Source organism: Thermobia domestica, chromosome 4 (genome assembly GCF_964235325.1).
Source record: "Thermobia domestica chromosome 4, izTheDome1.hap1.1, whole genome shotgun sequence".
Classification (NCBI taxonomy): Eukaryota; Metazoa; Arthropoda; class Insecta; order Zygentoma; family Lepismatidae; genus Thermobia; species Thermobia domestica.
The window spans coordinates 225,109,466-225,397,823 of NC_137457.1; the positions used below are offsets into that span (position 1 = coordinate 225,109,466).

Genomic DNA, 288,358 nt, shown 5'->3' on the forward strand with positions numbered 1-288,358 from the left:
TTATTTTGACCTGCAGAATAGTGCTCTGTGGTCCGTGGGCGCCATTTTTAGAACACCCGATATATGTATTTTAAAAAAGTGCTATCACATCGTAGTTTGCTACACAAGATGACAGAATTGCAATGCAAACGAAAAGTGGCATCGCAAAATGCAATGCATCTTTGGCTATCATTTACTAGGGTCTACTGAAATGAGGTACGAGCGCCTGAATGGTCTTCCGAGATGAAAGACGTCAGCTTACTTCTTGGAAATTAAAGTAACTAGCGAAAACAGGTAACTATAGCACATCCTCGTTTTCTGTTCACTGTTGTTTGAAGCTGTGGTAAATGTTTTATATATGACACATCTATAATCATAAATATTTGATAACGTTGATCCAGAAATATTATTTTACTATACTTCGTCTTCTCGATTTACAACTTTTAAAAAAAATGGAAGAATAAATTTGATCCGGGTAGCGTATTTGGCTACAATATAAGTTAGAAAATTAGTACTTGGACGGTTATATATATATATATATATTTTTTTTCAAGTTTACATTGTGTTATGGTCTACAATTTTTGAGATGGCTGGTGCGGAATAAGACCCCCGATTTAGAATGAAGGCTCATTAAAATTTAGATAAAAACATTGAAATAAAGGCATGCATATATTATGCTTTTTTTAAAATTTTGTATTATATTAAAATGTTGTACAGTACGTCGGGGTGAAAGCACTTTTGGCCAGGGGAGTCCTGCAATAATAATAATCCGGCTCTCCTATAGACCTTTTTCCGGAACGATTTGCGTCAACAAACGCAAAATCTGCTTTTCAATTTGTGATTATAGGCATAGCTAATACTATTTATTTTACTTGGTTTGCGTTGCGTCACGCCCTGATATTTTTTCCACAGGCAAGTACGCAATAAATAATTAAGATATTAGAAACAACTACTTGATGAAAAATGGGGTCGAGGGAAATCCATTACATATTATGGTCTACTTTCGGGTGCAGAGCCATCTATCCAAAAGAATCAACAACAGTTGTTTCTGACAAGAATAAACTGAGAAAGGATGGCGGAAGTTTTAAAAAGGTAAGTGAAGGTAACAGTATATTTAGTTGAGCAGCATCAAATATTTACTTTCTATAATAAAAACAAATTGGAAGTGAGTGTACTGAAAATAACACAACTTTGTTTCTTGTAAAATGCCTGTTAGAAGGATTATGAAATTTGAAAATGAAACTGGCGTTTGCTTTGAGCGCTCTTTGCCATTCGTAGTTAAAGTATTGATTGGGCATCCTGGTAGTTGTTCTCAGTGAAAGATGAGGTATGATACGAAAGTGCAGAAGTGTAAATTCTTCTAATCCCTGCATTTTTTGATATTTATCACAGTTGACTTCAATTATTGTGCGTCGTTTGTATATACTAATGAGTTTACTTTGTGCTCTGTGTTGCTACATCGAAGATATGTGTACGATGACAGGCAAATACGATATGCAGGGCCAGAATTGTTACACTTCAACTGACACTCGGAAGACAATGGCACACAATACATTTTTTGACCAATTATCCTTGTTATTGGAGGTAATATCTGTGAAATATGAAATTAGGTACTTTTTAAAAATAAGTATGGAAAGCAGAATTTAATTGTTGGGGCATTTGGAAGCGAAATTTGCAGCTAATTTCGAGATAATTTTGATGGACATCGTGCGTAAAAATTGATATAATTTAATATGTGCCTTTTTAGACATAGATTTATCCTACATAGACTTACACCTTAAATAAGTTGTGACCGTCGTGAAAGACAAATAATTATCGTATTTATTATTTTGTTTAAGGCGTTTACGACAGGTATTGAAATGAAACATTTTATGCTTTGCGTTGTGTATATTTTAATAAATAATGTGATTATTGCACGGTTGGCTTATATGTCAGCTTCCTCAGAAGTAAAATGTATTTAACTGGCTATACTTTATAATGTGACTATTTGTTAAACATGTGTCACTATTTAACAAAATCTTACATGGTATCTTTGTTCTTACAATAGTTTTAAGCACTAGGAATTAATTTGTGCAAAAGGCAGTGCACTTATAGGGGTTATGTGGTAACTCACTCCCTATCCTTCATTTGATACACTCTGCCGTGGTATCGTACCTTATATATATGCTCTTGTGTAATAATATCTCAAAAATTCAATGTCATTAATAAAATACACCTTAATGCATTAAAAAAATTGAAATGAAATCTCCCATGGTAATGCCGGTTAGACTAAGAGAGACGGCAATGATGAGAGATGAGTGAATTTGTGGAATGAAGAAAGTGGGAGCAAACGGAAGAACCCCGAGAAAACCCACGAACACGGTGTTTGTCCACTACAAAGTCCACACAGCGCGAGCTGGGATCGAACCAGGGACCCCAAGCACCGGAGGTGAACGCTCTACCACTGAGCCACCGCGCCCCCTTAATGCATTAAAATACTATTAAAGGCTTAATACATCAGAACTTTCATGCTATTACCATGCAGTTCCAAGTCAACTATCCCTATTTGGAAAATAAAAAATGTGCGTTATGTTTAGCAGAAGGGGTCCAGAAGCACGTAAAAAGCACAAAATTTACAGGAGAAATGGATGATGCAAGTAGTTACACGTAACCAAAACTAACCTAATCTAATCTGAGCTAACATAATATAAGAAGAAATAAGCGAAATTTTATCATTTTTTTTTTTTTTTTGGAAAGTTATGCTGGACCCCTACACTAACATAAACTAACCTAACCTGAATTATACTAATCCAAAGTCACCTAAACTAACCTAATGTGAACAAAAATTACCGAAATTGTATTTTTTTTTTTTTTGTTTTTTTTGTTAAAGAAACAATTGCTGGGCACCTTCTGCTAAACGTTAGCCAAAATTGTAATTGGTTATAGTCAAAAAGTTAGTAATAACGATAAGAGTATGAAATTATGCACGCAAAGATAATCATGGCGTTAACTTAATAAATGTAAAAGTTACATCAATCAGAATATCGCAGAACTACGCTATACTCTATGTGTAGAAAGTGTGCCTTACATCATTGGCTAGGGCTGTTTGCGATTGCTGTGGAGACATTCCATGGGTCGTTTTTTGAAGTACCTATATGTCTCTCGGCAAGGTACCCCGTGGGTCTCTTGAAAACTCTTTGAGTTCCCCTGTGAATAAGCAGTGAGCATACGCGCCTTTGGCGTGGGAAATCTGGGTTCGATTCCCGTCGGGAGCTCATGTGGTTCGGATCTTACGTTGAGCTGTATTTCCACGTGTCGTATAGCCTCGTTGCTGTAAGATGCGCTAAAACTTCAAATATATTGAAAACTTGGGAAAATGCTTCGTTTTCCCTGCCTTCCTGTGCTCAAGCTGGTTTTAGCCAGCTGTTTTCTTCATGTGTGTGAGAGAAATGTGTGATAGACCGTCAGACGACGGCAATCTGGTACGGTATGGCGAACCCAAGGGCACAACCATAGCACAGCATGGCCATGACCCATATGATCAAGTTCAGCCCTATTTCTATCATATTTATAGTCTTTATATACCGCACGTCTCTGTTAGTGGATAAACTTTTACAATCTGTCTTAGTGGGCTTCTTGTCCCGCAATTCCCTATGATTTGTGCGTGCCTCTAATCTTCATGGACTACAGCTAGAGCTTGTCCATGTTTTAGGTCTTTTAATACTGTGAGTAAGAGTGCGCTTTGTGCAGAACATTCATAGGAACCGATTCCTCGAAGCAGTTAAAAGATCAATTCCCAAAAAACGATTCTATCAATCAGAGCAATCGAAAAATAATTCTGGGCAAGTTTTGAAAACTAACTAATGAGCAATCGTAATCCAAATTCGCACCAGTAATGCACCGTATAATGTAAAATTAATACCCTGAGGTACATCACAACAGCGACAACTAGTTCGCTATTGCTTACCATATGATCTAACACTCACCAAGAATTTACTCTTCAATTGCTACGAATAATTGAAATATCCTTGGGAACTGATACGTAACTAGGGTCTATTCCGAGAAATCAATTCAGGTGAAACGGTGAATTATCAATTTTGGGATCTAAATGTGTTGGCTACCCCCCCCCCCCCTAAAAAAAATTCCACGCTCAAAAACCAGTAAAGAAAACATCCAAACGAACAGTAAATAATAAAACCACTACTGTAAATCTAACGTAAGCAAAAAAATAACTGCAAAATAATAATAATAATAAAGTAACACTCACCACTAATTATAAATCAATGGAGCACGAGAAGAAACATGAAATACATCTCGCCAATAGAAAAAGCATCAAACCTTTCCATAAATAAGAGAAATGACTTCGGCGTATTCGACCAACCGTCTGCCGAACAAACTCTCGTCCATCTCAACTGTTAGTCCTGGATCTCCGATAAAGTCACTAGAATTTTAACGATTGTTTCAAGACACACACCTGTGCATAAACAAAACCAATCCGAAACAGTGTGCCTACTGAGTTTCGAAGAAATTCCAGAACACTCGTTAATAATGAAATTAATTAGTAACAAAAAAAGAAAAAAAAACTGCGATAAAGATAAATTCACATTATCAAAGAAGCTTTTTGTTCTCATAGAAACATACTAATCGTCCACTATTAACAAATTTCGCAAACACGTTCAACACTTGACCACATTCAGTACAATTCAACTTATAACTAGGGATGTACCGATATATCGGTATCGGTGATATCGGACACTTTTGGGAGTATTGGTGTCAGCAAATGGATACCGATATTTACCGATACATTTCCGAATATGTTTAATTTGTTTAATATTAACAGTGATACTTATATTTCATCGGTTTCTTTTAGACTTAAAAGTTGATTTAAATTGTTATCAATTGTACAATCGATTTCTTTATGCATGTGTACGCCTTAGATTTGCATTACTTGTACTCAACTGATGATTTTAGTCCCTCGATGCCAAAATCAGGGTTGGACCCACTTTAAAACTCACCTGGGTTTTTGACCTATTTGTTAGTATATTATTGGTACAACTAAGGTGATCACATTGTAAGTGATTTTATCAGATTTTAGACTTTCCTTGGGCGAATTAGAGGCCTTCACGTTAAGGTAGACTACATCATTCAACATACGACCTTTATAAAGTTCTGAATGCACTGAATGAATTTAAAAAAAAAAAAAAAAAAAAAAAAAAACTTAGCTTGAGATAGTTATAGAACAAATTAATGTATGGATTATGCTGATAGCTATTTGAAGTAAAATAAGCAATTTTGTACTTTAGAAAATATTTTTCGTGAATAGTGTACTCGGCGACACCGAAGGACGTTATCGCTCATAAGTTTGATGGGTTTAAGGTCATAGGTGCTGGTACTAATAGTACCTAAATACATTAGTAAAACTATTAGTATTATTTCTTACTTTTGTTGTAAAACACAAGTTTCTTCAACTAAAATTTGGTTCTCCAACAATAACAGTTTAGTTCTGTCATTTGTTGCTACTCTTCAAATAATTATTCTGTAAAATCAACACCAGCAATAGCGTAAAAATTCTTGTCAGATTTAAGAAGCTTAATGCTCGGGGTTCCGAAGACTATGTACCGCTTACTATTTCAAGTGCTGAGCTCAAATTTCCGTACTAGTGGAAGTTTTGATACACATGCCATGAAAGAAGTGCTCGGGAAATTAAACGCAGAAGGATCAGAAATGAATACTTCAACAATAAAACTATTTATTTTAAGCTTAAGTCTGCCATACGTCCCATAAAAAACGGAACAGTCCAGTTTTTGGGCTCGAGTGTCCCGCGTCCCCGTAAATTTAGTCGTGACAGGGAAATGTCCCGTATTTTAACTCCGTTCCATTTCTGCTATCAATATCAGCTTATTCGAAAAGTGAAAAAAAAAAAAAAAAAAAAAAACCTGACATTGGCTGGAAATCCTGTAATTAGTGAATGAACATACGCTGTTGCAGGTAACAGTTTCGAGGAAGTTATTACAACCACCCTGTTCGACTTGATGGCAAGCGAAATCTGCAATGCTACTTTTTCCATTGCACTTTATGGAAACTCGGATACTTTCCGGAACATTAAAAAGAAAAAGAAAATGATGGCTTTGAGTGTTTCTACATTCTCCAGCAACACATTAGATTTAAGTTAACAAGAATTATAATCTTTTTCAGAGGCTAGGTCACAGAATTGTGCTTTGGTCCAGGTCTTAGAAAAATGTAAATCTGGTCCTGGCAATTACACATGACACAAGGAGAAAAATCAGATTAAACTGACGGACGTAATTTTGGCAAATACAACCATGTAAATAAATATTGCTAAACGCGCGAAGAATATTGAAGGTAGATTGTACCACTGGTTCAAATAATTTGCATATTGTTTTCCTTTAAAGCAGTTTTATAGCACATCTTAAGTTTTTAGGCATCTTCAGTCCATACAATTAATTGCAGGGTACGAAGAGAGAAAAGTAGCTGGTGCTTAGTGAACTTTCGCCTATTATATTCTTGAAAAAAAAAAAAAAAATTAAATAAAATGAAATCTTTTAGTCTCACGGTTATGCCTGCTATGCTCAAGGTGACGGTGATGATGAGAAATGAATGAAATGACGGAATGAAGAAAGTTGGAGGAAACCTAAGAATCCCGAGAAAACCCACGCACAAGGTGTTTGTCCACCACAAAGCTCACTTGGCGGGAGCTGAGATCGAACTAGGGACCCCATGCACCAGAGGTGAACGCTCTACCACTGAGCCACCGCGGCCTATTATACTTTTGTTCATAACCAGACTACAGTTCATTGCATTGTGTTGGAAAATTGAGGGGGAATCTGAGGTGTCCCCCTCATGGAGAAAATATGGGAGGTTTATTTACGCTGGAAGATGTTAATTTCATATAAGGCATTTTGAAACATTTATTTATTTCATATAACATGAATTGTATCTTGGTTCTAAATTAATAGACCCCTCTTGGTATTCATATTTGGCGAACGTCAGTCAGGCTTCTGGATGACTTGATCTAAATTTGTTCTTTGTCTGCCGAGCTCGTTCATGGCTAAGCCTGTAGTGTACGCGTCTTCGGCGTGGGAGACCCAGGTTTGCTTCCCGGAGGGAGCTCATGTGGTTCGGATTCCATGTTAATCAGTAGGTCCCGTCTCATATAGCCTCGCTGCTGAAAGGGACGTTAAACACAAAATCAACTCAACTCGTTTGTCTGCCTCTACCACACACATTACAGGGTACAACTTCGGGCGTTTAAGTTAAAATTTTCAGAGTACAAGCACGAGATACTCTAAATTTCCTGTATAGATTTTGGCGGCATACCAACGTAAAATATCAAAATGGCGGCCATTTTTTCAAAACAGCGAGTATCCACCCTACGAGGCTCAATTTTCAGTCTTTTAAGTTGAAATTTCGACGGTGGAAGCACGAGTTACGCTAAATTTGCTGTATAGATTTTCTCGGCAATCGAATGTAAAATTTCAAAATGGCGGCATTTTTTTCAAAACAGCAGTGAGTAGAAAATTGTTGGAAGGTGACAATGATAATCTTGAAATATAAATCACATTTTAACACTTTTAGCCCAAAGACATTGAAATATTTCGAAAAAACTCAACCCGAAAATATCCGAAGAAACGCATATGGGCCCAGGTGGGTGGGGCTTTTTCAAATCCTGGCCAAAATAGTGGTGAAGAAAAGCCAAAGGTCCTCATTCAAGGATAATGGGCGCGCGAAGATGATTTTCTAGGGAAGGGGGCATCCATGGTCTGGCATTTAATATACGTGGTTTGCTATATTATACATTTTCGTGAGCCAGGGTTGTCCCACACTGTCCTCCCCCTTCGCGCTCCCTTGGTCAGGATAGCAGACCCGTAGCTTGAATCCCAAACAATACAGAGGTTTCAATTCGGAAGAAAATGCTATGGAAGGAACCTAAAAGATGCTCACTTTTTCATTATTTTCTCTTACTTACTGGTTAAAAACAATTAGTTCTAAAGTTAAATAGTTTTATCGTTTTCGACTTCGTTCAACTAACCCCGTTTTTTAATGGTGTACACAGCAACACCTGATTCAGTATTTTGTAAATTTTGTAAATAATAAATATTTGTAATGGTAGTATTCGTTTGCATTATATGTGTGTAATTGAGACTAGTAAATACAAAGTAACTATCAAAGTACATTATCACTAAATATCAATCACTGACTCTTAGAATTAAGTTTACCGACAAACTGTAAGAGTGATTCGTCACATTAAAGTAAGTCAGAAAGTTCCTATGGACCTGTGGGGAAAAGTCCATCGTTTCAAAGTTAGGCTTTCCAAAATCGCGAAAAAGCCAAATTTCAAGAGGCCTTATTTTGAAATCGAGAAATCGTGGAGTGGTCGTTCTTATCAGCATAAAGGAAGTCACCCATACATAATCCAAAAATGTATATTTTATTAATGTTCAATGGGAGTGCAGAGTATTCTCTGCAGGGTAAAATTTCCCGACATGCCGTCAACCGAATTTTGAGGTATGCTCTGACTTTATGATTGGTCCAAAGCCTTGAAAGCAGTGATCACGGAATACTTTGGCACGATGCCGGAAGTGTCGAGGATCGTCAACAGCACGGTGTCTCGTACTCGGAAGAAAGCTTGCTACAATGTTTTCTTTCACGCTTATAAGTGAACAAAACGTGAAATATACCGTGACGAAATACATCGCATCACACATTATTCCGAACAAATGAACAAAACAAAACAAAAAAAAAACTGCCGGTTCCTAACATTCCCGACTTCACTCCGAAACACTGGATGTCGATTGTTGTCATGGCTTATCTCCTGCCTACTTTGGACCCTCCGTAAAATCAGGCCATATCTGAAAACTATTGAGAGCATATTTGAGAATTATACCCTGCACATCCATCGAAAATTGATGTAATATGCATTTTTGGATTGCGTATGTGACTTCCTTTACGCTGATAATGACCATCCACAGTTTCTGGAATTCGAAATAGGGCCTGTTGAAATTTAGCTTTTTCGCGATTTTGGACAGCCTTGGTTTTGAAATTATGCACTTTTCGTAATAGGTCCATATGAACTTTTCCTCTTATTCTGATGTGAGGAATCACCTCTTATAGTTTGTCGGTATAGTTCATTAACACCCTGTATAAGTATTTGCTGCTTTTTAATTCATTTTATGTGAGCTGGATTAAATTTAGAGGAAATATATTTTTTGTGTGGAACCTAACATGAAATTCTGCTTCTTGTCTTTGTATGTCAAATTTTGGTCTTATATCTAATATCTCTGTCACAAAGTTGATCATTTCATTATTCTGAAAAATCCTGTTAATATATAAGAAATGTGTCCAAAAGCATTAGTATCGGTATCGGGTACCGGTGAAAAAGTGGTATCGGTACATCCCTACTTACAACATTCAAACATAGAGCATGATCAGTCAAGAATACAGAACACCCAATCAGCGACATCAACACAACCAACCACAGCACAGGACACAGTATCAGTGCCACCAACCGCTAAAACTCAAAACAATATTATCTACAGGAGGAGCAATAACACCGATTCCGTACCTGTTACAAACAACAATGATTCTATTCTTCCGATGCCACATCCAGTGACAAAATCACTTTTTTTTGCATAAAGTGCACTGATCTGAGAATGAAGTCTCCTCTTGGCTCTTCTGCTTCCCTGTGTGTTCCAGTTCTTCTGATTCCTTGTCGTTTCCCTAAGGGCTCTTTTAAATATTCCTTCTGGCATAATCTATATCAATTCAGTCAGGGAGGTTACCTTGATGGTCTTAGATGTTACTGAATTTAACAGATGTTTAAATTCAGGACAAAGTAAGAAACTTCTTTGTCCCAAAACCCTGGTCGGAGATAGAAGCCGCTGAAGATGGCGCCTTTTCTTACGTGCGAATTTCGGCAAAATATTAAAATCCTCAGTCTCTGGAACGATTCAAGATATTTTGTTGCTTTTTTGTTTTATTCGACAGATAATAATATACAGATTAGAATTATACAGGGTTTGTATGATAAGTAATGAGACCAGGTCTGGAAACATTGTTTTATTGATCTGATCTGTACAGGGACTTAAAAGCTTTCGAAGTACTCTCCTCTTGCGTCGATGCACTTCTGCAATCGATGTTTCCACGCTGCAAACGCCCCCTGGAAGTCAGCAGCCGGCATGTCCTTTAGAAATGTGGTCACGGCTGCTTGGATGGCTGTGACGTCTGCAAAACGGGTTCCTTTCAAGCGTGGCTTCAGCTTCGGGAAGAGGAAGAAGTCGGCCGGGCTCACATCTGGGCTGTAGGGTGGTTGTGGAAGGACTTCCACCCCAATCCGGGTCAAAAAGGAGGTCACTAAGAAGGCGGTGTGGGCAGGGGCATTGTCGTGATGCAACTTCCACCGGCTAGCGATCGCCGGTCTTTTCCGCTTGACGCTCCTGTGCAGTCTCTCAAGGACTTGTTTGTAGAAGGCGGCGTTGACGGCTTGTCCTTGGGGTACAAACTCCTTGTGGACCACCCCCACATTGTCAAAAAAAACAATCAACATTGTTTTCACCTTTGACTTCGACATTCTGGCCTTCTTGGGGCGCGGGGACGCAGGAGTGTGCCACTCCGCGCTTTGACGTTTCGTTTCAGGGTCGTACTGGAACACCCACGACTCGTCACCTGTTATGACGTCATCTTCAAAGTTAGGGTCACTGTTCATGAGGTTCAACAGTTCCTGACAACAATCAACACGTCGTTGCTTTTGTTCGTCAGTCAACACTCGCGGCACCAGTTTCGCACAGATTTTTCTCATTCCCAATTGTTCCGTCACAATCTTGTGCACTGTTGTGTGGTTCATATCGAGTTCATCAGCAATCAATCTCAACGATAATCGACGGTCTGAGTTCAGGAGATCCCTCACTTTTGCCACAGTTTCGTCCGTAGTCACTGTTGTCGGGCGTCCAGCCCTCTCCAGATCCTCAACGCTTTCCCGGCCGTTCCGGAACGCACTGTGCCAACGAAACACCTGGGCTTTGGATAGGGCTTCCTCTTTGTAGGCCTCCGTGATGAGAGAAAGCGTCTGAGTAGCCGTTTTCCCCAGGCGAACGCAAAATTTGATCGCATAACGCTGTTCGATGGAACCCTCCATGTTTGTTGATTTTCCGCCGTGACAAGAATGTTCACAAGGGCTTTGTCCAAGGCTTGTCCGCGCTCCACTAAGGCTCGGAGCCAACTGACGCGCGGTGCGTTGCTTTGCTCGGACCCCCCCCTACATCCTCCATCACCGACAAACCCGCTCCAGCGACACGCGCGCCGCGGCGCGGCGAGTCTCATTACTTATCATACAGACCTTGTATCTTCTGATGGAAAATATGTGACCAAGTTTCTTTCGGATTTCTTTTTTAATATTTTTCTTTAAATGTCAATCCCAAAAAAGTTGATTTTGTAATTATTGATAAGTATCATACAGTACTGCACGCTCTCAAATGGAGAACTCAATTGAACAGGATTTATAAACAATTGAAAATTTTGTTATACTTGAAACCAGTTGACATTACCACATTCTCATATATTGTTTTCATGAAATCAAAATGTAGTTTTATTTGATATGGCATCCGTATTCTGCATAAAGATAAGTAACAGACAGAGCTTTCAAACATATTAAAGGTTCCAAAATATGAGTGCAAGTTCCAATATTACAGGTTCCAAAGCATACTACTTATGTACACTCTGCTTAGAACGGATTAGCAATTCAATGAACTAAAAATGTGTTCAGCTACATCGATATCTTCTTTTGATATTGAGTGACCCAATAGGATTTGGGAAACCCACAAACTTTAAAACATCTCGAATTGAAAAGAATTCCGGTGCCTTCCTTTTCCGTATCTGAGTTAATACGAGGGGCTACTGAGAAGTTCATAGCCCAACCCAGGAGTACACGTGGAATAATGAAATTCTGTATACTCCGCCTGAAGTTCTGAAGTTCAGTACACTTTCTTGCACGGTGCTCCAGTTTTTACCAAAAAAAAAAATTCTTCCTCGCACCACTGTTCTGTAGGGGACACGGCACTAGTCCTAAATGGCACTGGACCTAAAAATCTCTTGTGGCTCTACCATCGCGTCCGTGCCAAGAATACTGTCAATCTGTTAGATATACTGTTTCATATTACAGAACCAGATTCTAGCTTAGTTCTTACAAGTAATTCGTATAAATACATATTCAATTGTTCTGAAATAAAAATAAATAAGTAAATAAAGCCTATTGGTCTTTCTTGCTGATTACATGATAGCATTTGTGTGGTGACAAAATATTAACTACCTACCGTATCAAATATGATTCCCACATCTTTCATAATGTTCTTTTTTTTTTCTATTTCCACACCATTGACCTAGTATTAGTAACATAATGTTATGTTTTACTTGTATACTTCAAAAATTTTGCTTTCTTTGTGTTGATTTGAAGTAATTTTTATACATATAGGGGAGGCCGGGGTAATAAGAGACAAAAAAAATCTAGCACTATATTGATTTCTTGAGGAACTAGAAAAAAATGTATGTGATTGTACTAAAAAACAAGAAACCTGCTGATGGATTAAAACATTTTTCCAGTTGCTTTTTCATGAAAAAAAAAAAAAACGAAAAATTTTGTTAGTTAGTGTGTCTTATTACCCCTAAGGGGTAATAAGAGACAAGGCTCTCACTGCTCATGCAAATAGAATAGGAAATAAGTAAGAGTTTTAAGAAACATCTTCAGAGAATTCTGAACAATTCATTTTTTTTTTTTTCAGATCTGAAATATGTACGTAACGTATGTTCCGGAAATATCAAGATTTAAAAAAAAAAAAAAATGAAATTCAGTAGTTCGTTCGGAAAATTTAGTTACCTGAGTATTAAATACCAAAAACCATTAAAACAAAGTATAGTTGAGTTTTACGTAATCTAGATAAATCATAAACAAAAATCACACTACCAAATAAAAAAGAATGCTGACAAGATATTTTCTGGAGAATGTAGAAAATGAACTTAAAAAGTGCCAAAATTCTCAATGAAGAAAAATCACCGCATTTGAAAAATAGTTTTAGCTAACTTAAATGGATTGAAAAAGCTATTAAATTGTAATCATACACGAAGAGAACATTGAAAAATGTTGTAAACCTATTGTTGATCAAATTTTGTGTAAAATGTAGCCTATGTAGAAAACTACATTTTCGAAAAATATGTAAGATGAATATTAAGCCTTTTACGATGTACAGTCGAACGAACATATGAAAAATGTGCAAGAGAGTTTGGGAATGTTATGCTAGCCTATGTAAACTCCAAGCTAACATTTTAAAAACCTCATAAATTTAATTTAAACTTAAGTGTAACATAGTTATAGCAGGTAGGCCTTATTAATTATCTTAGGCTGGACCACGTAAATAAACATACGAAAAATGTATAGACCAAAAAGGAACTGTTGGCATATAGGCATGAGTTTTACTAGTGTTAAGAATAGTCCTACAAACACCTAGGGCTACCAAAAGAATAGTTATATTTAAGCTTTCTGTTTTGGTTTCAAAAGTTCTTTTTCACTTTGCTATAAACACAACGAATTTTTTGAAGTTATCCTCTGAAAATCTGGAATGGCCCATTTCCATTTCCATACAGTTTGATAGGTCCATAAAACACAAATTTGGATGTCACTGTTTGAATGTCATCATAGGCAGGCCAATTGAAACCGCTTAGTCTTTTTTCAAAAATTTAACCTTGCACGGTCCTTCATCTGGGAAAGCAATAACCCTCCCAATATACCAGTCAAGATTGTAGTACACGGCGTAATACATTTCTAAGCAAGATTCTGCTCTGATTGGATCAATTTCTCCTCGCAAACTTTCACCAGTTGGTGATGAAATTAGTTAATCCAAAGCATATTCTCCAATGCCACTATCTATGCACAGACTTCTGACTGGATTGCCAGAGTAGGAATTTTCCTATTTACTTTCTATATACAAAAAATTAGCAGGTTATACTCGTCACATGCGCTAAATAAACATAAAGTTGAACTGAGGTAATAAGAGACAGCTGTTTCTTATTACCTCTTCTATATTTTTAAAAGGGGTAATGAGAGACATGCGCTCAATTGACCTGAAATGCAATGTTTCAGCATTTTTCAAAACTTCACATCAATCTTCATAATCTTAGTCACAGATACATAGCAGCCATTTCCACATATGTAACTAACTTTTCACAATAAAAAATTATTTTAAAACAGTCACGAACTTTCGTGGTAAGTTCAAAGTGAAGGTATTTTTGCATCGTGTGATAACAATATAAAACCTCATGTTCATAAGTAGTGATAACAATATAAAACCTCATGTTCATAAGTACAAGTGGGGTACGAAAGTAAAGGTATTGATGGTTTCATTACTTATTTTTTTATAATTTCGATTTCATATTTAGGGTATTTTTCGGCCGTGTCTCTTATAACCCCTGTCTTTTACCCCGGTCTCCCCTATTTATCATATTCTACTCATTCCGTAGCAAATAGTTGTCATACTCGTAATTAACTACTATTTAGTCGTTACCATTATTAACAATGGTTTTAATATAATTAACATAGCTGTTATCTTTGTAATTAACTATTATTAGTAGTAGTAATAATAATAACTCTCTATGGCCTATGGAACCCGGAGGTTCAATGCCAGTTCTCCACTGACTTCTATCTTTAGCCAATTGGATCCAGTTTCTACTTTGTATTCCCATTTCTGCGAGATCCATCTTAATATTGTCCTCCCATCTGCGCCTAGGTCTTCCTAATGGTCGTTTTCCGATTGATCTTCCAGTCAAGATTTTGAAAGCATTTCTACTTTCTTCCATTCTAGCTACATGACCTGCCCACCTAAGCCTCCTAGACTTGACGACCCTAACAATGTTGGGTAAGCCAAGGATGTTATAAAATAGAGGATTTGCCTATAGGTATCTTCAACATATGAACTCAATGAAGCCAAAAGCAACCGAGCATCGTCTGAGCCGGCACGTCTGATTGGCTACTCTCGTTTCCGCCATGATTGTTGGCTCGGAACATTGCGATCTTAGTGGCTCGGAGTGGGCAGAGTAGGTGTGGCGAAGCTGTGACACGTGGCTTCACGATTTTGTTGTATAGAAAAATCCTGTATTTTATAACATACTTGTGGTAAGCCGTATAAACTATATAGTTCCTCGTTATGAAGTTTCCGCCATTCCCCATTCCCGTTCCTCTTGAGTCCAAATATTCGTCTCAGGATCTTGTTCTCACTTTTCCTGACTATGTTCTTCCCTCAGAGTAAGCGACCACGTTTCGCTACCATATAGAACAGGCATGATTATCGTTTTATATATTTCAAGCTTCAAATTCCTCGACAGAATTCGCGACGACAAGAAATTTTGAACCGAATAGTAACACGAATTCCCTGCTTTTAGTCGGCATTTAATTTCTTCGTGAATATATGATTTTCGTCTGTTAATATTGATCCTAAATATTTGAAAGAATCCACTTTATCAAAAGTATTATTTAATATTTTAACGCATCCATAATTTGCCGTATTACGGTCCCGATGCACTTCCATGTATTCAGTTTTCTCTGCATTTACTTCTAAACCCATGTCCATGCAAGCGTTTAATAAGATCTGTGCACTTCTTTCTATTGTTTTTCTATCATCCCCTATTAAATTTACATCATCAGCATATGCCATAACCTGGTCAATACCGTTCAACTCTAGGCCCTGGTTGCTATCTTTGATTTTCCTTATAGCGTATTCCAGCAGACAGTTAAATAATAATAGCGAAAACGCATCTCCTTGTTTCAGGCCATTTTCGACGTGAAAGCTCGTGGACAGAAATTTTCCTGTCCGGACTTTACTTTGGGTTTCATTTAAACATATCTTAATTAATCTAATTAGCTTTCTCGATATTCCAAGTTCCGTAAGAACGTTGTATAATGTTTCTCTCCTAACCGAGTCGTACGCCTTTCTAAAATCAATAAATAGTTGATGTACCGGAGTATTGTATTCCCACTTTTTTTCGAGTATTTGGCGAATGGTATGTATTTGGTCGATAGTTGATCGATTTCGTCTAAATCCGCGCTGATAATCTCCAATAATTTCATCTGCGTATGGGGTCAATCTTGCTAATAGAATATTTGAAAGGATTTTATAGGATGTTGACAAAACAGAAATGCCTCGATAATTATTAGTTACTTTTGTCGCCTTTCTTGTGAATTGAAACAATGATTTATTCTTTCCACTCTTGTAGCAATTCTTCCTTTTTCCAGATAAGGAGAATGAGTTTGTGTATTTTGTTCCACAATTTTTCGCCTCCAGCTAAAATTAACTCAGCCGTAATTTCATCTACACCCAGAGATTTGTGTTTCTTTAATTTCTTTATAGCGGTTTCTACTTTTATTCGGTTGGGTTCTGGAATATACGGTTCTGCGATGTGTATCTCCTTTTCTCCACGCACTAGTTTTTGGCTGCGTGTTCAGCAAATCGTCAAAGAAATCTTTCCATCTATTTAAGTTGCTAGTCGTATTAGTGAGAACTGTTCCGTCAGCTTTTTTTAATATATAAGCACGAGGTTGATAGCCTTTCTTAAATTCGCTGATCCCCTTATACATGCCCCGAATATTTTGTTTTTACTATCATCTTCAAGTTTCTTAATTTTAGCTTTCAAAAAATCGCGTTTCTTTGTTCTGAAAGTTTTGGAAGTTTTCCGCCTGATATCTGCGAAATTTTGTGTAGTTATTTCATTTGGATTTTGTAGCCAGCGTAATTTTGCCTGTTTTCTGTGCTAGTTTAATGCATTCCTGATCGAACCATGGTTTGTTCCTACGTATTTCCGCATGTCCCAATTTTTCTTTTGCTGAACTTTTAATACTATATCTAATTTCAATCCAAGTATCCTCAATACTAGTGCACTCCGAATCTTCTAAAACCGAGAATCTATTCGAAACTTCATTCTGGTATTCCTCTCTTACCTGGCTCTCTTTTAATTTCTTTAAATTAAATCTCTCCGTTTTCGGACATTGAATATTACCTTTATTCAACGGTAAGTGTCACAATCAGCCCCTCTAAAGACCGGACATCAATTATTCTAGATTGCCTTATTCTATCTACTAAAACGTGATCAATTTGATTATGTGTTTTTCCGTCTGGTGATGTCCAAGTGTATTTATGAACGTCGCGATGTGGGAATTTTGTACTCTTCGCGATTAGGTTTTTGGATGTTGCAAAGTTCACGAGTCTAACACCGATGTCATTACTTTCCTTATGCAGACTTTCGTTCCTTATAATCGGTTTGAAAATATCCTCTCGTCCTACCTTCGCATTGAAATCCCCTAATAGAATTTTCATATGGTATCGCGGGAGTTGGTCAAATATCCGTTCCACTTCGTAAAAACTGTCTTTTATATCGTCATCCTTATTTTCAGTTGGGGCATTACATTTAAAACAATAATATCATACCACCGTCCCTTAAGAATAGTAAAAGAAAATCTGTCAGTGACAAATTCAACCCGTTTAATTGCTGGTAATATTAGTTTGTGAACGAAAAACCCTGTTCCTAGCTGGTAATTTTTATTTCCTTCCCACCTAACTTCCTGAACTCTTATTAGGTCCATCCTGTATTTCTTTCACTCACTCGTTACGGATTTTAACGCGCCTGCCCTATAAAGACTTCTAATATTCCATGTTCCAAATCACATGTCCATTTTCTTTTGCTGAGGTAGTGCCAAGTTATCAGTCCTTGTCCGAGGCTTTTGTGAATGTTTCTGAACAAGTGCCTTTTTTTACAGAATGAGATGATTAACCTTACCCAAACCCCCAAGCCGGAGGACCACTCCTAGTCGTCTGTCCGCGACTGCTTATTCAGTATATTCGCAGCTAATCTCTATATCTAGAGGCCGTCTCGATCCGCAACCTGAGGAAGCGACATAATAATAATATATTTCAAATATGCTACATTTTTTAGACCTGAGCCTTTATTTAACGTGAAGTTAAAATCAAAGGTTATGTCACGGACGGCAAATGATGGCTTAACATTTAAAACAAACTCTAGGCCCCCCAAGTGAGGTTATTCTGTGTTTAATAATTACAGCAAATTAATAATCTTTATAATAGAATGTGAAAGAAACACTTTTTAAAAAAATAAACTACGTCAGCATGTTAAAATAATTAAAAGAACGTAATTAATCATCCACTTTGTACTCTCATTTGTTTAACTGGACGAACCCAGACATACAGGAAAAGTTTTCTGCCCAAATCTCATAAGCAGTGGGAAATTTTAATATTATAGAAATTAACCCTCCTTCTTTCTTAGAAATGTAATTTTCAAGACGCTAAAACATATATTTTATTACTTTTAGTTGAAATACCGAGTTTTACGCATCCAGCTTAAGCAAATCGTTCGTTATTTTATAAATATTTTCTGAATAAGTAATGGGGAATTCGAACATTAAAGAAAGTGTACCCTTTGTTCTTTCTCTTTTATGTGTTGAATTTCCATTTTTTGTTTGTTTGTTTGTTTAATGAATGTAACCCTTCTGTAGCTCTAATCACCTCCTTGTCAGATCTAAAATGGCGTCCTTTCACGTGTTATTTGACTAGGGAATAAGTAATGGTTTGATAGAGCTAGATTTGGGAAATAAGGAGGATGTAGACATTGAAACCTTAGATCATGCAGTGTTAGTTGTATTTACAGTGCTCGATGGATTGCGGCATACTCCTAAAAGAACGGGGACACGGCACTAGTTCTAAACGGCATAAGACCTAAAAATCATTTCGCGGCACAAGACCTAAACGGCACTGGACCTAAAAAGCTCTTGTGGCGCTACTATTGCATCCGTGCCAAGAATACTGTCAATATGTTAGTCAAACTTTTAGATATACTATTTCATATTACAGAACCAGATTCTAGTTTACAGTAATTTGTATAAATACATATTCTATCGTTCTGAAATAAATAAATAAATAAATAAATAAAGGCTATTGTTCTTTCTTGCTGATTGCATGATACCATTTGTATGGTGACAAAATCTTTACCTATCAAATGTGATTCCCCGATCTTTCATAATGTCTGTTCTTTTTTTTTTTTTTTTTTTCTATTTCCACATCATTGACCTCGTATTAGTAACATAACTCTAGTATATAACTAAACAACAACCTCGTTGTTGTTTATTTGTGGTGGACAAACACCGTGCTCGTGGGTTTTCTCGGGTTCTCCCGTTTCCTTCCACTTTCTTCATTCCACCATTTCATTCATCTCTTATCATCACCGTCTCCTTTAGCCTAACCGGCATAACCGTGGGACGTAAAACTTAAGATTTCATTTCATTTTTATTTTCGTTGTTGTTTAGTTCGTCATAAATTTTGCTTTCTTGTGTTGATTTGAAGTAAATTATTTTTACGCATGTATTTATCATATTCAACTCTTTCTGTAGCAAATAGTTGTCATACTCGTAATTAACTGCTCTTTACTCGTTACCATTATTAACAATAGTTTTAATATAACTAACATAGCTGTTACTGTTGGAATTAACTATTATTATTAGTAGTAGTAATAATAATAATATATTTCAAATATGCTACATTTTTAGATGTGAGCCTTGATTGTACGTGAAGTTAAAATCAAAGGTTATATCACGGATGGCAAATGATGGCTTAACACCGAAAACAAACTCTACCCCCCCCCCCCAAGTGAGGGTTATTCTGTGTTTAATAATTACAGCAAATTAGTACTATTTATAATAGAATATGAAAGAAACCCTTTTTAAAAAACAAACTACGTCAACATGTTAAAATAATTAAAAGAACGTAATTAATCATCCACTTTGTACTCTCATTTGTTTAACTGGACGAACCCAGACATAAAGGAAATGAGTTTTCTGCCCAAATCTTTTAAGCAGTGGAAAATTTTAATATTATAGAAATTAACCCTCCTTCTCTCTTAGAAATGTAATTTTCAAGACGCTAAAACATATATTTTATTACTTTTAGTTGAAATACCGAGTTTCACGAATCCAGCTTAAGCAAACCATTCTTTACATTATGAATATTTTCTGAATAAGTAATGGAAAATTCGAACATTAAAGAAAGTGTACTCTGTTCTTTCCCTTTTATGTGTTGAATTTTCAGTTTTTTGTTTGTTTGTTTTATAGTGGAAAGTTTATAAATACGTCAAGTTTCATTTTACTAGCTTCAGAGATTTGTGAGATACGCTTTAAAAAAAAAAAAAAAAAATCTTACCCCACCCTTTTTACAATACGTATTTCCCCAAAATTCTTTCTTATATTCTGCTTGCGTAAGAATTTTTTTTTTTTAATCAAAATTTAACGACTTTATTTGTAATAGTATGCCCAGAAAGTCTCTTATCTTAACTCTTTTATATAAGAGTACAGATGATGACAGTCAAACAAATGGACGTTCATGAGCAGTTTCCTATTTCATATTCATACCTTTCCCACAAGCTGTAGTTTTAAATTCACTCTCTGTCAAGACCCAGGTTTCAGAAAGGTAACAAACTGAAAATATAATAATAATAATGATAATGATATATATATATATATATATATATATAGTCTTATTGAACCTTTCGTAATTTAAAAATATACTCCCCTGGAAAAGTTTGCAGGCTACATCCCTAAATGATTATGTATTGGTTTCTTCAAACGCATTGTGTTGCGTACTACATTAGTAATTCAGCGTTATTTGTTGATTTTTTTTTTTTGCTTATACATATCAACTCTCTAAAAAACACACTGTGAACTATAGTAACTGTCTGCATTCTTAATGTATATGGTCGGTATTTAATGTTCACTTGTGAAATATCTAGTAGACTTTTGCCATAATTAAGCAAACTTTGGTGGACTTTTGTCCTACCTTTGGAAAGTTGTGCTTTTGTCCTACTCTTAATAAAATACACTCCGCAGAGTATGTATATTGTCCTTCTAAATGCTTGCTTGATTTCAGAAAAGTCTGGTAAAATATGCTGTTTAAATATTTTTATTAAATTCTTTTTTAGAAATTTGTTATGGGATTCTCGTATCTCCATTTGAAAAAACGAATTTCTTAACTAATTAGAAATATATAATTAATCCTTAGAATGAAGTAGGTTATATAATGTAATTCATGTATACTTCTGAACAGATAATAATTTTAGTAGTACAAATATAGCTGTTACCATTGGAATTTGCTACGTTCGTAGCATTGCCAACTAGTTACCGCGTCGTCGCAATTTCGTGTGGTGGTGGCGAATTTCAGAACTAAAGCAGGTGAATGAAAAAGGCACAAGACCTAAAAATCATTTCGCGGCACTAGTCCTAAACGGCATAAATCCTAAATTGCATAAGACCTAAATGACACAAGACCTAAAATTTAGGACTTACGAATCTTACCCTTTCTTCAATTTTCCGTGGCGTTGCGCTTTCAATTTGTCTTCTAGTTTTGTCAGTAATACAGAGTAATACTTTGCATTAAATATATGACTCAGAAGTACAACTCCATCCTCATCCTAGAATAATGTTTCAAACACTTTATTAGGCCACTTCTGTGTCTTGAACTTCTTGGGGCGACGGAAACCTGAGTGCCGACATTCCATTGACTGTTTTGTTTTAAGCTCATAATTGTACAACCATGTTTCGCCCATGGTTACTATTCGTGACAGAAATTGGTCGAAATTGCGTTCAAAATGGGTTCCTCGTTCACTCTTGACCTACTGGCGTGACAGGTTTTGTTAACCCATTTTACCGAAGTTTGCTCATACCCAAGTCATTATGAATTATGGTACCGAGGCGTTCCCGAGGAATGCGCACACTCTACCACCCGTTTGGCTGAGAGTTTGAGATTTTCAAGAATAACGTCATGAATTTCATCCACGATTTCGGGGACAGTCAATGTTTTTGGTCTTCCTGCACATGGAACATCATCTGCAGAAAACGCCACGCTTAAACTATGCTACCTACTTCTTCACCACTGTATACGACGGAAGAAAATCACGTAGTGTTTCAGTGATTTCATCATGATTTTGCTTCGGTGAATTTCCTTGATGGAACAGAAATTTGATGACAGATCTGATCTGGATTTTCGTGAAATTCACTGGTTTTCACACATGATCACTTCAGAGACCTGAAAAACACAATAAGAATTTATTAATATAAAAATTTGTATTTGTACATATAGAGGTATGTTCTTAAAAATTGCAATTTTATCATTGTAGACCCTCCTGTACTCTTTCTGGTTGGGCTACAAATTTTTCAGCAGCTCCTCGTAACTCTTGAGCAGAAATATTCTTGTTCCCACCATTTTACTTCTATGATCTCATTATATCCACTTCCAGTCGTTCTGTCCCACCCTTCAGATTTTCTAATGTACCCACTATGTGTCGATCCTGACGTTCCATTCTCCAATTTGTATTGTCTATCCATAACTAAGCGAGTTCTTGCTCCGCCCAAAATCCGTGGAGGTGACTGCTTTTTACAGTATGAGGTTCTGAGTTTATTGCATTATCCATTTAGGGTAATTCAGTTTTAAGAATCGCCATACGGAGGGTTTTATGGTTTTCCGTTGCCTATCACTAGTTAGGGATACACTTTTTTTTCCTGATACTCCACTGATACTCTCCGTTACCCACTGCAATCGCAGACACACCTAGAGCTTTCCCGTAAACCAGGATCCTCACTGTAAGGACTGGACTACAGATTAGACATGCTTGCCAGCGACCTGGAAAATCTGAAAAACTTGGAAATAATTGGGAATTTGATTTGTCAGGGAAAACCTGGCAATGTCAGGGAATTTTGTGTGCTGGTGGTGTTAATTTTTTAAGAGGTCTAATTACCTCTTTTTGAGTGAATGTGAAAGCAGTTATTGAAAAATGCCCATTGAAATACAAAATAGTACGAAATCTGTCATGTCGTATTCCAAAGAAAATTTGTACTAACCAAAGTGTATGCGAAGGGAAGATGTATAATGTTCTTGAGGAACTTCATAACAAGAATAGTTGTAGCTGCCAAAGCTGGAGAAGTAAAACATCAATTTTCCAAACCGTGTGTTTCAGAAAAAAAAAAAAAAAAAAAAAAATGGAAGAAGGTATTCGAATCATTTAATGTATACACAAGTAGGTTAGATGTCTTTTATTGCAATCTACTTGATAATAGTGAATTCGTTAATTTGTGGGACATAATTTTAAAACTTTAATTGTTCTTTCCCATGGAAATACTTCTGTTGAGAAGGGTTTTTAAGTTAACGAAGACGCTGGTGGAAAATACTTAGGTATGCATGGAGAACCTTTGGTGAGTTGACGAGTTGTTCATGATACTATACAATGTGCTGGAGGACCTCTTGGTATTGATGTAGACTCAGAAGTGCTTCAGTACGTACGTGGATCATATGCATGTTATGAAGAAGACATGCAAAATAAAAGGACGGAAACCACTGCAAACGAATTAAAGAAAAAGGAAAATAAGCGCGTAGCTGATTAGATTACAATTTTAGGTATTAATAAAAAATAAAAAAAAAATGCAAAACTTTCATTAGTGACTTCCATTGAATGCAAAAATTTGGAACATGAAATTGAGACCTTGAAAGCATCCCTAAGGTAGAGAACTGTGGAAACTAAGGAAACATGCAGTAGTAATTTGTTTAGTGTGAAGTTCCATAACAGAAATTATTTATATAGACTGCAATCCTAAGTACGGTAGTGTAATTTATTATAGTGAAAGAAAAAAAAAGGCAAGAAGTAGGTGGATGTTGTGAAGGGCTTTCCATTCATTCTTTTTTGGAGGAAGGAATTATGCCTGGATAGGTGTTGCCTGGAAAACCTGGAATTGTCAGGGAAAATAGATTTGAAAAACTCCTGGCAACCCTGTTAGAACATCGTTACCCAGGAATCACCTCTAGAAGATGTATGTGCGGTGTCGTAACACACTTGAGCTCCATACGTCACTAATCATAATAAATTAAGAATGAGATACGTTTGTAACAGTTCCGTAGCAAAGATACACCGACTATTAAATCATGATTTGGTAACCTTTCATCATCTGGCTTGTTTTACCTTCATGGAGCTCTTTATGCCGTAGCGAAAGTACTAAGCTCATGGTTGATAAGAGCACTACTACTCATTTTGTAACAATTTATACACACATGTGCCTTAACTTTTTTAAAAGAATAAATATCTTACAGATATAGAGATTTCGCGGACACCCTGTACATTTGTGTTGTCCAACTAGCCTACCTTGAAACTACTCGCAGCATGCCCTCTAGACACATACATTGTGGTGCGAATTACGTTCAAAATGTATGTATGAAATGTTCTCGAGTGCATTTCCATCAGTGTGTAAGGCAGAATAAACTAATATGAATCTTCTGTCGGTGATTGAAATAACTTATTTCAAGTCAAAACACTGAATTAATCTACTTATATATAATTTTGAGAATATGTACTTTTAAACAGTTTTTTTTTTTTTTTTTTTCTTTCTTGTTTCTTCAAGGCTTTACATTTAAGAATAAATATTAGGCATTGTGAATTACATTTATATTTTCTGGTATAATTCATTCATTTTTTCTTGAATATGTCATACAAATTAAATTTGTGGTGGGGAAATTTAATTTCAAGAAACCGTTTCTTAAAAACTAATTTTATTTTGTCTATGTTCAAATTAGTTATTTTTTGTTATTTTACGAAGCTTAACACTAAAATACTTTTTCTTCTAGTTCCAGAATCCCACCGCTCGATGTTAATGTTACTCCTAAAAGAAAATTAGTGAATAAAAATGTTAATTTGGTAAGTAGTTAATAATTCAGAATATTTCTCGCTAGTTATTTCATATACATTTAGTACCAGATTATACTGGGCTCGGGACACTACTAGTTGGGCGGTCCAAGTTTATTTAATACTACCGTAACGAAGTATTGAAGTATTTGTGTTGGAAATTGCGGAGAATATTAGACATTTTGTGTATACTTCTCCAAATCTTAATTCTTCCCTTAGAAACTGTACTTTGGCAACACCAGATTGAGCAGGGAACCTAACGAAACCACAGAGTATTATTTTATGACTCTATGACAGAACTTTTCTATGAGAACTCGCAGTTTGCTGTTTGAAATATTCAGTTCTTATTTTATCACTTAACGTAACAGTACTTTAAGAACAAAATAGTACTTTGGCAAAGGCAGGAAACAATTGCTCTTCTACCGTAAAAAGAAATACAGTGTAGGCTGCAGGAAAATTCATTCTCTTTAGACATAACTCATGGGTAGTTTTATAGTTGTCTGCATAGCTATACGCGTTAAGTTGCTCGTTTTTGTTGGGTTGAACTTGGTTCGAATGCCACTGAGTGACTTTTTTTTCTGATTTCTGCACTATTCTTTCCTCACATTTTCTGCTTTATTTTTTCTCACTGGAAGAATAAGATGAAATAAATGTAACATCGGAAATGTGAATATTAAAAAAATTGTCCACTTTCTTTCCTCCTTGAAAATCGAAATTTTCGAAACTACTGAAACATGTATTCAATTGTGGTTTGTATTCCACATGAAGCTTAGGGTAGACAGTTTTTTCAGAGAGAAAAAAGGAAAAATCTTACAGTTTTTAGATATGCGATACTGAAAATTTACATGTAACAGACATACATGGTTTCACATCACACACAATAATTTTCACTGGAAACTGGGGCAGTTTCATTAAATAATAATAATATTATAATAATAATAATAATAATTGCAACACATAAAACACACACACCAAAAAAAATATATATATATATATATATATATATATATATATATATTAGTTCCCAGTGAAAAATCATGTGGCTTGCATTCCACGTCAAGCAACACGTCCTTGTCTCATATAACTTTGGTGCTGAAAGAGACTACACTCAAATCCAGCCAACCAAGTATATTACACAAATCTTTGTTGCCTTTCAAATACATGTTAATGAAGATTGCATCTCGTAACAGTTCCATATCCTTTCTCATACGTTCTAAAGGATTTGCAGAAGCACTTGAAGTTCTGATTTTATTAACAGTGGGTTGTTCCTCACATCAGTATATCACGATTAATCAAAACTGCGACATGATCGAAACGATGTTGACAAATACTAAAAACCAAATTATTCTTAATCATAAGGGTGGGGTTCAGGCTAGATAAGAGATAAAAATGCAACCTATCGTATTTTCTCTCTGAATACTAAGTTATATCACTATCTTGCGTTGTTAAGAGTGCGTGAGAAATCAGTTTCTCTAATTTTAAAAAAATCGTATAAGAACATTTTTAAAATATCCAAGACTGATTTCTTACATTTATTAAACAAAACTGAAGAAATCGTTTTTTAGGAAAAATGAAAAACAGAAAACTTACGGGAAATAACATGACATCTGGCAGTCTATTTAAGCTATAGGTCCCATTCTTCATAAATCCGTTGTCTCATGAGGACGTTAATACCAAACAAGCTTTTAGTATCCATATGCAATATTAAGTAAATAAAGCAGATCTATTTAAACAAACATAAAAAAAAAAAAAAAAAAAAAAAAAAACTAGGTTTTTGCCAATCTTTGTTCTGATACATGAATGGTGTTTCCCGCTGAAATGTGTACGTTCGGATATGCTATTTTGATGCTTAGGAGAATACTCAGTTTCTGTTATAATTGTAGAGTTACCACTTAAGCAGTATTCATAAAATGAGAGGAATGTTTTAATACGTAATATTAAATTAAGGGAAGGAAACGTACAAATTTAAGTATCAGATAGTAATATTATCAGGAAACAAATTCACAAAGAAATAGTGACGGGGAATGTTCTGTTGTTCCATAGAAAATCTTTGTCGTCCCGATTATTTCTAAGAATTTAATATATATATATAATTAAGAAAGCATAAATGTGTGTGGGTGCGAAGATTGAATACATGTTCCTTTGATTAATACAGATTGAGGATGGATGACATTCAAAAAGTGAAAACGAGCGATTGAATCGGAAATTGAAACCTGGCTGGCTTACCATGTTGGTGCACTAATTACTACTCTACCCAGCCAAATATTTCCTGGAGGTTTGCGTAGTTGTTCAGATCACATGAACTGTGCCACAATTCCAATCGTGCTTGAATAATTCATTACCTATTGATTAAACACCTATGATATCTACGGTTCTAATTCAACCATTGTAGGTGATAATGTAATCACTGGATTGTTTCAACAAAACAGGAATTTTGATACAGTTGATGTGGTCAGGATGGTTAACTTTAAAAATGTATCTGGTCAAGGACGGATGGGTAACGTAGTGGTAAGCAGAAGAGCCTGGTTTGATTCTCGATTCAGTTACCACGCTTCTTTCTCAACTTTTGAAATTCATTAAGTATACGTATAAAGGATTATTTAAGGAAGAGAAACAGTTGTTTCCTTCATTTTTCATACAACAAAACACAGGATGTTCGAAAACAGTCTTAAGCAAAATATTCAGCTACAAACCTGAATATTCCCTGCAGGGTGAAATTCCTAGACATGCCATCAACCGAATTTTGAGATATACTCTGACTTTATGATTGGTCCAAAATAGGCAAACGATAACCCTTGATACCAGTGAGCACGGAATCCTTTGACGCGGTGTCGGAAGTTTTAAGGATCGTCAACAGCACGGTCTCTCGTACTCGGGAAAACGCATGGTGCGATGTCTTCTTTTACGCTTATAAGTAAAAAAACGTGAAATACACGGTGTATACCATGACGAAATACATATCACACGTTATTCCGAACACAAAGAAACATGGAGCTGCCGGTTTCTAACACTTCCTTCCGCCTTTCCTCCGAAGCATTGGATGTCCATTGTTGTCAAGGTTTACTTCCTGCCTACTCTGGACTCTTCTTGAAATCAGGGTATATCTGAAAACTCTATTGAAAACATATCCAAGAATTACACCCTGTAGGGAATACCGTTTACACCTATTGACAATTGATGAAATATGCACTTTTGGATTGTGTATGCGTGGTTTCCTACGCTGATAAGAACCACCATCCACAGTTTCTGGAATTCGAAATAGGGTCTATTGAAATTTTGCTTTTTCGCTATTTTGGACAGCCCTAGCTCTGAAACTGCACTTTTCGCCATAGGTCCATATGAACATTTTCTCTTATTTTGATGTGAGGAATCACCTCTTACAGTTTGTCGGTATAATTCATTAAACCCTGTATATACAGTATATATTTACATGAATAGTAGATGAGGAATCTCTGGTTGGTGGAAAATATATTGCTTTTTTACATTATATATAGAGTTGAATATTCGTAAATCGTGACCTGGAGAACCTGGAAAAGTCAGGGAATTCATGTATGCCAAATAAATGGTAATCTCGAGTAGCACACGAGAAGAAAGAAAAAATAGGTAAGTTCAACTATTAAATCTTATGAGTTTTATATTTCGTAAAAATAATTATTTTTTTTTTTTTTTACAAATGCGATTGATTGTATTTGTTTTATTTTATTAATTTAACGTTTTGCTTGTCTTATTTTATTAATTTTATACGTTACTTATTCTCTGCAGTGGAAAGATAATAGGAGTCCAAAGAAGTTTGGTACACCATGCTTTCCTTCACCACTAGATCGAATCCGGTAAGTAATTCACGAGAACTATTGCTAAATATTAGAGAATGACAAAGGGCTTTTATCAAGTATACTTTTAAAAATTGTTTAAATTTATTACCGTATCTCGTGCAGATTAAATAATGGACACGGAACCACTCACTTTCTTACTAACAATAGCCTGTAAAACGTATTAGGTGATACATTACTACTTAAAATCGTGGGAAAGTGTTCTACACATACAGAGAAAAGGAGTGCAATGCACGCATTTTTCAAGAGTTAGATTCTTCTTTGGATAATACAAGATAACTATTCGACTGAAGAACCTTTACTGCTGAATTCAATCAATCAATTGATTTAGCCCATTAGAGAGTTCAGTAATTGATGTGTTGTTTTCTTGCAGTCTATTTAATTTTGTGTATTCTAAAAATACCACTATTTTAAACCATAAAGATAAAAAAACAAATGATGAGTTTTTAAGTCGGGCTGTAATGTTATTTGTAATTGTACTGGATAAACTTTATTACAGTTATTCATCACAAGTCTAGAGAAGCAATATGTAAAAATCTGTTAATCTTTAGTAAGAAGATTTGTAAATAATATACAAGGTGTTCCGGAAATAAATCAACGAACATCGCATACGTGTTCAAGATTACAGTGTAAGATAAAAGTTCTTGTGCAACTTTGCTCAGAAAGAATTACGAGATCTCCTTCGTAGCTAAGGGGTTAGCCTACGCGCCTTTGGCGTAGGAGACACGGGTTCGGATTCCACGTTAATCAGTAGATCCTGTGTCATATAGCCTCGCTGCTGAAAAGGACGTTAAACTCAAAATCAACCAAACACTTAATTACGAAGATAAAGCCAATTAAAAGTAATTACTAGTATCGATCGGAAAGTGGCTACACTGAATAAAACAACTAATAAACTTTGCGTACGTGTTCAGGACCTTAATACAAGATAAAAGTGTTTCCCGTAATTCCCCTCTCTGTAATTAGGCCTTTCAGACTAAGTCATAGATACATATATATATATATGTATATAATATATTTTCTTTCTTCTATTGAGGTCCTGATTACGTATATGAAATTTGTAAGTTTATTCCCGTAACACCTTGTATGTGTGTATATATAAATTAAATTTTGCTATTTTATTAGTCAAGAAGCGTTGAAGTAAAAATCGAACTTATTTATTAAAACATATGGGTAATTTAAATAAGTCGGTATGCAACTGTAATTTTATTTGGCATTAAGAGAGTGTACAGCATCTGGCATCCCTTCTCATATTCACTTCTCTTCGATAAAAAATAATTGTGGCTGCTAATAGTTATTTAAAAAGCACAAACAAATACAACTATCTATACATTAAATTACTTTCTTTCTTTTTCTTTTTTTAACTTCGATTCAAATTTTTACCTTTTCTTCTACCTAGGTACTGATAAAAACTTGCAGAGAAGTTACTCGCAATTTCTTGAGATGGTTGGATATTGTAATAAGTTTACATCATCCAGAGTTCAGTATTGTATGAGATGTCCGTATTAATAATTAATAAGGCGAAATTAAAATAATAATTTTTTTATCAAACTGAGTAGTAAAATGTCATAAATAATGAAAGAAAGATAAAAAAGTTTCTGAAATTAGAACGTTAAAATTCTTATTAATTACAAGAATGAATTATTACTCTGTATAAATCATTGTAATAGAACTTTCAAATGAAATCATTAGTTTCAGTCTTAAAACATCATCATCTTTATCACTAATTCTGTTCTTCTATTTCACTTGCGATCAAGGTGCAGAATGGCTATAAATATATAAAAGGTAAGTAACTTGAATAATAACACTGAAGCAAGTTTCAAGTCGCATATGCATAACAAAGTAACTCCATAATGTTCTGTGATCAGTGTGATTAAGTATTACGTCTTGGTTTGTATCAAGAACACTCGGAATTCCAATTTCAGTCCCGAGTATGTCAACCTGAAATTCTAGAAGAAAGGTTGAATTCGTGGGTAGTACGGAATTAAAATCTATCAATAGGGATTCTCATCTCATCGGTATTTATTTTTGCCTTTTCTAAAATTCCGAAAATATAAAACCCGGATATTTCGAATTATCTGAAATTGAGTTTATTCCGTTACTTGGATTTCAAGTTCAACTGTGTATTTATATTAATTTACAGTTTAGATTGTTTCTGTCCTGCAATGGTTTAAACGTGACTAATAAAATCATATTAACTTGTGTGTATTGGTTTGTTAATATTTCTGCTGCTTCCATTGTTTAACAGTGCTGTTTACTTTTAAGTTCAAAATTACCTCTATGTATCTGAAACACATAAACTAGATAAAAAGTAGTGGTAATATTGCAGAAAGGTGTGCGTCAGGTAACTACAGCTATTTGGTAGGTGATAACCGAAGTTTACATTAGCAAATATGATCTGTGATAGCGATTTTCTAGTATTCAATCAAATATTGTAGTGTGTAGTGTAGAAAAAGGGAAGATTTCAAGCTTCCTAATAAGAGTTGAAAGCTCTAATGAAAGGTTTACGAAAATGAAACAACGTAGTTGGACCAGAATTGCAGTGATAGTGTAGTCCGAGTGCATATGTTTGTTTTCAGGAGCTACGTGAAGCATATGTTAACGAAACGTTCCCACGTCGAGCAATAGCACTGCGAGTGAAAGTGTTTCGGAAAGTCAAAGATGATATCCAAGACTACTTCATACTGACAACCGGACAATTCGGTTTCCTTTCTTCTCTGCTGGAGGTGGATGTCCAAAGTAGACGTATGCCACACACCCATGTCACGAGCTCCCTTGTGGCTATAGCGTATGCCCATGGGAGATCCGGATTCGATGACGGCAGACGACTAGAGAAAAGAAGTTACAACTTCTTGTTACTATGGATAAAACCTCGGCTCGCTTGTATGGACCTCGCTTGAAGTAGTAGTTTAATGAATGAAAACATTCTGTGTCTCCTCGTCCACAGACATTGCATTCCGTGCAAGATGTTTCTGAAACTGATACTCCTTGTGACATACAAAATCCATGGAGTAATCCTGCACCATACTGGACGTCATGGGAAGACAGACAATGTACCCTACAGAGGTTGATTTATTATATTCCGTCGAATTTGAATGTTGCATTTATCTAGAAAATGTCGTGTTTCCACCACCGGTTGTGTTCGATCTGCAGGCCACTTCTACTGACAATTGCCGGCATCGGAGATTCCATCGCAGGAAACTGCGTTGCAGCTGTATCATGGGTATTGCTTCCCGCTTCACTTTACGGGCTTTCCACAGGTTGACGAAATTCCAGAGAAGGGAATTGCCGAAATTCCAGTTTCCTGATCCATACAGCGATAGAGATCCAGCGTTTTTTCGTCGTATGGCTGGATGCCTTATTTTCGTGCAGTTCAACCTGGTTCATGTCTTGCCTGTACAATACTGGTACGTTGTTCATGCTGGATCATTTCAATCAGGACATAAGTCTGGTAGTATGCAGCATTGATTTTGATGTTTCGCTCCACTTTCGGAGACTCAGTTTGCCCCTGTACGAGAAACTGGTCTCAACCATTAACCCTTTTGGAAACTCTGCACATTGGCAGAAGAACGTGCTTCGGCACTTGGCGTCAACAGGTCTCTGTAATGGCACGAATGTTATCACAATCTGAGAGATAAATCCATGCCTCATCAAGGGTAACAATAAACTTCCATCTATCACCCGCAATAATGTTCATACAGCCTCCTGCAGTTCCTTTTTCTCTCAGCCATATGACACAATTTCAAGGTATGCACATTGCTCTTGCCAACGACCGTAAGGCATAACGAAAACTATGCACATTACACATTTCTACGATGCACGACGACGCCTTGAACTTAGCTTCGGGAAGTGCCACGGCATCAGACTGCGCTCGACCACATTGCTGTACTGCGTGACTAACGAGATACTGTAGCTCGCCTCGTTCCAATCTCACGGCGATGCGTTGCCCATGCACGGTACAGTTGCACATTGAATTCTGCTCAATGTAACTGAATTACCTTCTGTACAATTGCAGTTTCGTGCAACATCACTTTTGTCCCACACTCGAGTAAAGTTGCGGTACTTCCTGGGAGCGAGTTCATGATTATGTTGTGCAGTGTCGCAGTTAATGTTGTGCAAGATTTGTGTAGTTAGCGATGTATTTTTTTCGTACATGCACTGTATTTCCTGTATATATGTCTTCGCCAAGATGAAAGAACCAGTTAGCTGGAAGCATTACAACACGAGAGATACCATCATTGGTGCCGTAGAGTGGTCCCTGTGAAACATCGACAAAGATGCACGTGCTGTCCATGTGCCTTCTGCCACAGGTGTAGCCGAAGGTTGTAGATATGGCGAATAATTACATTTGATGCACTAGTATATATTCGAAGAGAGCCAAGTATGAGTTATTGCATTGTTGTAACTTTTTATGTGACTCTTACAATAATAATAAAACAGCTACATCTTGTAAAAGAGGTTTGACAGTCATATTGCATACGTTAAACTGATTGGCATATGATCAGAGCATTGACTGTCAGTGCTATAATTTTTTTAACAATATAGACCTCAAAAATGCTACGTCTTTATTCAAGTATTAGTAATTTTAAATTGGCAAATTGCCTGCACAGATTAACACCTGATTAGCATATACACCAATGGGCTCGAGTTCAGTGAAAATTTATTATAAACATTATACGAGGTGCGGCAATTAAATAATGAGGCTGGTGTTATAAATGTGATGTGTTGCAAAGAAAGTTACAATTGACTGTTATCCCCTTCAATATACTCTCCTCCTCTATCTATATACCGCTGCATACGCGCCTTCCATTGTTCAAAGCAATGCTGTAGGTCATCAGATGCCACCCTGTTCAACAGCTCTGCCGGTTTTCGTTTGACCTCTTCCATAGACTGAAAATGTGTTCCTTTCAATGCACTTTTCACTTTTGGGAATAGATAAGTTTCACAGGGAGCCAGGTCTGGGGAATACGGAGGATGGTCGAGCACGAATGCGCTTGGCTGCTAAAAACTGCTTCACAGAAAGGGCATTATGGGCAGGCGGATTTTCTGGGTGGAGGATCGATGCATTGTTCTTTCACAAATCCGGTCTCTTCTTCCTTATTCTTTCCGTCAGCTTGATTCGGACTTCTTTGCAGTAGGTCTGATTCCCGTTTGACCCTGAGGCACCCATTCAGTCATAATGGACTTTTGTTATCGAAAAAAAACAATGAGCATTACCTTCACTTTCGACTTGCTTATTCGTGCTTTTTTCATTATTGGTGATGTGGGAGTCTTCCAGTGCATGGATTGACGATTAGTCTCGGGGTCATACTGGAAAATCCATGTTTCTTCACATGTGATGACACGTGTTAGCAAGTCTGGTTCTGCTTTGAGTCGTTCTATGACGTCGCAGCAAATGGTCTTTCGAATGCCTTTTTGTTCCTGAGAGGTTTTTCGGGACAATTTTAGCACAAACGTTTGTCACATTTAAATTGTCATGCAAAATTTGTCTTACTGTCTCTTTGTTAATGTTCGTCATCCGAATGCTCAGACGTCTGTCTTTCCGCACAAGTTCATTCATTTTTTGAACATTTTCATCCGTTCTTGAACTCAAAGGGCGGCTAAGTCGTTCATCTTCTTCAACCTCCTCCCTACCTTCTGAAAATCGTTTGTGCCTTTCAAAAACTCGCGCACGTGACATAGCATTATTACCATACATCTCTTTTAACATTGCACTACATTCCGTCGGTGTTTTGTTTAATTTCACCAGAAATTTGATGTTAATGCGCTGCTCAACTTTACTGTTCACCATGATTCTGGCACTACTACAAAATACTGTCCTCTTCATGCAAGCCTGCAAGAGAAAGAAAAGCTTTCAGAATTATGAAACAAACAGTGGCTGTTCATGAAGGTTCAAGATCAACAACACATCATTAGCTACTTCCCCCCCACGATCTGAGCGACAGGAGGTGGGCAGTCTCGTTATGTAATTGCCACAGCTCGTATATAAAATAGTGAATTTTTATTTCAAGTGGTTGATTCACTTGTTGTTGTTTTGCCTATAAAATTGTTATATAGCATTTAAATTGATAAGTATTACAAACTTCTTAAAAGTTCTTCTCAACTAAACCCTTTTTCTTTCTTCCGCCATATTGGAGATGAATTATTATAAGTTATTAGTATTTCAAAAAGTATTTTCCATGTTAAATTTCTGCTTTGGAATTACTACATCATTTGCATCCTAAATGTGTTTATTCATTCCACTGTAGGTCTGGAAGGAACAAACGCGGGGAAGCACTAGGCTTACGAAATGAGAAGAGATCGTCCTTTGAGCATAATCAAAGTTTTCCACGTGTGAACTCTTCACGTTTACGACGAGGAGAAATTGATCCAGATACACCACCTCTCCCTCGATTGCCATTGAAAATGGACCGTATTCGAGGTATCTAACACTCAACTGCTTCTGTACTTGTAGCTAAATTTAGTAATTGCACAGGAAAATCTGAAAGTAAAACTAGAGGAGACCACAACCTCATTTTTGTTGCTATTATGAACTTCGTGTTGTATTTTCAAGTACTTTTATTTTCAAAGAAGCTTTAGAAAATATAATCATTTATGTTATGTACAGTATCGAAATGTGATTATTACATTATACAGGCAAATTTGTATATGACTCTAATATTTCAAAATTAATGTTTACGATAATATAGTCCGTGACTTGGAATGTTGAATTACTCCAAAGGAAGGGAAGATAAATTGAAAATAAATAAAACAGAATAAGACTTCCTGCATTCTTAACGCCAGCTAGTTGTGTGAAGTAAAGAATTACATTGTATCAAATAATTACTTACTGTGACATTGTATAAAGCATAGGGTTTCTAAATTGTTTCCTAAACTATTTATCAAGTATGAAAAAATACATAAATTCCCACATAATACTACATAAATTACCGTTTTTGAAACATTTTATTAATGTTGTAACATAATTAAGTGTACATTTGCTATTTGCTACATTAATGCTGCTTAAATATTCACTTTCTGACATGGTTCTGATTTAACATGAATATCCTTTTTTTTTTTTTTTTTTTTTTTTTTTTTTTTTTTTTTTTTTTTTTTTTTAAGTCTATACACTAACATGAGCTTTATCTGATGCATAGTTCATATACAAAGAATCCAACCACGTACTATAGAACCTTTCCTTCTTATCGAAGAAATTGTGGTATATTCAATTTTGCAGAAGTTCTTGTCGAATAATGAAGTACAATAATATTTCAGTGTACAATTATCTCTTCTTAAAATTGTGAGAATGAACTAATTCTGGTACAGTTAAATTATTTTAAGTTAATTAAACTTACTTTTATTTTGTAGTGAGCTGACACGCCAAGAAATGAATCAAAAGCACGTTCCGAGTTAACCTGGAAGGTTTTCGCTAATCAGTAAATGTCACATAAAAATGTTTTTCACACTTTATTTACTTGCATATTATTTTACACAGTATATTTTTTTTCTATGAAACTAACATGTTCAGTATACTTGTGGTTGTATCTCTGTCTTGCGTTGGTGCACTGCGTAGAAACAAGTGTTTCCGTTGCCATTTTTATAAACTTTTAACAATGAAAACTCTCATTTTTAAAAAATATTTTACAATGTTTTCTAATCAATATAAATATGATGTTCGCGTAAATATTTTCTCAGTTGAATACAGTACGAAAAATTTGAGAAAGCAGTATAGTTACATGATTAATATATTTAAAAACTACTGTAAATACCCTCAGATTGTCCAGACTTGAATTATTCTTTCTTCTTCCTATACCGCTTCCTCTTAAAAATAATAAACATTGGAAGTCGTAGTTCTCAGTCAAAGCGCAGGTGGTTTTTATCCCAGTTAAGTTATATGTCCACGTCTTACATGGCCGCGGTGATGAACACTAACTCCAAATCAATTAACCAACTAACCTATGTCATAGCCAAACTGTATATATAATACTTTCGTCGAGTAAAATATATCTAAATGAATCGTTGTTGTTAAACATTAATCTTGATAACATATGCACTTTTGTATAAGGAACTATGTTGAATAATATTACTTCTTGCACAAAATCAAAACCACTACGAAATTCAGTATGATGTATACGTATACCTTAGTCAGTCAGGAGTAAAGGTAACATGGAAATATAATGGTAATAAGTAGTGTTGTAAATAGAAAAAAAACCGTTCGTATTTTTTCAGAAATGTACGTTTTTTTTAGAAAAAAAAAACATTGCCTCTCGTTTTTTTTTTCTAAATTTCGTTTTTTTTCAAATAGTCATTTGTAATGCATCTTACGTCTATTTAAGTATGAAATATTTTTATGTAGGTGTAATCACCGTAAAATGCGACATAAATTAAACGCTAGATACTAATACGCTACAAATATTTTACAATTTACATGAATACCATACCTATTAACAATTCGGGTTTCAGCAGTTTTCATCAATATCAACTAAGAAATAAAAGTAGAAATGAAATTTTGTTTTTTCGTGAAAGCAGGCCTTTAATATGTACGAAAATAATGTCATAAACAGTATAAAATTCAAATAACTTGTGTAAAGGTAAAAACTAATACTAATTTGCCTAATAGTATTTTTCTAAATATCATATATAAATAATTTCTCGACTAGATATATATGATATGCAGAGCCGGCTCTACCATACCTGTAACACGTGCATTTGCATGGAGCGGCAAGTTTGGAGGGTCCGGCAAAATCTGTTATAAGTAGAGACCGGATGTTTAGGCATTAAAAACTTGAAAAATAGGCAGGCAAATAGGCACTTAAAATTTAAAAAAAAATAAGCAGTGAAATAGGCACTAAAATGTAACTCGAAATAATGAAGATAAGTACTCAATACAATTTAAAAAATAGATGAGTCATAGATAGTGTTCAAAGAATATAGCAACATATCTGTTTGTTAATGTCTTCTTTCATTCTATATGTAAAGAACGAAGCTTGATATGTATTTCATATTATATATATATATATACATATATATATATATATATATATATATATATATATATATAGATAGATAGATAGATAGATATATATGGAGAGAGAGAGAGAGAGAGAGAGAGAGAGAGAGATTGTAATGTACCATGTGCTTGTGTTATTTACAGTATATAAATTATATATATATATTTCCCAATTAAATCTTATTTCAAAGAAAATGCATAGAATACGCAACATTAGGCACTAAAGCAATTATTTAGGCACTGAGGGGCGAAATAGGCAAAATAAAGTTGGCTTAAATCAAAACTATAATCCCCGATATAAACTTTAAAACGTTATTTTTGATCATATCTTTAACATTAAAGAATAGGCTTTTTGCCTAACATCCGGTCTCTAGTTATAAGTATAACATTTAAATTAAATATTTCTTGTTGGAAACAGACTTCATGATGATGGTAGTTACATTTACTAAGCTAACCTATTTGAATACTACATTCATAAATTATGTTTAGGTTGCATTAGTTTAAGGTTACATGGACAATGCTAAAGCAAATGGTCGAATCAATCCGGGCACAAATTGCTTGATTGTTTTCAAATGCAAGAATTCAATTCTCGAATAGTAGCGAATATCTGTTCCATTTAGTAAGTTATCACAGTTTTGATATGACAACTAGTCTTGTTTTTGTCAGAAACAAGTTCCTTATCATTGAAAATAGAAACAACTTTTTTAAATAATATTAACAGATGTAGAAGAAAAATCAAGAAATAAAGATAAAAGAACTAGTTGCATTGGAGTTGCAAACCGATACATTGAGATTAAAGCTCGATATTGAATTCTATGAAAGGTATTACCATCTTTCTTCTGCAGGTGTGTTTGCTTTATCTTTCACTAACATAATAGATTAATATTTAAAGAAAAAAAACAGACACAACGGGATTGCATTTTTGTATTTAAGCCTTTCTGAGTGCAACTACACTTACCCTCCCCTTCGTTGTTCATGACTTAAAAATCATGACTTTTAAAATTTGTTCTTTCTGGAGAAAGGGGGAGGCGGCAAATTATGTCATTGCACGGGGCGACAAATTGCCTAGGGCCCGCCGTGTGTATGATGATGAAAGTTAGTAGTTGATAATAATGGCACTTCTTGTATATGTATATACAAGACATGAATATAGGATGACTGAATTTGAAGTAATGCAGGGTGTTTCAAAATTAATATTAGGGTTTTGAAACTTTGTAGTATCTATTATAATTAACTTACAATTATAAATATTATATCAAATGAAAGAGCAACTCAAACAGTTTTGTACGCATGCATGTACATGCATTGTTTCTTCTGTCTGCCGTTAGAAAGAGCAAGTAGCAAAGATGGAGAATAGAGAGCAGAAAGCTTTTTGTGTTTTAATAAAGACTGAATCTGTACAGTGCAACCGTCTGTGTGAAGAATATTAAGGAGACGCTTGCAACTACATCCTTATCGTTTGCAGTTGCTACAGGTCTAAAGCCTACAGACTACGGTTTACGTGCCAATTTCGCAAGTGAAATATTGCTGCATAACAATGAAGATCTTCTGGATCGTGTCGTCTCCAGTGATAAATCGACATTTCACCTAAGATCTAATGTGAACACTCATAATGTTTGCATCTGGCCGTCAGCAAATCCTCAGGAGATGGTACACTTGAAACGAGACTCCCCTAAATTGAATGTGTTTTGTGAAATATGACGGAAGGTTTATGGGCCTTTCTCGTCTATCGACTAGATGTGTACCATGTGACGAATGAATCTCACATCGGACACTTGTAGCAAAGACTGTCTGGGGTGCTCTTTTACTTGATGCATTGCTTATAATTGTACGTAAAATGTAATAAGTACTACGAAGACTTAAAACCCCGATATTCATTTTGAAACACCCTGCATTTCTCACCAACAGTGTTGGAACTAAGATGTAAAAAGGAGAGAAAATTTTCCTTATAAAGTTATTGTTTACAACAACGATATTACTATTAGTCGAGACTTTAACTACAACAACAACACGGGTTAGTAGTCAAAAAAAATGTAATCAAATGTACACTAGGCCTAGGTGGCCAAAGTGGCACACACGGGTGTGTCACTTTTTTAATCCGCTCCTATGTGGACACTAATTAAGATATCGGGATATTATTCTTGCCAAATATGGTTGGACAATAGTTTATCATATTAATTTCTTTTTCTTCTGGTGTCGAATTTTCTTCTCAAATTTCACCTGTCAAAAATTCGAGAATTTTCTAATTTCGAATTTCCTTTACTCCTTTTTTCCCGGTAGCTTCCTTCGTTGTAGAAACCTCCTTAAGACTTACCAGATAGATACCTCGGATGGATACCTAACTGTTGACATCAATTGGACGGGCCTGCGCGTAGTGTTGCCAACTAAGGAAATTAAAACTTCACCTAAATTTGGGCAAAAAATTCGAGATTTTTGTTTATAAATCCGTACCTATACGTCCGAGCACAAGTCAACTTACGCCAATCGAACATTTGTCCTTACTTAACAAACTCAAGTACAGATCGTTACAATGGGGTAATTAAGGAGCGCACGAAAAATTCGTATTTAGGTTCTAAACCTTGATTTTTCTAGTTTTTCTTTAGCTTTCTGTTTACCGTAATATATTTTTGGTAATTAGAAGCTTTGTTCCTTAAATATCGCCATAATACTTGTAGGATATATTAGTGGTGTACTAATGTTTAATTTAAGATAGTTTGTGTTTGTCTGGTAGTAGTGTTGCCAGCTACAGAAAATTTTTAATTCCAGATTTTAGGGGGAAATTTTGGGAAAATTATCTGTTTTGTCTCTATTATTTCCCTCTTGTTGGCTACATCGGAACAAACGTATCTGGAATTCTCGTCTTTTCCCTACACAACGCACTATAGAAAGTTTCAGTAGGATAATTAGGGGAAGTACAGTTGAGGTTTACAGTAGACCTTGTTCTCTAATTAGAAAAATAACTGTGATTTTTTTAAGGTAGAATGAGATATTTTTTATTGACATGCTTACTTTATTATATATCGTCACAATACTTGTAGGATATATCAGGGGGATACCAAAGCTTATTTTAAGATAGTTTACGTGTGTCTGATAGCAGTGTTGCAAGCTACAGAAAATTTTAATTTCAGATTTTAGGGGCAAATTTTGGAAAAAATTCCCTTTTTGTTTCTATTATTTCCCTCTTGTTAGCTACACTCGAACAAACATACCAGTGTCTAAAACCTTTGTCCTTAGCCTACACAGCTCACCATAAAAAGTTTCACTAGAATAATTAGGAGAAGTACAGTTGAGGTTTAATAAACCATGTTCTGGAAATGGTAAGAAAATGGTGAATTTCTGGGTTAGAATAAGGTATTTTTTTAAATTTCGTGCTTACTTTGTTAGATATCGTCATGATACTTGTAGAATATATTCTTGAAGTAGTATGGTTTATTTTCAGATAATTTTTGTCTGTCTGATGGCAGTGTTTCTAGCCAAAACAATTAATTTCCGATTTTAGGTGTGAAATTCGAAAAATTTTCCTTTTCCCCTCTATTATTACCCTCTTGCTGGCTACATTGAAACAAACGTACCACTACCTGAAAGCTTCCTCTTTGCCCTACAGAACGCACCAAAAAAAGTTTCAATAGGATAATTAGAGAAACTGTAGCCCCGGCATATTTGTTGATTTTTGCTTCTGAGGCGTAAAAAGTGTCAAAATTTCATGTGTATAATGACAGAGAACTTTTTCTTTCCCTCTTTGAATGGAAGCCAGCGACTTCAGGATTTCACTGTACCTTGTCAACACACCAAAGAATTTGTTTAGGTGACTTGAACTCATATAACAGCAGTGGTGCTAGATAAAAAAAAAAAAAATGAATTTCGGTTAGGGAATTTTTTGTAAATTTTCACCCCTACATTTACCTCAATAATTTCCCACCCGTTGGGAACACTGCAATGCAACTTACACCAAAACATAGCCATATCCATTTTCTAAAAAACAATTCCTTAACCGTGTCAATCGAATGAATGGTTTTTGAGCAATAAATCACTAACTGAAAATGTAGGAAAACGCCAAAAATGACCTGGGTCCGAAAGAAATAATCACACAATTTTGCTCGTATAGGTACAAAGAAACAAACGATTTGTAAGTTACGAGGGCTTCGACTCAAGTTCTGTTGATTATTTCAATAATCTGCAACATAAATCAATAAATAATAGTTGCCAGAAAAAAAACAGACATTTGAAAAAAAACATGAAAAAGAACAATGTTTTTTATTGAAAAAAAACTTCACAGAAAAAAAACCGTTTTTTTACAACACTAGTAATAAGAAAAAATAATGTTCCTACACGTGCTTTGATTGATAAAGGGTTACATTTACACCCAAAATAGAAATACATGGCACATGTTAGAAAGGACTGATAATTCTGGAGCTGGCAACACTGAAGAAGTTGCACAGGAGCATTCCCTAGTATTCTATGATTGCAATAGAGATAGAATCGTCTGAGTGGAGTTGCGTAAGTGCGAGTAGCAGGAAGGTGAAATAGCTGCTATAGAATCGTCTGAGTGGAGTTGCGTAAGTGCGAGTAGCAGGAAGGTGAAATAACTGCTGTAATAAAACTCTCGCTAAATGTGAAATCTGGCGTCATTTCTGAACGCCAAGTGACAGAATGCGCTTACAGTCATCGAGAATTGTGTCATTTGCGGACCGATAGTAATGAGTGAAGGGAAGGTCAGGTAGTGGTGCAGAAAGTTCGGAAAGGGCGTTCAAATGTTCAGGACGATGAGCGTAGCAAGGGCCTAGTGTTTAGACGGACGATCTGGTGGTACACGTTAACAAGAAAGTGCGATTCAGTCTCTGGTTCACGATAAGTGAACTCACCAAAGAATTTCTAGAAGTGTCTGTGAAAATAGTTTATCGAATTGTGACTGACAAGCTGGGTTATCACAAATGATGTGCGAGGTGGGTGCCAAAAATACTGACAGACGCCCACGAAGAGCAAAGAATGACAGCTGTGTGTGATTTTTGGCTCGATGAGGGGAGGATGATCTTAACATAACCTCTTTTGTGACATAGTGACGGAGGATGAAGTTTGAAGTCTGGATTTCGTACGCCGTTGGGGGAGTCGAAGCAACAGTCTGCAGTGGCGGCATTCTTGCTCTCCTAAAGCGAAGAAATTCAAACTTAATCAGTTCACAAAATCATGACTGAAAAAAAAAAAAAAAGTGATTCTTGTCTACCAAAAATGTGTATTGCCAAACACTGAATAATCTGCGACGTGCCATCCAAAATCGGCTTAGAGGAATACTACGCTCTAGAATCTTCTGATCTATGACAACATCCACCTATACATAACTGCACGTACTGTTGAGGCAATGAAAAGATTTCGATGGAAACTATTCAGTCATCTCCCTTACAGCCCCGACCTTGCCCCAAGCTATTTCTTTTTCTTCGCCTGAAAAAGTGGCTTGCATCGAAGCGCTTCAACTGAAAGTGAAATACTCAAGACATCAGTTCTGGACTGGCTGCACTCTCAGGCGGCAGATTTTTACAGATTTTTACAGTGGGCATGGGAAGCTTGTGGCACGCTACCAGAAATGTCTGGTAGTTCATGGTGGCTACGTCGAAAAATAGCCAAAGTATGTACTTGTATTTTAATCGCACTAATTTTTGACATGCGCCTTATAATACAAAACCTGTGAGCAAAGCACAGTGTTTTTATTAAAATATTTAAAACATCGTGATTTACCCAAGAGGCTTTGGGTTATTTCTATTTTGAATTACTAAAGCGAAGTTAACATGAACTGGATATGCACACCCAATACATTCACATTTTGAGTTCATTTACACATAATTCGTGAGAATATATTCACATTGATTTTGTATGTTCTTTGAGGATCAAGGCCATATACCATTTATACATTTAATCTGTACGTATATATAAATATCTCCAATTAAGAATTTTGAGTAGAAGGTAGCAAAAGGAAAACAGAAATCAACTAGAGGTTTGAATATCTGTATAATACAAGGATTGAATAAGTAAAAGGAAGTGTAGATAAAAATAGGAGTAGTATTTAGGCTATTTCACTTCAAACATTAGGTTTGGTCTTTTGTAGTCTTAGTACTGAAAAGGGACATATATTCCAGTCAGTCAGTGAAAATGTTAGAAAAAATTACCATCTTTACTTACAGAAAGTCCTGGACTAAAGCGTTGATAAGAGTTAAGCTTTGAGATGACTAAGGTTTAGAGAAGTCCGTAAAGCAAAATGTACGCAGCGGACTTTGAATATTCATTTTAGGTTCTTTCTCAGTCGTATTTCTTTTAATTTAGGAAATGGTTTGCATAGCTACAGTTTTGCACCAGGCCATACTCGAGGCTCTTTCAATTGCACACCTGAACCTGGACACAAACCAATTAGTTTCAGTGATTCTTGGTCGTTCGTGAATTCCTGTGGTGGAGCTGCAGCTAACAATTGTTTTCCAAATGCGGTACTCAATCCTAATAAAGCTGTACTCACGATTGATATAAAAACTTCTCAGGTATGATTTTCACAAGTTTCGTATGTTTAAAAGACACCTTTGATTGATTTACCTCTAATTTTAATTTCGACTATTCGTGAATTGTAGAGCAATGTTGAAATATCTATTTAAATAAATATGTGTTAAATAAAATGTTCCCTTGAAACTATTAGAAAGTAAGCATACTGTATTAACAGACATTCTCGAAAGTTTGTTTTTATTTATTTATTCCCCAACCCATCTGTTATTTCATGAAAACAAATAATAATATTAATTTATGCTTATTTTGAATTCGAAGTAAAAGTCGATATCAGAATTTCTTAAAATTAATTGTCGCATTATTCTACTATATGAATTAATGTATTTGTCGCCTACCTTGTTTTCGCTTATATCCTATGTTGAATTGTGTCGAGAATTTGCTTGTTTTATCAGCATTTTCAAATCATAAATATAAGAATGAAATTGAATAGAAGTTACATGAACTATAAGGATACATCACATTTCTTAAAACCATTCTCCGATACTACACTATGTACAATTATGAGTAAGATGGAATATATACTCTACATGTTCTTTTGTCAATAATTTCAGAACGAGACTGCCATTTTAATTCCAGTTTCTTTGATGTATAGACAATTTAATTTTCTATACTACTGAAAAATTACAACCCAATTCATCAATTTGTTTGGAAGTTACAGATAAAACATGTAAAATGTGTATACCTACTTTTTCTAATGACAGTACTAATAAATTTAGTTCGATCCTGACCTTCATTAATGCGAAGAAATGAGAAATTATAGAAATCCGTCTGGCAAGAATCAGGGTTCCCACATTCTGGTAAATCAGGGAATGTCAGGGAAATGAAAACATGTCAGGGAAATCATGCATTTTGCGTAAAATTTCATGGAAACTCAGGGAACGTAAATGTACAAGACAATTCGTGAAGTGTAAATTATGTTTCTTCAAAACTGTCGCAGCACAGTGTGAACCATATTAAAGGAAATTCCAGAGTCTTGAGCCATTTATTTGTTTCCTTTACTCAGAACTTCTATCTCTCTCAAGGAATCTAATGAGTCGTTGTAGTGAAGCTTCTTGCTTTGAATTTGCAAATGAAAATTTACTAGAAATAAGAAAGGTGAACATTGGTTTGAAGACAGAAAAACTACTGAAGGAACTGAAAGCATCAGATAAAGATAAACTAGCTTTCAGGCTTGACTGTCGGAACTTTGCTAGGCATAATTAAGAAGATCTATCTGAAGTACAAACTAGTACCTGCTCTGTCAGCTTTGGACCCCAGGCTACAAAAGAACAATATAGAACTTCCTCAAACTAGGATGAAACGCATCCTGCATACTGCATGAGGATAAGAGAATATCCAATTCTGTACCTGAAAAAAGCAGTGTAAATTTATGTCTTTCTGGACTGAAATCCAGGGGTCTCTTAGAGTTGACTTCAGAATGCGAAGAGAAAATGGACAGCATCAGGTTAGATGACTTCTTTGCAAAGGCAAACTCAAAGAAACAAGAATATTTTGATTTGTGGCATGTTGTGAAAATATGTTTAATTTTAAACATATGGCCCACGGCAATGTTTCAGTGAAGGGTGGGTTCTCACTCAATAAGATACTTATTGTAGAAAACCAAATCGAAGATTCTCTGGTACCACAGAGGCGGGTGCATGATGCAATTATGTACTATGGAGGAGTGTAATCTGTTTATATTGATCGAAGAATGCTTCTCTCAGTTCGTTCAGCTCGGAGATGATATGATGAATACTTTAAACAGAAACGAATGCAGAGGAAAGTAAAATCAAAGGTGAAAGTAGAAAACTAAGTGCTGAAGTTAAGAAATGGAAGAAGGAAGAAACAAATGGAATTACGTTACAAACAAGAACAAGAACAAATTCAAGAACTGAAAGCAAAACAAAACTCCGTTTAAAATTGTAAATTCGAGGGTTAACATGTCGCAGAGTTGGTAGTACTAGGACTGATAGCATTAGGCTCAGAGAGAGTTGGCAATATATTCTTGACAGCTTTTTATTGTTTTTCAAGTAAAGAAAAAAAAAAGTAATTTGCAATGTCAAGGTATGTGTTACTGTATGTTAAATTTTGTGTAAATAACAATTACTTACATTGAACATAACAGTATTGAAATATGTGAATGGTAATTAAAGGTGTGTGTTGGATGGCTATGGGGATGGAGAAGGCCGTTAAAAAAGTGTATGATAGAACTTACCCCATTCTTCCAATTTATATTCAAGAATTTGTGTCAAGGAAAACAAGAATTCGTGTCAGGGAAATCGATCTTCACTTTTTTGTGGGAACCCTGAAAAAGCACTGGTAATATCACCCGATGCATGGTGAGCAGTATTTTTGTTATAATGAAGTTTCAAATTCTTATTGACAGTTATAATAGTGACGAGCACTTCGAACTTTCCAAGACATAACAGTAGCCAAAGATGGTACTAAACATCTGATGGGACCAGAGGAAGGAGGACGCAGTGATAGTGTTATAACAAAACTTCCTTCCGAAGGGGAGGACATTAATGGAAATGAGAAATATAATTGAAATTAGTTTGATAAGTGCTACAAATAGTGCACATGCTAGATAATAGAAGAAAGCTATTGGAGTGGAGATAACAATGACTGTAAATATGTTTTGGAATATCTGAATCCTTTTGAAATATTCAGTGGCATCAGATATGAATCATCTGCATTATGTCAGTTATCAATGATTGAATAAAGGTATTAATACGCGACAGTCTGTTGTCGGCACAGAAAATATTCCATATAACGATGATGATGAACGCTGATTATAGTTCATTATGTATAGTGTGCAATATATAATGGAAGCTGTACTAAATAAATATCGCATTTAGAGCTCGAATAAATTTGAACATGGTAAATTTGGATTAGAATTATTTTCGTTGACTTCAGAGTGGACATTGGATTACAATTCCAGGCCCCACTCTTCGAATGAAAGCTATGAAGGTATAAATTGGAACCAATAAACATTATGGAGCCTCGCTGTTTATTGGTTCAATAAACATGATGGAGATAGGCTGATGGTGTTGATGAAAATAGCAATACAGGGTTCACACTGGCCTAGAAAGTCAGGGGAAGTAAAATGAGTAAGGAAAATATTCTGTAGTTCACAGAAGACTTTTTACACTTACTTTGTTTCTGCAACAATCAGTTTTTTTAATTTTTATTTTATTATTATTATTATTATTATTACTTAATGTAGTAAAGAAAACTGAAATTCAGCGGTAAGTTGCTTTGTAACGAACCACTTTCCATCTTAGAATTGGACTTCGAAACATTTTTAGAAAATACGTGTCACATTGAGTTGCTGCTAAAAAATAAAAAAATAATAATAAAAAATAAAAACTCTATGCAAACAAGAAACAACTGTAAAGTATACACACCAAGAAACTTACCGTAGTTTGCTTTGAAAAGAGTTTATTTGGATAATTTGTGCATATTTAAAAAGGTATATCTTTGTGGTTTGAGTAAGAAGAAACAGACTTTAGGAAATATAAAACTAAATCAGTCGCGTGTAAGAAATATAAGAGAAAGTCCTACTTCTAAGTAAAGAAATACCAATTATCAATAAATGGTAACGCATTTCCTCTATCTTTCCAGTGTATTTTGGTACAGAGGGACAATATTCGCAACAAGACAGTCAAAATCAAGAGAGGCATTTTTGCTCCGAAACAAATTAAATCATTAATCAGAGAATAATTTGTGCAATTTGTTGTCTTGTTTCTTTCATTGTTGAAAAGGTTTCATTATTGGAATCTTGTTTCTGAAAAGTACAATTAAATGCTCTCTATAATGAAAAGAATAATTAAAAATTGCTGTAATTATTCGAATATATGTTCACTTTGTCTTCAGACGAAGTTTGAATATTTATCTCGTTAATTGAATTATTGTGATTTTTTGTCGCTTCTTACAAAATATATTGAAAAGGTAAGGGAAGCGTGTTGCCACCTCTTGGCAATATTCAAGCCTTTACATTCATCTTAGTTAAAATATCCAAATAAGAAGGTAGAAAACTGTTTCAGCTATCCATTAACTACTAAGTAGAATTTAAAATTCATAAATTTACGACGAAATTTCGTCATAATGCACAGCTTGTAGAACATTATTTGTGGATTAATTTCGTAGTTTATCAAATCAAAGTGTGTATTATTTAATATATGACTTTTAATACCTTATTATTATTGTCTTTTAGATCTTGGTTGTAAATGACATGGCATGTAAGCTCCTAGGCTACTCTGCAGAAGAGCTATGCCAATTGAAGTTGAAAGATTTATTTGATCCTCAAAGAACACAGATAGAATTTTCGGAAGAATATTTGGACGCGTCTGGTGAAATGATTGTCTTCAGTGGAAAAGTGGTAAATCCCCTATACATATATGATTTTTTTTCGTAATCGTTAATCGTAGTGTTATGTTTGGAATTTAGTGAATATTTTGGCTTGTAATTTGTGAGGTCCAGGGTTCGAATCCGGTGACCAGTCATCCTAACTAAAGCTCTTGGCTTTTCTTAATTCCACCAGGTGATAGATGGGTGATACCTTCAAATTTAGGGCTCTGGCCAATTTCCGTCCTTCTCTTTGTTTATTTTAATGATTTCAGAATATTGCCATTTTTAAACCTTTTACTGTTCAATAAAATAAGTTAATCTAAATTGACTGAATAAATCATTTTGTGCAAGTTTGAACTTTCCTTACGAGAGTGACAATATACTGTGTCGTAAATGGTTATTATTAAGTATTCTACCTCTTGGAGGTCCTGGGACTAACGAATGGTTACCGAAATGTATATCCTTATAATGTAGTTTTCGAAATGCTTTTTTCATACTTCATTACACTATAGTTTTCTAACCCTGCACATCTAACACAACTTAATTTCATTCTTCAACCATGACTGAGCAAAATAATGTCCATAATCGTTTTTATTTCTTAATATAAAAAAGTTTTTATTTGTTAATATAAAAATAAAAGTGATTGTGACTTAATAACTCTTGAACCACCCGACCGATTTTGATCAAAGTTTCATCATAGATGAGGTTCGGGCATGGGATGGTTTTTATCATTTCACTTTGACGGTGTAACTTATGGAAGAACGAGAGATTTAAAAATGATCGAAAATGACCGATGTTACTGTCGAATCCATAGTTTTCGGGGTCGCTGAGACGAACAGTGACACTTCTAGTGCTGTTTAAATCCAAATTCATCCCTTTACGTCCAAAATGAAATGTATTCTCCCCGTACGAAGAACGGATATTCTGCTAGATTCTTACTAAACTTTTCACGAATTAACCTAAGGCAGTAGACTGTAGTCCATGAATATGCGCTTACGGTTCTCTTAGATCCAAATCAAGGTAGATAAAAGATAATAATTCAAGTGAGTTGTAGGTGTCTATCGCACATTATAGTTGACCATCTCAAACAAGTTGAGATTATATAAGCAATAGATCATACAATTTAATCAAGTAAAGATATACAAATTCTATTGTGCTGCAAAAATGTCTTGATCCATGGCAAAAATGCGAACTAAAGCTCACACACTTACGTGTTGAGCCAACAAGGGTTGAGCTGTTGCTAAGCGAGAGAAAGGAAGTGGAATTCCTTCAACCTATTCCAGGAGAGTGGAATAGTAGCGCTTGGAGCTGAAGACTAGGTGTCAAGTCAATGTGGTATATCTATAATAGCTTAGATGTATAACTACAAAAATATTCTTGATGACCTTCAATTATTTAAAGTAAAACTAATATGTATTTTCTTCCGTTAACACCAATATAAAATTTAAGAGAATTTTAATTAATACAATTATGAAAATATAAATGCTAGTATATACCGTAAATAGGCGCGTAATTTTCGCCCTCGCATAATTTACGCATCCCAGTTTTGAAGGGCATTTTCTGTATATTTTATTTTCCTCGCTTAATTTGCGCACGCGGAAACTTTTTGTGAAACAACATTTTTCCTGGAGTCAATTACGGTAGCTAATGAACAATTGGCAACGCAGCAAAGCCATTGTTGTAAAGTAAGAAACCACACGACTTCTTAATCAATTTTTTATTTTTTTTCTACAAATTTAGAATCAGTAGTTTTTTCTCAATTCTTGCTACAAAGAAAATGTGTACCGGTATTTTCATGTTATTTTGACTGGGGAAAAAATTATATGATGTTCACTGATGCGGCTAATTTTTTCCCCGCATAATTTACGCACCCTTGTTTCAAAACAACTTTTTTCGTCTAAAAAAAGTGCGAAAATTACGCGAGTAAATACGGTAATTTGTAAACGTACTCTTGTAAACGTACTGGATACTGCTTACAACTTAGTTTGGTGATCTTGAAAGGCTTTTTCGGTTAACTATTACATCCTTGTTATACGAGGTGTGTAGTCGATGTGTTGGGGTCACAGGATCCACCTTGCATAGTAAAGCCACTGCGTGAAGCCAAAGAGCATCTGGCTTCCCTGGATATGCCAAAGTTAGAGATAGAGAGACGTCACTTTCACTTTTTTCCCTAAAACATACGCCAGCCTCCACCTGTTATGGATTCTAGTTATGTATACACGTATGTCGGGCACTGTCAGCTGAGAGTCTGTTGCAATGAACTCACAGGCAATACGAAAATACCTTCACAAAAAGTTTGGAAATGTCTGAACCTGCAAGAATGAACGCGTGAAATTTTTGTCCCGGAAATTGTTAGTACTTTATTGAAGAGATCTTGTAGGAGTGTTGCTATCTCGGTGAACTCTCCTTGACCGACAGATGTAAAATGCAGTCCAGTAAAATTTGCCTCTGGATTGCCGTTGTATTATTATAATATAAATACTGTAGACTTGCTCTGGCTACCAACCTCTTGACTGCGCCATCAACCCGATCATAAAGCCCCTTTCCACGAGCTATTGCAACAAAATACCATTCAGCCCCTATGCCAGGATCAGCTTTATATAAACTCAAGTATGTTAGTGTCAAAATCTAGATATGTTCGAATATGTCTGAAGAATATGTCTGGCAAGGTGTGTTCGCTCTCACATAGAAAACATATGTAATGCCTTATAGTGTGGTAATCCGCCATGTTCGTTAAACATTTGCATACTTGTTGCAATTTTTGGAAGAGCAGAAAAAATATTACTTACATCAATTTTATAACAAGAATCTAACAAATGATACCATGCTGATCCCAAAATAAAACTGGGGAGTATATTCATAACAGCCCGAATATCTATCTATTAAAATACTACAATAGCAATTAAAAGCGCCTGAGCTCCAACCTGTAACTTGAGCTTTCAAATCTTTCATTTACGGTTATGTGTGATTTCACGTTTAACAGAGACAAAACCTTTTAAGTATTTGTACTTTAAAAAGTCTAAATTAGTTAACTATATCTTTTTCATAAAGTTAATGATATAAAATTACTGTTCAAAGCCTTTGTATTTTAAGAAGCCTTCTCTAAAATCAGTGCATGTGAATTGTGCTTCCATCTTCCGAGTTCTTTTAAACTTCGAAAATATGTTGAGGACGTTTATATGTTTGTGGTCAATCCTTTCGACAATGAGATCTCGGAAACTACAGGCTCTAGAAAGATGACATTTTCACTGATCGATTGGAAATTTTGCGTAGATTGTCCAGTTCTAATTGAATATATTTTTTTAAAAAAAAACATGACCATTATTTCTTTATTACATTTTTTAGGGTACACTCGAAGCGTTGAAATTAAAAAAAAAAAACTAAAGCATCATATCCTATGCGTTATACATTTCAACACCACGGTGTTGTATATTGGGGTTGTATATGTCTCAGGCGTTCGTTTCATGGCCAAATAATAATGAAAAAGGAAGGATAACAATTTCTCGAGTCTAAGATAAATCTTTATTTTTTGAATGTTTTGCCCAATGAACACCATATATAACTGACATTATAATTAGTTGTATATGTAATGTATTTGCTTATTACATACTGCATGCAGGAAGAAAGAAAACATTGGTCATACATGAATTAGAAACTCCAACCGGAAGTAGGCTCAAATCTTGCAAACGGTGCGAGATATTGAGAAAAAATAATCGAAAAAATCTCCCCTTTATGATACCCCTTGCCGATTTTTTTTATCAAGACGTCTTTCACTTGTGTCTGTAAAGGGACATGTACATATGTTGTGAGGAATGAGGAGATTTATGCTCATATGCGAATGATGCGCTGTGTAGAGAGCGCAAGTTCAGCCAGTATATATATATATTAAAGCTTTAAAATGATACCTTAACCGAAGTCCTAGGTCTTTTAGATCAGCCACAAATGTCACTCATACAATTTTTGTTAAATTTTGGGAACTTTGAGGCGTAATTTTGTAAACAATTTACGTATCAACCTGAAATACCAGCGTTTGTCATTTTTCAGTGGTACCGAGAAGTGTACAAAGTTTCATCAATATCTATCAAAGAAAAGTAAAGTTTGTTTGAGAATTGTTGATTTGACTCATTTACTTTCTTTTCCAATACAATCTCACAATTGTAAAATATTATTTGAACATTTTCTCGTTCGATATGTTTTTTGTGGTGTATATATTTGATATATCTATCTTGTATACCTGCCCCCAACCCCCCCATACACACACACACACACACAGAGAGAGAGAGAGAGAGAGAGACAAAAAGAAGAGAATCGTTCTGCACTTTCAAGCATGTGGGGGAGGGGGGAGAGATTAGATATTGGGGCGTAAAAGACACTTAAAGAGAGAGAAGATATATCCTAGTTGTCGATTCTCCTCACATTTTAGAGCTCCCTCATGGCTAAGTGGTTAGCGTACGCACCTTTTGCGTGGGAGACCGGGGTTCGTTTTCCGGTGGGAAGTCATGTGGTTCAAATCAGAGGTTAAGCTATATGTCCAGGTCTCATACAGCCTTGCTGCTGAAAGGGCCGCTAAACTCGAAAAATCAAATCAAATCTTCACACCGTAGGTATTCACTTGTGCAAAAATATTTCACGTACTCATTCTATTATTGCTGAGCAACAATTTGAACTTTTGTTTTCTCAGTATTCTTGAGTAGTGTGTTTGTGTGCTGTATTCGCAGCCAAACTACTATTTCAGGTAGAAATTGTTACGGAGAATGAAATGGTGATACCTATTTCACAGTATAGTGTTATCTGTGTTCATAGCCAAATTATTATTTTAGGTAGAAATTGTTACAAAGGATGAAGTGGTGATACCTGTTTCTCTGTGGATGAAGAAACTGGAAAGGGAACAAGAAAGTCAACGTTGTCTTGCAGTTATGGAGCCAGTGCAGAGAAGAGTGTCTCAGGTAAGTAGTTTTGTTTTGGATATTAACAATAAACTTAGTCTCTGGAATGAGATTTTTATGAAACATATATATAATATACGTTAATTTAAAGCTAAATATTTGCAGCTTCTTACTGTATAAATGAAACTAATAAATAATCTGTTAATGATATAATCCATACATAATATTTTACATAAACATTTTATAACCTTGGACTATTTTAACGAGCTTTCTTTTTGGATTTTCTATTAGTCACGTCAAATAAATGTCAGGATATCTTTCACTCCACTCTACTACCTGAAGTCCACAGGTACTTCATACTCCTGTCCTTGGTTTTATATATATATAATAAAAATTAAAGTGAAGGATGTTCACGAGGGAAATTCAGTGCAAACTTAAAAGTGCGGTAAAACTCCAAAAATTAGTTGAATTCATTACAAGTTGACAGAAGTTACCGTTGTTGTTGGAAGAATGATCAACAGATGGTAGCATCGTCAGGAACACTAAACAAAGAAGAGCAAAGATGGACGCCTATTGGCTACATCCACCGCATTAAAATAAAGTAATTTTGGAACATTACGTGGAAAAGAGAGTAATAGTCACGAGTGGGCCATTCCATGTGAAATCAACCAAGCCCAAAAGTTCATGGTATCAGATTTTGATGGGACTTGGTGTACATGTAGATGATCATGCACCAAATTGTAGCATATATTGTACCCCCTGTAGCTTCAGAGTACAGGTAGTGAAAAAGGGACAAATTTGATGTGTTTTGTAGAATTTTGTTAGCTTTAATTGGTCATATCTCCCGTAAATATCGAGCTAGAGAGAAAAATAATATATTATTTTGAAGAGGAAAAAATAGGGTACAATATATGTCAGAAACGTTTATTTGAAAATCAAATATTTTCTGGGAAATCCCATTAAAAGTTCGGATCAGTGATATCTCAGAAAGTGCCCATTTGATTTCCTTGAAATTGGGTACCAAGGTAGCCCCATATGTTCGGCATAAGTGTGCCAAATGTCAACTTGGGTCAAGAATGGACCTGGAGTCCACAATGATTTTCGTGTGACCGTGTCGGGAGAGACATCTGGGATGTCAATGTGACACTTGCCAATTTGTCAATACTGGTGAAGTAAGGAGTAAGAAATATTTCGCTATTACTGACCTACTGGAAGTGATCAATTGTCAGTGTTGCTTGTTTTAAAACAGTCGACTGGCTTCTTCCATCTCTTTGTTGCTGACCGTGTATGTATGGCCAGTTGCAGTTACGGGATCAACAAGAGGTGATATCACAAGCAGGCAGGCAGTGAGAGCACATCTGGTATATCTGGATATACGAAGGAAGGTGCTAGTCCATGATGTCTCAGAAGACACAACTTTGCTGTTTCATGTGTCTCACTGCAGAACACAAGCAAGCCACCAGAGGCCACCATAGGTACCGGTAACAAAGCCCATGATTTTATCAATGATAGTGTCAACTTGTGAGTCATCTACTGCAATTACTAACTCTTCCGTAAAGTCTGGTTTAAAAGAATATTGCCTCATTGCGACCTTTCTTTGAGACACAGGAACCACAGGGTGAAATTTACGGGTTCTAGAAATCTGTCGAGCTGCATCAAATGCCCTTGCTCAGACACTGAGCTTTGAGTTGTTGAGCCAGTTCTGCCAGCCTCCGGGCGAAGTCTAACCCTCACGTTACTGCTATGACTGCCAGCTGGATTGGCACAGTAGAAATGTGGCAATGCTGACATAGTGGAATCACCTAAGCAGCAATGCTGCTTTTGAATGCACATAGTTATAGGTAATGCTGCACCTGGGTCACGGGACTATCCTCTACTGACATACGGAAATCTGCTGTATAGTCACTTTGATCTCACTAGCTATGTTTGAACTCTATAAAGACACTTCAGCGAGATTAGTTGTCCACTCAAGAGCTAAGAGCTTACTGGCATGCAGTGTCAATGTCCTCTACTTCCAGAAGGTTCTAGAACTTTTTAGTGTGTTCCTGACGATTCGGGAATTTTTCAGAATGTTCCAGATGATTCAAGAACCTTCCAGACTGTTCACATATTTAGGTCAATGCAATGTGCTACGATTGACAATGGAATGTTCCAGAAATCCCCACAGGACTACTGAATTACAGATTGCACCAGTAAAACATTACTTCTAGGTCAGTTACACCTTGGCACGCCACGCCAATACTGACAAATTGGCAGATTACCACATTGACACCCCAGATGTCTCTCCCGACATGGTCACACGAAAATCATTGTAAACTCCAAGCCCATTCTTGGCCCAAGTTGACATTTGGCACACTCATGCTGTACATATGAGGCTACCTTGGTACCCAATTTCAAGGATATCAAGTGGGTACTTTCTGAGATATCACTGATCCAAAATTTTAATGGGATTTCCTAGAAAATATTTGATTTTTAGATAAGTATTCCTGACATATCTAGTAGCTTATTCTTTCCTCTTCAAAATGATATATTATTTTTCTATCAAGCTCCATATTTACGGGAGATATGACCAGGGCTCATAGCGAGTCACTTTATATATATATATATATAACTAAAAGTTACTTTTTTTCAAGTTGGTCACTAGAGGTTACTTTTTTTCAAATTTGGCACTAAAAGTTACTTTTTTGGGAGGTAAAGTGACTTTTTCGTGCGATATATGTTTTGCATTGGCAGTTTTCTAAGAAAAAGATAAAAATAAATGGAAAAAGGCAAAAACTTGTTACTCATTACTCTTCTTAAAGCTTCAATACTTGCTGCCACATGTGAAACAGTCAGCTTTATTCTGACTTCAGCTTTTTATTCTTTCTCAAGCACAGTGGCTGGTTGGTGGATGCTTAAGCCTTCAAGGTGGGGTTGAGAACCCTTCTGTGTCTGTTCTTCTATCATAATAGTGTTTTAGTTTTCTCTCGTAATAGTTAACGCTCCGCTGAACGTTGTGTGTTTGTGTGGTTTATCATGTTCGTCTTCTGTTATGCTTGTATAATATGTTCTTCTTAAGAGTAGGTGATGAATTTGAATATTTCATGGCTTTCAGAACTCTCAGTGCCAGGGTTGGCTGGTTTAAACCAAGGTGGTTTAAACCATGGTTTAAACCAAGGTTTAAACCAGCTGGTTTTTTCAAAAAAACCATCTGGTTTAAACCAAAAAACAAAAAAAATTCGTAAAAGTGTAAGTGTTTGTAAAATCTTGATGAACACACATTTGTGGGTTATCACATTTCACTCCCGTATATTATTTGTATTATATTCAGACCTAAATTCGCCATTCATTACTCAAAAAGATTATACTACAAAAGCAACTTTTTTTTACGTTTATAAATGTTTATTTTGAGATTTTTTGTAGTTGTTATTATTGTTATGTAATTGCAATCGAAGAAAACTTTAAATATTGTTTCGTTTCAATGTTTACTATTGATAAAATACATCGAAAAAACCGTACTTTTTGTGTGTGTGGGGGGGGTCATACAGACCCCACAAGAGGCATTTAGTGAAATAAGTATCTTTGGTATCTATCTATGTATAAATGAGTTTGAGCCAAAGTGGACTCAAATAATTCGTATCTTTATTCACTTTTCTTATTGATATGCAGATTAAGTCGGTGTATTTCTTTAATTTGGACCAATAAAAGTCGTTGTTAACTAACTTGAACTAAATTAGTTCTTCTGTACTCCGTAATACTTTGAAATTGTTCATATGAAATTCTGTGTAATGATTTCACTTATGCAACTGTTTATCTTTTTGTCCTTCTGAAATGACTCTTGACAGTTATATTAAGAAGCATGTAAAGATCAGTACAACGTTTGTTTGTTTGTTTGTTTTTAAATCAGGATTCCTTCGTGAGTGAATCGGCAGACGTATCGCATTTGTGGCCAATTAGTCCTGGTTCTGAGTTCAAATGGAGGACAATTTCTCTCGGATGTAACTCGAGAAGCGGTTTATATTCCGCTTTAAGCTTATGTGACCCCTTCCAGCATAACCCGGTTGTCGCATAATAACATCAAGGCGAAACAAACTTATTTCTGTACATATATGATACGAATATATAGAGCAAATCATTTAAACCATAAAAACCTGGTTTAAACCAAAAAAACCTGGTTTAAACCAAAAAACGGTTTTTTTTTGGTTTTTTTAATAAAAAACATGGTTTTTGCCAACCCTGCTCAGTGCTAAGTTAAATATAATGTCTGGGATGAAGAAATTCGGAAATAGGCCAGAACTGGTTCCACTTACTCAGAAGCTTCTTACATCTGCTAAGTCTGCGTACCGTAACTACAAAGCATACTTAGAAAACCTAAGAAAGAAGGAAGCAAAGAAGAAGTAAAGAAGAAAAGATTAAACAAAACAACAAACAGAGAGAGAGGTGATGGAGAAATTGACAAAGGAAAAAAAGGGGACATGATGAGATTTTGGTCTCTTTCGTGTGCTGTTGTCACTTTTCAATTATTTACAAGAAACCAGACCATTATGAGCCCTGTATGGCCAATTAAAGCTAACGAGGTTCTACAAAAAGCATCAAATTAGTCCATTTTTTACCACCCTGTATTCTGGAACTACAAGGAGTATATGGCTAAAATTTGGTGTATGATTATCTCTCATAAGGGCCTGCACATACACCAAGTTTCATCAAATTCTGAGACGACGAGTTTTTATTTATTTATTTATTTATTTTAATTTGGTTGATTTCACATGGAATGGCTCCAGTACTGTTTTTTTTTTATCATTCCACAATCCTGTTCCGAGGCTCAGAGAGACGATGATGATGATGATCGAACCATTGAAATGAAGAAAGTGGGAGAACCCCATGAAAACCCACACACACATTTGTCCGTCACAAAGCGCACTTGTCAGGAGCGGGGATCGAACCAGGGAATCCGCGGCTATGGAATGAGTGCTTTACCAATGAGCTACTACATGCCACCAGTGCTTCTTAGGCAAATCTGCTCCAGAATCACATTCACTGCGCTCAAAAGTAAATGACGAGGACGAGGTGTTAAAGATTTTGTTGGTTCATGACAACGCCCGACATATTTCTTTTTTAACGATGCCCACAATCCAGGATATCAAATTTGTGTCCCACACACTTGCTTTATTCTCCAGATGTCGACCTCCAATGACTCTCGGATCGCTCAAAGAGGTTATGAAATGCAAGAGTTTCCGTTGTGATAAAATGATAAAAACCACAGTGCACTAGTGCTTAGTCACAACCAAACACTTTTCTCTGACGATGTGTCCATGCACTTCCAAAGTGCTGGAATACATACATTGCATACCACAGGAACTAGATCGAAAGCAAAGGTATGTTTAATTTGCTGTTTCTCTTAATTTGCCATATATATATATATGACCAATTTGATATCCTGGCTGTTTTATATATATAGATATAATATACACTCTTTCATGATTAGTGATGGACAGAAACATTCTTAAGAAAATCAATAAAGCACTTAGGTCTCAGGACTGCTGAACTCATCATCAGAGTGAAGAAAAGAAAAATAATCCTGGACATAGAAATGCGATTGTGTGTCAGTGTATATTGAATGTGGTGCTAAAATGTTACAACGGAAGATGCTACTTGATCAAAGGCAGCACAAATATCTTAGATGGGGGAACAGGTTCCACAGGAAATCACTGTAGAGGAACATGTAGCTATAACAGCTATAATATGAAAGGATGAAGAACGTGGAAATAGGAAGATGCAAAGAAAACCGAGGTTGAGGTAGTTGTGAAGAAAATATGGAAAGTAAAGGTGAAAGGACTCGCGAAAAGGCTTTTTTGCTTTCTTTTAAAGTTTTTCTCCACGTCTTTTTTTTTCTGGAAAATTTGATTTTTTGTTTGTTTGTTTTCAGTACGTTCAGCTGCAAATATAGCTCCAATAATCTACCGTTGTAATGTCCATTGACTTTCAGAAAAATTTGTGTACCCATATATGATGGTAGACCCCTAAAAAATACATTAATTAAAAAATACGTTCAGGATTGGCTGATAACTCGTCTTTCCGAAGTTATTGTATAAATTGACAAATTAAGATCATATTTACCAAACAGAACAACTCTGAAAAATAAATTAATTACGAATTAATGAAGGGGCTGGACATCCTTAATTAGTTCGTTCTAGTGTGTACACATTTTTTTATCTGATTAAGTTTCACCAGCGCTGTTCTTTGTTCTTGTTCATGAACTAAAACGCATTTTCGTGTCATTTGTGAGACCCCAAGTACTCTTGCCACTACTTTAGCTTCCAATATCGTTCTGTTTCAAAACCAGTCTTTTAACACTTAACATTTATATGCATGTTTGTGTGGCAAAATATTGCATTTTCGTTCTGAATTTAAGACATTAGTTTTCTCTCTCTCTCTCTCTCTCTCTATCTATCTATCTATCTATATATCTATCTTTTCTGAATGCAACTCGTTTCATATAGTGTGTCCTTTGTTTCATCGTGTGCCATGTGTAGTATTATTTTGCAAGAAAGTATATAAGACTGTGAGGATATACTCTTTAATTATATATTTTTTCTTTATTTTAAAATTTCATAGACATTCGGAGGCTTAAGTATGAATGAAATTATATATTTGGTAATGGAATTGAATATTTTACAAGATGCTAGGAAGAGTAATATGGGTAAATATGTATTTAGTGGTGATTCTTTGTAATTTTTTCCGTTAATAGATTCCTAAAGTATTAAAAGCTATGTTTATTTTACAGATATTAATTGATAAAGATGGCATTATAATATCAGCTGATCACAGTGCATCTGTGACATTCCAGTATGAACCTGAAGAACTAACTGGAGCTAGCATTTTTAATCTTATTCCCGCCATTATTGTTCCTGAAGAAGGAGAAATTATAGAAAAGGTACGTCAACGGGAGTTATTCTTATCCTGTCTTGAGTGTGTTCTAATTCTTAGGTGTAAAATTTGTGGCAATGTATTAGAATTTCTTGGTTTGAAACTGAAAGATGCCTATCATTTGTCTCCCTGACTCACAGAAATCAAAAGAATACAGTGATATTGCGTACATTGAAATTTAAAGACGAAATACTTACATTTGTAATTTACCAACAACTTTGCAAAAGTTGGTTTCAGATTTTCATAGTTGGTCCAAACATAACCGCCGGGCACGACTAATGTTCACGGCCATAATTTTATACCGATGGATAGGTGCGACGTAATGAGTCATTTTAGCGGCACATGCTATTGAATGAAGTCGATTTGTGCCCGAGAGAATTTTTTCAGAATGTAGAACGAAAATTTATGTTTGTGCTATGTTGTAAGAGTTTCGGAAAGGAGTGAATGTTGAAACCGTAATGAAATAAAACATTCAGGACATACGTTGAACCGTGGTCCAGCTCTCAATATAGCGCAGAAATGATTTGGCAGATTTCGAAATGGTAACTTCTTGGGCGATAAACCCCCCACTGGATAGCTTTCTGGCATTGACTCTGCACATGTCTTTGTTCAAGAATGCACAAATCATTTGTATTTCGCCATTAAAGTAAAACCTGGATTTATTTATATGCTCGATACTTAAGTGTCGTATTATTCGATGGAAAATAAGTTTGACCAAATCTTCGTGTTTTTTCTCTTTTTTCTTTCTTTCTTTCTTTCTTTCTTTCTTGTACGCCACAAAAGTCAGAAATAATGAAACATATTTACTATAGGGCTGTCTCTTTGGTGGGATTTCAGGGAATAATTTCCTTTGGGCTTTCTCTACCTATCGAAGCACTACGATAAGCAAGTACTGTGAGCAGTATGTGAAACTAGTGGAAATTCACGAAAAACACCCGGCTTCGAAAAAGCGTTAACTATTGTAACTCTGGAACGCATGTTGCACAAGCGACGATTCAAGCTTTGAAGTTAAAATGAGCAATTTTTCCACACCCACGATATTCTTCATATCTTCATATTTTCATCTGTTCTAGTACGAAGAAAGTTAAAGAGTTGCAAAAAGTTTTGTTCTTCGAAAGCTGTCGAAAAATATCTCACTATCTTCGTAGAGAGAAAACACTATTGAAGAAATTCGCAAGCTAACAAAATATTTGGAAGCAATTGTGGAATATGTTAGTAAGAGTATCATAAATAGATATTTCCTTTGAAATTTTACTTCTTGTTCTTCATTTTCAAATCGAACACGGATTTTCTCAAACATTCGGTATTGGAGGGAGTGATCTGCATTCTGCTGAAGAAAGATTATCATCTTCTTCATCTCTCTAATTGCTCTTTTTTTTAAAGTCTAAATTGTTTGTTTCACTAAAAATTATATATGGAAAGCGTGAGCAAACCTACAAATCACTATGCAGCTCGATATTAATCGGGAACAAGTATTAGCCTCGCTCATCAATTTTGCACAGATTGTTTTCTTTATGTCCTATAGTATTTTCGTATGAGTGATATATTCATGTGCTCAAACCTGCAGTAAGTATATATAATCCATAAGGCAGTTCTATAATTAATAATTTGTTATAGCTGAGTTTGATTTCTACTCATGATTTTCCCCGTGATAACTATATATATATATATATATATATATATATAGGGTGTTCAAAAGCATCACCGACAGCGTTTGGAAAGTGATTCCTGACACCAAAATAAAACCAAAAGTATAGATCATCCTGGGGGCACAAATGTTTCCTTTCGAAGTTATAGGTTAGCGAAAACACGAAAAAATAAACTTTAAAGGTACATAGCTCCAAAATTATGGAGCCTACCGTAGTCAGGTAAAGACTTCACTTAGGAACAAGTATGTACCGTATCCAAATATCCATGTTTCAGAATCCCGTAGTACTTTCGCAACAATTTTTATAGAGAGAGTTTGGCTACGGGCATGTAATTTGACGTACTTACCAACTACCTCTATAAAAATTGTTACGGAAGTACCACAGGATTCTGAAACTTGGATATTTGGATACGGTACATACTTGTTCCTAAGTAAAGTCTTTACTAGACTACGGTAGGTCCCATAGTTTTGGAGCTATGTACCTTTAAAGTTTATTTTTTCATATTTTCGGCAGCCTATAACTTCGAAAGGAAACATTTGTGTACCCAGGATGGTGTATACTTTCTGTATTATACTTTGGTGTCTGGAATCACCTCCTAAACGAGAACATACAATATGCCTTCACTTCTATAAGTGGTACAGTTTTACTGTCAAATTCTCTTATATTCTTCAAACCCACATTTTTTATTGACGTACGAACATGAGAAGAACTTTGTCATCTGTCTAATCGCTATAAATGCTGTGGCATATGCACTTTTGTTGTGAATAAGGAGTTTATATACTAAGTTTCGTACCCCTAATATGTTTTTAATCTCAAGAAAATTCGAGATATGGTCATCTTGTTATAACAGTTACTCCTACATTCATCCCGCCTTTGTCTTTCCTAAGGGAACATTTAAAAAGAAAAAAAAAACAAAAAAAAAACGCTGAAACACGTCTTCAATTTATTTAAATTAAAAGACTAAATAATAAAGCTTCATGTCTGATCTTTACACATTTCGAGATACGTGCCATCTTAATATAACAATTGTAACTCCTACCCTTTTTATCCCTTCTAAAAGATATATATATATATATATATATATATATATATATAAATATATATATGTGTGTGTGTGTGTGTGTGTGTGTGTGTGTGTGTGTGTGTGTGTGTGTGTGTGTGTGTGTGTGTGTGTGTGTGTGTGTGTGTGTGTGTGTGTGTGTGTGTGTGTGTGTGTGTGTGTGTGTGTGTGTGTGTGTGTGTGTGTAACCGTCTAGAGTATCGGGTCACTGTTCGGGTACCAATTATTTGTAATCGTCTGATCGTAGTCTGTCCTCCAGTGTCCTCCGTGGTCCTGCCAATAAGTATTCTGAGACCTGGACTTACCTGGGTAGGACGTTGAAGGACCTCTCCAAGAGGGGATTACAAAATTGTTTCCAAATTGCTTGTCGGTCTCAATGATGAGATGAGCATTAGGCACCGAGAGGTTCGGATGTCTCGTCTCGAAAACCTCACGGACGATCCAGACCATAACGCACACCAACATCACTCACACGCACAACGAAACCACTCTGGGTTAAATGACACTATACTTATTTATTAGAATACTATTAAAAAGAAAAATAACGAAGAGAAACGATCACAACTCTTAACACCGAATATATATAATTATTTCAATTATCAAAATCGCACTTTACTTTTCACTATACGGTAGCCCTTTATCACTTTGATTTATATATAGAAGGTTATAATTGAGATTTCATTATAAATGCTTTTCTCACACCATTGACGCACTTGGGGGATTAGCACTTGGGGAAGTGTTGCCAGGATAATCCCTCGTAGTAATCTAGTTGCTAGTCCAAATAGTCCTGAAGAGTCGACACAAGTCTTCAGCTAAATTACGCAGTCTCCAAAGTGGAATGCTAATGTTGGAGGGCGCGTTTATAATTTTATCGCACTAGGTCTATGAATCTGGGACTTATTGATTGGGGCTAGTCGTAAGAAAACGTCCTTCACCGGCTAATAGCTTATGTCCCTTAGCACAATATTATACTTGATGCTTAACGCGACGTGCGTGGTTACTGCCTCGAAACTTAGAGTCACACTCCCCGAACCAAAAGGTTCGAGATACGAACTGCGTTGGTGCATTCGTCAATGTTGGAAGTTCATTCTCAAAAACACTCAGGTTAAATCACCTGTAGATACATGCAAACAGAATATGGAAAAGAATTTATGTTAATTTTAGTCCACTGGCCACGACGCACGAGACATTGCGATAACTCGGGCGTGTGAAAGTACAGATAACTAACTGGAAAAGCGATGTGGCTGGTGCCATTCAGTCGCTTCTGCACCTGATGTGCCCCAAATCGCAGTATTTCCATAAACGATTAAAGAAAGCACTTAATTCAGTTCCAAATAACTGTAGAATACTGTTCATATTAATAAGTCAGGGAGAAACACTGAATAGTTTCGTCGCTCACTGAGTTCTCACCACAAAGCAATTTTAAATATATATATGAAAAAACAATGAAATACTTCTTTGTCCAGTTGCGTGGGGAAAAAAGCAATTCCCATCGAAGAAAGAACTTATTTGCGTCGCAAAATAAAGTATAAATCGAAAAAATAATCACTGTCTTTACGACATATACAGAGCGTCCACAAAAAATACTTCTATAACATGGTGGCGGTTATAGATTGGCGTCTGGCGTCTGGCGTGCGGAACGACCTGTCAAGTGTCTGCGTAGACAGGTTGAGATCTCCTGGCCGTTTAATGAGATTTGAATAAAATCAGTTTTTTCACCAAAATTTTAAAATCAGTTAGTTGGCAACACTGTGATATAGTGTGGGATTAGCGTGCATAAGCGTTCAATGGGTTTTTCACCTGTAAAAGGGCTATTTAAAAGAGTAAGATGACCTGTTCACTCACTACAACATGATGAGGTTCCTGCATGAGTAGTGTCCAGTCCAAATGTTCCATGAAGAAATAAAATTCTTTTAAATGTCTTCTCTAGTTGAATTTTCTTATCTCTTGTCTCTTCGTAAATAGAAGTACATTCTATCATTCTGTGGAGAACGTCCCATGTGGCTTTCCAACGTTGAGTTGCTAAGGAGATGAAGGAAGATTTTTTTAATACACTGGTGGGAGAAACGAGGTATGGGTTAAACACCTGTATAATATTTTTCTTTTCACTGAAAGTTCGCAGAAAGCGTTTATAGGGTTATTTAAATTGTTGTTTCCCTTTTTTTCCTTTTTTAAATACTTTTCGTAAATACGTTCCGTTTCGATCACTTTGTTTGGTATAATATACACACTCAATAACTATTCATGAAAATATCGTCTTAAAAAATTATCAAACATTGCAATAAAAGTTAGTAAATTTCTCCTTTAGAATATATTTATATCTGTACTTAAAACATTAAAATGTGAATAAATATACAAATAGCAAACATGTTAATCGTATTAAAATATTAAAATTATTGTCAACGTTTCAATATTACTGTAATATGTTTGAAAAATATGAAAATCATTAAAAAAGTAAAATGAATAAAAATGTAAACACATTATAGACTGACAATATTCAAACAAAATAAGGTTTTCACCTGTATGTCCTTTTTTTTAATAGTGCCTTGTTTTGTTTAGCGAAAAAGAACGAAAAATCGTTTTTCCGATAATCAAAAAAATAAACTTAAGTGTCAAAACTGACGTTCATAATAATTCCAACAAACAAGCATGATTCTGTACATCAAGAAAAGAAGATTGTGATTTCGTTGACATGTATGAAGAAAATTCGGTACGCCATAAGATCAATGTGACATCTGCTCGCCATGTGAAAATCGAGACTTTAATTCAATAATGCTCAATACAACAAATGATTCATTCTGAAACAAAGTTATTATTAGCTTAGGCCTAGAATAATAATTGTTAATCACTTCCAAAAAACGTAAAGATGTAGGGTTACCAGAACATGTGGGCATTGTCTGCAAAATAAATTATTAATAAAGCGTTGAAAACTATATAGTGTTGATCCAAGTTTTTCGAAGGTCTGAATCAAGGAAGTTGACTCACTAGTTCAAACATTCCTGAAAATAAACGGTCATTACGCCATGAATTGACCAAAACCATAGATGAGAAAAATATGTAATACTACGCGTACTTACGTACAAAATATGCTATCGACACCTGCGATGCAAAGCTAGAAACGGGAAAAGGCCTGCAACGATAGGCACTTAGAAAAATGTTTCTATACATAACTGAAATATAAACCCTTTAATACTCAGTAAAATACACAAATGTTCCCTGGAACATAACATACGTCTTCCACCTAGAAAAAGATGTGTAAACACAAAAAAATGCTCTCGTAGCATCGTAAAATTATGTCTCTGCAAGACAAAATACATGAGACCTATTAAAAGAGAAACATAGGATGCAAATGCGATAATATAGTCAACGACATTACAACTTTCTGGTCGGCCTGAAACATCAAAATTAAATTCCCTACTAAACAGTTTTGTCATACCACGACAGTTAAACTTTCTTAGGCATCTTCGCTACAAAATATTGAAAACGGTTTTATTAAATAATTTAAAGAAAGTAATTTTCATAAATCGTTCTGGCTTCATGCTGTTGGAAAGAAAGAAAATAAGGCTATTTTTCGGGATCTATATCGATATTTCTAAGACGGCTGAAACCTCATAAATAATTAATGATCCATGTCGACTTTTGAAAAAAGTCATCCATCACTGGTGGTATGGCTGAAACCTAGAGTTATATTCCAAATCTTTGGCCATGTTGATTTCTAAAAATCCTCCATAGTGTTAGCAATTTTGCTAATAAATTCCAAATAGTTTTGGGACATACTGTGACTATAACTTGCTCAAAATTGGTTTAAAAAAACATTACGACATATTATCATATAAGTACACATGATATAATTACGATTCATAAACACTAAAATATACACTGGAATATTACTAGAAGATAAAATATACTGAAAAAATTTAACCTAAGAATACACATGCTTAGTTACGGGTTACTATAAAGAAAACGATATTGAAGTTTCATATTCTACGCTTGAGATTACATACTAGGTTTCAATTACAAATATACAATGTATATATAATTAACAACTAAAAATTTTCTCATCCTGGGCATCTCGATACATTTTTTTTTAATTCTAAAAAGAAAAACATTAATTGTGAACCATATGTAATAACATATTTAAGAATTTGGAAAGTGGGAAGGGATTCTAAAAGGAATTTTAAAATTTAAAACACTTAATGAAATATATTAAGGCCAAAATATCTTCCCACTAGCTAGAGATACGGAGCTGCGCTACTAGCTCAAATTGCTTTTCGATAAATGCAACTTCCCTACGTATGTAGAATACGTTGATATTTACTAAAAATCCTAAATTAAAACATCTGAAAAAAATGACATTAAACTAAAAGTAAATTATTAATAAGGTTTGCGATACTAATATTTAACCGTGTGAGGTACGACACTGAATAAAGCAAATGGAAGAGGATCGATCAGCTGTACTGTTTGCTTAGGTATAGACACAGATGGTTCTGAAGTCTGGCGAGTACCTTATAAAAAAAAAATTAAAAAATAAAAGTAATACCTGCTCCTTGCTGAACAGTTACAAGCTAAAAGCAAGAAGAAAGAAAAATGAATACATGTGTATCACCTGACCGTTAAAAGAAATATTAAAAGGAATGCGTAGTTCTTTCCCTTTTTTTCTAAAATAAAGTGAACCTCACTTAACATCTGTTTTAATTTCTTCTCTCTTCATAACTTCTTCGCAGTTGTAGTCCACCGGTAAGGTTGGGTGCGATCTATGGAACACATGTAGGCTCCCAATATGGTGAATTGAAGTAATAATGTAACCAAGGATCTCCTAAATAAAGAGATAACAAACGGGTGGTTGACAAATTGTTGACCAGTAAAAGATTTGAATTATTCTCGTCACACGTGTTGTTTTCGGGTTTAGACAAGTTGATTTCTCCACTAGGGGAAAAAAGACTGATTCTTGAGTTTCATTAACGGGTGACAAATTAAGGTCATGCAAAAGATCTTCTGGTAATTGGCGATATGCCAAGGCCATCCAAATTTCACGGGTTTCAGGGGTAGGTTCCCATAGTTTCGTCCTATCTATGGAATTAAGTCCTAAATATTCACCTGTTGAGGGGTCAACAAATTCAACAACACGGTCATTGATAACTTTAACACATAAAAGGGGTCCTCGGTACAAATAAAAAACTTTGAGATTTCACCTTTTAATAGACTACTAATGTTGCGCTGTTTTAGAAAAATTAAACTTCCTTGTCTTATACGTCGTCGTTGTTGCTGGCTGTCGTTCCATCGTGCGTTCCTTTTTTCAATGATGGCTTTTCGTCGGTGATCCGCCATTAGTAGTTTATTCGAGCAAATAATCCCATCTTCCTTATCAAAATCTTCGGATACCTGTTAACCAAAATGCTTAAAAATGGGACGAGAAAAATGAATGTTGAGATAAAAACTTGCTGGTGAAACACCAAGACTTTCAACGATGGAATAGTTATCTAATAGAACTGCTTGCGTCAGGTTTTCGGTCCATTTATTATGTGACTGGCGACATAATAACCTAAGGGTAGATAAAAGAATTTTATTAGAGTGTTCTGTGATGTTACTCATGGGATGGTAAGGTGTTGTATGATGAACTTTAATATTGTACTCCTGCATTTTAGATAAAAACTTTTTGCTATGAAACACTGCAGCGTTGTCAGTAAGCACTGCTTCCATGATACTTAAATGTAGCATGTATACCGTATTTGCCGGCGTATAAGACGCACTTTTTCCCCCTGGAAATTGTCGGTAAAATTTGGGGTGCGTCCTATACGCCGTGCGCTCGCCTATCACACTCGCCCTGGAGACATTTGTCGAGAAGGAGCAAATAACACCTGTAAATGCTGATATAGTGAATTTGGAATATTTAAAATTTTGTTCAGACCAAGACACAGTACGAAAACTGTCAAATTTCAGTTACAAAAGTGACAGATTAGAAGTTTTTCTCCATGATCTGTTAAGTAAAGAAGGTGTCTCCAATGCGTTTGAAACATTCATGCATAATATATGTGTACTTTTCCATATCAACGCAGCAGTGGAAAGGAGTTTCCCCATTAACAAAGAGTGCATTGTTGAAAATCTCCAAGAGGAGTGCTTGATTGCCCAGAGAAGTGTGTTGGATGCTGTGCGTGTTGCTTTGACATACGTAATATGAATATCACAAAGAGTATGATCCAGTATGTGAGGAATGCATCAAGCAGAAGAAATTAATATCTGAAAGACCGTGGTGAAAAAGAAGACAGAGCAGCAAGAGAAAAGAATGATATTAAGAAGAAAATAAAAGAGTTGGAACTAAAGAAGAAAAGAATACTAACTGACGCCGAAGCAGAAGTAGATGCGTTGGAAGAACAGGCGAAAAAGTTAAAAGGGATGTTGAACTAGAGATGTGGGTCGGGTAAATACCCAGTGGGTAGGTAAATAAAAAATGGGTATTTACCCGGGTATTTACCCCTTTTGTATTTACCTACCCAAAAAATGGGTATTTTCCAGAAATTCAGTTATTTTAAAATTTAAGGATTGTTAACCATACCGGTGACCTTTTCCAATATTTTGGGGTCTGTCGAGCGTGTTTTCTCATTCATTCACTATATGCAAAATAATAACCAATTGGCCCCGTTCATGTGCGGTGCGGGTTTGCAGACAATTTTGACCATGGCCCACCCGCGATACAATTTTGGATATTATATGTTATTCTAGGTTACAACGACATCTAAAATCTATTTTTATATATTTTTCTCGAAGAACTTTATAGGTAAAGAAATCAAAATATTGAATCGAGTGTTTTGAAAAGGGGAAATATTGGGGATGAGCTGTTACAATTTTCAGACGAAGCCCTCGTGTACACCTAGACATGCATCTAAGTTTGAGCAACATCGATCAAGCCAATCTTGAGAAATAATTAAGTTTTTTTCGACTTTACGTCATTGCTCATGAACAAATCAGAGTCAGAGTTGAAACGTGAGAAATTAATGTCTCCTGGGGTACCTATATTACCACCCTCTTGTCCTCTGAAGATTGTTCTTGGGCTATTTTAATATACTTATCCACCTATGGCCTTTCTTCACCGAGGTGTGAGCGACTTTCAAACTTGGATTAGTTTCGCCAAGACTTAAACAATTAAGAAATCGTAGTATGACTTCAAGCCTTAGGTTGTTCAAACATAGAAACGTATATAAACCCTCTTTGGTAAATCCTTGGGAAACAGCCCCAGTTTTAAATCTAAAGTCTGCTATACGCCGCCGATTCTCAAGAACTTTATCAAGTTATTGTGTATTTTCACATGTTTTGAGACTCCTTCAATCCAACAGTTTTTCCCGACATGTACAATTTTGAAATTTAAAATTCTCATAAATATTTCACAGACAAAACCGTCATTCAAATAAAAGATAAACGAAAGCTGGATCATGTATCTAAAGCATCACATATCAGAGGCTACAACTAATTGAATAAAGATGACCAAAATTATCAAAATCTTTCCGAGTCGAACATTATAGAGGTTCAAGTTAATCATGAAAAGATGGTATCTCATGTCTACTAGTTTCAAACTTAAAAGAACATTTTGGAGTAATTTTAATGAAAGGAGAAAGTGAGTTTGATATAGTAAGTATAGTCGCATTTATTATACGAAAAAAAAATACATCAATTTCCATCAAATATACAGGCTTTTCTTGACTTTTTATGGCTTCTTAGGTTCAACGTTACTATTTCGGATTTTTGATAGAATCTTCATATTGATGTTTCTTAAAACAAATGCCGTCGTATGGAACCTTAATGAAGTCTTATAGGAAGCGTTGAAAGAAAGCATTGCCAAAGTGATCTTCGTTAGTGGGTGTCCCCTGTCACTTGTTGATCACCCTTTGTGGATTAAATTTTTTAAAAAGGAAATTCGTCCTTCGTATTCTCTGCCATCAAGGTATCGCCTGGCTACGAGTTACTGGGACGCTCAACATAGTCAAATGCAAGAGGAAGTTAAAATGAAGTTAGAGGAATCAAGAAACCTATATTTACAGTGTGACGGTTGGAGTAACTTCAGAAATTAATCTATCAGTTATTTCGTCATTTTAAAACCTGAACCTGATTTTGTTGATTTCGCGTTGTCGAAAGAAAATAAACATGATGCACATTACTTGTCTGAAGAAATTATGAATGTTCTGTTAAAACATAGCCTTGAAAAATTTTTAATAATCATAGAAGACAACTCGTCCAACATGAGAGCAGCTTTTAAATTAGTAAAACAGAAGTATCCTAGTATAGTATCTTTGGGTTGTCTTGTTCATCTTCTCCATTTGCTTTGTTCTGATATCATCGGATTTCCATCGGTAAAGACATTACTGGGAAGTGTAATTGATGTTGTTAAAACAATCAAACATAGCCATCACCTGCAAGCACTATTTACACAAAATTCAAGGGAGAAAAGTGTTATAATTTTTTTAAAGCTGCCTGAAAAAACAAGATGAGGAAATAATTTACAATGCCTCCAAACTGTGCTTGTCAATAAAACCGGGCTTCAGACGCTCGCGTGAGTGAAGAATCGTTATTACCTTCAGAACTCAAGAAAATACTTCTTGATGATGTATTCTGGATTTGTATTGAAAACCTTGTAGCCATTTTGAAACCTATGTGAATTTGATTAATTGCTTCGAATAAAATAAGTATCAGATATACACTTTGACCTCAAAATTCCAGTCTTCATCCAACTCTGACAGAACAGTTACCACCATCAATCCTTTCGAAAACAGAAGAGCAATCAGTGATGGAAAAATTTAAACAAAGAAGTGAACCCGGCTTGGATCCAATTCATCTGGCTGCAGATCTCCTCAATCCCACTTTCCACGGCTGCAAATTGACCGCTGAAGAATTGCTGGATGGAGTAAACTTCGTTTGTGAAGTTGGAAAACAAATGGGATTGAATTATGTTTTACTGAGATCACATTTGACTGACTATAGGGGCAGGGAAGGAAATTGGGCAAGAATGTTTTTGTGGGATGGAGTGGAACAAATGAGCTCACTACTTTGGTGGAGAGGGTTTCGAGACATCACTGAATTAGCTGATGTTGGCATTCGAATCATTTGTGCTCCGATTACATCTGCTGGCACAGAAAAAACTCTCTCTACATTTAGTAAAACAATAAATCGTTTATCATTGGAAAGGACAGGAAAACTAACATATCCATCTTATAACTGGAAGCTTTTAAATAAGAGATTGCCTGAAGTTTTACGGATGCAACACTCAGGACCAGGATCATCAAAGAACAAGTCACCACCGGTTGCCATGGAACACAACCAAACACCAGAGACATTGGAAGAGAATACAGAGAAATGGGTGACAGAAGGAAATGAAGAAGCGAGTAATAGTGATGTTGATATTGAAGAATTATGTGATGATTCCGACCCTGATCTTACGGTTGATTATGAGTAGGACGGTAAAATTTGTGGTCGTTTTATAGTACTCCAAAAGTATAAATATTACTGAGTTACTATACAGCTTAATGTTGTTTATCACATTAATATTTTAAACATGCTATTCAAACAAATTCTTTCACAAACCATCATTCGTAGTGTTAAACTCCATTTAGTGAACACTTCTAAAAATCAGGAATTAGTGACCTAAGTGTTCTACGAGATGTTATTCCGTATTTTATGGATAATTTTCTTTCAACAACTTCGCATATTTAGTAAATAATTTAATCGACCAATTTATTAAATTTAATTACCTTGATTATTCTGCAACTTTCGTAATCGATAAATGTGTATTTTTTTTAAAGTTTCTAAGTATTTTCAAGGTTATTAGTTACTAAAGTCGAGTTTTTTTACTATGGTATAACTATATCGACAACTTCGTTGTTACAGTGTAGTTTCTTAAACAGATTAATTTATTAATTCCGTAAACCAGGTATAAAACTTAAACTTATTGGTCCAATTTTTGCATACTCTACTATCCAGTATATCTCATTGTCTATAGATAAAATACCAAAAATAACATAATTTTGCGTGAAGAAAGTAACCAGCCGTATCTGTAATATTAATTCAGTTTTTTTTAATTATTAAAAAGGTTCTTTTCATCATTACTATTCAAAAAAATTAATGTTAACAATATATAAGTATAATAAAATTGTTGTAAACTTTAGATCTTTAAAATAGGAAAGCAATTATTAATAATTCATTTTTCGCCATTAATAAATTTGGTAAACCAAAAGAAAACTTATTTATTTAGTAATAGAGATCCTGCTGTTACTTAAATGCTTTAGTTAGTGTGTTCATCGGTGATTTGAAAAACTGGAGAATGTATTGTAAGATAAAAGAAGATGAGCCAGATTGAGAAAAATGGAGATAGTTTCATGAGAAGCAAACCTAAGGAAGAACTTAACTTCCATGTTATTAATATCAGGAGCTGCTGGCAGGCAGAATACTTAATAATAGTGTATGACTGGTTTAGTGACAACTGGCTTCACTTTCTTTAGTCATCGTTACGTTCTGTCATAAATTTTAAATTTTCGTGTTGGTTTGATCCACTACCAAATTCTACCGCGTAGTTGATTGGACCCCTCAGGGGCACACCAAGGTAAAAAATTCACAGGGTAGAATGGATAATTATTTTCCGCCAAGGGTAATAGAAGGAAATTTAGTGTAAGTAGAAAAAAAATATGGTGAGTAGGTAGGAAATCCGACTGTATTACTTAATAAATATCAAATTCAATCTTTAATTACTAGAAAAAATGATTAATTAGATGGTTATTTAGTGCTCCTGTTGCAGGTGATACAAATGACCATTATATTTTTCATTGACAACGATAAAATCCATTTATTGCTAATTGAAACATAAAATACCCACTAAAATACCCATTTTGGGTAAATACCCGGGTATTTACCCAGGGTATTTACCCGCTGAAATAAATACCCAGGTATTTTACATCCCTATGTTGAACTCTAGAAGTTAAATGTCAAAAACTGTTCACTGTGAAAGTTATTTTCTACTAGCAGCGTTCACCCCGCTTCGCTGCGGTCACCCCGGAACGCAATAAACTTTGTTACTTAGATAATTTTTACTTTTTCGCTTTCAAGTGATATGATAAAAACCATAGAAGATTGCACTAATGTTAACATTATATCGCCTGTCATTTATGTTAACCCGCCCCGCTTCGCTGCGGTCACCCCAACCCGCCCCGCTTCGCTGCGGTCATCCCGGAACGCAATAAACTTTGTTACTTAGATAATTTTTACTTTTTCGCTTTCAAGTGATTTATAGCGCCTGTCAGTTATGTTAACCCGCCGAGTCACAGGGTCATGCGGGTTGCATATAAATACGTTTATTTTTATACCTATGATGAACTAATAACAAAGGATTTGTACGTATGGACACCTGAATGGTCAATTATCTCAAGACACTGGTAATTGAAAATTAAAGTGATATGATAAAAAACATCTAGGGTCCACATCCTAACAACCCCCCAAAAATGAAAGAAATCGGTTCAGCCGTATTAGCGTGATGAGCGGACAAAGGATTTTTTGTACGTATTGACACCTGATTGGTCAATTATCTCAAGACACTGGTAATTGAAAATTAAAGTGATATGATAAAAACCATCTAGGGTCCAAATCCTAACAACCCCCCAAAAATGAAAGAAATCGGTTCAGCCGTATTAGCGTGATGAGCGGACAAAGGATTTTGTGCGTTCTCTTTTATATATATAGAAGATATTTGTTCATATAATGTGCGTGGTTCCATAACATTTTCAGTTTTTTAAACTTCCATGTTACAATACATTTTTAAATAAAATATAATTGATGGCCAGTCCCCATCCAAGAAGAATGTTCAGTAACGTTTAACAATATGGGCTACTTTGCGTTAAGAATTTGTATTATATATGATCTTTTTTTTTTCTTTTACTTCTAAACTAATACTAGTTTGACAAAAATGGCGGGAAAATAGCTTACTCACCGCTAAGTCCTACCAGTACTTAGCATAAAATACCACAAGAGTACTTTAAAGGAGAGTGCTTGTAGTAAAATACTCTTGTGATATTTTATCCTATAACTTAGCGGTGAGTAAGCTATTTTCCCGCCATTTTTGTCATTGTTCATCAACACTCACGTGCTACTACTATAATATTAGTTTATTTGAAGTAATGTTTTTGACGGAAATTTACTATTGTACAGGGTGAACCTTACTTAAACCGATAAACTTCGGGAGGCGATTCCCGAGCCCGAAACAAGAAAAAAATCCTCTAACTTTTCTCCACGGTACATAGTTTTGGAGCTACAAGGTGCCGAAAGTGTGGAAAAATGAACTTCCGAGGCCTATATTTCCAAACCTATCCAACATAGAGAGTGCAGCTTAATATCTTTTTAAGGAAGTCTTATTCGGCACCTTTTAGCTCGGAAACTATGCACCCTGGAGAAGAGTTAAAGAGGATTTTTTCTTGTTTGGGTGCCGAGAATCATTTCCCGAAGTTTGTCTGTTTAATTAAGGTTCACCCCTGTATAGTATTCCTACATTAGAATATTTAAAGCTACTGTACATTCTTCTAAACCGGCCTTCTGGTAGGGGATATTTTAATTAAACATTTTCTTTTGTAAAATGTTTTGAGAACCTACATTTCACTCAGCTTTTTCTTTTGATCTTGTCACTTAAAGAAACTATCACTTGCCATATGCATTCTCTAATTATAACAAGTTTTTGTTAAGAACTATATAAAATTGCATTAACTTATACGTGTTACAATAAATGTCACTTTACTGGATAAACCTGGAAAAAAAGGAAAAATAAACCTTGAAAACTTTGGTAAAACCTGGAATTTGAAAATTAACATTTAGTAGACACCCTGAAAATGAAAAGCTAGCACTGAAAATGTAACACTTTCCGAAACTTTCCGAAACATCATGCTTCTGTTTAGGGCTTAAAAGAAAGAGGAGTATTGCAAAAGCAATATAACATTTATCAAGTAGGGAAGAAAGGAGAAGCCATGAGGAGAGAACGTTTTTTCCTGCATAGCACATACAACCCTCTTTAAAATACTCCATCTCTCGTTTTATGCATCAGCGTTGTAGGGGTAAAGAATATTGTCACATGTCACTTTGAAGAGTTTCAATGAGACTGATTATTTTGGTACTTATGGTGCACTACCTCTCAGAAAATCCTGGATCCGACCCTGTCTACATCAATTATCTATGTCTGATTGCCTTCCAGTGGTAGTTATTTTTATATTATATTTCGAACTATCAGTTGTATGTTACATAATCTTATATCAATTCCTTTCTTTCTTAAATAGAATGTTTACAAGCAGAAAGCGACCGGTAGAACTAAAGATGGTACTTCATTTCCTCTTTCTTTAAAGTTAAAAGAGAAGTTGGATGACAATGAAGTAGAAAATGCAAATGGAAATATTTTATTTAGTGTTACTATTTGGGTAAGTATGTTTATTCTTTCCTCTCAAAGAACAAATTGCACAAAGTATATATTTATAGATAAATTCTCTCTCTCTCTCTCTCTCTGTGTGTTTCTCTCTCTCTCTCTCTCTCTTACTTACATCCGACTTAGGTTACAACTGCCCAGTCGTAATTCAATTTGTTTCTAAATTGGCCAGGTGGTTGCCTACTATACTGTATAAAATACCAATTCGATCAATGGTCGGCCGATGATTTAGGCTGTGGTTGTATTCGATTAAAATTCATACAAAATTTGGTCTATGAACTCACGTAATTAATTGAAAATGAAATGAAATCTTTGAGTTTTACGTCCCACGGTTATGCCGGTTAGGCTAAAGGAGACGGTGATTATGAGAAATGAATGAAATGGTGGAATGAAGAAAGTGGAAAGAAACGGGAGAACCCCGAGAAAACCCACAATTAATTGATGTTAATAGATGCGTTTACATTACTTTCGTCTTATTCATTTGAATACGCATCTATAAACATAATCATCTTTGAAAAGTCGTAGATCGTTATTTGTAATAGCCATCTAATCTAACGTCTAGAACCGGTCACAAATGCAGATGATAGTAAGTTAATAACTAACAGTATTCTCTAATTATCAGTTTTATATTTAAGAAAGTAAATAATTATAATAATTAGGTTATTGCATTGTTTATGCGACACTTCTTTGCGAGAAAAAATATATTAAGCCTTTTCATTTACAGGTCTCAAAATGGCATGATAATACACCAAGCCATTACCGAAATACAATCAGCTTTTATTAACACTAAATTTCCGTGTTGTGTCTTTTTGTTTTATTTTCATGATGTAGTTTAACTTCCATTCTGTATCTTTTAAATAAAACCTTCATATATGTATGTTAATTTAATGGAAATATCTGAAAATGAAAATTATCATATTATTATGAATTTGGATCCCCTTTCTCCGTCGGTACAGCTCTGATACCACGTGGGATGAAGTATAGAGGACGTGAATGGTGGCAAGTGGAATATTAGAATATTACATCATTCTTAATGCAGCGCATCATTCATTTACTTGAGAGAGAATGGAGGCAGATATGTGCATCGGATTCGTTCTCCAAAACGAACAAGAGGTGTTCAATTTTGTTCATGTCCGGGTATTAGGTGGACAAGAGGAAGTATTCATCCTAACGTTCCTCAAACTACGCCTTAAGTCCAGCTTTATGACAATGAGTTTATTCTCATCCTGGAATGCGGAGTGATTGCTGGGAAACAATATCTGGACCATAGGATAGGTCTAAAATGACGCATAATTACCGGCAGTGACAACCAGTAAGCGTCAGCAAAGGACCCATTGAAAACCAGAATATTGCGGCCATCATCATCACAGAGCAGGCACCATGTTTCACGTTTGAGCGGAAACACTGCGGATCATACGTTTCTCTGGGCGTTTGCCGCACATTCTCATGGTCGTTAGTTTGAAATAAAGTGAACGATGACTCATTCGATCATATCACACGCCTCCAGTCATTAGTAGTCCATGTTACATGCCCGATCGCAGAACTTTCTTTGTCTTCCTGTGATGAGCTTTAGTAAAGTTTTTTTTTCTTTTTTTTTTTCAGAAGAAACACTTGTGATTGTTAAAAATACGCTTTACGCGACGTAAAAAACAGTTCAAACTATATTTATGCGAGTCGTCCGTGCATTTAAGATATCTACACATAGCAGTCAAGTTTTACACTTTTCTATTGGCTATATTTTCTTTCATCTGGCAATTTTTCTGTACAGGCGCGGCAAATTTTCTGCGATCACATCGCAGATCGCGGCATGTTCTGCTATGGGGGTTACAATGTTAGCGGCACTATTGGCGTCGTGCTCAAGCGTTATTGGTACCCGGTAAACGGTTTAGCCCGTGCAATCTGACTTCGTATGTCATGTAACTCAGCGGACTTGGATTATCGATACAGTCTGTGAGAAGTGTTGTTTAAGCTCTTTCACCACTTGTATCACAGTCGCACGATGATTGAGTGACTATCTGCTTTAATGTTCGGCGGGACCTGTCAGTGAGAGTTTTCTTCCGATCACTGTTACTCTTCGCTGATTACTGAGAGTTTTGTAGCGGTCATCATTTTCGACACTGCATCTCATGATTTACTCAACACATATGCCACTTTCTTCACGCTCGTACTACATAACCAAACAATTTACCCTGTTAAGAAATCAAAAAGATTGCTCGTTTTACACTATTACCGTTGGCTCAGTTCACTACATACTGCCATTCTACTTCTTGTTACATAGTACGGAGTTTGCCCGGATACATCACCACCACTAGCAGCATAGTGCTGCTGTCACCACCTAACCATTGCCAGTTTAGACATCTGACATGTTTCCAATTCCAAGGGTTCGAATAAATTAGTAAGTACCGAGCTACAGAGGATTGTGCGGTTTTTTTCTTTCTTTTTTGACCAGCCTTCGTATATAAGGTGGACCATTTATCGTAACAACCCTTGTAAGTTTTAAACTAATAGACAAATAACGCTAAAATGTTGTACCATGCAAATATCGACAGGGAAATGTTTGACATTTTGTAATACTACAAGGGTAATAGTGTTGCCAGTCCAACATAAAATTGTATTGATTAAAATGGCACTACGCCAGGTTATAACTTATTTCCTGAGGCAATGTACATCTAAAGTATTTTAGTGTCTGATATTATGATCATAATATGACGGATTTCGAATAAATACGAACAAAATACAAAAGATTGAAAGTTTGACTTTTTAAAAGATCTTTTTTGGAAAAACTGCTTAGATAAGTACCTCATCCAGTTACATAAATAGTTTTCAATAGATGTGGAAATCACAATGCCGTTTACAGCAACTTAATTTCCCAAACCGTTCTGAAGATATGGTAAATACTGGTTAAGTTTGCAACACTACTTAAAATTATTTAATTCCTAGAACTTATTGTGATTGCATCTAACAAAAATTATTGTTTTAAAGTTTGGAAGCCAAGTAGATCAAAAATTCTTTTACATGGTTTTCACAAATACACCATTTTAAGGAATATATCAAATTTTACCATATTTTCCATATCTCAGGAGTGAAACCAGTAAAATAATATCTTGTGTATCCAGTCCGACGAACTGTTAATTACGTAATTAGGAACAAGTATTACTGAAGAAAACATCAACGCACGTAGAAATTGTAGAATGTTTGATTAACAAGATACACAAATTAAGAATAGTATATTAATTATATTCAGCATCCTACAATGTTCATAAGCAAATACTTAATGTAATATTGTTTACTTTCATTAATATTAAAGGATGAGATACCATATAACTAGTGTTGTAAATAGAAAAAAAACGGTTCGTATTTTTTCAGAAATGTACGTTTTTTTTAGAAAAAAAAACATTGCCTCTCGTTTTTTTTCTAAATTTCGTTTTTTTTCAAATAGTCATTTGTAATGCATCTTACGTCTATTTAAGTATTAAATATTTTTATGTTGGTGTAATCACCGTAAAATGCAACATAAATTAAACGCTAGATACTGATACGCTACAAATATTTTACAATTTACGTGAATACCATACCTATTAACAATTCGGGTTTCAGCAGTTTTCATCAATATCAACTAAGAAATAAAAGTAGAAATGAAATTTTGTTTTTTTGTGAAAGCAGGCCTTTAATAAGTACGAAAATAATGTCACAAACAGTATAAAATTCCAATAACTTGTCTAAAGGTAAAAACTAATACTAATTTGCCTAATAGTATATTTCTAAATGTCATATATAAATAATTTGTCGACTAGATATATATGATATGCAGAGCCGGCTCTACCATATATGCAGTGGCGCATTTACGATTTTGTTTCGGGAGGGGCTTTGCTAACTTTCGGGGGGAGGCTTTGATTAAAATGTGAAAATTCTGCAAGATATTTCATATACTTTACTACAGTACGTAAGATTTCGGGGTGGGCTTAAGCCCGGAAGCCCCCCCTCCTAAATACGCCACTGCATATATGCAACACGTGCATTTGCATGGAACGGCAAGCTTGGATGGTCCGGCAAAATCTGTCACAAGTATATTATTTAAATTAAATATTTCTTGTTGGAAACAGACTTCATGATGATGGTAGTTACATTTATTAAGCTGACCTTCTATTTGAATACTACATTCATAAATTATGTTTAGATTGCATTAGTTTAAGGCCACATGGACAATGCTAAAGCAAATGGTCGAATAAATCCGAGCACAGATTGCTTGATTGTTGTCAAATGCAATAATTCAATTCTCGAATAGTAATAAATATCTGTTCCATTTAGTAAGTTATCACAGTTTTGATATGAAAGTAGTCTTGTTTTTGTCAAAAACGAGTTCCTTATCATTGAAGATAGAAACAAGTTTTTAAAAAAAAAATTTTTGAAGATGTAGAAGAAAAATCCAGAAATAAAGATAAGAGAGCTAGTTGCACTGGAATTGCAAACTGATACATTGAGATTGAAGCTCGATAGTGAATTCTATAAAAAGGATTACCATCTTTCCTCTGCAGGTGTGTTTGCTTTATCTTTCACTAACATAATAGATTAATATTTAAAGAAAAAAACAGACACAACGGAATTGCATTTTTAGTAAGTAATTAAGCCTTTCTCAGTGCGACTGCACTTACCTTCGCCTTTGTTGTTCATGCTGGAGTAATATACTGGAGAAAGGGGGAGGCGGCAAATTATGCCATTGCACGAGGCGACAAATTGACTAGGGCCGGCCCTGATGATATGTATATACAAGACATGAATATAGGATGACTCAATTTGAAGTAATGCAGGGTGTTTCAAAATTAATATTAGGGTTTTGAAACTTTGTAGTATCTATTACAATTAACTTACAATTATAAATATTATATCAAATGAAAGAGCAACTCAAACAGTTTTGTACGCACGCATGTACATGCATTGTTTCTTCTGTCTGCCGTTAGAAAGAGCAAGTAGCAAAAAATGTAGACTAGAGAGCAGAAAGCTTTTTGTGTTTTAATAAAGACTGAATCTGTACAGTGCAACCGTCTGTGTAAAGAATATTAAGGAGACGCTTTCAACTACGTCTTTATCGTTTGCAGTTGCTACAGGTCTAAAGCCTACAGACTACGGTTTACGTGCCAATTTCGCAAGTGAAATATTCCTGCATAACAATGAAGATATTCTGGATCGTGTCGTCTTCAGTGATAAATCGACATTTCACCTAAGAGCTAATGTGAACACTCATAATGTTTGCATCTGGCCGTCAGCAAATCCTCAGGAGATGGTACACTTGAAGCGAAACTCCCCTAAATTGAATGTGTTTTGTGCCATATGGCGGAAAGTTTATGGGCCTTTCTCGCCTATCGACTGGATGTGTGCCGTGCGACGAATGAATCTCACATTGAACACTTGTAGCAAAGACTGTTTGAGGTGCTCTTTTACTTGATGCATTGCTTACAATTGTACGTAAAATGTAATAAGTACTACGAAGAGTTAAAACCCCGATATTCATTTTGAAACACCCTGCATTTCTCACCAACAGTGTTGGAACTAAGATGTAAAAAGGAGAGAAAATTTTCCTTATAAAGTTATTGTTTACAACAACGATATTACTATTAGTCGAGACTTTAACTACAACAACAACACGGGTTAGTAGTCAAAAAAAATGTAATCAAATGTACACTAGGCCTAGGTGGCCAAAGTGGCACACACGGGTGTGTCACTTGTTTAATCCGCTCCTGTGTGGACACTAATTAAGATATCGGGATATTATTCTTGCAAAACATGGTTGGACTATAGTTTATCATATTAATTTCTTTTTCTTCTGGTGTCGAATTTCCTTCTCAAATTTCACCCCAGTAAAAAATTCGAGAATTTTCTAATTTCGAATTCCCTTTACTCTTTTTCCCTGTAGCTTCCTTCGTTGTAGAAAGACATCCTTAAGACTTGCCAGGTAGATACCTCAGATGGATACCTAACTCTTGACATCAATTGGACGGGCCTGCGCGCAGTGTTGTCAATTAGGGAAATTAAAATTCTCCTATATTTGGGCAAAAAATTAGAAATTTTTGTTTATAAATCCGCACCTATATGTCCGAGTGCAAGTCAATTTACGCCAATCGAACATTTGTCCTTACTTAACAAACGAAAGTACACATCGTTACAATGGGGTAATTAGGGAGCGCACGTAAAATTCGTATTTAGGTTCTAACCCTTGATTTTTCTAGTTTTTCCTTACTTTTCTGTTTACCGTAATATATTTTCGGCAATTAGAAGCTTTGTTCCTTAAATATCGCCATAATACTTGTAGGATATATTAGTGGTGTACCAAAGTTTAATTTAAGATAGTTTGCGTCTGTCTGGTAGCAGTATTACAAGCTACAGAAAATTTTAATTCCAGATTTTAGGGGGAAATTTTGGAAAAATTATATGTTTTGTCTATATTATTTCCCACTTGTTGGCCATATCGGAACAAACGTACCCGTATCTGGAAGTCTCGTCTTTGCTCTACACAACGCACTATAGAAAGTTTCAATAGGATAATTAGGGGAAGTACAGTTGAGGTTTACAGTGGACCTTGTTCTCTAATTGGAAAGATAACTGTGATTTTTTTAAAGGTAGAATGAGATATTTTTTACTGACATGCTTACTTTATTAGATATCGTCACAATACTTGTAGGATATATTAGATGGATAGCAAAGCTTATTTTAAGATAGTTTGTGTGTGTCTGATAGTAGTGTTGCCAGCTACAGAAAATTTTAATTCCAGATTTTAGGGGCAAATTTGGGGAAAAAATTCCCTTTTTTACGTCTATTATTTCCTTCTTGTTGGCTACATTCGAACAAATGTACAGTGTCTAACAGCCTCATCCTTAGTCTACACAGCTCACCATAAAAAGTTTCACTAGAATAATTAGGGGAAGTACAGTTGAGGTTTATAATAAACCATGTTCTGGAAATGGTAAGAAAATGGTGAATTTCTGGATAGAATGAGATTTTTTTTAAAATTTCATGCTTACTTTGTTATATATCGCCATGATACTTGTAGGATATATTCTTGGAGTACTACGGTTTATTTTCAGGTAGTTTCGTCTGTCTGATGGCAGCGTTTCCAGCCAAAACAATTAATTCCCGCTATTAGGTGAAAAATTCGGAAAATTTCCCTTTTCCCCTCTATTATTACCCTCTTACTGACTACATTGAAACAAACGTACCACTACCTGAAAGCTTCCTCTTTGCCCTACAGAACGCACCATAAAAAGTTTCAATAGGATAATGAGAGAAGCTGTATTCCGGCATATTTGATTTTTGCTTCTGAGGCGTAAAAAGTGTCAAAATTTCATGTGTATGACAGAATTTTTTCTTTCCCTCTTTGAATGGAAGCCAGCGACTTCAGGATTTCACTGTACCTTGTCAACACACCAAAGATTTGTTTGAGTGACTTGAACCCATATAGCAGCAGTGGTGCTAGATACAAAAAATTTTGAATTTCGGTTAGGGAATTTTTTGTAAATTTTCATTCCTACATTTCCCTCAATAATTTCCCACCTGTTTTCAACACTGCAATGCAACGTACACCAAAAAATAGCCACATCTATTTTCTAAACAAACAAGGCCTTAACCATATCAATCAAATGAATAGTTTTTGAGCAATAAGTCACTAACTGGAAATGTAGGAAAACGCCAAAAATGACCTGGGACCGAAAGGAATAATCTCACAATTTTGCTCGTATAGGTACAAAGAAACAAACGATTTGTAAATTACGAGGGCTTCGACTCAAGTTCTGTTGATTATTTCAATAATCTGCAACATAAATCAATAAATAATAGTTGCCAGAAAAAAAACAGACATTTGAAAAAAAACATGAAAAAGAACGATGTTTTTTATTGAAAAAAAACTTCACAGAAAAAAAACGTTTTTTTACAACACTACATATAACAAATGAAGGATGAGATACCATATAACTTTCAGAAGTTTTATCTGAGAGTTCTGAAGTAAAAGAAGCTCACGAGTTGCATAATTTTAGTATGCAGTCACTATCGTAACATATTTTGATTATAAATTGTATAATATAATTTACCATTAATTTTAATAATTTTACCAGTAATTTTAATAACTTACCATTATAGGTGTTCGCTAACATCAGTGGATTGTTAGTATTGAATGAGGCTGGAGTAATTGAAGCTTGTAATCATCATTTCACGCATATGATGTTCGGATATCCTCAGAATGAATTGGTTGGTGAGGTATGTATAGAGGAGTAAACTTAAGGTAACAATGTAAACTATTTTGCCGCAAGTACTGTATTTACAGGTGGTAGGCACATTATTATTAGACTCGGAGCGAATTTCTTGAATCAGTGCAAGCAATTTTTCACAAAGCAGTAATTCAGCGATCTAAGTTTGAGAAGCATTCTCTTCAGAGTTTGAAACAAACAATTAAAATAATTGAAAAAAAAAGCACACCTGGTCCCATGTGGGTGTTTTCATTTTTATTATTATTATTATTATTATTATTATTATTATTATTATTATTATTATCTAATCTTTTTTTTTGGGGGGGGTGTTGAAATGTGATCTACAAAGGAGTATCGAAAAATCAAGGTGAATTTTTCTCTTAAACTGTGAGGTTCTTTTGTATGTTGCATATACCAAAGTGAGATAAGTCTGACTGCAATTACAACCTTTTACGTAAACCCCTCTGGTATTTACAGCAATTTAAAGGTAGCACATCGGCTGAACATTACTCCAAACAGGAGATGCTTATGTTATTCGTTTTATGTGGATCAAAGGTCAGGAACCTTCTAACATTCATTGAGAATTGGTGGTAGTCTATGATTAGAGTATTACGTCACAGAAATAAGTGTGTATGTGGTTCAACGCATTCGCAGGTGGCAGAAGGACAAAGGTAATAATAGAAGTACAAAACAAGTAACGTTCATCACCGACAGAAGTGTGTGACTTTGATGCGATGATTCGTGAAGACAAAAGGGTAAGGTTGCATGACATTGCAGATGCGTTGCAAATCTCGTATGGTTCAGTGAGTAGTATCGTTCATGACCATCCTGGCTTCACGAAAGTGTGTGCGACTGGTGCCAAAAACATCTTTAAATGGACATTTCCCTGACCCATTTTACACGATATGACCATGAAGGAAATTAATTCCTTCTGGCATTAAACGACCGATGGACCCCATACCCCTATTACACCTGAATCAAAACGTCAGAGTATGACATGGAAACATCCGTCATTACCGGGGGCCAAGAAATTCAAGATGTCTACTAAGAAAACAACGTCTACTTTGTTTTGGAACCATCAGGATGTTATTCATGTTGTATTTCTGGAAAGGATACAAGCATTCCTGTGGACACATACTGCCAAACTATGGACAGGCTGAAAGTAGTTATACTACAGAAACGAAATGGGGCACTAAGAGAGGGGATGTTACTGCACGATAATCCGTGACCAAATGCAGTCCAGTGGACCCGTTCACACATGACTTTCAGTTGGGAAATTCTTTACCATCCTCTGTATAGCCCTGATTTAGCCCCTTCCGACTACCATTTGTTTGAACTCCTAAAGAAACACCTCCGTGGGTGGCGTTTCGATACACTGGAATAGGCACAACAGGCTACGGTACTTTGTTAGGGAATTTGGAGTAATCTTTCTTTGTAAAGGGCATGGATAGTTCGTTCTTTATTATTACAACCTTTTCCTTTAAAAAAAAAAAAAAAAAGTCCAGTGGACGTTTGTCGATTTCTTCCTTCGATACTTGTAGTAAAGCATAATTATTTTGCCATGGTACAATTCCAGCGTTGTTGAAATAGTTCATAAATGCTTCTCTCGTAGTTTCCGCGGTTCAAGAAAGTCTGTTATTATCGCACTTATAAGTTTACTGTGATTTGTGGGAGAGGAGGGAGACTCATATGTTTAGGATCCATGCTTTCAAAACTTAAAACAAAATGAAATACCCTTTCTTTGCGCGGAGATATAAGTATGGAAAATATTTTGAAGCTCCTCTCCTTTAAGATCTGCATTTCATTGAAAGTGTGATTATAAAAACCCTATGAAACACTTTAATTTTGGCGTTAAATTTGAACCCCCTTAGGATACATTCTTTAATCACAGTGGCATGATAAAAATCTTGCTTGGGCTAGGTACTATGTTCTAACATTCATTCTAACAAGGGACTATTCCGATTTTGTGAATTCAATTTCTGAGAATGATTGCTAGCACTGGATTCATCATCGAAAGGAACAGTGAAATAGAGGGTGTTTAGTGGCAAACTATATACAGGATGGGAGATAAATGAGGGCAAAGTGCGAAGATAGAACGTAGAAAAGTCAGAATTGTCATGTTAATTTTAAAACGAGTAGAGGGATTGAGGTCAAATGTTGGATATGAGAAATGCATGTAGAACCCCACTGAATAGGCGTAATGTGAATCATGGGGGACATTGAAAAGCGTAAGAAGAATATATGGGAAAGGGGTCATGTGACATGGCTCTTGACGTACACCGTCTATTGACATCAATAGTGGCCAATACAGTTCGAGACGTCTGTTTAATTGCAATTGTTATAGACCTTAAGAATGATTGTGTGGTTGAGACAAAAATGGAGACAACAGTGGGCACATTTGGAAAACGATAAAAATGGACAATCGGACTCGTCATAGCTGTCGCTGGTATTGAAATTGAAGCAGTAGTCGACAGGTGTCATGAATGCGCATCCATTCACCCAGTGGAACCACTCATTCCGTTACATGTTGCAAATATTCTTGATATTCCAAGATTCGGTTCTATCTCTTTATACTCCTAGTGCATACAACGTGCTCATGAAACTCACTACAGGGTCTCTAGTTCCTCATTCACGTCACCTTCACGACAGTATTGATACATTACGATAGCGTGGAACACCTCCTGTTACAGAGATCTCAAACTTTATTGGCCACTATTGATTTCAAGAGCCATATGCCACATGACTCCTTTCCCGTATATTCTTCTTGCGCTAATTCCAACATGATGGCTTTTCGGATGTCCCCCATGATTCGCATTATGCCTATTCAGTGGAGCCCTACACATATTCCTCATGTCCAACATTCGACTTCAATCTCTCTACTTGTTTCGAAATTAACGTGGCTTTTCCAGACATTTTCTATGTTCTATTTTCGCAATTTGTCCTCATTTATCTCCTACCCTGTATATGGTCTGCCGCTAAATACTCTTTTTCTCTGTTTGTTTTGTTGATGAAGTCAGATGGGAGGACCCTCGCACCATCTGACTTTCACCTAGTAATGCGACCGTGATGCTGCCAACGAGGAAGAAATATGCCAAGGTGTTTCCTCTCGACGTTTCTCCCATTGTGCGCTTGTTTCAATGGAGGCACAACCAACCCCTGTTTCCATGTCAAATTTTGCAGATAACCCTCGTTGGAAATATTCACGATACGCCACTGGTGTCGCGACTATCTTTTATTGCATTCTACCATAGCTATCTCTAGGAAGGCCCCGCCATAGAAACTTGGCAACGCAGCGCGAACGTCCTATCGGCTGGAAAATTTACCTTTCGGTAAATGGTGACAATCGCACACTGTCAGTAAAGGGCGTTGGTATTTAGATGCTGTAAAGTGTCACATTTATGGGAATTAGAGGACAGAATGCCAGATAAATGTATTATGCCTGGGTATCAACGTAATTACACTAAAACAATTAAGGAGGAAGAATATGTAAAGAGTTTCCGATTTCCAAAGCGTTCCATTCTCAAGCGAAATATTGGATGATCATTACGAATTTGTAAACAGTAAAGATTATATTAATAGTTTTTCTTGAGATTCTAAACAAAGACTATTTGAACAGTGTTACATTAGATGATTCTGCATTTCTGTACGTATGTGGCTGTACATATGTGTTTCAAGACAGCACACAAACTTAACTGTGATACGTGTAATGATATTTTGATGCATAAAGAGGAATGTTCCACTAAGGTAAATCGAAGCAAATTGTCGGTACCGTCAGATTTTATTATAAGAGTATGCAAACATCTATTTGCAATTATGCAGGTGTCAATATCTAAAGAATATGAAAACAAGTTAGTTTCAAATAATAATCAGAAATTAGTCTTGCATCGCTTAAGTGTATTAGAGATAAGCAGAGACAATAACATACTTGATTGTATAATATTATTGTAAATCCATGCCACCAGGACAGTTAAAAATTGGTAGGAAATATTGTTTGTGTAATATTTTTTTAAATAACTATTCAAAATTAATGAAGCAAGCTGTTGTAAAAGAAAGAAATAGAAGGAAGTTAGACATCTTTTCAGCATGAGTACGGCCTCCAATAGACCTAAAATTTTGGCAATTCTACCAAATTTGTAAATGCACTGTGTACTTAAGAACATCGGCGCCCGAAGAAAATTTTCTAGAGGACATCTTCCTGGTTGCTATATTACGTTTGGTATTTTTTTTTTTTTTTTTTTTTTAGAAAACCTTAAGAAATTTAAAATGAAATCTTTGAGTTTTACGTCCCACGATAATGCTGGTTAGGCTAAAGGAAACGGTGATGATTTGAAATGAGTGAAATGGTGGAATGAAGAAAATAGGAGGAAACGGGAGAACCCCGAGGAAACCCACGCACACGGTGTTTGTCCATCACAAAGTTCACTTGGTGCGAGCTGAGATCGAACCTGGAACCCCAAACAACAGAGATGAACGCTCAACCACTGAGCCATCGCGGCCCTTTAAGAAGTTTAAGTTGTTATAATACAAATTTTCGTGAACCAGGGGGCACTGGGCCCCCTGCCCCTACCTTCGTGCGCGTATCTTTTATGAATACTTATGTAAACGTATATAATACTAGAATAGGAATTTATGCATATATCATCGTTACTCATACAGATAGCCTCAGTGCTGGAAAGGACGCTAAACTTCAATTTAATTTGTCAATTTAGTTATATAAGCCTATCCTATTGTTCATTTACCCTTTCTTGCTTTGACTTACATCTTTTAATATATTTTGTAATCTTATTTTATGAATGGATTTTATATTATTTTAGTCATTTGTTGTCATGATCCTTGTACTTATCTTACTAATGTAAACGTATCTTACTAATTACGTATATTGTATTAGTCAATCACTCTTTGATTACTTATTACTAACTTAGGTAGCCTTCGCTATATTAGTATCTTGCTTATTACATTCAACAAGAATATTCCATTTGTTTATTGGACAAAACTATCACAAAAAGTTGACAAAAGGCAGTGAAAAAAAAACAAGCTGCAGAAAAAGATTTGTCCTGGTATTGCTCGCGATGGACGTCGAGTGGTGTGGGGAACAGCGTTGCCACACCGAAGGCCGGGGCCTTCCTAAAGACGGCTATGATTCTACACAATAGGATTTGGTAGTTCAATTGTTAGTTTGACGGCTGTTTGTGCATTATTAGCTGAGATAAAGGTCTGCTACGGGTAGTCAAATACAAATCTGCAACAACGCCTCTAGCGGCTAAATGGGAAAAGATATGACAAAGTTTGTTCTCTAAAAGTTGCATGACATTTAATGTCCTTTCAAACGATTCCGACAGTTATACCACTTTCCATTTCAAATTTTGAAGTTGCCCCCCGTTGGAAGTATTCACGAGACGCCACTGGTCTCGCTACTATATTTATTGCATTCTGCACATACGATTTGGTAATTCAATGTTTTGTTCGAAAGCTCTACGTGCAGTATTAGCTGCGATATAGGCCTCGTACGTCCTTATTGAATCACTAAAAAAGTAAATGAAATTTTAGTTTTACGTCTGACATGCGCTAACGGAAACTGCGACGATGAGAATGAATAAAATGGTGAAATAAAGAAGGGGAGAGAAAACGGGAGAACTTCACAAAAACCCACGCATACAATGGTTGTCTACCACAAAGCCTACTTGACTTGACACAATCTGGAATCAAGTTAGGGACCTCATGCACCAGAGGTGAACACTATCATTGAACCACCATGGCCCTATGTCCACTTATTCGTAATGAGGAGTTCTATACCGAGTTTCATCTTCCTAGCTTGAGGAACTCACAGAATATTCCATTTTTGGCGTACATTTGAGCCATTTATCCCTGTAGGATACTGCCCTTTAATCAAACTTACATGGCATAAACCTAGCTCATGCTAAGTACTAACTAGGCGTTTTTGCATTGAGTGGTACGGTTGCAGTTGGTCGCATTGGGCCAGTACGACTCAGCATAAATATATATATATATTAAGAAAAGTACCTTTTGCACTTGCTTTTCAGCTTCCAGATAATTCCACCAAGAAGCAGAAAAACTTCCCCAAAATGCAATCCATCTCTATATTGCCACAACGAAATAGATAAATGTTACTTTCTAATTCAGATCAAATTACGTAATGGTAAAACGTATGTTGTTAATTGTTCCTTCTTAATTTTAAGCAATTTACAGATAAATGAAGTCAATAGACTTTCTAAAGTTGATTTAATGATTTGACCACTGTCTTTGTATTCTATATACTACATTGAGGAACGAGTAGATTCAGCCATTCAACAAACATGAAAAGCCATTAATTTGCACTTTATATTGCAGCGATTGTCACTCTAGCCGAATTCGTGTTTAACGAAATCAGGAAGTACAAATGCAAATTTATGAATAAAAACAAATTTAGATATAGATAATACAGAAAATGTAGAACCGTAGTATTAAAGTTGTGTATTATATATATTAAAATCCTAACTGTTCGTACTTGTTATTCTCAGATTTTCGGTAACTGTTTGTTTCGAGGCACCTGTAGAGATTTTAAAACTTGATAAACAGAGCCGAGGGAAGTTTGGATCTTACTTTGTAGAATGTTCCTTTCTTTATCTGTGTTACAAGTACATAAAAGGGCATACTCAGTTCAGTAATTTTGAACGAATTACAGTTAATTAATAAAATTGTTATTTAGTTTATGTAATCTAGTAGATTAATACTTTTGTTTGATTTCTTTAATGACAGATAATAACCAAGATTATTCCAGATATTTTAGAGGACGTTCCTGCAGGTACTGAAGAAGTACCAGCTCCAGTATTTGGGGAAAATGATCCTGAATTTCCTGCGGTGCAGGCAATGGAAGATATGTGCCATAGACTGAATGCTGAAAATATTTCCGATTTCCCGTTGAAACCTCTCCAGGAAGACTTGGCAAACAGTAACTCCTCGTCTGTAATAGAAATTACAGATTCCTTGAATCATTTAAATTTGGCTTTTTGTGATAGTTCAAAACATTCTGATTCTTCTATTCCAAATACAGTGAAATCGTTGCAGAAAACAGGCAATAAACAAAGTGAAACTGATTCTAGCATTCCTAACAAAGAAAATATTAATCCTGCATTGAGTAAATATAATGAAAGCTTAACTCAACTAAATGTGCAAATACAGGAAGATTTTCGGAAAGCAGACTGCGCTTTATATAGTGTTTCTGAAGTTGACGAAAAGACAGATGTTGATTCAAGTGCTCTTAAAAGTGATGTGATTACATCAACACCTCTTTCGCGAGATGTTAAAGGACGAAAAGAAAGGATGTGTGAAGGCAGTTTTGCTGGTTTAGGGAAACACAAGGATGGTGCAAGCCTTGGTAAGTAAATTTATTTCTTCCTTGTATGCATTCCTTTCTTCTTACGAGTTGCCTGAATTGTTTAGGACATATGTGATAGACCCTTAGTTATATAGTACTGACACTTTGTACATGTTTTTCTTTAACACAATGTCCTTAAATCTTGCAACCTTAATTTAACTCATTTCGTACGTTTCAATAATCAATTTTTTTATCATTAACTAAGTCAGGTGATAGTAGAGTATCCCATTATGACTTTTTATGTATTTTTGTATACTTATTTATTTTTAAGTTAAATCTCTTGTTTGATTTTAAAGATCGATATCAGCTTTTCGTATGCGATCAGCTTTATTCTTGAGAAAAGAGGGATTATCTAGTACACAGGGGTTAACATGTTCTAAAATCATTTAAAAAATAAATAAAAACATTTTTAAAAACCTGTTTTCTTTTTTAAAGAATGAACATTATAAAACAAATCATATTTAAAAGTAAAAAATAAAAATAAATTAAATTGTACCAAAAAGCAAAAATTCTCTTTCCATGAAAATTGCTTTAAAAATTTCTATATATGCATAAGTAAAAGAGTAAACTATGAGGGGATTCTCATATGCAATCACTTCATTTACGTGAGAGTTGAAGAATATATTGTAATGTACCACGTGCTTGGGTTTACAAACATTCTACATGTGCTCCTGTTTATAAACAACCACCACATGCACCTTACGATGGGGTATTACTATAGCTTACGTTGGAGTATTACAAATTGCAGACCACGGAGACCACAGCGACACCACGGATCACATAATGATGAGTGAACAGCAGCGCCACCGTTTCACCTGAAGTGCTATATAACTGATAGGATTCGACGGTCAGTCACCAATCTCGATTGGTCAAATCCCTTTTGTGGGCTTGTAGTGGAGCCAATGGCGTATTTAGGATTTTGTTTCGGGGAGAGAGATTATGCACAACACGTAAATAAGCACTTATATTTTTCCTTAGAAATGGTAAGAAGGATTATTGTTGTACGTGGATTTCGGGGAAGGGGGGGGGGATTGAGCCCCAAATCCACTCCCCTAAATATGCCACTGAGTGGAGTTAACGGTTCCTTCCCCTCCTAGCTTGCAGTGGAGCAGTGTGAGAATCCTAATCATAGCCAGGGTTTGCCCAAGTGGGCCCAGCCCGAAAAAACCCGGTGGGTTTTTTCGGGTTGGACCCACCTGAAAAAACCCATCTTAAAACCCACCTGGGTTTTTGACTTTTTTGCTAGTGTATTATTGGTACAACTAAGGTGATCACATTGAAAGTTATTTTTATCAGATTTTAAACTTTCTTTGGGCGAATTATATGCTTTCATGTTAAGATGTTAAGATAGACAACAATATTCAACATAAGACCTTTATAAAGCCCTAAATGCACTGAATAAATAAATAAATAAATAAATAAAAAACCTCACCTTAGCTTGAGATAATTGTAGAACAAATTAATGTGCGGATTATGCTTATAGCCTATTTGAAGTAAAATAAGCGATACTTTTTAGAAAAGACTTTCCGTGAATAGTGTGTTTCCTGACTCGGCGCCGCCGAGGGACGTTATCCCTCATACGTTGACGGGTTTAAGGTCATAGGTGTCGGTACTAACAGTAAATATGTAAATACATTAGTAAAACTATTAGTATTATTTCTTATCTTTGATGGTAACAAAAGTATTCAGTAAAATTTGGTTTTCCAACAACAGTTAAATTCAGTCATTTATTGCTAGCCTTCAAATAAGCATTCTGTAGAATCAACACTAGCAATAACGTAAAAATTCTTGTTGAAATTAAGAAGCTTAATGCTCGGAGCTCCGCAGACCACGTAACGCTTACTATTTCAAGTGCTGCATTCAAACTTCAGTATTAATGGAAGTTTCGATGTACAGTAATGCAAGTTGCATTTTCAGGGAAAACCCGTCCTGAATTCCCGCAATTGAACCCACAAAGCATCGAAAGTGAATACTTTAACAATAAATCTATTTATTTTACGCTGGAGGATATTTCATTTCATTTTAGACATTTTGAAACATTTACTTTATAAAATATGAATTATAGGCCTATCTTTGTTAATTGTTTTAAATTAATTTTCGGAAAAGAACGGTCTTGCAACAAGTGCTCGGGTAATTCCCGTAATTGAATACACAAAGCATCGAAAGTGAACTTCAACAATAAGACCATTTATTTAACGTTGAAAAATATTTAAGACATTTTGATGAATTATGTCTTTGTTTTAAATTAATAGCTATTTGGTATTCATATTTGGCGAACGTCACTGAGGCTCCTAGGATGACTCGATCTACATTTGTTAATTTGTCTGCCTTTACCACACAGTGTTCAACTTTCGGTCTTTTAAATTTTCAGGATACAAACCAGAGACACTCTAAATTTTCTGTTTAGATTTTGGCAGCATACCAACGTAAAATTACAAAATGGCGCGCTTTTTTTAAAAAAAAAAAAATAGCTGATATCCACTGGCGAAAATCCTGGGGGGATGATGGGGACATATCCCCTACAATCTTGGAACTGTCCCCCTCAATAATCCGATTAGAAATGTGTCTTTTAGGAAGAAATGTGATGATTTGTGTCCAACTGTCACAAAGGAAAGTGGGATGAAATTGATACCTCCCAGAATAAGCCTCAAATCTGACCGCCTCCCAATGTTGAAGACAACTCTGCTCCCCTACCAATGTTGTCCCGGAGTCCCACACAGGGGACATAAAATATGACTATATTGTTATTGCTTTACAACTTTAAAATCAGACTGGCAACATTGAAAACTGTTTACAGGGAATGATCATTTGGATCATCCCTTGTAAACAGTTTTCAATGTTGCCGGTCGGATTTTAAAGTTATAAAGCAATAATAATGTCGTCATATTTTATGCCCCCTGTGGAGGACGCCGGGACCGACATGGGTAATCATCCTCAGCATTGTTTTTCGCCTTCATAAATATTTTGTACATCGCATATATATATATATATATACCGTCTTACCCGTCCCCCCAATGTTGAAGACAAATTTGCGCCGTTGCTGATATCCACGCTACAAAGCGCAATTTTAGGTCTTTCAAGTTGAAATTTTCAAAGTAGAAGCACGAGAGACTAAATTAGCTGTATATATTTTGGCGGCATAAAATTTCAAAATGGTGTCCATTTTTCAAAATAGCGGGTATCCATGCTACAAGGGGCAATTTTCGGACTTTTTAAGTTGATATTTTGAGGGTAGAAGCACAAGACATTCTAAATTTGTTGTATAGATTTTTTCGGCGATCCAATATAAAATTTCAAAATGGCGGAATTTTTTCAAAACAGCAGTGAATAGAAAGTTGTTGCAAGTTGTGACAATGACACTCATGAAATGTAAATCATATTTTAACATTTTTACCCCGAAGAGATTGAAATATTTCGAAAAAACCCAATTAAACCCGAAAAAACCAATAAAACCCGAAAATACCCGAAAAAACCCACATGGGCCCAGGTGGGTTGGGTTTTTTCAAAAATACCCGGGTTTTTTCAAACCCTGATCATAGCCCGGCTTGACTTGCAGTGGAGCAAAGTGTGTCCTACACGAAGAAACCGTCAGGTCGAAAGGGCACCTATTCCAACCTTACTAAGATTTACATCATTGTAATATGTCTGTAAAAATACTGTTTATAGTGGATTTTTATAATAAACCAATAGTGGGAAAAGATTTCAAACCTACAATTTTACTCTACCAAGCTCTACCTATCCCTATACAGGGAGAACGTTACAATATAAATTGATTGTATGAGAGCGTTCTATCATGCTTTTTTTTTTTTTTTTTCATCATGAATGAATATATTTTTTGTTAAAAGTAATTTTCTTAAACAGAATTACTTTTAAGTGCGATTTGTTTCGTTTTGTTTGTTTATTTATTTATTTACCTATTTTTAAGGAAAGCATGCTTCGAAACCTTTTGTGTTTGCTGTAATATGATTTGTTTAAGTCTCATATTTTATCTGCACTGTGGAATCTGTCTTATGGTGACAACCATTAATTCTATTCAAAATTGAGCGACTTACAGAATTAAGTATTTTCAAGCAGAAACTATTTTATAGCTTGACAAGATGGAAATCTTCCTTTCCCTGGACCGTAGAGGGGAGAGTACTTTCTTCGCCGTTAGCGTGATGGAGGAAGTAAGAAACAGTAGATATTACAAGGTAACCAAAAATTATTACTATTTTCGATGTCCCATTAATCGTGTGCTCACAGAGAGGAAACGAAGTGACACACTTGCCTGCTAAGCGACCGGGAGTTAGTCTGACTATCGATCTTCAGTAATAACAAGCACTTCACGCTGGTATGTTGTGCAAAGCATCATCCCCAGTCTTCTTATTACGAGGTTAGTCTTTTCGTTGATTTAGAGAGTCCTTTCCCGCTGAGGACTCCCTTGCTTCAGCACAGATGAATCACACAAACGGAATGAATTCTAAAGCTGCCGCCTTAGTTTTGGGAAATTACGGTTTTGCTTTTCCTCCTCTGATGAGTATTTCTTTCTTACTTTTCTTACAAGCCTCGTTTCCGCCTAGTTGTATCAGTTCTCCGCGTCTCGAAGCAGTTACGTTTATTTTCGGTGCAATTACTTATGATGTCATTTAGATGCCTGCACATTTGTTCATCAGTTATGAACTCATATTTTAAGTAGAGAAGAGAGGGAGCGGGAAATTAATGATGAAATAGTCAAACATGAAACACGAAGAAAAACATCACACTGCCTTTACCAGTTAAAGAAATATTTATTTTAATTTTTTTCGAAAGAAAAGAGACGTGTTTTTTAAATACCGTTTAGAAATAGAAAAAGTATATCAGGGTGTCCACACTCTGGAAAGTCAGTGAAAGTCAGCGAAGTAAAAATGTATCAGTGAAAGTCAGGGAAATAGCAAATCGATCAGGGAAAGTCAGGGAAAAATCGATTTAGGTCCTTTGTTCAGTTATTGATTTGATGAAATAGTAAATATAGTGTCGGCGTAATGTATATGTTCGTAAATTTACATTATTTTGGATTAAAGTAAATTGGATTAAACTAATTTGTAAAAGGAAAGAAACAGAAGTGGAGAGAGAGTAAGGCCAGCTATGGGGAAGGTGGAGACTGCGGGTTTCTTTCTTTTTTCTTATTTTTAAATTATTCGATGTTCAGGGAAATCTGGAACTTTGGTCATGGAAAGTCAGGGATTTTTATTCGCCAAATTATGTGGACACCCTGGTATACTTTTTTCGTAACGATTTTATTTTCACATAAAAGGTATAGCTTAATCTACTTTTCTACATAGTTTCCACCAATATTAAGGCACTTATCGTATCATACAACAAACTTTTCAATACTATCTTTACAGAAGTCTGCCGCCTAATTTGACTAGCACTTCAACACGATCCGTTTTGACATCGTCGTCGTGGCGCTGACCACCCAGACGTGGTCACAATTTCATAGAGAACACTTCTTGAAACTTCGGGAAACTTATAAAATAACGATGAAATTGTAAAGCGTCTGTTCTCCTGTCACTTTCTCGTCAAGTTTCTGTACAGAATCTTCAGTGATGACAGAAGATCGTCCACTTCGTTCCTTATTATGAATATTCGTGCATTCTTTAAAAACTTTAACCCATTTCCGTACCATTCCATCGCTCATAATGTTTTCTCCATGCACTTCACCAATCTCGCGATGAATTTCAGCCGTTTTCGTACCTTTAGCAAAGAAAACGAATTACAGCTCGTATTTTATAGTTGACGGGATTTTCAGTCTGTGCAGGCATTTTAACTACTCACACACACCCTTAAACATAGTCGAATGTTTCCATAATGGCGTCTTTGGCTTGCCAACTGATGTAGATACACAGTGCGTATGCGCGGGTTGCCGACCGCAGCGCTGTAGTGGCCAAATTTTAAAACAGTACTTAACTTAAAAACACACCTACTAGAATCTTTTACTTTTTTAATTTCACTACATCTATCATATTATATGTACAACGTATGAAAATGATTGTTTAAAAGTACACAGTTACATATGCATGTCCAGACAAATGAAGCCCAAGTAATAAGTTATTTTGTTTACTATCCTGTGATAGGTTACGGGTTCGATTTCGTACCAGAGGAAAATATTTAACAAGAGCTTTCATGAAAATCTACTGGCAGTTATACGAAACGTATTCTAAAGATTTTCACAATTGCTTTATATGAAAACATTTAAAAAACTAGATCATGACAACCAGTTGGCATAGAATTATGCAGTTTGCACGCACATGTTCATAATTCATGTTTCTAATTGCTAAAGATAGCAATTAGTATAGGAATACAATATTTCTAGTAGCGCGTTTGATATTGTTCGAAGTGGTGCGAAAAGTCAGTATATACTATCACCTGCAACAAATTGACAACACCGTGTAAATGCGATTGGCAGCCCACTCAAGGCCATGTAACATATAATTTGAAAAGTGTTATAAGTAGTGAAATTCTATAACAAGCTTTTAGTTTGAATGTTAATCCTGCTGATCGGTTTTCGTCACCAAGCAGTATCAGGAAGTTGTGTTGTATTTTTTAAACACTTTAAAAAAAAAAAAAAAATAATCCGATCGTGATTTGTTGTAAATTTTCCGTATGTTAGGTTGCCAAGTTAGATAGTAGGAAGTAATACTTGTCTTACTAAAAAGTGCAGGCTTTATGATATTGAGCCCGAGTTGGGAAGGTGACAAGTGAACATATTTTGCTATACAAAGTGTATCAAAAGTCTGGGGCCATGAGCTAACTCCGTTATGATTAAAAATACAAGAAAATTGAAAGAAAGAAAAGGTGTTGGAAATAGGTGGTTTTCAGTCAAAAATGGTGGAATTTTTCCAGTTATACTAGCCGCTTAAGCCCTACACTGATAAGGGGCCCTATGTTAAATGGAAAAGCTACATTTCCAGTTTAGCGAGCTGTTCGAATGGAACGTAGTGGCACGCAAAATGACACAGAGAACTTGCACATTTGTATCAGGGAACATAAAACACTTCGAATCCGTTTCCCAACGAAACTATATTGTTGGTATGGTGAAGACCCAAACACTGAACAGCCTGTATACTTGTGTATTTTCACTTATTAATGTCGAAAATCAGAAGTAACTAAAGGTTATGCGTCAAATGCTTCATAATAGAAATGAAACCGCTAAGCTTCATTTCACGCTGTACGATAGAATTTTAAACTACAGGGATCCAATATTGAAACCAGAAGTGATAGATCAACCCGGAGATAGAATATATTCTTGGGGGGCTACGTATCGTTTTTGCTTTGATTTGTGAGAATTCCAGTACCTAAACATAAGTAATTATAAAATCAGAAACATTTTGCTTGGTATGGATATGTTTGTCAGGTCATTAACAGGGTTCACAGTGACCTTGGAAGTCAGGGAAATGTGCGTATTTCACAGAAATCAAGATTATTTTTTTCTTTTTACTTTTTGCTCACAGAAGGTGTGAAGAAAACCTCAAAGAACCAATGTAGATGCAAAAAGAAGATAATTAGGTTATAAAGCTATAATTATCTTAATAAAGAACCATAAAGAAACGTAAGCAGCACCGAAAAGTGTTGGAACTTCAATCTTTGAAAATTAAAGAATAAATAAAATCAGTGCAAATACTATAGAACAAAAGAATATCAGTTTTCTTAGTTTTAGTAAATCAGAGATAAACCAAATTATGATATATGTAGACTTGTTTATATTTGAGTATATTTAGAATGCCGAGATGTTAGATACCATTAGTGTGTAATTATTGTTTGGTATTAGTGCTTTATTGTATTATTCCGAATAGAGCAAGTTTGACACATAATAAGCATTTACACTTAAAAAGGTAACCTTATTCTGTATTTAAAAAATGAAATAGAGAGCGCTGGATGGGTATGGAGATGGTGGCGAGCGATTAAAAATGATCCAGGGTTACCACTCGTCCTGGAATTCCTGGAAAACCTGGAAATGTCCTTGAATTGATTTTGTTCTGGAAACATCCTGGAAATGTTCTTGAAAATGCATTTCTGCCTTTAAAATTTACAGAAATACTGAATATCAGATTTTTCATAATTATAATGAAGATTTTAATTGATTTCTATTTTTGTTTGCTTTTCCTGTTTTTGTGCTGAATAATAATTTGTCATGATCCTGCATGTGTTGGTGGGCTTTCTTTCAACAGGGTGGTTGGCTTGGAGAACTTCTGTCTTCTTTCATCCATAGTCTCAACTCATTCTTGGATGCTGTCTTCATTAGCACTATCCTCCACAATCTGTGCTTTGTACTAATATCAATCCTTCATAATCAGTGTATTTTCGCAACAGTACTTACTCTTCAGTAAAATTTCATATGAATGCTATTTCATAAAACAAGAAGAAAGAGGTAAGTGAAAATGTACAGCAGCTGCAGGGAAAGAAAGGAAAATTGAGGAAACAAGTGAAGCTTTGGAGACTGAAGCAAACCAGCTTGCACATAAGCAGAGCAGAGGTCTTGCTTTACTTTATTGACAAAGTCAAATGCTGTTCGTAGAGCAGCCTCACTAAGGAAGAAAAAGAAATTATGTCTATTGATGAGGAAATCACGTAACTTCATACTCAGTTCAGAAACTTGTAATATAATTCTTTTTATTCTCCTAATTATACCTGTCACACTATCACGTAATGAAGATGCCATGTACAAAAAATAGATTTTTGTTGTTTGTAAATTTGTTCAGTACACAATTAAAATGGCATGTAGAAATAATGAAAATACATGTGCTGGATGTGGGTGGCTTCAAGGGGAGTTGGGAGGGGGGAAAATACACTCCGCGTTGTGTATTTAATTATTGTGTATTAATACTGTACTTGCATTAATATTCACTGCATGAGCTACTGTACTTTTCATTTCACTGTTGTAAGTTTTGAACCTACAGTTGCAATCCTGTTATACCTTCCTGTGGCGAAGTCCTGGTAAATTGGTGATTTGTCCTGGAACTTTTGGGGGCAAAGGGAGTAGGAACCCTGATGATTGTTTCTAAATCTAACCATAAATGATACCGTAGTATTCTCACATCAGAGAAAATTTATATAGGGTAATCAATGCTAGAATTTCAGTGTGAACTTTTGTTAATAAGAGTAACTTCCAGAAGCTCTTTAACTTGTCTTCGGTTAGTATTCTTCACTCTGTTAAAAGAAAGTTATGAACTGAAGGCAATATATAAGAAGTGAGAGGGGGAGGGGATCTACCGATTTCCTTTGCGCTATATTCTCCATAGGTGCCAACTCAATGAATATTCAAGAAATGAATAAAGTGCGAGACTGAGCCGAGAATCGAATATAGATATTGAGTTTCATATGCACAATCGGATCTCTGATATAACCCATGTAGTCTGAAAATATTAGCACCGACCTCAAGAGTGAAATATATATATACGTATATGCGAATGTTCGGGAGTAGACTGGGCAACGTAGAGACTCGGCTGGGATTCCCTGCTCAGTCCAGCACTTTCATTCCAGCTTTATAAAGGCAATGTGTTAAATATATGTAGTATCCATTCGAAGTAGTCTTCAGGGTAAAGCTGTATATTGTCCGTTCCTACAGAGCAAAATAAATACATTTGTGTCGAATATCTGTAGATCTAGTTCTTTCTTTTAATGTGTTTTATGGATAATAACGTACATACTATGAATACCAAACCATCATTATTTCAATTTGTTCATGTAAATATAAGAACCATACTTGCTTGTATTTTGTATTTCGTAAAATCTTGATCTGTACTTTTCGGGTATAAATAATGAAATAATTTTCCCCTAATTCTTTTCCTCAGATATTACGTATCAGATACGCAGAGTGGATTTATCGACAGGGAAAATCGTATATTGTGTTTGGGTAACACGCGATGCTGATGAGCTGGAAGCTGGTAGAAATTGTTGTAGCATTACTCTTGCATCAAGTGTAAATAGCACAGTCGATAATTCTCTGGGTCAGGTAAGCATTATTTCAATAATTTTCTATTATTTAAAACTATTATGTAATATATTTTATCTTCAAAAGTAAAAACTAATGCTCAGTCAAAAGCTGATGTGCTTTTATAAGAAACGTTGTACAGATAATACATGTTACAGAATTCTAGGGCTTGTAGTGGGTACTGAGTAGGGCACATTGAGAACAGGAACCCATGTCTATAAACATACTGTTTGTCTGCTACACGTAAAACAAGTATGAAAATCACATACGTCTGCTGAAAGATAAAGCCTAGCTCTGCCGATATCACCTTCAAGGAAACACGTTTGTGAAGTTAGTGACTTGCATAGTTTCCGAATCTACATATACAAGTGGCTCTATGTCGATATGACATATACAAACGTCAATGCATACACTGTACCTGGAACGCATGCTCGAATATCCATGGCACTTGTTGACTAGCTTCCGCTACGGACATTCCACACTCAAGCAGAACTTCCTTGTACTGAATAGGGTGTCATAAACTAGATTCTTCGTGTGCCTTCAATCCATTTTGTAAGTCAGGTGAGCGGGAGGTCACGAAATTGAACCACCTCAGCTTATCTATCTGCCTCTTAAAGCTTGGTTGGGATGATCTCGAGCAGCACATGCAAAATGCGGCAGTGCACTGTCATGATGGAACCGCATTTGTTGGCGAATGTTCAGTGGCATCCAATAATTCAGGCAACATATCTTTTTGCAGGAAGATCAATTATGTGCACCTTACTGTCTGGAAGAATATATAGCCCAATCAAACGACTGTCCAGTATCTCACACCGTACTACTCACCAAGTGAATGACTATTCTGTGATATATTCCCATACACGCTTCCTTTCAAGCAGATAACACTTATAAACACAAACCGTACGCAGTAGCAGGGAGAAGGGATAAGTAATATCAGGTGATCCATGTCGATGACGTCATTACTTCTCCCCTTTTGCAGTGTGGGGTGGATACAGTACACATGATGTATTTTCAGGTTTGTATTGTTTTTGAGTTCCGTGGCAGGTTCCTATTCTCAGAACAAATACAAACTTAGAATTCTGTAATATTAATAATCTATTTTGTTTACATACTAATTATAATAAGTAAATAATAGCATTATCATCAACTAGTTGTTTTATTAAATGTAATTCAAATAGTTCCGTCAAAACATAACTCTAGAATATACTTTGTTTTTCATTGCAGGTTATTCGTAGCTGTGCACAACAAACTAACGCACCATCTAAGAGTTTTGCTTCCGCTGAAGAGGACCAAATGTCAGGTGATTATTCGCAGAAATACACGACGTTGCAGCAAATAGGCAAAGGAGCTTTCGGATATGTTAAGATGGCATATCGAAATTCAGACAAACTTCTGGTAAGTTCTGTAATTACTTTGAAATCCGTATGCTATTTATCGCAAGTGTGACTTGCAGACAAGAAATATGTTAGACTTAGCATTTTCTTAAACATCTCACACGTCTGACCACGTAGCTATACAATATTGATACATGTCAAAGTTCGTAAATGATTTTGTAACAATAAAAAGAGGAAACATTAATCTTTACACACAATTGCTTTTCTATAGTTTGATAGATTCGGTAACACCTACTACCTTTTTCAAATCCCATGAGCCGGAAGAATCAGAATGTAATGTCTTCTTGTGCCCTCTTAATGTAAGTTGATCCTTAAATGATACTCCTGTCCATTTGCAATTTTGTGTGGTCCTACAATGACACTAAAATTTCCTGAAAGTTTGGAAAAGAATATTATATACAAAACTCTTCTGAAACAACTTACAAAAACATTATTTATCCAAAAAAAAAAAAGTATGCCATTTCCTTTGTCCAGATTTATTGTGGGTTATTAGTTCTTACAATTCATACACATTTCAACAATTCAAGAGTCCTTGTGTACTTTACATCCTTTCGTTGTGAAGCATTCAGTTCTTTAGACAATCTCAAGATAACTGATTCACTTCCTTCAGCATCTCTGATGCATTCCTAATTCTGATCCCTGTATTTGTTTTAGACATGAATATGCGACTTACTACATTCAAACTTACTTCGTAGACACTATAATGGACTAAGTCGCCTACAAAATAGTTTTTGTACCCAGTGAAGTACTTTTTTTCGCACTTTTTAGATGATTGAAAATAAATTTTAAAATGGTATTTGTCCGGTATTTTCTCGAGTCTGTGCGTTAACCTTAACCATAAGGGAAGATAAACATTTATCTGTAGATTTACTTTGTAGTTTATTGTGATTTTTTTTTTTTTTTTCGTATTATAGTATTTTTTCGTGACCAGATTGAATATTTCAGTTGATTTTCAACATATTATTTTAACAAAGCACTCTTATATCCTTAAAAAAAAGATTGTTCAAACATTAAATTTTATTTTACACGAATGTGCTGATTTGGATAATGGTACGCACAAGATGTATATTGATTTTTAACTCTAAAATAAATTATTTTCCTTTTCCAGTTCCATGTTAAATTTGATTTTCAGATATGAGACACTGAGTTAATCTAGAATATCTTATACTTCTCAAATATAAATTTATCGTCTGTAAATCTGTAGTGCTTAACAAATTTCAATAGATCTTTTTGTAGAATTTTACTTCCATAATGGTTCATAATAATATTCGCTAAAATTGTGAAGAATTACCCATAACTAACCCTCTCTATTGGTTTCTAAATTTTGGGTTTAAAAGGTAAAAAATTGTTTGTAGACAATTCAAATTATTTTATTAATTCACTTAAGAACAGTAAACCTATTGTCTCTCAATCAGTAGAGTGTGCATTCATTTGTTAAATTCAAAGGTATGAGTTTGAATATATCGACTACGTCAACAGACACCAGTTCTAGCTAATTCATATTCACTAGGGAGCATAGATCTACTTTTTATTTTTGACTACTTATAGTATACTTAAATTTATTGATGTTTCGTAATAACGTTTCCAGTTAATCATTTGGCTTCCAGATAAGTGGCGTGTTTTCTGTCTGATATTAAATATCTCCAGCTTCTTGCACTTTAGGTAAACTGTAGAAGTGCGGCAACGTCTACAGAGTTGCTTTGCCAGTTGATCATCAGTCAACCACTATTCATCTAGCAAGTTAATTCACTAATCATCGCTGTTGATTTTAGCCAAATTTGTAGTCTAATAGTGAGCCTATTGCCCATGTTCGATTTAATACATCAACCAATATCATATGAAGGATATCACAGAATTCCTTATTTAAATTTTTATCGTCGGTTGATGTTTCTAGTGCGCTTTTTAATGTAAACAACATGTCTACAATTCTTATGAAAATTTTGTTTTAGAGGTATCTTCAATTATATATGCAGCTTTTTCCACTGAACATATAAAATCCAGTAATCATGGCACTTCGTTAAGAATAGTAAAATCCTTTAAAAATGTCATTTAATATTCGGAATTATTCTATTAAATAAATTGAAATATAGTTCTATATGTGATAATTCAGATGTAGACATTATATTATCAGGAAATTGATTGCCTTTAGTGCCTGTCAATACGTATCACCGTTATTATCTGCTTTCCGGATTCTTTTTAAGCAGGATAGTAAGAGTAATATGGTATTAGTTGTAGTTCAGATCGAAATTTAAGTAGTATGTCCCGCGTATCATATAGCTCGGCTCTGAAAAAGGAACGTTAAAAGTCAATCTTTCAATCATTTGTATTGTACTTGTACCCTACCTACCCATTCAGTATGCCAATTTTAAAGGTTTTTCAGGTGTCATACATGCACCTGAAAAACCTTTAAAATTGGCACACTGTTTTACGCCTGAAACAGATAGTAAGGTACCCATGAACATTGCCTGTGCCTCGGCTGTTTTAGCAGAAATACCCTTTTCTTCTTTAAAAAATGAAAAAATAAAAAACCCTTTCGCATGCTTATTGCCTGAACAAGGTACACACAGAAAAAGAACGTGAACTCTAAAAGACATGATTACCGCCTGTAAGGAAGGGCGTAACCAGCGGTTGCTGCAGCCCCACTAATTTCGCACTCAGTCGGTCAAATATTAATATCGTGGATTCCAGTAATATTAACACTGTTTACGTACGTTAAACAGGAGCGTCATAGGGGGCTGCCGGCTCTAGTCTCCCGTTGATCTAACAACTAATATTGTCGCAATACAGAATCAGACTTTAAAAAAACTTGAAACTATAAAAAAGTTTGCAGCAAAATATCTTTAAATCTCATTCGTATCAAGAATATTGCAGAAGTTTCTTGCATACAGGCAATGTACAATACTGTTTACAACTCCTCTCCGTAGGAGAACAGTCTGCATGGAAATGATCTTTCCTTCTTTGAAAAGCTGTATATAGCACCTGTAAGTATCCTCTTTCATCGTTTGTACCCATTTTCCCGGGAACATGCCTCTCCATGTTATAGGCCGTGTATAGTGCATGTTACATTTCCTCTCCATAATAAATTAGAAAGACCTTTTCGTTCTTGAGAACGCTATATTCCGCACCTCTACATGCCATACTTTAACCATTGTACGCATTTGCCGGAATCATGCCTTTTACATGTTGGCCACACAGGCAATGTACAGTGCATGGGAGAAGTAATTACACTGGGGAAATGTCATATCTGTACCTCACATGTACATCAATATCCAAAATTATTGTCGCATGTCTATAAATATGTTGTAGTAGGAATATAATTTGATAACGAATTCGCCCGGTATTTCTTATAATGTTAGGATGTGTATAATCGGCAAAGATATGTATGTGGTAAATTTCATGTCAAAAGAGCAGTAAATAAGAACAATAAAACGAAAATAAATCTTTCTTGTCCATTTAGCAACATTTTGTTTTACTCATTCTAATTTTCGTATTTATATTTTTTTTCCTGTGAAATTTACCACAAATATACATTTTCGATTGTACATATAGTGTCAGTATTAAAAGTACCCTTCAAAATCACTATCAAATTATATTCTTACAAGAAGACAGTTTTATATATATGCGACAATCATTTTGAACAAAGTGTACATTACCTAAAACATGTGTAGTTCAGCTTGTTTTCAAAATCCCACTTATATGCTCAGTATGACATACATGTGCACACAACAGGCGATGTATGGTTCACTTCTATAGCCTGTTTGCTTATTTAAAAAAAAAAAAAATCACGTAAAACTACATGTTTCTGTATAAAATTATGTGCCTTCCATTCGACCTATATTACATATGCATTTCCAGGTAATGCTACATTGCCTGTTTTTCCAAAATCTTCATAATAATAGGTAGGATTTTCAAAAAAGTGCGTGGTATGATAACTAAGTTTCAATGTGAATGAACCACTTGTAACTTGTACCACTGATTAAATAAGTAATATTCCCCAAATATCTGAGTGTCTATCTATTTATTGTTGTTATTTATGTATAAATAATATATGTTGTTGATAGAAACATTGTCAACTTAGATCATTCGCTGATCAGTAACATGACTATCTCTTGTTGTAGGTTATCACAAAGTGTATTGAAAAGAAAAAAGTATACCAGGAATCCTGGGTTGATGATCCTGTTTTAGGAAAAAGAGTTCCTTTAGAAATTAGTCTGTTACAGACTCTAAAACATCCCAATATCGTAAGTAGATTACGTTATTAACTACTTCCATTATTATAATCTCTGGAAATTTTATAATTTCTTGTAGAACTAAAGTTCTGCAGTAATTACAAATTATTTAGTCATTTACAAAAGAAAATTGCAGGTAGGTACATGTACAAATTGCATATATAATAAGCAGATTGTAAATAAAACTAACTAGCAGATTTGAGAACGTAAACAAAAGTGTTAAGATCTTGAACTGTGTAAAGGATCAAGTATATATTGTAAAATTATCTACATGTAGTTATTATGTACAATTCGAAATTTTGGAAAGCAACTGCAAACGTAATTTATAAGTAAACTTAACTAAAGTGTTTGCTGTTTTTTAATAGTAAATTGTATTGAGTAAGGAAATCCACTAACAAACTGTGATCATGCACGCATACAAACTGGTTGAAATTGTTAAAGAAATGAAAGGCAAGAGAGAAAAGCTACACAATTTTTATTATTACTTTTTATTTATTTATTTATTTATTTATTTATTTATTTTTTTTTTTCAATCAAACGTGAGTGCAAAATATGAGAGGAAACCGAGAAGTTATTACCCTCATCATAATAGATGCGTGCTAGGAATCTGCAGTTTAATCCACGGATGCGTCCTTTACATTTTACCTCGTATTGCCTTATATTTTTATGTTTATGGATCAGTGCTCTTATGCTATCCGTATAAAAGTCTACGGAGTTGGTGGAACTCCAGGTTTCCGCCACATTAATGACCACCTCATCATCCGTAAAACGCCTACTCCACAAACGTTTCTTTATATTTGGAAAGATGAAATAATCAGATGGAACTAGATCAGGTTAATATGATAGGTAGGGTAAAAATTCGTATCCACATTGGTACACAAAAGTGAGTGTTTCTGCTGCTGGTTGTGCCGGTTCATTGTCCACTAGCAGCAACGCGCCTTTCGAGAGCAAACTCCGTATCTTTCCTTTGATAGCTTCCCGTAACCTTACCATCAAGTCTTGCGATTTTGTAACTCCTTTGTGTAAGTAATCCAGTCAAGATCACACCCTTATAGTCATAAAACACAGACAACATGATTTTGCTGGATGAATGCAGCACTTAGTTTTTTGGAATAGGAGTATGTTTCCTTGTTTTACTCTTTTTTGTTTCGGAGCCAAATAGATACATCTAGCATTCATTCATAGTCACTAATTTATTTACAAAATCATCCTTGTTCTTATAGTATAGGTCCAAAATGCTTTGTTGGCACTGCAGACGTTGCTGTTTTTGAAAAGATGTAAGCAGGCCAAGAATCTACCTTGTTGCCATTTGGCTCATATGCAGAATATCGTGTAATATGGAGTGATCAAGCTCCTTACTGATGTTCACCTCCCTGGCTAATAATAGTCACGCCTCTGTCTTCAAACACTAGCTGTTCAACTTTTGTTATCAAACCTAGGTCTGTAGCCGTCAAAGAACGAACTTCTCTTGGGTCCTGTAGACTTGTGTGACCACATTTGAAATGTCTTTTCTAGTGTATCACTGTCATTAGATAGACATTTCTCATACTCGGAATGTGTCGCTTGTGCTGATTTTCCTTGGAGATAGAAAAACTTGGGTACTTGATTTTGTCCATCATGCTATCGCTCCATAGTTTCCTGGCTGTGACGTCAATTCAACAGGACCTGTAAAGATAGAGAGCACACATGATAGCATACATGATAGCGAGATATCACCTATCTTCCTACAAATGCTTATAATATTAACATATCTCTGACGTGGTGAGGTTAAGAACTTTCTGTCTTTTCGCGTACAATAATGGCTATATCGAGTGATCCATATTTTAGAAAATGGGTATTCTACCGAAAACTCGTATAAATTTTATGAAAGCCAATAACAAGCTGTTAGAAATAAAATTTACTGTGAGTCAGATATTAAGAAAATCAACTTGAAAGCTATTAAATTGATCTCAATGCAAGGATATTTTCACTTACATGTAGGTTATTAGGAAAGAATTTTCAACACACACTAGTGTTCGTTTTAAAGGATTATAAATTCACGTAACCTTGACAGAACTGTATTAACAACGATACAATCTTGCGAGGCTAGCGGTGTTAATAGCTGCAAGTTTGTTTTACGCATTTCATAAAATTTAGCTAGTTCGTTGTATCCTGATGTAATAGTACAAAATTGTAGTGCATACCAATGAGAATATTAGCTTACATTCATATTTGATGTACTTCTTCTTTCAGGTTCAAGTTCTTGATGTGTTTGAGAATGAAAAATTCTTCCAAATGGTGATGGAAAAACATGGCTCTGGAATGGACTTGTTTGAGTTTATTGATCGAAATCCTAACTTGGATGAACCTTTAATTAGCTACATCTTTCGGCAGGTAAAAGTCAGTTATATATATATTAGCTACTACTCTACATGAACACTAATTTTCTAACACATAAAAAAAAACAGTAATATGAAAATATAATTAGTTAACAATATACATCTGCCCAGTTATCTAATCCAGTTGCATGTATAACATTTAAACGTGTAAAGCGAAACCATTTTTTAAATTAGTCACGTAATAAATTAATGATTTGTATTTTAATAAGCATAATATGTATATTATCTAGTATAGATCTGTATTATAATAGTACACGTTAAGCTGCATATCCACGTCTCATATAGCCTCTGAAAAGTAACGTTCAAGTCCAAAACAACAAAATTCTGCTAGTATGGACAGACTAGGGATTGCTAAGTGCTAATATGACGAAATTTGTGAATCTCTTGATTAGTAGATGTGATCGGTATAGGCTCCTTTGTTCTTTAAAGAGGTCTGCGGTAGCTCAGTGGTAGAGCATTCACTTCTGATGTGTGGAGTCCCTGGTTCGATTCCAACTTGCCAAATGGACTTTGGGGTGGACAAATACCGTTTGCATGGGTTTTCTCAGTCCTCCCGTTTCGTGTCACTTTTCATTCCACCATTTCGTTCACGTTATCGCCGTCTCCCTTAGTCTGGGAGCAGAGTTGCGGGACGTTAACCTTAAATAATATCAGCCTATAAACCTCTATACTTTTGATTAAAGTTACATGAAGATCAAATCGATATAGGATTTACCTCGAAGATGTTGAACGTTTTGTTCTGAATAACATATATTCGTCGGTCCGAAGTGCCCAGTAGAAAGATCGAGGAATCTGCGGCTTTCAAAATCATGAAGTGTGAGATTCTGCTCCTATTGTGAAAAATGCTCCATTGTATGAGGAATATAAAATATACGAAAAATATGATTCTGAAAAAATAAATAAATGATAAATTTTATTTCTTGATCTATATGTTGTACTGTTTTATACTTTTATGTGAATTATTACTGTAACTATGTAACTAATAACTGGAAAATAACTGCTAAAATGAGGTCTATTCAGAACTATCATAATGTGGCCTTTAAAACAAGAAAGGTTCCCCGTCCCTGGTCTAGTATTATTATTTTTTTTTACCTTTGTACTTCATGAAGGAGCTGTTCATGGTTAATATTTAAGAGCATCATTATGTTTTGTTTATAACCATTATACAAGTAACTTTTATGATTACAGCACCAATGATCTTCATTCAAGAAATAAGGAAATTTTATTATTATTATTTATTTATTTAGATCTGAAAAGTATTACGTCTTGAAATATTTAGATTGGAACTAGTTTGAAATATTTATATTCATTCCCCTTTTATCGACAGTCACACTAGAGAAGTTATACTCCTTATAAGTATAAATTTGTACTTCCCACTGTCCTCGATGGGGCAAACGGTGGCTCAGCAGTAGAACGCTGACCTCTGATATATGGGGTCCCTGGTTTGATCCCTAGCTAAGTAAGTTTGTGATGGACAACATTGTGTCCATGAGTTTTTTTCGGGGTACTCCCGTTTCCTACCACATTTTCATTCCATCAACTCTTCCATCATCATGCATTTGCCTTAGTCATCCGTCTCTCTCAGCCTAAAGAGTATAATCGTGGGACGTTAAATGAAAAGATTTCATTTCATTTTTCCATTGTCCTGGAATATTTGTACTGGAAACTCTTTCAATATTTATTTGGTATCTTTATGAATCCGTTTTAGAGGGAATTCAAGTTTTTTTGCGTTGCCTTACATAATGTTTTATTATGTTCTATCTAATGAACGTTATCTCAATGTAGTAACTATATGTAAATTTATTAGTTAAATGAATATATATATATACAGATCATTCACTATTGTTGAAGTTAAAAAAAAAATTAGTTCAGATTATTTGCATACAACTTTCATTGTTACCACTAAATCATTAAATTATTTAAGGTTTAAAGGACGCCATATCAAAATCGTTTTTAAAAGTTGCATTTTATTGTTGAATTTTATACCAACATAAATTTAAGAAATTTGGGTGTTTGAAATTGCAAAATCTTTCATACATAATGATAAAAAATAAAAACTCTGTGGCTTTTTTATTTTTTAACTATTAATGTTGTTACCTGACTTCCTTACTTAGTTTTGTGTCATAAGTAAATGTTTTGTCTTTGAGTTTTACAGTTTTATTCTTCATGGTTACTTAGTTTAATCAATAGTATTTTTTTTCTAACTTGTAGGGTTAAGGACAGAAAGTTACAATAATAATAATAATAATAATAATAATAATAATAATAATAATAATAATAATAATAATAATAATAATAATAATAATAATAATAATGTAGTTGAGTTTTGTTGATTTTGTATTTTGTTAGTACTAAGAATTTAGCAATTAGAATTATACTATGGTTCTTTCAATAAAAGAATTTACGGTTAATCCGAAGATTAGTTACAACTTTTGTCAAGGAGGGATTAAATTGCTTCTCATCCAAATCACATGCGATCTACAACTCAATAAACAAGGAGGGGGCCGCGGTGGCTCGGTAGAGCGTTCACCTCTGGTGCTTCAGGTCCCGGGTTCGATCCTAGCCCCCGCCAAGTGAACTTTGTGGTGGACAAACACCGTGTGCGTGAATTTCATCGGGGTTCTTTCGTTTCCTCCCACTTTCTTTATTCCACCATTTCATTCATTACTTATCATCACCGTCTCCTTTAGTCTAACCGTCATAATCGTTAGACGTAAAGATTTAATTTCATTTTCATTTCAATAAACGAGGATATGTTTCAGTTTATTTGTAGTTCAGTTGGACGTTTTAGCTGCACCAGTTGATTGTGCTGGGCTGACGAGACCATTCCATATCCTCTCCAAAATTCTAATACGTGAGTTCTACTCTATATTTATACTAGAAATGTAAAAGATAGTTGTACGTATGTGAAAGTCCTTTCACTAGTCACTGTACGATTTAACCTCTACTATAACGATGTAGAGCAACAGGTCTTGCATTGACTTAAATTCTGACAAGTACCAGTGGCGTATTTAGGAGGGGGCCTCACCTGGCTCGAGCCCCCCTCCATTGAGTACAAAGGTTTTTTTTTTAATATACTTGTAGCGATAAGAGAAAAACTCACGAAATTCTTATCTAACGTCTCTTGTAGAAATGCAAAATAAAGGCAGCAAACTTGCAACAGTGTGACCCATCCCTCTCCAACTCCCCCACCACACATACACACACACACACACACACACACACCAAAAAACACTTTTAACAAGCGAATGTGTTATTGCAGCGGAACGCTTTAAAGCCCCAGTCCAATTCAGCTCTTGTGCATGTTTGTTAATATATATATATATATATATATATATATAAAATGTGTGTCTGTGTGTAATACCCATACTTGCATATCTGGATTCATGTTAAACACAAAATAGGCCTATGCTGTATTCAGTTTTGCCCCAAAATTCCCTCCCCCTTCCCGCCGTTCCATTGAAAATTTCTGGACACGCGCTGACAAGAACTATAAAATTCATGAAATCAGGAGCTAAAATACCAAGTTTTAAATCTGCCAGGATGCAGATGTATGTTTATAATGTGCTCTTTCTTTTGACAGATTGTGTCTGCTGTCGCTCATTTGCATGCTCTTAATATTTTGCATCGGGACATTAAAGATGAAAATGTCATTATTAATGAGAAGTTCCATGTTAAATTAATCGATTTTGGATCGGCCACATTTATGAATACAGGAATGCATTTCTCAACTTTCTATGGAACCGTGGAATACTGTAGTCCAGAAGTACTTTCAGGCAACAAGTAAGTATGCGTTCTTTACATGGCATTGAAATGCCTTAATGCATGTCACTAATTTCAGCGTAATGTTATGTTATAAGTATCTTTGCATGCGAACAGTGAGTTTCATTTCATATTGTGAACTACGGCACACTTCCAAACTGTGCAAGTTCAATACTGAAACCGGAAGTCGTAAACCTGTAAGTTCAGGTTGAAGTACAGCACTAATATCAGACATGAAACTTGTTCTTCGGACGCTGGATCCGGATCAAAAAGCCATCCATTACCGTCTTCGGTGTATGCAGGTCAAAATTGAAACAAATCGGAAGTGACAAATTTCTGCCACTTCCGGTTACAGAAAAAGAGTAAAGTTTGAGATGAAATCTGTCCATACAATATTGCATCCATAACAAAAATCTGCTTCTGGATATATCTTACCAAGTTTTTACTGTGGTGATCACAGGGGCGGATCCATGGGGGAACGATTGCCCCTCCCCAGAAGAGGAAACTTTCTTATTTTATATATAAATAAAACCCATCCCAGAGTTTGGAGCTCTTATCTTAAAAGTAGCTCTAAGCAATATTACAATCCACCTCCCGCAGAAGTCCGCCCTGGATCCGCCCCTGGGTGATCAGCGGTGGAACTGGAAACTGTATACTTCTCCCACTTCTGGTCTGAATAGACAGCTAAAGTTAGAATTAAACTTATTCTTGTGGTGCTGAATCCATATCAAAAAAACATTTTTGGCTATCATTTCCGATTTTGTTCTTTGGGGTCAGTAATGGATGTCTACCATTTCATGTTTTAGTAGACACAGAAAGGAGGAAACAGAACCCTTTCTTGGGAGGCTGAATCGATTGTAAAAAACTGCTTTTCATTATCTTTTACCATTTTTGCTCTTACATATGTCGACAAAACGGACCACAGTGGTCCAGATTACCTGAGACGTGACCAAAATCTCTTAAATTGAAGCTTCGATTTAGGTACTTTTTAAGACGCTCAATGGTCAGTTTGGCATCTTTACTGTTAGAAATGATCGTTTTTGAGGGTGAAATACGCACACCTGACTATCGAAACCGATTTCGATCTAAGCGTCAAACTAATCAGAACTGGGATCTCGCTCAGATTGCTTCATCTCCTTGTGTTAGCAGTTATTCTAGATTTTTTTTAAATGTATTCAACGAGTAAAAGTAAGTAAATTTAAACTATGTAAGTAAAATGTAACAAAATTTGATGAAATTATTGGAAGATTTACAAGATCGGGTTTTTATCTTTTTCAATTTCAATTGCAGAAAATATGCAAAAGTCAAAAAGTCTTATGAGATCCCACTCTTGAACTTTTTTTTTTTTCAGGTTTGTTAAATCATTCCTTATTTAAAACAAAAAGTAGTGCCCCCACTTTTCCAATTTTGTTCTAAGTTTTCTGCGTTGATATATCGATTTTAGGCGCAGATTGCAAGCTTAAATTTTGTTTGATGTAAAATGAGTAAATATATTGAGTAAAATGTAGTAACAAATTTATTTTTGGCATTACTTTATCTAAAATTCAAAATCAGCGATCTAGGAAGTTTTCAATACTGACTTTTCTTGAAATAGAGTATTTCAAGTTTGTCGTGTTTGATCTACCATTTTATGTTGTCTAGGAGTAATATAAAATTCGAAATCAGGGACCTTGGAAACTCAGCAGTGAAAATTTTTATTGAAGTTAAATTATGTTCCACTATGAGTCCGCCAGTTTGTTCTTGTGTTCAGTTCTTCAAGAAGAAAAAAAAAGTATCAAATTCGACACCAATGATCTTAAAAGCCCATATGCACTGTTTTAAAAAGACTAAGTTACGTTTTCGACTTCCACGTTTTTGATAGTTGGGACCCTTGTGCAATGGACGTTCTATAAGATTTCATGTCTTTCCGCATAGCATAGTATCGGTATAATGTTAAGAGCGCTGCCTTCCGTATGTTTTCACTTCTTTCAAAATATTGTAGAAAGCAAACAATGATGTTCAAATGCGTCTGCGTAACTGTCTAGTAGCTACGAAATACTACTAAATAAACTAGTCAGCAGGGTTGGCTGGTTTAAACCAAGGTGGTTTAAACCTTGGTTAAAACCAGCTTTAAAAAAAAATGGTTTAAACGAAAAAAAAAGAAAGTAAAATGCTTTAAATCGTATGAATTTAATGGTAACGTTTCCAAATATCAAACCATCTGCAATAGTTTTTATCTCCTTTTTAACCTTTTAATCAAGGCATCCCATGTTCAATTCTCGGTCGAACCCCAACCCTTTTTTCAAGTGTAAACCAAGTAGCGATTCGGATATGACTTCAAGCGAAAGTCTTGTTCATACCTCGGTATTACATAAGAATGTTAAGCATAAAACACACGAAACAAAACCAAATTATAAGCCAAAATGTCTGTTGTTTCATAAAGAAACCAAGGTTGTAATAGAAATTGGCAAAATTTACCGACTGCTTACGTAGCTTCCAACATTAGCTTTGATCGGACTTTCAGTTTTAATTTAAAAGAATGATATGTACATACTAAATTTGTAAATTAATACCTCAGTTTTATCGTACTGATTATGATACGTTGACCATAAAACTTTGCATACCGAGCAATAACGGAATTTTTTCGTTATTGCTTTACATTTAAACTAATAACAGGATTTTCCCAGTGGCTAAGGCGGAAGTTTCCCGATTTATATATAATTCTGTATAATGGTTTCAATTGTGCAACTGTTTTATCTTTTTGTCCTTCTGAAATGACCCTTGACAATTATATTAACAAGTATGTAAAGATCAATACAACGTATTTTTATCAGAAGTCCTTCGTGAGTAAGTCAGCAGACTCAACGCATTTGTCGCCAATTAGTCCCGGTTTCGATTCGAAATGGAGAACAATTTCTCTCGGATGTAAGTTGAGAAGCGGTTTGAATTCAGCTTTAACCTTATATGACCCCTTCAAGCATAACTCCGTTGTTGGATAATAACACCACGGCGAAACAAACTTATTTCTGTTCATATGTAATATAAATACATAGAGCAAATTATTTAAACCAAGAAAACCTGGTTTAAACCAAAAAAAAAAAAAAAAAAAAAAAAAAAAAAAAAAAAAAAAAAACGGGTTTTTTGCTTTTTTCAATAAAAACCATGGTTTTTACCAACCCTGCTAGTCAGTGTATTGCAAAGTCTTCATTCTTGATTTAGTTCATCAACTGAATCTACGACGTTATAGTTTATTTCAGGGTGCGGTTTTTTTTTTTCTTTCTTACAGTGAATACACCAACAACATAAATTGTTTAAAATATAGTATTTTCTAACGATTCTAACGATTGAGGAAAGAAATTTCAGTATTATTTAATTTCCACAATACTTTGAAAAAGTATGTAAAATAAAGACAGAACTAATGAACTCCAACACCTGATCATTATATGAGTTAGAGACCGGAATAATAATAGTGGTCTTCTTCCTAACTTACCATAAATGAAACAAACTTTAAATATGCATAAACTCATAATGTGCTCTGGGAATCCTAGAAGTTTGGTTATGGTCCTAATAAGATTTTGGCAACGAATCTACAGCTAGCGAGTAATGAAGAGCTTCAGCTTCACAAATATTTGTAAGACCGAAGCTCTTCATTATTGTCTAGCTGTTGAAGGCAACAAGATTGGTTGCCGAAAATCATGGGGAATATAACCATCCTTTTAAGATTTCCAGTGCATATTATAGTTAATCTTAACAAAATGTATCATATTGTATATGTTTAAAACTTCAAATATATTCAAAGGATCTTCACACAGATTAAAATTTCAATACAATTAATTTCCAGTAATACCCCAAACTGTTTTCTCCTTTCTGAATAATTAGTGGTGAAACTAACTGAATAGAATTACAGCCATCACTGATTCTGATGATTGGACTGATTTTGTAATCTTCATACCTAGTTCATGAGCACAAGGTATGTTATGTACAAGATATAATTGTACAGGAACATGAACTCTTAATTTGTTACACAGTTGAATTCAAAAGTGTATTCTGACTGTTCACGTCAATCATAGAACCCTAAAAGTACTAGCAGAATACTCGTTCTTCGCACGGGAAAAATCTTTTTCTTTGGACATAAAGGGCTGAAATTTGGATTTAAACGGCATCGGAAATGTCACTGCTCATCTCAGCGACCCCGAAAACGATGGATTCGACACTAATTCGGGGTCATTTTCGATCGTTTTTATATATCTCTTCTTCCCTCAAGTTGCGGTGCTGAATCTGGATTTCAACGGCATTGGAAGTATCACTATTGATTTAGCGACCCCGAGAATTATGGATTCGACATTAATTTCGATCCCCCCTCCCCTAAGTTGTACCGTCAAAGTGAAATGATAAAAACTATACCTGGCCCGAACCTCATCTGAATGGTAAATTTGATCGAGATCGGTCTCGTGGTTCAAGAGTTATTAAGTTTTATTAATTTTTATGTATCTCCCCTCCCCCGCCCCTACGTTGTACCATCAAAGTGAAAGGAAAAAATCATCCCATTCCCGAACATCATCTGTGTTAAAAAATAAAAAAAAATGTTCTACTTTGGGGTTATAGCTTTTTTTTTTTTTTTTCTAAATGTGTGGTAACGAAATAATACAATTAAATTGGTAGAAGTCTGTGTATAGTTTTTGAATACTTCTGGAAATTAGGTGAAATAATTAAGAATAATTCATGATAGCTTTGTTTAATACCAGCGCTCAGTGATCATTATACAGTTACTAATTTTTTTTTTCTTTTTCGTTTTACGTGAAATAGATATGAAGGGCCTGAATTGGAAGTATGGTCTCTTGGTGTTACGTTATATATAATGACATACGGTGAAAATCCGTTTTTTGATATTGAAGAAACAATAAAAGCAGAGCTTCATCCACCTTTTGAAGTTTCCGAAGGTAAGTTAACCGGTAATAATTGTTAAATAATTTATAAAAGCGTAGTGTGTATTGACTTAAAAATCAGACAATCTGGATTTTCTTTTTGGTCTAGGAAATTTGGTGAATTCTGAAATTCCCCATTTTAGCGAATGGTCGCAAAAGCTGATTTTCTGATAGAATTATGTCACCGTTAGAAAAGGACAATAGATTCAATCTGCTAATTAGCAGTGTATTTTGCTACACACATAGTACATAAATAACAATTTCTTCAAGTAAAATAAAAACTGTAAATTATTATTGGCAAAGGACATACATTTAAGCGCCATAGATTTTACGATTTTTTCGAAATTCACACATGAAAATTTACCCTTAAACATGTTACTGTGTTCACTTCGATATGATCTATTTACTAAAATATGCCTTATATGTGGATGATATTTTAGTTAAATAAAAGTAAAAATTTCAGAGTTAGTGATAATTTTAGGCTGTGTTACATTCTACGCTGTCTTCTTGCTAGTTCATAATGGAGAGCTTAACGGGTACATATTTTTAATATATTTCACGTCAATAAGTGACGTGGTTCTAGTATAACATCCATTGTTAGGTTTACAAAGAAATCAGTTTTTTTTAATTTTCTGGGAAACTGAAGGAGGTTTTACATTCACCCGTATCATTTTGTTGAGATCAATTAATTCTATCAATTGGTATATATATATATATATCTCATTTTGAACTTTTTTTTCGTTAAACACTAATTGTAGAATTTATTAAAATAACCATATTTTTATATTATTTTTTAATAAATGCAGATTTTCCTCAATTGGCCTTGTGATATGATATTTTTCAATATATTTTCTTGCATCAAATCCCCTAATAGAGTGCATTTAGTCAATGCTTTTTTTTTTTTTTAATTGCAATGAGTTAAAGAAATAGTGTGAATATATGGACCTTTTAATTGATGATACCTTTATTGCGTAGAAGAGCAGACAGAAACAAGAGACACTAACTAAATGCTAAAAAATCGATTTGGAAAATCTGGAATTTAAAAATAAGCTCTTAATAGTGTTAACAGTCTAAAGCCTCGGAGTAGAGCCGAAGACTACTCATGGACTACTCCGATCCATGACCCATATTAGCAGGTTCAGTCTATAGCTGTCTGTTTTTACCTCTTGGAAGAAAATACTGTAAGGAGCAAACTCATGAAAAGGAACGCATGCCTTGGTATGCCATTTGGTCGTTAGAATATGGAAATGAAAGCAAAAATAAAATTAGAATGAAATGGAACTAAGGAAATAAATTGTTGCCATTTACCGTAATAATTTTTGTCAACAGCGAAAGAAGGAAGGGAGTGAATAGCAGTCGGAAGACGAGAAAATACATTTCAGCAAAGGGATTGGTCCTTATAATCCAATTATCTTTAAAGAGACCATATAAAAATTGGAACATGTTGGCAAACTAAGTTCGGATGTTTACTTCAATGAGTTTTTTTGAAATACACGTATCAAATGTAAGAGACTTCCGTTCGATATGGTGTCGTGCAGCGGTCTCGCCTGACTTCAATTGAAGAGCACAAAATTTGAGAAATCAGTGGATTTTTAAGTAGTTTGACCGGAACACGAGTCACTACCCTTTCTATAAGAACCTTACACTGACAGAACGTTTACCTCTTGAGGACATGTTCTTTTTGTTCCAGCTTTTTTCCTCTCACTTTATCTGTTTGAAGGCGAAGGAATTCACTGAAGTTGAGCAATCATTTTCACCAATGTACAGTAAACATGGGTGGGTCGCAATCTATGTTCTAATTCTAGGCAAAACTTAACAGTTCCATTACCGAATTAGCGTGCTTCCATATCATTGGTACATGCATAAGTTCGCATTAGACGCGAACCATCACCATAAGCTAATTGTCAACGGAGAGAAGAAAAATAAATCCTCAATAAAGACAAGTTCATTGCTGTGTGAACATCTGTTAGGTAGACTTCTGGTGAGAACAGCTTCTTAAAAAAGCATGTAAATTTTACTTAGAACAGCACATACTGAAAGAAAAAAATCTACAGAAAGAGTTGAAGGACTTAAGTAAATAGTGATCTTGTCAATATAAGGTTTGACTTAATATAGGGTCAATCCATCTGAAGGACCATCTCCGAAAATTATAAAAATTTGAGTGTGACGAACCGTGTGCATGACTAAGTCAATAACATCATTCACGTCGTATGTAGGAGTGTTCCTGAATGACAGCCATCTTTGTTGTCGGCGAAGTGCCAATTTTTGCATTTGCAAGTGTTTACGAAAACTACAGTTGCTCAGGACGTACGAATCAGACGAACATCAAACAAAAACGAATGTTTAGAGGAGAGACTGAGGTACACGGAGAATATAAACTTTTGCGTCTAAATAAATATGCAGGGTTCCAAATCAATACATGAAATCACCAGAAAAGTTACAGAAAATTACACTTTTAAACAGGCTGTATTTTGGAATGGCATAAAGTGGAGGGTTCATAAGTTTTGTGCTGAACACTATTGCATGTAAAGAGTCTGTAGAAATATCCACATCTATGATACTACTGGTACCGTAGATTTATGGGAGTTCGAAAAATGAAGTTTGTGATTTTAATGCCATTTTTGGGACGTAATATCTCAGGATGGCAAAGTGCTAAAAATTGCTGCTTATGCCACAAAGTAATTCTCTATGTGAATAAACTATTGCGAAAAAATCATGACTGATATTACATGGAGAAAAAAGTAAGGACATTGTAAAAACGCGAAGAAAGCACATGCGTGACGATGGTCTTAGCCGGGAAAATTTAAATGTTTGGATATGTTTCATGCTAGATCTCAAAACTATGCATGGTGTAGCAATTAGACCGCTTGTTTTTATGTTCAGTTGTGCAAAAGCTTGCGAGTGGCCTTTGTTCCATCGTTTTAGCTCCATGATTTTTGCCACGTCTATATGGCAAGGAGGTTAGGTCCCCCTTGCACCCATGACACCCATCGTCGAACTGGACCGCAGTGTTAAGGCACTTAATGTATCTCCAAAGTGATATTGAAATCCAATCCATATTACGGAAGTTAAAATGTTCACAAAGTTGCGTTACATCTAACTAAATATAAAATTATAGAACTGACATAAAATAAATTAAAAGAGTACTTCCGATTGAGGTAGAAAGACGAAATTTAGCATGATTGTAGCTTTCAAGTACTGCCATCATGACTGTAGCCCACATGAAAATTGCCAAAAGTTAATATTTTTAATTTTTAGGGGGTGTAAAGGGAGGATTAAGAAATTCTCCATGTTATTTAAATAGGCCCTTTTTATACTTATAATCTCATATTTTAGGTACTTGGAATTGGAATAAAAACTTTAAATTCGGTATGCTTGTATGTTTAGCGCTACTTAAGTAAATAACCAAAAATAAAGGTTTTCAACCGTAGAGAGATTTCATGGAAAACTGAAAGGTCTTTGCAATGTTATTTGTATGGGGCATCTTCTACACCACAAAATGTTTATCACTTCCGGCAGGATTAGAATGATAAAATTTGGCATGTTTGTACACTTCCGGGACTAACCCACAGGAAAATTGCCAAAAGTGAATATTTTTAATCTTTAAGTTATCTATTGGGGGATGAAGTAATTCCCATCTTATTTTGATTTTTTAAAAAATACAAAATCTTATCTTTGAGGTAGTTGAAATACGAAAAGAAACTTAAAATTTGGTCGAATTGTAGGTTTTAGAGGTTTGAAGCCGTAGGCCAAGCAAACACGTTGGTCTGGGGGCGGAATTCCCTGGTAGCCAAAGGCTAGTCTATCCTATATAACGTAACCTTATGAACATATTAACTCCCGTAACTGGGATCGGATTTAAATGACACTTTGCTGATACATTAAACGCCTTAATACCGCGGTCCAGTTCGACGATGTGTCCTGGATGCAATTGGGACCTAACCCCCTTACCACATAGACGTGGCAATCATCAGAGCTAGAAAGATGAAACAAAGGCCACTCGCAAGCTTTTGCACAACTGAACATAAACAAAAGCGGGCCTAATTGCTACACCATGCATAGTTTTGAGGTCTAGCATGAAACATATCCAAACATTTAAATTTTCCCGTCTACGACCATCGTCACGCACGTGCTTTCTTCGCGTTTTTACCATGTCCTTACTTTTTGCTCCATGTAATATGTCTTTTTTTTCTGCAATAGTTTATTCACATAGAGAGTTACTTTGTGGCATAAGCAGCAATTTTTAGCACTTTGCCCTCCTGAGATATTACTCCCCAAAAATGGCATCAAAATTACAAACTTCATTTTTCGGACCCCATAAATCTACGGTGTCAGTAGTATCATAGCTATGGATATTTCTACAGACTCTTTACATGCAATAGTATTAAGAGTCGGCGGGACTCAAGTGACCTTGACAAATCGAAGATATCAGCCTTCCTCGCAGTGCAAAGTGTTTCCTTATTTTGGCAACAGATGGGGTTGTTGCTGAAATGTCAAAGCAAATGGCACCCCTCCTTTTCCTTCGTTTTCCCCTGCATGTGGTCAAAGTTGGACAGCGCAGGAGGGGATGATTACGGCTGTAAATGGGACAGAAGAGTGAAATTCCTTTCTTTTGGCTAAGAGAGAAACAGAACTGAAGAAAACAATAAATAAGAGGGACCAACATGATATCAGCCGTCAGCTCCGTGTCTAGAGAGCCACTCAAATATCTAAATGTGACAATGGTCACAAACATACCATAGAGAACTAAAGCACTTATCGCCTGCCTCTTTCTCAAAGGATTCTACCTATGGTAAATAACAGAATAGTGCGGGAAGTCTCTCATGTAAAATGAAGAACCATGCCAATATTTAAAATAATAATAATAAAAAAACACGAAAGAGTCGATATTCTAATTTATTTAAAGCCTTCGTTTTTTTTTTTTTTTTTTTTTTTTTTTTTTTTTTTTTTTTTTTTTTTAAACTTGGAATTGAAAGGCAGAAAACCCAGACCAAGATCTGAAATGTATTGACAATGTGACTCTTTTTTAGTGGAATCAATTTCCTTATTTTCTTTTCAAAATATGACCACCAGATTTACCCTCCCTCTCGCCTTTACATTCGAATGGTCCTGGGTTCGATACCAGTGGCTGACCATCCTGAGTTTTTCCTATTACAACAGGAAAGGGCCGCAATGTTACATTCAGCCTTGGGGACCGGCTTAGGACAGGAGGGAGCATGGACTGCTTGATGTTGGTTTTTATTTGGGGAAATAGACCACTTCATTAACAATAGAATTAAAAGATGTGTCACTCATGTCCAAAATTATTGTCACATGTCTATAAATATGTTGTTGTAGGAATATAATTTGATAACGAATTCACCCGGTATTTCTTATAATGTTAGTATGTGTACAATCGGAAAAGACATGTATGTGGCAAATTTCATGTCAAAAGAGCGGTAAATAAGAACAATAAAACGAAAATAAAACTTTCGTGTCCATTTAGCAACATTGTGTTTTACTCATTCTAATTTTCGTATTTATAATTATTTTCCTATGAAATTTACCACATATACATTTACCGATTGTACACATAGTATCAGTATTAAAAGTACCCAGCAAAATCATTATTACATTATATTCTTACAAGAAGACAGTTATAGATATGCGACAATCATTTTGGACATGAGTGTACAAGGACGTAACAGGTGTTTGTTTCAAACATTAAATAAGTGTTCGTATAAATTGAACTTATTTCCTGACGTCATAGAACTAAGAACTGTTGCAGAGCACCGTAAGTCCGGTGACAATACAATATTCCATTGTTACTTTCATACTTTGCAATATATCTATTTATTTTTTAAAAAAAATAATATATTTTAATTTCAACTTCCTTATCCTAAAATAAATACTAGCCTTTAACCAGCCCTGGTTTCCCTAATTGCATATCACTTTAGGATTTGGAAAATGTGTCCAACGAATAAAAAAAAAAATGATAAAACACCTTTTAAAGACATTCTTTTGTTAATCAATTCCAACTAAAAAGTTAAAAATAATTTTGTTTATGCAAGACTAAATAAAAAGAATGGGGTGCGTCATTTTAAAAATTTATAAAGTAACTGTAAGCCTATATTAGAGCGCATGCCATTCTTTTTAGTCGCATAAACATTTTTTACTTTTAAGTGCGACTTGATTAATAAAAGAATGTCTTTAAAATGTTTATTATTATCTTTTTTATTAATGTTAATGTTTGCGTCCTTGGCATAGGGTGTTTATTTTGGTAAGGTACTGTATAGTGCGTTTCTATACTACTAGGGTATATTAAAATTTAGTTTCCTATGCGTTATTGCATACATTAAACAGCACTTTTTTTTTTTAAAGAATTACTACCGAATATAGAATGTTTCTCTGCTAATAGGAGGGAGACAGATTGAGGGTACCAAACACCCCTACCGTTGATTGAGAAATATTTCGACACTGACGAGCAACATCTACATTTGAATTTGAATGTTTTATGGCCTTTAGACAATTGATTCAGACCAGGAAACATGGGGGACAGAATGTTGGAAACAAGTAGTCCAGTCTCTAGTTTGATTGCCTGGAATGAGTAAAGACTTTTCCCTCCTTGGTAAAACCTGCCGGAATTGGAAACAATATCAAAGAAACACTGCTTCGAAAAGAGAGGGATCAAACATGCATAAATAGATAGTCAGAGTCGGATTTAGGTTTAGTGGGGCCCCAAGCTGTTGAAGGTAATGGGGCCCTTTATGTGTCCAGATGAACACAGGCACCCTACATACAGCAATGAAGAAACTAGAGATAATTTAGGAAGCAGACTAGTAGAAGGAGCCCCATTAATTACATGAACGTAGGCTACACAGCAGGAAGCACTGTTGCTACGTATATATAAGTTTTATTTTATTTTTTAAAATTTTCTTATATTTTAGAAATTTATATATCCAGTTTATCTTTAGATTTTGGGGCCCCCAAGAGAGCGGAACCCTAAGCTATAGCTTGTTTAGCTTATACGTAAATCCGGCACTGTAAATAGTATACATATACAGGCGCGCATACAAGGGTGGCTATAGAGGCTATAGTCCCCCTTGACGCTCAGGTATACACTGGATAAAATGGGCTTCAATCCTGTTTACTCTGGATAAAGAGGCACACTATGGTTTAGCTCCTCCCTTGATCATATCCTGGATCCGCCACTGTGTATATATATATGTATGTATGTATATAATTTGTGTGTGTTTAGTATGTTGTACGATGGAAGCTGATGAAAGAGCTTTATACCATATTATTCTTGGTTTTTTGACAGGTAAACAAAGAATATTTCGGGGATTAATCTATCCTAAAGATTATAATAATGTTGCTGATTTTTTCTCTTGCATGTATATTCTCAGTCCTGCAGGAAGTTTTCATTTCTTTCTTGGAATAGATAAATGAAGACTTTGGTTCGACTTCTTCACAAATCTTTGTCGAAAGGTTGACTTTATCGCTACAAACACAAAATACTTCTTATCATAGAAACCATCTACAAATACACTGTACTGCTGAAACAGAAACCATCAACTAAAGAGGTCATAAATTTTGCCATTCCTCGTGTTTGAAGTTCCCATTCTTCACAATGATTTCCTTCCTCCCGCCCCTGTTAAAAAGTTCAAAGTAGGTTTTCAAAAGGACTGGCTCCCGCTGAGAAGGAAAATGGGATGAGAAATGACTATAGTGCCATCTAGCAGTTAGACGGCCAAGTACGTGAACACGAAAAAATCTGATTTCTGATGATTCAATGATGAAGGATATAATTTCTCATCGATTGTGTAATGGATGTCTGGAAATAGCGAAAAAATAGTACAGTAGCGCACAAATACAAAGATAGTACTCCATTCTCAAAAAAGCCCGAAGTTTTTAGCTCTTTTCCTTACTGTGAAAAAACAGAAGATTTTTCCCTCTAATTTTGATCATTTTCTTATGGAAATTTGGATTATAATTATCTGTATTTATAAGAAGAAAATATCACGCACAGCGTTCAAATTGCACCTTTACAATGAGGTGCATCATATTAAGTGAGCTATTGAGGCGTTTTTGCGAAAGAACGAAATGAAACCATGATTTGCTTAAAAAATGGTTGAGATCCCATGTTAAATTGAACACCAATATTCCGGCCGCTGTGGCGCACTCCTTCTCCCTCTTAAGCACAAAACTTATGACCCCCCCCCCCCCCCACTTTATACCATTCCAAAGTACAGCCCGTTTAAAAATGTAGTTTTCTCTAGTTTTTCTGGTGATTTCACGTACTGGTTTGCAACCCTGCATATTTATTTAGACACAAAAGTTTATATTCTCCGTGTACCTCAGTCTCTCCTCTAAACATTCGTTTTTGTTTAGTGTTCGTTTGATTAGTACGTCCTGAGCAACTGTAGTTTTCGTAAACGCTTGCAAATGCAAAAATTGGCACTCCACTGACAACAAAGATGGCCGCCATTCAGAAACACTCGTACATACGACAACGTGAATGATGTTATTGACCTTCTTATACACAAGGTTCATCACACTCAAATTTTTATAATTTTCGGAGATGGTCGAGCAACCACCTCTGGACCACTTCTCACCGTGTGCGTGGGTTTTCTCGGGGTTCTCCCGTTTCCTCCCGCTTTCTTCATTCCACCATTTCATTCATTACTCATCATCACAGTCTCCTAACCGGCATAATCGTGGGACGTAAAACTAAAAGATTTCATTTTTCTGGACCACTTCGTATGGATTGACCCTATAGTGTGTCCCAGCAATCAGAATATTTGCTTGAATTGAGCATTTAGATGGAAAGAATAGTACAACATTTGTACTTCACCTTAATCGTAATGAAAAGTGAAAATTAGTCGAAAGAACAATCTTAACACTTCCGAACAATCTTTTAACAAGAAGTCTTAATGTCTTTACAAAAGTATTTCGTGTACAAATTACAACTGAAATTTGACGCCATGGTAATTTTGTGAACCTGAAAAGGGAGTACACAGAGGATTGATACCATATTTGCAAATTCTTGAAACTAAAGATTTTATAGTAATTAAACTAGATATTTTCGTTTACTTTTTTCAATGGTCCTCGGTCATTAAGTAGGTCGTTTGTTAAAAACGACAGCAAGTTAAAAACATAGAAATAGATGAATAAGAAGAGAAACACGGAAGAATTAAAATATTAACTTACTTATACCCTATATAAATAAACTATTGTTTATATTTCTGTAAACTAGATTGCAATTTTATTTAGACTTATACAAAGTATTTCAAAACAACACCGACAACGTTTGGGAGGTGATTCCTGACATCAAGATAAGACAAAAAGTATAGACCAACCTGGGTGCACAAATGCCTCCTTTCGGAGTTATAGGCTGCCGAAAATATGAAAAAACAAAATGAACTTTAAAGGTCCATAGCTTCAAAACTGTGGGATCTACTGTAGTCGGGTCAAGATTTCATTTAGGAACTAGTATGTGCGCTATGCAGATATCCATGTTTCAGAATCCTGCTGTAATTTTTGTAAAGGTAGTTGGTGATTACTTCAAATTATATGCTTGTAGCCAAACTCCCTCTATAGAAATCGTTGCATAAGTACCTCAGGATTCTGAAACATGGAGTTTTGGATAGAGAACATATTAGTTCCTAAGTGAATTCTTGACCCGAGTACGGTACGTTCTATAATTTTGGAGGTATGGACCTTTAAAGTTCACTTTTTCACGTTTTCGGTAGCCTATAACTCTGTGCACTCAGGTTGGTCTATATTGTTTCTTACCTTGGTGTGAGGAATCACCTCCCAAACGTTGTCAGTTTTGTTTTGAAACACCCTGTATTTCGAGGATTATCAGATACGTTGCTCTACCTGAAAAAAAAAAATTAACAACATCAATATTAATTTGTTTATTTCAGATCTAATGGAACTTTATTCGTCGATGCTTGCAAAATATCCAAAAGATCGTGCTAAAATGTCAGATCTTCTCACAAATAAGTGGTTGAACCAAAAGGTAGATATTGAGCAGTACAAATTTGAGGAAATAGTGAAATGTAGTAAGTATTGAACAATCTTATCTATTCAGTTTAGATATTAGTTATAAATGAAATTTGTGTTGTTTCCGCATTGCCTATCGGAATATTTTATTCAAACAAGATGCTTGTAATGTGCCCTGTAGGAAATCTGTTCAGTAGAGTGAGATTTTCTGAGTATTTCCCTAATATTCATTATATTAAACAAAATTAGTTATAAATTAGTTAAAAATAAGTTAAAATGAACGTTGCAAAATTTGTTTTACATCTACATAGAACCATGACGCAATAAATCGTGATAGTTTATTCATTTCTCATGTGAGTTCTAGCCATTTTTAATGCTACTGAAATTTTACTTAGGTTTCATTTTCTTTTTGTTCAAACTGACCTTTGACATAATTAATCTATACGACTGTATTATTTCATATAAACACAAAAACAAAATCCAAGAAGTAACTTTTTTTTTTTTTTTTATCCTCTTTCGAGGAATTTAGATTTAAGGCACAGATCTTAACTCATCCCAGTTTGCCTATGTCCTGCTATTTTGATTAATTGTTCCTGTAATAAAGTCTTGAGTCGAAAACTTCTTGTTCAAACACTGGATTCTTCTTGTAACTAAAATCAAAATAACAAACACAAGATCAAACGTAAAGATTATGAAGGTTTTTTTGAATTCCAGTATGCTTTGTAATCTGTCATCAAACTGTTTGAAAAATATATTATTAAACTTTTTTTTATATGTTTAAATTGTTTTGTTGTAGAAATTGCAAAAAGATATGTAAAAACTCTTGATTTATGCTTGTTAAAATAAAATTAATATTGACTGGTATTGTATGAAAATATTTAACAATTTGTTCCATAAATTTGTCTCGATTTTTGTTGAATAATTCGCATTGAAATATCAAGTGATTAATTGTTCCAATGGATTTACCACACCAGCAGGTATCTGAATCTCTACATTTAATCTGCCACAATTTTCTGGGAGTTAACGTAGTATGTAAAAGTAACCTAAGTAGTATTATAGTTTTTGATCTTGTCCAAGAATTTATGATTATTGAGATTGGGCGCGTGTGACATTCTGTTATTTTCCAATAATTCTGTCCTGGACCTGTTTCACTCTTCTTTCTCCATGCCAAAATTTGTTGGTGTTGATATTCCTTGATTAAATATTTAAAGTTATGATGTGGTATTTTTATGTTAGTTGTTATTCCTGACGTAACTGCTTTCCGAGATAAGTCATCCACATATTCATTATATTTTATGCCAACATTTGCTTTAGTGTAAAATAATGTAATTTGATAATTTTGGCGTCGTAGAGTATCGTAACAGGATTTAATTAGCATAATATTCCATGTCGTTGTGGTTGTCCATTTGGGATTGTTAATTGCAGTTATTACACTTAAGGCATCAGTACATATGCATGCTATCTTTATCCTTAGTTGTTTAATTAAAATCATAGCTTGTCTTATTCCAAAAGCTTCCGCTTCAAAGATGGAGGTATTTTTTGGCAATTTGTATTGACGTTTTATTTCAAGTTGGAGAATTATGACTGCCACACCTACTGGTATTTTTTTTTTTTTTTTTGTTTTTTTTGTTTTGAGCCATCTGTGAATAGTAAAATACAGTCTTAAATTATATAGTAAAATTTTCAAAATAATAGTACATAATGGTTTCAAGAAAGTATGCAACAATAGAAATATACAATTAAGAATTTCTTGGTAGCTTTTGAACTTTTTTGATGCTTCATTATATTTCGGACAGAAACTTCAGAAATACTTTTAGCCACCTTATTTAGTCTGTACGAAACTGCTGCTCGGACGTCGCAGTACGAACACTGGGCAGTTTGGCTTTCATTGAAGCCCAAAAATGTTCAATCGGATGAAGCTCCGGGCAGTGTAGAGGATTCATCGCTTTCTCAACAAAATTTACTATTTTCCAGATACGATTGCACAGCCGAGGATTCATAGTGGCATACCGCTAAATCGGGCCAAATAATATATCTACTGTTTTTTGATCATTAGTAGAAGTCGCTTATTGAGATACTTTTCACGTACAAGTCGTCGACGAGATCATGAAGAAAGACCGTGATTTTATTCCATATTCACATATGGCCTGCTGTAGCATAATCTTTCTTCTTATTTCTTCTTCTTCCTCTTCGATATTTTTCTGTTAGATGTTAGATTCCATTTGACTGCTTAGTTGACTTGTGTACCATCGGGTACAGTGTTATTACGAAAACCTGGCAATGATTTATAGTCCAGTTTCATGTAGATTTCATCCATTGTAACACGTATATCCTGTTTGAAAAGAATCGAGTCTATATAATTTTCTGAAATGCGTTCTCACATCATCTTCGTGTTTTGCACTGCGTTCTGGCGGTTTTCCTTTTCGATATGTCTTCAGAGTAATTCACCATTTAGCATGTTCCATTATTCCAATAGGAGTACCCTTATTTTTGTTCATTTTGAGATTTATTGGACCTTGTCCTTGTTTTCAGCTTGGTTGCATTCGGTTATTTAAAGAATACTCTGTAACGTATTCCTCAATTACGGTTTGAACTACACCAACACTCACTCCTGGAGTCGCTAGTTTTCTGTACCTGAGTCCTTTCATAGTGCACTACTTGCCCACAATAGATTTTCTGTTTGCTGAAAGTCTTTCTATTTTCCTTTTTTCTAACGATCTCCAAACAAATTGAACGGCAATTGCTTCTCACAGTTGCACTTAAACGAATTCCTACTTTTGATGCTTTTCTGGACAGTTGTGCTATCTATTATGCTATGACAAATTATATTTATATTAAACAGTACAGGTCTTATTTAAGTAATTCCTTAAGTATTAAATAGTGCCATTTCAGAAGTAACACTAGAATATAGTGAAGGCCAAATACTGTATGTTACCAAGTCAGCATCATTGAAATCGATTAAGTTGAATTTTATAATTCTTTTTTGTTTACCGATTGTAGCTATAGGGTGCGAATTCATAAGAAACATGACCTTGTACCTCGATTTTTCCCTTTAATTTCAATCTAAGTATAAGGTAAGCCTTTTTTTGGGGTCTAACATTAATTAATGTAGGTAAAAGTAGATCGTTACTTGCCAGAGATGGCCATTTTGCTATCGGAACTCAATCGGCTCAGGCTTGAGCCCAGTATTCGTAGTTCGGGTTCGTGTTCACTGATCTCAGTAAGGCTCACATCCAGGGTTTGCCCAAGTGGGCCCAGCCCGAAAAAACCCGGTGGGTTTTTTTCGGGTTGGACCCACCTGAAAAAACCCACTTTAAAACCCACCTGGGTTTTTGACCTATTTGTTAGTATATTATTGATACAACTAAGGTGATCACATTGTAAGTGATTTTTATCAGATTTTAGACTTTCCTTGAGCGAATTAGAGGCTTTCGCGTTAAGGTACACAACAACATTCAACATAAGACCTTTATAAAGTTCTGAATGCACTAAATGAATTTTTAAAAAAACTTACCTTAGCTTAAGATAGTTATAGAACTAATTAATGTATTCATTATGCTTATAGCCTATTTGAAGTAAAATAAGCAATTTTGTACTTTAGAAAATATTTTCCGTGAATAGTATGCTCGTCGACTTGGCGACACCGAGGGACATTATCACTCATACGTTTGAGGGGTTTAAGGTCATAGGTGCTGGTACTAATAGTACATATGTAAATACATTAGTAAAACTATTAGTATTATTTCTTACCTTTGATGTAAAACACAAGGTTCTTCAACTAAAATTTGGTTTTCCAACAATAACAGTTTAATTCAGTCATTTGTTGCTACTCTTCAAATAAGCCGCCAAGTGAACTTTGTGGTGGACAAACACCGTGTGCGTGGGTTTTCTCGGGGTTCTCCCGTTTCCTCCCACTTTCTTCATTCCACCATTTCCTTCATCACTCATCATCACCGTCTCCTTTAGCCTAACCGGCATAAGCGTGGGACGTAAAACTCAAAGATTTCATTTCATTTTTTTCTTCAAATAAGCATTCTGTAGAATCAACACTAGCAATAGCGTAAAAATTCTTGTCAAATTTAAGAAGCTTAATGCTCAGGGATCCGAAGACTATGTAACGCTTCTATTTCAAGTGCTGAGTTCAAAATTCCGTACTAGTGGAAGTTTTGATGTACACGCCGTGAAAGAAGTGCTCGGGAAATTCCCGAATTAAACGCAGAAGGATCGGAAATGAATACTTGAACAATAAAACTATTTTTATTTTACGCTTAAGCCTGCCGTACGTCCCGTAAAAAACGGGAGTGTCCCGTTTTTGGGCCCGAGTGTCCCGCGTCCCCGTAAATTTAGTCGGGACAGGGAAATATCCCGTATTTTAACTCCGTTCCATTTTTGCTATCAATATCAGCTTATTCGAAAAGTGAAAAACAAAAAATTCGACATTGGTTTGGGATCCTATAATTAGTGAATGAACAATACACTGTTGCATGTAAGAGTTTCGAGGAAGTTATAACACCACCCTGTTCGACTTGATAGCGAGCGAAATTTGCAATGCTACTTTTTCCATTGCACTTGATGGAAACTCGGATACGCTCCGGAACATTAAAAAAAAAAGGCTTTAAGTGTTTCTACATTTACAAACACAGGGAAGATTACTAACATTTTCTTCAGCAACACATTAGATAAGTTAACAAAAATTATAACCTTTTTCAGAGGCTAGGGGCACAGAATTGTGCTTTGGTCCAGGTCTTAGAAAAATGTAAATACGGTCCTGACAAATACACACGACCCAAGGAGAAAAATAAGCTTTTCATCAGATTAAACTGACGAACGTAATTTTAGCAGATACAGCCATGTAAATAAATATTGTTAAACGCGCGAAAAATATAGAAAGTAGATTGTACCACTGATTTAAATAATTTGTATATTGTTTTCTTGTAAAGCATTTTTATAGCACATGAACTTTCGCCTATTATATTATTGAAAAAAAATAAAATGAAATCTTATAGTTTTAGTCTCACGGTTATGCCTGCTATGCTGAAGATGACGGTGATGATGAGAAATGAATGAAATGACAGAATAAAGAAATTGGGAGGAAACGTGAGAATCTCGAGAAAACCCACGCACAAGGTGTTTGTCCACCACAAAGCTCACTTGACGCGAGCTAGGATCGAACTAGGAACCCCATGCACTAGAAGTGAACGCTCTACCACTGAGCCACCGCGGCCTATTATACTTTTGTTCATAACCAGACTACAGTTCATTGCATTGTGTTGGAAAGTTGTGGAGAAAATATGGCAGGTTTATTTACGCTGGAAGATGTTAATTTCATATAAGACATTTTAAAACATTTATTTATATCATACATTAATTGTATCTTTGTTTTAAATTAATAGACCCCTTTTGGTATTCATATTTGGCGAAAGTCAGTCAGGCTTCTGGATGACTTGATCTACATTTATTCGTTTGTTTGCCCCGAGCTCCTTCATGGCTATGCGGTTAGTCTACGTGTCTTCGGCGTGGGACCCGGGTTTGCCTCCCGGAGGGAGCTCATGTGGTTCGGATTCCACGTTAATCAGTAGGTCCCGTCTCATATAGCCTCGCTGCTGAAAGGGACGTTAAACACAAAATCAACTCAACTCGTTTGTCTGCCTCTACCACAAACACTACAGGGTACAACTTTTGGCCTTTTAAGTTAAAATTTTCAGAATACAAGCACGAGACACTCTAAATTTCCTGTATAGATTTTGGCGGCATACCAACGTAAAATATCAAAATGGCGGCCATTTTTTCAAAACAGCGAGTATCCACGCTACGAAGCTCAATTTTCAGTCTTTTAAGTTGAAATCTTGACGGTGGAATCACGAGATATGCTAAATTTGCTGTATAGATTTTCTCGGTGATCGAATGTAAAATTTCAAAATGGCGGCCATTTTTTCAAAACAGCAGTGAGTAGAAAATCGTTGCAAATTGTGACAATGACAATCTTGAAATATAAATCACATTTTTACACTTTTACCCCAAAGACATTGAAATACTTCGAAAAAACCCGATTAAACCAGAAAAAACCCAATTAAACCCGAAAATACCCGAAAAAACCCATATGGGCCCAGGTGGGTTGGGCTTTTTCAAAAAAGCCCGGGTTTTTTCAAACCCTGCTCACATCAGCTCACATTCACACTTCCACGAGCTCGGGTTGGCTGTCCTCATTGGGCCTCCTATTGGCTGTCACTCAATAATTGAACTCTAGACCGATTGAGCCGGAGAGCGAGGCTGCGAGTTTGAATATCTCTGGTATTTTGACAGAAAATATGAACCTGTAAATAGTATAAAGGTGCATTATGGTTTCCTCCTTTGTCTTAAGCTTAATGTTCAATTGTACAGGAACAAAAGCCCAACTATCCTATGTAAATCCAGTTCCATTATAATTGTCAATTTTTATAGTATATACTTTATATTATTCCTCCAACTTCTTGGTATACCCAAATGTCTCTTAATCAGTCTTTAGATTTCCAAATGAACTTCCAAAGCATCCTACCCATATTTTACGTGTAATTGGCAATCTTCTGTATTCTGCAAGTCTTGATTTCTTCATAGTCGTTGAGAAATACAGTATTTCTTGCCGTACTTCCTGGAAAACTGAGGACGGTAAACAAAGCTAAATGATGACTATGCAAGGCCAAACGAGAACCATAGTTCCACAGAAAAGTACAGGAGATCAGTTAAAGAAAATACAGTAAGATCTCTCGTAACTCGTAATATCAGAACAACTACACTATTATATTCCTTGTTAATTGGCCTCGGGTAGGCAAATCATTACAAATACATTATACAAGGGCTTATTCTAAGCGGCTCATTGACTAAGAGAAATCACGTCAGTTCTTACGTATGTTGGGCGGCCGGAACTCGCCCCAAGCAACTCATTCCAAAAAGTTTAGTGTATGCCCCCCTACACTGGGTTTGTATAAAGGTATTTTAAAATTTTTGTCCACGTGGTATCGCTATGGATTCTTACACGAAACTTAAGGGAAATTGTTAAATTAAAACTTGAATTGCTGAAGAAAATGGCGAGATGAGTCAGCAGATCGAAATTGAATGCAAATTATATTCATATTTATATGACAAACTGGAAATACATAGTGTGTACCCAATTATCGGACAAAATATTGTATCCAGTAACGGCCATGTTCCATGGTTGCCTTGCCGGCTACGAAAGATCTTACTGTAATAGAAGCATTTAGCTAAGGGAACAAAAATTAAAGCAAAAAAAGAATAGTTTTTAATTCACGAACATGTAATATTACCCGTAATATCAAGTTTACGTTTTGTTTTCCACGAAGGTATCTAAAAGATCGTCTCATCCATCCAGTTTTAGCTTGTGGCTAATTTCACTATTTGTCAATTGTAATGGTGCGTTTTATAGCTTTTGTGTACAGTTCTGTGTTCATTTTTTCATTTCATTTGTGTACGAAAATAACAATGATTATTAAGCTATTATAATGAGGTCGTTAAATATAGTGGTTGAATTACTAATGGACATTTGTCATAAAATTATTTTTATTTTGATGCTGACTGAAAAGTCTACAATATAATAGACTATACATATTAGTCACCTAAAAGCGCTGTGACATCACAGTTTACTTCCTTTCTTAGTAGACCGAACGGAGAGAGAAAGGAGCTGTCAGATAATCGGACTTGATGAAAAACAGTGGTGATAAATAAATAAGAACATTGATAGCGTAGCCGATGGTTTTGTAGCAGGGTTGGCTGTTAAAAAAAAAAAAAGAAAAAAAACTGGTTTAAACCAAAAAACGAAAAATGTTTGTAAAAGTGTAAGCGTTTCTAAAATCTTGATGAACACACATTTGTGGGTTATCGCGTGTCACTTCCGCATATTATTCGTATTATATTGAGACCTAAATTCCCCATTCATTACTCAGAGAATATACTACAAAAGCAACTTTTATATATATATATATATATATATATAAGTTTATGAATGTTTCTATTGAGATTTTTTTAGTTTATTATGATGGTTATGCAATTGCAATCAAAGAAAAATTCTAAATATTGTTTCGTTTTAATAATGTTTACTATTGATAAAATTCATCGAAATATCTATTTTTTTTTGGGGGGGGGGGGGGGTCATTTACTGAAATCAAAAGTATCTTTGGTATCTGTTTATGTAAAAATGGGTCAGAGCCAAAGTGGACTCAAATAATTCTTATCTTTGTTCACTTTTCTTAGTGATATGCAAATTAAGTCGTCGTATTTCTTTAACTTAGACTAGCAAAAGTCATAGTGAACTAACTTGGACTTAATTAGTTCTTCTATACTCTGAAGTGTTTTGAAATTGTCCATCTGTAATTATGTATAATGCTTTCACTTGTGGAACTGTTTATGTTTTTGTCCTTCTCAAATGACTCTTGACAATTAGACATATATATAGGGTGTTTAAAACAACACCGACAACGTTTGGGAAGTAATTCCTGACACCAAGATAAAAAGTATAGACCAACTTGTGTGCACAAATGTTCCCTTTCGGATAGGCTGCCGAAAACATGAAAAAATGAACTTTAGAGATCCATAGCTTCAAAACTATGGAACGTACGTAGTCGGTTCAAGACTTCACTTAGGAACTAGTATTAGTTCTATCCAAATATCTAACTTTTAGAATCCTAAGGTGCTCACGGAACATTTTTTATGGAGGGAGTTTGGTTACTGGCATATAATCTGCAGTACTCACCAACTACCTCTAGAAAAATAGTTGCGGAAGTACCACAGGATTCTGAAAGTCGGATATTTGGATAGGACATACACTAGTTTCTAAGTGAAGTCTTGAAATTTAGTTTTTCATGTTTTCGGCAGCCTATAACTCCAAAAGGAAGCATTTGTACACCCAGGTTGGTCTATATATTTTGTCTTATCTTGGTGTCAGGAATCATCTCTCAAACGTTGTCGGCGTTGTTTTGAAACACCCTGTATTATAAGTATGTAAAGATCAATACAACGTATCAGGAGTCCTTTGAGAGTGAGTCGGCAGGCATCGCATTTGTGGCCAATTAGTCGCGGTTTCGAGTTCAAAAAATGGAGGATAATTTGTTTCGGATGTAAGTCAAGAAACGGTTTGGACTCCGCTTTAAGCTTATGTGACCCCTTCCAGCATAACCCGGCTGTTGCATAATAGCACCAAGGTGTAACAAACTTATTTCTGTACATATATGATATAAATACATAGAGCAAATTATTTAAACCAAAAAAAAACGGTTTTTTTGTTTTTTTTCAATAAAAACCATGGTTTTTGCCAACCGTTTTGTAGGTATATTATTTTTGGATGTATGACTATGCCTACATTGCCAACACTTACTTATTCCATTCTCTTAACCTCATGCCCCTGCCCTCATTGTACATTAATTCCTCCCCCCTTATTTTCACGCGCTTCTACGCCATACATCAGCCAGGTGGAAATGACTGATATATAGTTGTTGCGTGGTTTTAGGTAGTTAGAGTGAATATTGTGAAATAAATAAATATGGTTGTTGAAAGAAAAGTCTAGGTACGAAAAACCTTTAGCTGTCAGTATATTCATTAAATTTTACGTATGAAATGCTTCTTTTCATTCCTAATCCTTTAATATTGCGCTAATGTTAAGTCATAACTCTTACTTCTTTAGCACCAGAAGAAGCTCATCCTCCAATGCACTTCGTTGAAAAACTTCAGCGTGCCAGAATAGAACACGATGAATCTCGTAACTCTGAACGTACAGATAGTTCTGCTTCTGTATATAGTGTAACTACAGTAGAAAATTTTGATGATGAGGAAGTTGATGATTTTAAGGAGTCTGAACAAGGTACGTAGATGTATGTTCTTTACTTTTGCAGAAAAATGATGATAAAAATTAATTTCCAAATTAAGTAATCTTATTAACGCAAGACGTAATACCACAAATAATAAGATACAGGGGAAAAATGGTGCACTCTTGGATTAGACACAATGTATGTGTCATCTTTTGGGAGAGAAGTATGTGTTATATATATCTATACATGCATGTTTATTTCAGGAGTGGCATAATTCAGAAATCGCCCTTATTGACGTATGGGCAGAAAATGAAAGCTAATCTTGATGTCTATCTCTGGCAAAAATTTCACAAATGTGCTTCCAAAACTGAGCCCTAGAGAGCACTTTCTGTCGTTCTTGCGCTCATTTGTTTTCATTGTATTTCGAAACTTTCAAACGCTTCTGAAAAGTTAGGAATTTTGAGTCATGTTATTCTTGAAATAAACGGGTCCTGCTGTTTGGTGATGTTTTTTCACTAGACCGTGAATGAGAATTTGTAATCTTCACAGCAGTGAAGGGCAGTTTCTAACGGGCTGCAAGACAGAACAAAATAAGAACCAAATTTGGGGGCCGTTTTCTACTTTGTTTCCTTTCCCCTGAAGCCACGTTTCGTTGAATGTGCGTAAGTAATATATTTTGTGATTTTTTTTTTTTTAAATTCCCCATGTCTTTTATTTCATGTGTCTAGACCAATTAGTACCTGTACTGCAAACATTTAAAAGTAACTATATGAAAGTGCATTTTTCTCAAAAACCCGCCCGATACCAGCAGTCTTGATTTACAGATGAGTTTGGTAACCAAAGGTTACGAAAATGTCACTTTTTTTTAATTTTGTGTCTCGTTTATCCAAAGTATGTAAACCCAGATTCACATGCGATAAAATACCAGGGATATATAATCTTTTGTAATCTCAATTTATAGGTAGCATGTGAATCCTTTCTGTTCGGATTACACAACTGCGACTTTTAATATCATGAATAATACGTCATGAAACATGCAAAAGATCTTAACTGTTTATTAGTAACAATAATAAGAATAACAGTGTCATTTGGATACATTACATATTGCGTAAAACTTATTTAAAAAATATACATTGATATACCAATAATTTAATCAGAATCATTTTATTTTTAACTTTCCACTTTTAAGGCAATGAAGATCTCTTTTGTATGTTAATTCAATCCTTTTCTTTTCGTATTTTGTTATAAAAATAAACCAAACAGATTGTTTGCCCCTCGTTTCTGCATTCCCAATATGACCTGTCATAACAGGTCTACACACAGTGCCTTGATTGATTATTATTGACCGGTGTCAGTTAACAAAACTGAGGGGCACGTATAAACCAAAAAAAAAAGTTTCTTCGTCATATAAAAATGTTTCCCTATTCCATTATTTCGTCATCGCAAAAAATTCGCCTAATTTAATAGACAGCGGGTCTTAACGTCACAAGTACATATCTTTAAAAGCATCTATGTTTTCGTCATTCAAAATACTTTTCATTTTATTTTGTACATCGCCAAAATTTATTTTCTGATTACTTTGCCGTCTGGCATTAAGTAATCATCATAAGATTTCCCAGTAGCCATAGCCCTCATTGTATTTCTCCAACTGACCATCAACACGCAATAAAAGGAAGAAAAAAAATAGAAAATCATCTCCGTCGACACATCAAAGTACTGTGTAAATGCTACCTTTCCTAACTTTAATCCGTTTCTCTCACTCTTCACCAACCCATGCCCAAATTTCAATACCACAGTTCAATGTTTATCCTTCAAAGCGATTTTGATCATAATTCGCACATAATTATTTCAATATAGCATTAGTCATTTAACTTGAAAAAATATACGAGTAGTAGTTTATTCTTGGGGATGAGTTTTTTTTTTTTTTCGGTCAATATTCTTAAAAATGACAGCTTATTTTGTTCATATCTCATAAATAAATATTTCATTAATAGTATGACAATATAACGCAAGTCATTTGTACTGGAGAAATACAGAAGGTCGGTCCACATATATGGAAATTAAGTAGAACGTCCGCCAGGGGCGCTAGAATCGCACAGACAGTAAGCACAGCGAATCAATTAGAAACCAGTTGTGTGGAGAATTCGGTAGCAGGAAATGAAGTACTTCGAGTGTAAAATGCCTCCAAAAGTGACCCCATCACCACCACTCTTTCCGACATCGGATACAGCTACAGTGCAATTGTGAAACAGTGTTCATCCAAGGATTTCACTATTTCCAAGAAGGGTTCTCAAACGCAACAAAAATGCACGCCCAGAGGAAGCGGGTGTGCGCATTGGCACGAAAACGAACACTTCCGTCCCAAACGTACAATGGATGTGGTTCGACAAGTGCAGAAGTTGGTGACCCAGGAGAATCCGGCGCCACAAAGAGACATTGCCAGGAGTGTTAGAAGATCCAAATCAACTGTGCAGAAGATAATCAGCCAGGATTTACGCCTGCAAGTGAAGCATAAGCCACGTGTTCACACACACACACACACACACACACAGTCAAACACACCTGGGAATGCAGGGTCCGTTGCAAATGGCTGTGTGAACGGTATTTAGCGGGTGACAAATGGAAATACGTGGTCACGTTAGACAAGGCCTGGATCTATTTGTCAAACTCCAAGCGGATTTGAACCATTTACTATCATCCCGAGGATGCCAAGGACCATGCCAATTGGGTTCGCACTTGACGCGAAAATTTTCCCTGTGGCTTCATGGTGGTTGCAGGTTTTTGCCATAAAGAGAAACTTTCCCTGCGTAGAGTTGCACGAAATGTTAAAATTAATGCAGTATATTATCAACAACACATTCTGGAGCCATTATACCGGCAGCATATTCCCGTCGTTGCATGGTGCTGAGGTGTCGAAAGTCTTCATTAAGACAAAGCAGCCAGCCACACGGCTCGAACAACTGTGGCATACATGGCCTACGAAACACGTGAAACTGGAATCCATCCTATCCCATATTCAGACATCCCTGTCTAGTATCCCGACGCTGCACCAATGGACTTTTGTGCTTTCGGGTGTTTGAAGCGAGCGATTTCCTTACGTCGCCCACACGCCTTGACTGGCTTGTGGAAAGTTTGCAAGGAAGAGTGGTTCAAACTTGATCAGATTTCTCTGAACAGAAGTCTACTCCAATGGAAACTTCGGTGTCCGGCTATAGTTTATAGTCAGGGTCATCATATCGAGCACAGCCGCTAGTGGAAATACGGCTTTACGCCCTAGTGTAGAGGACACAAAATCGTTTCCATAAATGTGGACCAACCTTCTGTATACAAGAGCACTATTCTTGGGGATGAGGTGATTTTGTTAATGTTTCATAATACATACGAGAAACCTTCCGAAAGTGTCATCAGTTTTTTTTTATCACATGGAAACTGTCGCCAAACACACACACACCGTGGCATCGTAACGTGCAATCAATTTGAAGAAACCACTGTGGAAAAACTCGGTGTCCTGCGATGCAAGGAATTGTCGCACAGCCTGCTCCATCTCAGCATTGTTTTGGAAGTGACGTCCCGAGAGTGCGACTTTCAATGCAGAGTACAGGTTGAAATCCGATGATGCAAGATCGGGGCTGTAGGCAGGATGATCCAATCTCTCATCCGAAGTGACGAATCTGATCTTGTGTGAGTCTTTCTATGTATGGTTTTGCGTTGTTGTCCAAGAGAACAACATCTTCACTCAAGAGACCTGGTCTCTCTCCTCGAATGGCAGACCTGTATTTGGTGAAGGTGTCACATTAGCGTGGCGCATTGATGGTCCCTTCATGGAGGAAGTTCAGGAGAAGCACACGTTTCGCGTCCTAGAACACTGACCATAACCTTTTCTGCGGAGGGTGACACTTTGATTTTCTTCGGCACTGCTTAACTGGATGCTTCCACGTCATTGAGGCGGCCTTCGTTTCTGGGGTAAAGTGGTGCACTTATGTCTCATCGCCTGTGATGTTTCTTAACAAACTCATTTCTCTCGCGCGTACCGCATCAAGTGATCGAGGCTGATTCCCATTCTTGCACTCTTGTGATCCGAGGTCAGGTTTCTCGACACACATCTTGCAGACATTTCTCGGTAACCCAACACATCATGGAGCATGTGATGGACCTGACACAACCAATACGCAGCGTGTATGCCACGTCTGACACAGTTATGCACCTATCCGCTAACACCGTGTTCTGTGCTCTAGCAATGTTTTCATTCGTGGATGGGGTGGGACGCCATCTTCCTCCTCCACACACTGCCTTTCTTCACTGAACTTCAACACCAGCGACCAACCATTTGACAAGACGTCACCTCCTCACCATACACGATCTGTAGGCATTCATGAATGACGGACACACTAGTCTCACGTGCCCATTCATACTGGATAACAGCACGCACTTCCATTGGCGACCACGTTGTCTGCCATCGTGATTTGTACTCGAATAACCTCGAGCACCCGGTCTGCTGCTACTCTTGTTTTCTTCAGCGCTCTGCGCTTGTGTCATTTCACCTCCGCTGACGTTCCTTCCATCATTGGACCAGCAACCGGTGTGGTTTCTTATGGCGATTGTGTTTCACCTATTCTACCATCTCGTTCAAAAAAAAAAAAAAGAAACTTTCGGAATGTCCTTCGTACTTCATCAATAACACTATAATATTGCGTAAATTATTCTTTATGAAAAAGTTGAAAAGAGGTAGTTCATTTTTGGGGGTAATTTTTTTTTTCGAATACAAGTCAGGCGATTTTGTTTACATTTCATAAATAAATATTTCATTAATATGCCTATAATGTTGCATAAATCACTTCCATGAGAATATTCACAAGGGATAGTTAATTCTTGGCGGTGTTTTTGAGTTTTGTAAAATATTACTAATGACATTTCGTGAAATATTTTATAAACAAACTAGCTGAACCTGCACTCTCTACACAGTGCATTATTAATATTTGAACATGAATGTCAAACCTCACAACATCAGTACAAGTTCCTTTGAAGACACAAATGAAGGACATCTTGAGAAAAATTGGCAAGGGGCACCATAAATGGGAGATTTTTCGATTATTTTTTCAATATCTCGTACCGTTTGCAAGATTGAGCCTACTTCCGGTTGGAGTTTATAATTCATGTATGATCAGTGTTTTCTTTCTTCTTGCATGCAGTATGTAATAAGCAAATACATTACACACACAATTAATTATAATGACAGTGATATATTGTGTTCATTGGGCAAAACACTCCAAACAATAAAGATTCAACTTGCTGTTAGAGTAGAGAAGTGGTTATCCTTCGTTTTTCATTATTATATAAATGTAACCAAGAAAGTTCTGTCGCTTTTTGTGGAGGTTTGTATTTCACACTGCAAGCTAACCCCCTCGTCATATAGACGTGGCAATGATCGTAGAGCTAAAAAGATGGAACAACTGCCACTTGTAAGCTTTTCCACAACTGAATACAAACAAAAGCGGGCCTAATTGCTGCAACATGCGTAGTTTTTGAGATCTAGCATGAAATATATTCAAACGGTTTAAATTTTTCCGGGCTACGACCATCGTCACGCACGTGCTTTCTTTGCGTTTTTACCATGTCCTTCCTTTTTCTTCATGTAATATCAGTCATGATTTTTTTGCAATAATTTATTCATGTACCAAATTACTTTGTGGTCTAAGCAGCAATTTTTTAGAACTTTGCCCTACTGAGATATTACGCACCAAAAATGGCATCAAAATCACTCGGACCCCCATAAATCATAGCTGTTGATATTTCTGCGGACTCTTTACATGTTATAGTATTCAACATAAAACTTATGAACCCCCACTTTATGCCATTCCAAAATACAGTCCCTTTAAAAGTGTAATTTTCTGTAGTTTTTCTGGTGATTTCATGTATTGGTTTGCAACCCTGCATATTTATTTAGAAGAAGAGTATATATTCTCCGCGTACCTCAATCTCCTGTAAACATTTATTTTTGTTTGGTGTTCGTCTAATTCGTACGTCCTGAGCAACTGCAGTTTTCGTAAACACTTCAAAATGCCGCACTCCACCGACAACAATGATGGCCACCATTCAGGAACACTTGTATATATTTTTTTCTAACAAATCCATATCCGTCCGAGTACACCTCATTGCGTCTCTTGAGACCTTTCAAGTTGCGAGCATGCAATGAGTTTTGCCATTCAGATTTAAGCAAAACGCCTGCAATGTCCGTCAACCCGCCATACGTAACTTCTCTACTGGTTGCTTAAAACCGTACTTTCGGCTTGCAACAATGTTAATCTTATGGGCTCAAAACGGCCCTTAAAATGTGGAATAGAATAATAACGACACGATTTTTGAAAATTTGAATGAGAACTGGACAATCTACACAAAATTTGGAATTGTCCAGTGAAAACGGCATGTTTCTAGCACGTGTTTTTTCCGAAATCCCATTGTCGAAAGGATTGGCGACAAACATATAAACCTAGCATTTTAGTTTATAGACTAGCTGAACCTGCGCTCTTTACACAGCGCATCATTCACATATGAGCATGAATCTCCTTGTTATTCCTCACATCTTACATGTCCCTTTGCAGACACAAGTGAAAGAAGTCTTGGTAAAAATCGGCAAGAGATACCGTAAAGGAGAGATTTTTTTTCGATTACTTTTTCAATATCTCGTACCGTTTGCAAGATTTGAGCCTACTTCTGGTTGCCGTTTTTAATTCATGTATGATCTGGGTTTTCTTTCTTCTTGCATGTAGTATTTAATAACCAAATACATAAAATAAGTAACTCTATGGCCTATGGATCCCGGAAGTTCAATGCCGCGTTCACAAAAGCTCTCCACGGACTTTTATCCTTAGCCAATTGGATTCAGTTTCTACTTTATTCCTATTTCTGCGAGATCCATCTTAATATTGTTCTCCCATCTGCGTCTACGTCTTCCTAATGGTCGTTTTCCGGCTGGTCTTCCAGTTTGCGCTCGTTCTTTCTTCCATCCTGGCTGCATGACCTGCCCTCTTAGATTTGATGACTCTAACAATGTTGGATAAACCGTATAAATTATGTAGTTCCTCGTTATGAAGATTCCGCCATTCCCTATCCCCGTTTCTCTTGGGTCCGAATATTCGTCTCAGGATCTTATTCTCAAATACTTTCAATCTATGTTCTTCGTTGCGAGTAAGAGACCATATTTCGCAACCATATAGAACAACAGGCATGATTATCGTTTTGCACATTTTAAAAATAATCTAATAATTACACATACAATCAATTATAATGTCACTGATATATGGTGTTCATTGGGCAAAACACTCCTAACAATAAAGATTCAACTTAGACTGGAGAAATGGTTATCCTTCGTTTTTAATTATAATTTGGCCATGAAACAAACACCTGAGAGATATGCAGTCCCTATATACAATTATATGGTGTTGGAATGTATAATAGGTAGGATATGATGCTTTAGTTTTTTGTGTTTTTAATTTCAACACTTCCAGTGTACCCGTAAAAATGTAATAAATAAATAATGGTATTTTTTTTAATATTGAATTAGAACTGGACAATCTACGCAAAATTTGTAATCGATCAGTGAAAACGTCATCTTTCTAGAGCCTGTAGTTTCCGAGATCTCACTGTCGAAAGGATTTGCCACAAACATATAAACATACACAAACGTATAGTTTAAAAAACTCCAGAAATGGCAGCACAATTCATTTGCATTTATTTCGGAGAAGTCTTATTAAAATGCAAAGGCTTTGAACAATAATTTAAAAGGATAAACTTTGTGAAAAAGATCTCTTTAAGTAATTTATTTAGATTACACCTTTTTAAAAATATTTGTCTTTGTTATAAACGTGAAATTACAAATAGCCGTAAATCAAAGGTTTGAAAGCTAAAGTTATAGGTTGAAGCTCAGTCGTTCTTAATTAATATTGTAGCATTTTAGTAGATAGATATTTCATTAATAACTCTAACATACAGCTTAAGTTATTTCTTATGAAAAAATCTACAAGTGTTCTCAGATTCCATTCAAGTTAGACAACTCTCACTACTTTACGGTGTTGCAGGTTGTATACTGTTCAGTCTGTGCGAAGATGGGCATGAGGGTGAGAAGGGAAGAAAAGAAGGTTCAAATACTTTGTTCAAATCTAGTTTCCGTGTACGAAGAACTAGGATTTCTGCTAGTGTGTAATAATTCCAAAATATTTACTAACTTTTAAGTAAAGTTGAGTTTTACGAGGGCTCTTAAATTGAGCAATTTACATGTTATGTAATTTTCTGTCGTAAACTATTTACGAGTCAGAGCTCTAGGAATATGTATATACCACCGAACTACTGTGTGGAATCAAGGACATAGTAAAAAATAGCAAAGTTGAGAAAATAACCGAAATTTACCCATTCTTTTGCTGAACTACTGGGAACCCTTTTAGGACTCTAGATGTTTTTTGTATTTGGTCTAGGAATTAATTCGTGCGGGTGGACAAGAGATGGCGCAACGAACGGAGCGTCCCACAGTTCCGTGTATCCACACATGTGTTGCAAACCCCTGTCATCGCGTATCATTCGTAGTATAGGGCAGTGGATTAAAGCGTCAACAACACCAGTTTGTACTTAAGTGAACATGGCGCAATTTGTGCCTGATAAAGTGTTTTTGCGGGGTGTCCTGCTGCATTACTTTAACATGCAGAAAAGTGCGACTGAAAGTCATCGTATTTTGGTGGAAGTGTATGGTGACCATGCTCTAGCTGAGCGAACGTGTCAGAAGTGGTTTGTACGGTTTAGAAGTGGTGATTTCGGCTTGGCAGACCAAGAGCGAGCTGGACAGCCAAAAAAATTTCAAGACGAAGAATTGACAGCATTGCTCGAGCAGGATTCGTGTCAAACGCAGGAACAACTTGCAGCAGCATTAGGCGTTGATCAAACAACAGTCTCCAAACGCTTGAAAGCCATGGGAATGATTCAAAAGATGTCACATTGGGTTCCACATGAATTGAAAGACAGAGACGTTGAAAGACGAAAAACCATTTGCGAATTGCTGCTTCAACGACAGAGCAGAAAGGGGTTTCTGCATCGAATTATTACGGGTGATGAGAAGTGGATCCATTACGAGAATCCTAAACGAAAAAAGGCCTGGGTGAAACCAGGTGAACCAGGTCCATCACAACCAAAACGAGATATTCACTGTGCAAAGGTTATGCTGTGCATATGGTGGGATATGAAAGGTGTGGTGTACTATGAGCTGCTGCAACCGGGTGAAACTATGAATGGAGAAAGTTATCGACGACAATTAATGCGTTTGAAGCAAGCTCTGGCCAGAACACGACCAGAATGGGAGAACAGACATGATAACGCTCGCCCACATGTCGCGAAACCGGTCAAAACCTATTTAGAAAATGTCGGATGGGAAGTTTTACCCCACCCGCCGTATTCACCAGACGTTGCTCCTTCGGACTACTACTTGTTCGATTGCATGAACAACGATTTGATTGGACAGCGGTTTACTTCTTCAGAAGATATCGAAACATGGGTCTCTGACTGGATCGCTTCCAAGGATGAGGACTTCTTTCGCCACGGAATCCGTACATTGCCTGACAGATGGGCGAAAGTGGTGGCTAGCGATGGACAATATTTTTCTTAAGGTATTTATGTATTTTGTGTTTGTACTACAGCTTCAATGTGTGCGTACCAACCGCACGAATTAATTCCTAGACCAAATAGTTTTGATGGTTTTACAAGTATGAATACAATGAAGAGAAAATTTATCAAAACTTTTTTTTTTTTTTTTTAACAAAAATTGACTTAACTGTCTTACTGAAGTGTTGTAGCTCGTTAGGAAAGCGTTTGTCCACTTTCACAGTTTCTAAAAATAATGTTTTCGAGTTATAGCTGTTGAGAAGATTTTGCAATCTGTCGATTTCAAACTTCGTAGAAATTATACAGAATAAAAATTTGGCTCTACCATTATTCGGCCGAATATTAATTTTATAGAATTACTTAACAAGAGACTATACACAGTATTTTTATAATAAATATAATTTACTTGAGGAGAGATTGGCAGCTTTTCACTTTTTCTTTGATTTTAGATCGAAACAGTGAAGAAAATGGTAGTACATCAGCAGGAGAGTCTTCACCAAAGGAACATGTGTCGGTGGAAGGCCTCACAGAAGTCCTTGAAAGCCTCAATGTAGATGAAAGTAAGTCAAATGAAAGTGAAACTGATTTGGAAGAACATGACAACTCAGACAATGGCGTTACAAAAGAAAGCTCTGACGCTGATAGTGAGACAAGTACAGATGATGATGATTGCAAGTATACAACTGATCCCGATACAAGGACCAGCAGTTCCTCTTCAACTGCGGAGAAAGAAGACTTAGATGATAGTTGGGACCCTGACTACTATTACGAACAAGATAGTTTTTCTTGAACCAATTTTCTTAACGCATTTCTTCATTTTTATAACTAAGAAAGTTGTTACTGTTACCATCTTCTTTTCTTTCCTTTTTTATTTTTATTTTTTTAATTTTTCACTTCAGAAACTGTTCATTTGTGTATTGACACTAGTTAGTTTTATAACGTTTAATATCTTTTAGAATCTATTAGCTAGTTTGTTTCGTAGTTATGTGTTAAAAAAAAGAAAAAAGTTGTTTAAACAATGTCTTGAAGAGTATTCTTGCCATTTCTGTGGGAAATCTCAAAGAGAATGTTGTGTTTTAGTCTCATGTTTGTTGGATTTGGAAGAATAATGAATCAAAGTAATAATTGAGAAATTATGGTAGTGCCTTTTGTTGATGATGCGAGTGCATAAAATCTGTATTTTTGAGTATGTTTGAAGAAGAGCTGTTTAGTGGTACTGAAAAAGGAAACATTTTAATGTATGTGGTAATTGAAAAGGAAAAAATGAGTTGTTGATAAATGTGTTACAAATTATGTAGAATTATATACAGTGATAAAAGTTATTGTAAGTATATCTTTTGATAGTTAATAAATAAATAAGTAAAAGCTTGTCGATAACTTTGAAAAAACGGGATGCCTTCTAGAACAGAGTTACGCACTGAATTCATCAAGAAATGTATGATACATATGTATGTATATTATGTAATTTACACTCTATTTCAATCCTAAGAGCATTTAATTAACATACTCAGTGAACAAAGAAAATGGAGTATCAAAATTATTTTTAGTCAGAATTACAGGCACTGTTCAACTCAAAGATTCTGTCAAATATATAATCAAACATTGTCATTCTCTATCGATGGACAACATAAACTGTTTTCATTATTAATTCTCTAAACAAATTATAATCTTTGAAATGTGTAATAGGTGCTAACGAAATGTCCGCTTATTTCAAGAAAAATATTATTGGCATTTATTAGCGTAGTAAAAATGTCTCAAACACAAATTTATGTCTTTCTTTAGTCTGTACTTCATTCTTCTTTGTAAACAACAAAAAGAAAGTAATAATAAATTGCATGTTGTTACTGTTACAAATGTTTGGTTTACTTTCAGTAAGATAATGTATTTTATGAAAGTGTTTACTATAACGATGATTAATACTTAACACAAGAACTGTCTTCGAATATAATATTTATAGAAGATATAGTGCAGTGCATATATAGTAAATAATTTAATTTCTATTTTTTAGTTAATTACGAGAAGTGACTGAAAAGTTTTGAGCCTTGAGGAAACTATAAGAAGTACAGATTTTGTAATACCTTTAGTTTTCAGCATAATCACCTTGGACAGCAACACACTTGCTCCAATGGTGCTGCAGTGCTCTTATCCCAGTAGAAAAAAAAAAGTCCGTAGGTTGTGACCACAGAAACTCCTTCACGGCTGTCATGACGTCATTATCGCTTGCAAAACATCGTCCTGCTAGAGCCTTTTTTTAGATAAGGGAACAAATGGAAGTCGAGTTAGGGGCCATATCTGGAGAATAGGATGGATGAGGAACTAGTTCAAAGCCGCATTCGTGAATACTGCCGTCCTAAGCGAAAATACCATAACTCCACATTTTTTCGAAAATCGAGATATTGGTATGGAAATGTTCGTAGTACAATTCTGCATCTATCTAAAGTGAAATTGATGTGGTTTGACCAATAGGTAAGGGGTAATGACGTCATGAGTGTTTACCTTATGTTCAAAACTGTAACTGAAAGTAGGCAAAAAGACCTTAAGTGGCAATTCATAAGCAAAAATATTTAACTGTATTACCACACAAATTTTAGATCGTGAAAATATATTTAATAAAGTTTTACTGAAATACAACAAATTTGAACGTACAGGCTAAGCCAAAACGCGTTTTGCTTATTTTCTCGAAAGTATGTGAAATGAAGTTAAGGCCTTTTCGCTTAGCACGGCAGAATAGTAGCCTTGGCAACTGATGTGTGGCCGGGAGCATTGTGTTGATAGTAGAGAACGCCTCTGGATATTATTTGTGATCTTTTCTCTTGAATTCGCACGTTCGAAGTTTTTCCAAACGGTCACTATAGTATTGTCCTGTGATGGTATGACCCTTTGCAGGTAATCAATGAATATCACACCTTGGGAATCCCAAAAACCAGGCCATCGTTTTGTCAGCGGAGGGCATCACCTTTGCCTTTTTTGAGGAAGGGGGGAGGGGTGCTTCTATTGTTTGGATTGTTGGTTTGTTTCTGGCTGGTAATGGTGTACCCAACACTCGCCCATAGTGATGAATCGACAGAGAAAATCGTCCACATCACGTTCTAATAGTTTCAAATGTCCACGGATAGGAGGTGCCGAGTGCGTTTTTGTTCGGGAGTCAAAAGACGTAAGACCCATCGAACAGAAACTTCTGATAAACCAAGCTCATTCTTCAGAATATGATCTGCTCGCTCTTGTGATATGCCCAGCCTGTTTGCTATCTGTTGAGTTGACAATCGGCGATCTTTCATGATCATATCAAGTACCAGGATAATGTTTTCTAAGGCGGTCTCCCAGCACTTGATGGTCTCCCAGATCTCGACTCATCTTCAACACTACCTACCACGCTTGAATTCCTGCACTCATCTTTTGATGGTGGCATATGAAGGGGCAGATTCACGTACAGTATTGACCATATTCTGGTGGATCTCAGACGCCGACATTCCTTTTAATTTACAGATACTTGATAACTGACCTTGACTCGATTTTTTCCATTTTCCCAACTTCTGCCATCTCACTCACTTCAAGAGCCTGTAAAGACAAAAGAAATTACTTTGAACCAAGAGCTTGATACACATTAATATCAAAGATTATACTATTCTAATACATACAATTATTCTATGCTAGATTCACATTTTCTGTTAGGCTCAAAACTTTTAAGTCACTCCTCGTAGATGGTGAGGTTCGGATTATTCTTAGCGGAGATCAACAATTTTTTTCTATTCTTGGCTCACATTGAGATGTTACTCTTTAAGTATGTATGAGTCGAAAAGATTATAATATAGTCATTAATTGACTGATTGATTTACAAACAATCTTCATAAGATTTACTACAGTGATTCATAGAAAAACCGTTTCCAACGCACGTTGTGCTTAACATTGAAATAAAGTAATAAACAGATTACACATTCTCGATAGTATATGAGTAACAGTATTTTCTTGGAATGATGAAAAGTAAACATATTGAAGAATGCAAATTTTATCAATTACAAAATAACTAAATTTCATGTATGTAAAAGAAACTGGTTGAAAAAATGAACTTCATCTAATGCAAAAACCTTCTCTACGTCCAGAGAACTATAATTAAAATACGTGTCTGCAGGTACAAGAACTTGCCCGCTTACATTTTGTACTGATTATATGGTTTGGTGCGATTAAAATATCCAATTTTACTGTAACAACCAATGAATGGACCGAGGACAAATGAAAGGTAATTAAAATGTTCTTGCCGTTCTAAAGCAGTGATGAACAGAGCAATACAGTAGACGGTACGTAGCTTTAAGTTTCGAAGTAATCTCCATCAGCATCCTGCGTACCTTTTGCCAACCAGCTGCACAATAACCTGGTAATGAAACTCGGCGATTGTGGATACAAGGAAGTTCGTGAGGGCGTTCCGCAGATATCTCTCATTTACGAAGAATCTCCCACGGAGGTAGTTGTCGAGAGAATGAAACAGCTGGTAATCTCTTGGCGCAAGATCAGGTGAATACAATGCATGCCACACACTCTCAGCCAAATTGCTGAACGGTCTCCCGGGTCCTCTTTGCCACATGTAGTTTGGAATTGTTGTGCAGGAGCAGCATACCCTTGCGATTCATTCGTTAAAAAATGAAGCAACGGTTAATTAAACTTAGCTCTTTATCAAATTACAAGTTGGAGTGAGAGTTGAATTTTTATTTGTTACAAGTTGCTAATAACATTGTTATACAGAAGTGTATTTATTTATTTATTTGAATAATTATATATTCTTTGCACTATCACTTCCAACATACATTTTCTAAAGTAAATTTATAAATTTGTAACAATTAATTACAATAATTCTATTTATCTTAGTTAATACTGTTATTGGGGCCGCGGTGGCTCAGTGGTAGAGCGTTCACCTCTGGTACTTGGGGTCCCGGGTTCGATCCCAGCCCCCGCCAAGTGAACTTTGTGGTGGACAAACACCGTGTGCGTGGGTTTCCTCGGGGTTCTCCCGTTTCCTCCCACTTTCTTCATTCCAAAATTTCATTCATTACTCATCATCACCGTCTCCTTTAGCCTAACCGGCATAATCGTGGGACGTAAAACTCAAAGATTTCATTTCATTTTTAGTACTGTTATTACAGTAGGTTTTCTCAGTAAATTTACAAATCACTTACTCGTAAATAAGTTTCTAAAAGATTGTAGCTAAATGAACGTTGCTGTGCATTGTTTAAATATTTTTCCGAATGGTTCATAAATTGGCTACAAAAGAAAGATCTCTAATTCTTTTCCGGTCGATGAAATTCCCAAAATACCTGACACATTCTGTCGTTGAATGACTTTACTAATCCGTTGTATAAGAATGCTGTAGCTTGAAAATCTCCTGATTTTAGTGATATGCGTTGGCCAACTTCATGAAGTTAACTCTCTCTTGGCCGCATTGAACACCATGAACCACTTGATTCAATTGCTATTGTAGCAAAGCAATATTTATCCAATAGTGATATTGCAGAATAACACAATTTCACTAAGGTAAACGTCGTCTGCTTCGTGTAGTCGCCTTGTAGTGGAAGAGCACGTGGATTTGTTTAAAAGTAAAATATTGATTTTAAATTATAAACATCAATAAATAATGTTGATGTTTATAAATTAACCACGTGTAGGATATTACAATATATATTTATTCCTTTTTTCGACCTCTCTTCGAGCTGCTGCGAGTCTTGTTCGAGTTGATGTATCTGGTACATTAGAGGGAGCATAAACATCTGCACAGGTGAAATTCCAAACAATCGTCTTCCTTTTTCCCCATGGCACTAACGGCATTCCGCCAGGCCTTATTCCGTTATTGCGGCTGCATCCATTTCGTTCTCTCACTGATGGAACACCTGCTAAAATGAGAGCTCTCAGAATAATAATATTCACACTGGTATGTCGTGAAAGCCTGCCAGCACTGTTTTTTCGTGATAAATCATGCAATCCTCTTTTATCTACATGAACGCTACGTGTCGAGCAACGGTGCGACTCACAGATATCTACTCCTAACCATAGGGTTGTGGTTATTCGAAAATTCTCGTTAGATGTAAGCCCCGATAAGGTAAAGGTTACAAGGCTTGAAGCCGTGCCTCGTTTTCATGGGATGTGATAGCAAGGAGCCGAGGTTATCAGTTGAGCGTAATGATGAAGCTATATGATGCTTTGCTGTAGGTTCATCCCAGGCTTACTGGATATTTCTTCTTTCGAGAAGAAGAGATCTAATCCTACTAAATTAGTTCATTTGGCCATGCAGGCCGGCACATCTTAATCAGTGTTTGTCAACTTCCCCCTGGAGTAAAGATCCTATTAATTGTCGCAAGCCATATGCTGAAGCGAGAAAAGATGGGATTGCAATATCTATGGCGCGACGCATCCCAAGACCTCCGTTTGCAACTGATAAGGAAGCTTGAGTTTTCTAAAGAACAGCTGAGAATGGATTCTAATCCGGTTTTTAGCGTTTCATCGAACTTCTCCAGTAAGTCGTTTTCTCGCCAACAAGGAAAACTTCGGAGGAAAAACAATAGCCTTGATATTGAAAGTGATGCTTGTAACAGATAATATGTAGAATGGAATGAAATTTTGGCAAAACTAGGAAAGAAGAAATCTAATTTAGAGATTTTTCTGATATTGTGCTCCCTGCATCGGCCTAGATAGCAGCGCCTAGCAATTCGACATTATGTGATGTTAGAAGTTCAATTTCTAGTGCTGATTCGTTAAAACTCTGATAGAGATTCTTAATTTGATCATTTCTGGTGCCCTGAAAACTTATTTCGCATTTGGAATAATTTAGAAATAAGTCCAGGTTGACACATGTGTTCGAATATTGTTTAATGTATGTAATACTAAACCCGTATTTCCTGTTACGGATCCATTGTACAAATACCAAATGTATATTAATAACATTTAAAATGGTTGAAGAATCAAAGCAAACAGAGCAGGAACGTAGTGGATCGTTCTGTTGCCCTCCGTGTTGTGACACGATGATATTTTCTCCTATAAAAAGAAACATTCGGGTCATTCCACGTCAGTTCAACACAATCTCAGAGGAAATTCTGACTTGACATCTCAGATTCTAAAGATATTTGGTACAGTTGTTGGCCTCATAGACCTATGAAAAAATATTAAATTTTAGATCCCTTGCTCCATTGGTTCTTATTTGAAATTTGAAAATTTCGAGAAAATTGGATACGTTTTCAAATCTTGAATGAAGTGCAGAGCAGCAACCAATTAAGATACAGACATGAGAGTGGTATCGTTTAAAAGCTCTTTCAATGGGCTTTCATATGAGGTGTACTTGGTAGGGGTTATTATTTTTTTTAAAAAAAATCCATTTTTGTTGTGAAATTTTCAAAATTATTTTTTTTCAAAAAGTGACAATTTTAAAATGTTGAAAAAATCTTAAAATAAGTTCATAATGTCTCCTTACATTACCCAAAGTTTTGTTCTGGGATCTTCATGCGATTAGGAGTTATAATGCGTAACTCTCACACATATTCAGGGGAAAATGCAAAATATGTGCATATTGCTTTAAAAAAATAAATTAGTAGAATGTTTACACTTTTATCACTTACTCATCAAGTTACCAGAAAGGTACCTATTCTGTTCTTAAGGGCGGCGATTAGGGGGGGCATTTGCCCCCTACTTTTAAGTGACCCCTTAATGTATATAGCTTTGTTTGGAAATGTAAAGTTTTTGTATCTATTATTGGTTCATAGAAAAAATGGTGTCGTATAATAATTGCCGTTGCATGAGTACGTATTGGTTATTTGTCTTCCCGTGGAGTTGAGAAAGCTACAGGAATTGCGTTTTAATTGCGATTCAAAGCAATTAGTATTGCAATGGGCGTATTTCTTTAAATGTCGTAGCATATGCTTGTATTTAGTGTTTTTCATTTTCTAACAAGGAACATCACTCAATTGTTCGGCTCCGATTTCAATGAAACTTTTTTTTGCTGATAGAGGACATGTATTCATTATTTATGATGACAAATTTTTGCCATGGTGAATGTTCTCTATTTTTTTTAAAAAACTTTTAAGAGTTGTGATGTGGTTATTAGAGATTACTGCAGACGTCCCTTACTACCCTTTGTAAATGGAGTGTTAATGAAAAAACAACCATGTAGATACATACAAGGCCTAGGGGGAAGTCGTATGGTAGGTATCAGGGGCGTCATTTCAGACTTCGCTTGAGGGGGGCAATAGCACCACTGACATAAGTTTTGCAGCAGTATATTAGTAGAGGATCTATTAAAGTATGTGTATTCCTCAAACTCTTGAGGGAGGCAATTGCCCCCTCCTGCCCTCCCTAAATGACGCCCCTGGTAAATATGATCTTGAAGGCAGGCATTTTGAATTAAGGTCAAGTAATTTAAATGGGAATAGGATAATCTGATACATAATTTCGGGTTAGAATTTAATCAGGAATACAATGGTGAAGTTAGTTTTAAGATACGCCCATTTGGGAAAAGTTACAGGCATATTAATTGTTTGTACTTACTATGTGCTTAAGTCTCTTACCTCCGCTTCTAACTCGCGTATTAATAATAATAAGTGGATAAAAGCTTCGGTAATACATATTATGCCTAGAGGGAAGTGATACGGTAAGGGTATCCTTGGCGGCAGGCATCTTGAAATCCGCCACTTTGAATTAAAGTGAAGATTTGAAAAATAAAAGCCATAGCATGTGACACCTCATTTTAATAGCAAATTTTCCCGAAAAGCCAATGGTATGCTTATTTTTGTTCTATAATTAACCAGTATGAATTTAGGACTTTTCTAATGTGCACCAAACGTCTATTATTCAATCTTTCGAATTGGCAACACTTCTAATTTTCACCGCATGTTTTAAGATTCCAATTAGTACTTTGCAATTGTTGCCATGGATCATGTTTTCTAAATTTATTACATTTTCTTAAGAGTTGCGATTTGTCAGTTCATGAATAGTGATGGGATAAGCATCCAGCAATCTTTCTGAATTTTGAAGACCTGCAATGTAATTATTTATTTCCTATACCTGCTCTTCAAAATCTCGTTTACTGACATGAATTGTCGCACAACGAAACAACTTCAACTTTGCAATCATGTAATACCAAAGACGTAGCTTGTGATGGATATTAGATGAGACGAGAAATCAAATGAAAATTCACTTCAAAAAGGAAAACGAAAAAGATTGTTGTATAAATCAATGGTCTTTTGTTTTGTTTTATATTTATTTCTTTATTGTATATTTATTTATTTTCTATGGCAATTTTTTAGCGAGTCAGACAAAAAAGTTATTCATTTTCTAGCGATTGTTGTCGATGGTTCATGTTTGTAAGCAGTATTGATCGGGAATTCGATTAACTTACACCTCTTTATAAACAAGTTACTTGTTTTCATATTTTTTTCGTTGTACAAACAGCGTGTTGGGAACAATCATATTATGCCTCCTTGATATTTTCTATCATTGCTGCTGTTCCTTTAAAGTTGTAGTTATTAAAAACATTTTAGTGTTTGTCGTTTGCGCAACATGTAGGCTACATTTCATGATAATTTTGTATTCGTATAACACCAATTTGTTATAATTTCATTTGTATTTCTTTACGTCACATAGGTCCATAGATTCCTCATTTATTATGGTTTAAAATAAATAATTACATTGCAAGTCTTCAAAATTCAGAAAGATTGCTGGATGCTTATCCCAACATTATTCACGAACTGACAAATCGCAACTCTTAAAAATGTAATAAATTTAGAAAACATGAGGCATGGCAACAATTGCAAAGTGCCAGTTGGAATCTTAAAATATGCGGTGAAATTTAGGAGTGTTGCCAATTTGAAAGATCGAATAATGGGCGTTTGGTGCACATTAGAAAAGTCCTAAATTCATACTGGTTAATTATAGAACAAAAATAAGCATACCATTGTTTTTTTTTTTTTTTTTTTTTTTATAATTTGCTATTAAAATGAGCTGTCACATGCTATGGTTTTCATTTTTCAAACTTCACTTTAATTCAAAATGGCGGATTTTAAGATCCCTGCCGTCAAGGATACCCTTACCGTATTACTTCCCTCTAGGCATAATATGTATTACCGAAGCTTTTATCCATATCATTAATACGAGGGTTAGAAGCGGAGGTAAGGGACTTAAAACACAACTCTTAAAAATTATTAAAAAAATAGAAGACATTCACCATGGCAGAAATTTCTGTCATCACAAATAATGAATACATGTCCTCTATCAGCAAAAAAAAAAAAAAACATTCATTGAAATCGGAGCCGGACAATTGGGTGATGTCCCTTGCATACATTTAATGACATGTGTGGAATTAAAAATATAAGTTGTTCATTAATCCCCAGTTTCAATATAACTTCTACAAAACAAGCCTCATTGTTCATTACTATGATTAATATTATCTTTTCTATTTATTTGTTTTGCAAATTGTTAGACGTATTAAATAATTTGATCACACAATTTTCCAGGCAGAAATGTAAGATGTTCATGAGGAAGGAATCAAATCTCTTCTTACACCTTCGTTGTTTAAGAGTACAAAGGGCTATTACTTACTTGCGTTGCTCTTGTCAATTTACTTAATAGAATATGTAGGGATGCATTCGAGTCGAGTCGAGTCGAGATTTAAGCCTGTCTCGACTCGTCTCGAGAAAATGTCTCGACTCGAAAATATATTTCTGTCTCGACTCGACAGTCTCTGTCTCGACTCGACTCGAATTCGAGTCGAGACAAAATGTACGAGTCGACTTTTGGCATGGATAAAAACGGCGACACGTCTTGGCATACACGCAATGATCCTTGATAGGTCGCTGGAGAGAGCTGGCACCACATGTGCTCATTCAGGTCACCTAATTCCCGTAAATTCCGGGAAGGGGGGCGATGTGTTCTGACGTCAGTTCAATCACATCCCACAAGGGACATCACTCAAATGTCCGGCTCCAATTTCAATGAAAATTTTTTTGCTGATAGAAGGCATGTATGCATCATTACTTGTGATGACAAATTTTTGCCATGGTGCATGTTTTCTATTTTTTTTAATAACTTTTAAGAGTTGTGATGTGGTTATTAGAGATTACTACAGAAGTCCCTTACTACCCTTTGTAAACGGAGCGTTAATGAAGAAAAGTGAAGAAAAACCATGTAGATACATATAAGTCCTGGGGGGAAGTCGTATGGTAGATATGACCTTGAGGGCAGCCATCTTGAAATCCGCCATTTTGAATTAAGGTCAAGTTTTCAAAATGGGAATAGGGTAATATGATACATAATTTCGGGCTAGAATTTAATTAGAAAAATAATGGTGAGGTTAGTTTTAAGATACACCCATTTGGGGGAAAGTTACAGGCATATTAATTGTTTTTACTTGCTGTGTGCGTAAGTCCCTTCTTACTTTCGTCTCAAGACCTGTAAATCGATCGCAACGGCAGAGCCCGGTTTCGCACTAGTGTTTAGAAATCTTTAAACTCACTTGAGGCAATATTTGTGGATTATTGTATTGTATTTTGCCTTTAATTAAATTGGAATCCACTTCGTGATCTTGAGTAAAGTATCACTAAAAGAGAATTCCTGTTTTTATGGAGAACTTAAGCATAGCAATTATAAAAGGTGAGTAAGGTGCGCATGTATTTATAAGAAAGTTTATTTTCCGAGTCTTTTGTGGTTCCGCCAACCTATTCTTTAGTTGTTTTTTTCAAAATACTCATATCTCATAAATAAAAGCTATTATAAAATCTCTTATCACTATTCTTTAATACTTATAAAATTTTATTTATTGTAAAAGCACTGGCGAGATATTTCTTATCGCCCACTAAAATTATGGTGGAGCTCCTTCGTGGCTAACGGTTAGCATACTTGCCTTTGGCGTGGTAAACCTGGGCTTGATTCCCGTTGGGAGTTCATGTGGTTCGGATTCCACGTTAATCAGTAGGTCCACGTCTCACATAGCCTCGCTGCTGAACGGGACGTTAAACTCAGAATCAATTCAACTCAAAATTATGGTTTTGACTTTATTATGATGTTATTAGTTTAAACGCCCAACTGCCCAGTAATTATAAACATTGACTACATTATAAAATTGTAATTTGTGACGACTAAAATATCAGAAATTAAAGATTATTCTTTGGGTTTTGGAACATTTTGAAAAAGGTGAAAAACTGGTACTGCACCGATACAACACACCTTTTGGATTTGTCATAACATGTCTTACATAGCTTTGGTTCGATTCTCAACACGGACTGCAACCACCCGTTAAATTGTGCATCCGAAAGGCACTCTTTGTTAAACCTCGCATATCACCGCTCATCTTAATAATATATATAACTTCACAGCGAAGCAAATGTTGCATTTCTCTCTTTCATCCTAACACAAAACAAAACTAATCACAGCTGTGACACGAAGGAGCTATTTCGAAAAGAAACAAGCTGTGCTTCATAGAGATGTGTACCAAATGATAGAAGTATAACGTATTGTTTTCTTTCCTATTTATTGATATCAGTTGGTGTTCTTAATGAGTTTACTCATTAGTTTAGAAAGAGTATATATGAAATTTGGACATATGTTGTACGTATTCTCCTGAGAAATTGATGAGACCAGAAAAGTTATAAGGACAGATAGAATAGGTTTAAGCGCATCTACGTGACTTTATCAAATATTTATTCTCCATAATGGTACCACGCGGAAAACTTGGTATAGGCCTACTTTTATCTTTGCCTCCCTCTGTTAGCTGTTTTGTATCATATATATCGGATGGTTTTGATATTTCTTCTGATCATAAAAACAACAATGGTACCTGTGTGCGTGCAGAAATGCAAAAGCACAAGGTAACTTCCTATTTGTTTTGGAAACAACAAACCCATTTCACGTGTGCGAGAGAAATTGAGCACAGCGAGATCGGGTGTTTACTCACGGTCAGTTCGCAGTAGGAGTCCATGGTAAAAGATTTGGCTATCTCGAAAACACTCGCAAAACCTTACAAACACAAAAGACTGCGTTTCAAAGAAAGTTTAGACACAGATGTTTCAATTTTCTTTTAGCATCTTTCTTCAGCAAAAGAGTCGGTTCATTGTATTCGAAAAAGGGAAGGGAGAAAGGGTGAATTTATATTTTATGTGGGGGGTAACGTTGTAAGTAGTATAAACAATACATACCCTTCCGACTCTGTACTGAAGCACTTCCTTTAGCGGTATATCACTAGATCTATACTGACCCTCATCCCATCTCAAGTTGTAAAGTAGAAAGGGACAGAAGTATTCAACATGACTGCGCACTTGAGTTTCAGTTCACAATACGAAAACCAGTGGGCAAGTAAACAGTCTTTTGTAGGATCGTGTTTTACTTCTTCAATTTATTTTTGAACATTTCTGTGAATTCAACAACAGAACGCAGTAGAAATACGGACTAGTTTTTACTCCAACCATTACTTTCGCTCCAACCCAGGGATGCCACATTTATGATTTCGTACTAGATTTAGTGATTTTACTATTGAACTAGTGATCTAGTACGTACTTTGGGTAAATAGGCACATTCTAGTGATTTTTTTGCATTTTTTTTCTGATGCAGACAAATGAGAAGAAAATGGTTCTTAAAATAAAAGGAAGAAGTATATTGCAGTTCAAAACAAATGTAGAAACCTTAAATTATTTTTTCTTTTCCCTCTGATTGAATGAAACCCCTGCTGTGTAACGACCTTAGGTAAACAACGGCTATCTTTGGTCTGCTACCTCCTTTTGTTAGCCGACATGAGATGGGTTACTTTTTTTCTGGAAGAAAGTGAAGAAATAATTATCCAGTACATTTACGTTTTGTCAGGCACACAGGCGCAGTCTGTACTTGTTTCCTAACGAATTTTAGCAACATAACATAAATGAAACATATGTACCAGAAAATAGAGGCAGTACAAACGGAAATTTTCATCTGTGACACATTTGATGAGAAATATAGTTAGATGTCACGTGCAAGCACTCTAAACATGTCCTATCCTGTAATTCTATTCGTATGTTTATGTAGGTGAGACTGAGAAATCAAGAAACAATAATAACTGGTTTTCTTCCAGGGGAAAAATCTAAATGTGAAGGGGTGTTACACTGGGACTTTAATTGCGTCCTTTGTACAAGATTAACAAGTAATAGCAATTTTTTAATTTATTTTAGTTCTTTGGGAGAGGAAGATGGAAGCGAACCCTCGTAAGGACCTCTGCAAGGAAACATGAATACTATCCGCCACTGTTTGTTACATTACACAAAATAGTTATATATATATATATTGAGTTTTAGTCAGGGTTTTCATTCTGCAGGAGAGGGGGGATAGTAATACCTGACGAACATTTTCTATTCTCAGAGTGTTGCAATGACAGCATTTCCTCCATTATAACTTGGCCAAGCTAGTTGCATTATATGTAAGGATTAAGTTAGCCTAAAAAGCTTAAATTTCTATGGCTGTTTTACTCTGTACCCATGTTTCTCATTTTCGGTCTACGGGACTCTGTGTCCGGAAATTTTCGATGGCTTCCAAGTCGGAAAATAAGTATATCAAAGGCATATATATTATATCTATGGTTATATGAGGCATGGATCTACAGATTAAAGTGGAATACCGGTAACAACTTCATGAGCTTCCACTGTAAATCGAACCAGAGTCTCCCGCGATCAAGGCGTATGTGTTAACCATACAGCCACGAGGAAATTCACATAAGCACACACACTTATATATTGTTGAGTTGATTTTGACTTTACTGTCTCTTTCAGCAGCGAGGATATATGAAATGTAGACCTACTGATTAACGTGGAATTCGAACTACATGAGCTCGCGTCGGGAATTGAACTCGAGTCTTCCACGGCAAAGACGTGTACACTAGCCGCGGAGTTCACACACACACACACAGAATCAGAGTCCTCACACACCAAGGGTGAGAGCTGTGCCACTGAGTCACAGCGGCCACGGGGCTAGGTCGAGTCCACTTTACGTTCATAGTTTCTTAGTACATAGATGTTACGATTATGAAATAGATTTTCCTTAATGAGCTGCATAAAAACAAAAGCTTTCGAAATGCATTAAACAATTAGCTCGATTTGAGTGTGAACTTAAAGTTATATCAGAGTGTAAATACGGATACGCACGAAAGCTCGAAAACTTAATACACTATTTCTCCTATATAGTCAGCATATATCAAGCAATCGTTCAGCTTTCATTTGAGAGGATGGAAATCGAAGACCCCTGAACAACTATGTTACTAATGTGCGGAATGTATTTATCTTACAGTGAACTGCTTTGATGCCAAGTGACCCAACTCCAAAATTGAAATTTTCCAGGAGTGAAAGTTGAAGTTCAATATCTCATGAACAATCCATATTTCTTTTATGTTGGGAATCAAAACCATAACTACTGTATGTAGTTCATTGTTTTATATTTTAGTGTTTACAAAAATCCTTTTAAAACATACCTATTCATAGAAGTGAATGGTACTTATCTGTACTAGTTCTTGGCATCCAAGTAGTCCATTTATTGTAATACTAGCTTAATATACCCATTCTTCGCATGGGGGCTGTATTTGGAAGTCAACACCTGTGGAAGTATCACCATTCATTTCAGTGACCGCGAAAACTATGGATTTGACACTAGTATCAATCAATATGGGCTATTTATACATGTCTCGGTATTCCTCACCCGCTGACACCCGGCCCGCATACAGTAGTAGCTGAATTTGCAAGTCATCGCTGATGGAAGTGTCACCATTGATCTCAGCGACCGTGAAAACTATGGATTTGACACTAATGTCGATCAATTTGGATTACTTTTACTACATGTCTCGCTAAACGCGCCCCCTGAGACCCCCTGGTTCCAATTTTGACAAAAACGCTTCGCCTTAGACTGGGACCTGGACCAAGGTATCCGTGACCAAAATTTGGTAACTCTCGGTCAACTTGTCTGGTCCCCAGGTCGGTCCCAGTAAACGTCCCCCCGAGACCCCCCTGGTTCGAAATTAAAAAAAAACGCTTCGTCTTGATCTGGGGCCTGGACTAAGGTACTCGTGACCAAATTTTGGGAACTCTCGGTCCACTCGTCTGGTCCCCAGGTCGCACACAGACAGACAGACAAACATACACACAAACTCTTTATTTTATTTATATTAGATAAGATATACTATGTAAAATAGTCTCGTATCATAATATGTGATTTGCAACAAATGTTACATTATATATTATCCGTAGCTCGTGATATGCTGCAACATATTAAAGCCTCAGAATAGTTGGTCAAGTGAATAATCCAGAAGTTACGTAACCCTATTGCGTTCATGGGAACGAAAACACAATAATTATAACTATGCTAAATTACTATAGACTACCAACTGCTCATTCAGAGAATTTATGAAGTTCACTTTATCACAAGAGTTTTATACAAACTAGATTTAGACTACGGATAATAGTTTTATACAAACTAGATAATCAATTATTATTATTATTATCATTATATTTGCAGTACAACCAAATACAACGACATTAACTATTAGTTCTAATTAACTGAATTGAGCTGGAAATTAAATCTTGATCTTTAAAGATTAACTATTAATTTTATGCGTTCTGTACCTTTCTGAAGGAATAAAAGCTGAAATTGGTTTCAAGGCTGTTTCTGAGTGAATACTTTCTTCAAAATAATATTAAAAATTATAGAAAGATTTTCGAGACATTCGAGTCGAGTCGAGATTTTTAAGAGCCGTCTCGACTCGACTCGTGTCTCGACTCGAAAATTCGAGTCGAGAAATACGTTTGTCTCGACTCGTCTCGAATTTTACAAAGTGTGTCTCGACTCGAATCTCGACTCGAATTCGAGTCGAGTCGAGTCGAGATTCGAGACATGTCTCGACTCGAGCGCATCCCTAAGAATATGAAATACGCTATATAGTATTCTAATTGAAAAAGATAGTATCCTATGAGTTATATACCTTTCCGCAAACAAAGTGTTAATAACAACCAGGAAAACTAACATTGAACACATGTACAAACTAACATTGATATACAAATATTCAGATCATGCCTTGCCCCCCTTCCCCCACACTTTTAACGTCCAATCACCGCCACTGCTTAAGACTTAAGTTTCTCTTCTTTGCAGAATTTCCAATGACAAGTCTTGCTACTGTAAGTCTGGACAACTTTATGCATGTCCGCACATGACTATATAAACTGCTTCTTCCAATCGTACTTCACTGTAATTAGTAGGGCAACCCAAAAGCATAATGGCATTTTACACATGTGGTTGGTACCCAGGCCCGTGCTGGGATACTAATGAGGGCGGTGGACAAGTCTACTAAAAGGGCGCCCATACAAACGGGAATATACAGACTTTGAAAGAAAATATGGGTGCCATTTTATATCAAAATCCCCACATTTGTTTTAGTATTAACGTAAATAGCTAATTTGTGAAAACCTCAAATCCAGATCCTCGTTACTAGAGAAAAACTTTTTAGTTCCTGTTAACAGCATTTCTGTCAAATAAAAAGTAGATAAATATATCAACAACTTAATGTAGCTCTTGCCTATGAACATCCATAAAATGCAGTATTACGATCCCGACAAACTTCCATGTATTTAGTTTTCTCTGTATTTACTTCTAAGCCCATATCCCTGCAAGCGTTAATTAAGATATCTGCATTCCTTTGTATTGTTCTAACATCCCCTATAAGATTTACATCATCAGCATACGCCATAACCTGGTAAATACAATTCAGCTCTAGGACCTGATTGGTGTCTTTGATTTTTCTTATAGTGTTCTCCAAAACGAAGTTAAATAATAATGGCGACAACGTATCTCCTTGTTTTAGGCCATTCTTAACGTGAAAGCTCGTGAACGGGAATTTCTCTATTCGAACTTTACTTTGGGATTCATTTAAACATATCTTAATTAATCTAACTTTTTCGGCATTCCAAATTCTGTAAGCATGTTGTTCAATGTTTCCCTCCTATCCAAGTCTAAAGTCAATAACTGATGTGCCAGGATATTGTATTCCCATTTCTTTTCAAGTAGTAGTCGAATGGTAAATATCTGGTCCATAATTGATCGATTTTACCTAAATCCGCTCTGATAATCTCCAATAATTTCATCTGCGTATGGAGTCAATCTTTCTAATAGAATGTTTAAGAGGATTTATTTAATGTTGACGGAAGAAAAATGTCTCAATAATTATTACAATCAGTTTTGTTGCTTTTCTTCTGAACTGGAACAATGGTTTATTCTTTTCACTTTTGTGGTAATTCCTCCTTGTTCCAGATAAGGAGAATGAGTTAGTGTATCTTTCTGTACAATTTTTCCCCTTCAGCTAAAATTAAGTCAGCCAGAATTTCGTCTACACCCGGATAGGTGTGTTTCTGTAGTTTTCTAATAGCGTTTTTTTTTATTTCTGTCTGGTTAGATGCTGTGTTCATATCACTTTCTCCACGAACATTAGTTTTTGGCTATATGTTAAGCAAATCGTCAAAAAATCATTCCATCTATTTAAGATGCTATCCTTATCAGTGAGAACTGTTCCGTTGGCTTTCTTTAGTATATAAGCACGAGGTTGATATGCTTTCTTAAATTCGTTGCTCCCCTTATACATGTCCCGAATGTTTTTTATTATTATCTTCAAGTTAATTAATTTTACCTTTCAAAAATAGGGTTCCTTTTTTCTAAAAATTTTGGAAGTTTTCTGCCAGATGACAATGAAATTTCATGTAGTTAATTCGTTCCGATTTTTTAGCCAACGCTGTTTCTTCTATTTTCTCTTCTCTACTACTTTAGTGCATTCCTGGTTGAGCCATGGTTTGTTCCTACGTATCTCTGCGTGCCCCAATTTTTCTTTTGCTGAAATTTTAATGTTATCTCTAATTTCAACCAAGTATCCTGAACACTAGTGCACTCCGAACCTTCTAAAATCGAGGATCTATTTGACACTTTAATCTGGCTCCCATCTCACCTTACTCTTCTCAAATTTCTTTATTTTAAACAGCTCCGTTTTCAGATATTGAATATTTCCTTTATTCAATGATAGTCTCTCTCTCTCTTATCGCTGCTACCAGGTGGTAATTAGTATCACAATCAGCTCCTCTGAACGACCGAACATTAGTTGTGCTAGACTGTTTTCATTTCTGTCTACTAAAACGTGATCAGTTTGATTATGTGTTTTTCCATCTAATGAAATCCAAGTATATTTATGAATGTCGCGATGTGGGAATTTTGTAATCTTCACGATAAGGTTTCTGGATGTTGCAAAGTTCACCAGTCTAACGGCGTTGTCACAACCTTTCTTATGCAGATATTTATTCCCTATAATCGGTTTGAAAATACCCTCTCGTCCTACCTTCGCATTGAAACGGCCTAACAGAATTTCCATATGGTATTGCCCGAGATGATCAAATACGGGTTCTATTCTTTCGTAAAAACTGTCCTTTTTATCGTCATCGTTATTTTATGTTGCATGTGCATTTAAAATAAAATATTACACCACCGACCCTTAAGAGAAGTAAAAGAAAATCTATCATTAAGAAATTCAATCCATGTAATTGATAATATTAATCGTTTGTGAGCTGATAGCACTGTTCCTAGTTGGTTATTTTTAATTCGTTCCCCTTAAAAGAACGTAAAATTTCCCGACTTGACTCCTCCATTTCCTTCTCATTTAACTTCCTGATATCCCACTAGGTCCATCCTCTATTTCAAAACTAACTCATTCCTTACAAATTTTTACGCCGCTACCCTATAAAGACTTCTTATATTCCATGTTCCAAATTTCATGTCGATTTTACTGTGCTGAGTTCGTGCGAAGCTATCAGTTCTAATCCGAGGATTCTGCGAATATATCTGAACAAGCCTTTTTCTTAAACAGGATAAGGTTGTTCGCCAAACACCAAATCCCCAAGCTGGAGGATCACCCCTTGTCATCTGTCCGCAACTGCTTATTCAGTATATTCGCAGCTAACCTCTATATCTAGAGGCCTTCTCCTCGATCCACAAACTGAGGACGCGCCATGCCGTGATGACAGGAAGACCACATTTCACAGAAATTAATATAGCTATATCCAGTGGCGTATTTACGATTTTGTTTCGGGAGGGGCTTTGCTAACTTTCGGGGGGGCTTTGCCTGGAAATGTGAAAATTCTGCAAGATATTTCATTTACTTTACTATACTAAGTAAGATTTCGGGGGGGGCTTAAGCCCGGAAGCCACCCCCTAAATACGCCACTGGCTATATCCTAGAAATACAATAGGTACTGATTATCCGAACACTGCTTTAAAACACACAGGAACAATCAATATGCTCGTATATATGGATGCATATTAAGACTGTGCAAGCTTCGATACCGTAAAAATCGTAAATTAGATATTAGTGTCACCGAACTATTCTTGATGTATCACATTGTTTCGCTTTATAAATACATAATTTTACAGTTATTTTTGTAAGTTTTTATATACTCTTTACCTGATCTCCACCAATAACAACTGGATGAATTTATATAACACAAAACTGGTATCCAGAAGAACAATTTTTTAAAAAATATGTCTATAATGTGATAATGCACAGGGCACCTTATGTAAAGGGCGCGTTGTACCCTTCACAGGTTCTTCATTAACAGCCACTCAGCCACTATTTTCATATAATATACAAACCTGGTATACAGAACAACTAAAAACACTTATCTATAATGTGATGTTTCGTAGAGCGCCTTATATGAAGGGCGCACTGTATCTTTCATGGGTTCTTTACCAATAGTAACTGTATGTATGTATTGTACAGGGCTATAGTATACAGAAGAGTGAATAAAATCGTCCATTTTTGATGTGGTCTCGCAAGGGCGTCTAATGTAAAGGGCGCACTGTGCCTTTCACGGGTTCTTTACCAATAAAACTAAGAATTTATTACTGAAAACTTGTACCTTTATTTATACTGTGATGTTTCGGAGGGCGCACCGGGACACGTCCCGGTGTCCCGGTGGGCCAGCACGGGCCTGTTGGTACCTTGAGCATGGTTGTGGTTGCCTAAGGGTCCAGAATAAACTAATTTTAAAAGCGTAATGAAGCATAATTTTAGAAAATAAAGCATAAAGCACAATTTAAAATATATAACACAATTCTTGAAAAATTCTGTTTAACTGCAAGTTTCACATACTGTATTATTTTTTAAAGCCAGTATTTACAATGCGAAATCTTTGAGAATATAATGCAACAATGAAAAGCTTATTTTTATTCCTGTAAACTTTTCGGTGTAATCCTTTGAAATGGAGAAAAGAAAAAGGAAAAGAAGAAGAAAACTTCCCGCCAATAATGAATAAACAATAGTTTTCTTCTAAGTATAACTGCGCGATTATGAATGATGATTCGAAATGTATAAAAAGTGCACAAGAACTTCACACTATATTGTTATGTGCACCTCTTGAACTTGTGCATTTTCTATATTTTTATGGTGGCATCTTTTATTTTCCCTTTCTGTATATGTGCACCTCTAAGACGCACACAAGTGATAAAAAAGCTGACTCGAGTAAAACATACCTCATTACAGTGCATTAAGTAGAAAGTTCATTAAATATGAAAGAAACTGGATGCATAAAATATTAATGAATAGGGCTAGATCAAGATATTTAGAATATTTAATATATAGTAAATATTATACATTATACACGATTAATAAAACAATGATTGAAATCAACAATAATGTGGGTTGCTCTAGTAATTAGTCAGTGAAGCAATGTTGCGAACCGTAGCGGAATTCCGCTACGCGTAGCGACTTTTCGTTGCCCTGACGACAAAGCGGCGATGGACGAAAATACGGAAAATGTAGCGAGTTTTGAAAACCTATCTTAAAACTTCTAATTTTCCCCCATAGCTTGAAAGAAATGAACAAATTAGGTTACAAAATATTATGTTAGGTTAGAAAATGTGACAAAATTTAATCAATTCAGGACTTATTCAGAGTTGTTCTGACACGTGACATACTTAAACAGTTCGAGTAAAATGTTTCCTGCAGTAGTCAGGCATTTAGTATAACGAAAATTATACGTCAAAACGACTATGCATAAGGTGAAATCTATCTTGTGCATTTAATCCTTGTTCAGGCTTAATCAGAGTATGGTTTTGGGAAGAGAGGGTAGTAGTGGTGATTTAGTTTTGTAAACGTAAAAGAGACCGGCAGTTATCTAATCGTGTTATTTATCGTGTTTGAACATTGATAATTATGTAATCTAGTGTGTTTCACAATGATGATGGTTGATGAAAGTGTGGCAGTTTTTTTCCTGGAGGAAGTTGAATGAGCTTTGCATATGTCCACGTAAGCCTATGGTTGCCATGGAGGCCTTGAATAGTGCCCCCGTATAAGGGCCACGGTCCCTGTACTTGCACCTTTAATTGGATTGTTTCCTTTGGAAACACGTTAAAATTATTACGCCAGTGGTTTATGCATATGTAATGGTCCCTGTATATGTATCTTTAATTGAATTGTTTTCTTTGGAAACACGTTGTTAAAATTATTACGCCAGTGGTTTATGCATATGTATTGATCCGTATTTTTAATCCCTCATAATTATTCGAACATTTTGTGTGAACTGATAAAGAGTTCCGAAAATACTAAAATATACTCGGACAGAGGAATTGAACCCGGGACCCTCTATATAGAGGAATTATATTCCGAAAATACTAAAATTCCCTCATAATTATTCGAACATTTTGTGTGAACTGATAAAGAGTTCCGAAAATATTAAAATTCGAATGGACTAATTATTTGTTCTCTCGTATTATTTATAATAATAATACTCGTTATTATAAATGGAAGGAATATTTCTTTATTCGTATCTTTTATTCTCTCGTAATTACTCGAACATTGTGTGAGAAGTCGCAAAGCTCGTTGGTAATAATCTGAAAAGACGTTGCGAGCTTTTTGTGAGATGGGAAATATTTATTCATGCGGGACTTGATAATTCGACGGATCGTATCTTTTATTCTCTCGAAATGTCTTTTATTCTCTCTGTTGAACAATCTTTGATTGTGATTATGTTAAAAGCTCGTGTACGGAGTACATATACAGAGCGTGGTTCTCGTATGTCTTTCGCTGGTGAACTCAAGACATGAACTGAGGTTTTCGCGCACTTTTGGAACCCGGATGAAGTAAAAGTTGGTGATGTAGGGTATTGACCTCGTTCAATTACAGAAACCTGTTTACGCCACGATGAGTTATCATGAAAGAAAGCCGCCGGCGCTTTACTAAACAAGATGCGTAGGGTATTGACTTCGTACGATTAGAGAAACCTGTTGACGCCACGATGACTTATCATGAAAGAAAGCCGCCGACGCATTACTAAACAAGATGCGTAGGGTGTTGACTTCGTATGATTAGAGAAACCTGTTGACGCCACGATGAGTATTCATGAAAGAAAGCCGCCGACGCATTACTAAACAAGATGGGTAGGGTATTGACCTTGTACGATTAGAGAAACCTGTTGACGCAATACTAAACATGTTTGATCTTGCATAATGTGAATACGTGATATCCTTGTGGGTATGAAAATAGTTTAAACACATGTCATAAGAGACAAAATATATAGATGCATCATGCAGTCGTATGAGAGAAAGGATCACTGCAATAGTAATATTGAAGCACCATCCTCATCTGATGCTGTAACAGAATTATACGAATCATCTTCAGATGAAGAATTTGATATTGACGGAATAGATTCACCAGCGCTATCAGTTTCAGAAACCCCACCATCATCATCACCGGTATTATCAAGAACATCAAGACTTTGGAGTTTAGACTGTTGTTGTAATAGTAAAAAAGTGGACCGAGAATGTATAAAGAAGGCTGTTGAAAAATGGGATTTCAACGATACATTAATATGGGATGGATGTAGAGAAAGATCCTATCATGATTATGCTCATGATTGTATGAATGTACCTGGAGTGGATGCAGTGTTATAGCAAGCCCAAGTATTGAAGAAGGTGTTTTACCTGTATGCCAAGACGCATATTATTGGAATATTAAAAAGAGAAAATTTTATGAAACTTTTGGAATAATTAAATGATACAGACTATCACCCGGAATTACTAGAGGTTCTATTAAGAAAAGACATACGGAAATCGAACATTCCAGAGTGAAAAATGTATCCGAATAGTGCTAGGGTTTCATGTGTGTTATGTACTGCTGAAAATATTAATGTGAATTGTGTATTAAAGACAATAAAAATATACTTACATGAGAATAATCCGATTGAATGTATGGAATAAAAATTAAATATTCTTCATGATTGTACTCGTCTTCATAATACTGGATGATTTCCAGCGAAGTATTTATCTCTTGATTAAACTCTTGGTGAACTTTTTGAAGTGTATGAACAGGAACATAGTGAAATCTCATTTATATGCTTTATGCGTAAAACTTGTGATCTTTTAAAAAATACAGAATTTGTTGGTCAATTATACCAGTTTTCATTCAACGCACAAATGAAATTTCACCATGCGTAAATCAATATATTATTGATATTCATGATTTTAAAATGTCTGAGAAGGAATTCATTATTCTTGAGTTTTGTCTAAGCGCATGTCATGATACAGTACATTTTCATTCCTTGGTAAAATCACCAATAGAATATAATTTATTGTCATTAGGTTGCCAGAAACAAATTGATTGGCTGACATTAAATTTACACGGTTTGAACTGGGATAGTAAAACTGGATATAGTGTATCATTCATAAGCAACCTTGTATATCAATTATGTGCAATTAATTCAACCTTTTATTGTAAAGGTTTAGAGAAATCTCTTGGGATTAAGAGAATATTTGCATTAGATAATGTTATTGATTTAAAAACAAAACATTGTCTTTCATTAAACGAATTGTGTAGAAATACATTTAATGAATATTGTTCTTTTCACAGAAATATTGTAAAGAAATCAGGATGTGTATATCGTAACGCACAACAGTTGAATTACTGGTGGAAATATGAAAGATAACAGCATTAACTAATGCATTAGCAAGATTGTAATGAGGAATTGTAAATCAAATGCAGAAATATAATTTTAAAAAAAATTATTGTGAAGAAATTTATATATGTAATAAAAAATAAAAGTATTTGTTTTCTTAGAATTTGGTTTACATGGTTATAAACAATATCATCATGCTTTTTCAAATTTTTGTTAAACATTTTAAACACTTTTGAAACGATTGAGTGCGAATAATATGATGCAAAAAGAATAAAAACTATACACACAACACAGATTCATCATCTTGATATTGTTAACTATTTGTAAAATATATTTTAGTATTTTTTGAAAGGAAAAGTTTATTTCCTTGGGAATGTCCATAGCAAGACTGTCAAAGTAGAAACCATGTTTTTTCTCATCAATGTACACTGCGACCCAGGGCGAACCATTTGAATTGGATGTATCAAGATTAATTACAAGTGTTAGTGGTTCTACCATTACAGGAAGTTTTTCAATAGGGTAAATTCCAGTAACACTTGTACTAGTCACTTTATCAACCACTAGCAATTTTAACAATTCATCACTATACATAATTATTTTTCTTAATTATTGTAGGTATGTAATTATCACTGTTATTCACATGTAAAACATAATCATACACTTTTACATATTCACTATATAATAATGCTTCATGAACACTGCACCTATATTGTCCAAAACTATGTTTATTATGCGCACACTTGTGAATGTTAAAACTTAATGCAGTATACTTTGGACAGTCTATCTCTTCTAAATTCATAACATTTCTTTGAAGAATTTCTTGAATTAGTCACTTCCTAGTTATTCCATATGTGTAAATACTGATAGTATTTGAACAATATGATTGAAATATCTCCTTAAGATGTGACTACTCTACATCGCCTTCGTGCCAAGTAATGCTATACACTTTCTCGCTTAGATACTTGTTTGTACTTATGATTGGCTCAGACAACCTATTTAATGGATATGGTGGTTTAAATATCCAATTTTGAAAAAAGGCAACGTCAGGATTTACAATTTCTAGCTCCTTTACAATAAATTCATCATCATTATTATGGAATGCGGAGAAGCGTATAACAACCCTCATTCTACTCAACTGAATAAATTAAAAGATGTTATCAGTATAAATATTTCTATCTTTGTCTACTTGTACTAAGGAATCAAATTGAGCATACACAATACATGTAACTGGTTCAGTTAAAGTTTCTGAAAATGATACGTTTAAATTTACAGGGGAATCACGAACTACATACCACGTGTTATCATTTAAAGTTCCAGTTGGAGATAGAATAAAAGCATACAGAGCATATCCATTAGGATAATTTTCAAGAGTAACAGTATGTGAATAATTTTGATAATATATACCAGTACGTGATATCAGAGTATAGTAACTTAGAAGGTATAAATCATTATTAAAATCAGGAGTGATGGGGTTGGGAGGGAATGGTTTTGAGCCGACATGTAATTGCAGTTTGTTAACGTTAAAGTTTCAGAACTCATAAGGATTAAAATGTGACTTCCCATTGAAGGCTGTGTTGGAAATGAAACCAATAACCAGCTTTTAGGAACATTACCCAGAAAGAGATTACCAAGGTTATATGACTTGACTTGTGCAGGAATAGTATTTCTACTCTTGTGAGAGGTAACTTGGCCGTTTCTGAAACCATTTGCGTATGTAATTGCACATGTAATTCTGCAGCTACATCAATGTGTCGTACATAAAGAATAACTTCCTCAAGTGCAACTTTATAACTTGTATTTTCAGGAGACATTAAGCAAAAGTTGTAACCATATGGTCCAGCTAATCAAATATTAATGAAGAAAATTTTAATTTTTAAGTAAACCTCGTATAAAAGCACTCTTAAGAATTTTTCTCTCAGCAAACAGACAAATATGCATATATATATATATATATATATATATATATATATATATATATATATATATATGTGTGTGTGTGTGTGTGTCCCGTCTGCGACAGAAATCTTGGTGATCCTCTCGTCTCTCCAAATAAGGTGCTAAAATTCAGCACAGGGAGCAAACTTCGTCTCCAAAAATTCCTGCCTATGTGTTGTCATATGTATTTTTAAATTTGACATCACCAGGCTGTATTGTGATCCTGTCCGCTGCGTAGAAACGCGAGGAGAGAAAAGCTAAATCAGTCTGACGATTGTTTCTGGTGCGATAGCGCTTGTAACCTCGTAGTATGTAAAAATTGTGTATTTACAAAAGCACAATGGAGAAATTTCAAGACTACCCAAAAGAAGATAGAATGATAGCAAGGGAATTCACCCCCAACCTTCAGGACATCCCCCTGAAACAACAAAAATAATTTTCCTCCAGTATCAAAGTGAGTGAAAAGCAACAGTGCGATAATTCCGGAAACTAACGATGTAGTGAAGTTCAACCGGTGACCCACGACTACCGCGCCTTCCGGGATTGTAATAAGAATAATTGGGCCAAGTGTTAAATTTTATTATCATATTCTATTATTCAAATTAGTGCCAAAATGTAATGTAATATGTGTTTGTGCAGTTTTAGTGTTGTTTATTAAGGTGAAAAGTGAAATTTCTCATATCCTTTATCAAAATAATTATTATGGTTGAAATTTATTTTTTCTAGTTTAAGAAATAACCTAATTTACTTTTCTTTCCAGCATAAATAACCATAATATGCAACACAATAATTTTTTCATTATTAACTTACATCGGCATTGAGAATACAATTAGAATCACCTTTTATGTGGATTTCCCAGAATGTTGTGACCCGAATTATGAACTGTGTTGTCCAGTGGCTATATGGTCGGCTTTAGCAAAAAGTCCAAACTGCTATTAAAGTCTAAAGGATACGTCCAAAACATAGAGGATCGAACCCCGAACTGTTGTAAATGCCCAAGCCCTGCAGGACACGAACCACATACACTTATAAATGTCTTCCCGAACATGAACGTACAAGAATCGAACCCTGTTACTACACTTATAAAGTTATCTTTACTGCGGTGTAATTTTACACTAAACTTACTTTATTGGGAAGCATACAATCTAAACTTACAATATCAGTATGAAGACGTCCGTACATTTCAAAAGATTTACTATTTTTATCTTATTAGCACGCTTTTCAAAACCAGCATTTGTATTATCAAATTTATTAAAATGTTTTGCAGTATCTTTACGCCACATGGCACATGCTAAATGAGTTTGAGAAGCATCATAAGAATAATTTAATAATGTTTCAATGTATGCACGATAATGAAGAACTAATTAATTTATCATTTAACGAAATATCAATTTGACTAAATAATGAATGTAAGAAATTATTTACTGGTGCAACAGTATCATCAGTTAAATTTGTACCATCAGCTTTTGTAATTTTAGAACGTACATAAAGATATAGATATGCAGGATGAATAACTTCTCCTGTTTCTCCAGGAATAAGAAATTCAATAGGTTCTTCTGATGTTAATGTAGAAATAGGCCGATATTCAGCGTTTGTAGTTGCTTCAATAGCTGTTTGTCATCGGTATAGAAAAGAAATCAAATTCATTGGTACAGCATTCTGAACTATCGGAATTTACGAGCGACATTATGAAAAGATATCGTTTATATGTTTACGTTTGGTCGTCGGTCCAAATTTTACAATTGTAGGAGCCTTCCTTTTGCGTGACCGTCTCTTACCGCTACAACTTAGCAACTGTCCAACTTTTGTCCTTAAACTATCATCACCTTGTTTTACACGCGCACAAACAGATTCTTTAAATGGTCGATTTTCCAATACATCACCCGAGACTTGTATGCCGGTCTGTAATGCTTGACGCCCTACAGTTTTTGCACCTTGTTTAAGAAATGGTAAAGCAAAACGAAATAACCCTTTAAAGAAGCTACCTATACCATGTCCCCTCTGATATACAGGTCCTGAAAAATATGGTATTCCACGTCCGCGATAAAAAGTAACACGTCTAGATGTCATCTTTATTAATATTTAACAGATGCAGGAGAGCGTTTAAAATGTAGTGTTACGCTCTGTGTCCCACATCGAAATTGTAAATTTCGCCCTGCGTGATCTTTTAATAGTATTTCAATTGTTTTAAAACAAAATCTTGCAAGTGGCATATAATGAATATCTTAAAGGTAATTGTTTGAACTTTTCCATATTTAATATCAGAGATTTTTCTATACGCAATAATGATGCTTTTGTATCACCTAAAAATTGATATTGTATATTATCAGTATAAATAAAAAATTGATGTGAATATCCAATATCTACATATGGTTGGTTGAATCCGCGACGTTCTTATACAAGATGCCATGAATGTAACAGATTCTACACATTCATCGCATCCAACATCAATCAATAGGTTTTGCTAATTTAACGCGAAACGAAGCTGTAGTGTTATTATCAAAATGTTTATTGCTGGCATTTGAAGGAAGAGTAACGTAAAAGTCATGTGCAAAGTTTGAATTCATCTTGCAGACTGAATAGAATCTAACCCACGAATTCATACTTGACGGATATCCCAACCATTTTACATACATCCTACTATTTTTACCTTTTAGTGCTTTTTCAATTAGATAACTTCTTTGAATTTATAATTACTTTTTGTAATTCTTGTGCATAAAATATTCCTTTAATTTCTTCCCCATTCCAATCTTTTAATTTATAAGTGACATGACTTGATTTAATACATTTATCTACAATAAATATTTCTTGTGACCACTTAGGTAATTATCCTTTTTCCAATATATGTTTATACTTACTAACACGAACATAATCACCAGGACTAAATTTACAACTTGTATTCTTTTTATTTACTGTGTATCCGTATGTTTCCCACACTTGATTCACATTGGAATCATTTACTTGTCCCGGCGCCATTTTAATACTTCAATGATATGAATGATTATAATTATTTACAATTTGATCTAAGACATTAATATAACGATAAGTATTCTTTGCAGTAGCGTTACAATTTTTCTTTTAATGTTCTTATAAATCGTTCTGCTAAAGCATATCTAATTTCAGAATGAACACTATAATGATTAATTTCATATTCTTTAAACAATTATTTTACATGACGATTATAAAATTCTGTACCTAAAAAGGTTTGTACATTAAACGCGGGTAACTTGAAATTTAAAAAAAAATTCTTAATCCTTTTGTCATTTCAGGACCTTCCTTGGTTTTTAAGGGAACACAATATGCATAAAGTGAAAAATATCAATACAACATGTATTTATAATTATTCTTATACTTTGCAATATTTTGCATATCTGTGAAATCCATTTGCAATGTTTTATTTGGTGCACTAACAATTCTTTTTCCGTTGAAAAACTCTACGAGCTGCTGCATGTAATATATATGCATCTTGTGAAGCTAACCAATTTTTAATGTTCTTTTTAGACAACTTTGTTTTACGATGTAATGTTTGTATACTCGATAATGAATCAGGATTTGAATAATCATAATATATTTTTGATAATTTCCCCTTTTGTTGTACACTAAGATCATAACGTTTTAAAATATTATTCATTTCTTCATCTAAACGTGATTGATGTGCATCTATAGATTTAAGATTGCATCGAATTTCATGTACTGCATTTTCAGGAACTAAAATCATTACGACATGATTATAGTAATTTTGACATGATTATCGACGAAAAGTACTACTGCCTACTGCTGCAAGTGGTCCCAAGATTAATGGTAGAAGCGCACCACCTTTTTGTATTAACAATTTCTTGTTTTTCTTCAGTGCAGTACGTTGCTGAGATAAAGGGAATAAGATCCTTTTATGTCTACGTAATTGTTGCTTCTGACGCAGATTTAAAGGAGTGTTTCCTTTTATTGTGTTTTTAGCTACTTGAGAAATTGTTCTTATTAAATCCCCTGAAGCATTTTGTAAAATTTGTTTTCGTTTTGTGCTTTTGCATTTACACAGAGCACGGAGCGTGTTGTAGTGTTGTTTCAGCTTCAACATCTTGACTAAGACGAAACAAAAATTTCTGTATGCATGTCTTTTACGTTAGGGTACACATGCATGATTTCAGAAGGAAAAACATTTGTACGTATTCGAAATGCATCGTTTGTTCGTTGCGTTAAGTCAAAAAATAAATAAGTGTGAGTCTCACGTGTTACTTCCTCGAATACATTCACGATTTCCTTAACGATCACGAGGCAAAATTTCCCTTGCTAAATATTGTATTTCTAATTTATTACGCGGATTTTTAAATACTATAATATAATGTGCATTTAAACTAATATCACGTGCATGTTTTCCTTTTGGAAATAAGTTTTAAATAATAAATATCAGTCAACATTTATGATGTGCATACTTTGTAAATAAACTAGCAACGTCACCATTGGTTTCTGTCATTAAATCATCAAGTATCAATAATGAATTTTGTTTAATTTCAAAATTATTCATGTCGGGTATTCCCTCTACAAAACGTATTTTAGCATGTGTGTCCAAATTTGGTATTACTGCACCATAACACCAAACAATATCATTAAAGTTTATACTAAACATTTGGTCACGTTCATTAAGTAATCGATTTACAAAACATGTTTTCCCCGCCCTTGACGGGCCTGCAATTGAAATAGTAGAGGGATGTTGAAACTTTAACATCTTGTACTCAAATGAATGCATACAATAGAGCTTTTGCTTTATATACACACAGTCACACATTTAATAACGAGCTTCTGATCCAACAATTTTTAATATTTTAATATTGAGTAATAATAAGACAGATATTACATGCAATTTATATATATAGTTTTATTTCAAACAGTGGGTGGGTGGGCATTACTTATTTTTTTCTGTATATAGAACTAGCAGCGTTCACCCCGCTTCGCTGCGGTCACCCCGGAACGCAATAAACGTTGTTACTTAGATAATTTTTACTTTTTCGCTTTCAAGTGATATGATAAAAACCATAGAAGATTGCATTAAATGTTAACATTATATCGCCTGTCATTTATGTTAACCCGCCCCGCTTCGCTGCGGTCACCCCGGAACGCAATAAACTTTGTTACTTAGATAATTTTTACTTTTTCGCTTTCAAGTGATTGCAGTAAATGTTAACATTATAGCGCCTGTCATTTATGTTAACCCGCCGAGTGACACGGTCATGCGGGTTGCATATAAATACGTTTATTTTTACCTATGATGATCTAACAAAGTATTTGTACGTTATGGACACTTGAATGGTCAATTATCTCAAGACACTGGTAATTAAAAATTAAAGTGATATGATAAAAACCATCTAGGGTCCAAATCCTAATAACCCCCCAAAAATAATAGAAATTGGTTCAGCCGTATTAGCGTGATGAGGGAACAAAGGATTTGTACGTTCTCTTTTATATATATAGATTAGGACATTGTGCTTTTAACTATGGATAAGAAATTCAAATTTTAACTTTGGTTTGGTTAAGAAATATCTCCTTGTATTACTCTTAAAAATTATGTTAATGCGTCCTCTACGCAAAACCAAACATACATTGGATTTTCAACAGTGTCTAAAACAGAATCTTGTGTACATATTTTTTGTAGACTATTTCCCTAACGATATTAAGCATAATGGGATCTCTACGCAAACCAAACATGATAAGGTTGAAATCTGTATTCTTTCTGAGCAATGCAACGATTTATTTACAAGTTCGCAAATACAATTTGCTCCGTGTTGCAAAAGACAAATGTTTTCGTTGGCCTCTACGCAAACCAAACATACATTGGATTTTCAACAGTGTCTAAAACAGAATCTTTTATACATGTTTTTGTAGAGTATTTCCCTAACGATATGATAATCTTGAAATCTGTATTCTTTCTGAGTAAAGCAGCGATAATGCATTTTCCATCTCTTTCTCTGTCTGTGTTGCAAAAGACAAATGTTTTCGTTGACCATGTCATGTACATGAGGAAACAACTTTGTACAAAAAAGATTTAGATCATTTCAATTTCTGGGGGTATATACATGATTATTTCCTCATTCTGATAAATATTGGCTTCATCATTGCTCAAGTCAGTTGCATATCAATGAGAAAGCCACACCAGTACAGGGGGAAAGAGGACAGTAGCGTTCGTTCTTCATATGACGTCATCACAGCCAAACAGATGTTTCTCTTACCAATCAGTTGAGTTGCTTCGTTCGAGGAAGAAGGAGTTCTCTGAAAACTTTTCCGTATTCTGCTACAAGTTCTTAACAACGAACTTTTATTACATCAGAATCATAAATTCATCACATCTAGAGTTTTCTTTAATGAAAACGAAAGAATAAATATTTCCCATCTCACAAAAAGCTCGCGACGCCTTTCAGATTATTATCAACGAGTTTTTCACATGTTCACACGGTGTTCGAATATGTTATACATGTGAGGTATTAAAAGAATAAAATAAAAGTTACGAATGAATAGAGATTTCCCATCTCACAATGTGTCCAGCATGAATAAAGATTTCCCATCACAAAAAGTCCCGCATGAATAAAGATTTCCCATCTCACAATTTTTAACAATGAGCTTTTTAATATTTCGGAACTCTTTATCTGAATTTACAAAGTAAATGATTCAATTTAAAATTAGTGAAAACGAGTGAATAAAATAATCACACGAAGTATTCGAATAATTATGAGGGATCCCGGGTTCAATTCCTGCTCTGTGGTACAGCGTCTGCCACTGGATAGTGGGGTCTATGGTTCGTTCCGTGGCATCTTCTCTATAAAATTTCTTGCGGTTGCGTGTATATTTTTATTTCACATAGGTATACAGTATGATTTCATTTGAATATTTAATGCATTGGGGGTGCGGTGGCTCAGGGGTGGGTATAGGTGGTGGTGGTCCCCAAGGAGCACGGGGACCAATACATATACATAAACCAATGGCGTAATAATTTTAATTAAAATACATATGCAGGGACCATGGCCCCCTATACGGGGGCACTATTCAAGGCCTCCATGGCAACCATAGACCTACGTGCACATATGCAAAGGTCATCCAGCTTCCTCCAGGAAAAAAAACCTGACACACTTTCATCAGACATCATCATTGTGAAACACACTAGATATACAATTATCGATGTTCAAACACGATAAATAATACGATTAGATAATTGCTGGTCTCTTTTACGTTTACAAAACTAAATCATCGCTACTGAGGGTCCATTTGTTGTAAGGTAAAAGTACAGTTGAGACAAAAGTATAGAATTTTTTATGCAGTTAAATAGTATTTTGTACTAGTTTCATAGGGAGAAAAATTTTAAAAAAATAGTATTAAACGAAAAAATATTTTTTCTTGAAGGTAATTGCAATGAAATTTTATAAATTTTATATTTGATATATGTACCAACATTATTTGCACAATAATCTTTGTTTAGTTTTTTGTCAAGTGGCATTATTGTAATTATTCTTACATAATTATTTAGAAGTTATTGTATGCAGTAACGAATGAAACATACCTATCCATTTTCTTTCATTTTTTCTATTTTTAAAATAAAATGTTTACAACTGATGTTACACCAGGCCCGTAATCAGGGGGCCTGTCCCCCTAAATTTTTGCTGCCCCCTAAAATTTCACGGTAGGCTTGCAAATGGACTGTAATATAGTGATAAAGTATAGTATGATTGGATCGGGCCCCCTCTAATTTCTACCGGCCTCCCTACAGTTTTGGGCTGGCTACCGGCCTGTGTTACACAATGTTAATATGTTAGTAAAGAACATGAAATTCTTTTTTTAATTCATAATATTTAGTGAAACACTAAATCAGGGCTTTCCATTCAGAATTTAGGCCTATTATTGTGTGAATTTTTTGCAGTTTTGTTACAGCGTTCTTTTTTTATCGTTTAATTTCATAATGTTGCGGAATTTCAGTAAGGATAGCGGAACGCGGTGGAATTTTGACGGTACAGTAGCGACTTTTTGAGCTGGGAACCTGGTAACACTGCAGTGGAGCTCCAGATCTAAAAGAGAGTAGTTGATTCATGTGAATGCATTGTCTTCAGTGATTAGTCCTAGTGAGTTCTGTATTACAAATCTGCAGAATGGATCCTTTAGACAAGAGACAGAGTTTGAACTGTTTTAACCCTTTTAACAAATAGGGATGCGCTCGAGTCGAGACATGTGTCGAATCTCGACTCGACTCGACTCGAATTCGAGTCGAGATTCGAGTCGAGACACACTTTGTAAAATTCGAGACGAGACGAGACAAACGTATTTCTCGACTTACTCTTAAAAATCTCGACTCGACTCGAATGTCTCGAAAATCTTTTTATAATTTTTAATATTATTTTGAAGAAAGTATTCACTCAGAAACAGCCTTGAAACCAATTCCAGCTTTTATTCCTTCAGAAAGGTACAGAAGCATAAAATTAATAGTTAATCTTTAAAGATCAAGATTTAATTTTCAGCTCAATTCAGTTAATTAGAACTAATAGTTAATGTCGTTGTATTTGGTTGTACTGCAAATATAATGATAATAATAATAATAATTGATTATCTAGTTTGTATAAAACTATTATCCGTAGTCTAAATCTAGTTTGTATAAAACTCTTGTGATAAAGTGAACTTCATAAATTCTCTGAATGAGCAGTTGGTAGTCTATAGTAATTTAGCATAGTTATAATTATTGTGTTTTCGTTCCCATGAACGCAATAGGGTTACGTAACTTCTGGATTATTCGCTTGCCCAACTATTCTGAGGCTTTAATATGTTGCAGCATATCACGAGCTACGGATAATATATAATGTAACATTTATTGTACATCACATATTATGATACGAGACTATTTTACATAGTATATCTTATCTAATATAAATAAAATAAAGAGTTTGTTTGTGTGTTTGTCTGTCTGTCTGTGTGCGACCTGGGGACCAGACGAGTGGACCGAGAGTTCCCAAAATTTGGTCACGGGTACCTTAGTCCAGGCCCCAGATCAAGACGAAGCGTTTTTTTTATTTCGAACCAGGGGTCTCGGGGGGGGGGGTCGTTTACTGGGACCGACCTGGGGACCAGACAAGTTGACCGAGAGTTACCAAATTTTGGTCACGGATACCTTGGTCCAGGTCCCAGTCTAAGGCGAAGCGTTTTTGTCAAAATTGGAACCAGGGGGTCGCAGCGCGTTTAGCGAGACATGTAGTAAAAGTAATCCAAATTGATCGACATTAGTGTCAAATCCATAGTTTTCACGGTCGCTGAGATCAATGGTGACACTTCCATCAGCGATGACTTGCAAATTCAGCTACTACTGTATGCGGGCCGGGTGTCAGCGGGTGAGGAATACCGAGACATGTATAAATAGCCCATATTGATTGATACTAGTGTCAAATCCATAGTTTTCGCGGTCACTGAAATGAATGGTGATACTTCCACAGGTGTTGACTTCCAAATACAGCCCCCATGCGAAGAATGGGTATATTAAGCTAGTATTACAATAAATGGACTGCTTGGATGCCAAGAACTAGTACAGATAAGTACCATTCACTTCTATGAATAGGTATTTTTAAAAGGATTTTTGTAAACACTAAGTTATAAAACAATGAACTACATACAGTAGTTATGGTTTTGATTCCCAACATAAAAGAAATATGGATTGTTCATGAGATATTGAACTTCAACTTTCACTCCTGGAAAATTTCAATTTTGGAGTTAGGCCGCTTGGCATCAAAGCAGTTCACTGTAAGATAAATACATTCCGCACATTAGTAACATAGTTGTTCAGGGGCCTTCGATTTCCATCCTCTCAAATGAAAGCTGAACGATTGCTTGATACATGCTGACTATATAGGAGAAATAGTGTATTAAGTTTTCGAGCTTTGGTGCGTATCCTTATTTACAGTCTGATATAACTTTAATTTGACACTCAAATCGAGCTAATTGTTAATGCATTTCGAAAGCTTTTGTTTTTATGCAGCTCATTAAGGAAAATCTATTTCATAATCGTAACATTTATGTACTAAGAAACTATGAACGTAAAGTGGACTCGACCTAGCCCCGTGGCCGCTGTGACTCAGTGGCACAGCTCTCACCCTTGGTGTGTGAGGACTCTGATTCTGTGTGTGTGTGTGAACTCCGCGGCTAGTGTACGCGTCTTTGCCGTGGAAGACTCGGGTTCAATTCCCGCCGCGAGCTCATGTAGTTCGGATTCCACGTTTCATATATCCTCGCTGCTGAAAGAGACAGTAAAGTCAAAATCAACTCAACAATATATATGTGTGTGTGCTTATGTGAATTTCCTCGTGGCTGTATGGTTAACACATACGCCTTGATCGCGGGAGACTCTGGTTCGATTTACGGTGGAAGCTCATGAAGTTGTTACCGGTATCCCACTTTAAACTGTAGATCCATGCCTCATATAACCATAGATATAATATATATGCCTTTGATACACTTATTTTCCGACTTGGAAGCCATCGAAAATTTCCGGACACAGAGTCCCGTAGACCGAAAATGAGAAACATGGGTACAGAGTAAACCAGCCATAGAAATTTAAGCTTTTTAGGCTAACTTAATCCTTACATATAATGCAACTAGCTTGGCCAAGTTATAATGGAGGAAATGCTATCATTGCAACACTCTGAGAATAGAAAATGTTCGTCAGGTATTACTATCCCCCCTCTCCTGCAGAATGAAAACCCTGACTAAAACTCAATATATATATATATATATAACTATTTTGTGTAATGTAACAAACAGTGGCGGATAGTATTCATGTTTCCTTGCAGAGGTCCTTACGAGGGTTCGCTTCCATCTTCCTCTCCCCAAGAACTAAAATAAATTAAAAAATTGCTATTACTTGTTAATCTTGTACAAAGGACGCAATTAAAGTCCCAGTGTAACACCCCTTCACATTTAGATTTTTCCCCTGGAAGAAAACCAGTTATTATTGTTTCTTGATTTCTGAGTCTCTACTACATAAACATACGAATAGAATTACATGATAGGACATGTTTAGAGTGCTTGCACGTGACATCTAACTATATTTCTCATCAAATGTGTCACAGATGAAAATTTCCGTTTGTACTGCCTCTATTTTCTGGTACATATGTTTCATTTATGTTATGTTGCTAAAATTCGTTAGGAAACAAGTACAGACTGCGCCTGTGTGCCTGACAAAACGTAAATGTACTGGATAATTATTTCTTCACTTTCTTCCAGAAAAAAAAGTAACCCATCTCATGTCGGCTAACAAAAGGAGGTAGCGAACCAAAGATAGCCGTTGTTTACCTAAGGTCGTTACACAGCAGGGGTTTCATTCAGTCAGAGGGAAAAGAAAAAATAATTTAAGGTTTCTACATTTGTTTTGAACTGCAATATACTTCTTCCTTTTATTTTAAGAACCATTTTCTTCTCATTTGTCTGCATCAGAAAAAAATGCAAAAAAATCACTAGAATGTGCCTATTTACCCAAAGTACGTACTAGATCACTAGTTTAATAGTAAGATCACTAAATCTAGTATTATACGAAATCATAAATGTGGCATCCCTGGGTTGGAGCGAAAGTAATGGTTGGAGTAAAAAACTAGTCCGTATTTCTACTGCGTTCTGTTGTTGAATTCACAGAAATGTTCAAAAATAAATTCAAGAAGTAAAACACGATCCTACAAAAGACTGTTTACTTGCTCACTGGTTTTCGTATTGTGAACTGAAACTCAAGTGTGCAGTCATGTTGAATACTTCTGTCCCTTTCTACTTTAGAACTTGAGGTGGGATGAGGGTCAGGATATATCTAGTGATATACCGCTAAAGGAAGTGCTTCAGTACAGAGTCGGAAGCGGTATGTATTGTTTATACTACTTACAACGTTATCCCCCACATAAAATATAAATTCACCCTTTCTCCCTTCCCTTTTTCGAATACAATGAACCGACTCTTTTGCTGAATAAAGATGCTAAAAGAAAATTGAAACATCTGTGTCTAAACTTCCTTTGAAGCGCAGTCTTTTGTATTTGTAAGGTTTTGCGAGTGTTTTTGAGATAGTCAAATCTTTTACCATGGACTCCTTCTGTGAACTGACCGTGAGTAAACACCCGATCTCGCTGTGCTCAATTTCTCTCGCACACGTGAAATGGGTTTGTTGTTTCCAAAACAAATAGGAAGTTACCTTGTGCTTTTGCATTTCTGCACGCACACAGGTACCATTGTTGTTTTAATGATCAGAAGAAATATCAAAACCATCCGATATATATGATACGAAACAGCTAACAGAGGGAGGCAAAGATAAAAGTAGGCCTATACCAAGTTTTCCGCGTGGTACCATTATGGAGAATAAATATTTGATAAAGTCACGTAGATGCGCTTAAACCTATTCTATCTGTCCTTATAACTTTTCTGGTCTCATCAATTTCTCAGGAGAATACGTACAACATATGTCCAAATTCCATATATACTCTTTCTAAACTAGTGAGTAAACTCATTAAGAACACCAACTGATATCAATAAACAGGAAAGAAAACAATACGTTATACTTCTATCATTTGGTACACATCTCTATGAAGCACAGCTTGTTTCTTTTCGAAATAGCTCCTTCGTGTCACAGCTGTGGTTAGTTTTGTTTTGTGTTGATTAAAGAGAGAAATGCAACATTTGCTTCGCTGTGAAGTTATATATATTATTAAGATGAGCGGTGATAAGCGAGGTTTAACAAAGAGTGCCTTTCGGATGCACAATTTAACGGGTAGTTGCAGTCCGTGTTGAGAATCGAACCAAAGCTATGTAAGACATGTTATGACAAATCCAAAAGGTGTGTTGTATCGATGCAGTACCAGTTTTTCACGTTTTTCAAAATGTTCCAAAACCCAAAGAATAATCTTTAATTTCTGATATTTTAGTCGTCACAAATTACAATTTTATAATGTAGTCAATGTTTATAATTACTGGGCAGTTGGGCGTTAAAACTAATAACATCATAATAAAGTCAAAACCATAATTTTGAGTTGAATTGATTCTGAGTTTAACGTCCCGTTCAGCAGCGAGGCTATATGAGACGTGGATCTACTGATTAACGTGGAATCCGAACCACATGAACTCCCACCGGGAATCAAGCCCAGGTTTCCCACGCCAAAGGCAAGTATGCTAACCGTTAGCCACGAAGGAGCTCCACCATAATTTTAGTGGGCGATAAGAAATATCTCGCCAGTGCTTTTACAATAAATAAAATTTTATAAGTATTAAAGAATAGTGGTAAGAGATTTTATAATAGCTCTTTTATTTATGAGATATGAGTATTTAAAAAAAAAACTACAACTAAAGAATAGGTTGGCGGAACCACAAAAGACTCGTAAAATAAACTTTCTTATAAATACATACGCACCTTACTCACCTTTTATAATTGCCATGCTTACGTTCTCCATAAAAACAGAAATTCTCTTTTAGTGATACTTTACACAAGATCATGAAGTGGGTTCAAATTTAATTAAAGGCAAAATACAATACAATAATCCACAAATATTGCCTCAAGTGAGTTTAAAGATTTCTAAACACTAGTGCGAAACCGGGCTCTGCCGTTGCGATCGATTTACAGGTCTTGAAACGAAAGTAAGAAGGGACTTACGCATACAGTAAGTAAAAACAATTAATATGCCTGTAACTTTCCCCCAAATGGGTGTATCTTAAAACTAACCTCACCATTATTTTTCTAATTAAATTCTAGCCCGAAATTATGTATCATATTACCCTATTCCCATTTTGAAAACTTGACCTTAATTCAAAATGGCGGATTTCAAGATGGCTGCCATCAAGGTCATATCTACCATACGACTTCTCCCCAGGAGTTGTATGTATCCACATGGTTTTTCTTCACTTTTCTTCGTTAACGCTCCGTTTACAAAGGGTAGTAAGGGACTTCTGTAGTAATCTCTAATAACCACATCACAGCTCTTAAAAGTTTTTTAAAAAAAATAGAAAACATGCACCATGGCAAAAATTTGTCATCACAAGTAATGATGCATACATGCCTTCTATCAGCAAAAAAATTTTCATTGAAATTGGAGCCGGACATTTGAGTGATGTCCCTTGTGGGATGTGATTGAACGTGACGTCAGAACACATCGCCCCCCTTCCCGGAATTTACGGGAATTAGGTGCCCTGAGTGAGCACATGTGGTGCCAGCTCTCTCCAGCGACCTATCAAGGATCATTGCGTGTATGCCATGACGTGTCGCCGTTTTTATCCATGCCAAAAGTCGACATACTGACAATTAGGTAGGTAGTCATGATGGTCTGGCTGATGTGTGCGTATATTTTAACTCGTACATTTTGTCTCGACTCGAATTTCGAGACGTCTCGACTCGAATTCGAGTCGAGTCGAGACAAAGACTGTCGAGTAGAGACACGAGTCGAGACAGAAACATATTTTCGAGTCGAGACACGAGTCGAGACAACATTTTCTCGAGACGAGTCGAGACAGGCTTAAATCTCGACTCGACTCGACTCGAATGCATCCCTATTAACAAACCTAACCATTTACACGTTAGGAAAGGATTGAGACCTGTGATTCAGTGGATGTCACTGCCACAGTGATGCCAGGAACAATTGACAATTCTAAAGTGTGTGATAGTTGCAGGAAGAAACTTTCCAACTTGAAAGATCAAGATACCGTTTCTCACCCTACCAGGCAGCTGTCAGGAAGATGCAGATGTTTGTGATTTACCTTATTCAAATACAACAGAGGCACTTCAATCTCTAAAAAGTTCTCTTTTAGAGATGGGAGAGTCACCTGTGGATAAAAGGAAGATTAGTTACAAGTCATGCTCACAGGAGAAAGCAGCAAGGATCAGTGTTGCAGTGAAGAGGAAATTGCTGAATGCGCCTTCTACTCATGGGCGGAGTTAGGAATTGTATGCTGGGAGGCAGACCTTTTACCTGTTGGGGGGCACAGTAAACATAAATGAGAGTTTTGAGGGATCTTATAAGTGGCATTTTTATTTTTTGTCAAAAAGTTGGGGGGCAATGCCCCCCATAACTCTGCCCATGCTTCTACCGATGAAGACAGTGATACTGAGTGTGATTTCCTAAAACATGTCAAAAAGATATATGCAAGCTGCACTAGTAGAAAAGAGAAGGTTATGTTACTGACCCTTGTGCCCGATAATTGGAGTATAAGAAAATGAATGAAGGAATTTCAGGCCCCCAACTACATTGTAAAACAAGCGAAGACACTTTTGAAAGAAAAAGGTGTCTTGTCGAGCCCTGACATGAAATTCGGAAAAGACCTACCAACAACGGAGACTGTTAACTATGTCAAAGACTTTTATGCAAGTGACGAAATCAGTCAAGTGATGCCAGGAATTAAGGACTGCATTTCTGTGGTGGACAACACAGGTACTAAAGTTAAAGCATCGAAAATACATGCTTTGTAATTTACAAGAAGCTTACAAACTGTTCAAAGAAAAGTTCCCACTCAAAGTGGGTTATCCAAATTTGCGGAATTGAGGCCAAAAAACTGTTTTTGCTGGTAAGAGTGGTACACATTCAGTCTGTGTGTGCACCACACATCAAAATGTAAAACTCATCATAGAAAACAGCAGAATGAAATCAATTATTAGCGATGGTGGTTTGTAGTCCAGCTTCTGTAGACTGCTACTTTTCAAAATGTGTTTCATGCTCATTTGCAAACAGTATCAGAACAATTTTGGAGCAGGCATTTGATGAAAAAGGTATTGAGATACTTACCTTCCGCCAGTGGATATCTGTCGATAGCTGTAACTTGGAAATACTTAAAAAAAAAAGTTCTCGAATTTGTAGACCTATTTTGTGAGAGACTACGTGCACTACTTCGTCATGACTTCATCGCTAAACAAGAGTTCTTTTTTGAGTAATTTGAAGGAACACTTACTGGATGGTTGTTATTTGTGATTTTTCTGAGAATTACTCATTTGTTTCGCAAGATTAAGCACATTCATACCACTGGTCGAATACACAGGACACAATTCACCCTTATGTTGTGTATTTTAAACAGGATGGATTAAAACATTTCAATTGCGTAATCTTATCAGATTGCCTCCACCATAACACTACTGCTGTCCACCTATTCCAGACAAAATTGATTCAGTTCCTGAAATCAAAGCTTGAATCATTTCCTAGTAAAATGTACTATTTTTCAGATGAATCGGCTGCCCAGTATAAAAATAAAAAAATATCAAGCTGTGTAATCATAAAGAAGACTTTGGAGTTGAAGCTGAATGGCATTTTGCAGCCACAGCTCATGAAAAGGGCCCATGTGATGGGCTTGGGGGAAACAGTTAAAAGACTGGCAGCTAGAGCAAGCCTTCAAAGGCCATATGAAGACCAAATAGCAACTCCCAGGCAACTCTTTGAATGGGCTGACAAGAATATCTCTAATATAGACTTCATGTATGTAAGCCTTGAGGAATACATTACAACTGCAGAACAAATGGCCAACCGATACAGTAAAGCTGCGGCAATTCCAGGTACGCAACAATTCCATGCTTTCATACCCCTACAGGGTGAGACAAAGTTAAATTATTTTCCAATTCAATCATTACAACCATCTATTTTGTAACAACTGACGGAAAGGGGGTTACCTTCCTTCAGTGATATAAATGGATATGTAACTCCCAGCTACAGTGACAGGTGGTGGATGAGCTATGTTCTGGCCAAAGATGAAGAACAACAGATGATACAAGTGTATTTCCTACACCTTCAGGACCATCACCTTCATTTTCCTTTCCTACAACACCTGATATACTGTGGATTCCCACTGCAGATGTGATATGCACAGTCAATCCAGTCACAGCAACTCGTCGAATATATAATTTACCAGAAAAGGAAGTGAAAAAAATTGTGGATAAATTTCAGCAATTCAAGGCGTGTCACCAGAGATAGTGATATAAGTGTAAATGTTATATTAATTTAAATTTTTTAAAAGCAATATGTTTATATTTTGCATTTTTTCTCTGAATATTGTGTTATGCACTGTAACTCCTGATCTCATGGAGATCCCAGAACAAAACTTTGGGTGGTGTAAATAGACATTATAAATTTATTTTGAGATTTTTCAAAATTTTAAAATTGTCACTTTGGAAAAAAATAATTTTGAAAATTTCAATTTTTTATTTTTTTTCAAAATAACCCATACCAAGTAGAATTTCATATGAAAGCCCATTAAAAGAGCTTTTAAGCGCTACCACTCTCATGTCTGTATTTTAATTGATTGCTGCTCTGTACTTCATTAAAATTTCAAAACGCGTCCAATTTTCTCAAAATTTTCAAATTTCAAAATCAAATAACTTAAGAACCAATCGAGCAAGATACCTATAATTTGATATTTTTTCATAGGTCTATGAGGCCAAAAATCGTACCAAAATTCATCTAAGTCCAAACAGGTCAGTCTGGATGACTATGTTGAATTGACGTGGTTATACATTGGTTATATAGAAATACTTCTTGGAAGTTATTTTTATATTCAGTGTTTTGTGTGTGTGTGTGTGTGTGTGTTTCAAACTATATTGGTTAAAATTGTGCTGTTCCAGTTTCGGTAAATATAGATTTCTAAAATATTTGAAAAAATATCTACTATTTTAGAAGATGAATATGTATGTTCGAAATAATCGGGATCGTACCCACATATGTATAATAAGGTAGAAATATGAAATGCAAATTATACTCTTTACCACGTCATACTCCATAAGAAACCCATGATAAAGTGTTATGTTTTATGAAAACAGTGTGTAAAATGACCATAGAAGCTTTGCCACACACAAGGTATATGGTTTCATGTCATTTGAAGTGTTTCCCATTATCGTTTATACGTACACCCTCCATCGCCGACTACCACTATCGCCAGCTCCCTACGGACGAACCTCCCGCTACTGCTTGGTCCTCTGCCACGCTTCTGCTTCGACTCCGAATGGTTGCTTAGCACAAGTTAATATTTTTGCACCGTTTGGTGTCAACACGCTGTTTTTATACCCATAACGAAAAAGCCCTCCTAGATGAATCTAAACCTGGTAATGCAAATCTTCCCCTAAGAAACACGTTCTTGGAATTCCTGATCAAAAGAGTGAATATATCTTGCATGGTTAAAATTAATAGCATTGGAAATGTTTTGTTATATTTTCGATATAAACGAAGCTTACAACAGCAAATGAAAATAGTCTTAATAGCAAAATGATATTTTTTATTAATGTTCAGTGGTTTTATTCATACATAATTATTACATGTGATAATAAAATATAACCGATAAATAGAAAATCGTACTACTTCAATTTCTCATTCATTTAGACCAATACTTTCGAGCCACAGCATAAATAACATACTTTAGACCACATAACTTCAAGCAATTCGATAAATGTAAGAACTGATGCTCCCATTAGTAGACCAAGAGTACCTCCAATATCACAGAGCATTGCGATGATAGTATATGCAATTTCTTCTGTCACTTCATCATATGTTAAATCCTAGAAGGAAAGAAAAAATACAAATAGATAGAAAATTTAATTAACACATACAATGATGTTAGAGAACAATATTTGAAAAGGGCCCTTGTTGATATCTTTGTTTATGTAATAAATAATTCTTCCAAATTTCAATATTAAATACCCTAGCAACACAATTGATAGGCCGTATGTAAGCAAATAGAATGATTGCCAATCGGTAACTGAAATATATAGTCGAAAAATACGATGGGCTAACGTAGTATAAAATGTATATTCCTATTAGCCAACCATTTCCCGCCATTTATCCAGTAGTTTCAATCTCGCAATTTTAGAGTTCTTACGAAGGGGTAATACTTGAGTTGGTAAATGCTCGGCAAAGGAACCAATTACATTGTTGGTAGTTGATCACCGACTGTATCTGATTGTTGGGCCTACTGTTGCTAAGATAGGGACAAAAGCTGTCATATGCGATTTTGACAGTATAAAAATTGAGCCTGCAAAATTTTGATTTTTTACAATTCCTAAATTTTATGGTAAACCAATGTACCCTGCCCAAAATTTAAGAGAAATGTACCTATATCCTGTGAAAGAAAGCAGACCCCTGTACTATATAGCTGCATGTTGTAGTAAAGCCTCATGTAATGTAATAAGATAAATTATGTCAATAACAGACCACATGGTAAGCACATAATAATATGAATATTTTGGCATTTTTCTACTTTGGAAAATTTTCAAAGTTATATATCTGAGTTCTAGAGAACGTTTATCACAATTCCCAAATTTAAGAGATGGTTCTGTGTATTATGAATTTCCAGCTTTGGAGAAGGGAACATCAATATACAGATGTCCTATAAAACAGAATAGACTTCTATACTCAACCATATAATTACATAACATGTTAAAGGCGCATCAAAGACGACAAATTACGTCAATAGCCAATCATATAGGGAACACATGGTAATACTAATATTGGTAATTTTTTTACCCGCAGGAGGGGATAAGCAGGGCCACTTAAATTTCCAGAGTTATATATCCGAGTCCTAGAAAACATCTACCATAATTTAATATTTGACAATTCCTAAATTTTAGGGTACTCTCTTATTATATCCATGCCTTATAAAAGAAAAGAAAATCTATGAAATATTTGTTTTACATCTCATGGTTATGCCGTGTAGGCTAAAGGAGACGGGTGAGGAGAAATGAATGAAATGGTGGAATGATGAAAGTAGGAGGAAACGGGAAAACTTAGAGAAAACCCTTTCACACTATGTTTCCCCACTACAAAGTTCATTTGGGGCAATGTTGGGTAAGTTACTTGTGAAAATGTAACGCATTACAAGTTACTTTGCTGTTACTTTTTGCACCACTGTAAAATATGTAGGGGAAACCGTTGTACCCTGAGAATAGTGTACCTTGGAACACTCGAATGTTTCTGAGGTCCTGTACTATCTAGTGGTGATTGAATGAGGTATATGATGCTTTGACATTGTCAGACAATACCATTGTGGTTTTCGTTGTGTTCACAGGCATGTGTGATTTACGAAAGTGGAAAAACTTTTTTACAGAAAAACGAACTATTTACAAATTGAAATATTGATTTCTAGTGCCATTACTGTGTTTTGTTTGTATCATCTGTAATAATCTATTAGTTCAGGGAAATTAGGTGAGTATTTTTGTGATTTTTTTCTACTCTAGATGTAGCGTTGTCATTGTAGCGTCACTTTAGTAATTGTCTACAGCCTCTTGTACCATAGAACAAAAACACATCTTGTACCTTGGAACATGTTCCAAGGTACATGGACTTATTGTCAATTGTATTTTTGAACATTATTTTGTTATCGTTGCAGCAATCAAAATGCCAGAAAGCTAAACAGGAAAGAAAAGGCCTGCCAGTGACTCTAACGCAATCAAGAACGCAATTAAAGCAATCACTGCCGAGACTGGGGAGCGTATTTCAATTCTTGAATCTTGCAAAGTTTACCTAGTGTCATTAGCTACTTTATCCCGACATCTGAAAACTTTTAGACAGTCAGTAAAAGAAACATTTGAGTATAGTATACAATACGATGTTCATCGTGTGTTTGATGAGCAAGAAGAGGAGAGATTTACTACATACATAACAACTAAGGACCAAAATGAATTACGGACTTACCAAAAAAGGTGCTCGACAACTGGCGTATCGATATGCTGGCGCTAATAATAAGAAGTATCTAAAGAATTGAGATAATGTCGAAATTGCTGTGAAGGAGTGGATGCGAAGATTTATGAAGCGATACGGAGAATTAGCACTTAGAATACCAGAACCAACAAGTTTAGTGCGTGCGATATGTTTTAATAAAAACACTGTAAACCAATTTTTTGACCACCTAGAAGATATTCATAGCAGATTTGGCCCAATCTCTCCATCAAGAATCTGGAATGTTGACGAGACTGGCATGTGTACGGTCCAAACACCCTCGAACATTGTCACCCAGAAAGGTGAACGGCAAGTTGGTACCACTGTGTCCACAGAACGTGGAAATCTGGTAACCACGATAGAAGCAGTAAATGCAATTAGCAACCATATACCACCAATGTTTATCTTTCCCCGTGTTTATTTTAAAAACTGCATGCTTAAAGGAGCACCACCTGGGGCAATTGGAGGCTGATAAAATGGCTGCTGAAGCTGGAGTTGTCATGCTGACCATACCTCCGCATACTACAGAAAAACTACAGCCACTGTATTTGGCTGTTTACGGTCTGTTTAAATGCTTCTATAACCAAGCTGTGGAAGAATGGTTACATAATAATCCGGGGAAACATTTTGATATTTATGCTGTGGCCCAAGTATTGGGAACTATCTATCCGCGTGCCTTCAGCACATCAAATATCATCAGTGGATTTTGCCGTTCAGGGATTTATCCCATAGATAGTAACATTTTCTCGGAGTCAGACTTTTTTCAGCTTCTGTGACAGATCATCGACAGGGTTGTCATCTAAGTGATATACGTAGATGAAAAGACCACACTCCGTTGCAAGAACGAAACGAAAGAATGGTGCTAGTTTTCCTTTCTGGTAAAGATTTGAACTTACCTTCTACATCAGTCCTTCCAGAGGAAGTACAACCATACCCGAAAGCATAAACTCCGCAAAGTACAAAACGACGAAGAAACGCTGGTAGAAGTAGAATAGTAACAAATACACATGAAAAGCAAGAACTGAAAGATAAAAAAGACCACAGAGCCACACGGAAAGGAAATAAGAAGCAAGAACAACAAAGAAAAGGAAAGAAGAAACAACAAAAACTTGGTTTCGAAACGTCTGCCGAAGAATCTGAAGAGAACATAAGCCTGCATGAAGATGATATTAGTGATGTTATGCTTGCAGGATTGATGGACACAGAAGTTGAATTAAACGAGAGTGTTGAAGCAAATAATCTCAAGTCGGATGACTATGTGTTGGTGCAGCTTAAGCAAAAGGCACGAAGCGTTGGATTTTACTGAGGAAAGATTTGTTGAGTGGAATCTAATTACAACGAATTTAAAATAAAATTCTTGCAACGTATTCTTGGTACAGTAGAAACTCGATTAACCGTCACCTTCGGGGCCGGGACCATGACGGTTAAGCGAATAGACGAATAACAGAAATATCGCTATAAACCTCTACAGTAAGTAGATTTAAAAGGTTCTGGAAGAAATAAATAACCTTATACAAGTGAATAATACATGTTTATAGTGTATTTAGATTACTGTACTGCACTTACATACAAGAGTAACACTGAACTGGTAGTGAAATAACCACACATTTAAAAATAATATGTCATCTTCTTCTGCTTCTTCGAACGCTGAGCTTTTTGTGTGGCAATGTTGCGTATTTTTCTAAGAAGAAGTATCTGCGTGGCATTCGCTTCCTCTTGTCTCTCAAACCAGTCGATGCACTGGGTTAAGATTTTTTCGGCTTCAGAGTGGCTAGTGGTTGGTCGTTGCTCAGTTTCAGGTTCCTCATCCCCGTCGTCAGCTTCGTCATTGGCCTGCAGAACATTATATATAATTTCGTCGTCACTCAAAAGTTGAAAACCTCCATCCATTTTATCGCATTCTAACCAGGTTGTTATTTCTTCTGTCCTTAAAGTTTCACTGTCCAATCCGTTATTGCAAAGTTGCACAATTTCCTCAACACTAACCCTATCATCAGTAGGAAGTTCAGGTTCAGGTTCAGCTTCAGGTTCATCTTCAGGTCCAGGCCAAAGCCTATTCCACCCATTTTTCAGACTTGAATCTTTAAGATCCGCCCACGCACTGGCAAGATTAAATGTAGCATCTTTAATGTTGTAGGTTTTCCAAAATTCTTTAAGTGTCGTTGCATCGTCAAATGACAGCAAACTTTCAATGAAACTTCTTCTGTACCGACGTTTCATGTTTTCAATGATCCCTTGGTCCATAGGTTCGATGAGGGGAGTTGTGTTGGCTGGAAGGAAGAGACACGTTATTTTACCATCGTCACTTTTAAGTTCATCAAAGGAATGTGATGGAGCATTGTCCAATAATGAGAAGTGCTTCCTGCGGCAGCTTCAACTTGGCGAGATGAGCTCTAACTTGGGGTACAAACACTTTGTGAAACCATTCCGCAAAAATGGTTTGGTCCATCCAAGCGTTTTGTGTGTGTGTGTGTGTGTGTGTGTGTGTGTGTGAATAATAGTTCACAGGAAGAGCATTCAAATTTAAGTTTTTAAATGCGCGTTTTTTTTTTTTTATTTACCAATCACTGCTAAGGGTAACCTATGCTTGCCAGTTGCATTCGCACAGACCATTGCAGTGATGCGATCTTTCTGGATTTTAAAGCCTGGTGCTGTCTTTTCTGAAAGTGATGCCAGTGTCTTTTGCGGCAAAGCTTTCCAATTGAGCCCGGTTTCGTCGCAGTTGTACACTTGTTCTCTCACAAGTTTAAGAGCAGTAATTTTTGCCTGAAATTCTTCTCTGAAGTCTTCTATGACTGCGCTGTTTGAACTAAGTTTCTCGACACTTATGTCCAGTTTTCGAATGCCGTGACGAAACTTAAATTTATAAAGCCAACCCATGCTAGCTTTAAAGTTAGGATCCCCATCTAACTTTTTATTAAGTTCGATTGCTTTTGTCATTATAATTGGCCCTGAAATTGGGATTCCTTGACTTTGAGCTTGAATAAACCACTGATACACAGCATTGTCGAGTTCTTTATACCTAGCAGGTTTCAAAGTTTTATGAGTTTTTACATCTCCATCGGTACTCTGCATTTTTGACACATGCTCCTCAATATTTTCGGCATCCAGTTTTATGTCATTGACGGTCATTCTACCAACACCATAAATCAGCGCGATACTTGTTGCAGTTTCGCCCTTCCTCAAACGTTTAATAATTTCGATTTTTTGGCCAAGTCCTAACACGATTCGTTTTCGCTTTTTAGCCATCTTCCAAGCATAACAATCAACAGTAAGTTGATAAGGAGTATGTAGTCCTACACTGTACGCTTTGTAACAGTACTCGTACTGTACACTAAATCTGCGTGCCAACTCAAGGTGTCCAGTGCAACTGACAATAACTGATTGAGTTACCAAAACAGTAGGAGTGGGGCGGGGCCTACGAAAAGGTGGGGGTGGGGATTTTCCGCTTTCAATAACAATGGACAGTCGCGTTCAATAACAATGAACTAAAAAAATAGTCATGACGTCAGAGAAAATTAAACTTTAATTTAAACAAAGAATTTTCAATTTTACTAGATATTTATGGAAGCGTATCTAATCAGCAATTCTCTTAAGAAAATCTTAGACACAAACCTCCAGTTTACTAACTTTTATATCGCTTATTCCATTGTATACCTGCACTAGCTAATCCTATTGGAGATGATGTTTCGCTCTCCGCTTGCTCCAAGGGCAATCCAGCTCCAGATAGTAATGCACCAGAGTAATGCATTTTGGTGCAATGCTGCCGCAAGCCGGACCGGCGTTGGAAAAAGCAGAAATCAAGCAACATCTCATTTTAAAAAAAAATTGATTGTTGTAAATATCCATCACAATTTATAATGATTGAATAGGACCAGAGGACCAGAGGACCAGAGTAAACCGTATTCCTTCCATGTTACAGTAATATAGGTTCGTCTTGAAAATAATTCTTAACAGTTTGGAATTTAATTTCTGGCATCTTGAGTGCTTCAAGCCCATCCTTTTCTCCATAAGGGTTTCAGTACTGTACCAAGTTTTTGTGTGGAAACTAGCATGACCGGAAGTGACGCATGACTATTTCAGTCCATTTCGCTCACACTTTATTCCGTGCTCTGCACGGTGCATGGCGTCAATTACGGCACATTTAAAGTACAGTACTGTCCGGAGCAGTGACGGATAACAGAGAGTGACGGTTAAAAGAGTGACGGTTAATCGAGTTTCTACTGTACTGCAAATATTATGAAAACTGCAGGACAGTTTGATGTGAATGCATCTGATATTATAGTGAAACTGCCACCACCCGTTAGACCAATAGGCTCCAGTAGAGTGTCTGAACAATTTGTGGTTTCAATTTTGGTTCTTATAATATAGTGTAATAGATCGCATAGGCCGAGATCGTTTTCATGAATAAGTCAACATTTTCTAATTTAGTAATATCTTATGTTATTTTCTGATAGGCCTGCGCCTACTTTACGTGAAAAGAATTAGAACAAAATGTGCGCAACATATGTTCAATTTTGATATTGTTTTAAAGCCATTGTTCTTTGCTTTTTTTCGGGATTTTAAGAGTGGACTGATAAATAGAATATAGTTATAGTTTTCTTTTCATATATTAATTATCGGTAGGATTACGTATTTTTCAATAAGTTAATAAATAAAGTTCACTTTCCGATTAATATTAGGTTCAATATGAAGATAAAACCCTGATCAGAGTAAATATCAGAAATTTCTGTTCTCTTCATTCACACGATTTTATGTATCGAAAACAACAAATCTGGATATATAATATAAACAGTAGAATAATTATTTGTGATTTTATTTCTGTGAATTATCATTTTATAAGTATATGTTTCAAGGTACATGAGGTTGTGTTTCAAGGTACATGGCCATTTGTGCCATGGAACACTTTCTGGAGAATTTTTGAAAACATAACAGCATAACGAAGAATAGAAATAAGAACTTTAATAATGCCGCAATTTTGTTCAGAAAACTTCCTAGTTTAAATGCACTGCAATGGAATTGCAGAAATAACTGCTGATAATACTATATCTTGGAAAACGCAGAAAGTGTTTCAAGGTACAACAGTTTCCCCTATATGCAATAACTTCAGTAGGTCTAGACGTCCGTTCGCAGTCTCCATCTTCATTTTCAGTCGTAACTAACAGGCTGTGGAATGATTATGGTCTACTTAAGTGTTTAAGTCTTGAATCTACATTCATTTTTCAACAGGAGCATCACTTAGCGGGGGCAGGGAGGGACATTTGCCTCCCACCCCGGAGTTTGAGATTTATATAGATTTTATCAATAGAATAGTAGTAAGTCAGTGAAAAACGCGAAAACTTACATATATCAAGAGGTTTTGCTCCCCCAAGCCAAATCTGAAATAATGCTACTGTTTTCCAATGATATATCATTCAAAAATTATATACCTATTATACTGACAAAATAGATTTTACCCTCTTGAATTTCTTCCGTCTCGCAAGAATTGTGCTAGATTTTTGTCTGCTGAGATTCTGTCCCTTGGATTTTGTCTTTTGCCACCGCATCCCACCTCTAGGGAGAAATTTAGGGGAGCGGTTATACTGTTTTCGTTTAAAATTTATAATTAAAATTTTCGTTGCTCACATGGAACTCTACTTAAAACAGATTAAAATACAATACCATAAAAATATTCTGAGATATATATGCAATGGAGAATAGGAAACTGCATATTTGGTAGATTATTTTGGCTTATTTGAGGGGGTCTTTCGTTAAACTCAGCAACTAATTGAGGAATCGAAGGGTACCGACCTATACCCGCCAGCATAGAATTAATGTGGTCTATCACGTACGAATAAATTCTGAAATGAAATGAAATGAAATTTTGAGTTTTACGTCCCACGGTTATGCCGGTTAGGCTAAAGGAGACGGTGATAATGAGTAATGAATGAAATGGTGGAATGAAGAAAGTGGGAGGAAACGGGAGAACGCCGAGAAAACCCACGCACACGGTGTTTGTCCACCACAAAGTGCACTTGGCGGGAGCAGGGTTTGAACCCGAGACCCCTAACACCAGAGGTGAACGCTCTACCACTGAGCCACCGCGGCCCCCGAATAAATTCTGTGAACCACAAAACAGAGACTTTCAGTAATTGATTGGACATAAACATATCGAACTGCAATCCAAGGTATCAAAAAGACCAAGCTTTCGTAGCTACAAGAGCAGACAAAAGTGAAAAAAAAGGGGGGGTAATTCTTCGGTTGGAAACAAGAACTCAGACGTTATGCACTAGTCTAATTGACAATAAACAAAGGGTAAAATTCACCTGAGATGTGATTGACGTTGATTAATTTTTGACGTGAAGTATTTTTGACTTATTATAGGGTCTATACTAGCTTGCCTTATTGACAAATATAACTTTGAGAAGAGAGACATAAATACGTTCCTTTCCAAATTATCTCTTTTTATTTCTACTTTAACTCCCTATCAATAGAATCCACTTGGATTCTGTCGCTTCGATTTTGTCCATTTCACAAGCATATTGCTTGGATTTTGTCCTGCACGCTAGAGCCCTGCACAGGCTGAATTTTTCGGCCCGAGCCCAATCCAGCCCGAACGTGCCTAGGCCCGGCCCAGCCCGGGCCCAAAAAATTTTGAAGAATTTCGGCCCGAGCCCGGCCCGGCCCGATAAGTTTTTTAAAATTCTTGGGCCAAGCCCGGCCCGGGCCCGATAAATTGTAAAAGTTTCAATTTGTAACATTTTTCACGGGCACACTTCTTCAACGTTTGCCTTTATTCTAATTATCGTTTAACGAAAGTCAATAATTATTGCAATTAATCGGCCCCAGCCCGGCCCGACCTGAAGAGAAATCAGTGTCGGCCCGCCCAAGCCCGGCCTGGCCCAAAGAAATAATAGAGTCGGCCCGCCCAAGCCCGGCCCGCGGGCCGGGCCGGGTTTCGGGCCTCGGGCCGAGCCCGGCCCATGCAGGTCTCTACTGCACGCAGATACCGTAGTGAGTAAAGGTCGCAATTTAGGCATAGTGAGAGATGAAACTTGCTCATGTGACGCTGAATATACGTATAAAACAGTTTCTTGCTATGTCTTACAATTATTACCATATACAAATCAATATTGAAACCCAAAGTTCTACTATTTTTTACTAATTCTGGTTTCAGTAGAACAATAAATCTGAAATAAAATCTACTCTTCGGATATTGAATCCAGATAAAAATAGTTAGTCGGCTTCTATTAACGTTTTCGCTCTATCGCAATCAATATTGCAACATGAAGCAATAGTAAATTTCTACTATTTCAGATTGCAATATAGGAGTAAAATCAGAGATAAAAACTATTCTGGTGGTATTCAATCCATATATATAAAATCCGGCTTCTTGCAATCCATGATTTTCAGTATGATGACCATCGCTGAAATCAGAAAAGTAGATTTCAACCACTCTGGTTTTAATACAGATAAAAGTTATTCTTCTAACATTGAATCCATGTGAGAACAATAGAATATTTTCAGATTTTGTCACAAAGGCAAGATTGTCCACAGACAAAGTTTGACGTTTTTTGTTAATAAATAGTATACAATTTATTATTTAAAAAAAAAAAAAAAACACACGTTTCTCATAGTGATGACCAAATGCAAGTCCAAGACCCGAGTGGTCTTGGTCTTGGTCTTGGTCTTGCACATCTAGTCTTGGTCTTGGTATTGCTTGCAAGTCTTACAAGTCTTGCTTTTAAGAAATCTTATGCTTTTTATAGGTAAATTTTACTCTGGGTATGAGGGATAATAAATTCTAAAATGCGCCAATAGTAATGAAAATACAATGTATCATTCTAAACATAATATACAGTAGTTTACCTTCGTGTAAGTATGATAATAATGTACAACATAGACGATAATTTCATTTTTTTTTCAATGGGTGCACACGCTTCACTAAAATCACAAAGTTTCGTAATCTTTTCAATTTTTTTTTTAACAGATCCAATACATACTGCTTCTGGAATTCGGGAGACTACTCCTAAGACCAGGGTTGGCAAAAACCATGGTTTTTGTTGAAAAATTTAAAAAAAAAAAACTTTTTTGTTTATTTTTTGTTTGTTTGTTTGTTTGTTTAAACCAGGTTTCTTTGGTTTAGATAATTTGCTCTATGTATTTATATTACATATGGACAGAAATAAGTTTGTTTCGCCTTGGTGTAATTATGCAACAACCAGGTTATGCTGGAAGGGGTCACATAAGCTTTAAGCGGAATCCAAATCGCTTGTCGGCTTACATCCGAGAGAAATTGTCATCCATTTGAACTCGAAACTGGGACTAATTGGCCACAAATGCGATATGTCTGCCGTCTCACTCACGAAGGACTCCTGACAAAAATACGCTATACTGATCTTTACATACTTGTTAATATAATTGTCAAGAGTCATTTCAGTAGGACAAAAAGATAAACAGTTGCACAAGTGAAACCATTACACAGAATTACATATGGACAATTTCAAAGTACTGCAGAGTACAGAAGAACTAATTTAGTCCAAGTTAGTTCACTACGACCTTTATTAGTCCAAGTTAAAGAAATACAACGACTTAATTTGTATATCAGTAAGAAAAGTGAGTAAAGATACGAATTATTTGAGTCCACTTTGGCTCTGACACATTTATACATAATAAGGTACAAAAAATACTTTTGATTTCAATAAATGCCTCTCCGGGTTTGTATGACCGCCCCCAAAAAGTAGTGCATTTCGATGTATTTTATCAATAGTAAATATTATTAAAACGAAACAATATTTAGAATTTTTCATTGATAGCAATTACATAACAATAATAACAAACTATTTAAAAATCGCAAAAGAAACATTCATAAACTTATATATAAAAAAGTTGCTTTTGTAGTATAATCTCTTTGAATAATGAATGGGGAATTTAGGTCTGAATATAATATGAATAATATACGGGAGTGAAACGTGATAACCCATAAATGTGTGTTCATTAAGATTTTACGAACACTTACACTTTTACGAACAATTTTCGGTTTTTGGTTTAAACCAGATTAAAAAAAAAAAAAAAAAAAAAAGCTGGTTTAAACCAGCCAACCCTGCCTAAGACGCATGAAAGAAAATCAAGACGGCACAAATTACAGAAATAGCATGAATTGCAAAATTATTTTTAGACCCTAAAGGCGTTAGATTTGGTTTCTTTTCAACCACGATTAGCTATCTTTGCATTGAACAAACTTCCAATAAAATATTGAGATTTTGCTTTACTGATTCAAATATGTACTCTATGAGGCAGAAACATGGTCATTACGCAAAAGCGATGATAAAATTGGAGGCTTTCGAAACGTGGGCATAGAGAAAGAAGGAAAGAATTAGGGTGGGTTGAACGGAAAACGAATAATAAGGTGTTAAAAATAGCTGTAGTAGGGGAGAAAAGAATTTTAGATGTAATTAAGAGGAGGAAGAGGAACTGATTAGGACATTGGCTGAGGAGGAACTGTAGTATGAGGTACGTGCTGGAGGGTATGGTGGAAGGAAAGAGAGGGAAAGGCAAAGGAGACTAGCTAAAGGAAGGTATTAAAACAGAAAATTGCTACGTCAAGACGAAGAGACTAGCTGAGGACCACTGTACATCGAAGCTTCTCAGTTGCAGCAAGTGACCTGCCAGTAATGGCAGAATAACTATGATGATGGTAATATGTGTAACAATATTGATCAGAAAAGAAAGAAAAAATATAATAATAATGATTATAATTAAACCTCTTAATATTTTAGAATAGTTTCAGTGAAAACTGAAGACGATTCAACTGTCTATGTCTTTTGTGTAAATTCGATTCATGTAAACACTTTTGACCTATATTAGAAATACAAAATGACGGCATCAAACTCCAAGATAATTCAAATAACTGTACAAAATCACACTTACTTGTGAATATGGATTTTTTATTGTTGTATAATGTCATATAGTTCAATCCTCGATATGCCGTGCACCTAAGGAGGCTGAAAGTTATATTGATAAACAATTATTCAACGTATAAGCACCCGCCCATGAAATCAAGCTTGTGTCACATGCACTGTTTTTGTCAATGTCATGAAAATGTTATTTCGATAATAATTTTATGAGCACATATTAAAAATTTCCAACGGATGCTTGAGCCTAGGAGCCAAAGCCATACCTATGTGGTCGGCACCGATGGTGCACGGAATTACCGATGTTCAATACTACATTTTTCTTTAGTTTTGGAAAAAGAACACCCGTAATATGTTTTGAAATGGAATGAAATTTCTAGTTTAATGCCCCAGGATTATGCACTGAGGCTAAGGTAGATTGTGATGATCAGAAATGAATGAAATGGAGTGAAGAAAGTTGGAGAAAACGGGAAACCCCTGAGAAAACCCGCCCATATGGTGTTTGTCCACCAAAAAACTCCCATGGTGCAAGCTGGGATCAAACCAGGGATCCTATGCACCAGCGGTGACCGCTCTAGCACTGAGCCACCACGACCATAACATGTTTTAGTTTATTTTTCGCTTATCTGCTTCTTATGGACACAACTTTTCTTTTTATGATTTCCCAAAATCCAATCATAGTCCGTTGTAAATGAATCAAATGATGACCAAAGTAAATCAGATACTGAAGTTCTTTACCTTGTAACAATTCATAGAATTATGCTCTCGGTTGTCTCGCGAACAACCGTTTCAGAAAACGAGACACTGTAGCTATATGCTACAGGGGCAGATCGATTCACACGGACAGCATAAACTACTGAGAACACATTCACTCCAGAGGCATTTTTACTGAAGGAAAGAAAATGGTGGAAGATGTAATTTTTCCCTTCCTCTTTTACATTCTACAAAAAAAAAAATCAAGTAGTACCGGTACTTGTGGAAGACTCTTGCGCAAGAGACTTGGTCTTGGTCTTGGTCTTGCACCTCTTGGTCTTGGTCTTGCATCGGGATTCCTGGTCTTGGTCTTGGTCTTGGTCTTGCATGCAAGACTCTTACACAAATTGCAAGACCAATACTCCTGCGCTCATTACTAGTTTTTCAAACTTAAGGGAGAACAGTTGCTCCCCTGTCCTCCTCAAATGAGGACTCTGTATTAGAGAGGCATTACTCATGATATTTTACCGTTTCTAATATATGGTGATCGAATTTAAAACCGGAAGAACTTGAAAAATTTAACCTTCCGGTTTTTAAGTGTGTTACGAGTGCAAATCGTATGATTCCTTGAAACACTGAATGAATTTCCGAAACCGTTTGTCCAATTTATTACCGCTTTTATTCTATGGCTATTAACGTGCAAATCAGAATTTGTTGAATTTAACCACTTCAGATTTGAATAGAGTTAACGGAGTAGATAGCACATATTCCTGGGACGCTTAATCCATTCCAGAAAAACGATTTTTGATATCTCTTGCCGTCGTTGCTCTATGAAAATCAATATTAAAACCAGAAGTACTAGTGAATTTCAACCATTTTCGGTTTTAGTAGAATGTTAAAAGCGAAAATGACATATTTTCTTGAAAACCTAAATCAATTAAAAAAAAAACAACAACAACAACAGCTTGTCGCTATACCTAGATATATCAGTGTTCGCCAAAGTTATAAGGCTTCTGAGCTACCGTACCGTTTTTAAATCCTATTGTGAGCTATCAACCAAAAGAACTACCAACTTTTTTTTAAAAAAAAATCTTACATTTGTTACGTCAACTCAGTGAAGGAATCAAGGTTAGTCAACCGGAGCGTTAACTCGATCTATCGAAAATGTCCCCGCGAGTATATATTATCGTTTCTATCACTGCTATATATTATAGTTTTTGTTTCAATGGCGATCAATGTTGAAAGGACAAATGGACGGACATAACCTTTCTATACGACTTCCGATATTTATGCATAGTATAGTTTAGATGTCTAAAATTGTTAACCAGGAAAACGCAAACCTGAGTAGTGGTTCGGATCCCACTAAGGTCCCGTCTCACATATATCTCAGTGCTGAAAAGAGAAGTTAAACTTTCAATCGGACTAAGAAACAGAACTTAAAAGTCTAACTTGAACGGTAATACATTTGTATACTTGCATAAACTATTCCCAATGGTCAGTAATAAGAAAATTAAAAAAAAAAAGACTATTTATTTGATATATACGTATACTAGATAACAACTTGAATTGGAATAAAAGTGAATTTTGGAGATTTATATATAATTGTGGCTTCATATACCTGTGAAATGAAATCAGTATTTTAAAAATGAACTAATTACTGATCGAAAGATAACGAAAGGTGCTGTGTCCACGGCTCAGTGGATACCTGCGAAATTTCTTATCTGATTGCTTCCAACATTTCTCGGTTGGATGAACACAAGGAAGACTTTTTGCTCTCTTATTGAAGATTGAAAGATATGATAACATGTAGCCCACTGACACGCACCAAACCCTAAATTTTAAAGAGTCATTATAAATGGTGTTTTATGTATTTATTTTACAATTCATTTCTGCCAGTAGCTTGCGCCCCCTTACTCTTCTTGATGCGTACCCAGGAGCAGGGCCGGATTTCCCAATAGGCCCGGGCCTATGGGCGCAAGCTCCCAGGGGGCGCACGGCCAAGAGAAAAAAATAAAATATCTAGAAATAAAAATAAATAGCCATAACTTAACATATTTTTTAAATTGATTTAAAAAATCAGGCTAATAAAACATTCTGATTTTGAAGTTTTTGTGTCACGTTATCAAAATACTTCATGTAAGCTGTGTTTCTGAGATTAAAACTATTTTATAATGTATTACAGAGTTTTATTATTTATTTGCCCAAATGGCTAAATTGAACAAAACCAATGTTATTCACCAATCTTTTGTTAATACATTAACGGCATTTTGTTAAGCCCGGAACCAAGTAAATTTCTCAAAAAACTTGCAATGATAAAATTGCATCGTGAAGTGGTGTTTAAGCAATTAACATATAGGCCTAATATAATTTTTTAATAAAGGTTTTTAGGAAAGTAACTTTAACCAGACTAGGGGTCGGAAAAAATTATTGGGCCTAGGGGCGCCAAAATGCTAAATCCGGCCCTGCCCAGGAGGGAGCTGCGCGTCCCCAGGTTGGGAACCACTGCTTTCATTAAGGAATTTTGAAAACCTGTTAGAAATTTGCATTCGGAGTAATATTAGTAAACTGCATTCTTCTGTTTCTAATGTGCATGCACGAGTGAATTTCCATGAAAGATCATGAATAATTCTGTTAATTTAAATAATATTTATCTACGAATACGTAATAGAACCTATATGAATAACATATATCATTTCTAAAAGTAACGAATACGGTAAACATAAAAACATCAATAGACATTACAGCAGGGCGAAATAGGGCGAACTTCACACACTTCAAAATACATTTCTTTTGCCCTTACCGCTGGTATAGTGGCTAGCACGTGTATTTTTGATGTACGAGGTCCCGGGTTCGATTCCCGGTGGGGGAACATTGGAATTTTAACTGTTCTTGTATTCGTGTTCCTGTCGTTCAAGTTTAAAGAAAATGATTGTAAAACGTGTATAACCGACTAGAAAATAGAGACAAATTACTCAGATACGTTTAGTGAATCAGTTAACTTAAAGAAAAGAAACAAAGTGTCTAAAGCACTTGTCTGTAAATTGTAAAGAACTCTTAAAGTTAGTTCCAGTCTCACCAAAGTAACATTTTTCTTTTATCTGTTCTCGAAGTTTCTCTTTCTATTTCTATCGGATTCGAATAAATAGAACTTCGAACAGAGACCACGTCGAATTCATTTATTGAGTAAGCCTGAAATTCTTATAAGATATGGCTATGATTTTTTTATTATTATTATTATTATTATTATTATTATTATTATTATTATTATTATTATTATTATTATTATTATTATTATTATTATTAGTTAAAGTATAAAGTTTCAAATCAGGCGATGCAGTGTTTACGTAAACTAAATGATAATTTATTTTATAATATTCACTAACCCACTATACATTTGCGAGGGTTTGCTTTGGGAAATGAAGTGTATACGACATTGAATTGTAAAAATATTACAATAAGAATATATTGTTAAAAATATATATATCAAGGAATTGGAGTTAAACATGCTTTACACTAACGAGGGAACCTATCCAAGTGTAACTCTGACTTCGAGTCGAGACTATGGCCGTTGGATACCTTGTCCCAAAAGAACATAACACGAAAAGGGATAAATCCTCGATCTCAACCGTTGCGGAGATATAAGCGTGAAAGTTAGAAATTGACTTCCATACTATACATTACAAAGTCAGATTCCGGGTCAGATTTTTCGGAAACGGTCGGGTAAAGGAAACTCAGCGAATACATATCAAATTTGCATTGGGAGCCCAGCACCTTTTGAATGAAAAATTTGTGTCCCCGGGGCACTCGTCAAAATTTGCAAATGGAATCTGTGGTCAAGTAGCATACTGTATGAAAGTTATTATTAAATAAAAGAAGATACAACAAATCTCAACTCTCTACGATAAATCTGTGCAGACGGGCAACTGGCCAAAATTTCAATACAAACTACATAAGAAAATCTATGGCCACGCTTCTAAATCTGTTAAGTTGCGACAATAACAAAACAGAAAAACATCTTTAAAAGTTGAAGGTATTGAAGTAAAGCAAATTGCTGCAGTCTCACAGAGTCGCACAACGGACCTTATCCAAGTATACGTGTGACTTCGAATGACCAATGGACCATAGAATAACCATGACCATTGGATTTCGTGTCCTAGAAGAGGAAGGATACATTGTCAATCGCAACCGTCGTGAAGGGTGAGAAGGTCAAAAGGCAACGGTATATGCTTCGCGCATCGGGACCCCAGATTCACAGATTGCACCGTGAAATTTCTATCGGAGGATTTGCTGAACGAGAAACATGATCGTAAAGACGAATAGGAGTTACCTTGAAACTGTGAGGTAACGTGGAGAGGAGTGGGGTTGAAGAAAACTGGAATAATGATGCAGAAATAAAATATATCGGAGGATGCTTTTGAGAGAGAGAGATGATGATGATGATGATGATGATGTATATCTAAGACAACAGTCAGAAGTACTTTTTTAAACTTACCTGAAAAAACACTCTAACTTTAGACATGTTGCCAGCTGTGTAGACAGATTCAGGATAGGTGACAAAGACATTCTCATTGCATTGACGAGGACAGTTGCATTGGTTCGGAGACCAGCCTCCGCTGAACAAGAGGTCATCAATCTTATGCATAGCTTGTGTGTAGGCTTCAGGAGTGTTACAATATGGAGCATTCACATCTAAAATAGATTTATAAGAATTGAATAATATTACGTTAGCATTGATCTTCATTCGTAATGGTTAAATTCTATAAATACTAATTTCGTCCAGATATGACACGCGTATTTATCAATGGATCTTATTGAGCTGAACAAAATGATATATGGCAGGGTAAAAATTCACTTGTAATTTTCGAGAAAATGGAGAAACAAATAACTTATTTGTAAACCTAAAAATTGATTCTGTACGATAACTTTGCCATTTATTGAAATGACACTGATACTGAAATATATCCTCATTACACTCTTTATTGTGACTAGCAAGACAGTAGTGTATCGTATGGTTAATAAAATATAGTGAAAAATTATTATTAACTCTTAAATTAACTCATTATTAACCCCTTGCACGGCAGACGACATGGAGCTTATTTGCAATAAGGCAGCTAATTGACTTTTTCACTCTAGAAAATGCAAGTTTTAGATACTTTAAATCTTAATTTCGAGAAGTGCAAATGGTGGGGAACAGCTAGTTCCATCTGTTCCATGGAGGCATCGACACTGATAGAAAGAATACTTTTGTTCATAGAGAGAGAGAGAAAGATTGCGTGTGTTGGTAGCCTGCAAATGGACAACTTATAAAGCTATAATTGGTTTAACTATAATGACATATAATATATTGCTTACATATGTTTAAAAAGTCATCGTCCAATGCAAAAGCCGCTATTGATTTTACTATATCATCAACGTTCTTGTGTGCTTGTCGCCATTTCTTTTATGAACGTAAGAGCTATATTAAGTACGGTTTGCGTCAACGCAACGAGAAGTTGCGTTTTAGTTTGCGATAATACTATAGTACTTATAAATGATCTTCACAAGTTTTGGGTTGTGTTATGCTCCGCAAATTTTGCAAAAATGGGTACGGAATAAGGGCCCAGATCTTTTATGTGCTTCTTTACTGAGAATGGCGATATCAAACTCTAACACCAGGAAACAACAAGTAGAAAGTAAATGGGTATTTTCTGAGGTGAAGTGGAGGAAAGACTTGGATTTTGAAAATACTATCACGGCATTTGAAACCGAAAGCCTTTTCTTCTTAATGTATATATAGTAAAAAAAACTGATTCGAAGGAAAAACAGTATCTTTTCATGTTTTAACTTTTATCATAATAAATGTGCACAAGGCTGGGCCTCACGTGCTTTAGCCAATGTTCTACTAATATATCTCTCTCCCATCTCCTGTTTTATAATTTTATTAGTACTATCATGGCATCAAACCGAAAGCCTCTTCTGTATCTTAAAAAATGAATTTTGAGTTGGAGGCAAAAATAATATATTTTCATATAATCACTTTGGTGCATTTTACTATACGGATCCACAGATTCTAAAATATACAGAAAAATTTGGGCAAATCTTAAAATTGTCCATTTTATGTCGAGAACAGAACCCAACTAACCGCTGTGGGGCTTCTAACCCGTTTCTACTACTACTACTACTCTTTCTACTACTACTACTTATACTATGGATGTGTATAGGAAAAATACATGCTAACTTTTATCATCATAAATGTGAATAAGACAGCCTCACATGTCTCACTCAATGTTCCACCAATCTAACGTGTATATATAAGAATTATACTTACTTGTCATAAACGGAAGTCTGCACTTAGAAAACTCCATCAAACGATACTCAAAACATCTTACAACACAATGAGAATAGGAGAATGTGGGATCACTATTGCAGGGTCTTTCGGCAGTGTTCAGAGTCTTAAACTGAAAGAGGAATAATTTAACTGGATTTTAGCCATTGCATAAACCATTTCCTTTTGCATTGGTAAATAGCAAATAGTAAATGTTAATACCAGAAGCAGTAGGCCTAAAGACCCTGGAAATACATAAAAGGCCTAGACTCCTTACTTGCTAGTGTTGTTTAGTATGTATCAGCAACTACTCATGTGATTATGCACTCAAGTGAATTGAATATATTCTATGCAATCTTCTGTAAATTTATATTCTGGAAAATTCCTAACATCGATATCTTGGAAATTCGTGATCTAGATGTGATAGAACATATTGGAATTAGATTGATCACCTAGTTTGGAGAAAGCTTACCTTTGGCGCGTGAAGTCCCTCGTTCGATCCCAACACATATAAGTTTGAGTGAGCGACGTCGTGTACTGTGGATTTCTCGGAGTTCTACCGTTTCCTGTTACATTATCATTCATTCCACCAGTATTTTCATAATAGTTCACTTAACACTAATCGCCTGTAAATTTAACCTACACGGTAAAAACGTAGGACGTAAAACAACAATTTCATTTGTGTAATAGTTGATTTTAAATGTCAAATCAACCAATAAAACAACTTCATTTCATTTCAGTAATGTAGTCAAGAACTTGATTTTGTAAATTTCTTTAACAATATGTAGGTTTGGTAACCTAGCACACTGAGAAAAATCCATTCTCCGGACAGTGGTATATTGTACAAATATACGGAATTATTTTCCTTACTACAGAAATCAGTACGGAGCATACATTATCCGTATGCTGCATAAGACACTGCCCTTAGTGTTACATCATGTCGTTGCAGGATGTCTGATATCTAACAGTTTTCCTCATAATTATTACATACATATATGTATGTTACCTTCGTCAACTATATGTTATATATGTCTGTTTCTATGTGAGATCCTGACGACCTGTATTGTTTCACACGGAAAGTACGTACAGATGGAACACTTACACAGAAAGTATTATAAAATATGCGTTTTCAGTTATACGTTTGATGTACGTAAAATCCAAAAACTACAGGATTTACAAATGTAACATACGATTTTAAGTGTCTTCGCTATAGCGAAATTAAAGTACCGCTAATTTTAGAGTTTTTCTGTAAAATCTCCAAAACAAATAAAAATATTCAAAAAGCAGAAACGTAGTTAACTAGACAATACGATTTTACATGTGATACAGTTATCATAACTCATCTATCTGCTTTCGATTTGCAACTGTAGATCGATTTAGCACTTTTTGCGAGTTCTGTAAATAGCGGCATAGCAAAAGCACATAGGTGGATTGTGGTAAAGATATCACATGCAAAATCGTATTGTCTAGTTTACTACGTTTCTGCTTTTCGAATATTTTTATTTGTTTTGAAGATAATACAGAAAAACTCTAAAATTAGCGGTAGTTTAATTTCGCTGTAGTGAAAACCCTTAAGTACGCTATATACATTTTTTTCTAAGTGCAAGTGCACATTATGCTTACAAAATTTTACAATACTATTAGCATTTAATGAAAACATTTCCAAAGATGAGACATAGATCTACTAATTGATATATATTATTAAATTGAACAAAATATGGACGAGTATAAATCCTCATTCACAGTTTCCAAGAAAATCGGAGAAAACTAACTTTTTAAACCAATGTACGATAATCAGGCGTCTATTAAGACGAAACTGATCCTGAATGACACCCGCATCCAGCTTTTTGTTATGACACCAGCAAGAACAATATACAGTATTGTTAATAAGATATAACTCAAAATTACTTTTACCATTAAACTTTATTTTTATTTTATATCATATTAAGGTGAATTAGGTAATATATGTCATATATTGTGGTTGATTGGATGTAGCCCAAAACTACTACATAACTATTGAACTTAATTATAGTCTAATATTGTCCATATTAGATGAGACTTAAGGGAGAGGGGGGACATTGGTTCACTGGACACATAGGTACGATGTAGATATTTTTCCACTGTGAAGAGGTAAATGGACAACAGTTTGGTGTTGGCAACATTGGTGACAAACGAACGTCGTGAGGTACAGTTGATGGATGGACCAGCGTTCTTTTCTCTGTGCAGAAAAAAACTTGATTTCTTAGAGCAAAAGTATTTTCACTTATATCTTTGTAAGCTTATATTTGTAATAAACACTGGATTTTTGGAAACTTATGTATGTTGCATGAAAGTGTAAGTCTTTAGAAATAATTTCATTTATGTTCAATTGCTCTGCGTGGAACAATTTTTCAGTTATAGGAATTAATGATCCTGAAGTTCTGTTGGGGCGCATTAGTACACATACATGTGGGGTGGATTGGTACGGACTAATGTGCCCCCACTGCTCTGTACCACTCTACCCCTTCAATTTGTAATTATAAGAGTAGACTACTCTTTGTGCATTTCCCGTGTATTACAGTTTTCATTGTGATTAACATCAAGTAGAAAAAGTTACTAATAATATAGGATATCTCATGTGTGATCGCTTGAGTTCCGTAATCAGAGCATAAAAATAAATTAACCGAAATAATATGGAATACTTTCCTATTAGCCCACTTTCCGAAACTATAGGTATAGTCGATAGGTACACAAACTTTCGAATGGAAAATTGTTTAACTATTTAGGAGCCATGATAGCAAAAATGTGAAGATTCTTTCCTCCAGGTCATAACATGCGAGTGATTTTAATAGGCACATGTTTAACAAAAACAACCTCAAATATATATTTGTACATGGACGCTAAAAGCCAGCATGTAGTAAGCGTCATATTTATTCGAATTTCAGCAACCTATTTGAAAGTTATTCGGCGAAGTTCTTGAAACTTTAATATTATAAAGGAGACCAAGAAAGTTATGTCACTTTCTGTGGAGCTCTGTGTTCAATTGGCCCTCACACCGTGAGTTGAATACGAATGGAGTTAAGGCGAAGGTCAGTTCTTGGTGTGGATATACCCAACATACTACCTGATTATGGCAGTTCAGTTAAGTTACACAGTGAAATTGTGTAAGGACAGAGTAAACATGGGACCTTCACAGAGAGCCCTAAGGGCGAGTATGGTGTACGAGTTCAAACTGGAGTCAAACGACGCTGTAGCAAGGGAAAAGATATGCCAGGCCTTTTGTGAGAGTGTCGTGACTACGCGGACAGTATAATGGCGGTTTAACAAGTTTAAAAACGGTGACGATACACTGGAAGACGCACCACGCGCCGGAAGACCAACACATGTACAAAATGAAGATCTTCAGGCAGCAATTAAGGCGAACAGTGGCCAGACATGTGAGGAACTGAGATTACAATTCAGTGTGAGTGAAGAAACCGTTCGGCAGCACCTGGTTCAACTTGGGAAGCACTACAAGTTGGGTGGATCCACATGATTGGATCCGAGCCAGAATGCAACGTGAGCAGATACCTGTTTCTTTGCTGTCTTGTCTGAGGAAGGAGAAATTTCTGGAAGGATGTTGACATATTATGAGAAGTGGGTCCTGTACGAAGCTCCACGGCGCCGTCATAATTGGTTAGCATCCTATGAACCGGTTCAAAACAGCCAAAACCAGCACTGCACTTTGGCCCTCCTGTCTGTTTGGTGGAATGGTCGTAGCATGGTGCACCGGGAACTGCTACCAGCTTGTCAGAGCATCAATGCAACTGGGTACTGTGAGTAGTTGGTTTGTATTCAAGAACAACTCAAAACTCTACAGCCAGCACATCTGAATCGCAAAGGGTCCTCCTGTTACAGGACAACGCTAAGCCCCACATGACTAGGATGACCCGGGACACCATTTTATGCCTTTTATGGGAAACACTACTGTATCCGCCATATTCCCCGGACATCGCACCATCCGATTAATACCTGTTCTACCGCGATGGAATCCATGGCCTTCCTGAGCGTTGGCAGGAGGTCGTCGATGATGATGGGACTAATTTTGTTCTTCCAGGTACGTCTTAGGTGACATATCGATGTTCGAAGGTTGTGGATGAAAAAGCGACAGAACTTCCTTGGTTACCTTTATAATAACAAAGCTCCACCTCCTTTGGAGACAAGGGGGCGCTCGAGCCAAAATTATAAGATCTTTTCCAGTTAGTAGTTAAGGAATTAAGGATTTCAAAGGTAGTAGTTAAGGATTTCAAAATTTTGTAAACTGTAGTTAGCCCTTGGATTATTTACCCCTATTTTTTCTTATAGAGACAGAACCTCATTTATAGTACGTTTTTATCTTTGTAAATAGCTTGCGGAACTTTTAAATTTTGACGAGAACAGAAGCAAGCATTGGACTTTTTATTTTATTTTATTTTATTTTATTTATTTATTTATTTATTTTTGTAACAGGTTGAACTAGATCTATTGAATTACTAAAGATTCTGGCAAATCTTCACATTCTTTTTATGAAACATGTTTTTGTTTTGCATTTTTGCTGCTGTAAGTCCTTGAATCTATTTTTAAAATACTTGAGTTTGTGGAAGTTTAATTGAATATTATATTTCAAAATGATTCATGAAATAATAAAACATAAAAATTACGTTATCTCTATTATCAAAAAGTCTGTGTGATATTTCACTTTGCTCGTACCAATCTGCCCCAAGCCAATATCAATCTGCCCCTACATGGGGAAGATTGGTACAGATTGCAGACCTTTCGTAAAATGTAATTTACTCCAGGTATGACATTAGTAGCAACAATATTGTACAGTACAACCCCTCAAATCCGAACTAATTGGGGCTGAAGCCTGTTCGGATTTCGGGGGATTCGGATTACCCGGGAAATAATATTACGTACTTATTTCGTCACTGAATTGGCGGTAAAACAACTGACTGAAGTTAGACAGGGTGGCCCAGTGGTCGAAAGGGCAGTGATCTTGACTGGCGGGTGTACACTCATGTCCAAAATTATTGTCGCATATCTATAACTGTCTTCTTGTAAGAATATAATTAGATAATGATTTAGAATAAGCATTACGTCTAAAAATGTTAAAACCTTAAAAAAACTAAATTTGTGTGATTTAATCTATTTTTTTCATTTTCCAGCTGTAGTTATTTTTTTTTCTCCTGAGAATGTGTTCGGATTTGCCGGGTTTTCGGATTTCCGGGGTTCGGATTTGAGGGGTTGTACTGTACATTGTAAATGTAGCTAAAGAATCACAGTTTAAGTAGGAAAAAAATCATGTTTCTCAAGCTGACCATATGTTCTAACATCTCGGGTAAGTAAAAATCGTAGCAATGCCCCGCCCCCTCTCCCCTATATCTATCGATATATTTTGTTGATGTGAAAAGTGAGAACTTGTATGATAAATCTTATGAGTAGTTTTGAGAAAATCGAATTTTTATGACGCTAAAAAGTATGTCGTTCTTGACTATGGGAATTGATAGCTTATGTTTTATTGGAACATATTGTTGATTTATTTCTGTAATTTGTAAATAATAATAATAATAATTAATAATAATAATAATAATAATAATAATAATAATATATTTTTAACTTGCGGATTTTGTTTATTGTTGTTCATCTTCCCTTGACACACACACTCTTAACATGGAGCTTATTATCAAAACGTCCTTGTTCACCCAACAAAAATTTTGGCAAATCGAGAAAACCTAATAATTATTTTAAAAGGTTATTAAATGCTGTAAGATTTGGTAGAAATTCTTTAAACCGTTATTGAATTATTTTATAAACAAATTCCATTATTCAATACACAATTAATGAATAATAAAGGTATTTAATTTGGACAAGGGACATTTTGAAACTAAAAAATGGACAAGGGACGTTTTGAAAGCAAATGTATCGGACAAGAGACAATTTGATGCAAAATAATGAAAATCTGGGATTATTTTCTTCTTCTTGATTACCACTCATATCTATGAAAATAAACTGCGATACTGCACAGACGTCTGACAAATCACTTTTCTAAGTACCTTCACTCTTCAAGCACCTTCAAGCACCAAGCACCTACAATCACCATACAATATAAGGTTATTGCACAAATCTTTTGACAATTATCTCGGTTGAGCCACTGGTACCAACCAACTAGTTTGTGGACTTAAATATTCATTAAATGTTCTAGAAAGCAATAATTAATACATTTTTGTGTCAAGTAATTGCTGACAAAAATCCTTGGACAAGAGACAGTTTGAAATTAAACAGTAAGAATCGTATTCAAATGGGAGTGGACATAGGTCGTTTTGCTTCGAAACTTTATTACTGTAAGCTGTCCGCCATTTTGCTGTGGACAAGAGACGTTTTGAATGCAAGTTCATATTTCAAATCCATTTTTCTTTGCCTTCTGGGACGTTTTGACCACAAATAAAGGTGCAAAGGTGTAGACAATTATTCGATGATCCCGTGTATATTGATATCTCGATTAAAAAAAAAAAAAAAAAAAAAAAAAAAAAAAAAAAAAAGTGGACAAAAGACGTTTTGATAATAAGCTCCACAATTATACATTACTTCTAACAGTGACACAGTACTCCCAGCAGTGACGGATATACTAAGTATAAAAAAATATTACAACGAACAACTTTAAATACTCGATAACATTAACGTAATAGTAGATTTACGTAGCGAAAATAATAATAATAATTATTATTATTATTATTATTATTATTATTATTATTATTATATCAGAAATGCCCATTTTTCTCACGAAAAAAATTAATGAATATAAAATCAGAAGTTTGAATATTGTAGAAATTGCATTCCTTTCCACTTCCAGTGGCATAATGCTAGAATTTTTGGTAAACATATGCTCGATTTTATTCAAAAATGAAACGTATGTATACCCACTTCCATATCCACTCAATCTTTCGTAAATTTAAGGAGAATATACACTGAACGATAAAACGTATTAAGTGGATATACGACCCATTACACCCTTCCCCATTGCCCCCCCCCCTTTAGAAGCGTAATTTTCGAATACGGTCTAAGAGATGTTTGTTCATTGCTAGTTAATAGTTTAACTTCTAAATATCATACCTGTAACTGAATCGAATCCCCACATTGAGCCGTTCTCACTAAGCAAATAATCGTACATTTGAAATATATAAAAATTGTTTTCTTTTTCCTTTTAGAAGCGGAGTTTTCAAAAACGTTTAAATACGTGTTCCCTTACGTTTAATTAAGAGTTTATAAACCAAAGTTCAAACCTTTAACTCCAGTGAATTCTCACATCAGCACTTTGTTTGAATATTATAGAAATTTTCCCCTTAGGAGCGTTAATTTTCGGAAACACTGAAAGATATAGGGCCTTACAGCGTTTGTACACGTCCCCGGCAATGCCGGAACCGGAACCGGGGCTACTTTGCACACGCGGCCGACAAAACCAGTTCCGGCGCTGCTTTGCACACATATCCCGGTAATGCCGGCGCCGAGAAGCAGTTTGAGTTTGAACGTGAAGGAGAGTCCAGCAATAAATAAACGATATCTCCTTGCCTTGCTGTACTTACGGCGAAGAAAGAGGACACAAAGCAGCATTAGAAAGATTTGGATCCATCCATTGTTGACAGTGCGTCATGTGGAAGGTTCATTTTATACATTACAGGAAAAGCTGCGGAAGTATGATTCGAAATTTTCTAATTACTTTCGCATATATAAACAAACGTTCGATTTCTTAGTACAATGAATTAGTAATCATATTCAGCGCCAAGATACAGAAATGAGATATTGCATTCTTGCAAACTTTGTTTTGCTTGGGAATGCCTACTTCTTCGATTATGATGGAGATTTAAACCCTTGTTTTCTTATTATGAAGGTTATTCACTCGCTACATATTGGGTTGGATAATTAACAGGATAAACACTGGGCAACTATCCTCGATTCATAATTTCTTCATATATCCATTTTGTTCTTTTCCGCCATGTTATTTTTTTTTTATTATTACTTCATATATGCTAAGACATATTCTCTATCAAAATGAATCCAACGACCCCTTTGTTTAAATCATTTAAGTAAGTTTCAGTTGTAGAACATAACAAATTAATATACATTTATACAACTGTGAAACTCACTTTCCACGTTGCCGTAGTTGGGTAATTCAAACAAGATCCGAATTTTCCTTGCTGAGAATTTATGTAAATAGCAAGCCGCTATATTTGTGGTACCTCACAGCCATTTCGAATATTTTATTCTTCATTATATACTGAAGTGATATGAAAAAAAGAAAATAACAGAAAAACTGAAGTAAACAAACAATCCAAATACAGGAAAAGAAACAAGAATACACAATGCCTTGCCACTCACTGTAGCTTGATTGAAGAAACCTATCAGCAAGCCAGCCCCGGCATTACCGGCTGCGTGTGCATACACGTGTATAGCCACCGACAAAACTGAAGCCGGGGCCGACACCGACATTCTCGGCGGCTAAGCCAACTGCATTTGCCGGTCCCAGGAGTTCAACCGGCTTTTTTGCCGGGTCGGAAAGCGTGTGCAAGCTACCATTTGATTACATTGACGACATTGTTAGAACCGGAACCGGCAATGCCGGGAACGTGTGCAAACGCTCTTAAGCAAAGTCGTTCTGACGCGTGATTAGTGCCATACTGAAGAGTACGACTAACGTGTTTCCTGCAGTAGTCAGGCCTTTAGTATGACGCTAATCATACGTCAAAACTACTCTGCATAAGACCTATATTCTCTTATTATTTTTTAAATCAAGAATTTATATACCGAATTTCACCATTTCTAAAAAGCGAATCTTCGCATTGCTCATTTCTTCAATAAAGGGTTGGAAAATTGCTCTTTCTTCCCCTTAGGATCGGAATTCTTCGAAACACGGGCTTAGTTATTTTTAATGCGGTGTTTGTATGCTCGTTTTATCTCACTAATTTGAGAGATTAGTTAAATACTGTATTTCTAGCTTCCCCAATCGGTACGTTGCGTCTGGTGTTGTAAAGGGACGAAAAAAAAAAAAACAATGGAAATTATGTTGAAAAACAGATCTTTGTATAGTTTTTATCCAAGGCTAGGAAAATAATGAAAAAAAACGAAAAAAATATTAATTTAGCCATTATTTGTAACACAGTCGTTGCAAAACTAGAGCTTAAATATTTAAAGTTTAGAGCTCGAGTATTTACTTTTCACATAAAAGTTATAACTTATCAACTTGTAACTTCTCTGGTTGTTCTTCACAAACGCAGTTAATTTACCTAACGAAAGTTAGAGATAGATCGACTCTATAAACTAGTAGAAAAAGTGTAGATGGCCACTTCTATCTCTAAGGGTCAAAAAGAACACGATAGGCTACACAGAATAACAATCAGAATTAGTGATGCCGCATATACAAGAAGTGAGTATTTATTACTTCATTACAGATATTCTAATTACACATATCAGTCCATGTTCAACGTACATTTTACACCGACATTTTACAATGAACTCCGACAACGTACTCCAACATTTTACAATGAGCGAAAACGAATCCTTCCCAGACTTAAATCGATTAACTACAATAGTGATATCTGGCCATAAGTTACTGCATTTCACTTTAACATAATACTTCTAATACACATTCATTGACTTTTTTATATTAAAATGTTTATATCCAGTGTAAACTATTACTAACCCTTTCAGACCTGATGGTAACATTTGTGTACATCATATTTTAATATTAATATAATTACTCTGGAGGATTCAAAAAAGCTGGCTTTTATGTCAGTATCCTTTGAACTTGTCTAAATCACTTCCCGCTATTTCTCTTTTGCTTTCATGTGTTGTTAGGAAGCAACGCACAGTTCTTTTAGAGTACTTGCAAGGGCTATCACGATGGAGGAAGCTCAGCCACATAGGCTGTTTTATTATTAAGGAAACAAACTATTTGCAATAAATTCTCCTTCTGCTTTAGTGATGTGTTTTGAGTTTCTGAACTATGTAGATCACAATGATGTTTTCGATTATTGACATTTTGTATTTTACATACATATTTAAACCCTAGCGCACGGAAATTTTACGTCCATATAATTCTCTAAATATGACACCCGCAAAAAAAAAAGATAGTTGTATCATTTGTTAAGTCAAAAACAATAATAAAACAACATAAAAATAAAATCTGAGAGTAAACAAAAAATCAGGTCTGAAAGGGCTAAAAATCGTATAAACAATAATTGTACGGTTATATTTCGTAAACAATGGGAAACGAAGTGATTAATTTTTAAAAATCCATCAGATAGCAGATAGTACATGACTTTTGCACTACCTCATTCCGTGAAGATTTTCCTTGTATATAACAAATCTATTTCTAATCTATAGAGGCACGTAGACAGGGATTTCTTTTGGAATGGGTCCAAATTCAATATGAGTAAATTACGTTAAAATTTGTAAAATCGTTGCTAAAATTAGAATAAATTTATAGAAAAACAGGATCTTTTGGCGAGGTTCCGAATCCCCAGGACCTTTTATGACACTACTTAACTAACACCGATATAGGAAAATATAAGATCATATAAGAAAAGAAAAAACGATTTTACGGCTACTCTAACAAGGAGAAGGCAGACTTTGGTAAGTGAACTTCGGGGCCATTTTTTTGCGGGGAGGTAGTGCACATTTAAAGAGTTAATACTACAAACTGGGAGAGCGCAATGGGCAAAAATAAGGGAGAAAAACATGCTTCAAAAAGTTTTCTCCTCGCCACATACACTGTTCGACGCTCAAACTTATCAAGTGACGGCGTTGCAGAGTGAGTAAAGTGTGCAACTCCTAGGCAAACGGTCCCGGGTTCGCTTCCCATTCGAGTCAATTCTTGTTTTGTTTTTTGCTTCTACTAATAAAGTAACCATTTGTAATTATAAATAAAATATTAATTCACCGTATGTTTATAATGAATAAAACAATATAAATTTTAAAATCACTTGTAAAATCTTTCAATGTTCCATGTAAACTAGCAAGAAAATTTAATCTATTCCGTAAATATACTGATATCACGAGTTGTATTATGGTTACGACAGTCAACGGCACCGATTTCTCTGTACATTTGGGGGGCATTCATAAAAAATACATAGAACAATACATGTAACAATAAAAAAATACATATAAAAATACATATTCATAAAAGTACGTGGGGCCTACATGAGCTTGGGAGGACAGGCCCCCATGATCGGCGCCCTTGACGACAGTCGTTGTGTAATAAATGTTCTTGACGCTTCGTGTCTACATCTGTTGACATTGTGCGATTTACAAAGGCGTTGAGGAGGGAAATCCCCTTTGCTAATACTGGATGTTGCTATAACCAAAGCAGATTTTCCCCTCATTCCCCTTGTAATTCTCACACTGTCAACAGATGCAGACACGAAGCTTCAAGAACATTTTTTACACAACGATTGCAGTAACAATATTTACGGAAGAGGTTAAATTTTGTTCCTAGTTAACATGGAACATCAAAAGAATTTACAAGTGATTGAAAAATTCTATTGTTTTATTCATTATAAACATATAGCGAATTAATATTTTACTTATAGTTACAAATGCCTACTTTATTGGTTGAGGCAAAAAAAAAACAAGAAAAAAGTTTGACTCGAACGAGAATCGAACGCGGGACCCTTTGCACTTGAGTCGCTGATTTTTCTCACTCTGCCACGCCGACACTTGATAAAATAGCGCGTCGTACGATATATGTATTGAGTAGAAAACTTTAAGACGGTTTTTCTTCGTCGTTTTTGCCCATTGCGCTCTCCCAGTTTGTAATATTAACTCTTTAAATGTGCACTACCACCTCGCAGAAAATGGCCCCGAAGTTCACTTACCAAAGTGTGCCTTCTCCTTGTAACAGGTAACAGAACTTTTATCAATTGTTACTGGACCTTTAGCTATAATTTGGTTTTGTAATAGTTCCTATTTCACTACTGCTGAACGAACGTAATTCATAACGTTGGTTATAAATGCAGAAACGCAGTAATCTCGCATGCACACTCATGTCCAAAATTATTGTCGCATGTCTATAAATATGTTGTTGTAGGAATATAATTTGATAACGAATTCGCCCGGTATTTCTTATAATGTTAGTATGTGTATAATCGGCAAAGACATGTATGCGGAAAATTTCATGTCAAAAGAGCAGTAAATAAGAACAATAAAACAAGAATAAAACTTTCTTGTCCATTTAGCAACATTTTGTTTTACTCGTTCTAATTTTCCTATTTATAATTCTTTTCGTGTGAAATTTACCGCAAATATATATTTCCCGATTTTACACATAGTATCAGTATTAAAAGTACCCTACGAAGTCATTATCAAATTATATTCTTACAATAAGACAGTTATAGATGTGCGACAATCGTTTTGGACATGAGTGTACGTAGGAGATCCACAAGAAACCTCTTGCGCTCAACTTTTGCACTTAAATCTTGTAACAATATGAAGGCATCTAGTTAATTCTTTTAAAAAGAATCTTACACGAAATGGAGCAAATAATGTTCAACACAATTCTCTTATGGCTAACTGAAAGTGTCACTACAAAGAATAGAATATGTGCACTGAAGTAAATATAGGGTAACTTTTAAGTTACCATTCTGAATGACATGAGGCCCCAGTCTGTAACGCAAAAGATACGTTTTAGTTTGCAATAATATGCATAAGCTATAATTGATTTCTGGATGTTTTGCATTGCTTGGGTCCGCAAATTTGCGAAGGCTGGTACAGAATAGGACTCATGATCTATCCCTAAAATCTCTGCGTAAAAACTTTACCCACAGTTATCTCGAACACGCAGTAAATTTGGTAAAGATTGGTCAAAAATACCAGGAGAAATGTCGTGACAACTAATTGACAAAGTGTTCACTCAATTAATTGAACAACATTCTAGTTCTGTTGCATTACAAAAGAAAAAGAAATACCTCTTTGATATATAAATTTATTTCTCGTCCCCAACCTGGATAGAGAGACATGCCATGGGTTCTTATAGAGAGAACAGGTGAATCATTCCTGTCATGAATCCACACTCTCCATCCAAATAACTTTGGATCTACCAATTCCTCTTCTTCAGAAACCATCATGTACATGTTGTTGAATAGTCCGGTAATTGTTATTTGATCGTTATCTGCAAAGAAAAGAGATTGTATTCATAATTTGATGTTAATTAACAGTAGAGAATTATATCGAATAATAATAAGCAAAAATCTTTGAAAAAGGCAAATAGAATTTTCACACTATCCATTCATACAACTGGCCGTCAAAATTGCTACAATTGGAGAGAAGCATCCAATCGATCCGACATTTGAAAAATGATTAGCGGCTCATGTTTGCTACTATGTGTACTGGACACGTTCGGTAGTAACATAAACTTTGGGCCTGTATTTACACAGTGGAAATGTTTACTTAATGTTAGTATCTCTTGAAGACTGAGATATAGCTCGTCACCAAATACTTCAACATGTAAGATTTCCTCTTTTGGTTGCGGGAAATCATAGCGTAATGAGATTGCAGATTCTGTTTTCGCGAAATTGGTGCCGTGTTGCAACCACATATGCGAATTGAATTCAGTGGCTCGAGAAAAAAGCAGGAATACAGCGATCTTATGGATTTAATTTGCACGCCACTTCATCGTAAAAGAAGTTATTACGCTTGGATGGTTACTGCATACCACACATCACACCACGAACGTTTACGCAATAATTTAGGAGTATTACACAGAAACTAGTCTCTGTGCTACAGTTACACTGTTGGCTGAAGTATATTATCATTGTACTCATTATTGGCTCCTCTTGACTCATAGCTCTGCAGCCAGAATGCATATGGCGGGCTGAATAACATGCACATATCTCACTTCTTTCTGCAGTAACATGATAACCACAATCCTGTCTGGAAGTATGCCGTGGATAGAACAACGGATACATGTACCGGTATTCTGCATCGGGCATTATGTGAGACATGTTATACATATGTTCCTTAGTATAACTATTCATGGATGAGCAATTCTGCACATCGTATATGAATTCAACAATAATGCAATGGTAACTATTTTTCGATTTCTTGTGTTTTTAGTTTTCAAGTATTCATTTTTCAATTTGTATAGTGATATAATAGGCTACTACTATGAATAAAATGGAAACATTACAATGGATACATTACATTTTTTGGAAGTTACAAGCAATTCCGCAGCCGCAAAATGGCTTAAAAAGGACGTAAATCAACTCGAGAATACGTTTGAACATTTTTTATTTGGAGTAGGGTGACTGCACATACAATTATGACTTCAGTTTCATTGGTTACTTTTTTGTACCCTATTGGAAGCAAATTCTGTTTGACTAAATACTATATTAAGCATACCTGCCTCTGAAGTGCTTGTTCCCATTTTTTCTCTTCAGTAATTTGGTTTTGCAGCTGTGCGTCTATTAACCTTTCCGTTTTTATCAGCCCCCTCTCCATTTCTTTTCATAGCTTTGGGAATTCTCATATGCAATATTTTCTTCTGCTATTTTTCTAACTATTAAAATCATTTTCAGTTTCCAGAGAACAGGTATTGATTGCATATGGGAAAAGCAGGCACGAAAAATGAAATGCGCCCTTTACAAAGGAATACACCAAACAAGATTGACTCACCATACCTACTTTCCTTTCTCTTAATTGTTTTGTAAATATGTTGAACACATAGTTGCATTAACATGCACAAAATACACATACATTGACTATTCTGACAAGAACTTAACACATTATACGAAGCTAACCAAACTGAATGGTGTTTATGTCAACATTTGATTTTAAAGTGAAAATTGTTTAGTAAAGAGAAAGAAATATCGACCTAACTACAGACAAGAGAGGTAATTTACGAATCATCTTTAAGGAAAGAGAAAAGGAGAAAGCTCTTTTCTAACTACAAGTATTTGATTTGCAATTAAATAAAGATTTGTTAAGGAATTTGCTGATATTATTTCCAAGGAATGGAAAATAAAGTTAAAATTTGAAAATGAGTTACAATCATTTTAAAAGTATACAGTAAACTTCGACGAACTTATTTTCTAAGCATTTTAACCCTTAGAGTACCAAGTCTAAAATGTTACGTAAACTACTAAGCCTGGGTCATTTTGACCCAAGCGTGCTTTTGTTAAAAAAAATTATCAAATTTGATTCAGGGAGTTAAAATTTCCAACGTACAATGAAAAGGACAATGTACCTGATCATTCTTCATATTACAGTAAAACTTATACACTGTCAGTGGCGGCTCATGGCACTTTCAAACAATACCTGTAACATTACTGTAACATTAGAAATTTATACATACAAATATGTTATTTTTGTGTGCCGTGCCGCGAAGTACCAAGACGGAGTCAAATTGACCCAGTTACAATTTCTGTTATATTTTTGCGTATTTTGTGTTTATTTTATATATGAATTTACTAAAATTGTCTCCAAAAGTAAAAATGGTTGTTAATGAAGGAATACCTAAAATATTAGCCCACTGCCGCTCGTTGAAATTATATCATTTCTTTATAAAAGATCATCTAGGTCAAATTGACCCAGTCTTGGTACTCGAAGGGTTAATGAAAATTCACTAAAATGATTAGAATAATGGCAAAAAATGCAGTAGAACGTAAATAAATGTAAATGTAGATGTGTATTTAAGGGGAAAAACATTTCATTCTAAAATTTGTTCGTAATTATGTAACAACAATTTGGCACCTCTAGATGTTTTTCTTATGAGGTATCACCAAAGTTGAATCGATCGAACCTGTAAAATTTGTTGATTAAAATATGAGAATAAAAGATGCCAGGAGTCCAAACTGTGCTTTGTTAAATCTTTTTGTATAGTCTATGTTCAAAAACCATTGTATTGTTTTTCAAAATGAAAGACGAATAAACAATGAAATTATATTTGAAATATTCATGATATGGTACCTTGATTTTAAAATGTCATACCGGGAATCACATAAATAATGTTCGGGTTCGAGTAACGAATATCATCAGTGGCGTATTTAGGGGTGGATATCGGGCTCACCCCCCCTTGAGATTCCATGTAGGCCTACAACAATAATCCTTCTTACCAGTTCTAAGTAAAAATATAAGTGCTTGTTCACATATTGTGCATAGCCCCCCCCCCGAAACCAAATCTTAAATACGCCACTAAATATCATTAATCAGTTATAAAATTCTGTAATAATACTGTAGAGTTAATATTTCGAAAGCTGTTTTCTCTTTAGCTAATATTCTTGCTAGGTCTTGTTTCATTTACACGTAGAGAAAATTATTCAAATAATGGAATGCGCTTGGTGCGGATAGCGGAAGCTCAAAACATTTCTCGATTATGTATTGTCTTCAGAGCAAATTCGGAGTTACTAAAATAAAGAAGTAGCACACCCTATTTATTCCCTCTTCCAATGCACGTAGTAATGCTTTCAAGGATGGCGCGGGAGGGAAGGAATTCCTCCTGCAAAGATACCAATTTCCTCGTAGCATATCCCCGATCGTACTAAACATGGGATACTATAGGCGGGTTTCAGGGTGCAGCTTGCGTTCATGAGAATCTTCAGGGAGAATATAATTTTTCATTGAAAATAGTACGATCAAACGAGAATGGTAGATTGATGTACGGCTCAGAATGGTAAATTTGAGGAAAGGAAGTTAAATTTGGAGGCAGAATAATAAATTTAAAAGGTTGCTCCCAAGTTCTTGGGCATTTGTGCACCCTGGTATTCAACGGGTTAGTGGTATTTCTGGAATACTATTTTCAGCCCACATATGTATATTTAATATCTCCCCGGAAAGAAATCTGAAAAAAAAAATCACTGTCAATAGACAATTACTTATGTTATGCAGTTAATGTGAGATCTGACCCTTCATACGTTGTGTTACATTATTAAATTATGATTATTATTAATACTTTTTATTTAAAAAACTACTTTATCACTAAAAAAATACTATTGTGTACTCACCTAAGTAGTAGCTATAGCATAAACCCATGACGGTGTAAAGAGGTTTCCAACTACCTATGTCATCGCATTTTACTCCTCGGCCAAACCAACACTGCGAAAGTAAAAGCAAAATAAAATAACTTAAGCACTCTAATATTATTTTCATATTAACGACACTCATTGTCTATAGTAACTATAAAGGTAATGCTAACAAATTTATTGATTAAGAAACGTCCACAGTTTAAGTACTAATGTCTTTGACTACGAAGTCAGTATGAGAGTATTCTGACATACGAAGACATAATGATGAGATAATACAGGGGAAAATCTCGAATTACATATTTCATTAAAATGAATTTTGCAAAGAAAAGAGAAAGTAAAAATTGCAATTGAAGTTGTAATGATGCAATATTATTAGCTAAGTCAGCAACATAATTTTATCTTTTTTTAAATCTAATTAGTTCCTTAAGTAAAATAAGAAACTTAAACTAATCCATATACTTCATAACAGTGATGTCAACCTGAAACGTTATAAAAAATACCATCTCGAGATTTAGAAATTCCCATTTTGCTCTTGAATTTCTCACTTTATACTAATTACAAAATTTATATATCTATATCTATATCTATATCTATATCTATAGTATATCTATATCTAGCTATCATCTCTGAGCTATCATTTTCTAATGAACGTAACAACACTAAAAGAACTTTATTCTCTGGTCATTTTGTGTGGAACGTTTTCCAGATTTGGTTGTTTCTTATTTCACACTTTACATTCTTCTGTTAATTATTTTGTTTAAAAATACCAGACATGATTTCCGTTTCTTGGAGGGTTTTTTAAAATCATAAATTACTTCTACACTAGCATGCGTCCATTTTCCGGTAACAAAATTTGACAATTAGCATTGGTTGCAAGATAATTGAGAACTCATTAGTCTACTTTTCGTCCATAAAGAATTTTGTTGCTTTTGATGAAATATATACATGAAAAATTCCATATATGCTCCTAATTGCAACGAAAATTCCATTTATCCCTCTACAAAAAAATGTCGAAAAGTCCCACAAAAGGGGTATTTCCCATGGGTTGGCATCATTGCTTCATACACTACATCTTCTGTCGAGTCAGAGATGGAACAGTAACTAAGTTGGCACTTACACTGCTATATTATTTCTATAAAACCTAGTTTCATCTATAATTTTTTTAAAGGACAGAATTTATTGGAAAACTTTCTGAAACTCTCCTAAATTTGACGCCCGTATTTGCTTGAAAAAGTGTAAAATTTAGAATTGTGCTTAAGATAGCAATCACATTTATACATACAGATAGTTGTGGAAATAACAGAAATGCCTTAATAAAATGTAACTTGCCTAATTAATACGGTATTGGATCACGTTTAGCCTGGGTACAGCTTGTATTCGTAGCTGAGTGGAAACATATAACTCGTAAATCGTTATTTACGTCAATTATGACAGATTTCGTTGCTCTAAAGCTGACAATAGATTATCAATGACCTTGAAATCGGGGATTTAACGAGCCAAGAGATGTTGGAATTCATCTTCATGTACTTAGAACCGCACCTAAAGCATTCTTCTTGTATATATATATATATATATATATATATATATATATATATATATATATATAATGAAAAGTGCACCCGCACAGTGGTCCACTCCCCCTCTCCCCAAAAAACTTCGTGACTCGACATACATTAGCACACTTTCTTAATAAAACTATCCTTGTTTATCAGAGAAATGATTGACGTACCGAAAGATTCAATCTTGAAAACATTTATACGCTTTCTTTTCTTGTAAGAACAATTTTGTTCTATCATTTTTTTTCTGAGGACATATGTGGCAGTACTTAAAAATTACTTAGAATATAAATTATAGTAGCAGTGTTAGTAGCAGTACAGTTAGTAACTTAGAATAACACCACTTCGATACTACATAGATATAGTAGCCTGTAATATTGGACTAAACAATATTTTTAAAAGAAATGGAAGAAAACAAAAGAAATGAAAACTGGAAAAATAATAGAAAAGGTGAGAAAAATGATGATAGCAAAAAAATTACTGAAAAATATACAAAGAAATTATACGAGAATATAGAAATACAAATTGTATTAGGAAGATTAGAAGAACCTGAAAATGTTAACAATATTAAGATATTTGGTCATAAACTCCATAGGAGTTGAAAAAAACAATAGGTTTTTTTTCTCAATACAGGATGTAGACAAAACAGAACTTGAGACAAATGTGATACCATCGGGTGTGCAGAAAAATTACTCAGGAAATCACTAGATCTGAAGAAAGTTTATGAGGATTCGGTGTGACAATACGTTAGAATGGTATACGACTACAAAGCAGATTGGGCCACATCGCTATACAAAAGCATTTCATCCACGAATCAATAAGAAATATTAAGTTATCTACAGTAAATTGGTAGAGACGAGACACGAAAATAAAATAGAAACAACGCAAATAAATACAAATAGATCAATTACTATAATGGAGGAAACCAAATACATTGCGGAAACGGAAAGCATAGATTACGTTGTCTTGCACGAACCGTACACAAAACAAGAAAATTACAAATATGGCAAATAAAGAAATAATATGTATAGGAGTTGATGAAATAGAAAATTTAAACAATGAAAACAAACCCATGGAAGTTCTAATAAACAGGAAAAAATATAAAACATTAGATATAATTTAATAAGGAAATATTTATTCTGGACAAATTGTGTAGAAATAATTTCAAATATGGAATGCTTTGTATTGTCAGATTAATCTGCCAAATCAACCAATTCTGGAAAATATAGCGGAAATATGCGAGAAATTTATACACAAAAAGATAATTATATGCGTAGATGCCAATGGTAAATTGATGATTTGGAACAGCAAGATCACGGACGAAAACGGGGAGAAATTAGAAGTTAATATAGGAAAAAAATATTGAGATTAGCAATGAAGAAGGAAACCCTCCAACAAAAATAGCCAAAGACAAGAGTCTAACATAGAAGTGAAATAAACAACATTAAAAATAACAAATAAAATTTTAAAAAATTGAAGAGTATTCGGTTTTGCAACAAATAATAGAAAAATAGTGATCATATGGTAAAACTTTTCGGTATAGTAAAAAAAAACGTAGCAAAAGCAAATGATGAACAACATGGAAACAAAATCATAAAAATATAATCTAAATAAAATCAATTGGAATAAATTCTGGAGTACAATCAAATTAGGCAAATACATGAAAACAGTAATATAGAAGCACTGGCACAGGAATAAAAGAAGCAATCAGACCAATAAAGAATTCAACGATAAATGCAAATTTTTACAGTACAATTTGGAATGAAGAATTAAAAAAAATTAAAAACAAACGTAAAAAGACGGATTAATTATATCAATATGCTATTCCAGATCTGAAACAAATAAGACTGAGAAAATATAAGGATTTAAAGACAAAATACGAAACAAAATTAAGGAGATAAAACGAGAAAGCTGGCACACATATGTAACAGAAAATCTAAATATCAACCCATGAGGAAACCTATAGAAAATGGTAAACAAATAATAATAATAATAATAATAATAATAATAATAATAATAATAATAATAATAATAACTCAATTTCGTTGCTGATGTTTAATAAAAGAAGATGGACATAGGTATACACAGAAGATAAGGAAAACAACATAAAATAATTGATGACATGTTTATTGCTACAGGATAGTGAAGAAAATGAAAGTAACGAACAAAGAAAGTTACGAAGACAAACTGAAATATCACCAGTGGCGGCTTTAGCGGGTAAGCCGGGTAGCCACGGGTTACACTTGTGAATGTGGCTTATTCAGGATCCAGAGCATATTCTATGGAATTGTAATAACTTTTTAGAATCGGAGGAAATTAAAACTCAAAGGAATAGATTCATTAATTGAACACAAAGGAAACTATTTTTAATAGAGAAAATAATTAGGTGAAAATCAAAAGAAAATGAGAAATTAATGAAAATGTCATATGAAAATATTTGAAAACCATAGCAAATAAAAGAAGTGTAAAATGTGAAAGTGAATAATAATAATAATAATAATAATAATAATAATAATAATAATAATAATAATAATAATAATAATAATAATAATAATAATAAACAGATGGAACCCTAAGGACAAAGTATACTAAAAAATCTTAAAGTGAAAATTGAACAGTATATAGATACAGAGTGTATAGATATATTTTAAAACAGCTTACAGAGAAACAGGTGAAAGTTTAATCTTGGTTGTGGCAATACCTATATATAACGAAAGAAACCTGAGTGAGAAATCATAATGAGGAACTACAAAGTAAAATATCTGAAAGGTGAGAACCAAAGCATAAAGAAAATGTGAGAAAAAATAGGAAGATAAGAAGAAACCAAAAAAATATAAGGAAACACAGACACAAAACTAAGAAAGACAGATGAAATACAAAAAGATTAACAACGAGGAAACACTTTGACTATATAATTTTTAAACTGACACACAATAATGGTCATACGTCTTGCAAATAAAATAAAAAAAAATAAAAACTTGCTGAACAAGACTAAACTTATTTAATAAACACACATTTACACTTGACGTTTCTATCTTCTAGCCAAGATCCTCATCAGACGTACATAATTTTTGTTTGTTAAGTTTGGTTTAATATATGTGTTGTTAATTTCGATGGTAGATGAAATATTATATTGTAAAAAAAAATAAGATCATAAAAATAATAAAAATAGAGAAAATAGGTTCGTTTAAAAGATAACGTGCTGTAGTAGTCCCACGTCCGCAAAGAGAGAGAAGACGAAAAAGGGTGTAGAGAAAGGAAAACAGTAAGAGGCAGTAGGGACTACCATATTAGAAGTCCTGAAAATACAGACAACGACAGGGGAAAGTGAAGGCTTTAAAAAACTCCTTAAACTTTGGATCTCTTCCAAAAATATTTCTAGGTACTCGCATCTTCCAAAAAATATTTCTGGGCAATAGAGCTTTGTTACCTTGGAAGAGTGGATCCTTACACAGCCCTAAACATCTGGTCTCTAAAATATTCACACAGTCAGCAACTCATCATTTGAGAATAATACGAGGGCCGCTGTAAGTTTCTCCAAACTATTACTTAGAGTAGTGCTAGTATTCCGATATTATAAAATTGGAAAGAATAGATCCTTTTATATTTCAATTATCTTTGTTTGTTTAAACGTATTCGTTTATTTTTCACAGTAGTTTGAAGAAGTACCTCAGAAACCGCTGTTCGAAATGCGTTAACAAATCACAGCTGACACAAATCAGTCACTAGTCTTCAGATGTGAGAAGAAAGAGAAGGCGTTATGTGATAAATCAGGTAAGTATAAGCAATGAATCATTACTTCAACATTTTTACTGGAAATCAGGTGTGCTGAGGGTAAACTGGCGTTGTGGTGATGAAGAATGATGTGGCGATTTGGGTTTGTTTTACGTAATGCATTGATGACCTCTAGCAAACAAATTGCTGGACTCAATATTTACAGTCCTTTGATCTTCTCAAGCTATGGTTGTCACATATCCGGTGTAGCCGAAGAATCAAGCGGTTCAGGTGACCGTGCAAAACTGTATGTATTGCTTTCATATCAGTGTGCAAGGATGTATGAATTTCACGGTATGTTACATGCGATCTCTTTCTCTATCATTCCACGCACAGCACCAACATTACTGGCAACAACAAACATGAATGAACGACCTTCACGAAATTCATCACTGAGAAAAATGCAACCACGCTGGAATACGGAAAACCAATTGTACACAATTCTATTAGATGGTGCTTCATCCCAGAAAGCCAAATCAAGTTACTTGAAGCATTGTTCTAGTGTTAAGCTATATTTAAAATCATAAAAAATCATTGTCCAAAAGTGTTTAAGAGAAAATTCCATTTCTCACACAAAACTACTTCAAACTACTGTGAAATATTAACGAATTGGTTTAAACAAAAATAAAAAATAATTTAACAAATGAAGACTTATTTTTCCGAATTTTATAATAGCGGAACACTATTGCTACTGTAAGTAGTAGTTTGTAGAAACAGTGGTGCTCATAATGAGGATAACGGAATACAGTGAAAATTCGCAACATACGCCCTTGTGGGCTTCCACTATACATAAATCTGGGATGGAAAGAAGGAGAAAGATGACTCAAAATATTCTCTTCCAAGCATCAATGATCTGTGTTTTATGTTATCGGCAGTATTATTTCCGCGCTACACCATTGGCAGCAGTGATCACAAATTCGAAACCGCAACCCGACAATGGATGTTTCAGCTGCGTCCGCTGTCATTATAAAAACAAATCCTTCTCCCTCTTTAAAACATACAGAAAAGACCAGAGTTAGTTGTGACAAAACCAAGATAACTTGCTTTGTAGATTGAATTTTATTAAATTCAACGCTCTTAAAAGCATCATTAGTGTATGATAACAAGATTCGAACAATTTTAAATGAAAATTTTACATCCACTCTCCCCCCCCCCCCAAAAAAAAAAATCATAGATGCAGCATGCACCCTGGAACCGGGCTGTGGACACTTCTGATTGATATGTACTGTGAATTAAACTTACGAGGAAACAGATTCATGTGTGACACGAAATTGTGGACGAGTTTATGCGCAAACGAAATGCTTTTAAGTACAATTAAACAAATTAGAGGGGAAAACCCTCGATCTCAACCGTTTCGGAGATATAGGAGAATAAGGGGAAGGCTGGTGCTCCGATATTTTGCGAATTTTTAAATATATAGCGATAGTACGAGTAAAAGAGACTTTTAAAAATGAAGTATTCCTTCATCCACGGAACTTTACTAATACGTCGCTTTAAACATAAGGGTTACAAAACCGAAGAGTCCATAAAAATTCTAGGGGAAGAATGTTTCGGAGGTGGAAGGCGAAAATAACAGAGTTCCATTGTTGCCTGAAATAGGCGTGTCAGGTGTCTATGTATAGGTTTCTTGGTACGCTGAATCGAATAAAAGCATCATCAGGTCAAATAGGATGAAAATTTTTAAAAATGGTGGCCATCCAAACTTTCCAAACATTTATAATTTCTACAAATATTAACCGATTGAAATAAAAAATGGCCCAAAAATGCGTTTTACTATATAATAGTCGAGGGTGGAAAGCGGAACGACCCATCGAAAAAAATGAAAATGACAGCCGTTTATAATTACCAAATAATTGCAACTTACGAACTAAAGTTGGTGTTTGGAAAGTGCTTGGAAAAATTGGGTGTTTGGAACAAAAATGGTTCCTTAGGTGATTAGGAACATCAGCATAATTCAACAATAAAGTTTCAAACTGGTGTCCGGTTTCAATTACTGGCAGCCGTTTGTATAATAATTAAAATGATCTACTTGTCTCTTGCAACCCTTTGTCAAAATGTGAAATAGGATTTGTAATTTTCAATGTTTCTGGCGATGCAGATTTAAATGAAAGCATTGATGATCACCAAAACGAACACTAATATAGACATGATATATTAGCAAGTAATATCATATAATTTTGTTCTTCGTGTCAATGATGTTTGTTATTCTTTATAGCCCTTCTTCTTCCGGCCCCGGGCAAAAGCTGCACCTCAATATTCAACACTACTTTTAGTCGCTTTGGTGCCTTTTCTTAACGTTTAAGTGAAATTTTCAAACATATTCATTCGCAACTTAGCCGAATATCCATAAAATATCAGAGCACCAGCTTTCCCTTTACCCCTCCATATTTCGGGAAAGGTTGAGATCGAGGGTTTTTTCCCTCTAATGAAATTTATTATTCAGAAAAACATTTCGATTGCGCATAAACTCGTCCACAATTTAGTGTTACACTTGAATCGGTTTCCTTGTTAGTATAAGATGAAACCCTTTTCGTTATTTGTCTTAGATACAATTAATTTTAAATCTTGAACAATACAATGATTTCTAAAACCTGAAATAACTACAGATCAGTAGATCAATTATTGGCTCCTTTTTGATGATGACGGTTAATTAAATTTTCATTTTAGTATCCTCCCAACCAGTGGCGGCGCTAGGCTCCTAATAATATGGGGACGAGAGGGGAGGCAAGAAAAAGTTTGGGGATGCGAGGCAACCACAATTGCTTTGCTTGGAATATTATTATTATTATTGCTTAATTCTGAGTTACCACTTAATGTTAAGAGAGTTCTGCTGTAACATTTTTAATACAACGAATATTTTCATGAATCTGCTATATTCTGTTATTTGAAGAGATATAAAAGGTACCGTATTCAGTTTATGTTATTTAACTTTATAACACAGATGTGGCTGCAGGTTATCAATAGTTATCATAACGGAAGTACAAAGAGATTGTAACATGTTCAATGTTAAACATGGAAATTTGGAAATACTTAATGGCTAGCGATACTGTGAATAGCTTAGTTAAATAGTAATCAGAACTAGCATTAAGGAATGCGTTAATGAACAAAGCCCGCTTCCATATTCTAAAGGGGGTGCACCAATGTAACCATATCTTATGTAAGAAAATGGACCCCTATACATATCCATATAATCATATAAGGTAATGGGAACTCATACAAGGGGGTAAATTGGGCCCAAAACCAAACACGTGGTCCTACTAATTTTCGACAATTTTGTACCCATGAAAGGGAACGAGATGGACCACATAAATTTATCATGATACATATTAAGGTCCTGTACTATTATACCGAATGCTTAAATTGAACAATTTCCAAAATGAAAGGGGTGGGCCAATTTACCCCTCCCAAATTTTTAAAGGGGTGCGTCAATTTACCCGTGTCTTATGTAAGGGAATGGACCCCCATACATGACCATATAATCATTTAATTTAATAGGACCTCATCAAAAGGGGATAAATTGAGCCAAAACGAAGCACGTGGTACAACACGTTTATATTTTGGCAATTTTGTACCCCAAAAAGGGAACGAGGTGGACCACCCAAATTCATCATAATACATATTAAGTTCCTGTATTCTGATACCAAATGTTTAAATTGGGCAACTTCCAAAATTGAAGGGATTGGCCAAGGAACCCCTCCCAAAATTTTTAAAGGGATTCATTAATATACCCATGTCTTATGAAAGGGAATGAACCCCTGTATACGCCTATATGACCATATGGGGTAATAAAACCTCATTAGAGGGGATAATAGGACAAAAAAAACGAAATTTAAATTTTTGGCAATTTTTTACCCATAAAAGCGAACGAGGTGGACTCCCAATACTAATAGATGTATATACTATGATCCTAGGCTACCATACCAAAGTTTTAGATTTGGCAATTTCTAAAGTCTAAGGGGGTGGTACTAGGTACCCCTGACAAAATCTAGAGGGGGTCCTAAGTACCCCTAGGTCATTGACCCTGGGCCAAGGTCATTGACCTTTGATCTATGATCTCATAAAAAATTTTGCTAACTCGACTAGATATACGGGGGAGCCTACTACTACAGGTTTCGTATTTTCCTGAAAAAAACGTTTGGGTGGGGCACGAACCCATCCAAACATTTGCTCACGAAATATCTAAAGTCTAGTAACAGCAAAGGATGTGTGTAAAGAACATGAAGAATTGCAACGAAACCTTGTGTATGAACAATAGGCAAAATCTAAACTAATACGTTTTTTTATTTTCGGGGAAAAACGGTTTTGGGGGCAAAAGCCCAAGCCCCAAATTTTGGAATTTGTCCCCGCGAGGCAAGAAGAAGTGGACCGAAGTGAATGAAATGTGCACAAATATTGTAGAGGTAAGATGAGGGAATACGTGTTTCGTATTTTCCTGAAAGAAAAAAAAAACTGCTGAGTGGACCGAGGCGTTCAGTGGAGGGAGGAGTGGACCGAAGCGAATGAAATTGTATGTAGATATTGGATATGTAAAATATGGCCTTCCCTGTTTCACAAGTGTCGTGTCTTCATCCGATTTCTTCAAATTTGGCAGATCAACTACATGCACAAACAGTATAGCGTATTTTATAGTATTTCAGGAGGAACCTTTAACCCTTACAATGTTTTTGCGCATAAACAAAAACACGTGTCGATTTATTTCCAGTTTGCTGTTGATCTGCCAAATTTGAAGCAAAACGGATAGGGACACTTGAGAAACAAGAAAGGCGTTATTTTACATAGGGTCTATATAATATCTACACACAATTTGATTTGCTTCGGTCCACTCCTTCATGCGCTATTACGGTAATATTTACTTTTTTTCGGATGGGGCCTAGGCCCCAACACTGTTTTTCCACAAAAATTAAAACACGTTTCAGTTTTGTTTAGCAAATTGCCCCTATATGAAGTTTCGTTGCAATTCTCCATATTCTTTAGGAACTTCTGACCTATGCTAATTTGCTCTTTTGATATTTCGTAATCAACAGTTTAGGAGATCCATGCCTCACTCAACACCTTTTTGCCAGGAAAATACGAAACCCAATTATCTCATTTTACGTCTGCAATATCTGTGCACAATGTCATTCAATTCGGTGCACTTCTTCTTGTGTTTTGGGCCTCAAATTTCAAAATTTTTTGTGGGGGCTTTTGCCCCCTAAAACCGTTTTCCTGCAGAAAATAAAAAACCGTATTCGTTTATTTTTGCGTATTGTCCCTACATAATGTGCCGTTCCAATTCTTCATGTCCTTCAAGTACTTCTGACATACTGTTATTAGCACTTTTGATATTTCACGATCAAAATTTTGGAAGGATCTGTGACCTACTTAAACTTTTTTCTTTTTTTTTCAGGAAAATAAGAAACCCGTATTCCCTCATTTTATGTCTACAATATCTGTGCACAATTTCATTCACTTCCTCGGGCATTTCGGGCCTCAAATTTCAAAATTTTGGGTGGGGGCTTTTACCCCCTAAAACCGTTTCACCGCAGAAAATAAAAAAAGCCTTATTCGTTTATTTTTTGCTTATTGTTCCTACAAATGTGTCGTTCCAATTTTTTATGTCCTTCAAGCACTTCTGACATACTGTTATTAGCGCTTTTGATATTTCACGATCAAAGTTTTGGAGGGGTCTGTGTGCCACCTAAACGTTTTTTTTTTTTTTTTCAGGAAAATAAGAAACCCGTATTCCCTCATTTTATGTCTACAATATCTGTGTACAATTTCATTCACTTCGGTTCACTTCATCGGGCATTTCGGGCCTCAAATTTCAAAATTTTGGGTGGGGGCTTTTACCCCCTAAAACCGTTTTTCCGCTGAAAATAAAAAACTTATTCCTTTATTTTTTACGTATTGTTGATACACAAAGTTGGTTGCAATTCTTCATGTCCTTTACACACATCTGACATACTGTTACTAGCACTTTCAATATTTCGTGATGAAAGTTTTGAAGGCATCCGTGCCAAACCTAACCCTTTTTTCCAGGATAATACGAAACACGTATTCCCTCATTTTATGTCTGGAATATGTGTATAAAATTTCGTTTACTTCTGTTCACTTGTTTTTTGCCTTTCGGTAGTCAACTTTCAAAATTTTGCGTGGGGGGTTTATGAACCCTAAAACAGATTTTCCGCAGAAAACAAGGAACACGTATTTGTTTATTTTATGCGTAGTATGTAACTGCCCAATTTTATCAAAATCGGAGTGTTACACTTCGGAAGTGTTACTTATTAGTAACTAATATTTCTTTAAAATTTTATGAAGAAATAGTGGGTAGAATTAAAGATGATGTAACCAAAAAATTGGGATCATTTGGATCTTTCGGCTCCTACGAACATTGACAGAAATGACAACACAAGTATTTGGATGCAAGGTAGACGTGAAATTTGAAACTGAGATTTAACTACTTTTCTGTCATGATTTTAATGCACACTGCAAAGTTCTTAAATGCTAATTAAGTCAGGATTTTACATCCACGTAATAATTTTTGTTAGAAAACTCGAATCGGCAATGCGAATTTAAGATTAGCTGGTACTTTAGATAGCATGGAAAAAAGGTGAAGAATGTAACCTAATTGTGTGGCCAAGTGGGTTGCAAGGCGATTTAATAAATTGCATGTCTTCTACTCTGCAGAGTCCACCTCAACCGTTTGATTTTGTTTAAAACAAAACGTTTTTATCATGAATTGCATTAGCACACACTACATGAGTGACAATTTGTATTACGATAGTATATACTTTGAGCTTTAATAGAAAAAGTGCAGACACTCGATAATTATTACGTAGTAAGATTTCAATAGATTCAGTACTTCATCGTGCCATGTGTAAATTTATTAAAAATATGAATTGATTTCAACAGGCGCGGATCCAAGGGGAAGGTTATAGGGGCTATAGCCCCCCCTCCTTGACGCTCAGGTATACACTGGATAAAATGGGTTTCAATCCTACTTTATTTACACTGGATAAAGGTGGAAACTATGGTTTAGTCCAACCCTTGATCATATCGTGGTTTCAATATTATTATGATCAAGGATGTTAATGTGTGGTCAAAACTTGCTGTTCTAGAAGCCTCAAGTTCATACGCGATAAAATAGTATTTCTGCATTACGCATCTTTTAAAACTATTTTCAATATTTGTATGTATCTCTTCGAAAAGTTTGCTTTATTGGATACTGTATTTCTGACGATGTTTTCATTATCAAATAGTGTATGTAGTTTTATTTAACATATAATTGCATACCCCAAAATAGTTGAAAACTTTCTCATCATTTTAACTTTTTTTGAGTTGTTTTTGAGCTTAACGTCCCTTTCAGCAGCGAAGTTATATGAGACATGGACCTACTAATTAACGTCGAATCCGAACCACACGTACTCTCACCGGGAATCGAACCTGGGTCTTCCATGCTTTTACTTTACTTGAATTGGATTCGATTCGCTTTTTCTAATTTCCTTGCATCATACATAGTGAGTGTTGAACACAGGTTTCATTTTTATACGTGGCAATAGTAACTTCCATGTCCCCTTACGATTTTTACCAATAAAAAGAAGCTGTTCTACTAACTCTAGTATCGATTTCCTGCTAAGCCGGGGTAAAAGTGAATCTGAAAAGGTAGGGGGACGGTAGGTAGCGGCATGATGTCACGTAGTCCCCCATGCCTATCTTTGTCCATTGTAAATTCTTAGGAACTGGGGGGACGCTGTATACATTTTTTGGAGGTGGGGGACGGGGTCCCCCCGCGTTCCCACGCGCTTTTCCTCCTGCTGCTAAGTATTAATTGGTGTGAGAACTGGACTAACGAAATATATTATATGATAATAATAATAACAATACCACTACTATTACTACTACTAATACTACTACTACTACTACTACTACTACTAATAATAATAATAATAATAATAATAATAATAATAATAATAATAATAATAATAATAATAATAATAATAAAGGATCTGAATGATAAAGATATTTTTTCAACATTCTATTACAATTCCTGTGGGCTTCCGTGAATCTGGTTATATTGTTTTTATAAGGAATAAAGAGTTTTCAAACAACAATTTGGCAAATATGATTTGTATAAAAGAAAAAAGCCTTAACAGTTGTTTTACAAAGAACTAAGCAACTGACAAATGACCTTGTGTCTGTTTTCTTTAACACAATGTTACAAGGCACAGAAGCCACGCCTGCGGGCAAACTTGCTTTTTTCCCTGAGAGCAGCTTTAGTACTAAAATTAAGACTTTCATTCTGTCAATATATTGTGTAGCTATCAGTCAATCACATAGGTTCTTTGCAACAAGTTAATCAAACCACGTTGTTGTAGACAGTGGCGGGGAAAGATGGCAACCTTTGCCCGGGCTGAATTTTACAAGAAAGGTCTTGTTCATCGGATAGGAAGCAAAGTCCATCGTACGTTGTAATCCCTTCCCCTCTGTTGCACATTGTGTGAAATTTACTGTAGTGAGTTACAGAAAAGAGAATGTTATTTTTTGAGTTGAGTTGATTTTGAGTTTAACGTCCCTTTTCAGTAGCGAGGCTATATGAGAAGTGGACCTACTGATTAACGTGGATTCCGAACCAGATGAGCTGCCGCCGGGAATCGAACCCGGGCCTCTGCTATTTTTTTAAAATGACATTATCAAATAAGATTGACCATTATCACAATATATTCAAGATGACAAATATACATTTAACAGTCGTCGTATTTAGTTGTCTGCACTGAAATTCCCATAATATGCTTTCTTCTTTACTATGAGCTCCGAGCTTCTTCGTGACTAAGTGGTTAGCGTACGCGCCTTTGGTGTGAGAGACCCGGGTTCGATTCCCGGCGAGAGCTTATGTGGTTCGGATATCACGATTAATCAGTAGGTCCCGTCTCATATAGCCTCGCTGCTGAAAGGATGTTAAACTCAAAACCACCTCAACTAATATGAGCTCCTTTGCAATGGAACTGGGTTATTTCATAACTTCTTCGAGAAGATCTTTGTACGAATGAAGAATCATCAACTAGTTAATCTATGTTGGGTCATGGCACTCCGAAGATAAGATTTCATTCTACATAGAGTCGAAAATAATATTTCTGGTGTCACTGAAGTCATATTAACAGTAAGGTAAAGCATTGTTAGCTTATTAACTTTCGAAAATAAATAGTGAATAATCTCTTTTGGTTCAGATTTCAATAAGACAACCAGATCTTGAACACCTTCAATGACGTTTAGAGAATTATTTTTGCTTCGGTGAAGCGAGGAAAACATCTTTAATTGTGCTTTTAAAATATCAAAATATATGTCCTTTGAATACATTTAGATTAACATTGGGGATATATAAACAGAGTTTCCAGCAACTGTTATTAATTATTAATAAGCAACTGTTAAATATCCTACAGTACAGAGAAAATACCTCAAATCTTCTGATCATAGTGTTTAAGACCTAGTCATAGGCTTCAAAGTATTTTTCACGGTAATATTCTTTCAATGCTGAACATGATCAATGTTATATTTTGCCGCATCAAGCGTTTTTGGGATTCTTCTCTGCCGTATTGTAGGACTCAAAGTTAAATCTTCGTCGTCCTCCAAAACTTTATCTTAAACTTCAACGAAGTCGTTATATTTGTACTGGAAGGAATGCTTCGTTACTTCTGCTTGTCTATTCATCACTTCAGCTTCAGCACTGATATTACTTTCCTGTAATTGTATTACCAGAAATGTAACACTAAGAGAGTCTTACGCATTCTCTTTCCAAGAAAATGAGCTAGAAACTTGAAAAGCATATTTAGTTGATTGTTATCATAGAATATATTATGGGAAAAGCCACTGATGTGTAGAAGGTGACAAGGCGGAATTTGTTCTTACGGGGCCCTTGGCGAGTTATCGCCGTAGGGTTCTATTATTTGCATTGGAAACACTAGTTCAAAAATATTTTACATTTTATATATATATATATACACACACATATTGCATGGAGCCACGGGCAAGGTTCGGTTCGCCCGCCCAAAAAAAAAACACTTCTGGGAGGTGGGGTGGAAGCACCCTTGAAACATATGAGATATGCTAATCGTAATATTCTGAAATAGAATACTCCCGAGGAATAAATAAATAAATAAATAAATAAATAATAGTTTTGTAATGTTTCTCTTCTGTATAATTGGAATATTTTAGTGTCTCAACAATGAGAGACAGGTGATCCTGCGCTTCTGGTGCGAACAAATATTCAGTTTGTAAATTTATTTAGAGAACTTCTCGTTCCCTAATAAAAGTTTACTCTCTTAATTTGTACGTACGCAAGCTTGCCTCAGACGCCATACTTACACAGAATCTGAACAGAGTTCAAGTGTGCTGTGTCTACTGTAAACCACAGGTCAGTTATAGAGGTTTTTAGAGAGTAATTCTGGGAATGCTGTAGGGGACCATCCCGCCTCGCCTGAGACAAAAGAATATCTGGCGGCACGAAACGGAATGAAGTGGTTGCAAAGCAGGCGCAACAATGTTCTGAACGAAAAGTTTTTTTTCACTATTCCATTTTACGAACAATAACATTTACACTTGACATGTTATCCCCCCAAGGAAACTAAATTTAATCGGAATTGGGCCAGATTGAGCACGAATAATTATCGTTATATCACAACGCATACTAAAGCATTACACATGATTTTGCAGGGGGCTTGTTAACCCTTTATAATCAACGTTCAACTTTCCATAGATGTTTCAATCTTACATAGGTAAGCAATGTTTGTTTAGTTTCTTTTAGCAAGTATGAAATATAAAGTGTACTGTTTATTTAAAACTGGTAGCCTCCAACAATAAAACTAATAATAATATGTAAAATCGACATGTACCATTCCCTAGATATTCCAAAGGTGTGCAAAGTTTGGCCAGTTTCTCGTAGCAAGTATGGAAGATGAAGTTCATTGTTTATTTAATAATGGTGACCTCCAACAACAAAACTAAAAGCAATATGTGAAATAAACATGTAACATTTCTTAGATATTTCAATCCCAAATAGATGTGCCACGTTTGATCAGTTTCTGGTAGTAAGTGTGGAAGATAAAGTTAATTGTCTATTTAAAACTGGTGGCCACCAACAATGACACTAACAACAATATGTGAAATCGGCACGTACCATTCACTTGATATTTCAATCGTAAATGGGTGTGCCAAGTTTGGTCACTTTGTGATAGAAGGTGTAGCAGATAAAGTTGATTATTTATTTAACAATGGTGGCCTCTAACAATGAAACTAACTACAATATGTGGAATCGATATATACCATTCGCTAGATATTTCAATCGTAAATGATTGTGCAAAGTTTGGTCAGTTTCTGGTAAAAAGTGTAGCAGATAAAATTGATTGTCCAATTAACAATGGTTGCCTCCAACAATGACACTAACAACAATATGTGAGATGGACATTCACCATCTCTTGATATTTCAATCGTAAATGCGTGTGCCAAGTTTCGTCAGTTTCTGATAGAAATTGTAGCAATTAAAGTTGATGGTATATTTAACAATGGTGGTCTTCAACGATTGTTTATTTAATATGGTGACCCCCAACAATGAAACTCGATACGTACCGTTCCCTAGTTATTTCAATTGTAAATGGGTATGCTAAGTTTGGTCAGTTTCTGGTAGAAAGTGTAGCAGATAAAGGTGATTGTCTATTTAAGAATGGTGGCCCTTAACAATGAAACTAACATTAATATATGAAATTGACACATACCATTCCCTAGATATTTCAATCATAAATGAGTGTGACAAGTTTGGTCAGTTTGTGAAAGAAAGTGTAGCAGATAAAGTTGATTGTCTATATAACAATGGTGGCCTCCAACAATGAAACTAACCGCAATATGTGGAATCGACACTAGGGATGCGCACGAGATGAGTCGAGACAGTATTTTCCTAACAAAATTCGAGTCTTGACACGGCTCTTCCAATAGAGAAATATACATTTTTCGAGTCGGGACATCACTTTTACGGCACATTTTCAAGTCGAGACAGTCACAAATCTTTGTCTCGTGCGCATCCCTAATCGACACGTACCTTCCCCTACACGGGTGCCCATCCCCCCCAAAGCTGATGGCGCATTTCCCCCCAAAACTAATAATCTCTTCCCTCCTCAAAACTCAAATCCTCTAAAAGCAATTGCCCAGTGTAGCAGTAGTTTTTATAATACTAGTAATTGTTATTTTTGTTGTTGTTTTTATATCCTGTAGTAGTAGTATATAGGGTTTGTCCGGGAAGTAATAGGACTGATTTTATTCCGCCATGACTGTACTTTGGGGCGTGCGCGCACCGACTGGATCCGGTAGAGGGCGTTCCTAGCTAACGAACGAGCGACTGGTCAGTTGTCTCCGAGCACACGGAGAGTCAGGACAGGCTTTCTCGCGCGACGTGTTTCTGTGAGTGGTGCAAGCCGAAAATGCAGCGTTCGTTAGAGCAGAGGTACGCGATTAAATTCTGTGTTAAACTCGGTAAATCTGCGACAGAGACGTTTGATATGACCAAACAGGCTTACCCAGATGATGCTTTAGCGTGGTGTGTTTCGGTGGCACAAGGCCTTTTCGGAGGGCCGGGAAGAGGTCGCCGATGAAGACCGTGCTGGAAGACCTTCGACTTCGACAAACACCGACAATGTGACTCGTGTGCGCGAAGTTTTGAACTCAGACCGTCGACTAAGTATTCGTTTAATTGCCCAGATGTTAAATTTACCAAAAACTGTGGTTCATGAAATTGTGACGGAGCATTTGAACATGCGCAAAGTGTGCGCGAAGATTGTCCCAAAAGTGCTCACTGAAGACCAGAAATTGCGGCGAGTGGAATTGTGCCAAGAAAATTTGAACATGTGTGAAAGTGACCCCCAATTTTTGAATAACGTAATCACAGGTGACGAATCTCGGATCTTTGAGTATGATCCCGAGACAAAGAGGCACACACCGGCGTCTCCTCGCCCAAAAAGGAAAGAATGAGCAAATCCAAAGTGAAAACGATGCTTATTGTCTTTTTTGACATCAAATGCATCGTCCACCATGAATTTGTTCCTCCTGGACAAACCGTCAACGCCAAGTTTTACGTGGAAGTGCTCAAGAGACTCAAACGAAAGGTCAATCGGGTCCGACCAGACATCGGAGCTGACTGGAAGCTGCACCACGACAACGCCCCGGCTCACACCGCCTTTCTTGTGAACAGCTACCTGACCAAGGCCGGCATCCCAACGCTTCCGCAGCCACCCTATAGCCCAGATGTGCCCCCCGGACTTCCTTTTGTTTCCTCGCCTGAAACGCCCGATGAAAGGCAAGCATTTTGAGACGACAGAGGGGATCCAAGTAGCTTCCACCGCGGCTCTCAAGGCTATTCCGGAGAATGACTTCCGTGACGCCTTCAATGCTTGGAAATCGCACTGGCAGCGCTGCATCGACGCAGAAGGAGCCTATTCTGAAAGTTTTTAAAGAATTGTAACGATTGGCTCAATATTTTTTTTTAAAGTCGACTCAGTCCTATTACTTTCCGGACAAACCCTGTAGAATGCTTGTAGTAGTAGTAGGGGCAGTAGTAATTATAAAAATGGCATTACTTTTATTAGTAGTCTTGGTAGTGTACTATGTGTGTGAATGTGTGATTACATTTTCCAGGATCTGCGAAAAACGAACAACTGCCTAGCTGGCTTCACTCTGTACAATACATGGAGCTGAATATATAGAATACTACTGGAGTGACCTCTCACGGAAAGTCTCTATTGTACACAGTGATGCCCTTTTGAGCTGGTTTTCAGTTTACCGCAGGCCCTGGGAAATGAAATCGCACAAACAGAAAACTATACAAAATATTATCATTAATTCATTTATTATACATCATGTAGCAATTGAACAGCATTACTTATTAAGTGTCGTACATAGTATAAATAAGAAATAAATAAATGCTCCCAGCAGAAAATGGGTAAATTACCTACACAAAGCGATAAACCGACCAGCCCATCCTTTCATATAGCAACTTGCGCGGTACTTCATTCATAGAGTTTCTAAGCAGGGGGTAGGGGGATTCATTCTCGAGATTTAAAAAGAAATCGCATCGTGTTCCAATGTTATTCTGACGACAGCAAAATTACTTATTCGACATTAGAGTAAAATTATTTTATCCCCAATTTTTTTATTCCCCCCCCCCCAATTTTTTTCTCGATGGCACAACTTGCGCCATTCATCCCTCCTGTGGGCGGCCCTTCTCTCTTAAAACGAACCAACCTTTCCTTTCATACGGCTACTTGCGCGGTACTTCATTCATCGAGTATCGAAGCAGGGGGTACGGGGGTTCACCCCGAAAAATTTTTGAAAATTAGCTTCTCAAAATCGTGTTTAATGCTATTCCGACAGTAAAATTGCTAGTTCGAAAGTAGAGTAAAATCCCCCCCCCAAAAATTTTTCTCAATGGCGCAGCTTGCGCTATACATACCCCCTGTGGGCGGCCCTGATTCCCTAGATATTTCAATTGCAAATAATTGTGTCAAGTTTGTTCAGTTTCTGGTAGAAAATGTAGCAGATAAAGTTGATTGTTTATTTAAAATGGTGGCCTCCAACAATGAAACTAACAACAGTATGTAAAATGGACATTCACCATTCCTTGATATTTCAAGATCGTATATGGGTGTGCCATACGTATCATTCCCTAGATATTTATGTCATGAATGGGTATGCAAAGCTTGGTTAGTTTCTTGTAGAAAGTATGGCAGATAAATTTGATTGTTTATTTAACAATGGTGGCCTCCAACAATCAAACTAAGAAAAATATGTGAAATTGACACGTACCATTCCCTAGATATTTCAACGGTAAATGAGTGTGCCAAGTTTGATCACTTTCTGGTAGAAGGTGTAGCAGATAAAGTTGATTGTCTTTTTAACAATCATAGCCTCTAACGATGAAACTAACTACAATATGGGAAATCGACACGTACCATTCGCTAGATATTTTAATCGTAAGTGATTGTGCCAAGTTTCGTCAGTTTCTGGTAGAAAGTGTAGCAGATATAATTGATTGTCCATTTAACAATGGTGGGCTCCAACAATGACACTAACAACAATATGTAAAATGGACATTCACCATTCCTTGATATTTTAATCGTAAATGGGTGTGCCAAGTTTGGTCAGTTTCTGGTAGAAGATAAAGTTGATTGTATATTTAACAATGGTGGTCTCCAACGATTGTTTATTTAATATGGTGAAACCCAACAATGAAATTAACAACAATATGTGAAATTGACGCGTAACGTTCCGTAGATATTTCAATTGTAAATTTGTGTGCCAAGTTTGGTTAGTTTCTGAAAGAAAGTGTAGCAGATAAAGTTGATTGTATATTTAACAATGGTGGCCACCAACAATGAAACTAACAACAATATGTGAAATCGACACGTACAATTCCCTAGATATTTCAGTCGTAAATGAGTGTACTAACTTTGGTCAGTTTCGGAAAGAAAGTGTAGCAGATAAAGTTGATTGTATATTTAACAATGGTGGCCTCCAACAATGAACCTAACAACAATATGTGAAATCGACACGTACCATTCCCTAGATATTTCAGTCGTAAATGAGTGTACTAACTTCGGTCAGTTTCTGGTAGAAAGTATATCAAATAAAGTTGATTGATTATTTAAGAATGGTGGCCTCTAACAATGAAACTAATAACAATATGTGAAAGTGGCACGCACCATTCCCTAGATTTTGTAACGTCCATTAAGCAGACTGTATTCGTTTTTTGGGTAGTTTTTGAATTATTCATTTTATTTTTGATTGTTTTAATTTTATTAGTTGAATATGTTAACATTGGTGACGGTGGAGCCATCTACCGTGTTAGAAACAAACTATTTGGACTAGGGATGGCCAATTCCGGAATTTTTACTTTTCGGAATCCGGAAAGTAAAATTGGAAAATTCCGGATTTCGGAAAATTCCGGAATTCGGAAAAAATTCCGGAATTCAGAAAAATTCCGGATTTCGGAAAAATTCCGGAATTCGGAAAAATTATTTTTTCTTTTTGTAATCCTAAGAATTTTGTTCAAATGCAAACGAACAAATTTCCTTTTTGTAATCCTAAGAATGTATGATGCAAGTTAAGCTGAAACTTACATCCCAAAGTATACACTACTCAATCTTCCCATGGTTAATGAGATGTAGTTCAAAAGTACGATGTACTTCTAATATATATATCACACTGAGATAAACAACTTGACATAATGAAGATGTTATCATACGTAGTTTTCCAGAATATCGTGATAAACGAATTTTTATGAAGTTAAAATATGCGTCGCTTGTTGCCAGTGTGATGCAATTGATAACTTTTATGCTGGAATAGTCTTATTATTATTATTATTATTATTATTATTATTATTATTATTATTATTATTATTATTATTATTATTATTATTATTATTATTATTATTATTATTATTAATCGTTTATGTACTGTAAAAGAAAAATATGAACCGTTAAGTAGTAGATTTTAGCTGTTGTTTTTTGATATCTTCTAACAGTAATAACAAACTGCTTGTAAATACGCAATGATTATCAAGGACAATGGCATATTAATGTAAGGACTACTCTGCAGACTAGCAATAAACAATAAACAATAACAGATAAACAATAGTTGCAAAAAAAAAAAGTAACTAACTTGGGCATGTCAGAATGTTCGGGAGAATATAGGGACGCATTGAGACTCTAGCAAAGGGCGTTGTGTTATTATTACTCAAAGGGCCGTACGATGGAGGCATTAACGCTAATGTTAATGGCACTAATGAGCATTTACTCGCTCTAACGGTTAACCTCATTTTTGAGATGATTCTTAGAAGTGGGCGTGTTGGCATGCAGTTAGAAGACTTATATCCATTATTTAAAAAGCACACGTTATATATGGAGTACTAACGATTTGCGTCACTATCGAACACTAACATAGCACTAGCGACGTTTAAAGTCGAAATTGGAGTCTGACATAAGTGGCTTGTCAACTTCACGGACATTATATTTTCCTTGAATGCGAAAATTTTGCGCCCGGGAAATTTGCGCCCTACCACAAAAATAGGTAAAAAATGCGCACGCAATATATTTGCACTGGGATGTTTGCGCCCTACCGCAAAAAGAGGGGAAAATGCGCCGGCTATACATTTGCACTGGGATGTTAGCGCCCTACAATTCAACTTATTTTTGTATTGTGTAAAGTAACTTCCACTCACACTTGAACTAGGCTTGCCTCTCATCGTCTCAGTGAGTTACTCCATCCGTTATAATATTCCGAACAAATGAAAAAAAATCAATTTTAGTTCACTAAAGGGCAATCCATACAAATACAATTTTTCATTATACTACAAAATTTACAATAAAAGTACGAGGGTCATTCGGAAAGTAAAGAACGTTTTTGTATAAACACTTTAATAACTGATATACAAAGGCGAAATTTGTGTTACATACTATGTGATACTTAAGTTACTTTTCGACATAGCCGCCGTGTAAATTTAAACACTTGTCATACCGTGGTACAAGTTTTTCAATGCCTCCGGCATACACAGTTGCCGCCAAACTGTTGAACCAATCACTAACAGCTTCCTTAAGTTCATCATCATCGTGCAGCCCATCAATAGTGAATCGCCTATCCTCTTGAATTTTCCGCTCAATTCTTCCTTTGAGTTCGTCAGTCACAACAGAAGGCCAGCCCGAGCGTTCCTCATCGTGCACATTCGTCCGTCCGTCATTAAACATAATGCACCACTTACGAACTGATGCTTCATTCATTACATTTCCATACACCTCAGTGATTTGTTTATAAATTTCTATCGGGCGCACTTTTCTTGCATTCAAAAATCTTATCACACTACGAACCTCACACTTGGCGGGATCAGTAATTGTATCGCACATTTTACAGTCGCACAGCGAAGCAATAACGGACCGTAGCGGATCGCAGCTGGTGCCAGACTGAGGCTAAAGCATGCCCAGGTCAATAACCCAGTGGCAGCGGGGATGGGGGAACACGAGCACGCGCTAGCGCAAAACGTTCTTTATTTTCCGAATGACCCTCGTATAAATAACTGATATATAATTATTTATTAATATAATCAAAGAGTATAATTTAATCTACAAAAGGCTGTTTGGCTCTACCCAGATATCTCTGTTCACAATCCTTGCGAGTTGTTTGTCTTTTTAGGACACAAGATATAGAAAAGAAAATGTAAAGTGAATGTAAAATCAGTTCAGTAATATTATCAAGAAAACTATGTACAGTGTGTTTACTTGCTGGAATTACACTTCAAACACACAATTGCGTTCAGTCGTTCTTTCAGAAAAAATGTTCCGGGGGCACACTTAGTATTCCGGAGGGGGTCACTATTATTATATTATTATTATATTACACACTTAGTATTATTATATTATAGACGTATTATTTTGGTCTCCTCCGAGGGGGCAGTCTGAGAGCTCTGGGGAGGCCAGTGTTCCCCCAAAATCATCTCTGGAAGAAGCAGTGATTGCGTTGATCCGTTGTGTTCTTTTGGCTTATATTGAAGTTTATTCTCCCCTTAACAAATAAAACACAGTTCTGACCAGAGCAGAATGAAATATATTAAAAACTATACTTGTAAGTATAGTTTTTAATATATTTCATTCTGCTCTGGTCAGAACTGTGTTTTATTTGTTAAGCTACTTATCCAGAGCTATGGAGTTTGTTCATTCTCCCCTTATATAGCCACAATGAAAATAAATCACAAATGGCATGGTTGTGGGGGGAGGATTGTTTATGTTGTAATGGCAGCTCCTCCGAGCAAATGCGTAAGCTCCAGTAGGTTCTTTTATTTCGCAGGGCTCAAACTTCCCGGTGGAGGTACATCGCAGGCGCAATTTTCCCTGTTCTTGAGGTAGGGCGCAAATTTCCCAGACTCAAAATTCTCGACACCGTTCGAATGACCTCGGAAGACTACATCTTTTTCAATACTTTTTTATATTTTTTTTACTCGAGATTTCTTCATAGCTTCTTATTAAAATACTTACTAATATATCCTCATTTTATTGTCCTAACCAATCAATATGGGTATGTTGTCAGTAAAATATTTAGATTGATCGAGCCTCTGGTGTGTAACCACAATATTTCATATCATCCCCCATTAGAAATCTTGGCTAAACGAACCAATATATGTTGCCAATAAAATAGTTTAGAATGATTGAGCCCCTGGTAAATAACCACAGTATTTCGTGACTGACCCCCCATTCCTATTACCATATTCTAGCTACGTGCCTGACTCAGCTAATTCTCTACATTCTTTACCAAGCACACATTTTCTAAAGCGGAAAATGCTCTCTAAATACCTAAGCTCATTATTTTCAGCAGATGCACAAATTGGGTAACATTCTATCTACATGAATGTTATATATGTCGATTACTGGAAACCGCTTCTCGCTATCTATTACCATATTTACTATATAATGATTAACGTTAAAACCGGAAATGGTTGATTTGTACCGCTTCCGGTTTGAATATTACATTCATCAGGGAACTCGATTCTTAACTATTGACTCTGTACATCGTGGCCAAAATTGATGGTAATCCATCAGATAGTTCTTGAGACTGTTTGTTTCACTGACGGACAGAATGAATATATGGCTATAGAGTTTTGATAAACTAAATTCGTTAATGAGTGATGATGGAACAAATATAAGAAAGGGAACCAAGAGTAGGCCTACCACCGGAAAAATTTTCGAACACAAAATTAGCCATCGAAAACCCACATGTCCTGGGTTAGAATACCATAGATGAAAACTCTACCACTGAGTCATCAATCACCCGCTTATTAGTTTTATTAATTATTATATTAATATAAATTAATGAATGCCTGCTTATGTTAATTATTGAACAATTACATTGTATACTTCGTAAAGTCAAAAATTATAAATTTGTTTTTACTGTACATACAGTGAGCGCAGAAAGTGTTCGTACACCTATATCTATTGAAACGAGAATGCCTGCGAAAAAGAAACAGAAAATTTAAGAAGTGTAATAACACACACAATATGAATAATGAAAACTAAGCTTTAGGAATATTATCAATAAAGAACCACAAAGACAAGTTTAATGGTCAGAAAGTAAATAAATTCCGTAGAAAGTGTATAGAGTAGACGCAAAAAGAGATCGTACACCTGAAGTACGAATACGAAACAAAGATACCACAACTGGGGTTCACTAGTATTCACCTGAGTATACACCTCTGTATAGCATGACGAATAACAGAATGAGTTTAGCCCTAGTTGTGAATAGGAGTGAAAAAACTGCACGGTGGGCTGTCAAAATGGGAAGCAACCGAACAGAAACAAATGAGGAGACAAGAAAAGTAATTATTAAATTGCATAAGAAAGGTAAGTCTTTGAGAAAGATAGCAAACCTTGCAGACAGGCCTCGTTCAACAGTACAAACAATAATTGCGATGTATAATATTTCTATCACTGTGTGAAAAAAAAAAAAAAACTGGAAGACCAAGAGTGTTGAGTGAACAAGATAAACGTTACATTATTAGGGAAAGAAAAAAGGTTCCGAAAAGTAGTGCTGTGCAATTGGCAACGGAACTGGAAACACGCGGTGTTAACGTATCAGCCAGTACAGTGCGGAATATTTGCAGGGTATCATGGTCGGATAGCCAGGAAAATGTTCTGGGTGAACAAGACAAATCGTATAAAGATACTAAAGTTTGAAAAAGAGTATAAAGATAAGGGATCAGGCTTCTTTCTGGAATAGGGTCATATTTTCGGACGAAAGTAAATTTAATCTTATCGAATTCAATGGGAGGCGTATGGTATGACGCAAGGTGAAGACAGAGATGAATCCTCAAAATCTCGTCCCTAAAGTAAGACACGGAGGGGGGTCCGTGCTCGTCTGGGGTTGTATGAGTGCCTCAGGAGTGAGTCGTCTCCACTTTATCGATGGAGTGATGATCCACAAAGTGTATATTAATATATTAAAGGAAAATCTCCATACTAGTGCGCAGAAAGCAATTTATTGTTCAGCAAGGCAACAACTCCAAACATACAGCGGAAAATACTCGATTGTGGCTACTCTATAATACCTTGAAACAACTTCGCACACCTCCCCAATCCCCAGACATGAACCCCATAGAACATCTATGGTCTGTTCTGGAGACAAGAATCAGAAGGCACAGCTTCTCTACTAAAGAAGGCCTGAGAAAAACTAATTCAAGAAGAATGGGACATAATCAGTCCCGAAGCTACAGAACTACGAACTACTACAGGTGAAATCAATGCAACGAAGACTACAGACAATCATTAACGCACAGGGTAATCCCACAAAATACTAAATAACGTAATATACTTTATAAGCATTAATTCAATCATAAGTGTACGGTGACTTTTTGCGTTTACAAAAAAGGAATTCTCTCTTTTCTTCTGAACAAAACAGTGATTGTCTTTGTTTGGCCTTTCTCTTGTATATAGAAATAAAATGTATGAATGTGTAGTCTTAATTCTGGTTATATATATATTTTCCACCTCCCGTTCTCATGCTAGTTGTTTTCAATATAAAGTATGCACGGTGTACGAACACTTTCTGCGCTCACTGTAGGTATGTTGACAATAAGCGAATGTTATTAGAATATTTGTTGAGATTTCTTTTCCTTCACTGCCTTTCGCCTGGTTAAAAAGTAGTTTGCAGTGCTTTGGAGCAGCTGCAGGTGGGAACGCGATAATGTTTGAGACATACCGGCGACTTTTTTGTGTGTGAAAATAAGACCTTCCTCATAAAGCAGTAAATAACTGCAGTAGCAATTGTCTACGTAAGTGATAAAGACATATCCAACTACAAGAAACTAATACAGTATATATATATTCATTATTCTGTTTCTCTTTTAACAGCTACTAGCTAGGGATGGCCAATTCCAGAATTTTTACTTTCCGGGATCCGGAAAGTAAAATCGGAAAAATTCCGAATTTTTTCTAAATTCCGGATTTTTTCCGAATGTCGGAATTTATTTGAATTCCGGAATTTTTCCGAAATCCGGAATTTTTTCGAATTCGGGATTTTTTCTGAATTCCGGAATTTTTCCGAAATCCAGAATTTTTCCGAATTCCGGATTTTTTCTGAATTCCGGAATTTTCCGAAATCCGGATTTTTTTTCCGAATTCCGGAATTTTTCTGAATTCCGGAATTTTTCCGAATTCCGGAATTTTTCCGAAATCCTGATTTTTTTCCGAATTCCGGAAAGTAAATTTTCCGATTCCGGAAAATAAAATTTCCGGAATCCGGATTCCGGAAAATTTTGGCCATCCCAAATTTGGACGTTAAGAATAACCTTAAAGAGCTTTTTTTTTACGGTTATTATTTACTTTCCAAACTTCAATCAATATTCTGTAATCCAAGTTGTAGAATACAGTAGTTCTTACCTTTACCGTTAAAGATGCAAAATAAAGATATCAATCCAGTACTGAGAACTTCAGTTATCTATTAATGCTTAAAACATTGGTTTTGCCTGCGGAATCTAAAAATATTTGTAATAATAACTTACTTAGTTTAGATAATTTTAGATTATAATATACAAGTGTATCATACTGCAGCTTTACTTTCCATATGTGATTCAAGTTTCACCAATCTATATCACTTGGGAATGACACACCATGCGAAATTTATTTTCATCCTTAAGTTTTGCATATCAGTGTAATATCAGAGATGGAACAGATCATGAACGTCGTAACCCGTAACCTTAATTTATACCAGGGGGCCGCGGTGGCTCAGTAGTAGAGCGTTCACCTCTGGTGCATGGGGTCCCGGGTTCAAACCCTGCTCCCGCCAATTGAACTTTGTGGTGGACGAACACCGTGTGCGTGGGTTTTCTCGGGGTTTTCCCACTTTCTTCATTCCACCATTTCATTCATTTCTCATAATCACCGTCTCCTTTAGCCTAACCGGCATAACCGTGGGACGTAAAACTCAAAATTTTCATTTCATTTTTTGATTTATACCAAATGATCCAGGGAGACCCGTGATTCGGAGACGGCGAAACGTCATTCATACGGAATGACACTAGAAGAAAAACAAGGTTCTGCTGTAAGTATCTTTTACTCAAATTTAGGCTGCTAATTTAATTCTACGATTATCTCCACTATCTTACTCTCTCTCTCTCTCCTCATTAAATCTATATTTTTTTTCCTTCAGGTTGTGAGTTTATGTGTGTGTCAAAGCATTACAATGAAGATAACTTTAAAAGGCTATCAAAATATAAACGCATTAGAATCACAGAAAAGAAAACCTACAAATTTTTCGTGTGAGGGGTCATCAAAGTTGAATGGAACTTATCATGTGGAATAAAAAGAGATGCTGCTGACAAGGAAAGTAAGGGAGATTATACTGTATATCGAAATGGAAGATGGTTTATAAACCAATCAAAAGCACTAATGATGCCTATTACGAAACTGTAATAAAAATTTTCCGAATGCATATACTGTGCGAGTTATATAAATATAGAGGGTGTCCAGAAAATCCGTTTCCACCCCTGGAAATCGCAAACGATGAGACAGATATCAAAACAGGAAAACACAGCCTTCGTTCAATATGTCAGCAAAAACGTCATTGTAAAGTGTATGGCCACCCTCAAAAAATCTGAAACAGTGAGACAGATGTCAAAACAGGAAAACATTTTTGTCATATTTTCAAAAGTACAAGATTGAAAGTAAAAATATTTGTCCCAGGATCCTCCACAAGGTCCCAGACGGGGTCCTACTCAAAATTTTCAAATGGCAAGGGAGGTCAAGTAGCATATCGTTGGAAAGCTGTTGTTAAATGAAAGCAGATGGATTAAGTCTGGACGCTCTACAATAACACTGTGCCAACATCTTGAGTTTTAGTTCTTCTTTCTGTAGCCGGGTTTCAGTTCATTTTCACTTTAATTATTGTACTCAACGGAAAGAAAGGAAATGCCCATACTTTGAGATTCTGCTCTTTGGGCCCAGTAATGTCTAAATAAATAAAAAACTATATAATAAAATAAAAGCAAATTAAGAAATAAAGAAAAGAAAAGAAAAGACATAACATTTGACATCTTTGAGTATAGAACTAACTAGTAACATATAATGTAAAAGTACGAACATAAATAAGTAGAGGTTGGAGCCATAAGAAATAGAGACTCTTAACTCTACCTATTTATGCTTATGACCAGTGGCGTATTTACGATTTTGTTTCGGGGAGGGCTTTGCTAGCTTTCGGGGGGGGGGGGCTTTGCCTGAAAATGTGAAAATTCAGCAAGGTATTTCATATAATTTACTATAGTAATTAAGATTTCGGGGGGGTCTTAAGCCCGGAAGCCCCCCTAAATACGCCACTGCTTATGACTGTACAATATAGTGATACTTATGCTTGTTGTCTGGATTATAAATTATAAAGTGATTCAAACAAAAAAATTCTTGCAGCAGGAACAGTGAATACGTGCGAATGTCTCACAATGAAAACAAGTGCCGATTGCAAAATGGAAAGTGAATGCCCTCAGAGAATCAAAATGAAGATGTACACTCATGTCCAAAATTATTGTCGCATGTCTATAAATATGTTGTTGTAGCAATATAATTTGATAACGAATTCGCCCGGTATTTCGTATAATGTTAGTATGTGTATAATCGGCAAAGACATGTATGTGGCAAAGCTCATGCGAAAAGATCAGTAAATAAGAACAACAAAACGAAAATAAAACTTTCTTGTCCATTTAGCAACATTTTGTTTTACTCATTCTAATTTACGTATTTATAATTCTTTTCCTGTGAAATTTACCACAAATGTACATTTCCCGATTATACACACAGTATCAGTATTAAAAGTACCCTGCAAAATCATTGTCAAATTATATTCTTACAAGAAGACAGTTCTAGACATGTGACAATAATTTTGGACATGAGTGTACACTTTGACCGACCGTCATTTTACACAGGGTAATTTTAGAGAGTCGAGACTTGTTCCGTCTTCTTTCATTTCTCAACAGCTCTCCAACGATATGCTACTTAATCCGGTTACATTTTGCAATTTTTGAGTTGGACCCCGCCTGGGACCGTACAGGTGGCCCTGGGACAACACTTTTTGCTTTGATATGTTGTACTTTTAAAATGATCAAACACGTGTTTTCCTGTTTTGGCATCTATCCCATCGTTTGCGATTTCCAGGGGTGGAAACGGATTTTCTGGACACCCTGTATATTCATATAACTCGCACAGTATATGCATTCGTAAAATTTTTATTACAGTTTCGTAATAGGCATCATTAGTGCTTTTGATTGGTATATAAACCATCTTCCATTTCGATATATAATCTCCCTCTCTTTCCTTGTGAGGCCAAACGATGTGTTGTTGAATCTTCTTGTACTTGTATAGTCTGTGTTCAAATGTACTGCATTATTTCTCAGCAGGGGAAAATGAAGAAACACATAATTGTGTTTGAAATGTCAATTCTTGGTACCTTGATTAAAAACATTGCATACCTGGAATCAAACACGTACAGAGTCAAGTCCTCAAAACCGGATCGGCTTATAAAGAGGATCAAGGAAAGAAAAGCCAGATATGTAGCCAATAGTTGGCACTCCTGGGTTCCCGTGTCTATTATAGCCTTATCGAAGCGTTGAAGGCCATTTGAGTAAATACCTCCGTTGGAAGTGTGTGTATGGTGGCGTCTGTCGTATAAAGAATCGGAAACAAAGTTTCGGCGCACATTGTTAGAACAAAAGTTTCTTTCGAAAAAATACTAGAAGAAAAACAAGGTTCTGCTGTAAATATCTTTTACTCAAATTGAACCATAATTTGGTTGTTCATTAAGATAACCATTGTGCAACAATTGATGAAATTCAGTGACGCCTCGTCTTTCTCGTTAGCTGCTCATAGCTGAATGTTATGTGAAAAGTTACGTCTTGTAAACCGGAGCTTGAATTGTCTTGTAAACAGGATCATTGATAGAAAGATTCCATAAAGTGGATCAGTAGAAAGCACTTGTTTCTCTTGTGAAACACAAATATTTTCATTTTAAAAATATAATTTATTTGTTACAATTTTGATCGGTTGTATGAATTTGTAATAAAATACGTCACAACTTAGTGTTTTAGAATTAAAAAACGTCCTTCCCTTCCTAATAAAATATGGATCAATTTTTCTACACATAAAAACATTTTTGCACTACATGTTAGATAACAAATGGATAAGGTATTTAATTTCATATTCCCCCTTCTCTCACTGATAGTTCTGGGTATGGGCCAGAAAGATCCATGGTCATAAGTTCATGGTGCCCCAGGAAGATTGTGTTGGTGCCCGAGGAAAAAAACATTCCTTTGTGGAAAGTGCTTTGCTTCAGAAAAGTTTAAGAATAAATGATTCAATGCCGCTTGTGTAATACATGGTTCCATGATGACTACACTATGTGATCAAAAGTATCCGCACACCTGGCTGAAAATGACTTACAAGTTCGTGGCGTCCTCCATCGGTACTGCTGGAATTCAATATGGTGTTGGCCCACCCTGCCTTGATGACAGCTTCCACTCTCGCAGGCATACTTTCAATCAGGTGCTGGAAGGTTTCTTGGGGAATGGCAGCCCATTCTTCACGGAGTGATGAACTGAGGATAGGTATCGATGTAGGTCGGTGAGGCCTGGCACGAAGTCGGCGCTCCAAAACATCCCAAATGTGTTCTATAGGATTCAAGTCAAGACTGTGTGCAGGCCAGTCAATTACAGGAATGTTATGGTAGTGTAACCACTCCGTCACAGGCCGTGCAATATGAACAGGCGCTCGATCGTGTTGAAACATGCAATCGCCATCCCCGAATTGTTCTTCAACAGTGGGAAGCAAGAAGGTGCTTAAAATATCAATGTAGGACTGCGCTGTGAGAGTGCCACGCAAAACAACAAGGAGTGCAAGCCCCCTCCAAGAAAAACACTACCACACCATAACACCACCACCTCCGAATTTTACTGTTGGCACTACATACGCTAACAGATTACATTCACCGGGCATTCGCCATACCCACACCCTGCCATCGGATCGCCACATTGTGTACCGTGATTCGTCATTCCACACAACGTTTTTCCACTGTTCAATCGTCCAATGTTTACGCTCCTTACACCAAGCGAGGCGTCGTTTGGCATTTACCTGCGTGATATGTGGCTTATGAGCAGCCGCTCGACCATGAAATCCAAGTTTTCTCACCTCACGCCTAACTGTCATAGTACTTGGAGTGGATCCTAATGCAGTTTGAAATTCCTGTGTGATGGTCTGGATAGATGTCCGCCTATTACACTTTACCACCCTCTTCAACTGTTGGTGGTCTCTGTCAGTCAACATACGAGGTCGGCCTGTACGCTTTTGTGCTGTACGTGTCCCTTCACGTTTCCACTTCACTATCACATCAGACACAGTGGACCTAGGGATGTTTAGGAGTGTGGAAATCTCGCGTACAGACTGACACAAGTGACATCCAATCACCTGACCACGTTCGAAGTCCGTGAGTTCCGCGGAGCGCCCCATTCTGCTTTCTCGCGATGTATAATGACTACTGAGATCGCTGATAATGAGTACCGGTACCTGACAGTAGGTGGTGGCAGCACAATGCACCTAATATGAAAAACGTATGTTTTGGGGGTGTCCAGATACTTTTGATCACATAGTGTATGTTGGTGACAGAGGAAAAAAGACATTCCTTTCCGGAAAATGCTTTATCTCAGAAAAACGTAAGAAGAAATGATTGTAGATTCTAGGAAATGATGTCATTATAGATTGAGCTACTTATTACACCTTGCTTTCAATTATTACTTATTTAGATTCTTTTTTATTTTTGTGCTATTAGAAATAGGTTATGGTCCACTTAGCAGGACATACGATCCACTTTAGACGACACATTGCTTAATATCTTGTTTTCGTAGATATTCTATGTTTTATTTATTATACATCTATGTTTAATTAGAAATGAACAAAACTTCTGTTTTCAATAAATAATGAACCTTTCTATCGTATGAGTGTGAAATTTGCTTATTTGTATTATTTCCTTCTGTGCTGCAGCTTTTCCTCTTCAAAGTGATCCGATTTTGAGGACTTGACTATATATATCACCCCCCCCCCTCTAACGTTTGGGAGGTGATTCCTGATAATACAACCAAGATAAAACAAAAAGTATAAACCAACCTGGGTGCACGAATGTTTCCTTTGGGAGTTATAGGCTGTCGAAAACATGAAAAAATGAAACTCCAACACTATTGGACCTACCGTAGTCGGGTCAAGACTTTACTTAGAAACTAGTACGTGCCCTATCCAAATACTCATGTTTCAAAATCTTGCGGTACTTCCACAAGAATTTTTTTTAGAGATAGTTGGTGAGTAATTCAATTTATGCATATACTGTAGCCGAACTCTCTCTATAACAATTGTTGTGTGAGTATCTTAGGATTCTGAAACATGTATTTTTGGATAGTGCACGTATTAGTTCGTAAGTGATGTCTTGAACCGACTACGGTAGATCCCATAGTTTTGGAGCTATGGACCTTTAAAATTCGTTTTTTCATATTTTGGGCAGCCTATAACTTCAAAAGGAAGCATTTGTGTACCCAGGTTGGTCTATACTTTTTATCTTATCTTGGTGTGAGGAATCACCTCCCAAGCGTTGTCGGTGTTGTTTTGAAACACCCAATATATATATATATATATATATATATATATATATAAAGGAGTGGATGGATGTGCTTGCATATATATATTCTCGCATATGAAGCAACTTTAACCGAAATTTGGCATATATATTACTTGCAACCTGAAAAACTAGTACTGTGTAGGTAAGACCCCTGGCACACCTAGGGCGCGTGGATGGGATGACATACAAAAAAAAATCGAAAGTTATCTACATTGTCAAATATTATAGTTTTCGGGGTCACTTAGATCAGTGACAGTATAAGTCCAAGTGGTCCCCATTAGCATCTTGCAATGGAGGGGTGGAACGGTGACATGTAAAAATAATCGAAAACAATCTAGATTAGTGTGAAATCCATAGTTTTCGAGCTCCCTGAGTTGATTTGTGACAGTTTCCGTGCTCCTTAAATCCAAGTGTAGCTCCCACTTGGGTAATACCTCCTAGCACTCCCAGGGAGAGTAGAAAGGATGACTTATAACAATAATACCGTGAAGCGGGGCAATGCTGAACCCATGGAGTAAACTTGAACAAAATGGAAAAAAGTTTTCACTTTTATCCTGAGGGTAAAATATGCAATAAATTAAAAATATATACAAGTACATCATTCTGCAGATATACGTATAACAAGATAATACAGGTCTTACATTGTGTATTTTTGGCTCCACTTTGCCCCCCAGAAAGTTTTGTACAGGGCCTATTTTTGCCATTTTTCGTGGTCAATTTAAGAAGTGTGTATTTTTTGACAAATGAAATTTAGAAATATTTTCCAGTGAATCATGACTCCCCCAATGCCGCTAAAGTCCAAGTTCAGCCTTCTCAGCACACCTGGAGAAGGGGAGGGGTGAAATGCAAAATAATTAAAAAACGACCGATATTAGTGTCGAACAATGCCGTAACAAAGGGCGGTGCAAGCGGTGCAACGCACCGGGGCCCCAAGCCTAAGGGCCCCGTCGAACCCGTTAATTACTCAGTAGGCTACTGAATACTTATATTTTATTACTCCTTTCTTATGTGCGAGAGAAAATAATTGTCAATTTTAAAATTGCCGGCAATTTTAGTAATATTTTTTCCTGTTTTTGGGGCCCCCAAGACTAGAGTCCTCGCTGAACCCTTTTATTATTCAGTGCTGAATACTTATATTGTCATTCACTTTTTATATTGTTATTACTCTACTTCATCTTTTTGGAAAAAAAAATCATTGTCAGTGTTAAAATTGCCAACGCAACAATTTTAGTAACATATTTTTTTGTTTTGGAGTCCCCCAAACATATTGGACCATTTCTTATGTGTAAGAAATAATCACTGTGGTGAAATTCTAGATTACATACAACTTTCGTAATTTTTGTTTTTTCGTTTTTCGAGTACCCAAGCCCAGGGGTCCTCGCTAAACTCGTCTATTACTCGGTACTGAATATTTATATTATGTTATTTTTTTCTTATATGAAAGAAGTAATCATTGTGAAATTTTAGATTAATAGTATTTTCGTAACATGTTTTCTGTTTTTGGGCCCCCAAAGCTAGGGACCCACTGAACCCGTTTATTACTCACAAGGAGACTTACGGAAGTGTCACTCACCGATTTGAATGAAATTTTGCATACTTGTAGAACATCGAAAAATAATCGGCACATATTTTTTTTCGGCAATGGTGAAGATTTAAGGGGGAAACCACCCTTTGAACGTTAGGGGTGTTCTTTAAGCATAGACAGAAAACAATCATTTAATATAGAAGAAAACATACTGCCAGAGGTCTCTGTACTTCTCCCTATTCGGGGTGCTTATGTATAATGAGTCCCCTCGCCTCTCACTATGTCAGTACTTCACATATCCGCAATTGTTATAATTATGAATTTATTGAGAAAACGCTGCCAGCGGGGTTTTAGGACAGCTGATTCAGATTCTGCCGTCAAAATTACGAAATTCAAAATGGCGAATCCAATATATTGATTAAAATTACAAAATGTCTTCTGGTTTGGAATTCTCTGCACTTAGACCAGAACAATTATAGTTGGCAGGGGTTACTACGAAAAGGTTGCAGACCGATTTGAAATCCCTTTCTATTGATTTGAAACCCCTTTATTTTAACGGAATGCTCGATTAAAGTGAGTCTTTGCACCTCTCCCTATTCGAGGTGATTACGTATAGTGAGTCCGCTCGCCTCTCACTATGTCAGAACTTCACATATCCTCAATAGTTATAATTATGAATTTATTGAGAAAACGCTTCACAATAATGGTTTCGTTAAAAAAAAAAGTGTGATGCATAAACATTGTTTACACCAAGCTCACCTTATTACAGCAATAACGGTGACAAATCGCAAAATGCAGCACAATCTTCTTCCAAATAACTTTTTGTATCACGCATATCTAATAAGATTTGCAAATCTGAGAGAAGAAAACTGATTATGAATCAGTAATTTTAATCTAAATTATAGCCTATTATTACGGAGATGTAAATTTATGAAAAGTTGTAGAAGAGAATATCAGTACAATGTCTCATGAAGTTTTTCCACGGCCTAAAGACGAACACGTCAAGAGGCGGCTGAATCCTACCAGTTGTTGGTGCCGAATGATTTCTATTTTCAGGTACTATTTTGTTCGTAAAATGGGTTGAAAAGTTAATTGTGATAGTTAGTTGAAAAGACTCCATGAATCTAATAACAAAATAGACTTTTCATTAGACGCTGGGAGAAAAACTTCTTGAAACCAGAGATGTCCGTCTACGCGTAAAAAACGATAGTTTACGTTTACGTTTACGTGTCAACTATGCGTAGACAATGTAAACAACGTAGACTATGTAGAATATGTCAACAACACGTAATTTAATATGGCGTCGTGGACAATAAAGGAGCTTTCTTTTGTCGTTACCTTGCGAAATTGCGTACAAAATAAAATGCCTAGACCAGCGAATAGTAACTTTCGAATACTTAGTTTCGTCTTGATGAAAGAAAATGAAAAATATTATACATTTTGTAAAATATGCAAGGAAAAATTGGCAAATACAGCAGATTCAAGACTGAAAGCCCACAGGTGAGAATTAATTTTGTAAATTTCATTATAAAAGCAATGCTCGAAGTGGAAAATCTAAGGAAGTGGTATGTGCAGAGCAGAGTAAACATACAGATTAGATAATTCCCTCTACTTTTTATATGTGAGTCGTTTCCCTAATCTTTCGCTGCACCAAAGCAAAACAACTGAATGAGGAAATATGAACAAACGAGCAACGAAATTCTTCCTTACATTTGATAGTGGTTGTCTACATAGTCTACACGGGAAAAGGTGTAATGTAGGTTACGTATAGATTACAGTAGACAATCGCGTAGACGTAAAATTGTAGTTTACGGCACATCACTGCTTGAAACCATGATCTGAAAAGAATTGATGTTAATTTTCCCGAATTTGATGCTTTAACAAGGGCATTTTCAGATTTAAAGATGTTGTTTTGGACTATAGGGCTAAATGTTTCATTCCTCTCCTGCAAAATAATTAACAACGATGATAACAGAACACCATTTTCAGAATTTAAAGGCTGTATGCTGTAGCTGTGAGTCATAGATTTATTGACTGTGCCTCACTGTCTACTGTTTCTGTCTCTGTAAACGCTATACTGAGAGGTGCAGAGACTCACTTTAATCAAGCATCCCATTTAAATGAGTACAGAAAGGGGTTTCAAATTGGTCTGCAACCTCCTCGCAGTAATCTCTGCCAACTATAATTGTTCTTGGCCAACTGCAGAGAATTTCAAACCAGAAGACATTTTGAAATTGTAATCACTATATTGAACTCGCCATTTTGAATTTTGTAATTTTGACGTCAGATTCTGAATCAGCTGTCCTGAAGCCCTCCTGGCAGTATGTTTGCTTCTAAATTAAATGGTTGTTTTCTGTCTATGCTTAGAGACCACCCCTAACGTTCAAAGGGCGGTTTCCACTCCTAAATCTTCACCATTGCCGAAACAAGAAAATACTGTCGATTATTTTTCGATGTTCTACAAATGTGCAAAGTTTCATTCAAATCGGTGAGTTACACTTCCGTAAGTCTCCTTGTCAGTATTAAATAAGTACTTATATTCTGTTATTTGTTTCTTATGTGTGAGAAATAATCATTGTGAAATTCTAGATTACTAGCAATTTTGGTAACATTCTTTTCTGTTTTGGGAGCCCCCAAACCCAGTAGCCGATGCTAACCTGTTTATTACTGAATACTCATATTCTGTTATTTGTTTCCTATGTGGAGAGCTATGAACATCTCGTTCGTGAAATTTTACTCAGCGACCAAATCGACATACAACGGTGCAAAGGGCAGAGATTTGATGGAGCATCCGTAATGAGCGGAGTTTGTGGTGGTTTATAAGCAAAAATTAGTAATGCAACTCCAAACGCTCCGTACGTTCATTGTTGTGCGCATAATCTGAATCTTGTTATTGCCGATCCTGGAAAAGTCTCCACATACGTTTCCTTTTTTTTTTTTTTTTATGCTCTTCAATATATTTTCCTTTTTTAGTTCTAGTGCTCCTAGATGGTCACTTTTAGCTCTTGGTGATGAAATGGATTCAAAATTAAAGAAGAAAACTGAAAAAAGCAATGTATAACTAGGTAGGAAACAAAGCCTCTTAGCTGCATTAAAGACAGAATTGCTGATGTTCAAAAAGCCCTTACCACAATTTGTCTGACAAGTTAAGAAAAACAAACAAACAAACAGACAGATGAGTTGAGAGCAGTGAGACATTAAAGAAAGATACTAATGTCCATGTATGTAACTTCCAAAAGTTTGCAATCTTCTGGTATTGCTCTGCAGAGAAATCTGAAGAAATCACTTCAGCAAATGAAAGATCTGTGGGGAAAGTATGACGAGCTTGTAAAATCCACAAAAGACCAGTGCCCGGGATTGAGCATTTCAGAGACATTTTTAGGAGAAACGCAAACTGTTTGCAAAGAAATATTTTGATGAACTGGCTACGGATAGTAGACTAGATGTACGAAGATATTCGTATCGGAAGATATATTTCGTGTCACTGTATTTTATTCTATTCTGGATGTATTGTGTCACAATTTAGCACCCGTTTCCACGGAATGACTGAAGTGTTCAATAGCTTTTCTTTTCTCACCCCCAACAACATTGTTGTCTGTATCTGAGGAAGACCTTCAGAAATCTGGATATGACTTTACCACAAAGTACAGTAGTGATGTAAGCTCCGATTTTCCACGGGAAATACTGGTATTCAAAGATTATGATAGGGATAAAATACGTAACCTTCGAAAATAGCTTTTCTTAGTAGAGGATGGATATTCTACACCTTTTCCTGTTGTGCTTACCGCATATGTAATCAAGCCCGTATCTTATATTGTGCGCTCATGTGCTCTAAATAATTTGTCCTCCCCCCTTCTCGCACAAACTTATGTCTCAAACAAGGAAACAAGCCGTGATTTTGCAAACATAGAAGCTTTTGTTGAGTAGCAGTTTAGATATTACAACTTACAAAAGTTACAACGTAATTTTAAATGGCCTAATTCTCTCAATGATGATTATGATGTCGTGTTCTGCCCGAAGGTAGGTGTTTGACCCAAAAGTCCCCGGGAAAGATGAATCCTTGGTAGTTTACCGCTGCCTTCTATGGGATGATGATGATGTACTAAGGAAGGGACCTACAGGTTAACTTGGGGTCCGAACCACTTATGTCCCCACCAGGAATAGAACTCGACACCCTTTGATTACAAGGCAACGAACTTAAACACTCATTCATTGGGGACACATTCTCTTAACACTGGCATGTAATTTATTCATGTAGGTTTTAATTTACTGTCTGAAGAAAATGTATTCAGTTAATTCTTAATCAACCGTTAGGTCATTTTTATGTTTTATAATTTCACTTGCATTATGATTGATTTTTTAAAAAATATTTACTCTTATCATTGTAATAATAAAATATGGAATTTAAAAAAATTCGAAATTTTGCCGTCCCCTAAATTCTGCCCTGTGCTCGAGCACAGAATAGTACTTACCTAAATACGGGCCTGTGTGTAATTTTTCTAACAAATCCAGTAAGTGTGGCTTCTGCTAAATGCTCGATCTCGAAATTAAAGTTCATAAAGTAATACTTGAGAAGTAATACCTTACAAAAAATGTTAACAAATGTTGCTATATTAAGAGTAGAACGAAAAAGCTTCAAGACTAAACATAGACAAGATTGTTTCAGATTTTGCTGATGCTAAAGCTAGGAGAAAAACCTTTCTGGAACAACTTTAAATCTTTGTTGTATTGTAAGGTGCCTTGCATGTTTGAATATTTGAATCCATTACAATAAGTTTATTTTGAAATGGTTTCAGCAGTTGTGCAGCATCCCTGATATTCCTTTTTATTTCTTAATCATGATGTTCTTCTCTGTAAATAACGTGCAAATATCATTTCTTATGTTTTTTTTTTGTTTTTTCTTAAAAAAATGTATGTGATTAATATCTTTTTCATTTTGACTAATATTAAAAAGACATTTCACTTACTTTGCACGATTGATGTGGTACTGTGTATTTTTAAAAGCCCTGTAAAATTATCGTAAATTGTGAAATGATGTAGTATGTAAATATAAGTTTTCTATCTTATTCTATTATTTAAGATTACTTTGGAGAGGGTTTCATGAAAGTCGCGAAGATAAGCGGAAGAGACAAATGTAATTAGAATCTAATACCAGAAAATATTATTATTTTGAATTTTGTTCTGATAGGCATATTTTTATTTTTATACATATTGTTTAGAACAACAAAAATAGGTCTACTAAACATCTTTAACAAGTACAGAGTTGTTTAAAAATCAATTTAATCCCTTACCGCATGACGTGCCATATATGGCACATTCCCTTTTTTCACTTAAGCTTTTTTGTGATTTATCAAAGGCACCAAATGACTGTTTTGTCTGCTGTGTGAGATATTGACGTGTATGAATAAGAGATTTTGGTGTCATCTGGCATGTTCTTTGTGAGTTGTAAGTGTGTCATATATGGCACTTACTTATTTCTCGTTGGAATTAGGTGAAAAATTTAAAATTCAAGTTTTAATTCATTTTTCAAGTTCCGATATGAGAATTTCCAATACCGATTATATTTTTTTTTTCGCTAAAAGAAAAAAAATCATGCAGAAAGGGTTTAATGAAAGAGGATCGGATTTGATATTTGCAATATGAGTAAACTGACCAAATTTTGTTTTATTCCATTCGCTCTTAGAGAAGTTACTATATCCGATGTATACAAGAAATGGTTTCTACTATTACAGAAATAGATGGATATCGTAACATCTCCGCAATAGATATATTAAAAATCCCACACAAGCTTATTACAGACCAGAAAAAGGGGATCGCTAGCAAGAGGATGTGATAAAATGGGGTCGTGATAGGAATTAGGTTGAGAACCACTGCTTTGGAGAAAAGTATTTCTGTGTATGTGTATGTTTGTGTGTGTGTGTGTGTGCGTGTGTGTGTGTAATATTGTTCGCTGCTTTTACTATTATATTGAAAAATTCGTTCGCTTGTGGGAGGCCCCCAAATATTCTCTTGCACCGAGGCCCCGAAGAGTTTTGTTACGACACGTGTCGAATCAATCGTCTCGGGATTGCTAAGTTAATTGGTTACAGTCCCGATGCTGTTTAAGCTCAAATTTAGTTCCCAGTGTGTATAAGACTCTCTAACGTCTCTAGGAGGCGCGGGAAGGAGGAGTGTGTAAAAATAATTAAAAATTATTGATATTATTATTTAATAGTTAACTTTCGGAGTCACTGAGATGAATTTTATTAAAGGTATCATCTAGTGGATGTTAGTGGTGTGCCCAATTTTTATTTTACTATCTTTGAATTTTTGTATATTCCAAAATGGCCTGACTTGCTTTGTGTGAATAGATACACGTACTTCAGTTCAGTGTACGAGAACTTGGCTTAACGCATTGGATTTGATATCACATTTTTTTTCAAAGTTTTTAACAAACCATATTCTAGATTTCGATTTGAAAGAGAATGTTTAGGATATATTTTCAACCTATATCTGAACCACATCCGAACCTTGGTATTTTTGTAGATAATAATGCAGCATTTCCTTTTCCAAATATTTCATAAATCGGAAAATATCTTATTGAACCTGCTCTAGATTAAAGAATGAAGTTTTCTCTTTATAACATTATTGTAGGTATTGCATTTAAATCTGTTCTATCTAGACTTCCATTTGAATAATAATAATTTGAAATATACATTCCAACGAAAATTATGGGCCTATAGCTACACCTCCAAGCCATCTTCTGGAGGTGAAATTTCATAGTGAGAAAGGGTCTGTCATGTATAACGTGATTATTTATTTATTGTAGGGTTAATATTCATATTATTATCGATGCATTTGTCCTCGCCACGAGAATTGTGATTTTTCTATGATGACCTATGTACTCACTAATTCCAACGGATAATTATAGATAAACTTTAAGTGGGGAATACAAACTTTTAAAATTAACTAATTAGTGATTCCTTGTTATTTTTAATGCGTGACAAGCAGTGGCGTAACTACGTTTCATGCGCCCCAAGCAAGAGAATACCCAGGCTCTCCCCGCCTTAAAAACATTTTGTGCTGAATGATAATATTCTGAAAAACTGCTGTGTACATCTTTTGGAAAAAGGCCTCTAGATTTGAACGTACCTCTTAGAATTATGAACTTTTTAAAACTTTCACTGATATCAATACCCCTGAAAGTAACCCTTATCAGTAGGGTTGTCCAGCTTTAAGAGATCATGAGAAATTTCTGGAGTCCCTTCCCTTTTAACGGAACCGTTAACACGCTATTTGAATTTATTATTTTTGTCCCTTCATGCTGTGAACTAGTACTTGGACTTGGGCCTAATGAGTATATCTCGGTGGATTCTGCAACACTGTCACCACTTTCGGTATTCACATTACTAACTGGAGAAAACATATATGCCCTACAAGTATTAATCGATTGCTTTCTATCCAAAAATGATGTAATTTTCAAGTTAGTTTTACGAAAATATATAGCCTATAAAAGTAGGCCGGTCCAACTTTCCCTCTTTTTTGTTCGCGGTGTGCTTGATCTACATGTCAAGCCTCCCAAAGATAGCCGAAAATAGAGGAGGACGGAAGAACATTGAAGACTAATACAGATTAATGTCGAAAATCATGTTGATTCGACCTATTAGGAGGCTAGGGTGAAGGACCCCCACATTGCGGTGTTTCGTGCCATAGTAGTTACGCACCTGGCGACAAGGAATCACTTCCTTGGAGAATATTTGTAATGATCTTGGAAGAAAAACGCTGATCGAAAGGTAACGAGAGGCGCTGAGTCCATGACTGAGTGGACACTCGTCAAATTTCTTATCTGATTGTTTGGAGTGACATTTCTCGGTTGAATGAGCACAGACAAAATCTTAAGAAAACACAGTTATTAATATCGAATCATAGTTTTTGGACCCACTGGTATGTATGTAAGACATTCTAGCACCCCCAGTGTGGGGTCAGAAAGGGTGACCTGTAAAAATAAACGAAAACAACCGACGTTATTGTCGAATCCTTAGTTTTGAAATCGCCAAGATGAATATTGACACTTCCAATGCTGCTTAAGTCCTCATTCAGCCCCCATCGACATGAGAAGTGAGAAAGGGTGAAAAATAAAATTTTCTTACCTTAAAAGTATCTACCTAAGGGTGGGTTTTCAATATGTAACTTTGATTAAAGTTCGTATTCTATGGGGTAAAGTGTTTCAAACTTTATGCAAAAAATTTTATCTGATGGATTATTATCATTATAATTTCATTGAAAGCGTATCCTATGGGGAAGGAGATTCAAATCTGTCTCATACTCCTATTCTCCCCGTCTGTATTTAGGCAAGTCCACTATAAAACCCTGCTGTAACGCTATAGAGCTAATAGCAGTTTCTAGGGTATCGGATCTGTCTGGGTCACCAGGTTAGGCTAAGTCTAAGAACCAAGATCCAGACCCGAGTGGACCAGGACAAAAGTCGTGACCAGGTAACTCGTGTCATCACTGTTACATATGTTAGGTGGGAAATACCATTTAAATATTGTAAAAACTTACTTCCTTAACCATTTTGTTTATATCGTGTTTCGTGAGATTCCACAGTTGGTATGAGTCTGTTATGCTTCCTCCAAGTAGCTTCGACTGATCGACACGGCTGTTTGAAGTATTGCCTCGCCCTCTATCGAAATGATCAAGTTTCTTCACAACACTCACATTGTAATGATTTTTATTACACATCGTTACAACAGGGAATTTTAAAGAGGCATTGTGAACCACTCGCACATTCACATTCACTGGCACACTGAGGTACAACAACACACGATTACACAATTGACCTATCATAAGTCCAAGGCAGATAAAAATTATGATCACCCACATAAATCTTCGTGTCTTCGGAGACCGTCGATCGTAGACAGCTGAAACACCGATGACGCTCATCTCCCTTAGAGACCTCCATTTGTTACACTGCCTGACGGATCTGAGGAGAAATTATTATATAAATATATTAGATTACTTGAGAAAAGCAATAACAATAATGATACGTAATACAATTAATAAAAATACTTAACCCTCTTATGGCCCTCCAAATCTACACACACGCCCGTCCTTGGGGTCTATTTGACCCCAATTAATTTATCGTAAGGGCATTCAAACATGAAAGATACAATAAATAATAATTAATCTATATGATCTTGAAGCTTTGCTGGCGTCTACTATTAATCCAATGTTCTCGGGATTGCTGCCGGAGTGAGTGTTGTTGTGCTGAGCTTTCGTTACCATACAGCGGCAACATCTTCAGAGCTATGTGTTGGAGTGTGCTGGTCGTACAATTTATATTGTGGTCTTTAAGAATCGCTGTGTTTCTATTGGTTGTTTTGTTGGCCAATGGCGTGCTCTCATCCGAGCAGAGAAAAGGGAGTGGTGAATCTCTCCATCAATAGACTAAGTGAAGCAGCTACAAGTCTTCTATGTAAAGGCCTGAAATTCGCTCCAACACCAAAACACATTCCCATCACGGAAACTGTAAGCGGTATTGAACAAGCAATAAAACACTTAGACCATGAAGCAGCAGACCACATACGCACACAAGCCGTTACGGTCCTTATGAGGGCCAAGCAGCAGAAGCCGAAATACAACCTATCCAGAGAAGAAAGGAAAACCCTCAATGACCTACGAGCAGATGACAGCATCATAATATTACCAGCAGACAAGGAGAATGCGACCGTCATTCTCAACAGGGAAGACTATCACTCCAAATTGACATCCCTACTGGAAGATCCAACATATAGAAAAATTGACAGGGATCCAACCAAGGCCATCGAAAAGAAAACCTCCAGATTAATACAAAGTTCCAGTCCGAATGAAGAAGAAAAGAAGAGGCTTAAACCTTCCGGTTCATTACCACCAAGGATTTACGGCCTTCCGAAGATACACAAGAAAGAAGTTCCATTACGACCCATAGTTAACACCATAGGAGGCCCCACGTACAACCTGGCCAAGAAATTAACAGGGCTGCTACAGCCACTAACAGGAGAATGTACACACCATATCAGGAACTCCAGCCATTTCGTACAACTACTACACAGAATCAAGACAAACGCAGATGACATACTCGTCAGCTTTGATGTGGTTTCTCTCTTTATGAGGGTACCACTAGAAGATTCTATTAAACTCCTGGAAGCGCACTTCAGCAAGGATATAGTACATCTCTTCAGACACACCCTAACGTCTACCTACTTCAGTTACCAAGACAATTTCTTTGAACAAAGCGATGGTGTGGCAATGGGCTCTCCTCTCTCTCCAGTAATAGCCAACTTCTATATGGAGTATTTTGAACACAAAGCGCTAGAAACAGCAACATACAAACCTACAGTATTCTACAGATATGTAGACGACACATTCGTCATATGGCCCCATGGCAGACAGAAACTCGACGAATTCCTGCAGCATCTGAATTCTATGCACCACAACATCCAGTTCACTATGGAAACAGAAACAGAAGGAAGACTCCCGTTCCAGGACGTACTCGTATACAAGAAACCAGATGGAAGTCTAGGCCATTCAATCTACAGGAAACCCACGCACACTGATCTCTACCTCGATGCGACCAGTTTTCATCATCCTGCACAGAAGATGTGGGTGTTAAATACTCTAATACACAGAGCATACCAAATAGCAGATCCAGATAATATAAGCACTAAATTGTCTCACCTGGAAACGGTATTCAAATTCAACGGATATTCGTCAAAACAGATCAAGACAGCCATGAGAAAATACAGTAGCAGGAATTGCACCACAGAAAAGACAACACGGCAGACAAGGAAAATATTGCAATTATTCCATATATGGGAAAAACCTTCAACCAACTAGCAAGACTATTGAAGAAATTCAACATCAAGACTGTACACTGCCCTCCACCGAAGATCAGGAGTTTACTACCAACTGCAAAAGAGATTAAAGAGACCAGGCTTCATTGGGATTAAAGAGACCAGGCTTCTATAGGATCACCTGTGAATGCAACGCCACTTACATAGGTGAAACGGGAAGGGACATTGAAGACAGAATGAAAGAACACCAGCGACACACCAGACTTAAGCAACCTGAAAAATCTGCAATAGCCGAACACTGCATACAATACAATCATACGGCTATGTGGGACCAAATTGAAGTACTAAAGAAAAGCAAACAGTTCTGGGACAGGAAAATACATGAATCTCTCTTCATCCGTACATACAAGCCATCCATCAATAGAGACGAAGGTTGTCATCTACCTGACATCTGGATCCAGCTTCTCAGTACGAAAAGAACCATCAGCCAATCAGAGAGCAGTTTCCACCAGCAAAATCAGAGTACGCCATTGGCCAACAAAAACAACCAATAGAAACACAGCGATTCTTAAAGACCACAATATAAATTGTACGACCAGCACACATTACACACATCGCTTCCTGGAGAAATAGGCATTGTTTTCCGTCGGCTGGACCCCCTATGGTGCGTCAAGCTTCGCGCTGACCATATAGGTTGAACAGCCTTTGGCGACAGTCGGCTGACGGGATCGCAATACTATCTCTTTGGGATAGCATTAGAGTGGCATATACACATATATTAGAGAAGCCAAACCCTGAATAGCTCTATCTCGAATTCCAACCAGAAGAAGGCCGGCCCTTTTTAGAGCCATGCCTAGACCTAGAAAGAAGACTCCCACGAAACGACCGGCAGTGAGAAAGGAAGAAGAAGACGAGATCATAGATGTAGTCACAGTCACTGAAGAGGCCCAGCCAGCAGGCTCATTCCCAGATGTTTCCCCAGTGACTATAGAGAAGACCTTCTTAGGAGTCACTGTAGCCTACCTTAACAGAGTCATCAGTCTGAGAATCCTCAAAGAAGAATTTCATGTTACACAAGTAAAAGACACCACGTACAGTGTGTATTTCAAATCAAAAACAGCAAGGGAGAGATTCCTGAAGATTTTCCATGACGCAGACTTTGGCTCGGAGGCTCGTATCCTGGAGAAGTGTAATGAGGCCACAACCAGAGAAGATGCAAATTCGTCGAAACCAAACCAAAACGTTCCCACACAGGCAGAGAAACCTGAACACACACAGGTGAGGAAACCATGCTCCGGCTCTTATGAGGGCCACACAAACACACAGGTGGACAACCAAAAGAAAGAAGTAGAGAAGCCAAACTCAAGTGAGACGTCTGGCCCTAGTAAGGACCACAAAGCATCTCCCCAAGATGAGTACAAGCATAGCAGCCAAAAGGAGGATGACTTCCAAGTAGTGAAAAGAAGAAACAGAAGACAAAAGGCAACGCAAGAAAATATCGAAGCCTCACAAACAGAAGAAAGAAGAAAGCCAACACGTGAATCAACTTTCACGTGCGTAATCAAAGGAGTGCCTACCGCAATAGACATCCACGAAATAAAAACAGCCTCAGAAAAGAAAACATCCAGTTCACCAACATCATTCGTATCCAAACAGAAAGAGGACCAGCCCCAATGCTGAGATTATTCTCGAAGAACGCCGATGATGTGAACCGCCTAATATCCTATGGATTGAAAACTCAGGACAACCACTTCAAAGCAGAAAATTCAAAACTACAACCACGACCGATGCCGTGCTGGAACTGCTACCAGTACGGCCATCGACAACTGCAGTGCAAAACTCAGCGCGTCTGCTTCCGGTGTGGTAATGCACATAAAGAAGATTGTGGGAAGCCGATAAAAAAAAACTTTTGCGCAACGTGCAAATCTAGTAACCACAGAACAGGAAGCAGCGTCTGCCCATCCAGACCAAAGGTCTTCAAACAACAGAGAATTAGGAACATCATCTTTGAAGCAGAAACCGAACCAAACAGCCCTTCTGGCCCTTTTCAGAGCCAACCCAGTAACAGCCAAGAAAGCCCACAACATACGAACCAACAACAAGCAAGCAGAACAGAAGAAACCATCAAAGACATTGTTGAAGCAGCAACCAACCAGATCATAACATGGCTTACAACCGTGTTAACCCTATCCACCCCACAGAAAGAACACCATAGGATGCTGAGTGCAATACAACTGGCCACCAAAAAAGTCTTCAGAAAAACAATAAATGCTCTAACCACCACTACAGGAGACCTACATATCACGAAACCAACATATGCGCAGAAGATCAAAGAAAAAACAACTGCACCCAGAAAGGAAAATCTTCAAACCAACACAGAAGTACATCCCCAACACACACGCAGTAGGAGCAGCGGAGGAAGAAACCAGGGGAGGAAGTAGCTGCAGCCTGCAAACCGATGACAACCCAAGCACAGACAATGGCTCACGAGATGGAAAACTTGCATGCTAAAAAATAACAAACGTCCCCACTAACAAAACACTTCCCAATACAGACAACATAGATAGCTTAATATATACAGATAGGTTTTAGTAATTTAAATTAAAATATAATTTATTAATACAGACATTTTTACATGGATTTTCACCACCCTTATCAAGTGGTTTTGCCATGTAAATACTATTGCATGCAGCATGACCGATACAGGGTTTTTTCCTGGTTTCCAGGTTTTTTATCCCTCTATCAAGACAATAAAATCTTCTTTCGCGCTTTCCTATCATCTATTTTACCCTTCTTTCTTTCTATTTTACACTTTATCTACAGATACGCGAGTAAATGTCTTCCGAAAAGATAGAAACCGCGAGACACACCCACCTACAGCAGCTTTAGGCTACTAACTGCATGGGGGAGAGGCATGTAGATTGTGGTTGATGCCTTACCCACTATCCAGGGCGCGGGCTTTCCCGAGGGGCGTCCTTATTTTTAACTTTTCTTTTTCTGTTTCTGTTTACTCCAACACATAGCTCTGAAGATGTTGCCGCTGTATGGTAACGAAAGCTCAGCACAACAACACTCACTCTGGCAGCAATCCCGAGAACATTGGATTAATAATTAATCTAGTGTCTTGAGGTGGCTTAATAATAATAATAATAATAATAATAATAATAATAATAATAATAATAATAATAATAATAATAATAATAATAATAATAATAATAATAAATAACAATAAATGTCCGGATTTGTACGTAATTACATATTTTTTCTTTCATATGTAGGTTTGTCAAATCCTTAAATGTTTGCGATTCACACCTGTAGGGTGCTTCAATTCAAGTTCCATATTACATGTTTTTACATATTTCTATGGTTTCTACATATTTTTTTTTACATAAAACTGTCTTAAAATTTTGCTTTTAGTGAAATTTTAATTTAAAATTAAAAAAATAAACTTTCCAACTGTGCAAGGCTTGCATCTAGATTCAATTTTGTCATGTCTATCTTTTCGTTTATTTACCGAAAGAGAAATATCTCTTTTTTCTCAAACCATGTTTCGCACAATTTTCGCCGATAACAAAAGAAATACAGAGGAAACAAGTAAAAATCCTCCCTCCCGGGTACATTAGCAGCGCCCTTTATTCTCAACTCTGGAGGAAGACAGATCACGTGCCTGACAGGCGACTGGGCAGGAAATTCCTAAAATGAAGTCTATTTGATTGTTATCGTAGGTCGGGTGGGAAAAAGATGAAAGTAAATCCTGCAATTCAAGTTAAAACTGTATGCTAGTGTGCTTCCAAGAATTTACAGCAAGAGTTCGTTCCAAGAAGCTGGCGACAATGGTAAAATCATAGCAGGTAACCTAAGCTTTCAAAGAGCTTCGCTTGTTCAACTGAATGACAGGAGGACAGTACTCTAGTATTGCAGTTGCGAAACGCACGTGTTCTGTATTGACCGTCGAAGTTAGAATGGCTCCTGTTGCCTCAACTTTATCCGCGAAATTGCGGTCCTGGGTAACTATCGATGATGCGTTTACTACGGACGGTAAAGTGGTGTTGTGCCAAGTGTGTGATAAAAAAGTTGGATGTTCAATGAAATCTCAGTTAGAACAACATGTACCAAGTGCACTCCATGCAAGAAATAAAAATTTGCGAACTGCAAAAAAAAAAAAAAAAAAAAAAAAAAAACCAAGTACTCTTGACACAAAGCATCAAGATACTTCAGTGAGTGAATTTTTCAAAGACTTGTGCCAAGCAATGATAGCAGCAAACATTACTTGGAACAAAGTTCAAGTGCCAAAATAAAGTGCTTTTCTGGAGAAGTACTGCGGGCGTCGAATTCCTGACGAATCCACTCTTATCGAAAGTGTTATCTCGAAGTTTGTTATAGGGAAGCTATAGATACCATTAGGGCAGAAATAGGTAGTTCATATATTTGGATTTCTGTGGACGAAACAACAGACGTTTTGGGACGTTATGTAGCAAATTTAGTGATTGGAAAATTAAGTGAAGATGCTCCATCTAAATCCTATCTTATTGCGAGTAAATTGCTGGAAGGCACGAATCATTCCACGACTGCCCGCTTTGTAAACGATGGTCTTAAAGTGTTGTGACCGGGAGGAGTTCAGGAAGAAAAAGTTCTTGTTCTCTATACAGACAGTGCAGCGTACATGTTAAAAGCGGCTAGAGCACTTACAGTTTTTTTACCCTCACTTAATTCAATTCACTTATATGGCCCATGCTCTTCAGCGTGTTGCTGAGGAGATGTGAGACAACTTTTGCGAAGTAAATAAACTAATTTTTTCCACGAAAAAAAATGTTTGTTTAGGCGCCACAATGTGTTCAAGTTTACAGAGATCAACTGCCAGATGTGCCACTTCCTCCGGAGCCTGTGCTCACGCGATGGGGCACTTGGATACAAGCAGTACATTTCTACAATGAACATTTTCAAAAAATTAAGCCTGTTGTTCATTCATTTCCATCGGAGTCTGCTGTGTCAGTTGGCATTGCTCAGAAACTGTTTAATGACTCAAAAGTACCGTGTGACATCGCATACATAGACAGCAATATTGGTTGGCTACCTACAAGCATTAAAAAGCTAGAGACTGTTGGGCGATTTCTTCCGGAATCCATGGAAATCATAGAGGATGCAAAGAGACTGCTGCAAGGTGTGTGTGGAGATGTAGGAGAAAAAGTTTGAAAGAAACTAAATGCAGTGCTGGAAAGAAACCCAGGTTACGACAGCCTATTGGCAGTGTGTGAGATTCTCAGTGGGGAAACAAGAACCTCCCCTAACTACATCTCCCTGTTGGAATACGCTCCTATTACCTCATGTGACGTGGAGAGATCATTCTCTGCATACAAGAATATTTTATCCGATCGCCGAGAAAATTTTACTTCTGATCATTTGGAAATGTACCTTGTGCAACAACACACAGTTGAACTGCAGGCACATCTTTTGTAAGTACTTTATTTCAAATTAAAAGTGTTCATTAGTGGAAATATTCTTCAATCTTAGTTCAGCTGGTATTGTTTAAAAGATATATGATTGCTTTTCCCTCCATGAAATAAATATATATAAAACAATACATTTCGTTTTAAGTTGCTTTTAGTATTTAAATTTGTATATTGTGTATAATTGATTTCAAGATTGGGCCGTGGTGACGGATGCGCATTTAGTGTAAAAGGTTCTAGATTTGAAACGGGACCACTAGTGATGTGAGGTGGAAAATTTTCCATTTCAGAAAATTTTCCGCTATATTTTTCCGGAAAATTTTCCGTTCTAAAAAAATATCAGTAATCAAGGAACAATTCCTCAGCAATCATAAAATTGAATTCATGTATAGCAATGTTAAGAAGTGAAAGATCGTTTAAAGAATCTGAAACTTTTCATGGCTCAGACATTTTTCAGTACTATGTAGGAACAAGTGAAACAATTTTTCATGAATTGAAATATTTTCTGTTTTATATGGAAAAATTGAAGAACTTTTTATGAGTCGGAAAGTTTTCATCATTTTGAAGCCAAAAGTAAAACAACTTTTTGTGAATCGGAGTTTTATTGCTCTGTAGAAACAAGTGAAAGGAATTTTCATAAATCGGAAAATTTTCATCACGATGTAGAAACAAGTGGAGAAAAACATTTTATAAGCCGTGCAATTTTGGATATTATGTATAGTGATAGGTGGAAAATTGTCCACTATATTTAACAGCACATAGAGCTACAAAATTGAATTTCTGTAGAGGAAAATTAGTCAACAACAAATTATAATTTTCCAATTAGCTTTCGGGAACCGGAAAATTTTCTAATATTTCAAGTTTGGAAGTAAAATTTTACACAGTGTCTCTCTCTCTATTTTCCTCTGCGAGCTCCTTAGTTAAAGCGGTTAGCATACGCGCCTTTGGCATGGAAAACGGCTTCGATTCCCAGCGGGAGCTCATGTTGTTTGGATTCCACGTTAATCAGTTGGTCCCGTCTTACATAGTATCGCTGCTGAACGGGACGTTAAACTCAAAATCAACTCAATTCAATTCCTCTCGCTCTCTCTGTCTGTCTCTCTCACTCTCTCTCTCTCTGTCTGTCTGTCTGTCTGTTTCTTTCTCTCTCTCTCTTTCTCTCTCGATCTCTCTCTCTCTCTCTCTCTCTGTGTATGCAAAGTGCAGAGAGCATACATCGAGTTCGTAAAGCACAAATATCCCATTCTATTATTTAAAATTTCAATTTATTAAAGGTCATGAATATTTTCCGATTCATAAAAACATACTGTACTTATTCTTACATCGTTGTTTAGCCGTAAAATTTATTGGTAATAAATATTGTCTTAAAAAGTTTCATGAAGTGAAAATCTAACGATTATTCATTTCCAAAATGTTTCAAAAACTTCAATACGTTCTTCCCTCAGAATCCACCTTTGATCTTACAATATTAGATTTCGTCAGTTTAATTCGCATAAGACTGTTTTCTCATAGCTTTACTACTTTTATAGATTTATACACTGCAACATTTATAAGTAAGTAGATAACATATAAAGTGCCTACTGTAAATTTTAGACTACCCAAAATTCGAGTTTAAGTAACTCATGAAAGCAAATACTGACCATTTTCTGGAAATAAACATTTATTTCCTTATATATTCATTCAGAAGAGAAAGTGAAATATAATTAATAACGAAGCTGATTTGTCGTTGTTCTTCCAATAAAATAATAAAAGAAACATAAAAAGCTGCACTATTAGCGCTGCGTTCTAAAAGCAACAAGTAATTTCATTTTAATTTACAAAATAAAAAAAATATTTTATCTATATCTATATCTATCTATCTATGTATCTCTCTCTCTCTCTCTCTCTCTCTCTCTATATATATATATATATATATATATATATATATATATATATATATATATATATATATATATATATATATATATATAGATAGATAGATAGATAGATAGATAGATAGATAGATATAGATACAGATATAAATGAAAGTTACTATGTTTGTGACTTAATAACTCTTGAACCACCACACCGATTTCGATAGATAGTGTTTGATGAAGTCAAAGTGAATAGTTGCTGAAACTGTGACACGTTAATAATTTTTACAGTAAACACATTGTTTTGTTCAGCGAGTTGTTGAAATCAAATTTAGGTGAAATACGTATGAAAATACCTGTTCGCTATGAGGAAATTGTCGGAGTGTTAGAAGGGGAGAGGGGAGGAAGACTGTGTGTATTCGTATCTGACTTGTGAGGTGTTTGTAAGAAAAACGGAGTCTACTCCGTAATAATTCAGATATTTTTACTGGAACCAAAAGAAATCTGTTCATGTTATGGAGGCCTCTGTTATTGAGAGTCGTCCATTAAGAAACGTTTCACTGCATACGTGAACTGAGATTTGACTTCTAACTGTAAAGTTATTTTTCTTTTAACATTTTGGTTAACAAGTTCATTCTGGAAGTTAAGGCAGTTGCTATCCGGCATATTTTCAGAAAAATGCAGATTTCATAGTTACTTTCATTTGTCCGTAGCTCTGACAAGTAGTACTATTTCACGTTTTGCCAGGGGGAGGGGCAAGATAATCCGGCGACATAAAAAGTTCAGTTTTCTCTTACAAGAGATATCATCTAATTGTCTGGCTCCGATTTCAATGATTTTTTCCCTAATAGAGGACATGTATGCATTATTTGTGGGTTATCAGAGATCACTGTAGAAATCCCTTACTACCCTTTGTAAACGGAATGTTAATGGAAGAACAACCATGTAGATACATATAAGGCCTAGGGGGAAATCGTATGGTAGGTATGACCTTGACGGCAGCCATCTTGAAGTCCGCCATTTTGAATTAAGTTCATTTTTTAAAAATGGGAATAGGGTAATATGATACATAATTTCGGGCTAGAATTTAATCAGGAAGACAATGGTGAAGTTAGTTTTAAAGCGTTAGCACAATTGCAAAGTGCCAGTAGGAATCGTAAAACATGCGGCGAAAATTAGGAGTGTTGCCAATTTAAAAGATCGAATAATGGACGTTTGGTGCATATTAGAAGCAGTCCTAAATTCATACTGGTTAACTATAGAACTAAAATAAGCATACCATTGGCTTTTTGGAAAAATTTGCTATTAAAATAAGGTGTTACATGCTATGGCTTTCATTTTTCAAAACTTCACTTTAATTCAAAATGGCGGATTTCAAGACGGCAGCCGTCAAGGTTACCCTTAGCGTACCACTTGCCTCTAGGCATAATATGTATTACCGAAGCTTTTATCCACTTGCGGGTTATTAGCGGAGGTAAAGGACTTAAGCACATAGTAAGTATAAGCAATTAATATGCCTGCAACTTTTCCCCAAATGGGCGTATCTTAAAACTAACTTCACCATTTTTATTTCTGATTAAATTCTAGCCCGAAATTATGTATCATATTACCCTATTCCCATTTTTAAAAATTTGACCTTAATTCAAAATGGCGGATATCAAGATGGCTGCCGTCGAGATCATACCTACCATACGACTTCCCCCTAGGCCTTATATGTATCGACATGGTTGTTCTTTTATTCACACTCCGTTCACAAAGGGTAGTAAGGGACTTCCGTAATCTCTAAATAATAACCACACACATCAAAATTATAAAAAATAGAAAACATGCACTATGAGAAAAATTTCTGTCATCACAAATAATGCATACATGTCCTCTATCAGGAAAACAATTCATTGAAATCGGAGCCGGACAATTGGGTGATGTCCCTTGTTAGTATATCAGTGGCGTTACTACAATGGAGCAAGTGAAATAGTTGCTTCAGGGCGCACTGTAAAAGAGTGCAAGGGCGAAAAAAAAGAATATGCAAAACTGTTCTTTATGCAAAGAACGTTTGAAAACATTTCAGAAGGTACGCTATGACTATTAGCAGTTAATTGGCAACAGCCGATACCGGGGGAGGATCCAAGAATTTTTGAGAGGGGCGCAGGTCTGAAAAATAAACTTGAGACATTTTTCGATGTTTGGTTCGCTAACTAAAAATGTGGACTGCAGTGCTTCCTAAGACGTATTTATCTCCGCTCTTCGGGAGGCGACATTAAGGAAAACCATGTTGTTCAACGTGAGAATCCATTATTAAGATGAACTGGAAACGCATACATTATCTGCAATGAGTGGAGAACCCTTCTAGGGATGCGCACGAGACGAGTCGAGACAGGATTTTCCTGAGAAAATTCGAATCGAGACACGGCGCTTCCAATAGAAAAATATACATTTTTCGAGTCGAGACATCACTTTTACAGCACATTTTCGAGACGAGACAGCCACAAATCTTGGCTCGAAAATGTGCTGTAAAAGTGATGTCTCGACTCGAAAACTGTATATTGCTCTATTGGAAGAGCCCTGTCTCGACTAGAATTTTGTCAGGAAAATCCTGTCTCAACTCATCTCGTGCGCATCCCTACTTCCTGTTGAGAGAAATTTTAACCTTTTTCCAAACCCTATAACAAGCCTTCATTAGGAATTAAATTAATTGATATATTTTACTTCTCATGGAGGGACCCGCGAACCCCGCGCCCCCTTTCTGGATTCCCGCTGGGCTATACCCGGACAATCGTCACTGCAATGTTTGTCTAGGTAGCTATCATGTAGCTATCATGTATCAAGAAACTCAGTATTTATATATATATATATATATATATATATATATATATATATATATATATATATATATATATATATATAAACGCAGCAGCTGAAATGCGTGGGGCAGGGATAAGTAAATTGATAATCGATCGATCTAGGGCGCAGTAAAACTAGTTACGCCATTGTACAGTGTGTCCCAAAAGTCGCCGAAACCGATGTTTAAGATTTATAACTAAGAAAACTAAATGGAATGAGAAGGAACGCTCTTTGCAGCAGAAAGCCCTATATATTGAGAAAATTTTCAGACACAAACATGTTTCTTGCCACGCATGATTTAATAATAAAAATTAAAAATGTTGCTAGAGTCGGATTTTTTTTTTTTTTTTTTTTTTTTTTCAAATCGATTGTACTGAATCACAGAAGCCATACCCGTAAATTTTTTCAACATTTCTCAATACTACCGAACAATCTGGATGCCCGTATATTCAATTTGACAGAAAAAGTACGTTGATGAAGTCTTACAAACATTACACACGTATATTATTGAGCTCTTCACAAAACCAATGTTTTTACAATAATATGAACCACGCTGGCAACAGTGCTGCTGTCAAGTGTCACTAACAGATGAGTTTGTCCTGGGTTTATTTCGATTACTTTCCCTTTTAAGTAACCCCACAGGAAATAGTCAGCAGATGTCACATCTGGAGATCGACTGGGTCATAAATCTTTGGAAATCAGACGATCGTCAAAAAATTCGCGCAGCATACGAAGTGAATCGTTGGATGTGTGGCAATTTGCTCTCCATCTTGTTGCAGCCAAGCATCACGTTCATCTTCTTCCAGGAGAGCAACGAATTGTATTTGAGATCCCCGTACACAGCAGTATCCACTGTTGTCTCAAAGAATAACGGTCCGACAATACAACGCCTCGATATTGCACACCACACCCCGATTTTTTGGGTTTCCAAGGGTTGTTCATACAACTGGTGTGGGTTTTCTGTGGACCAGAATCTCGAATTATGGCTGTTTACATAGCCGTCTAATTGAAACCACGTTTCGTCGGTTAAAAAAAAAAAAAAAAACTATATTAAGAGCATTGAAACCACTTCTTCTGATTAATGATTGGAACCAACGACAGTAACGCAATCGTGATGGAGAATTCACCTAAAATCCACCTCTTTCAATATGACAACATCAACTCTCCGTACAGCCCTATGAGCAGTTGACTTGCGTAAATCACATTTTGAGGCGAGCTTCCTAACTGACTTATTTGGTAATGCCACAATTCTTTATTCAACACGCTGCATAACGCCAGCCACCAAAACAGAGGGGCGTCCTGAACGTAGCCTGTCTGCTACTGATCCAGTTTCGCAAAACCTTTGAACTAGGGTAAAAAATTATTGACTTCTGTGCAAAAGAGAGTCTGGGAAATTCTCTTACACCAGAATATGACACCGTTCGGAAGAATTGTTCCACAATATACACTCTTTCCTGCGTAGAGAATTTTATTGTGAAAAACTAAGCACTTCAGTACAAGTGGTCACCATCACCTATCGAACAACGAACAGCTAACTAGATAGCAACTATTCTAGGCACATAAACAAATGAAAAATTAATCGCTACATTTCAGGGTTACAAGGTGTATGTACGTTTTCAGATTTTCCTAAAATAATCAACTTTCTCCTTTTTCATTAAAAGTGTGTTAGTGTGCTAGCTAGAGGTCAAACCCATCTGTCAGTGACACTTGACAGCAGCACTGTTGCCAGCGTGGTTTATATTATTGTAAAAACATGGATTTTGTGAAGAGCTCAATAATACACGTGTATAATATTTGTAAGACTTCATCAATGTACTTTTTCTGACAAATTCAATATATGGGCATCCAGATTGTTCGGTAGTATTGAGAAATGCTGAAAAAATTTACAAGTATGGCTTCTGTGATTCAGTATAATCGATTTGCAAAAAAAAAAAAAAAATCCGACTCTGGCAACATATTTAATTTTTATTATTTAAATCATGCATGACAAGAAACATGTTTGTGTCTGAAAATTTTCTCAATATATAGGATTTTCTGTTGCAAAGAGCGTTCCTTCTCATTTCATTTAGTTTTTTAGTTATGCGGTCTTAAACATCTGGTTCGGTGACTTTTGGGACACCCTGTAGTATATTAGTGGGTAGGTATATAATTTATTTAGCAACATGAGTATCTCAAACTCAGGGAGGTAATTGACAACCTATCCTCCTCAAATGACGACTCTAGATCAGGCCCTAATTGGTTCACACATATGAAACAAGAGATAGGATACGCAGAAAAGAATAAAAGTTGTATGAATTACGCATACGGTTAGACACCCGTCGCTTTGGGGGAAGGGAAATAAGAAAAATGCCCCCAAAGTACAGTTCTTATTTTTTCCCTGGTTCGCAATGCATTATTAATCGGTCATTACTACTCTAGATCAT

The 288,358-nt window shown here is 35.8% G+C and overlaps 2 protein-coding genes across 4 annotated transcripts in view; one reads left to right on the forward strand and one right to left on the reverse strand.

The window, feature by feature from the left end:
• Nucleotides 1-946: 946 nt before the first annotated feature.
• Nucleotides 947-149,861, forward strand: Pask (PAS domain containing serine/threonine kinase). 3 transcript variants are annotated; one of them, XM_081755507.1, is made up of 21 exons: nucleotides 1,313-1,563; nucleotides 24,678-24,747; nucleotides 28,498-28,565; nucleotides 30,323-30,350; nucleotides 34,814-34,986; nucleotides 43,867-44,075; nucleotides 48,290-48,454; nucleotides 53,244-53,369; nucleotides 60,073-60,222; nucleotides 76,217-76,354; nucleotides 84,487-84,603; nucleotides 91,350-91,968; nucleotides 101,778-101,938; nucleotides 103,142-103,312; nucleotides 107,430-107,552; nucleotides 109,773-109,913; nucleotides 113,502-113,701; nucleotides 118,466-118,599; nucleotides 128,493-128,630; nucleotides 138,242-138,418; nucleotides 148,457-149,861. In XM_081755507.1, exons 5-21 carry the CDS (start codon nucleotides 34,971-34,973, stop codon nucleotides 148,795-148,797), a joined length of 3,126 nt encoding a protein of 1,041 aa, XP_081611633.1. In that variant the 5' UTR covers nucleotides 1,313-1,563; nucleotides 24,678-24,747; nucleotides 28,498-28,565; nucleotides 30,323-30,350; nucleotides 34,814-34,970; the 3' UTR covers nucleotides 148,798-149,861. The 3 variants fall into 3 exon arrangements, with proteins under 3 accessions (XP_081611630.1, XP_081611631.1, XP_081611633.1); XM_081755504.1 differs by lacking the exons at nucleotides 1,313-1,563; nucleotides 30,323-30,350 and adding an exon at nucleotides 947-1,071; XM_081755505.1 differs by lacking the exons at nucleotides 1,313-1,563; nucleotides 30,323-30,350 and adding an exon at nucleotides 1,263-1,306.
• Nucleotides 149,862-193,098: 43,237 nt separating this feature from the next.
• Nucleotides 193,099-288,358, reverse strand: part of LOC145683877 (acid-sensing ion channel 1-like) — a 97,543-nt gene continuing 2,283 nt past the window's right edge. The window contains exons 2-7 of the mRNA XM_081755508.1: nucleotides 273,525-273,945; nucleotides 229,419-229,509; nucleotides 225,387-225,589; nucleotides 212,437-212,566; nucleotides 210,622-210,818; nucleotides 193,099-193,388 (exon numbers count right to left, since the gene is read on the reverse strand). Of these exons, the coding sequence (XP_081611634.1) occupies nucleotides 193,209-193,388; nucleotides 210,622-210,818; nucleotides 212,437-212,566; nucleotides 225,387-225,589; nucleotides 229,419-229,509; nucleotides 273,525-273,945 (1,222 nt within the window). The 3' untranslated portion in view covers nucleotides 193,099-193,208. The remainder of the gene's footprint in view (nucleotides 193,389-210,621; nucleotides 210,819-212,436; nucleotides 212,567-225,386; nucleotides 225,590-229,418; nucleotides 229,510-273,524; nucleotides 273,946-288,358) is intronic.

What these genes read in the sequence shown, in the direction of transcription:
- Pask (XM_081755504.1), top strand. Translation starts at nt 1,052, where the DNA reads ATGGCGGAAGTTTTAAAAAG. An exon ending in TTGATATAAAAACTTCTCAG is followed by an intron (nt 44,076 to 48,289) that starts GTATGATTTTCA and finishes ATTGTCTTTTAG; the next exon opens with ATCTTGGTTGTAAATGACAT. An exon ending in TTAGCTACATCTTTCGGCAG is followed by an intron (nt 109,914 to 113,501) that starts GTAAAAGTCAGT and finishes TTCTTTTGACAG; the next exon opens with ATTGTGTCTGCTGTCGCTCA.